The sequence below is a fragment of the Microcebus murinus genome, chromosome 5 (assembly GCF_040939455.1).
Source record: "Microcebus murinus isolate Inina chromosome 5, M.murinus_Inina_mat1.0, whole genome shotgun sequence".
Classification (NCBI taxonomy): Eukaryota; Metazoa; Chordata; class Mammalia; order Primates; family Cheirogaleidae; genus Microcebus; species Microcebus murinus.
Window position 1 is genome coordinate 22,690,921 of NC_134108.1, and position 288,358 is coordinate 22,979,278.

Sequence of the window (288,358 nt, forward strand, 5' to 3'; positions counted from 1 at the left end):
GGAGAATCTGTTCCATTCCTTGCTTCTCATTTTTGGTGGTTACTGGAAATCTTTGTTATTCCTTGTCTGCTGCATCACCTCAGTCTCTGCCTTCATCTTAACATGGTGTTCTCTCTGTGTGCTGCTGGTTTGTCTCCAAATGTCCCCTTTTTATAAGGATAGCAGTCATATTGAATTAGGGACCTACCTTAGTCCAGTATGACCTTGTTTGAACTCATTACCACTGTCATGACCCTGTTTCCCAACAAGGTCACATTCTGAGGTACTGGATTTTAATATTTAAATTTGATGGAGGAGCACCATATATAACCCGTAGCCATCAGTCTCCATTCACAGAAATCCTATCTGTACGGTAGCTACGAGTCTGTATTGTAATTACAGCGTGACCACCAGCACTTTATAGCTACTGGACCTTGAATGAGAGACTTAACCTATTTGCATCTCAGTTTCTTCATCTAAATAACAGAACAGTATTCTGACATAGTAGAGTGTTTATGATCATTAAATGAAACAAATTGTATAAATAAATTGTCACAGGACCTAATCTTGGTACATAACAGACTCCAAAATAATTAGTGTTCCTTTTGTCCCTTAAGATATTGAGCCTGCTTGCATAAAAATGGTTATTTCCCTTAAGAAATTTGTGATTCTTTCTTCCATACGGATCAATATTCCTTAGAGTTCCTCAAAATTAACTGACCTTCATTGTTCAAATGATTTAGGAAGATCTTTAAAAAATATTATTGTAAATGTTTTTCATGACTTCAACTTCAAAAGGTTATTAAGAACCTTGATGATCTTCTGGTATTATAAACCAGAACAAAAACTTAATCTAATTTTCTAATTATGCATTTATCTCTCTAAATTATGGAAGCTATTATAGCATATGTTAAAATATGGACATAAATATGTTAAATAATATTCTTTTTTTATTCTCTTAATGTAGAGTAATGGAATTAACTCAAAATTTCAGTTTTCTTTTTCTTTTTTTAAAAGAGGAATTGAACAATCTTCTTTAGTAGATTATAAATATAAAGATGACAGTGGTTATTTTAGGACTGGGCTGGAAGACATTTAGCAAGATTTATGTGAATAAAATGTGTTTTTAACAAGGAAGGTCATTGGTCTGTTTGCAAAAATAGGGCAGGATATTTTATTTTATGATTTTTTTATTCTAAAAACATTTCATGTGATTTTTCAGATAAAGAACCATAAAAATGTTCTTTTTTCTTTTTTATATTTTTATTAGTATTATTTCCTTTTTAATTAATTTGGGAAACACACTGCCATAAAGATGCCTTTAGCACCCCAGATATTATTAACTGCTTTTTAACAGCTTATTTTTCTGAGAAAGGAGGTTTTGATTGGCTGAAAATGTTCTTTTCCCTGTATTATGTAGATAAATACATTTTATAGGCATTAGAAAAATGACAAACATGGTACTTTTGATTGGCATTTTCAAAATCAGCAGCTTCATGCACGAGCTGATACACTTTGAAAGATTTTGCTGTGGAATAAAATGCCATTCAAGGACAGAGACAGCTGCTAAAGGTAACCCTAATATAGTGTAATCTACACCTATTGTTTTTCCACAGCTCATTAAAATCTTATGAAATTGGAAAACAAACACAGTAAAATATTTGTGTGGGTGTTGCTGTGGTCAGTAATCTCCTTCTGAGAGCCTTGTCTTTTTAAACTTCAGATTTTAGAAACAATTCCTTCTTTCTTTGACAGTCTAGTTTTTGATTGACTGCTACTGTTACCATTTGTCAATCTTTCCACTAGTTATGCTTGCTGAGTGTAACTGAGCTATTGGTATCAAGAATAGCAACTCAGTGATTATAGAGGTGAAACCAACTCAAACACAAGTTAATTTGCTCAATATTTTTTTTTAAACACTAAGATGGCAGCCCTTAACTGATTGTAACTGTACCACTGTATTTTTTTCTCTATTATCTCTGAAGTCTATACTTCTTCGTTTTTCAGTTGTCTTCTTACCTCTTTGAATTTGGTAACATCCATAATAGATTCTTACCATAAATGTTTTCTATGGTAAGATAAAGTTGAAGGGATACTAGGCTCAACCTGCTACTTACTTGCTTTGTGTTCATAATTAGCATATAACTCCAATTAAGCCAAATTTTCTCTGCTATTCATTGATAACAATCATACCAATGAAATAATATATAGAAAAGCATACTTCTTATGTTGGAGACTGCAAGGTATTGCAGATTAGCTTGTGTGTTCATTTTGTTGAAATCTTTACTAGTAAAATGAAATATTTTGAACAATTGAAACAGCAGTGTCTGAAGTGTTAGTAAAATTCTACAAAAAGATAATTTCACATAGATTCATAATGCCTATATTTATAGAATAATGGGACTCAAATCTCTAATAGTTAACCATTAATATTTATAAAGGGCAAAATGAGGTGGAAAAATATTAAGCTGCTTATGTTCAAATCTTAAAAGATTTTTTTCCCTCTGAAACAAAAAAACAAAACCAGTCACCCAATTGGAAACATATCTTTTGATATTTAATTCCAGAGGTCTGGCCTGTAGAAATTAAAGCTGATTTCATTTCCTATTTTATCTTTTTTCCATATGCCCTACCACTCATCACAAACCATCATCAATATGTATAATAGAATACAAGAGAACCTTTATTGTCCCCTTATTTCTTGTTTATGCAACAACATAGAATTACAAAAGACTGTAGAGGCTCTGGATAGCTTTGTTAGGTTTTTTTCCCATTACAACGCTTTCTTCCAATGTCATTGCCACAGCAGGCAATGTCCGTGCCACTGCACTTGTCCTACATAAGCAGTAGGACTCACCACTCTTTTTATTATAACAAATCATACGCTATGTTTTGTCACCCCATCTAGCTATAAATATACAATGGTTATGTAAAAGTATGTAAGCACTCAGAGCAGGAAAAGAGGTCAACCAAATTTTAAGAATAGAAATACTGATTTTATTCATAAAATATCTGTGTATGTATCCTTGCCACTAACTCATCTATCAGTATCCATCTAAAGGTGGTTATAACATTTACAAATAGTGTGCCACAAAAACACCAGGTGCCTCAAAAGGGTAAAGAAGGAAACTCCTCGTTAAAGTTGTCAAGATTTTAACAAATGCCTCATATCCACATCTCCCCGAAATTCAAATAGTATGTTACTTTTTTCCTGATACATGAACTATCTGATTTGATAAGCTTGCTTATTTTTATTTTCTTTATTCCTCTTTCTTTAATTGCTGTGCTTTGACCATTCTATTCCATTTATCTTTGTAACTTAATTACTTGCATTTATTATGGGCAATTCTCAAACTTCCCTGAATAAGTAGAGACCATTCTGGAATAAGTACAGATTTTACTTACATAGTTGACTCTGACACATCCCTAAAGAATAGACACTTACATGTATTTAGATCTTAAACAATTTCTACAACCATGATCAGGGTTCTTGAAGAGACTGATGAGACAGAATCTGGGAAAAGTCGAATGCTAATAAAATAGCCTTTTGGTCCTTGATGTAAGATTATTATATTTGTCATTGTGTTCAAACTTGGAGATAGTTGTTAAATGTAAACGCTTGAACTTTCCCATCCTTTACTATACTTTCAAACTTTTGTATAATTTAGACTGAGATTGTTGAACACAGCTTGTTCAACTTTTGTGACTATGAGAGAAATAGAAGGATAGATACAGGTATATAGGTATTCTTGGGTATACCTTGGGTGTATATGGTATTTATGTGTGTGTGTGTGTGTATGCATGTATATAAGTATATGTATGTATATATATGTGTGTGTGTGTGTGTGTGTGTGTATATATAATTAGCTACCTAACTGGTATGTGCAAGGAAATGTGTAGTTCCTTGGAAGCAATGCAGTCATCAGAAGGACACAAGGTATTAAGGTGATAAAGAGGTGAGGGAGTCTATAGAGAAAAATAAAAAACCCATCTGTTACTCATTTTATTCTGGTCTAGAATAATTTTTGTTACAAATTATTTTACATGTGAATTTACTACTGAAGATACAATTCTGGCATAATCTGGAATAAAAGTATCACATATGAACAATTTATTGAGAGAATCTTAAAAATTATAGCAAAGACATTTCATATTCTGAATTTATTTACTTTATTGAGAGTTAGTAGTACTGTCACTAATGTTGGCAAGACTAAGTTTCTGAAAGAAAATGATCATTAATTTTTATACTTCTTTTTGAGAAGACAGGCTCTAAGTTTGAATATTGATTTCCATAAAGTCCATTTCCTTCAATCAGTAACCAGAGGACACAAAGTTTCTATTCCTAAACATAGTACCCAAAATACTCCAGCACCAAAGATAAACTGTTTTTAAATATCACAAATGATTCATATTTTATACCAATATTCAACTCAGAATTTTTCATTGTTAGCACTAAGCTAGAAACTGGATATGTTAAGCTTTCTGAAGGAGGGCGGGGTTGTAGGGTTGTTTGTGGTGAATTTGTTTATTGGCCAATGTCCAAGCATCAACTTATATTCACTTTAAGTAGACAACAATCTTTATATTAGTTAGATAAGCAAATGTTAAATCTTATCTAGAAGAGAGCCCATTAGTTAGAGTATATTAGGAGAACTCATCCCCACAATGTAATGTTAGCAATATTGTAAATTAAATTTGCTAACAAAGCACTATATAAGTCAAATTTAAAAGAGGAAGGAGCAGCTGCTGTTTCCCAAGAGAAGCAATACAACAATTTATCTTGTAAAGTAGAGCTGTTATTTATTAACATCGTTTTAACTAACTCTGTCATTTTCTCTCTCACTTTTCTTCCACCCTCGACACTTCTTCTCTCAAGGAACCCTCACTTCCTCTTTTCACATCCTTCTGAGTCCACAGTTATATCCATGCATTCCTTAACTTAAAATACAGTCATGCCACTTAAAAATGGGAATGTGTCTGAGAAATGTGTCTTTAGGCTATTTCATATTGTGCAAATATCATAGAGTGTACTTATACCTATGTAGACGGTATAGACTGCTACACACCTAGGCTATATGGTATGACCTATTGCTTCTAGACTGCAAACCTGTACAGTATGTTTCTTTTCTGAGTGCTATAAGCAACTGTTACACAATGCTAAGTATTGTGTTATTTAAACATATTGATACATAGAAAACGTACAACCACTGTTGTATATGAAGTTCATCTTTGACAGAAACATCATTATGTGTAGCATAATTGTGTACCTCATCTCCACTCATCTTCTCTATATTTTATCTTCTTTTCAACTCCTCAACTCCAGTGCCTTCTAAAAGACATGACAATCTTTGCCTAACTTAATTCCTGCTTAACTATATGCATCAGTAGAATGATTTTTCCTGTTCATCCCCTCAAATACTAAATATGTTTATTTGTTTATTTCGGTTGTTGTTATTCTATTCTTTTTTACTTCTTTTTTTTTCTATTTAGTTATTTTTCTTGACATTAGTTGACAAGAAAACACTAAAGCAAAAGTTTGGGAAAAATGAAAACATGGTGGCCGGGCGCGGTGGCTCACACCTGTAATCCTAGCACTCTGGAAGGCCAAGGCGGGTGAATTGCTCGAGATCAGGAGTTCAAAACAAGCCTGAGCAAGAGTGAGACCCCGTCTCTACTATAAGTAAAAAGAAATTAATTGGCCAACTAATATATATAGAAAAAAATTAGCCAGGCATGGTGGTGCATGCCTGTAGTCCCAGCTACTCGGCAGGCTGAGGCAGAAGGATCGCTTGAGCCCAGGAGTTTGAGGTTGCTGTGAGCTAGGCTGATGCCACAGCACTCACTCTAGCCTGGGCAACAAAGCGAGACTCTGTCTCAAAAAATGAAAATATGGCAGACAACCCAGAAGTCTAGTCTGGCTTAAAGCTAAATGAAAAAAAAAAATTCTAGGAAATTACTGATATTTTTAAATGAATTTTATTCTTGCTCAAAAGAGAGACAAGTGAACCTTAGAGTAGAAATCACCCTCTCTGGTCCTATCAGGCAATTTATGTTATTTCATCCCAGGTAAAAGAATTCTACTTTTCTGCATCATCAATCCTTTGTTCCCATACTAAGCATTACTTGCCCGAATGCTTCAATGGCCTTCAACACCACCACTGTGCTAAGATCCTAAATATGTATAGTTTTAAAGACTTTTGGCTGTCAAGGTCATCATTTAACATTGCAGCAATAGGGGAAAAACAACATAAGTGCCCTAGACAATGCCAGTTACTATGATATGGTAAATCATTGAAAATTTAAATAAAAAGCCTGGGCTATGAGTGAAGCTTATGTCTCATTTAGGCATACACTGACCAACCTTCAGAGTTGGATAGGGTCTTTTTTCATAAAGGGAGAAATCATTCTCTTTTCTATCAGCAAATCAAGCCCAGAGACAAAGGATCAAACACATCCACATATTGAGGGAAATAATAAAAAAACTAATCAATGTTGGGGTTGAGGCCCCTTTAGTCTAATTACTAGATAGATACTACTGATTTCTGTTTATCTAAAGGTGTGTAGGATTGAATGTGTGGCTCAACTATCTGTGAAATCAGACAGTAGTCTATGGGGAGCTGTAATGCTGAAGGCAAAAGGTCTAAGTTAGCTGAAATATCATTTAAATGTGTGTGAGTATTTGGTGGTGATGTAATACAGATGTGTGATCTGAAAGACAGAATCTGGCTGAATTGTATTTTAATTTTCTAAAATATTCCTACCTAAAAATATCTAGATAAGTGTATAAAAATAACTATAATAAAAAGTGTATAAAAAGTATCCAGAGACATATTCTAAGATGGTCTAAGGCAAAATATAACAGTTAAATAATTACATAGAGAAGCTGTTTGATGTAGTTCCATGGCATGATTAATCTAACTAGAAAAGGTGAGGGCTGGGGAAAAGTACAGAATAAAAGGGAATAGAAAAGAATTTGGCAAGTTGGCATTATATTCATTAAAGAAAACAAATATGTAAATAAGGAATAAAAGGGGTCCTATATCTGTAATTAAGAAAAAAGAAAGCTGACAAAGACATGAAGTTTAAAGGTCTTGTTAGAATTGTATTAAAAGGAATGAGCTTTAAGGATTTCAGGCAGCTATTTAAAACAAATAATTGCATTGAAATCTCTTAAAGTATGTCCCCTCCAAATCTCTCAAGTTACTTGTAGACAGCATGTCCTGTAAGAAGGGGCCAGGAGCCTAGGAGGAAACAAAGGTGGGTCTGCTGAGAGAATGACCTATACATTTTTGAGGTTTCTCTTTTTAATCTTTTATGGAGCAACGTACTTTATAAGTGAACACCAACGTAAGCAAACTAAAAATGGACAACAAGGCAATCTATTGAATTAGGCTGCAACTTATACCATGATAGACAACAGGGCAATCCATTGACTTAGGCAACAATAGAAAGAGGAATTGTCTTAAATCAGGAAACTTGCATTCCATTAACTTCAGGTTGAGCTGTGAACTTCTAGATTTTCTTTGCTTGTGTTTATTTCAATAAATTTAGGGACACAGTGGGTTTTGGTTACATGGATGAATTGTATAGAAGTTAAATCTGGGTTTTTAGCATACCCATCACCCAAACAGTATATATGGTACCCAATAGGTAATTTTCCATACCTCACTCCCCTGCCACCCTCCCCCTTTGAGTCTCCAATGTGCATTATACCACTCTGTATGCCCCTGCATACCCACAGCTTAGCTGCCACTTATAACTGAAAACATGCAATATTTGGTTTTCCACTCCTGAGTTAGTTCACTTAGGATAATGATCTCCAATTCCATCCAAGTTGCTGCGAAAGACGTTATTTCATTCCTTTCTATGGTTGAGTAGTATTCCATGGTATATACGTACTTCATTTTCTGCATCCACTTATCAGTTGATGGGCATATCAGCTGATTCCATATCTTTGCAATTGTGAATTGTGCTGCGATAAATGTAAGAGTGCAGGTATCTTTTTGATATAATGACTTCTTTTCCTGAGGGTATATACCCAGTAGTCAGATTTTAGGATTGAATGGGAGATCAACTTCACGCTTTTGAATAAATCTCTATATTGCTTTCCATGGAGTTTGTACTAACCTGCATTCTCACCAATAGTGTGAAAGTGTTCTCTTCTCAACACATCCGTGCCATCTATTGTTTTTTGACTCTTTAATTATGACCATTCTGACAGGGGTGAGGTGGCATTTCATAGTGGTTTTAATTTGTATTTCCATGATGATAAGTGTTGTTGAGCATTTTTTTCATGTTTGTTGGCCATTGGTATATCTTCTTTTGAAAAATGTCTATACATGTCGTTTGCCCAGTGTTTAAAAATTTATTGCAAAATATTATGAGGGTACAAATTACTTTGTTACATGGGTACATTATATAATGCTTAAGTTGGATCCTTTAGTGTGCCTATCACCAGAATAGTGTTCATTCTACCTGATAGGTAGGTTTTTACCCTTCCACTCTTCCCTCTCTCCCTACTTGATTTCCTATGACCTTTACATCTCTTTGTGCCAGCATGTGCCCATTGATTAGCTCCCAATTCATGGTGAGTAATATGGTGGTATTTACACATATTTGTGTTTGTGCATGTGGTGTCTTTTTTTCCCCCCAATCCTAAGATATTTCACTTAGGATAATCGTCTCCAATTCCATCCAAGTTTCTGCAGAAGACACTATTTCATTCCTTTTTATGGCTGAGCAGTGTACCATCGGGTATATATGCCACAGTTTCCTAATTCATTCATTAATTTATGGGCACTTAGTTTGATTCCACACCTTTGCAATTGTGAACTGTGCTGGAATAAATATTTGAGTGCAGGTGTATTTTTGATAAAAATGACCTATTTTCCTTTGAGTAGATATACAGTAGTAGGATTGCTGAGTCAAATAGGAAGTCTACATATATTTCTTTGAGAAATCGTCATACTGTTTTCCATAGAGGTAGTACTGATTTTCAGTCCCACCAACACATAAGCATTTGATTCTCTCTGCATCCATGTCAGCATCTACTAATTTTTTACTTTTGAATAACAGCCATTCTGACAGGGTAAGGTGGTATCTCCTTGTGGTTTTAACTTGAATTTCCCTGATGATTAGTGATGTTGAGCATTTCTACAGATGTTTGCTGGCCATTTGTCTATCTTCTTTTGAAAAACTATTCGTGAGTTTTGTCCACTTTTTAAAAGAATTGTTTGTTTTTTTCTTGCTTATTTGTTTGAGATCTTTGTAGATTCTGGATATTATGCCTTTCCCAGATGTATAGTTTGTGAATATTTTCTCCCATTCTGAAGGATGTCATTTACTCTGTTAATTATTTTATTCTTGGTTGTGCAAAAGCTTTTAAGTATAACTAAGACCTATGCAATTATTTTTGTGATTGTTGAATTTGCTTTTGGAGCTTTAGTCACAAATTCTTTGCCTAGAACAATGTCCAGAGAGTTTTTTCAAGGTTTTCTTCCAGAATTTTTATGGTTTCATGCCTTACATTTAAGTTTTTAATCCATCTTGAGTTAATTTTTGTATGTGGTGAGAGATAGGTATCCAGTTTCCCTTTCCTGCAAATGGCCATGCAATTTTCCCAATAATTTGTTAAATAGGATGTCCTTTCCCTGGTGTAGGTTTTTGTCTGTTTTGTTTAAGATTGTTTGGTTGTAGATATTTGGCTTTATTTTGGGGTTCTCTATTCTGTTCACTTGGTCTATGTGTCTCCTTTTTGTACCAGGGCTATGCTGTTTTAGTTACAATACTCTTAAAGTCAGGTAATGTGACGCCTTCAGATTTATTCTTTTTACTTAAGATTGGTTTGGCTGTCCAGATTCTATTTTGGTTCCAAATGAAGCACAACATTTTTTCTATATCTGTGAAATATGACATTGGTATTTGGATGGGAATTTTATTGAATCTGTGAATCACTTTAGCATTATGTACATTTTAACAATGTTGATTTTACCAATCTATGAGCATGGGATGTTTTCCCATTTGTTTGTATTATCTGTTATTTCTTTCGTCAGTGTTTTGTAGTTCTCCTTGAAGAGAATTGTCACTCCTTTTGTTAAGTACATTCTCGGGTATTTTATTTTCATTCAGCTGTATTTAATGGTATTGAGTGCTTTATTTGACTCTCACCTTGACCATTAGTAATATATAGAAATACTACTGATTTTTGTATATTGATTTTATAAACTGAGACTTTGCTGAATTTATTTTTCAATTTGAAGAGTCTTTTGGTGGAATCTTTAGGGCTTTCTAGGTATAAGATTATATCGTCAGCAAGCAAAGATAGCTTGACTTTCTCTATTCTAACTTAGATGCTCTTTATTTTATTCCCTTGGTTGATTTCTCTGGCTAGGACTTCCAGTACTATGTTGAAAGAAGTGATGAAAATGGAGATCCTTGTCTTATTCCAGTTTTCAACTTTTCCTCATTCAGTATGAAGTTGACTGTGAATTTCTTATATATGGTTTTTATTATTTTGAAGCATTTTTGTTCTATGACTAATTTATTAAGGATTTTTATCATTAAGGGATGCTGGATTTTACCAAATGCTTTTTCTGCTTCTATTGAAATGATTATATGGCTTTGTTTTTAATTCTGTTTATGTGGTGAATCACATTTATTGATTTGTGAATATTGAACCATCCTAGCACCGCTGGGAAGAAATCTCTTTGACTATGGGCTGTCTTTTTGATGTGCTGCTGAATTCAGTTTGTTAGCACTTTCTTGAGGATTTTTACATCTGTTTTCATCAGCTGTATGGGCCTGTACTTTCCATTTTGTGTTGTGCCCTTTCCTAGCTTTGGTATCTTGGTGATACTGGCTTCACAGAATGAGTTAATTAGGATTCCTTACTTCTCAGTCTTTTGGAATAATTTCATTAGTATTGGTATCAGTTTTTCTTGAACTTCTGGTAGAAATCATTTGTGAGTCTACCTCTTCTTGGGCTTTTTGTTGTTGCTATTGTTGTTGATGATAATGGGAGATTGTAATTAATTTAATGTCACTACTTGTCATTGGTCTGTTCAAGATTTCTACTTCTTACAGATTTTAGTTTGGGGAGGTGGGTGTTATATGTTTCAAGGAATATGTCCATTTTCTGTAGATTTTTTAGTTTGTGTGCACAGAGGTATCCATAGTAGTCTCAAGTGATATTCTGTAGTTCTGTGGTATTAATGGTAATGTCTCCATTTTCTCTTCAGATTTAGCTTATTTGAATCATCTCACTTCTTTTCTGAGTTAATTTGGCTAGTGACCTATCAATTTTCTTTATCTTTTCAAATAATCAGCTTTTTGTTTAATCACTCCTTTGTGGGTTTTTGTTTGTTTGTTTCAATTTCATTCACTTCTGCTCTGATCTTTGTTAATTCTTTTCTTATGCTAGGCTTGATTTGGTTTGTTTCTGCTTTTATGGTTCCTTGAGGTATGACAATAATTTTTTATCTTTCTTTCTCTTTGATCTAGGCATTTATTGTTATAAAATTTCATCTTACTATTGCTTTTTCTGTACCCCAGAAATTTTGATAACTTGTATTCCTGTTATCATTCATTTTGAAAATTTTTGAAATTTCCATCTTGATATCATTGTTACCTCAAAGATCATTTAGGAGCAGGTTATTTAATTTCCATGTAATTGTACAGTTATGAATGTTCCTCTTGGAATTGATTTCTTGTTTTAGTTCACTATGATCTGAAAAGATCTTGATATGATTTTGATTTTTAAAAATTTACTGAGACTTGTTTTGTGGCATATGATATGTTCTATTTGTAGAATGTTTCATGTGCTGATGAGAAGAATATACATTCTATAGTTTTGGCATAAAATGTTCTGCAAATATGTTAGGTCCACTTGCTCTGGAGTCCTATTTAAGTTTACTGTTTCTTTGTGGACTTTCTGCCTTGATGATGTATCTAGTGATGTCAGTGGAGTGTTGAATTCCCACACTATTTTTGTGTTTCTTTGTCTCTTCTTAGTTCTAGTAGTATTTGTTTTATGAATCTGGGAGCTCTGATATTTGTTGCATATATATTTAGAATTGTTATATCTTCTTGTTGAATTGATCTCTCTATCATTACATGATGATTTTCTTTGTCCTTTTTTAATGGTTGTTGACTTGAAGTTCAGTTTATCATATATAAAAATAACTATTCTGCTCACTTTTGTTTTCATTTGTATGGAATTTTTTTTTCCATCCCTTTACCTTGAGTCTGTAAAAACATTTAGAAGTTAAGTAAATTTATTGAATGCACCAGATATTTGGATTTTGATATTTTTATTTATTCTGCCAATCTATATATTTTACATGGGGCATTTAGAACATGTACATTCAATGTCGATATGTAAGATATTGGTCCAGTCATCATGTTGTTACCTAGTGGCTTTGTATTCTCTGTTGTGTTACTACTGTTTTATAAGCCCTTTGAGTTTTATAGTTTCTAGTGTTTTTATATTGGTGAACATAGACATTTTATTTTAATATTTATAACTTCTTTGAGCATGTCTTATATAATTACCTCATTTTCTGGAACTTTGATTATTTTATTAGTTCTAGTAATTTTTGTAGGTTCTTTATAATTTTTTATGTATAATATACCACCTATGAAAAAGGCAGGTTTTTTTCAGTGTCTATATCTCTAACTTCTTTTTCTTGCCCTATAGTATAGGCTAGAATTTCCAGTACCTTCGTGAATAAAGAGAGAGTTAATATCCCTGCCTTACTCCCAATTTTTTAAGAAAACCATCCAATATATCGCTATTAAGTATGATCTTAACATTAGGTTTTGTCTTTCATGTTGTTTTATAGATGCCCTTTATTAAATTCAGAAAATATTCTTCCATTCCTAGTTTTTATGCTCCTTTTTTTTTTTACTAATTTTTTATTTCAAAATATGTGGGTACAGGTGGTCTTGTTACATGGCTAAATTGCATACTGTTGAAATCAGGGCTTTTAGTGTGCCCTTCTTCAGAATAGTGTACATTGTACTCAATAGGTAAGTTTTATCCCACACTCCCTTCTCACTCTCCACATTCTTAGTTTCCAATGTCTTTTACACCACTTTATGACCATGTTTAGCTCCCACTTATTAGTGAGAACATGTGGTATTTGCTTTTCCATACATGAGATACTTTACTTAGGATGATATCCTCCAGTTCCATCCAAGTTGCTACAAATGACATTATTTTATTCCTATTTATGGCTGAGTAGTATTCCATGGTATGTATATGTGTATATATATACAAACACACACACCACATATATATATATATAATGTATTTATATATACACACATTTATATATACACACACACATATATATATACCACATTTTTATTCACCCAGTAATTGATGGACCTTTAGATTGATTCTATATCTTTGCAATTATGAATTGTGCTACAGTAAATATACAAGATACAGGTATATTTTTGATATAATGACTTCTTTTCCTTTGGATAGATACTCATTTGTGGGATTGCTGGATCAAATGGTAGGTCTAATTTTAGTTCTTTGGGGACTTTCCATACAGATTTCCATAGAGGTTGTACTAATTTACAGTCCCAACAACAGTGTATAAATGTTTCTTTTTCACTTATCCATGTCAACATCTGGTGTTTTTTGTCTTTTTAATAATGGCCATTCTAATGGGGTAAGGCGGTATCTCACTGTGGTTTTTTTTTATTTTTTTTTTAATTATTTTTTTTATTTTGGCATATTATGGGGGTACAGATTTTAAGGTTTCAATAAATGCCCATTTCCCCCCTCCCCCCAAAAGTCTGAGTCTCCATTATGACCATCCCCCAGATGGTGCACATCTCACTCACTATGTATGTATATACCCACCCCCCTCCCCCCTCCCACCTGCCCAATACCCTATTACTGTAGCACCTATGTGTCCACTTAGGTGCTACTCAGTTAATACCAGTTTGCTGGAGAATATATCTGGTGCTTGTTTTTCCATTCTTGGGATACTTCACTTAGTAGTATGGGTTCCAGCTCTAACCAGGAAAATATAAGATGTGCTATATCACCATTGTTTCTTAGAGCTGAATAGTACTCCATGGTGTACATATACCACATTTTATTAATCCATTCTTTGATTGATGGGCACTTGGGCTGTTTCCACAGCCTTGCAATTATGAATTGTGCTGCTATAAACATTCGAGTGCAGGTGTCTTTTTTGTAGAGTGTCACTGGATCATTTGGGTAGATGCCCAGCAACGGGATTGCTGGATCAAATGGTAGATTCACTTGTATCGCTTTAAGGTATCTCCATATTGCTTTCCACAGAGGTTGAACTAGTTTGCAGTCCCACTAGCAGTGTAGGAGTGTTCCTCTCTCTCCGCAACCACGCCAGCATTTATTGTTTGGAGATTTTTTGATAAAGGCCATTATCACTGGGGTTAAATGATATCTCATTGTGGTTTTGATTTGCATTTCCCTGATGATTAGAGATGTTGAGCATTTCTTCATATGTTTGTTGGCCATTCTTCTGTCTTCTTTAGAAAAATTTCTGTTCAAGTCCTTTGCCCACTTTTTAATGGGGTTATTTGATTTTTTCTTCCTAATTTTCGTGAGTTCTAAGTATATTCTAGTTATCAGTCCCTTATCGGATGCATAGGATGCAAAAATTTTCTCCCATTCTGTAGGTTGTCTGTTTACTTTCATGACTATTTCTTTGGCTGTGCAGAAGCTTTGTAGTTTGATCATGTCCCATTTATTTATTTTTGTTGCTGCTGTGATTGCCTTTGGGGACTTCTTCATAAACTCTTTGCCCACGCTGATGTCTAGGAGAGTGTTTCCAACTTTTTCCTCTAGAGTTCTAATAGTTTCATATCTTAGGTTTAAGTCTGTTATCCAGCGTGAGTTGGTTTTTGTGAGAGGTGAAAGGTGTGGGTCCTGTTTTAGCCTTCTACAGGTGGCTATCCAGTTTTCCCAGCACCATTTATTGAAGAGGGATTCTTTTCCCCAGCGTATGTTTTTGTCTGCTTTGTCAAAGATGAGATGGCTATATGAGGATGGTTTTATATCAGGATTCTCACATCTGTTCCACTGGTCAATATTCCTGTTTTTGTGCCAATACCATATTGTTTTAATTACTACAGCTTTGTAGTATAGTTTGATATCTGGCATATTAATGCCTCCCATTTTGTTTTTGTTGCCTAGAATTGCTCTTGATATTCGGGGTCTTCTTTGGTTCCATACGAAGCGTAAAATTATTTTTTCTATATCTGTGAAGAATGCTGATGGGATTTTAATAGGTATTGCATTGAATCTGTAGATCAGTTTGGGTAGTATAGACATTTTGATGATATTGAGTCTGCCGATCCACGAGCATGGTATGGGTTTCCATCTGTTTACATCCTCTGCTATTTCTTTCCTCAGTGTTTCATAGTTCTCCCTGTAGAGGTCTTTTACCTCTTTGGTTAAATATATTCCTAGGTACTTTAATTTCTTTGTTGCTATTGTGAAGGGAATTGAGTCTTTGATTTGGTTCTCAATTAGATTGTTGTTGGCATATATGAATGCCTCTGATTTCTGTGTATTGATTTTGTATCCTGAGACTTTACTAAATTCATTGAGCAGTTCCAGGAGTTTCTTGGTTGAATCCTTGGGGTTCTCTAGATACAATATCATATCATCAGCAAACAGTGAAAGTTTGATCTCTTCTGCCCCTATTTGGATACCTTTGATTCCATTTTCCTGTCTGATTGCTGTAGCCAAGACTTCCAGCACTATGTTGAACAGAAGTGGAGATAGTGGGCAGCCTTGTCTGGTTCCAGTTCTAAGTGGGAATGATTTCAATCTTTCCCCATTTAGTATGATGTTGGCTATGGGTCTGTCATATATGGCTTGTATCATTTTTAGGTATGTCCCTTCTATGCCTATTTTCTTAAGTGTTCGTATCATGAAAGGGTGTTGAATTTTGTCAAAAGCTTTTTCTGCATCTATTGAAAGAATCATGTGGTCTTTGTTTTTGCTTCTGTTTATGTGGTGAATTGCATTTATAGATTTACGTATGTTGAACCATCCCTGCATCCCTGGGATGAAGCCCACTTGGTCGTGGTGGATTATTTTTTTGATAAGTGTCTGGATTCGGTTAGCTAAGATTTTGTTGAAAATTTTTGCATCTATATTCATTAGGGATATTGGTCTGTAGTTTTCTTTTTTTGTTGCATCCTTTCCTGGTTTTGGTATCAGAGTAATATTCGCTTCATAAAAGGTGTCGGGGAGGGTTCGTTCTTCTCGATGTTGTGGAATAGTTTCTGCAAGATAGGTACTAGTTCTTCTTTGTAAGTATGGTAAAATTCAGGTGTGAAGCCATCTGGACCGGGACTTTTCTTTTTAGGGAGATTTTTAATTGCTGTTTCTATTTCAGCTGTTGAGATTGGTCTGTTCAGGGAATCTATTTCTTCCTGGTTGAGCCTAGGGAGGCTGTGTGTTTCTAGAAATTTGTCCATTTCCTCCACATTTTCCAGTTTGTGTGCATAAAGATTTTTGTAGTATTCATAAATTGTATCTTGTATCTCTTTGGGATCAGTTGTGATATCTCCTTTTTTATTCCTGATGGAGCTTATTAGAGATTTCTCTTTTCTGCTTTTCGTTAGCTTAGCCAATGGCGTGTCAATCTTGTTTATTTTTTCAAAGAACCAACTTTTTGTTTTATTAATCTCCTGAATAGCTTTCCTGTTTTCAGTTTCGTTTAGTTCTGATTTGATCTTGTTGATTTTACTTCTTCTGCTGGGTTTGGGGTTGGTCTGTTCTTCTTTTTCCAGCTCTTTGAGTCGTTTCATTAGATTGTCTATTTGTGATCTTCTTGCCTTTTGGCTATAGGCATTTATGGAGATAAACTTTCCTCTCAGAACTGCTTTAGCTGTGTCCCAGAGGAGTTGATAACTTGTCTCTCCATTGTCGTTTTCTTCATAGAAGTTTTTTATTTCCGTCTTGATTTCTTCATTTACGAAGTAATCATTTAGTAGGAGGTTGTTTAATTTCCACGTTTTTGTGTAGAAATGTGAGTTTCTGTTAGGGTTGATTTCTAGTTTTATTCCACTGTGATCTGAGAAGGTACATGGTATGATTTCTATTTTTTTAAATTTCTTGAGATTTTCTTTGTGTCCTAGGATATGGTCAATCTTAGAGAATGTCCCGTGAGCTGATGAGAAGAACGTATATTCAGTGGATTTTGGGTAGAATGTTCTGTAGATGTCTGTCAGACCCAATTGTTCTAGAGTTTTGTTTAAGTCCATTATTTCTTTATTAATTTTCTGTTTGGAGGATCTGTCTCGTGCCGTCAGTGGGGTGTTGAAATCCCCGGCGATTATGGAGTTGCTATTAATCCATTTGCTTAGCTCCAGTAAGGTTTGCTTTATGAATCTGGGTGCACCTAAGTTGGGTGCATATATATTTAAAATTGTTATCTCTTCTTGTTGGACTGTGCCCTTCACCATTATATAATGACCCTCTTTGTCTTTTACTACTTTTGTTGGTTTAAAAACTAAATCGTCTGAAATTAGAACTGCCACACCAGCCTTCTTTTGGCTTCTATTTGCTTGGAATATTGATCTCCACCCTTTTATTTTTAGTCTATGTGCATCCTTGCAGGTTAAATGTGTTTCCTGAAGACAGCATATACTTGGCCTGTATTTTCTTATCCATTCAGCCAGCCTATGTCTCTTGAGTGGAGAGTTTAAGCCATTCACATTTATTGAGAGAACTGATAGGTAAGGTAGATTACTGATCATTCTGTTGGGTTGGATGTTGTTGCTATGATTTGTGTCTTGAGCCATTGTAATATCTGGCCTTTAATATCTTTGGGTTTTGGTTGTTTTTATATCCGTGGATTATTATTATGATGTTCTGTGCATAACGCTGTTTTAAGTACTTCTTGTAGGGCTGGTCTTGTCTTGGTGAATTCTCTGAGCCTTTGCTTGTCTGAGAATGTTTTTATTTCTCCTTCATATATGAAGCTTAGTTTTGCAGGGAATAATATTCTAGGCTGGGCATTGTTTTGTTTCAAAAGAGTGAGAATGGGGCCCCAGTCTCTCCTTGCTTGTAAAGTCTCATTAGAGAAGTCTGATGTTATTCGAATTGGCTTTCCCTTGTATGTCACTTGCTTCTTTTGTCTTACAGCTCTTAGAAGGGCCTCTTTAGTTGATACTTTGGTCAGTCTGATGACTGCATGACGTGACGTCTTCCTGTTTGCATTGAATCTCCCAGGGGTCCTCTGGGCTTCTTGAACTTGTATATCGAGATTTTGAGCAAGGCCTGGGAAATTTTCCTCTATTATATCTTCAAAAAGCTTGTCCAGCCCTTGAGTGTTGTCTTACTCCCCTTCAGCTAAACCTATGACCCTCACGTTAGGTTTTTTCACATAATCCCACAGCTCTTGTAGGCTTTGGTCTTTTCTCTTGTTTCTCTGCTGTATTTCTGTGACTGATTTATTTAATTGGAAGGTGTTATCTTCAAGCTCTGAGATTCTTTCTTCTGCTTGATCTACCCTGTTCTTGAGACTTTCCACAGTATTTTGTAGTTCTCTGAGTTGATTCTTCATCTCCAGGACTTCGGTTAAAGTTTTCTTCACTGTGTCAATCTCTTTGTTGAACCTTTGTTCCATTTCTTGGAGGTTTTTTGTGTTTTCTTTGTGTTGGTTATTGAGTTGTTGTTGCAGCTGGGTGAGTGTTCTTATGATCCACATACGAAATTCCTTTTCTGTCATATTGATTGCCTGATTTTGGTCGGTGTCCATTTCTAGGGGGCTGGTGCTCCTCCTTGGGGGTGTGTTTTCCGTTTGGTTCTTCATATTTCCTGAGTTCTTTCGCTGATTTCTTCCCATGTCGATCAGTTGTTGTTTCTTTCCTTAGGTTATTGTTTGGGTATTCACACACCTTGTTTAGTTTCTGAGGCGTTAGGTGGTGCCCTTGCCGCTGGTCTCCGGGCTGCTCCGGTGGTCTCAGCCTCCAGTTCTCCTCCGCAGCCTCCTCCCCTGGAGTCTCCCAGGGTCTCAGGTACCCCTCCTTCCGGCCCTTGTCCGCTGTATGCTCGTCTTCTTGCTTCTTTCCTCCAGTTTCTGCTAGAATCGGTCTTTTCTGCAGAGACCCTCTGTCTGGCGGTGTTATTCGTCTGCCATCTTGCTCCGCCCCCCCTCACTGTGGTTTTAATTTGCATTTCCCTGATGATCAGTGATATATAGCATTTTTTCCCTATGTTTTTTGGCTATTTGTATATCTTCTTTTGAAAAAACTCTGTTCATTTTTTTCTCACTTTTTATTGGGGTTATTGTTTTGTCTTGCTGATTTGTTTGAGTTCTTTGTAGATGCTGGATATCAATGATTTGTAGGATGTTTAGTTTGCAAATATTTTCTTCTATTCTGTTGCCAGAAAGATCACAATTAACAACCTAATGCCACATCTCAAGGAACTATTAAAATAAGAACAAAGCAAACCCAAAGCTAGCAGAAAGAAAGAAATAACAAAGCTCAGAGCATAACTAAACAAAATGGATACCAAAAAATAAATAAATAAATACAAAGGATCAATTAAATAAATAGCTGCTTTTTTGAAAAGGTAAACAAAATCAATTGATCAATAACTAGATTAACTAGAAATAGAAGAAAAAGGAGCCAAATAAGATCCATTAGAAATGAAAAAAAGGAGATATTAAAACTGACATCACAGAAATATAAAATATCATCCATGAATGCTATGAAAATCTCTACACACATAAACTAGAACATGTAGAGGACATGGACAAATTCCTGGAAACATACAACCTTCCAAGGCTGAATCAATAGAAATAAGTAATAGAAATCCTGGACAGACCAATAATGAGTAGCGAGATTGAAACAGTAATAAAAATCTCCTAACAAAATAAATCCCCATCCCAGGTGGATTCATTCACAGCCAAATTTTGCTCAAACCACTAAGAACTGGCACTCATTCATTCAACTGGAACTGTTCCATAACATTAAGAAAGAAGGAACTTTCCTTAACTCATTCTACGAAGCTGGTATCAACTTGATACTAAATCCAGAAAAGGGCACAGCAAAAAAGGAAAAATACAGACCAATATTCCTCGTGAACAAAGATGCAAAAATCCTCAACAAAATATTAGCAAACTGAATTCAGTGGCACATCAAAAAGATAATCCATCATAATCAAATGGGTTACATTCCAGGGATGCAAAGATGTTTCAACATATGTAAATCAATAAATGTGATTCACCACATAAACAGAAGTAAAAATACAGACCACGTGATCATCTCAATAGATGCAGAAAAAACATTTGATAAAATGCAACAACTATTCATAATAAAAACCCTCAGCAAACTAGGCATAGAAGGAACTTACTTCACAATAATAGAAAGCTGTGTATAACAAAACCACAGCCAACATCATAATGAACGGCATAAATATGAAAGCATTCCCCACTAAGAACTAGAACAAACACAGGTGCCCACTGTCACTATTTCTATTCAACATAATATTGGAAGTTCTAGCCAGAGCCATCAGGCAAGAGAAAGAAACAAACGGCATCCAAATTGGGAAAGATGAGGTCAAATTATCCCTATTTGGTGACAATATGATCTATTCCTGGTCTGCTAAGAATTTTCATTAGAAATTGTTGTTGAACTTTGTCAGGTAAATTTCTTCATATATTGAAAAAATTGAATATTTTTCTCCTTCATTCAATTCAAATAGCAAGTTATACTGATTGATTTTTGAAAGTTAAAATAACTTGGCATTTTTGAGATAAATACTACATAATTTTGTTGTTTTGTCTTCTTTTTATATATTGATGAACTCAATTTGATGATACTTTATTAAAAGTTGCTGCATTGTATGATAAGCAATATCATTCTGTACTTTTCTTTTGATTCCTCTGTCTGGCTTTGTGTCTGAATAATGCTTGCCTCATAAAATAAATTTCAAATTTTTCCTATCCTGTACTTTCTGGAAGTGTTTATGTCTGATTGGTATTAGTTTTTCTCTAACATTTGATAGATTCACCAGAAAAACCACCTGGGCTTAGAATTTTCTTTGCTGGAAATCATATAATGACTAAGGATAAATTCAATTTCTTTACCAGATATAGAGATACATACATTTTTAAAAAAACTTTTCTTGTGTCAATTCTGGTAGGTTGTTTTTTGGGGGGAATTCATCCAACATCACAGTTATTGATTTGTTGACATGAAGATATTAAAATTGATACCCTGTATTCATTAATACCTGTAGTGTGACTAATGGTAAACCTTTTATTTATGATATTTGTAATTTGCATTCTCTCTCTCTTTTTTCCAAATCAGTACATCAAGGCATTTATCTATTTCATTAATTTTTTCAGTGAAACAACTTTTAGCTTTGTAAACTTAAAGTAATGTTTGTCTGTTCCATTTCTTTAGTTTCAGCTCTTTCATTATTCAGCTTTTATGCTTATGTAACTTTAATTTGCTTTTTCCTCTTAGCTTTGTAAGGTGACTATTTGATAGCTGATAGTAAACATTTCTTTCTTACTAATATAAGCCTTCAAAATTATAAAACTTTCCTTAAAGCACATTTTTTTATATCTATTGCTCAGTTTTTATGTGTTGTGCTTTCATTACCATTCAGTTTTTAAATATGCTTTAGTTATGCTTATTATTTCTTATATATATATAGGGTACTTAAAATTTATTTATTATATTTTGAAGGACAAATTTTATGGTTTGGAATTAAAACTTCGTAGATCTGTTATCAAATTCAGTTGTTAAATTTCCAAATATTTTCAGCTTTTCTAATGAATTTATTTTTATCAATTACATTTAATTGCATTCTTTTCAAAAAACATATTCTGTGACATTTCACTGCTATAAGCAGCACCAAAGACAAGGAGAGAGAGGAGGTGTAGTATGTTTTCCAAAGGTCTGTCTATGCCCCCGTTTCAGTCCTGTATGAGCAGTCACTGGCCTGGATGAGGAAAGTTCTAACCCATCAGGAGCATGTAGGTCTTGATGGGCCTTCAAGTAATTTCACCTTGGCTGGCATTTATGCCTCAAAAGGATAGGTCCAATAAAATATTAAATTCAATTGTTAGCTCCATTTTGAAACTATAAATTATTTAAATTTTAGTTTAGGTTGCTTTTGTTCATTTGCTTGCTTTTGGATTTATAGAAGATGACAGGAATAGGAAGGAGTGTAGTGTGAAGGATGTGTACTTTGGAGTTCGATAAAACAAAATTACACTTGTATACTTGGCTTTTAATTTACTGTATGCTGCTTGGTGTATGAGTATAAAACAATGGGGTAGGAATTTACTGATGGATAGATGCAAACTTGCAGAGTGACTTTTTTTCTTATTTTATTTAGTGGCAGAGGATATATACAAACCTCTCTTCACAGACAGCTGCCAGAAACAGAAGACATTATAGCATACTCTCAGTCAGTCATGAATGCCTACCAAATTTCCAAAGTCCTCAAGGAGGTACACAATTATAGATAATGCCTTCACAGAATAAGTTTCAACTGGGTGTAAGAAACACCATTTGCCCATCTCTGAGAGTTGACATACTCTCTGGCCCTTTTTGATTATGCTGACCTTTTCTGAAACTGGCTACATGCCTGCCTGCTCACCAAGTGAAGTCACTGCTACAAAACAATCCCAGAACATTTATGAGAACTTATTGCTCAAGTGGGAGAATTCAAGGTCAACTTTCCATGAGTCCTGAGGTTTCCTGTTCCTTGGCAGAACCAGGTCTCAAAACTCACTGTGTTTATTCATCAATAACCTATCAAAAGTTGTCTAAAACCAGTCAAAGAAAAGACAGAGCTAGTCAAGAGCAGTGTGCCAGCATCTATTTTAGACATCAATTCAGAGTGCTACACTATCAGTTTTCTGGGAAAATCAGTCACGTTCCATTGAGCTTAATGCAAGTCAAAGCTACTTTTCCATTATGAAAACTTTGTGCTTATCTGTGCAAGCTCGAGACAGGGCATGAGCTAATGCCCAATTGCAACTTGTTCAATGACTGTGGAAGGTCTGACTTTTTGGCATCAAAGAATTCTTAACTCATAAACTCTTGAAAAATCATTTTTCCTGATTAGCTTTTTTAAAGCGCTCATTTCTTGTTTCCTTTTATTTCTACTTTTCCACAAGTCTCATCACTCTCACTCTGCATAGTCACAAGTTTAGCATTACAACTATAGATTCTGCTCCAGAACTTTCCCTGTATGTCAAGCCAAGGTACTGTGTTTGGATCTAATCCATCCCTATGACCTCATTTTTTCTTAGTTTTATAGAAAAAAAAAAATCAAACCAACCTTTACCATTAGTCTAATAGAATTGTTTCAGTTTCCTATCACTAAGGTACTATTTAACTACTGAACTTATAATACATTAAATAGAACCAGAGTGGCTCAAAAGAATTAAGACTGTTTCCTAATTTAGTTCAAGGCTCATTAAGAGTTTCCAAAAATGTGTTCCCAGTTTACTCCTAGTTTAAACTTGTCTTATATTATTTGTGGGAATTAATAGAGCTTCCCAAGTATCTTTTAGGGCATTGGTAAAATATTTAAGAACAATAGCATTTTATATAACTATATTAAATTGAGGTGGTGATTAGATCACATGTAAAAATATAGAATATAGAGGATAAAAATGAGAAAAGGACAATATAGAGCTTTAAAAGAAGAAGGAAAAGGGAGCAATAAAGTTAATTATGGATTTTTAAATATATTTCTGTTTAATGAGTTTCTATTACATATCAGGCTTCATTCTAGGTATTTGAAGATACATCACTAAATAAAACAGATAAAATCTTGGCTTTCACATAATTAACATTTAATTTGGGGTATAAATAAATAAAATATACATGATATGATATTCTAGGGGAATTTGGAGGATAGAGGAGTTCAGCAACATGTGCAGGGAGGATGTGATTACATGTGGGGAGATCAGGATAAATGACAATAAGAAGATATTTGTGCCAAGAGTTGATAAAAGTCAGAGAGTAAGCCATATACATATGAAATAAAGAAATGCTTCACTTTATTAGCAGACAAAATAGGTATCCGCTTACAGGGAATATGAGTATTGCATTTTCCATAAACAACCAACTTATTGAGTGAGTAGTAAATCTTTAGCACTCAGCTATGTACTGTCTCAAGCATTGGAGAAAAGAGGCTTAAGATTCTCTCACTGCTCAAAGGAAATATAAGCTCTCATCGGTAAATTGAAAACAATACATAAGACAATTGTGAAGCGTGACTGTATAGAACACATTCTTGATTATTTACTACAATAGAGTTGGATTTATTTAGAAAAAGCTGCATAACTTGCTTGTAAAAAGCAGGGGGGGAATCCCAATAAACAGGGAGGGGAGGGGATGAGAAGCAAAGATGAAGTTGAGGACGTAGAAACAAAAATAATGTTGGAATGCAGAGGAGAATGGCTGAAATAATTAAATTGACTTGATTATATTAATAAAAAATAGTTATTTGGTGAAAGTTAGATAGATACAGTAATGCAGGATTAGGAGGGCCCTGATTTCTGGAATAAAATTTAAATGTCTGGAATTGTTGTAATAAATGATAATTGAGATTGTTCGTAGGGCTTGCTTGCCATGACTCTCCCTCTTTTGCCAATTATGATGTCTGAATATCTACTATTAGTCATTATTTGGGTTTAGACATTGCTCCAGAAGTTTCCTATAAAACATACACATATGCAACATGTTAGCACGTGCTAGTTTACTTTATTTAAGTCAATGTCCCTCCCTCTCATATCTTTGCTCAGTGTCCTCTCAAATGGACTCGTAACTACTACTATTAGTAGCAGCAGCAGTTGTAATATTCAAACTCTTTCTTTTCCGTCTGGCAAACTTTCTTTCATAATATTCAAACTCTTTCTTTTCCATCTGGCAAACTTTCTTTCACCTAGAAAGATATTCAAGCATTGCCATTATTAACAATTTCTCTTGCTTGCTCTTTTATCCCCCTGTAACACACTCTCAATTTCTTTATTCTATGAAATCTAAGCTTTTTTTTTTCTTGAGACCGAGTCTCACTTTGTTGCCCAGGCTAGAGTGAGTGTCATGGCGTCAGCCTAGCTCACAGCAACCTCAAACTCTTGGGCTCAAGTAATCCTGCTGCCTCAGCCTCCTGAGTAGCTGGGACTACAGGCACGTGCCACTATGCCCGGCTAATTTTTTAAAATATATATGTTAGTTGGCCAATTAATTTATTTTCTTTCTATTTATAGTAGAGACAGGGTCTCACTCTTGCTCAGGCTGGTTTTGAATTCCTGACCTCGAGCAGTCCGCCTGCCTTGGCCTACCTAGGATTAAAGGTGTGAGCCACCGCATCCCGCCAAATCTAAGCTTCTTGAAATGTGAACTCTGTCTCCATTTCTCTGCTTCCTACCTCCGTATTCTGGCTTATGCTTCATCTATTGCACTAAACATTATGCTGATGGTCTCATAAATAACCTGAGAATTGTCAAATTCAGTTAACATACTTTAGTCCTTTATTTCTTGACCTCACTGGCTCATTGAGTTCTGGTTTTCTGTCATCTCTCAGAAAAGTCTCAGGAATCCAACTGTCATGATTCTCTATTTCAGAGGTCCCTGTCTCAGTCTTCACACACTGTTCTTCCTATGCCAATCTCAGCCTGGGCAATGTCTTCCATAACCAGACCTTCACTTATTACAAATATGCAGCAATAAATGCCCAGTCTTTATCTCTAATTCAGACCTTTGCTGATAGTTACTGCCTTATTGACAATTCCACAGGCTAAAGGTCATGTAAACTCAAAATTGAACTGTTGCTCCCCAGTACCTATCTACCTCCCTCCCTGTTTTCTTCACCTTTACTGGAGCAGTTGTCAACCTAGTTGCTGAATATAAAAACATGGAAACCATATTTGACTTCTCATCACCCACGTTCAATAGATCACTCAATTCTATTTAGTAGATATCACATTTGTTCTTTTCTCTTAATTGTCCTGACCACTTCTTTAATTCATGCTTTAATCAAGTATGCCTTAACAGTTCAATAGTCTATACATTGTCCTTCTGTTCTTCAATTTTATTTCCCTTTAACTAATTTTTATTAAAGTTATAGCAATATTTCTGAAATATGAACATGATCTCACCACTACTTTGCTAAAAGTCTCTCAGTGCCTCAGCAAAATATAGTAGAGATCCCTTTAAAAATACTTGGAGACCTCTCTATCTTTGGATTCTCATTTCATCTCTTCTTTTCCCTTTTCATGCCACCTTCTAGCAACACTGAAAATACCTTATTTTTCTTGACGTGTCCTCCTGTGTATTATTTCATACATCTACATTTGGTTCACGGTACCCTCATTTTCAGGGATATTTTCCTTTCTCTATTTCTGACATTGTATATGAAGGTCTTACTAACTTTTGTGCTGAAAGACATGTGTATTATTATTTCTTTGTTGCACATAGAATTCTTGTTCCAACCTCTCTAGTTACATTCATCACATTTTTTCACTTTCTTCTGGAGAACAATCCTGGAATATATTTTCCATTTTTTGTATGATAAGCACCTACCACTATTTGGAACATGGGGATGAAGGGATAATGCTCAAGAATATTTGTGACATAAATAGAAACAAATAGAATTTTTCCATAGAGAACACACAAAATATTTATATAGAAATTGTAAATGACTGTCTGCATATTTTGGAAACTTTCCAACAAACACAAAATAAGATAAAGGCTATGTAAGGATCATCTTGTTAAGTATAGAGCTAGTGATAAGATATCAGGGAAGGGATGTCATGGGAAAATTATAAATATAGAAGTAGCAGAGAAGTTTAAAAGTGGGAGTGGGAGAGTGGGAGAAATAGAACAAGTATGATAATAAAATCTCAAGCAAGACAGTTAAAAAAAGAAAAAATACTGTATCTATCTGTGGGAGTATAGAAATTAGAAATGATAAGAATAAAGACCTGTGATCATTTTAGAACCCATGAATTTAATGAAAATAGCAATTTTGGATTAGATTGAGGCTATCATAACTGTCTTATAAAGGAGATAGAAGAAAAGTAAAAGAGTTTATAATTTCAGCATCATCAATGCCATGCACCCACTTGAAACACAGGAACGGAAAAATGTAGGAGATAAGAGGAATAAAAGCTCAACATGGTCTAACCATCAAATGTCAAAGATTCCAGATAAAGGAGGGGAGAATAGAAATAGGAGATGTAAGGTTTAAGAAAGGTCTCATACAACATGAATGAGATCAGATCGATTTTATTGCAGTTTTCACCTTTTCAGTTATTTATAGCTAGACAGAGTAGTGACTAGGGCAGATTGCAAATCCAGCAATTTACAACAGGATTTTCAGATTGATATTAAGTCCCTGATAAGTTGAGGTAAACTTTTTCTATGTATGTTTTAGGTTTTGTGTTAAATTAACAGAGACAGGTCTCCTGATGCCAAGAGGAGAAGTTTGTAAAGAGGAAGCACACATGTTCCAACAGCCTCAGGGCTCTTGGAAGGTGATTTCAGAGAAGGAGCAGAGAAACAGAGCATTTCGTGAAAAAGAATTGATTGAATGCAGATGTGCAGCCATCCACATGTTTGCCTCTTGCCCTAGTCTGCAGACTCTTGGAGATCTGCTCTCAGAGATCAGATTCCAGCATATACTCTGGGCACTTTCCCCAGAATCCTTCTCACCATTCCATACCTTTCCTATTTCTTGCTTTCCTTTCAAGTGATGGAGTTACAAAAGTATTCCTTTCATCTTTGCTTAAAGTTTCCCCTATTGTAGCTAATGTTTCATTTTAATGTCTGGCATCTATTTATCTATTTTGTTGATTTCATATAAAAGCAAAACAGAAATAGCATACACACACCCACACACACCCATACACACACACACGCACACACACATGCTTCTAAATTGATACAACTATACAGAGTTTCTAAACATCCATAAACAAATTACATTCAGACTAAACACCTCCAAAACATATATAGTAAACAGCACAGTACACAGATTTCATGCTTATCTTCTAGAATTTCTCTTTCAGCTTTTATATGACATTTTCAATATATATTGTGGTTTTATGTTCATATTTTACCCTTGACAAAATTTCACCTGTCTACTTTAATCTATCTTTCTTTGAGATCCATTCCTTATATTTTAGTGTTAAAACTATAGTACAAATTTAGATTGATATATAGATGGTGTTTTAATCATAAAATTAAGAAATGCTGATTTTTAATTTATATTACACTTATGGTGGGTCTTGATTCGACCAGATGGTTTTATAGCTCTGAGTTGCTATTACTTAATTTGTCTTCGTTCTCATTATTTTTGTTCTTACTTTTCAAATTAACACAGTATGCTCCATCTTAAATAAGAATTCATTTCTCAACATGGTATATACCATTGTTTCCATTTTGTTCACATTGACAATATATATTAAGTATATTGAATACTTTGTCCTTTAATTCAGTATAGATATAAAAATTAATAAATTTTATTTTATTTAACAAGCATTTATGTAGCATTCATTATGCTGCAGCCTCTTTCTGTGGTTTATATATTCAATTAATCTTCATAATCTTCATAATATCCCCATTTAAAGCACTGTTTTAAAGACAAGGAACATGAGGCAACACCTGTGAAGTAACTTGCCCAAGACATTACAACCAATAAATGGTAAAGCTGGTATTGTATCTCTAGGGTAATTTAGCTCCAGAGTACATGCTCATTAGCTTTAAGCCATGCTGTCTATCCTTAAAGTTAGGTGTCAAGATTTAAATATTTATAGTGTATAATTTTTATCATATTTCCATTTTTATATATTTTTATTTTTAAATGATTTCAGGTTTACAGAAATATTGCAAAATATATAAAACTCCTAAATGCCTTTAACTCAGATTTCCCAATTATTAACATTTATCATATTTTATTTTATAATTTTCTCCCTGTATAAGTACATTTTATATTTTTCTAAACCATTTGAGAGTAAGCTGTAGACATGATGCCTCTGGGTATTTCCTAAAAGCAAAAACATTTACTTGCATAACTATTATACTTGTTTAATAGCTTAATTGTACAATATTACAATTGTATAATTGGTACCATTTCATCATCTAATTTATAGACCTAAATGTTAATTGCCTCAGTAATATCCTTTGCCAAAAAAAAAAAAGAAAAAATAGTTCATAATCCAATCTACAAATTACATGTTATGTTTAATTTCAGTATCTATTTAGTCTTTTCAAAATCTATAACTGTTTCCTAGTCATTCTTTATGCAGCATGACCTTGATAAGTTTAAAGACTACAGGCCAGTTATTTTGGAAGATTTCCCCTAATTTATATTTAACTGCCATTTCATTTTGATTAAGTTGAGGTGATGCAAGTGATCTTGCTTTGTTCCACTGCTAGAAATAAATGACTCTTGATTATCTGGTTAAGTGAACTCAACACATTTCTCCATAGTGAAGTTTATAGTTTTTCTTTTGTACTTAATAACTATTTGGGGGAGGCATTTTGAGAGTATATATATATATATATATACATATATATATATATATATATACACATATATATATAGCCTATCTCTTATTAAATGTTCTACTTGTAGTTAAGTAGCAATAAGTGGATAACATTTATTGTCCCTACCAACTTATTATCCCTACCAGAATCAATTATTACTATGATGTTTGTTAAATGATTTTTTAATTCCATCAGTCCCACTGCATTTACTAGTTGGCCTTATACCATACATAAGTACTTCTCCTTCTGCCCTAAGTACTTACATATTTAGTAATTGACATTACTAAAAACTGATAGATTCCATATTTATGCAATGAGTTATAATCCATTGTCTTAATCATTTCCTTCCATGGACTGGGTGGCTTATAAATATCAGATATTTATTTCTCACAGTTTTGGAGCCTGGAAGTCCAAAATCAAGGTGCTAGCAAATTAGGTGTCCAGTGGGGGACCACTTTGTGGTTCATAGCTGTCACCTGCTGGCTGTGTCCTCACATAGTGGAAGGGGCAAGGGTTCTCTCTCAGGCCTCTATTATATTCTATTATAAGGACATAAATGCCCTTCTTTAAGGTTCCACCCTCATGACCTAATCATCTTGCAAAGCTCACACCTCCTAATACCATCACTTTGGGGTTAGGATTTCAACATGAATTTAGGGGGATACAAAAACATTCAGATCTTATCATCCATTAATATTTTGATCTATTTTAATCCCCAAATTGTCTAAGATATGGCCAGTGGAACCACGTTCAGTCTGGCTCTTTGGTCTTTGTGTCATATCCCATCATTCCTTGAACATTTTTTTATATTCTAATAAAAGTATATTTTACTTAAAATGCTAATTTTTTTCTAAATTTGAAATATAGTTTGGTTGATTGGTTTACATTATATTTTAGGCCTTTTTAGCCCCAAATTAAAAAAATTTATTTATTTTTGAATATGTCAACTCTTAAAGTGATTTCAAAAGTAAAACTGTACAAAAAGATATAGTCAGAAAAATCATCATTGCCCCCTAATTCCTTGCAACCTATTCCTATTACAAATCTCTTCCCGTGTTTTTTCTTACAGAAGTAAGAAGTGGGTTGATTCTTTATATATTTTCTCTCTTTTTCTTATATAAATATAGCAGGTTATCAATATTCTTCACACTTAGCTTTTCTTCTTGAAAAATATATCCTGGAAATCATTTTATATCTAGCCAAAGAGATCTTTTTAATAACTATCTAGTACATCATGATGTACATACCATAGTTAATTTAAGTAATATCCTATGTATGTGCATTTGTTTTGTTTGCCATATTTTGCAATTACAAAATGTCGCAACGAATAACCTTATGCATAATTATTTTCATATTGTTGGAGGTAAAACTTCACAGTAAATTTCTAGTAGTAGGTTTGTTAATTCCCAGAAAAACATCAATGTAACTTTGCTAGATATTGCCAATTTCCACTCCGCAAGAGCTGTTCCCATTCACGTTACCATTTGCAAAATTTGAGAGTTCCTGCTTCTCACCATTCTTACCAACAGAATGCTTTCTCAAGCCTTTAGCTTTTTGTCAATTTGATAATATTCAGGGAAATTTAAATTTTTGCATTTCTCTTATATGAGTTGGGTTAACATTTTTTCTTGCACTTTAGCATAATTTTAATACTGTTTTCCTTTATTTGTTCATTTTTTCTATTGGGTGTTTGGATCTTTCACCCTAAAATTCTTCAAGTTTGAGATTTTATCTGTAATATTATTCCCTGATTGTCATTTGCCTTTTAAATGTGTTTATATGCTACATTATTGGCCATGCAAAAGCAATTTTAATGTATTCAAATTTACCAATCTTTATCCTTCATTGCATCTATATGTTGAGTCAAATTTAGAAAAATTTACTCTATATTCCATAATTCTAGTATTGCATAGCTTTTTATTAGCAATTAGATCTCTGATCCACTTAAAATTCATACTTGGTGGAGGTATAAATCTAAATTTATCTTTTTCCAGTGACTACTCATTTTCCCAGCAGAATTTATTAAAACATTTATTTTACCCAAGTGATTTGAAATGCCCTCTTTATCATATATTAAAATTTCATATATACTTGGGTCTATTTATTATATTTCTATTCTATACTACTAACCTGTATCACTTGTCATAACCACACAAATATAATAATACTTCATAGTATATTTTAATATATGGTAGGGCTAGTGCTCCTCTTAGCTCTTATTTTATAAGTTATTATTATTTGTTTGTTTTCCAATAGGACTTTTACTATCAACTTTTCTGTCTGAATAAACAAACAAAAAAAGAGAGAGTAGCTCTTTTGGAGTTTACTAAAGTGATCGATTATCTCAGGAAAAACTGATATTTCTATGATGTATGTTTATCATGTTTCAGTCTACATTTGAATCTTTCAGGATAACATTAAAGTTATCCTCAGATAGACATTGCAGATCTCTTGTTACAATAATTCCTAAAGGTGGTATCTTCTTCACAGTTATTGTAATTAAGGTTTTCTCTATTGTTATATACTATTGTTTGGTTGATCAAGCCTAATAATTTATCTATGCTGATGTCGTATGCTGTTACCTAACTAAAGTATTTTGTTGTTTGAGTTAGTTTTACCATTGACTGTTTTAGAGTTTTCCAGATACATTGAAGGCAGCTTTTCTTTTTTCTAGTATTTACATATAATCAGTCTCTCTCTCTCTCTCTCTCTCTCTCTTACACACACACACACACACACACACACACACACACACACACATTTTAATAATATCCACCAATTCTTTTAAAAAAATTATTGTAGTTTTAGAGAAGGGGTCTCACTATGATGTCCAGGCTGAACTTGAACTCCTGAGCTCAAACAATCCTTCTGCCTCCTCCCAAATAGTTGATAATACAGGTGTGTGCTACCATGCCCAGCTTCTATTTCTTGAATGTTTTTATTAAAATCAGTTGTAGAATTTTGTCAAAGAGTTCTCAGTCTATGCAGGAAATCATGGTATTTTTCATTAGATCTATAAATTATATGGAATATCATACTAGATTTCCTAACATTGACCCAAATTTGCCTTCTTGGAACAATTCTCATATGTTCAAGATGTACTATTAATGTGTTGTTGGCTTGTGTTTCTTAATATTTTAATCTACTATATTTGCCTTGATATAAGTATGATTAGCCTGATTTTATTTTTGCACAATTATCAAGTTTATATCAATAATATACTTATTTCATAAAAATAATTTGAAATGCTCATGTTTTAGAAATAATTTAGAACATTTGAACTACATGAAAATATAATAAAATCCTACTGGAAACAATCCAGATGTGGTACTTTTGTTTAGAGGTTATCTTCTTAATAATTTTAAGAATTTTCTATTTCTTCTAGAAAAATCAGCCTTAAGATTTTTTCACATTTACTGAAATAAATTTGAATAAACTATTTTACTAGAAAATTATCTATTTTATAGAGGTTTATAAATTTATATGCATAGAGGTTTACAAATTATTATTATATTTTTAAAAAATGCATTCTCTTTCTACAATGTATTAAACATGTATTCTCATTATATAATCATTTTTCCCTACTATCTTATTTTGTGCTTTCTTCATGTTTTCTAAATCAAGTTAGGTAGTAGCTGGTCTACTCTATATTTTTTCCAAAATAACATAGGCTTTTGAATTATCAGTCTATTTTTATGCTCTACCCCATTAATTTCTCTCATACCTTTATTATTTGTCATTTTGTGCTATTTGGAGTTTATTTTGGAATCCTTTTTATAGATTTTTGAGTTGTACATTTAATTCATTTATTTTTATTGTTTTATTTTTTACTGGTAAAAACAATTAAAGTTATGTATTTTACTGTAATATAGGTTTAATACAGCTAATACAGTCTTATTGTTTTGCTCTGTTGCCCAGGCTACAGTGTTGTAACATCAGCCTAGCTCACAGCAACCTCTAACTCCTGGACTTACACAATCCTTCTGCCTCATCTTCCCAAGCAGCTGGGACTACAGGCATGTGCCCCCATGCCAAGCTAAATTTTTCTATATATTTTCAGTTGTCCAGGTACTTTCTTTCTATTTTCAGTAGAGACGGGGTCTCGCTCTTGCTCAGGCTGATCTAGAACTCCTGACCTCGAGTGATCCTCCTGTCTTGGCCTCCCAGAGTGCTAGGATTACAGGCATGAGCCACCTCATTCAGTCAATACAATCTTAATAGGTAGTGATTTTATCATCCTTATATTGGGTTAAGTATGAAATGTCCAATTTCCTTAAGTACTAAGTTAGACAGTTGATATCTCTGACATTTCCCTTTGACACTTCTAGTTTTATTTTTATTGTGGAGGTACATCCTCAGTCTTTCAAAATCCGCTTTTGGCCTGTAATTATCATTCAAATTTTTTGAACAGAAATTTCTGTGAAACCATGGATAAGTCAAAAACTGTGTTATTTTTGAATATGAGTTCCATTGTGGAACCAATGCACAAAAGATAGCTCAAAATATCAATGAAATGTTTGGGAAGGTTGTGGCTAATGAACACACAGTACATTGATGGTTTGAGATGTTCTGTTCTGGTGATTTTAATCTTGAAAATGAGCCACATGAATGACCTGACACCAAAGTGGATAATGAGCTGAAAGCTGTAGTGGAAGTGAATCCATCTCAATCTACGCATGAATTAACAGCAAAGTTTGATGTTACTATTCCAATAATATTGGACCATTTGAAACAAATGGGCACGTTAAAGAAGCTGGATAGATGGGTTCCAAGTGAATTAAATGAGAGTAAGAAGAGAAATAATCTTGAAGCTTTCCTTTCTTTGCTGTAATGACCCAAAAGTGAACCATTTCTACACCATGTTATCATGTGTGGTGAAAAATGGACACTTTTTGATAATTGCAAGGGTTTAGCACATGGTTTGATGAAAATGAAGTGCAGGAACACAGTTCAAGACCAAATATTCATCAAAGAATGCTAATGGTGGACTTCTGGGCAAGATAGCTGACCAGAGGATCTCAGTAAGAAGGAGAAGTTTCAGATGAATAGGAAAAAACAAACAGATAGACAAACATAGATCGGATGTGGATCTGAAGGAAGGGTGCCAGAGCGTTAGGGAGACTCCACAGGCAGAGCCAAACAAGAAGGAGCAAGGTATTGCCAAAGATCAACCCCTGAGAGGCCTGGAATTCAGTGATAAGGGTAGCTGAAGCAGTTTGTTCCTCTCTCTCTTGCATCTCTGACAGTCAGTGTTTCCCGAGCTGATGGAGAGACTTTCTGTCCACACAAGCCCAGAGGCGGCTACTGATAGTGAGCTGGGAGCTTCTTGTGGACAGGGCACCAGCCTCCCAGGCCCCCTGGGTCACTTCACCCACCCTTACCCAAGCTGGGACAGCAGAGGCCATATAGCTTCTCTACCCACTGAGCCCCTTTATTCTCCCCAGGGGACTTTAACTCCTCAGTTGTGGTCCTGCTTGGTCCTGCTCATTTCCACACAAACATTTCCCAACTCCAGCCCAGACTGCAGGAGCCACATAGTCCAATGGGTCCTGTGATCTGTGACTCCAGAACCTGGACATTCCGGGCAAACTGCCTCCTGGAGAGCCTGAGGGAAGGCTCATTCAACCCAGCCCTCCCCAGACACAGTTGCCCACCCACCTTTTTGCTGTGATAAAGAATAAGGACTCACCTGGAAGTTCCAGGGCCTCATCCACCACCTGGGGCATTCAAGTGCCTCTTCTGAGGGACTAGAGCTAGTCACAGGAACCCAAAACAACATTGTAGCTTGTTCCAGCAAAGGAATCCTACTGACAGGGAGGCTAATTTGTTTGCCCTTTACAGTATTTATTGACTCTATTTTGGAGGGGGTGTGGGGGGTCCAAGGGGTGGCGATTTGGAGTAGCACCTACCCCTCCACACAGAAAAACTGTGCTACTGGATCAGGCAGAAAGAGCCCAGCCTAGGGCCTCAGCATGTAAGCATTTAGGCCCCTGCTATGTGAATAGCTCTCCTGGTTTGGAGACCTTGTCCTGACCCTCCTACCAGTGGCTCCCCTTAGTGGCTACAAAAGCAACTTCTGTGCCCTGCTGAAGCTTTGCAAAGCATTTCAGACTCCCACAACCTAGTCAGGAACACCCAGGTGTTGGTGGAGATCAAGAAATGCCCAGGGAGCTACAGGGTCTCTCCTAAAGCTTGGGGCACTCAAGTACTCAATCTGACAAACCAGAGGCTACCACGGGCAGAAAAGAACATCTCAGCAGCTGGCTCTATCACACAAAGATCAACCAATGTCAGGAAGAACAATGATATAGCCCATGATAGTACCTTCTAACTCTAGCACAAAGGATATGGCTGATTCACACTCATGAGTACCACCCACTATTACCAAGAGTAAGCAGGGGGACATAACTCACTACACACTGTTGGGAAGAGGTGAAGACAGTTGTACCCAATAGGTACAAGAAACCTGCTAGAACATCTCATAGGCAACTCAGAACGAGCACTCCTCTCCCTGGAATGCTCAGGGATTGAGCCTTGGGGACCCAGAAACAGGCCTACAAGCTAGGCCAAGCACCCCTAGGTCTCGACCAAGGGGCCAGATGAAAAGGAATCAGTGAATAAACTCTAGAAACATGAAAAATCAGAGCAAAAGGACATCCCCAAGAGAAAACTATAACTCCCTACTAATGGATACCAACCAAAATGAAAAGATTGAAATGACAGATGAGGAATTTCAAATATAGAATATAAGGAAGCTCAATGAAATACAAGAGAAAATAGAAACACAATACAAAGAAACCACAAAAACAATGCTGGATGTGAATGAAAAATTTATTAAGGAAATCAAATTATTAAAAAAAATAAAACAGAACTGGAAATGAAAAATTTATACAAGGAAATACAAAACACAGTGGGAAACCTTAAGAATAGTCTAGATCAGGTGGAAGAAAGACATTCAGAGCTTGAAGATGGCACCTTCAAGTTAAATAAGATAGTTAAAGAGAAAGAATTGAGAAACAAGAGAAATGAATGAAATCTACAAGAAATATGAGAATATGTAAAGAGGTCAAATATAATAATCATAGGCATCCCTAAGGATGAGGAAGAAAATACACAAAGATTGGGAAACCTATTTGAGGGAATAATTGAGGAAAATTTTCCTGGCTTTACTGGAAATCTACACATCTACACAGTTCAAAGGACCCCTGGATAGATTTACTGGAGAGAGGCAATCACCAGGGTGCATAGTCATCAGACTGACCAAAGTAAATAAGAAAGAGGGAATCCTACAAGCCATAAGGCAAAAGCAGAGGGTAACTTACAAAGGAAAACCTATCAGACTAACTGCAGATTTCTCAACTGAGACCTTACAAGCCAGAGGGATCGTGGCCCCATTCTCAGTCTTCTCAAACAGAAAAATGCCCAGCCTAGAATTTTATGTTCTACAAAACTAAGTTCCTTATATGTGGGAGAAATAAAGTCTTTGTCAGATAAACAAACACTGAGGAAATGTGTCAAGTCCAGACCAGCTCTACAGAAACTACTCAGAACTACATTATATAATGATCAGTACAGTAGACACTTCCCAGTCTAAAACAACCCAAAATCTAAAGGTCAGAGACCAGATACCACAATGGCTCATGAGGAAAAACAAAGCAATAAAATTCTACTCAACAGGATGAATAGAAATCCACCCCATTTATCAATTCTTTCAATAAATTTGAATGGCTTGAACTCATCACTTAAGAGACATAGACTGGCTCAATGGTAAAAAAGTTACAAGCCAAATATCTGCTGTCTCCAGGATACACATTGAACCCACAAGGGCTTGTTCAGACTCAAGGTGAAGGGATGGAAAACAATATTCCATGCAAATGGAAACCAAAAGAAAGTAGGTGTAACACTTTTAATATCAGATAACACAGTAAATAAAGACAAAGATGGGATATTACATAATGGTGAAGGGAAAAATTTAACAAGAAGACATAATAATCCTAAATATTTATGCACCTAACACAGGTGTACCCAGATTCATAAAAGCAAACCCTACTTGATTTAAACAAAATGAAATGTTAATTAGGTCTTCTCTACCTTATTTATCTTTTTCTCTTCATCAGACTTATACTGAAAGTTTTATGTAAAAGTCTTCTATTTTTCATGCATTCCTGTCTAGTCGCATTCATATTTCTGTAGTTTCTGACTTGTAAAAATGATGTCTTTGTTATTTTATGCGCAAATATCCATAACTTTTATCTTCATGGTTAAATGTAAATTTTAGTATTAAAAAGTGGTCTTTAATACCCTTAGAGTAGCTAAGTCTTTGTTAGACAAAATAAAAATCATATATACTGGGTAAGTTAAGCCTTGAATTTCTTGAAAATTCTGTTTTATGATGCTTTTCTGAAATCTGTTGCCAGTCTAATAGTTTGGTAAGTTATTTAATTGTCTTGCATCCATCCACTGAGGAATTTCTCTTTATATTTAAATGCTAGTAATTTACTGGTTATGCCTTGGAATTGATCCCTCTTGGAACAATTTTTTCAAGTGCCTAAGGGGCATGTTAACATGTAAATTAAAATCTTCTTTTACTTCTAAAAAAATTTTTGGATTTTAATATTAAAATGAATTTTCTTCCATTGTTTAGATATTTTTCTTGAAGTAATTTAATTATACATCTATTGGATCTTTTTGCTTGTTTTTCTTTTACACAAGTTTTGTCTGAGATACTTTTATCTTTTTTCTCTTTGACATACTGATTTTCTCTATCTCACTTTCATTCATGTGATGATTTTCCTACTTCTTTTCAATGTTGATGTTAAGCTTTTATTTGAATCTGTTCATGTCCTTCAGATCCATCTGTGTTGTCACAAATGACAGGATTTTCTTCCTTTAAAAACTGAGTATTATTCCATTGTGTGTCCATTCATCATTAATGGACACTGAGGTTGATTCCATATCTTTGCTATTGTGAATAATCCTGCAATGAACACAGGAATGCAGATATCACTTTGACATACTGATTTTACTTTCTGTGGATATATATACCCGGAAGTGAAATTGCTATACCATATAGTTCTATTTTTAACTTTTTGAAATACCTCCATACTGTTTTCCATAATGACTGTACTAATTTAAATTCCCTCCAACAGTGAACAGAGCTCTACATTCCCTCTGACAGTGCACAGGGTTCCTTTTTCTCCACATTCTCATGAACACTTATTATTATGTTTTGTATTTTCTATTATAGCCATTCTAACAAGTGTGAGAGCCATTCTAACATTGTTGTTTTGGTTTGGATTTCCATTAATATTAATAATGTTGAACATATTTTTCTATCAATGTATCACACACATTGTCATCCTTCTTTGTAAGCTATTGACAAACAAAGCATACTCCTGCTCCAAAGCTTTGTGTGTGATATTCCCTCTTCCTGGAAATCATTTCCACAGATATATACATGGCTTATACCTACAGGTACTGTAAGTTACTATACTTAATCACAAGTATCTCTTCATATGTAACCTTATCAATAAGGCATTTCTAGATCACATTATATAAAATATATCTCTCCCTACTCTCTACATTCATTTTACATATTAACTTATGCACTTCTTCACCTTCTTTCTCTCCTTTCTTGAATATAATTTTCCTAAGAGTAGACATGTTGTTCTGCATTCCCAGAAACTAGAATAGAAACAGCTGTCAGCATATAAAAATTATTCATAAATATTTGTTTTATGAATGAAGGACTGAATAAGGTTTTATTTATATATTTATCTCCTTTAAATAAAATAACTTGGCTTCTTACATGTAATTAATCTTGGTTGCTCATAATTCTTAGGAACATGTTGAACACATATGTAAGTGGTACACAATAAAGACTTAGTGATAAATATTTAAGAGCCATTTTATTTTACATCGTTTATTTTATCTTCATTTCAACAAGTTTTTATAGAGCTTACCTTCTACAATCATTTATAGTAATAGGTAAAAATAATATAAAATTTAATAAAACATGGTTTCTACCATGAAAAAAAATTACACCTAATTATTTCAACCTTTAATATTTAAAAAGAACAGATTCATAGAAATTTACATTTGTATTAGACATTTTATTTCAGATATTTAGGAAGCACAGAGAAAACATTATATATACAACGTATGCATAGTTCCTGATTTATGTCTGCTTCATGTCCATTATACCATACTAAAAGCCAGAAAATAATTATGTAAGATGTGCCAAAAATTTGATTCCAGGCATAAAGACCCAAATGTAAAACATTAGCTTAAACTAAATAATACTGATTTTAACTACAGGCGTTTGTATGCATCTCCTCTCTCCTTTTTCTTTTCTTTTTTTTCTTTCTTTCTTTTTTAACAGATTCTTTCCTAGGTATATATCTTTTGCCAGGATATATTTACCTACTATTATTTTATAAATGTCAGATTGCTAGACATGAACTGGACATGAGTATGTATAGGCATATCTAAAGACCTCAAAGTGCTGATATCCTACGATCAATAAGTAATATAGGCAATTCAAAATGCAAAACCTCTTAAAATATAAATAGCAGTAATTATAATAATACCTAGTATATGTTTAGTGTCACCCCTCTAAATTCTTTTCATGAAAAAAACAACACATTTTATATAAATATGCAGTTTGGATCAGCCCTCAGACTGCTCTTTCTATTATATTTCAAATAATAAAAGATAGATATATTTTATTATGTTTAGAAAAGCATAAAGGGACTCTATTCTATAATAATTCTGTTGATTAAACTATCTAAAGAGGGAAGAGACTAGAAATCAGGATTTATTACAGTGGGCTATTGAAGTGCTTTTTCTTCTTCAGCTTATTAGAGCTAATGGTCCCCATCCACTCATTAGCCAGCTAATAAAAATACTGACAAGATATCTGAGGTTCTAGTAGGATTGTAGCTAATTCATACACTTCATGAAGACAATCCTCCATGCTAGCTGCATATTGTTCACTTGTTTTGTCAGCAGGCTGCTAAAAAGGCACTAGCTCCCCATAATAATACCTCTAAGGGACAATGATAATGATCCAAAACGCTCAAATGGATTCAAGTTTTATTTTGATTTTATTTTTTAACAGAAAGTGACACATTAAAGGAAATTTTGTCAGTGATAAAGCATCAATCTCAATATAAAAATAATTTTGAGAGAACCGGACATTTCTGAGTGGAATGCCCCAATGGGAGAGGAGAGTTTCAAAAACGCAGGAAGAAATTGTCTATGAAGTCAGCCCTAGAATTTCTGTTGAAAAAATAATAGATTTATGATAGACAATTTGAATGGAAGTTATGCTTTTAATAGTTCCTAAGTATACTTTAGAATTTGGGGTAATATTTGAATAATTTTAGGTAATATTTGACTTCAATGTCCAAGGGACGCTTAAACCTATACCATATCAGGAATCACAGGTAAATGCTTCCCAATGACCTTGAAAGATGACTAAAAGATAATGTGTGTATGCCAGAAGGGAGATATATTAACATTTGGTTAACAAGGTTTGGGCCCAAGTCTTAAAGCTGAGGACTCTAGAAAACTGGATTAAACATAAAAAGAAAAACACCACACACCACCACCCACTTATCACATGCTACTTATCTCAAAATAGATTCCATTGGAATCTAGTTGCCATTGCATTCCCACCCACTTCCACTCCCATGTCTACCCCACACACATTCACAGAAAATCTACCTCACACCTTGGATCTCATCAATTTGAATCCAATAAATAAATTGGAGAAAGAAGGCAACAGGAGATTTAATTCAGATACGAGAGTTAGAGAGAGCATTACCAGCTTTCCTATCATCCTTGTCCTAGCTAGAGCCATAGCCTTAGCCTGGCTGCTATAGGAGGTGGAGACAGATGGGAGAGCACTGGAGTTAGCAAGGCTTCTCTTGTTTGGTAGTGGGCTGTGTCCACAACCAGATACATGGTGAGGAGAACTCATTAAGAAACTTGTATTGACACAAACTAACCTCTTAACTCACAGTGACTTTGCATTGTAGTAAATATATGGCTCAAGCAGGGTCTTAGACTCTCACAAATAACTTTCAAAATTGACGACCTCTCTTACTTTGGAAAATTACTTCATTTTTCTATGCCTCAGTTCCTACATGTGAGAAACCCATTCATTATAATTATTATACTCATAATGGAGATAATATTGTGCCTATCTTATGGGGAATTATGTGAATCAAAAGAGTATTTTTAAAGCATTGCATGTTGCCTTTGTCAAAAATAAGTATTATATATTTGTGAGTTTAAAGAAAGAATTCAACTTACATACTATAATGCAATATTGGATTTATTTGAATGAGGCACATATTATATTTAATAAGAAAGCTAAGAGAAATATATGTAAGTTATCTGGGTGACTGTATAAATTATTTTTTCAGGAAAAGAGTTTGACAATTTTCACGTGCCATTTTTTATTTTTCTTTTATGATTTAAAAGCTTAAAAATGCATTAAATCTTAAGAATGATTTCAAATTCTTATGTATCAGATTATGTATTGAAAACAAAACTGTCTAAATTTTGTTTCTCTTTTTCTATTTCCTTTTCTTTTCCTTTTGTGTTGCTATGGAAATTTGAGCCAATGTTTTCTAAGTACAGAATATGTTTTATCTGTATTGGTTAGTAAATTTTGAATAGTAATACTCACATAGAACAATATCTCAGGAAATGTCATAACATTATAATTTTTCTGAATCTAAAAAGAATAGATCTAGATTGAGTCAAGGAATATCTACACATATTTCTTCCTTAAAAATAATTGCTTCTTATTTTTTTAAATTTTCATTCTAAAGAGGAGAGTATAAAATTAGCATAATTTTATGCTAATGATTTAGCATAAAATATCCTAATATTTTAGCTTTGGAAAATCCTTGAGTCAAAAGACAGTGATAACATTTTCATTGAAGCTTCATGTTTTGCATGAGTCTAAGTGCTTTCAACTAAAATGAATATTTTTAAAAGAAACAGGAGTATCATATTTTTCATGTTCTTCCATGTAGCAGATATACCTATGATTTCCAGAAATGAGGGAATAATTGATCATAACCTGAAATGATGGAGAAAATGAGGAAACAGCTCAATTAAACCTGTGTTCACTGAATCACTTGATAAATGTAACACAAAGCTAAAACTGGAAGATCAGGCAAAGTGTCAGATAGGTAAGAAATAAACAATTACTTCATTTATAGGCCAATACTTTGCATGTGTGTGTACATGAATATACATAATATCTTCTATTTTATAGCATATCAATTATATTACATGAATTGTGAATAGGTCTTAGTAGTGGCAATGTCAATAATGGCCTCTAGTTTCTAAATCACATTAGATATTTATTAGCTATTATCATACTTGATTTTGACCACTCTATAGTCCTTAAAAGTAAGGTGTTTATGCCTCAGCTTTTATTTGTTTTCCTTATGCCTCTCTGTCAGTCTTTTTTCAATCTGCTTTATGAATTCTTCCTCTTCCTGTCCTTTAAGACAATTAGTTTTCATTATTTTCCTCTATTCATTCTTCTTGACTCCTTACTGTAAATACGTTTTTTTGGAATCTCTCATCTATGATCATGGATTCTGTCATCTGTATTTAGATAAATTTCAAATCTGTGTTTCTCATACTGACTTCTACATTGAGCTTTAGACACTATAAATTCAATTGCTTCCAAAACAACTCAATTTATAATCCTATCACTTTAATTCTAAAATATCATAAAATGAACCCATCATCTTTACACCACAATCCATTCCTTATATATTTCATATTTCAGTAAATGCAAACTCTTTTTACATAGGCAAACAATATGGAAAACTTTTAGTCAAGGCTTTTAATCTTTATACTCAATTGCTCCTGCAATATGATTACGCCTGTCTCACTGAAACCCACCTTGTTCTCTCCATACTCATTACCACCACCTAAAGCAATGCCAACCTCATATGTGATCCATACCAATATTTACATTATTGATATTATAGTAGATCATGCTGACTTGCTTTTATATGACAATATCCACTTTCCTTAGAAGCATACTTGCTCACGTAATGTTTTTGTTGAACTGTCTCAATGCTTGCAGTGCCTTATCTTTAGTATGTTATACAAAGCCCTCTATGATCTAGGGTTTTGCCTTCAGCTTCAGCTTCACTGATCACCACTGACCCCTTCCTAGTGTATATATTAGTATCTAATTACTTTCTATAGAGACTTGACTCCTTGCCTTTGCACATGCTGCTCTCTCTTAAAAGAATTACTTGCCCAAGCCGTGTCCCTCATCTGATGATATGTATTTCAACACTCCATCTTTCAGATTGAATTAGGTGCCTCCAATGTTGTCACGCGACTGCCAACCCTAATTGTCTACAACTTAATTGTCAGCTTTTTTGTCTTTTCCACTGAGACTTTTTAGGGCACAGATTCAAAGTATTATCTATGTCTCTCTAGATCAAGTCCACTGTCTGAAAAGAAAGTGGTGTTTAGTAATTAATAATAAAATGAATAATTATAGATTGAATTTGTAAATAAATGCCTGTGATACGAAGAATAATGATCCTCCAAGATTACTACATCCTGATTTCCAAAGCCTGTTAATATTTTACGTTATATTAATAACAAAAGGGACTGTGCAGATGTGAGAGTTAGGAGTTTTTTTTTTGTTTGTTTTTTTTGTTTTTGAGACAGAGTCTCGCTTTGTTGTCCAGGCTAGAGTGAGTGCCGTGGCGTCAGCCTAGCTCACAGCAACCTCAAACTCCTGGGCTCGAGCGATCCTTCTGCCTCAGCCTCCCAAGTAGCTGGGACTACAGGCATGCGCCACCATGCCCGGCTAATTTTTTATATACATATCAGTTGGCCAATTAATTTATTTCTATTTATAGTAGAGACGGGGTCTCGCTCTTGCTCAGGCTGGTTTTGAACTCCTGACCTTGAGCAATCCGCCCGCCTCAGCCTCCCAGAGAGCTAGGATTACAGGCGTGAGCCACCGCGCCCGGCAAGAGTTAAGAGTTTTAAAATGAGAAAACTAACCTGGATTTACCAGGTGGGATTAATGTAACCACAGGGGTCTCCATATGAGAAAGGTAGTGCCAAAGACAGATTTGGAGATGCCATACAGCCAGATTTGAAGACAAAGGGAGGAGCCACAAGTCAAGAAATGCCAATGGCCTCTAGGAACTGAAAAGGCAAGGAAACATTTTCCTCCAGAACTTCTAGAAGGAACTTGGCTCATCAGAAACCTTGATTTTAGCCCAGTGAAAGCCATTTCAAACTCCTGACCTCTAGAAATATAAGATAATAAGTATATGTTGCTTCAAGCCACTTAATTTGTGGTACAATCATCCCTTAGTATCTGTGGGAGATTGGTTCCAGGACCCTCATGGATACCCAAATCCATGGATTCCCAAGTCTCTAATATAAAATGGTATAATATGTGTGTATAATCTACACATATCCTCCCATATACTTTAAATCATCTCTGGATTACTTATAATACCTAACACAATGTAAATGCTATGCAAATAATTGTTATACTGTATTAGTTTTCATTTTTATTATTTTTTATTGTATGGTTATGTTTTATGTTTTTTTCCTCATTTTTGATCCACAGTTGATTCAATCTATGGATAGGGAAATCTTGGATACAGAAGGCCAACTGTATTTTGTTATGACAAAAATGGAAAACAAACACATGGCTTACATTATTATTAATATAGTTCTATAGCACATAACTTGGAAAATAAAAAATGTGCAGTAATTGTAATATGTTTTAACATGTACAATAAGTATAGTGTTCTGTATTTATATTTGATAAATGTCAATCCTAAATCTGGGGAACATAATGTTCAGCATGTCACTGTTATACAAGGACACAGAATTACATCCCAGGGTTCAAATACTCAAAGCTCTAGATCTGAAGTTGACTTTAACATAGGCAATCCAGGCCAGTTCCCAAATTGATTTCATATCTTGAGTGTCTAAAATAGACCCATAAGTTTGATTTACTGAGGTGTATGAGTGATGCTCATGAATAGACCTATATTTATAGAACTCTCTACCCATTGGATTTTTAGGATGAGGATGTGACCCAGGTTTGTAAGACCTCTCTCAGACTATTGTGGGGATGACTAGATTTTCTGGACAGGGTAATTATGATATCTTGGCAGGAAAAGATTTTAGAATTGGTGAAAGAAATCATCAGTGCATTATGAATAATTTCAAATGATAACAGTACTGGATGATAGCTATAGTTAAATTAAGGGATCAATTGGCTTTTAACAGATGCACTAAAGCATACACAAAACTTCCCCACCTTGAGCAGATTTTGTTTGTTTTTTTAGTCATGTCTTTTCCCCTTCCTTTTCATGTAAAAATAGAGAATGAAAGGATCTTTCTGGCATTTGTTCCTTAACAAACAAATGGCATGTTTACTAAGATCCACACTCCCTTGTAGATTAATAGTTTAGAATCCAGGGTGACAATTCCGCCTGTGCTAGATGTCTTATTCCACAGTATTCATAAGCATTTGTTGCTTCCCAATCAAAACAGAGGCAGTTAATGATGTCCATAATGCTCCATCAACATGACTTAAATTCAAAGATGTTTTTATGTGTAATATTCACACTGGAAAAAAAAGTGATAATTAAGAGTCTGAAGTACAAAAGGGTAATGCACTGTCCTCTTCCTCAGTGGGGAAGTTCATTAGCAGTGGAATCATGTCATTTGCCCATCTGTTCATAATTGCATTCACCCCAGGAACTAAGTGAAGGAAGTGACATCACATGGTCCTTATATACACAAGTTCGTAAATCACATGTATGTTCTTATCCACATGGATGACTAGAGGAAAAAAAAAACCAGCAACAACAAAACCTTAGCAGCAACAATAACAACTAATTGAGCCTTTTTCGAGCTTAGCGTAGGCAGATGACCTCATTAATTTTGTAATCTTGACAAGATATTTTATCTCTAGGAAATCTCACAGTAAAATAAGATGCTGCTGCCTGTGTGTGCTATCAAGGCCATATTGTGGGGGTAATTATCTTTCAACTGGTTGGAGACACACCTCTTGTTTGTATGTCCTAAACATCGGGTGCTTAGCAGCTGCTGTAATATCAATGGGGGAATGAAACAAGCCCTCATTAGATTAGCACTGAGCTTATTGCTGGTGCCAGTCTCATTATTATTGGTGACTAAACTGGCAGATTGTCAGGATGCCTCATGGCGAGATGAGCTTTTGCAGCTCTTTGTTTGTAGTTATTATAAACAATGAAGTGAAAGCAATCCCTTGGGCATAGTCATGTCTCAGAGGTTTTTCGTGAGCAGCGATCAGCTTGCAGAGACAGCATTGGTAAACAACCTCTTATTTTAAGGAATTATATTAATTAAAACATGAAGTGTGGTTTGGAAAGAGAACTTGTTAATTATTTAATGTCACCTGCTCTGATCAGGCCCACCAGTTGAAAGTGATATATATATATATATATATATATATATATATATATAGCCTCAAATATGCTTTGCCTGTCATGAATACCAGTGAAAATATAAGCTTCCAAGTGGTAAAAACCTGTTTTTCATTTTGAATAATCTGCAAATGTGAGACATTACATCATAGTCTTAAATGCAAAGCAGATTTTCTTACTTTCCTTGAAAAACAGTATTGAATCCAAAGACTGTACTCTGCTGCATTGTAAACTAGTTAGAATTGCTTAGGTCACCAGAATGAAATTATCAATCTATCTAGAAAATGATTCAAAAATATTTAGTACACAGTGCCATTATATATTTGAAAAATCAAGACTGAAATTGGGATTGTAATATTTACCTTAATAAATGAAAAAACAAACTAAAACTTAAAACAATATCCATAATATAAAAAAATTATATGAGCAATGCCTCACCTTACTTTACCAGGGTTAATATATGCACAAAGGTAGATGACAAATAGCTTTAAACAAATTCTTGGATATAAAAATATATTTTGCATATTTAAGTACTCCTATGCCTGATGGGTTTAAGGCTCATAAATCTTGACCCCAAATTCTAATATCTGCATAGCAAAAGAGATTTTGGGAGCCTAAACCACTCAATTGGTTTGTTGTTATCATTTTCTATGTGTAAGGTAAACTCAAGAAGGCAGAATATTTTTTCCAGCAAAATAGCTATGAATAGCTTCTGAGCCAAATCTGATCTCCTTACATTGCTTTGTGAGAGCGTGAATTACTGTCTTCTAGTAAGACACACTTTTTCCAGAAGATCATCTCTATGACAAAAGGAAGACAGCCAATTTCAACCATTTCCCCAGAGAGCAGTAATGAATGTGCCATGGATTGTAATTTACAGTTTGGCTGTGTCCTTAAATAGAAGAGGTAGTTGGCAGTTCAAACCATGCATCCACAGTGCTTTGATGATGCTGAAAATCTGCCTTCATTTTCTCTGTATTACTACCGTAGTCAGCACACACTACATAGAAAGTCATTACTATTCACCTTAGAATTATTTTCGCAAATTCCCAGAAGCTTACCTACAAGCTAATTCTTCAAGACTAGCTATTTCTTCTTAAGTATCTGAACTCCATGTCTTTTAGGAGCCATCATATTACAGGGGGATTTGTGTGAGAAATAGAGACAATTCTTTCCATTTCCACATGAAATTTACTTTGCCTGGTATATCTACATGGAAACTGAATCTTTATTTAAATTTTTCACCAAAAACATTTTAAATTTATAAAATCACCTTCACCAATTCTCTCATTTAAGAGCATGTTAATATTTTCTCTCGATAAAAGTAACCATTTTAAAGGCATACACCTTAAGCTTTACTGTAGTATCAACTGTTAGAATTACAGAGATATTTAAATATATGTTTTCTAAGAGTCATTGCTGCTTAGGAAGTTTTACAAAATACCTTTAAAAAAATCATGTGACTCAGAAACATGACAGACAGTAGATTTTGCTTTAAAGGATTGAGTGAGGTTAAGAATAATTTTAAAAATCTATAAAAATATTGCTTTAGAAAGTTATAAACACTTGAAGAACCACAATAATATGTAAAAATGTTCTTTTTTCTAGAAAATTCTTGATATCCCTTGAATATGCTACTTCTTGGTTGCATTTTCAATAGATCAATCAATAAATAAACATGTAAACACATAATATTTATGATTTTCATGAACAATCTTCCACTATTTAACAAAAATTACTATTAATAATATGTGAACACAAATGCTTTTTTCTAAATACTTCTAATAACAGAAATGTATAGATATTCAAACATTAGTATTTCTATTTCTCCCACTGAAGATGGGAAATTTGCATTTTCCAAAGGAGGAAAACATCCTTACAAAGTATTCAGAAATTTTCCCACCAAAAATAACCTTAATAAATTAGAACTAACTTTTCAAAGTTTAGGACATCCTCCATGAAAATATGAAAAGTATAGTCATGTTAATTTACAAGTGACATAAACTCAATAAAATTTATATTAATGGGCTTATATTATTCTGACTTGAACTGAAAGTGTTCAGGTATATGTGTATATATATATATATAAATATACAACTATATATATACACACACATATATATAGTTTGTCATTTCTATGTGTGTGGGTTTTTGTTTGTTTGTTTGTTTGTTTGTTTGTTTTGAGACAGTCTCGCTCTGTTGCACAGGCTATAGTGCTGTGACGTCGGCCTAGCTCACAGTAACCTCGAACTCCTGGGCTCAAGTGATCCTCCTGCCTCAGCCTCCCAAGTAGCTGGGACTACAGGCGCACACCACCACGCCTGGCTAATTTCTTTTCTAAGTTTAGTAAAAACAGGGTCTTGCTCTTGCTCAGGCTGGCCTCAAATTCCTGACCTCAAGTGATCCTCCTGCCTCTGCCTCCCAGAGTGCTAGGATTATAGGCACGAGCCACTGCATCCAGCCTGTGTGTGTGTCTCAAAGGGGAAGTTTTTTGAATAGTTTAAAATTACATAATTTGTTAAATGTATGTCATAATTAGTGTGTTTTCCTCTCTGCCTTAATCCCTCAAGATGAGAAGTAAAAAGGATTTTTAGCCTCTTGAACAAACCCCTTACAGTTCCTAAACCAGTGAAAGTTATTAATAAATCTAGAAATATGGTATGGTCTCATCTCTGATCAGGAATTATCTAGGAAAAGGCCACATAGTAAATATTTTCAGCTTTGTGGGCCATCGGCTCTCTCTCAACTACTCAACACATCTGTAGCAGGAAGGTAGCCATAGACAGTAGTTGAACAAACAAGTGTGGTTGTGTTGCAATAAAACTGAAATTTAATTTATTATTTTCATGAGTCATGAAATGATAATATCTTTCTTTAATTAAAAAAAACTATTTGAAATATTAAAAAAAAAAAAGGCTTGGCTCTTGAGCCATACAAACACAGGTGGTGAGTGAGACTGGGCCCATGGATCAGAGTGTGTTAACACCTAGAGCACCTGATGTGTCTGTATGTAGAAGGTGAGGCTGGGTGGTGTTCTTGAGATCCAGGGGCCCCTACAAGTCTATAACCTACCTCCCCAGTCTCATGTAAGAATTTCCAAAACAAGTACTTAGTCTATATGACTTCCAGGCTAGCACTTGCTACCTGCTGAGTTTCTGCTTTATTCAGACAGGTTCACCTTCTTAGAACTAAGACACTGGCCTAGAAAACAACTACTGGCCAGTAGCCACTGCTGCCTCACCTCTAGCACATACTCTACATCTTGCATGAGCCTTGGTTTACTTCTTTGTAGTCTTGACCTCATTACAGATTAAAATGAGCCACTTGTGGATTCTTGTATACTCAACAGGTTGAGGACAGACACAGACATTAATTTCTCATTATTATCATCTATATTAGTCCTACTTTAAATCTTTCAGTACACACATCCTTGGCCTATTAATGTAGAAGCATTAATTAATGGCCTATTAATGTAGAAGCATTAATTGTTAGAATTGTTAGGAAGAGTATTAAAGTAATGATTTGGGGAAATCTTCTCCCATCGGTTTCTCATATGATAACTGGTTTTTTACTCTCCTAATGATCTTATAATAAAATAGGTCTTGGAACTCAGGCACTTTGGGATCAAATATCACTTCTGCTATTTATTGGTTATGTGACTATGGATAAAATATTTAATTTCTTAAATTCAGGTCTCCTCAACAGTAAGGTGGAAATATTAATGTGTCTACCTTATAAGAGTGTTGTATTAAACGTCATAACATATGTGGCTAGCTAGATACATTTCTATCTGTTTTCTATCCTTTCATGGTAAATTACAACAAATTTAGGGGCTTAAAACAATGTACATTTATAATCTCATGTTTTTTTCTTCTAAATTAGATATCAGGCACAGCTTACCTGAGTTCTCTGTTTTAGAATGTCACCAGGCTGCAATCTTGGCCGTCAGCAGTAGCTGTGGCTTCATCAGATGTTGGCTGGGTAAAGATCCACTTCCAATCTTCATTAGTTTGCTGGCAGAATTAATTTACTTGTGGCTGCAGAATGAAGGTTCCAGTGTCTTAAATGGAGATGACTCTCAGCTCTTAGAGCCCGTTCCCAGTTTCTCACCATGTGGGCTTCTCCAGTATCACAACTTACCTCTTTGAAGCCAGCAACAGAATTTCTGACTTCAGGGAGGATCAATACAATACCTTTTTTAGGGGTTTTCACCAGATCATTTACTCCAAGCTTTTGTGTACAGAATAATTCCTCCATATCCTTTTACAGATGCAGACTTGTATCCTGCTGCCACTTATTTTAACTCAGTAAGTCTAGGATAGGAGCTAGGAATGTGTGTTTTTAACAAGCCCGTTAGGTTTTCTGATGCGAATTGTCCATACATACGTAATGAGTGAGATGTGCACCATCTGGGGGATGGTCACGCTGGAAACTCAGACCTGTGGGGGGAGGTGGGAAAGGGCATTTATTGAAACTTTAAAATTTGTACCCCCATAATATGCTGAAAAAAAAAAAAAACAATGGATCTGTTAGGTAAAATAAGACTTCTTGTCTTGCATCCAGGAGTTTGGTCACTTTTGTTATCAACAAGAATATCTGACATTAAATGAATGTCCATAAATATATATGGCATAATGAATTCAAGATGATCAGAAGATATAGAAATGTGTAAATAATGTTAATATTTCTTAAGCATAAAACAGTCTATGTCAAACTATGGAAAAGCCTATTATATGGTCTATCTAAAAAGATTTAAACAAGGGAAATGCCACCCCATAATACAAATGAGAAAATAAGTAAAAGAATATTTAAAAAAGGGGGAAACTGGGATGTTTCCAGTAGAATATAATTAAAAATGTATTTCCTGTGCTGTGTAAACTATTAATAAATTGCCTACAGTCTTACTAAAAAAGAGCTTAATATTTAATCAAAGGAAATTAGAGTGTATTTAAAACCACTAATAACAAACCAAGCAAAGAATTGAGTAGTAAGGAAACTATTAGCACTAAATTAAAGATGTATAAATGTATTAACTAAATATAGGACTACATTCTGCATCTGATTATTCAGAGACATATTCAATCTCACTATTATATGCCCTGTGATCTGAATGATGCAAATGGCCAAATGATCCAGTTAGAGTCAATTATATAATTAGGCAAGCAGCCTGATATATTTTAAAGAGGTCATACTTTAGGAAGATACAAATGCATTTTAAAATTGAACTCTACCTCTTGTTACCTATGTGATGAGATACTTAATATCTTCTTTGGATTACTGTATGTAAAATGGCAATAATATGTACTGTGGCTTGTGGGGGGAATAAAGGAGATAACTGTGTATTGAAGTACACAGCTCAGAAAACGCATACCATAAGTATGGCCTCCTTACCCATTTTTCTTTGCCTTGAGTATTTCTTATAGGGAAAAAAATCCTGCAGGACTTTCAGATGTGATTTTTATTACCCAAAGTGGAAATTTTCTAGGCTCAGTTCTCATAGATATTTCTATTTGTGTAAGCAATGTGATTTTTAGAGATGTGACATACCAGTGATTTCAAACATGAAACTTCTGAGTATAAAGTAGATTTTATGTGAGATCAGGGCCTGTGTGAACATCTCAATATAGTTGCATTGTTTCAACCTGAATCAGTAAATAATTGAACATGAGGATACCAGAGATATCTTTTTTCCTGGTTAGGATTCTGCATATAATGGACAGATTGGGTCCTTGTCTTTGCAGTATTTATGCTTCAAGGTTGTCAAAGTTAATTTTTTCTTAAGCATTCAGTGTTTAAGTGTTGACCTGCCCCCTAATGGCTTTCTTCCTTTTCAGCCAGAGAAAGTATGAGTCAGGATCACTTACTCAACAGTGTACCAGCTCACTGCTAGCCCCATTTGGATCTCAAGTCCCCAGGTCTCGTGTCCTTGCCTCATACCAAAAAGTGCTTGACACTGAGTTTTCACCATATATACCTTTTATTCACTGAAATGGCATCCACATGTCTTGTGACACTTCTGCCATTCAGGGACCTATTTTTCTGCACCCCCCCCCCGCCCCGTGCCAAAGTTTCTGACTTTAACCCAGTCTTCAAACAACCTATCATAGTCTGAAGCCCAGTTTCTAATCCCTGCTGACAGACTTCCTTAATTTTAGCCATTTTCCCACTTTAACTCCCAGGGATTGTAATCCCTCCCACTGTTGGATAGAAATTCTGGACCTTGGCTTAAAACATTTATTTATGGTACTTGATGCTAAAAAAGACTTAACCCCAGGGAAATAATTCTGTTTTGTACCTTTCTTTGGGTACTTTTAGCCATATGACATCTTTAATTGTGTCTAATTTTTAGAGATCTATAGCATGTTCTTCTTGGCTTTTCTAAATTGGTTTGACCTATTTTACTTACATGTGGTTAAAAGACAGTATTCCAAATAGACGGCTGTAACTTTATTACGTGTGCTTCCTCAGAGGAAAAAATTATCTGTCAACAGAATATAGCCAAAAAAATGTAAGAATAGAATAAACTGTAAAACAAAATAAGATAAAGACTCAATGTATATATTCACACTTTTGTTATTTTTCCAATAATTACATGATATTTCATACTCCTAAATAGGAAACTTATCTGAAATGTAACATATTGCTAAGAGAAATGGATATGAAAAACACATCTATTACGGTCACATTAAAATCTACATCCTGAAATCATTGGGAAATTTTACACACAAACATACGAAGTGTGTAGTTCCTTCTAATATTGTCTTTTGCCTTTATTCAGCTACTCTCACATGGTGACAATGTAAACTTCTCTTTTTGTCATTTTTGTTTTATTCACCCTGAATATGCCATTATTTGTTTGTCTAAATGATGGCACTTCATGATATATTTATTTGGTGCAGTTTCCTACACTTTAAAATTTAATTTAAACCATAATACTGACATATTTTGCATGCTATATTTAATAACCGGGAGCCTAGGAGCTGTGAAAAATTAATATCATTCAGAAGTCAAGTCTAACCATGGTCCAAATGATGTTCTCCTGTTTTGAGAAGTGCATGACCTGACTAAAATTCTCATATTAAAAGGTATATTTGATAATACTTTTTTACTGGCTCAGTACAGATGAATAGGAAAGGATGTTTCTTGAAGTTAGCAGACCTGAGTTTGAATCACTTTTCATTCACTTATTAATTGAATATTTTGGGTCACACATTTAAAACTCAATTCTTCATCTATAAAATACAGATAGAAAAAACAAACAAAACAGAAAAACTGATAGGGTAATTGTGTAAAGTGCATGTTTTATAAAAGCCCCAAATGGGAAACAATTTAAAAGGTCCATCTATGAATTCAAAATAAAGTAATATCAATTGTGGTATATCCTCACATTTGGAATACTGCTTAGCAATAAAATTACATAACTATTGATAATAGGCTACAATGTGGATAAATATCAAAATAATTATCCAGAGTTGAACAAGTCAGACCCCACGAAAAGAGTTACCTACTTCATGATTCTATGTATTTAATATCCTGTGAAGTAAAAACTAGCCTGTATTGACAGAAAGCAGAATCAATGGTTGCAGAAGAGAGTCAGAACAGAGATGCAGGAAAGAATTAGAAAATGACAGAGGAAACTTTTGGGGCAATGAATTTGCTCGATTCTTGATTACAGTTTCTGTTTCAGGGTATAAGGCAATGTCAAAATGTATTAAATTCTATGTTTCAAATTTGTATAATTTATTGTATGTCATTGGTACTTCAATACAGTTGTTAGAATTGATAAGGGGAAATTTATCTCTTTTTCTATTCTCTGAAGCATCTTGTCTACGATACAGATGATCTATTTCTTAAAGGTTTAGTAAAACTAACCTGAAACATCTATCTTGTTTGGAATCTTTGGAGTAGAGAGGATTAGGAAGTGGGCATTTGGATTACCAATTTATTTTCAGGGATGCTGTTTTATTATTCTATTTCAGCATTGATTCAATTTTGCATGCAATGTTTTTATAAAAAATTACTAATTTCATGTGTTAAAACTATTGCCTTAAAATTTTCAAACAGATGGTGTAATATATTTAAATGATGTATTTTTGAGAAAAGATTACTATATATAACATTATTTAGTAGGCAGATTTGATTATGAGTAAATCTTTTGTGAAGAACATGGGATACTTCTTTCTTCCTTTCTTTTGGAGTTTTGTTTCAAAAGTGAAGAAAATATACAGAATTAAGTTGAGTGCTCTGTAAATGTAAAGAAAAAAAATGTTTTCCTTGGTTTGAAGGAGAATTAAGCCTACAGTATTTCAGATCTTAGTCTTATAAGAACTGTCGTGGGAGGAAGTGCTATTATAAGAAAGCCGCAGCAGAACAGCTAAAGTTAATATATGTACTTTAAGGAAAGAAATCTCTAGGGTTATGATTTTTATGTTGTACAAGTATTCTAGACAGTTTCAAGAGCTGGATTGAGTTACAATTGATTTTACTCTGTTTACTACAATCCTTTCTCTGGGTAAAAGCTTAATGAATAAAATCCATGATATAAGAAAAAAGAGAAAAAAAAATCTTGTGATTAAAATGTCATCCCAGCTAATCAGAAGATAAAACATTCTACTTAAAAAATAGTGTCTTTCTAAATTTAGAAATAAAATAAATCTGGTATATAACATGTTATCACATATCACATAATAAAATAGTAGACATATGCACTATAAATATATAGAGTAGCATTTCTTTTCAGGGAACATTTAAGCAAATGCAAATTTTGATTAACATGTTTCAAATTCATTGTACAATGAATCACCTTGACATTCAAGGCACTCCACAGTATGATCCCAATCTACAATTCTAATCTTATTCTCTACTTCTTTTCAATCAATGCTCCAGCCACACTGTAAATATTTCACAAACCCATTGCGTTTTCCTACTTCTGAACTTTTTATTACCATATTCTTTAATTTGTTGTCTTTTCTCATCTCAACACTCTACAATTTTATACTTCTTTTCAAAATTCAGATTACAGATAACGTCTTCAGTTTATCACATTGGATTCAAAAGTTTATTATTTTTCCCATAGCACTTTTTATATTCCTCCCAACATTAGAATCATCCTGTATTAAATTTATCTCCCAGTTAGGAAGTAAGCTGGATATGGTAAGGGCTATCAATACTATTTCAGTACCCTGTTTGCTACTACAATGCCTTCACTTGATCAAAATATATGGATTAAATGAGTATAAAATTGGAATTACACTCACGAACTTGTGTAAGATAATTTATGTAAGTTGTAAAATGCCTCTTCTAATGATTTATACTGGATATAATCAGCAAAGTAATTTTATATTGTATAATTACATTAAAATTATGTATATAAAAATATATAGAGTTATCCCTTGGTATCCATGAGGGATTGGTTTCAGGAACCCCTGTGGATACCAAAATCTTCAGATGCTCAAGTCCCTGATATTAAATGGAAGAGTATTTACACATAACCTATGCGCATTTTACTGTATATTTTAAATTATCTCTAGATTACTTGTAATCTCTAATATAATGTAAATACTATGTAAATAGTTCTTATATCCTATTGTTTCTTATCCTAATGTTAAGAAAAAAGGTCTGTACATATTTAGTACAGATGTAATTTTTTTTTCCAAATAATTGTGACCTGCAGTTGGTTGAATACACAGATGCAAAACCTATGGATACAGAGGACTGAATATATATGTCTTTGTTTAAATTATCTAAGAAAATTATTAAAATACTCTTTGAGGCAGGGTTAACATTGTGGGCAGGGCTTGAAGTCCTGTAGTAATTCTGTCCATTCTGTCTAATTTTAAATCTATATAAAAATAATATATATTGCACAGCATCCTACATTGTTGGTGTGTTCTACTGATCCCAGATCAAGTCTTCTCATTTCTCAGAGATTTCTCTTTTTTTTTTTTTTTCCTATTTCTTTTGCTCTAGTTCACTATCATCTTCTTTCACAACACTCCTGCCTTAGATCCTCAATAAAGGGATATATATATATATATATTATATATATATAGTTTCAAAATACTAGTAAATGATACCCAAAAATTCAGCCCAGTATTTTCTGAAATTCCTCTTCTCCAGTGAGCACTTTCTGTACCTACCCTACCTCAAACATTCTTTCCTATAATCATACCTGAGACTGTTACTCAAAGCTGCAATATATCAATAATCTCCTAGCATACTTCTGGAATTTCTAGAATTCCAGCTCACTCTTTGTGGTACCCTGACCTCAACAATAATTTAATTCCACTACCAGGCCAACCTGAAACCTATGCATGTGCAGTAGTAATGGAAAAACTAAGGTCCATATACGATGTGTCTAAATATTTGAAGTTTTTATCCAGTAAACAAACTGCCAAATTAAAAAACTTATCTCCTACTTCCTCTCAAATATATATTTATAATTACTAAATGGCTTCATATAATTAAAATTTGGTGAAATATCAAAGATAATTACGTTTAAATATTATTTTCCATATTTTCACATGATATTCTATTGAGAGAGAGCAATGTTTGGATAAATAAGAAAAAGACAAACATTTTTTGTACATATTTATTCTAAAATTATTTTTCTTCATTTGGGCAAATTAAATTATATGCTGAGTCAATCAAGATCTTATACATAGTTTTTTCCTAACATTGGTCTAAATAACTAAAGCATAACATGTGCTTTCATTTAAAATACAAAATATTAGAAAATATTTCACAAAAATATAAATAGTAACAAGTGTAAAAATCAAAAATCACTCACCATAGCTCTCTATTTTTCTAATATGTTTTACATTCTTTTATTTAAAAAATGGAATTTCTTGATCCTTCCTTCTCCTGCATACACTGAGCAATTAATCACCTCTCTCTAAAGAAAAACTCCCAGAGTTTTTCTTATACTCACTATATCCCCTTTGTCTATTCTCTCTTAATTCTTCTTTATTGTGGTTTTTAAGTCCACCCTGCAACTGTAACTGCTCTTGACAAAGTTACCAGTGAGCTCCATATTGCTCATTGCATTGGCTGTTTTTGGTCTCCATGCTATCTGCTACGTGGGGGACTTTGGAAATGTCCACAACTTGCTCTTTGATGCACTTTTTCTCTTGGCTTCTAAGACACCACACCACATTATCCTGTTTTGCTGAGCTTTTTGCTTGTTCTTTATAGTGGAAAAACAAATTTTAAGTTAGGTCTCTACCTCTAGATGTGGAAATAGTTTATGCCTAAATAGAATTCATTACTTAATTAAATTTTAGTTCTAGCATATCAGCAACAGGTTCATCATGTTTTACACACACAAAATCTACAGAGAATTTTTTTAAAATGCATCATTAAATTTCTTAAGAATAATTTTTATACTTTCATCTTAATACATATAAAAATAAGAAACTGAATTAGTGGAAATATTTATATGATGTGTATTCATTCTGGTTTTCTGTTTTGTAGAGACAGGGTCTTACTATGTAGCCTAGGCTGTTCTCAAACGCCTGGTTTTAAGCAATCCTCCAGCCTCAGCCCTCCCAAAACATTGAGATTACTGGCATAAACCACTGTGCTGGCCTTATTGGGATTTAAAATGGCTTGAACACTAATGAGATTATTTTATTTTTTAGGGTTTTAGGAAAGGCATCGTAACTTGTTTACCATGGCATCAGGCAATATTTTCTCTATAGTTTTCTAATCAGTTGATTAGAATTCATACAGAAAACAACTTTGCTTTGCTATACAACCTTACCATTTTAATGTGAAAGTGAAGGCAAAAGATTTATAAAACCTACTATACCACACATATTGTTATGAGAATGAAAAGTGAACAATGCTTGACACTGTAGTAATCAATTGACATGAAGAAGGATATGGATGCAATACACAAGTCTGTTTCACATTTTGATATGCATGGATATAACTGAAGAATCTAAAAAATATAATAGATAATATAATTTATCCAGTGTTTTCTTTAAACCTCATCTAGAATAAAATGAGTAAGCAAATGAAAAAAAATTGTCTTTGTCTATGATCTATGAAAATCCCTATTTTTTTCTAGAAAAATAAAAGAATATGTCAATTCTAGGTTATGCTTATTTTTTTCCAAGTATGTGGAAGTTCCTTTTCTACAGAGTTCTGAAGAAAAACTAAATGCAAATGCAGTGAATTGTGTGTTTGCATGTGTGTGAGAGGGAGAGAAAGAGAAAAAGACAGAGACATAGATATATGTCTTTGAAAATTCAGGAGGTATATAAATTTTATACATTTGTATTATAAATACAATGATTTAGCCAATAAATCTCTTTTAATACATAGTTTTTCTGAAGATTCACATTTGCCATCATTTTCTAATATGTTTTAACTAAAATATTTTCTTCTGTCTTTTATCATTTGGCAATAATGTTTGTAATTACTATTTATGATATTAGTATGGAGTTATATCATTATAATACCTAAAGACATTTAACTTAATAGCTTGCTAAATAAAATTAATTTACAGTTTTGTTTCCTTTTGATTTGTCCTTGAGTTGCTTTATAAGAGATTTATTATGATAAATATTTCAGTTCTCACTTGTAGAACGAGAATCAATTCAGAATCGCTGTGGAAATACTACAAAGCCCTTGGACACCACTACCTGAGGAGCAAGGTATTTTTCTAACATTATTAAGTAATTGAACATTCCACACAGTTTAAGTATCTAATCCAAATAATTGAAATGTAGCTTTCTACAAATGAAAAAAAAAAATCTCTGAATGAGTAATGGCTTATATTTGTTTCTACTGCTGCTATAACAAATTACCACACATTTAGCAGCTTAACACAATCTAAATTTATTTTCTCAGAGTTCTGAAATAAAGAAGTTGAGTTAGACTCAGCTAGTTTCTCTGTTTGGGGTCTCACAAGGCCAAAATCAATGTGTCAGCTGATCTAGGCTATTATCTAAAGGCTCTGGGAGAGTTTGCTTCCATGCTCATTCTGAGTGTTGGCATAATTCAGTTTCTCGCAGTTGTAGTGGGAGGTACTCTCTTCTTGCTGGCTGTCAGCAAGTAGCCTGTCTCAGCAACTTAAGGCCACCTGTGTACCTGTGTTCTTCAACAGGCTGCCCCTGCATCTTCAACTCAGCAATGGCGCCTGAGTCTTTTTCATGCATGGAATCTCTCTGAATTCTTCTTCTGCCCTTTCTGCCTCCCACCAGCCAAGGAAACTTCTCTGCTTTCAGGGTCATGTGATTAGATTGTGCCCATAGGACAAAGCAGGCTAATTTCTGTAATTTAAGGTTCATAAATTTAATTACATCTGTATACCCCTTTTGCCATGTAACCTGACATACTCACAGATTCAGGGGATTGTGGTGTGGGCAGGTTTGAAAGGGCATTCTGCCTACCACATGACTTCTGTTCAATATACTTCAAAATTTAGAGAAGTCTCAGATATTCCTTATGCTTTAAATAATATGCCATAAAACACAACTGATATATATAATGGAAATATTTGTTTAAATGATAATTGACAGTGAATCAATTATCTAGTGAATTAGCCAGACCATTCTCTAGCATCAGCCTCTCTGTCAAGCTTCCTTATTTCTTTATGATTTGTAACTGAAAAAACAACCCCAGAAAACATTGAACATGAAATACATAGGAGCCTTTTAGGGCTTCCTATCATGAGTTATGTAAAAACTTAATGCAAGTCAAAAAAAGCTTTCTTTGTATAATTAGATGCTTACAACACATTGGACTAAAAAAAAATAGGACTCAAGAATCAGAAGAGTGTGTAATACATGTCTTTTAGTTCAAATTTGGAGATTCATATGTAGTTTTCCTTGGACATGTCAACGTTTTCTAAATTTTTTATGATAAAAGGGTTATGAAGATAATTTATTTTGTTGATTACAACGTAAGATGTTAAGGCATGCTACTGTAGGGTATAAAAATATTTCCTTTTATACTCTGCTTTTGTGATTCTGTATCCGTGCCTTCATTTTGTTCTTTGTCATCCTTCATATCTGTTTTTCAGGTACCATTTCCTCATTGCTGTCTGTTGTGGGAGTGTGTGCTTTTAGTAAAAAGACAGTTAGCTCCAGCTTTCTAAGTTGCTTCATCCACCACAGTAATTATAAGCCCAGTTCTGAAAAAAAAAAATTTAAAACTTTTGAGAGTAATGTTTTAAGTGTAAGTTAGTAAAATTTGTAAGCCAAGGACTTTCATAAAAATCGATGCCTTCGTGCTAGCCGTTTTAGTTCTGAGTTCACCAGTGTGTTAAAGAGCAGAGGCTTCTGTAGTATTTTTAACATGGAGAATACTTTCAGTGTTATTTTCACTTAAATTTCAGCAGAGAAAGCTTACAACTCATTTTCATTTTATAGTTTTCTGTTATTTCAACAACTGAATACCAACATTACTACATGATGAAAAATATTGTCTATTTCCCATAATTTTTAACATTATTCAAAAATACTGATATGGTCTATGTGCCAAATATTCCGTTTTCCGTTAATATTTTGGCAGTAGTACCAAGTTTGACACTAGAACATTTTAACTTGGAATCATAATTGTGTTTATGTATTCATGGGCTTAAAATTATGCAGAATACTTTAGATAAACCATATCTTAGCACAATTTCATTAAATTTTGCTCTGAAAGCATAAATTCACATGATTTTCTCTAAATTATGAGCAGGGAGCCACTTTGCCTGACTACTCTTTTTTTATTTAAACTTTTTCATGAACCTGTACTCAATTACTTTTTAAATCTTTGCTGAATGTAAATTATATAAAATGTATGAAAACATGTGTCTGTTTTCCAAAAAGCTGCAGGCAGGGTCTGAAACAGACTGGATTCACTGAATTTAGAGAAAGACATGAGAAAAAAGAGTTGAATTCAGCCTAACAATTATGTCAATGATGCCAAATTATTGTTTCTAACAAGTTTTTTTTTGTAATGTTATGTGAATATGAAGTGGACCTTATTTATTTAAATAAAATTACGACAGGACAAATGAATACATAACCTATTTAAAAAAATAGTATTTATGGAATGAAAATAGAGGACAATGATTCAGTAAAATAAACTTAATTCTAAGTACACACACATAATTCTAAGTACACATACTCAAATTCAGGTGTGCAAGAAATGATACATTATATTTCAACTATAGCATTTAACTCGAATTTAAAACTCTATTCCCCCATTAGTTTGGTAAGAATGTTGATTTTACCATTTCTTCCACGCTACCCAAGAGTTAACAAAGTTCTAAGTTTAAAGTACTGAGTAGATAGGGTTCCAAATCAAAGGAGAGCATTCAGTGAGGCTTAGTCTTCGGTCCAGATGAGCAAGCTCAGGTTATGCTAACTCCGCTGGCCCATGAAGTCAGGAAAAGCTGAGGCATCTATTCAAAGCTTATGCTTTGTAATCTTTTCCCAGACCAAAAGCCTTAGTGCCCAAGAATATGTCTTTCTATTTGGCAGCATAATCTCATTTTCCCCTGAAATCTTGACTCCAATTCCAGGATTCAGGCAGGAGGTGAGTGTGGATGATAATCCTCCTTTAATTCTAAACCCTAACTTCTTTGCTGGACTTGTGAAAATCTGTGTTGTTATCTCAAAACCCCGACACCCAAGTCACTAAGCTACCTGCATCTCTTTCCCTTAGCCAGCTCTGCTCTGGAAATCTCATGTATCTAAAACAAAAGCCAGAAGGGAGGTTGTCCGCTAGCAACTTCTACTTTCAACTAAGTTAACAGAGGTAGTAAATATTAAGAAAACAAAACACAAACTAGTTGCTTGGAATATTATCCTGACAGGTTTTTTTTTTTTTTTTTACTTTTTAAATTCAGCCTATATAAGTTTATTCTCTATGACTTATGTACTTATATTCTATAAGGAATTAAAAAGCATGCGTTCTTTCTAAACTAAAACGTAGTCTAGAAGGCTTCTGTATTTTCAAATATGCAAACTGATAAAGAAGCCCCCGGGAGAATTTAAATTTATGAGAGTAAAATTGTTCCTAAAATTTGAACCCCAACTATAATTTTTTGTTCCGTTACCTTCTTACTATACTAAAATAAGAACAATAATTGTAATAAAGTCTTTACCAAATGAAATAAAAATGTAGTACAGAGAGTATAGATATAAATGCTATAATGAGGGGGCAAAGAACATTGTGTTCTTGCCTGGTCCCTCCATTACACAGAACCAAAACAGAAGTTCACAAAACAGGTATTTTCCAGACTCTAAATATATGACTCACTTCTTAGAGATCACTCATGATAAATGAGATTTCTCATCAACAGACTTAGCTTTTCTTGGTGTCAAATTATACTTGGAAAATGAGTATTCCTGTCTCACAACTAGCAAGAACTAGTTGTCACTTTCTTTGTGACAGTAATAGATAATCGTATAAAACATATTCTATTACAAATGATAACCAGAATGATGTAAAGCTTTCTTTCCAAATACTGCTTCTATTCTATTAACAATATATAAAAATGTAAAGTGACAAAATTTATAATGGAGTCCAAGTTGTATCTTCAATTTCACTCACATAAGCGTGAGTCCCTGCTTAGTTATTTACCAACTTTTTTATGCTTTGGAAAACAAGACAACTTGCTTCATTCTTAAAAACAAAGCTTCATATTAAAATATTTAGTGCCACAGATAATGCTCATGTATGCTTTTAATAATAGTAATAATAAAACATTAAAGGACCTACCAGCAAGCTCAAGAAATATAATTTTGAAAACCTATGTGACCCTTTCTCCAGCTGCTGCCACCTGCTTTGCTGTGACGAGTAGCAATTATCCCAAGTTTTGAGTTTATCATTTCTTTGCATTATCTTTCTTTCACAAATTATAAAAAATAAAATGACATAAAAGTATACAAAGTATAAATGCAAATTTTAACAATCTTAGGAAAGGAACACCCCTGCAACCCTTATTAGAACACTGCGTGTTCCTTCCTGATCACATTCTCTTCTCCCAGCCCCCCAAAATAACTATTATAAAGATGATTTGGAGGTTCAGCACATAGGATATGAATAGGACTGACACTCCTACCAAAATTTGATTCAAAGTCTGAGACTGATGATACCACACAGTACGAAGAGGGATTTATTACTCACGTAACGAAGCTTTCTTGGAAGAATAGAGCAGCTCTCAAGCAGATCTATAAAGTAGAGACAGAAAAGACAAGTGACTGCTTTGTCTTTTATTGTAGTTAGGTGGTGGGGCCAGGATGAGTGTTCCCAAACAGCACTGAGGTTGGAGCTTGTGTGGTTGGAATCTCCCTGGCACCAAAGGAGTAAACTTTATTACTTGCCAGATACAGGCCAAGATGGTTAAGGAGGGATGGGCCTTCCAATATTCTCAGCAATCAAATATCAAAAACAGAGTCAGACTCTTTATTACAGACTTGTGATTACTTTCTTGCCTTTTTTGATAGTTTTATTTAGAATTATCCATTCTTTATGTTTGTGCTGATTGGCTTCTTTGCTAAATATTATTTAAGAATTTATGATGTCTCACTTCTGGCTATAGTTCTTTCATTTGGGTGGCTATATGCTAATGTAATATTTGAATATACTAGAATTTATTCATCTTTTCTATTGTTTCCAGTTTTGATTCCTTCAAACAATGTGACTATTTAAAAATATTGTAAATGTCTCATTTATACAAATGTATGAGTTGTTTTGCCTGTGTGCATTTGTATGCATACAACGTAACAGAGTGGACACTCCATATGTATCCACTACCTATATCTCAAATACATATATATATTTTTTGTATATTTGAGCCCTTTACTATGTATTGCAAATTTTATCTTCTATCCTATGCCTATATTTTCAATTTTTTAGTAGTTTTTTTTTTTGATAGACAGATGGCTTAAATTTAATTTGGTCAAATATATCAGTCTTTTCATTTATTGTTATTTTTTTTTTTTGCTGTGTATTGTCTAAGAAATCCCTACTGTGCGTTTATTAAGAGTTTTTCCTTTTTAAATGTCTACACCATTTATTACTTTGCATTTCACATTTAAATCTGTACTCTATCTGTAAGTGACTCTGTGTGTGATATAAGGTAGAGAACGTGGCTTATTTATTTTTCCTTGTGAATGACCATTTTTCCCCAGCAACATTTATTGAAAACACTGTCCTTCTCTCCATTAATATGCAGTCTCATCTTTTTGCTCTTATCCCTCTTTTTTACATTCTGATGATTTGTCTCTTCCTACACCTGTACAAACTATATTAATTACTGTAGATATTTAGATATTTATTTATTGACATCCAGTGGAAACAGTTTATCCACCTTGGGAGAACATTTCCAACACATCCGTACTTCTCTGCTCAGCTTGGAGCAGGGCAGCTGGCCCTTCATAACACTTTGAAGGCCTACTCCCTTCTAGACCAGGAAGTAGGATATTGCCAAGGTCTCAGCTTTGTAGCAGGCATTTTGCTTCTTCATATGAGTGAGGAAAAGGCATTTAAAATGCTCAAGTTTCTGATGTTTGACATGGGGCTGCGGAAACAGTACCGGCCCGACATGATTATTTTACAGATCCAGATGTACCAGCTCTTGAGGCTGCTCCATGATTACCACAGGGACCTCTACAATCACCTGGAGGAGCATGAGATTGGTGCCAGTCTCTATGTGGCCTCCTGGTTCCTCACTGTGTTCGCGTCCCTGTTCCCTCTGGGATTTGTGGCCAGAGTCTTTGATAATGATCTTTCTTCAGGGATCAAAGGTCATATTTAAAGTGGCTTTAAGTCTGTTGGGAAGCCACAACAAGCCCTTGATTCTGCAGCATGAAAACTGGGAAAACATAGTTGACTTTATAAAACATACTACCCAACCTGGGCTTGGTCCTAATGGAAAAGACCATCAATCAGGTGTTTGAGATGGACATTGCTAAACAGTTACAAGCTTATGAAGTTCAGTACCATGTGCTTCAAGAAGAACTTACTGAATCCTCTCCTCTCAGTGGCAACCAAAGAATGGATGAATTAGAAAAAACCAACAGCAGCTTATGCAAACAGAACCTTGACCTCCGTGAACAGTTGCAGGTGGCAAATGGTAAGATCCAAAGCCTTGAAGCCACCATTGAGCAGCTCCTGAACAGCGAAAGCAAGCTATGCAGGCCACCCTTGCCCTGGAGCTGGACCCATCAGCCCTGCTGCGGGCAGTGGAGGAACTGCAGACGCAGGACACAGAGCTGAGCCTCTTCCTTTTCTTTGATTGTGAGGCAATTCTTGGAGGTTTCCATTCCATTTCCATTTTCAAATCGGCTTAAAAATGACAAAAACACACACATGCACACACACAAAATCCTTTAACTATTAGAATTTTAATTGGGTTCATATTGAACCTATAAGCAATTTGGAAAGAAGTGATAAACACACACACACACACACACACACACTAAATTGAGTTTTCCAATAAATATGCCTCTCTGGTATGACCCAAATATTTGTGTTCCCCCAAAATTCATATGTTGAAACTCTAACCTCCAACGTAATAGTATTAGAAGGTGGGACCTTTAGGGGGTGATTATAGATCATGAGGGCAGAGCCCGTGTGCATGGGATCAGCTTCCTTATAAAAATGGACCCAGAGAGGCCCTCGCCTCTACCACCAAGTGAGAACACAGCAAGTCACCGTCTATGAAGAAGTAAGACACCAAATCTGCTAGTGCCTTGATCTTGGGTTTCCCAGCCTCCAGATGTGAGAAATAAATATATGTTGTTTATGAGCCACTTGGTTTATGATGCTTTGTTATAACAGATATCCTCCATTTGTTTGGATCTCTTTTTTATTCCCTATATTTATTTTTGTTGATTTATTAGAGTGGCTAGTATACTCATTACTTCAATCCTTTAGTGTGTAAATACAATCTCTCCTAGGGCCAGATAACCCCAAATGGCTCAACTTTTAAGAAATGGAGATGTATTAATTGTATGAGCCCAAATTCCTCCCTGAAATGTAAATATCTAGGAAGATAACTTCCAGTCTCTATACCATGCTAAGAGTTAATCTAGGCGCCTATACCTTGATGTAAACATTTGACTTTGAGGGAGATCAGTTTTTGTTTTGTTTTGTTTTCCTTTTTGAATCCGATGAATCAATTCTGTCATTAGGGAAACCAAATAGCTATAAATCTAATCCTTACAGTATGTAAAAATGTTTCTAGAAGTAAAAGTAAACAATCTCTAACTTTCATCATTTATGTTTCTGTTTCCCTGTGTCAGGAGGCTAGGACTCTTTTTAGAGACACTGAGAAACCCATGTATATTTTATTTCCAAGAAATTATGTGTATATTTAACTTTTCAGAAAGCTGTGAAACTATTTTCCAAAGTACCATTTTATAATCCCCTGAGTGATGTGTGAGAGTTCTAGTTGTGATATAGCCTTACCAATATTTGGCATTTTCAGTCTTTTAAAATTTAGTTATTTAATGGATAGATACTGGTATCTCATTCTGGTTTGTGATTATTTGCTGTTCTAATTGAATAAATTATTTTTCTGTCTTTGGCTTCCATTGTTGCTGTTGAGAAGTGAGCTATTTATTGGTTTAACCACCCTTTTCAAGGTAAGTTTTTCTTTCCCTGTAGCTACATTAAGATTTTCTGTCTGTGTTTTTATTATGCAATGTGACACATGTAATAATTTTTGTCTCACTTCAGATTGGTGGCTTTCTTGAATCTGATGTCCTATTAGTTTTTGATAATTTTCAGCTACTATCCTTCAATATAGAGTCTTTGTTGTCTCCTCTCCCTTTACTCCTACTGTGATTTGTATTAAATTGCATGCCAGTCCTTCTCACTGTATTTTAAAGATATTTTATACTTTATTCTGTATTTTCATCTATTTTCTCTGTTAATACTTCATTTTAGATAATTCTTTCTGTCCTATCTTCCAGGTACCAATTATTTTTTTCCATTTTGTTTAATCTACTGTTAAACATGTTCATTGAGTTCTTAATTGTATTGTATTTTTCAATTCTATCATGCCTTATTTTTCCCAAATATGTCATATTACTTTTCATTATAAAATTTTCATGTTTGGCTTTTGTATGTTTAAAAATAGCAAGCATGGTTGTTTTCATCCACCCCTGTAGATATGTTTCTGCAGTCTTTTTATTTTTAAAAACAGTTCTCATTTATCTCCCACTGTACCTTGTATTTGTACTTACAAAATTATTTGTTGCAAATAATGTCAGATGTAGGATGGTGTTTTCTTCTAACAGAGAGAATTTTTGTTTGTTTCTGCTTAGTTCCACGTTTATAGTAGCTTGAAATACTTCAATAGTGGCAGTACTATGACACCCATATGATGCAAAGCCAAATTGTAAATGCTTTCAGGGACAATTTTTTCTAATTTACCTTACTTGAGGCCACCCTTTAGGAGCCTTGACCCAAGGCAGAGGGTAATTTCCAGGTTCTTTATCCCTGATGGATCCTAGCCCCAAGAAGGTGTTGAAAGCACTCAGCAGCCTCCCCCGCAAAATGGCTGATTTCTTCAATAAAAAGATGACCCTAAATGATGCCCCTCTGTCCGGATTTCTTTTTTGTCCCATATTACCACCCGAAGAATTTCACTATTTTGGTACTTCTTAGATGCTTTTAAGGCAGTGATTTCTTTATAATCTATAACTTTATATGTATCTTTCTTTTTTTATAGATAAGATGTCACTCTATTGCCCAGGCTAGGATGCAGTGTAACAATCATAGCTGGACACAACCTCAAATTCCTGGGCTCAAGTGATCCTCTCACCTCAGTCTCCAGAGTAGCTAGGACTATAGGCCCATGCCACAGCCCCTAGGTTTAATTATTTTTATCAAGAAAGTTTGTACCAGGTACTGAGCATCTTATTAACACATATGGAATTTATCTCAATAGTAGTTTTTTTTAAATAAAACATATGCATATTACTTAACTATTTATATTATCCCTAAACAATATATTGCTCACCTTTTTTCTTGATATTATACATAGATTAAATCATGCTATGCATGATTTAATCTTCTACACATGCTATTTCACTCGTTATTTTGTTGGAATGTATTTATACTGATATGTGTAACTGAAGTTCATTTATTTTCATATATAATACTCCATTGTAAGAAAGTATCAACATACATGTATTATGATAATAGACATTCAGACTATTTTGTTATTACCTATTTTTTAAAAGGCATCCTGCAGATATATATATATATAAAATCTCTTATGCCATATATGAAAGGTTTTATCCATAGTACACACTTAACAATAAGATTCTTTTGTCTTAAAATACACATCTCTTCAACTTTATTATGTATTGCCAAATGGTTTTACTGAGTATTTATAATAACTTACAAATCTACCAGGGGTTTATTGTATACCCTTGAAAACATTTGTATTATCAGTTTATTTTAATTTTTGCCAATTAGTCCTTTAATATGTCTCATTATGGGTTTAATAGGTATTTTGCTGTGAGGAAATAAGATAAAATATATCTTATTTCCTCTTTATATTTGCATATTTGCCCATTTTTAAAATACTTTTTTTCTTATTTGTACATAGAAATTATTCACGTAGTTTAGATAATAATCCTTTTCTGTGCTATATGTTGCAAACATCTGCTAGTGTATGGCTTGTCTTTTACTGTATAGTTCTCTTGATGAGTATGTCTTACTCTGATTATAATTGACAAATTTATTAAACTTCTCCTTGAAGACTTATGCTCTTTTTGTGCCTTGTTTGAGAAATTATTTCCTATCTGGGGGAATAAAGATATTCTTTATTTTATTCTAAAATTCTTCTAGGTTTGATTTTAGGCATGGGTATAAAATTTCCTTATTTTTCCCCCATGTGGATAACTAATATGTACAGCACTATGTGTTGAGATGTTCAAAATATCCTAACTAATAAACACTACCACATTAGTTATCTATCAAATTTCTTTATAGGTAGGTTTGTTTCTCTCTCTCCATCCTTTTTTTTATTGCTATGTTTGTTTATCCTTGAGCCTAAACAGGTACTCTTAATTATCATGATTTCAGTGTCTTTCATATAGAAAATGCTCCCATACCCAGTCAACCCTATTATTCGTTTTCAGTATGTCTTAACTATTCTCGGATTTTCCTTCCTCCATTTTGTAATCTGCTTATCTAGGGGTAAAATATCTTGATATTTTTGACTGGAATTTGGTCGAATCTGCAGAACAGTTTGGGGAAAATGCAAATCATTATGAAAAGAGCCTTTCTATCCATAAGTATAGTATTCTTTTTTATATGGTTGGATCTTCTAAATATCTTTCAACATATTTACTTTTTTCATAAAACTTATATGCATATTTTTTACTTTTGCTCATAAGTATCCTGTAATATTTCTGTTAAATGAAATTTTCAAAAATAGATGTTTTTGCTATTGAACAGAAATTTGGTGACTATTTGCTTTGAAATAGATACATTATTTGTGAATTCTGAGAGACTTTCTTTGTTTCTAACCATTGCACTTCTTTTATTCTTTGTGTCGATATAAAAACTAAGACCTCTCATGATATGTAGAATAAATGTTATAAGTGTTATTAATGTACTGTTTCTGAAATAACATCAAATAAGTCATTTACTGAGAGTTTTTTTTAGCACTTTTATCTGGTTGAAGAAGTTTATTTTAATTCAAAGTTTGTTATGACTTTTTATCATGAATAATTTTTAAATTTTATCAATGACAGATTTTTGTTTTTTCTAATATCTAACGTAGCATTATATGTTTAAAGTTTTTTCATTCAGTGGCAGATTGGTAAGCATTTACACTTCATTAACATTTTAACCAAAATAAATTTAAATGACAATATAACATGATCATAATTTAGAAATATATATATGTCAGCAACAATGATTGCACTAAAATTTGAGTGCAGGTATAGATCTTTTTGATGAACCAAAGACAGAAAATGATAACTAAAAAGCAATCAAAATCCAATTAGCCAGAGGCATAATTTTGATATATTTTGCTCAATATTTGACTAAATTAAAATTCTATCTTCTTGAAATAAGTATTTAATGAATTATGTTTTACCTTGAAAGTCAGATTAGAATCCAAATATAGCAACACTTTAGGCTTCAATATGTTTTTTTTGTTACTATAACATTTTTTCTTGCCTTTTTTTATAATCAGCTAAAAGCATGGAAAAAGATCTCTTTCATAGCACCTGTAAACATTTTGCATAATTTGCACTACAGCAGTACTAGGGGAGATCATCATTAATATATTACTGCTTCTTTAATGTAAGGGGATTTTAAAAAGAAAAATGAAGAAATTCTAAACTGTGACTTTAATGAGTGCTGAGGAATAACAAATTCATCTCCTTCTTTTCAACTCTCTAAGATAAATTAATCATCCCTTGAGCATTCTGGCTCTGTGAGGTACTTAATAAAGAGATCCATATAATGCTCTAAAAAGGGAACCAAGAAACATTTTGCTTCTCATAATTTTCAAATTATCTTGCTTTATCTATTTCAACAATAGAACATTTTGTGAAGATGGAAAGATTCTATAATCTGCACTGTACAATGTGATTGACATTGGCCACTTAGGATACAAAGCCCTTAAAGGATGGCCAATATGCTTGCGGAACTGAAGTTTTATTTAACTTAATTTTAATTAAATTCAATCTAAATTTAAATAACCATATGTGTCCAGTGGCTACCATAAAGGATCTCACAGCCTGGCATATCATATACATATTTGTTTGTTTATGTGTTCATTTTCTGTTTCTCCTCACTAAAATTAAAATTTGATTAAAGTAGAGTCTTTGTTACTTTTTGTTCACTATTCTAACTTGAGTTGTCAGGGTAGTGGCTAGAACATTTTGTGTGACTTCTAATGCTTTAAAAATAAAAATTCAGAAAGCTTTTTTCAAAATGTAAATATACTACGTATAACACTCTTTAAAGTAAAGGTTAAAGAAATGTTAAAATTTCTAAGTTTTAAAAAATGGCCTTTAGGTCCGGTTTATATAATTAAAGTCAAAATTTTCTATACCAAATGCATTAGTGGTTGTCCATACTTAATCATCAGTTAGATTTCGAGGTTTGAGGGGTCAGTTTATATGGACAACAGTCAATCTTTGGGATATAAAGGGATATGTCAAACAAAACATAAATTTTAAGTCTAGGTTAAACTAAGAATCAGAATTAAGCAGAAATTTCAAACAAGATATCAACTGAAAGAGATCAGTCAACTAGTGAGGCAATTGGATGGACTCCAAAATTGAACAAAATTTTTTGAAGGATCGGAAGGAAACAGTTAATAAAAGGATTTTTCTCCCAGCTGCTTAAGAATGAAGGCAGACACTGCATGTGTATTGATTACCTACTGCTGTATAACATACCACACAAAATTTAGTGGCATAGAACAGCAATCATTTTCTTATTCTCACAATTGTGAGGATCAGGAATTCAGCAAAGATGGTCTATTGCTGCTCCACAAAAACAACCCAGCTGGGATGACTTGAATGTCTGGTGTCTGGAGTTAACAGGAAGATCTGGGGGCTACCCAGGCATCTCTCTCTCTCTCTCTCTCTCTCTCTCTCTCTCTCTCTCTCTCTCTCACCTCAACAGTAGCTTGGGCTTCCTCACAGCATGGCAAACTCAGGTTAAGCAGTCCTTACGTGATTGGTCAATACACCAAGAGGACCAAGAGGAAGGAAGCTGCCCAACCTCTTGAAATCTAGGGCCAAAACTGCTATGGCACCATTTTTACCATATTATATTATTCAAAACAATCAGAGCCTAATCCTAACTCAAGGGAAAACTCACAGATTGCACCTCTCATTAGAAGGAGTATCAAAATATTTCTGGCTATTTTTAATTTATCACGGGTTAAAGCAGTCTTTACTCATAGATGAGTAGGGATCTAATTGTGAAGGATACCAAATTATACTTTAGCTGAAATGTACTTGAAAATTTGACTTACTCATTTTGGAAATATCCTTGGTGATTTGCTAGAAATTGGCTATTGATTTAAAAAGTCTCATATGTTTAGAAAGATTCCTTTTTACTTTATTACCTGTTTGGCTACTACCTATTATTTACTCTGATAGTTCTGCAGGCAACCCTTGCTCTGCTTAATTTAGTCACTCCATGGAAATCCACCAAGCTTTCTCCAAGGACTGACTCTCTGAAAGTGTCTAATTTATTAGGATGTCACAGTATTAGTAAGACAGAAAAGTGATAAAGTGATAGTGAAACCCTGGAACTCTCAAGAAATCCTATTTTGGAAGTTTATTATTTTGCCACATAAAACCCCTCTTTCTGGTTAAGTCAACATTCCAATGTTAGGAGTGGGCGGTCTAGCTAATAAACAAAATGTGTTCATAAATTCACACTATATGGCTTCTCTTTTCATCCCAGTTTATCTCCCCAAATTATCATAAATTTTCATAATCCCTCTTCCTATATCTTAACAGCAGATGAATGGTAGAAATCCACTGAGAGGATGGGCTACATTTAAATGCATTCTCAGAATTAGGTTTTGCACCCCCACTCTTCACTGATTTTTTAAAACTTTTTACTTGTTCTTTGTTATTACAGTGTATGGTAAGCAGAATAATGGTACCCCATAGATGTTCACACCCTAATTCCTCAAACATGTAAATATCTTATCTTATATGGCAAAAGAGACTTTGAAGATGTGATTGAGAATCTTGAAATTGAGGGGTAGGGTAGGATTATCTGGATTATCAGGGGTTGGCCCAGTATAATCACAAAGATCCTTATAAAAGGAATGTGAAAGGGTCATAACCAGACTAAGAATGTGATGACAGAGCAGAGACCGGAGGCTGTCGTAGCTGGAAGGACGCCACAGCCAATAGAAGCTGAAAAAAGAAAGGAAATGGGTCCTCCCGCCCCACTCTCCTGATATCCCACATATATCAGGATTTGAGGCTGGTAAACCTGATTTTGAACTTCTGACCTCCAGAACTATACAATGATAAATTTGTGTTGCTTTAAGTCACTAAATTTGTGGTAATTTGTTACAGCAGCCATAAGAAATGAATCCATGATGAAATTATTTATCATATCATCTGCAACATGTTTAAGAGTGAGAGGAGAGGCTATTAAAAATAACAGTAAGACAGCAGCTATAACATTAGTGTGTCCCTGTCCAATAGGGTTGGATGTTTACCCTGTCTATAAAGCCACTTTGTATCTTTGTTGTGTATTGGGTTAACTGTTACGCATATATAGTATTAATATAGCTTGATCGGAACTATGAATAAATACAGTGTTTATGTGAATACAGAAACTTCCTGACAGTGTAAAGTTCAAAAGTACCTTGAGCATTTACAAACTCAGGACTTCCTGACCACCTTTTGCGAGGGGTTATTCTACTTGAGGCCGTCTCTCAGGAAACTTGGCCATGAGAAAGGAACTTTAATGTGATTACTACACTGAGGCCAAAGAAAGCTCTGCAATGCTACCCAAAACATATTACCTCATTCTAACCATGAGAGAAACTTTAGACAAATTCCTACCAAGAGATACTCTACTAAATATTTGAGCAGTAATCTGGAAAACAGCCAAGGTCATCAAAAGCAAGAAAAGTCTGAGAAACTGTCACAAAAAAATAAAGTAGCCTAAGGAGGTAGGACAACTAAATGTAATGTTGTGTCCTGAATGAGATCCTGGGACAGAAAAAGGAGATTAAGGAAAACTGAGGAAATCTGAAAAAGTATGAACTTTAATTAATAGTAATATGTAAATATTTGTTCAATATCCATAACAAATATACTATTTTAATGTCAATTGTTAATAACAGGAAAAAATAGGCATGGGGTATGCTGGAACTCTCTATGTTATTTTTGTAATAATTCTGTAAATCTAAAAAAAAATTATTAAAAATTTCCATAATAAAGTCTAGTTAAGAAACTTCAATTAAAAAAATATGAACATTGAAAGTTCAAAGATAGAACATCATGCTTGGGAGATATATGTCCACAGATTTTTAGAATTCTGATAGCCATCAGATTTCAAATTCATATCCTCTATGATCGGTATTATTTTTCTTCCTTATAAAATGACATTATTGATCAAGATGACTTTTATTTTCTCTTTTAGCTCCAACTTACTGTTACCTTTGAGATATTCAAAATATTTGAAGACTCAACTTTTGAAGATAAAATTCTTTCACATATAAAAAAAGTTTGGTTTCCTTATGTACACTAATAGAGCATAGGTACACCTGACATTGTATTTAGTTTCTTAAAACTATAACTTCACAGATTAGAAGATGCATTCCCTAACCTCTAGGAGGAGCTCCTTGCCAGCAATCTCCCTATAAAACACACACACAAACACTCCCTCACCCTTTTACTCATTCTCTCTCCATCCTTCACTCAAAGGTAGACAGCCACAGAATTAATATGAGTCAAAGATAAGGAAACAAGTCACCTTTTATAACGGTGTGAAGAGATTCCAGTGAGGGAGTAGAGATGGGCCTGGATCTTCTTTCGTGCTTAGGTACCTCTTCTCTTCAATGAGACGTGCCGAGTTTTGTATGTGAAACAAATGTAAAGGAGCCAGAACTATCTACTTTATTTTGGTTTTATGTCTAAGGAGAAGTCACAGACGGTTTGCAACCAAGATCCTGTTGCGATACATAGTGTGTATTTGCTTGTGATGGGCCAACTTTATATTCCTCTCAAAAAGTTTTAATGACAATAAATAGCTTATTAAATATTTAAGGTCTTAGTCATCTCTATTTCTTTCCATAATAGACAAGACCAACATTTTCTGTCCAGGAATACTTGCAATATGCAATACATCTTTAAATTAACAAACTTTTAAAAATTAATATAGACTTATGAACAGAAAAGGAAGGTATTTTTATTCTTATGTCAATTTTATAAAAATTTTTAGTCACTTTCTATGGAAATAGAAATAGGCAATACCTATGTATTGCACGTAGTCTTAATATGCATTAATGCCTTAGTATTGTTTTCATAATTATAGTTATTCTTAAAAATGTGTGTTTACATGTAATACATTTATTATTGTTGTTTTCAATTTAAATTAATATTTTAAACTTTCTTTGTTTAAATATTTAATGTGATACTCAAGAGTTACTACCCACAAAAACAAAAGTACTCTAGGTCCTGAAAAACTTAAGACTATAAAGAGATTCTGAACAAATGTTTGTGAATCACTGCTTTAGAAATACAGGTTCTATGTAACCTGAGAGCTTGGGTGACAATCTGGAGAACCCAGGAGTAGAGTTTGAATGTTGTAAACTCTGGTCATTGTTTAATCTTTGGAGAGTGGGGTACAGTACTGAGTATTGTACTGTACTGTGGGTTACTTTACATCTTGGAAAAAGATTTATATTGGTTCCATACACATGTTCAATCTTAGTATGCCCACAGTAATCTGCAGAGGTGCTATATATCTGAATTGAGCCTTTTCAATTATCATTTCAGGACTTATTATTGATTTTTTTAAAGGTAATATGCAGAAAAGTTTGAGTAAAGTTATCAATTGCTCTGTTGTCAATTGCTGTACATATGCAAGTGTGTGTGTTTGTGTGTGTGTGTGTGTGTGTGTGTGTGTGTGAAGAAATGTGTAGAAGATTATGAAAAAAAGAAAACAAGTATATACCTGAAATTGTTAGCACAGACTGCCTGGGGGAAGAGAGGGAAGGAAAAAGTTGTACCCATGAAAAAAATTAATTTAAGTAAATTATATTTGCTTATTTGTATGTGTATTTACAAAAGATTACTTTGAAAAGATGTTAAATCTTTTTTTTTTCCAATTTATGAGAAATCTGTTTTTCAGTGAAAGAGAAAGTGGCCAAGTTTTATGTATATCATGTAATTCTACTTTAATAACAAAGAAAATAGTGGATATCCTCTATGTGAATATATATGCTTATATAAATATTTATGACCAAAAAAAGAAGAGTGAAAGTATGCATATTAGGCTATTAACATTGGTTATCTCAAGGACATGATAAATGGAAGCAGAGAAAGATAATTAGTTTGGTCTTTATACATTTTGTAATGCAGACAGTCTTTAACTTACGACTTAACAGTTGTTTAACTTTATGATTTTGCAAAGGCAACACACATTTGGCAGAAACTATACTTTCAATTTTGAATTTTGATTTTCTCCTCCTGGGCTAAAAGTACAATACTTTCTGGATGCTGCAGCTCCCAGTCAGCCATGTGATCATAGTGTAAACAACCCATAAAACCATTCTGTTTTTAACTTTCAGTATAGTATTCAATAATTTATATGAGATAGCAGTTAATTGCAAGATAGACTTTGTATCAGATGAATCAGTGCAACTGTAGGCTAATGTTAAGTATTCTGAGCATGTTTAAGGTGGACTAGGCTAAGCTATGATGTTCGGTAGGTGTATTAAATGCATTTTTAATATCAAAGAATTACAAGGGTACAAATGTTTTTGGTTACATGTAATACTAGACTTAGGGTTGAGGGTGTGCCTATCACCCAGATAGTGCTCATTGTACACATTAGGCATGTTTTCACCCATCCCATCCCTCCCAATCCTCCTTGCTTGATTTTCATTGAGTTTTACTTCCCTCTATGCACATGAGTGCTCATCATTTAGTTCCAATTTAATAGTGAGTACATGCGGTGTTTGTTTTTCCATTCCTTAGATACTTCACTTAGGCTAATGGTCTCCAGTTCTATCCAAATTGTTGTGAAAAGCATTAACTCATCCTTCTTCATGGCTGAGTAGTATTCCATGTTATACACATACCACATTTCTTAATCCAATCATGAATTGATGGGCATTTGGGCTCATTCTTCATCTATGCGACTGTGAATAGTGGTGCAGTAAACATTTGAGGGCAGGTGTCTTTTTGATAAAATGACTTCTTTTCCTTTGAGTAAATACCCAGTAGTGGGATTGTTAGATCAAATGGTAGGCCTACTTTTAGTTCTTTCAGGAATTGCCACACTGTTTTCCATAGAGGTTGTAATAATTTGCAGCCTCACAATGTATAAGCATTCCCTTCTTTCTGCATCTATGCCAGCACCTACTGTTTTTGAACTTTTTAATACAAGCCATTCTGACTCAGGTAAGGTGATATCTTGTTGTCGTTTTGATATGCATTTCCCTGGTAATTAGTGACATCGAGCACTTTTTCATATGTTTATTGGCGATTTGTCTATTTGTCTATCTTCTTTTGAGAAGCAACTGTTCATGTCTTTTCCTCAGTGTTTCATAGCTCTCTTTGTAGAGATCTGTCACCTCCTAGGTATTTTATTTTCTTGTACAACTGTGAAAGTTCTTGAGTCTTTGATGTAACTCTCAGCTTGACGGTATTGGGGTATAGGAATGCTACTGACTTGTGCACATTGAATTTGTAACCTGAGACTGCTGAATTTACTTATAAATTCCAGGAGTCTCTTGGTGGAATCTTTGGGGTTTTCTAGATACAAGGTCATAACGTCTGCAAAAGCGATAGTTTGGCCCCTTCTTTCCTGATTTGGATACACTTAATTTCTCTCACTTTCCTGATTGCTCTAGCTAGGACTTCCAGCACTACATTGAATAGAAGTGAGAGACAGTGGCTTCCTTGTCTTTTTCCAGTTCTTAGTGAGAATGCTTTGAACCTTTCTCCCTTCAGTATGATGCTGACTATGAGTTTATCAAAAGTGGCTTTTATGAGTTTAAGATATATTCCTTCCATGCCTGGTTTGTTGAGGGTTTTTAATTATAAACGGTGCTGATGTTTGACATGCTTTTTCCGCATCTAGTGAGATGATCGCATGATCATTCTTTTTGCTTCTGATTATGTATTGAATCGTATTTATCGATTTACATATGTTGGACAATCCTTTCATCCCTGGGATGAAGCCCATTTGGTCATGGTGGATTATTTTTTGATGTGTGGTTGAATTTGGTTTGCTAGTATTTTATTGAGGATTTTTTCCATCTATGTTCGTAAGGGATATTGGTCTATAGTTTTCTTTTTTTGTAGTGTCCTTTCCTGGCTTGGATAGAAAGATGACACTGGCCTTGTAGAATGAGTTAGGGAGGATTTCCTTCTGGATGTTATGGAATAACTTCTGCAGAATGGGTATCAACTCTTCATTGTAGGTCTGATAAAATTTGACTATGAATGCATCTGGTCTAGTGCATTTTTTTTTTTTTTTTTGGAAGATTTGTTTTGCTGCTTCAATCTCGTTGCTTGTTATTGGTCTGTTCAGGAGTTCTGTTTCTTCCTGATTGAGTCTTGTGGCATTGTGTGTTTCCAGGAATTTGTCTATTTCCTCCACATTTTCGAGTTTATGTGCATAGAGACTTTCAGGATATTCACAGATGATATTTTTTGTTTCTGTGATATCAGTTGCAATATCTCCTTTTTAATTTCTGACTGAGCTTATTTGGGTCATTTCTCTTCTATTCCTGGCTAATTTAGGAAGAGTTCTATCAATGTTGTTTATCTTTTTTAATAATCAACCTTTTTGTTTCATTGATATTCTGTATTCTTTTCTTATTTTTGCTTTCATTTAGTTCTGCTCTGACTTTATTTCTTTTCTCTGCTGGCTTTGTGTTTGGTTTGCTCTTCTTTTTTAATTAATTGAGACATCATTACATTGATAATTTTTTATCTTTCTGCCTTTTAGTGTAGGTATTTAACACTATGAATTTTCCCCTTAGGACTGGTTTTGCTGAATCCCATAGATTTTTATAGCTTGTGTCCAATTTGTCATTCAGTTCAAAGAATTTTTTAATTTCCATCTTAATTTCATTTTTGATCCAATAAACATTCAGTAGCAAGTTGTTTAATTTCCATGACTTTGTGTAGAATTGTTTTTCTTGGAGTTGATTTCTAGTTGTATTCCACTGTGATCTGAGAAGATACAAGATATGATTTCTATTTTTTTTTCAATTTGTTGAGCTATGTTATGTGGCTTAAAGTTGATCAATCTTGGAGACTGTTCCATGTGCTCATGAGTAGAATGTATAGTCAGTAGTTTTGGGGTAAAGTGTTCTGTAAATGTCCATTAGGTCCATATTTTCTAGAGTCCCATTTAGGTCCAGTGTTTCTTTATTTATTTTCTGCTTGGATGATATGTCCAGTTCTATCAGCAAGGTGTTGAAATCCCCTGGAAATTATGATGTGATGTTTATATTTTTGCTTAGATCTAGTAAGGTTTTCTTTATGAATCTTGGTGCTCCTGTGTTAGGTGCATAAATATTTGGAATTGTTATGTCTTCTTATTAAATTGCTCCCTTTACCATTATATAACAGCCAACTTATTTTTATTTTACTATTGTTGATTTAAAATCAATTTTATCTGATATGAGAATGGTTATACCTGCTTTATTTTGGTTTCCATTGGCCTGGAATATTTTTTCCATCCCTTGGCCTTAAGTCTGGATGAGTTCTTGTGGGTTAGATGCATTTCTTGGAAACAGCAGATACTTGGCTTGTATTATTTTATCCATTCAGCCAACCTATGTCTCTTGAGTGGGGAATTCAAACCATTCACATTGATTGATAGAATTGATATGTGGGATACTGTTCTGTTTATCCTGTTGGGTATATGTTATTGCTTTGTTTTACCTCTTGCACTGTTGTTTTATATGAGATTTGAGCTTTAGCTTTTGGGTGATTTTACTCCAGTGGGTGACTATTGTTCTGATCCATGTATAAAACATTTTTGAGCATTTTCCGCAGGACAGATCTAGTCTTGACAGATTCCCTCAGTGTTTGCTTGTCTGGAAAAGTCTTTATTTCTCCTTCATATATGAAACTTAGTTTTACAAGATACAAAATTTCTATGCTGGCAGTTCTGTTTAATATAACTGAAGATGAGGCCCCAATCCCTTCTGGCTTGTAAAGTCTCAATTGAGAATCTGCAGTAAACCTGATGGGTTTTCCTTTGTAAGCTACTCACAGGAGTTCCTTCTTCATGTTGACTTTGGACAGTCTGATGACTAGATGTCTTGGTGATTGCCTCTTTACTATGAATCTTCCAGGTGTTTATTGAGCTTCTTGTAGCTGGGTGCCTAAATCTCTAGTAAGACCAGGGAAGTTTTCTTCAATTATTCCCTCATGTAGGTTTTCCAGCCCCTGTGCATTTTATTTTACACCCTCAGGGATGTCTATGATTCTTATATTTGGCTGTTTTACATAATCCCATATTTCTTGTTGTCTTTGTTCATTCCTCTTAATTCTCTGTTCTTTATTTTTGACTGAGCTAATTTGAAAGAGTTGTCTTCAAGCTCTGAGTTTCTTTCTTCTGCCTGGTCTAGTCTATTTCTTAATTGTTCATTTCCAGAAGTTTTATTTTTTTTAATATGTCAATTTCTTTAGTGAATTTTTCATTCATTTCCCTAATTGTTTTTCTGGTTTCTTTGAGCTGATTTTTCAATTTTTGTTGGATTTCATTAAACTTCCTTACAATCCATATTTAGATTTCTTTATCTGTCATTTCAATATTTTCAGTTTGTTTGGTATTCATTCTTAGAGTCAGATGCTCCCTTTTGGGTGTGTATTTTCATTCTGATTTTGTATACTTCTGGAGTTCTTTCATTGATTCCTCTCATCTGGAACAGCTGTTGCTTCTTATGTTTGGATTTTCTTTTGTTTAGATGTGGCTTTCCACTCCTCACTCATATAGGTGTGTTTATAGCATATGTTGGATAAGAACGTTTGGCTTTGCTTGTGGGTGCTTTGATGGCCATCTAGGTTCTGGATGGATGCCTTCATTATTTAATAGGTATCCTTAGTGTGGTGTTTTTTCAGTTGCTACTTGTTTGTAGGCTGTAGGTGTGGTAAGCTATGTGAGTGGAGAGATTCCCTGTCTCTCTTTCATTAGGGAAGATGGTGGACTTTGAAATCCTTTCGCTTTCTCCTGCCTTGTGGTCTTCTTAACCATTTGAATCAGTATTGGCATACCCAGTTGAATCTCTGAGAAACTAGATGGTGCTGTGGGTGAGAATCAACCACATCCTATATAACTGAGTCAGTAAATGCTGCAAAGGACAAGCAAATTGACCTCCCTATCAGTAGGTGTTGTTTGCTGGGGGGAACAAGCTGCAATGTTGTTCTGGGACCTGTGAGTGGCTCTAGACCTCCACAAGAAGTACTCAAATACCCTAGGTGTTGAGTGAGGTCCTGGAACTTCCAGGTGAGTCCTTGTTCTCTGTCACAGCACAGGCAGGATTGGGAGTGAGGCTAGGTAGAGCTGGGTTGGGTGAGCTTGCTCTCAGGCTCCACAAAACTTGCAAGGTAACTGTTTTAGCAGGGTCAAAGGTATGCTCCCAGCTTCTGGGTAAAGCCACCAAGGAGGAGCTAAAGTGGCCCTACCCCAACCAGAAAGTCTGCTTGTGGAGGTGGGACCATCTGAAATTTACAATCTGGCTGTCAGGGATGGGCTTCCCTATTCTCCCCCTGTCCTGCTCCATAGTTACCCTCCAGCAAATGCCAGCAGACAAGAGCTCAAACTAGCAGAGCTCCCCCATGGTTACACTGCAGACTAGGGAGCTTCCCCTCCCAGGATCCCAGCCTCGGTTGTCAGTGCAGCCTTTCTGTGGGGGAAGAGATGCCCCCAAGTACACTGCAGCTGTGACACACACTGCACTCTTCTCAGTTCTGCCCATGTGGTCCCTCTTGGCTGTTGAGATAAGTTCGCAAGTCTCACCTCCATGCCCCCAAGCAACACTATCAAGATGTGTAGGTATGGGATCTGGCCTTTGGGATTATCCCTGGGTCCACAAGGATCAATCCCTGACCATGCCAGGGAGATGTATGCTGGTCCTGAGCTGCCTATGGGGTGCCCAAGCAGGTTTTATGTCCCTCTGCTTTGGGGTATGCCCTGATCTGATGAAGCTTCTGTGTAAGCAGCACCAGAGCTGAGCACCCCTCAGTGCTGAAGGACCCCAAGAGGAAAGGTTTGAGTCTCACTCTCTGTGGAATCCTCAGTGTGGTGGCTCAAATGTCTCTCTCAGCAGCTGTAGATGGGGCAGGGGATAGGGAGGAAAAGAGTCTGGGTGGAGGAAAGCTAGTGCTCTAATAGTCTCTGTCCCTTTGTCCCAGAATGCAGCCCACCCAGAATGTTCAGGCTCTGGAGTCACACCAGTCTCCTAGGACCCACTGGACCCCTGTGGCTCCTGCATTGGGACTGGAGTTGGGAAATGTTTGTGTGGGAACTAGCAAGACAAAACCTGAGTAGTTGAAGCCCCCTGGGAAGGACAAAGGTATATGTTGGGTAGAGATATTGCTGTCCTGGCTCGGATCTGTGGTGACTGATAGTGGGAGCCTAATGCTTTGTTCACAAGAAGCTTTGTTCACAGTTCCCTGGAAGCTACAGCTTTTGGGTTTACTGGGGTAGAAAGTCTCTCCTGTAGCTCAGGAACCCACTGTCAGAGCTGCAAAAAAGGGAGAAACAAACTGCTACACTTACCGTTTTCACTGAACTCCAAGCTTCCCTAACCAGTTGATCTCGGCTCATATTAATAATTTGCTCTTCCCTATTCTGCTCTGCAACTTCTTCCTGTGGAGTCTCATGTAGGTTCTGGCACCCTTCCCTAAGAATTACACTCAATCTCTGTTTGTTTTTTCTCTTTTATCTAAAACTTTTCCTTACTGAGACACTCTGACACCTGGTGTTCCTGGTCAGCCATCTTGAATCTTCCTTAAATGCATTTTTGACTTATGATGTTTTCCATTTATGATGGATTTATCGAGTCTCAATTACATTATAAATCAAGGAACATCTGTATACTGTTTCACTTGTTACAAGAAGCATACATTATCATTATAATGTGGAAAAGATTAAAGTTTTTATTAATGATGCTCAATATGGAACAATGTTATGCCATAATGCAAGTTAAAAATTGTTACAAAGAATTTGCATAGTAAGTCCCATTTTGATAAAATATTTAGGGGTGTGTATATGGGTATGAGTGTGCACATGTATGCAAAACTTGTCCTATGATTCCAGAATTGTGCCTGAGAAACAAAGCTGAGTTCAAAAGTTGCTGAGTTCCACATATTCTAAATTCACATATGCAACATTGAACTGATGATAATTGGGGCCTGACACCTTTATCACCCAGTGTCAAACCCTGAGGAGCAAATAGGAAAAAAAAAAAAAAGAAACATTTCAGCACAAGAGTGATCTTTCTCTTCTGCTCTAAGGAACTGAGGTCATTGATCTGCCTATGTTGAAAGACAGAAACCAAAGCTTTAGATCAATTTTGTGTTTGAATATTAGTCCAGTAACTGAAAAGTACCTGAAAAGTATGGAATCAGACCAAAATGCCAGTGATAGAGGTGCTACCCAGCAAGAGTTGAGTACGTGAGTTATATGTAAGTAGGAGTGAGGGGGGGGGGTTGGTTTATGTATCTATTTATTGCAATTATTGGGGAAAAACATTAAATGCTATAACCTCAAAAATTTGAGATTCCAATGACATATACCTATGGAAAGGGCTGGAGGGATACATACAACTGTGATAATAGGGTTCTATTTGACTAATGGAATCATGGAAGGTTCTTACATTCCTATGTTTGTTTATGTGACTATTTTAAATTGGCTACTAGAATATATTATTTTAATTTAAAAACATTTTAAAGCATTTCTAAATGTAACATAAACGTCACTCCTAACAACATATAGTATTTCTTATCAATTTACTACCTAATATTATTTGACTCGGATCTTAATCTTTCCACAGCATTTCTGGAAGTTTAAAGCAATGTAAACACTGCCTTCACATGCTAATTATTGGCTTAGCAGAGGTGTTAACTTTTAACTCTTTCTAAAAATGTGGTGCATAGCTTTTTCATTCTTGCATTTATTTAACAAAGTCACTGAGGACCACTTTGTGCTAAGACTAATTAAAGAAGGTTTCTCCTTACAGTAAGTAACTGCCATCTATTATCTCTCACCTTCTTGGGATCATCTTGTTAGAACAGAAAAGTATTAGATGTTGGAAACATTTTCCTCATGACACCTTGTATCATCTTCCAGGAAGGGTATAATAAATAAGTCAACAGCTTTCCAGCACAAACCACACCATCCACTATGATGAGCAGTATTCTTTCAGCACAGAAAATGTTTCCAAGCTATAGTGGGCTTGCCAATCATTTCCCAAACTATATATTTCTAGGATCATTTGATATCTCCTATTATTGATAGGAATTTAAAACTTATCTTTTTCACCTCTGAAAAATTTAAGCTTCTTCTTAACCCACATATAATTTCATTGTATATAAAGTAATGTATACAGGCTATACTTACTGTGCATGTTGAAAGTCAAGCTCCTTCTAAAACCCACATAAGTGTGATGATGTATTCTTTCCAATATAATAAGAGGTGAACTAATAAACATTAACAGAGGTTAAAACTATTGATCTCTACTCTTTTTATGACATCTAAGGATAACTAAGCAATGAACATATTTAGAAAGAAAAATACTGTTCAGCATACATCATTATTTTATTTGTGTATATTTTTGCATCTAATATGTACAATATAATACATAAACATGCTTATTTTTTCTATGTCAGATAATTTAAAATATCTATTAAAGAAATTTTTGATTCATGGTGAATATTGCAGTGGTTCATGCTTTTTAGAGACTCACATACTCACAGTAAGCTACTGAATAGCCCAATTAGTTTTTTGTTTTCTTACATCATTTCCTACTCTACTGCTGATTTTAAAAAAAATACTTTTTTTCATTTTGAAATTGAATGTCAGCCAAAGTCCTTTTTATGGACTTTTAAATAAGTTTCTGTTTGAGGGGGAAAGTGTTTTGAGCCAGTATAAGTGTAATGAAAATTTTTATTATAGGGTTGCTTAGGAAAACATACAACCAAATCATCAGTTAAATGTAATCTCATAATTTCATAAAATATTTTAAGAATAATATAAATGTTTGTCTTTCTGTTGGAAAAGAAGTAGGACAGGAGGAGGGCCACACAAACTAATTATGTTTCTCTAAGTGTTTATTCCAAAGAAGACAAGTGATTACTTCCATTTTAATTATTGAAATATTTAATTGTTTATATTTTACAGTTTCGTGATCAAATGACACTAATAATTTGATTTTATTACATTTAATTGTGAATTCTCAAAAATATATGATATGGTTTCACTAAATGCAATGTGGTAAATTCATCTAAATTTTGTTTTCCTAATGGTTTTGCCTTTTCTTCAGCTCAGAAGGCATGTTTCCTGCAAGACAGGGAATGATGTCATTTTATGCAGAGAATAATCTACCACCTGCTGGAAGGAGGACGCATATTGTGGCAGCTGCATCACTGATTTAAAAAAGCAGCAGAATATAAATGTATGGATGAGTATGTCAGTGTAATGGGCGGGGAAGTGTAACATGCTTTCCTCAACAACAGCTGGAAAATTATACTAAGCCTAAAATAGTATCTTTTGGCTTCAAACCAAATGTTTCTATCACTAGTACTACACAGAGCAAAAACACTACTCACAAATGAATTCCATACTCTGTTTACAGATGTAGCATTTTCACTGCAAGGAATATAAGATATTGGGGGGAGATGCTAAGAAATGAGGAAAGTATATGCTTTATGATTTCCATTCATTTTCAAATAGGACCTGGAGTCTTCCTACAAACAAGAGAGAAACAATAACTCCTGGATCCTTACTGTTTCCCTTTAAAGATTGACCTTGCATAAAGAAGTATAGATTTTTTTGAAGAAATGTGAAATCTCCTATAGAGCTTTATAAAATGCCAGTAATAACTTCAGAAATAATCTGTCTCTAAATAACAAATGTAATCAATTATGAATGAAAAGAAAGCTCTGTGTGTTCATGAAGCATTTAATAAATAGATGAGTTTGTGCAGCAAATACAATAAAATTACATGATTCTATAAACAATTTTTTTCTTTGCTATCTTCTTTTGCATCACATGGTGTAACAGGTACTTGTCCCTGGTCATCTCCTTCAAGACAGCAGATGTTTTACAGCGTCCTCAATTATTTAACTAATAATATTCTAAATGTCACATCTAAAAAGTAACACATAGTGAATTTTAATTTAACATACAATATTTCTCCCACTCTTTTTCATTGCCTTTAGATATAAAAACTTTTCATAATTACTACTACAATTTAAGACATTTTCATAAGGAGAATTGATTTTTACACATTGTCTAATTAGTTTTCTTTTTTTTCCTAATAGCCATGTTGACTAAGAAAAAGTTAAAAGTTTTTTAAAGCTGGGTCTACATAGCAGGTAATTACATGATTAATTCTCTACCAATGTCTAAACTTGGTATTTTAGATAGCAAAACATCAGACTTTAGTATATGTATTTTTTTTTTTTTGGTGTTCTCTGAATCAAATAAAAAATTTCTCTTGATTTCATGTCTATTTAATAGTGTGGAAAAAAAACATACATTAAAAGCAAATGTAATCTTGCACTATTGGATATTTTCATGTTAATAATGGATAATTCGGTTGTTTAAAAGCTCTACATTTTCATCTCTAGGAAAAAGTCTGTGAACATTTCAACTCATTTAGAATAAATCTTTGTTGCCTAATGAGGGATTAATCATGTTGAAAGTTTTAAAACATGAATAATTACAAATCAAATAATTACAAATTTTCTACCATTAAGAGGTGAACTTTCTTTTTTTCTTCTTAAATCTGGTGAACTTATGACTGCTTTGACCAATAAATGATGGCAGAAGTGATACCATTTGACTTCTGAGGATAGGTTTTAAAGTGATGCAGCATTCTCCTGGTTCTCTGGGACACTTATTCTTGAAGCTACCACCATGTGAAAATCTTGCTATTATGGTACCACCATAATGGATAGGCCACATGTAGAAACATCAGTCAATAGGCCTAACCAAGAGCCCGTGTTAGCATCAGCTCTGAGAATGAGATTGCTTGTCTATCTAACTCAAAGAGCTCTTCAGATACTTGACCATAGTCAACATAAGACCGAAACTCCATGGCAGAATCCAAGGGAGAACTATCTAGCTAAGCTGTTTCAAAATTCCTGATCCAGAAAATTGTGAGCAAAGTAAATTTGCTTTAAATTGCTAATTTCGGGGTTGTTACTAGGCTGTAATAATTAGCACAGTCATTTTTTATATTCATTGCCTCTCCAAGAGGAAAGGTCTTATTTATTTAACAAATATTCAGTTAAAACTACTATTTGTCTCGCATAGTACTGGACTATATCTTATAGATACTCCTACGGAAAGTCCATAGTTCCTTTATCCTTAGATGCTTGAGCCACTGATTGAAATGTGAGAAAGTATTTTTGACAGACACTAGTGGAGAATCTAAGAAAAGGAACCCCGCTGCATGTATGCTGCAGATCTTTGGTCTGTACTAAATTGAGGAGTCATTTCATTGACCTCCATGAAATTTGAAAGTACATCAATATTGTAGGGCAAATTAATAATAAATGAAAACTTGTGTTAAAGTTGGTGTTCTCTTTTTCTTTTTCTTTTTTGCTAATATTTATTAAGAAGAGTGAATATGCCTCATTAAAGCACTGATTATTCTTCTTTGCACTGTGAACAAAAGTTCTCTGAAGAGGAATTTTAAGGAAAGAGACTTTGTTCCAGTGAACAATTTGAAAACCAGGGAAATACAGACTTCGGTGAAAAAGGAAGCTGTGTTCCAGAGAACAAAGGAAGGTTTGGTTTTACAGCAAAAATTCCTGCCTAGGTCAGATCCATTTGAATAAATGAAGGATTGAAACTTGATTGGTTCTGATTGGTTGACACAGCTGAGTAGTGATTGTTTGATACAGCTGAGCCCTGATTGGCTGAAGCAGATGCGCTATGATTGGTCGGTTCAAGTGAGCTCTTAAAGTCGCAAAGTTAAAAAGGTATGGGATTTCTGGGAACTCAGAGTATGAGTGTGACCTCTAGTCAGCAAATGGCTGTTTGGCTCTATTTTAAATTTGGGCCCATTTAACCACTTGAGATCCCTCTTTAAGGATTGGCTCTTTCAGGTTCAAATTTGTTCACAGTTTAAATCTATTAATACTTTTTGTGATTATTGGAGAGATACTGCGTCATTGATACAGCCTTGGCCTTTGCTTTTTCTGATTTGTCACATGTGAATCCCCTGAGGGTTTTGTACAATGAGAAATACTCTGATTCCCAGATCAATTTAGAGAGGGACACATTTTTATTCTTTGAAATCTAAGGCCTGTTGACTACTGTTCTTTAGCATGTATCCCAAGTAATTTTGCAGCTAATGAAACCCAGGATGCAGAGCCTCCTGAGAAGGCTCTGGACTACTGAGATTACCACATGGCTGTGAACTCCAGAACCCTCTTCCCCCTTTGCTGACCCAGTGTGCAGGGTTTGTTTTATGCCAAGATCCCCTGACATGACATTTGCCCACTTTCTTTATTTCCTTCACCCAGGGTAGAGATTTCACCCTAAATACCAGCCCATTTGGTTGGGACTGATAATTCTGTTGATATTTTGCTAGTTTCATTTTCTAAAGATGGAATCTGACTCTGGTAGCTCCCGTCCATGAGCTAAAGCTCCCCCACCCCATCTACCTAGTTCTCATATATTCAGTCATATGTTTTGTAGCTTTGGACAGACAGCGTTGTTACTAGTAGTTTGTGTAATAATTTCTGAGTTCATATATATGGTTGGAGAACATAGTCTTTAAGAAATTGATTCTTTGAAATTTACTTATTAATGATCATTTGAGAGCTAAGATATGGTGTGTTATGGGGACAAATATTTCATGTATGCTTAAAAAGCATGTGTACTGTTTAGTGTATAAAATCGTATGTATTGTATCAAGATTGTTAATCATTTTATTCACATCTCTTATACTTTTGTTTTCTGTAATTCGATCTATCAGTTTTTAAGAATCATATATTAAAATACATAACTTTATAATTCATCTGTTTCTTACTTCCTTTACTTTTTATATCTTTGTATTTTCCAAGTCGATATTAAATTAATATAATGTCATTGTTGTAATAAGAATTGATCTACTGCTCCATTAGCAGTAAGCAAATTCAATTTGCATTGATAGTTTTTGCTTTAAAATCTATTTTATCCAATGTTATTTTGGCTATTCTAGCACTGGCTGGTTAATATACACATGGTATAACATTTTGTATCCTTTTTAATTCAATATTTCTGCATCATTACTTTTTATGTATGCCTTATAGAAAATATATTGACGAGCTTTTGCAGGGAGATGTTGCCAATCTGCACATATCTGTCTTTTTATTGGTGAAGTTAGCCTACTTAAGATAATTGCAATTAGTTTTATATTAAGACATATCTTTCTTAACCTAAAACTATTTTTAGGTCTTCTATTTTTCCTACTCTAATTTCCAGTGGGAGAGCACATTTTTTGGTGTTGATTTAAAAGTTGTTCTATGGTTTTTCTGTACTTTTTTCTTTAATATTGTGATCTCTATTTATGCTTAATCTTTTCATTGGTGTTTAAAACTGAACAATAGCTATATATTTTTACCAAACATGTACCTTCACAAAATATCAAAAGACAGTTCATTTATCTCCATCCTCTTCCATTCCAATCTATATTTATGTAATCTGGAATTTCAATTCCAAATTGGGTGTTTGGGAATTGGAGATGATAATAGTTCGTATCTCATAGGGCTGTTGTGAGGTTTAAGTAATATAACACGCTTGAAAGTCTTCCACCTGTGCCTTGCACATAATAAATAATAAATGCTAATAAGCAATATAACTTTTCATGACCAGCCTGGGAAACATAGTGAGGCCCTACCTCTACAAAAAAATAGAAAAATTAGCCAGTGTGGTGGCATGCACCTGTAGTCCTATCTACTCCAGAAGCTGAGGTGGGAGGATTGCTTGAGCCCAGGAGTTTGAGGTTGCAGAGAGCTATGATAACATCACTGCACTCCAGCCTGGGTGACAGAGTGATGCCCTGTTTCAAAAATATTATTATTATTATTATTATTATTGGAATCTTCATGTCTTGTTTATATATTTATTTATATGAAGTATCACTGCTTTATTGTTCAATTATTTGATGGTGTCAAACATTCAGATCTTTTCACAAAATGTTCAATGTGTAGTACTACCACAAAAATGTTTTCATTTTGCATTTAAATGCTATTCTTTATGGATTAAAAAACTTATATAAAATTGATAAGTCTATGCTTTTTTACAGTTGTAATTGAAGATTCTGATTTTGCTTAAACTGATATTTCTCTTTGAAGTATTCTGCTTTAATCTCTCTAGAGATTTAGAAATTTCTGTGTGACTTTGATTTTCTTAAATTTGACTACGCCGTCTATATCTTTTAACCCTGCACTATCTTTTTTATTTAGCATATTACAGGTCCTTACAGTCTAAGATCAATAGTTTTCTTCAATTTTTAGAAATCCTCAATCCTTATTTCTTCAAGTATTTCCTACCATCCATTTCTCCTTTTACTTCTTCTTGAAATTTACATATAAATTATATATCTACTCATATTAAAATATTTAGTATTCACAGCAATTAATTAACTTAGAGAAACAAAAGATTCTCAAGGAGTAGCATTTTGTCACTGACAATATATGGAATTGTCAGTGCATAAGGTTAATATAATGCAAATCTACTTTTAGCCAGTTTTATTACAGTTTTAAAATTTTCTCCCTAAAATGCACCCTTATTTCCTTCCAACAGGCTAAAATCGTTTTCTTGGTCCTGATCCTCCCCTTTGGTTTGACATCAACCAGGAAAATTTGCTTCTGAAAACCTGGTAAAATTTGGAGTTAATTAATGAAACTTCTTCATTATACTTTATTGCAGAATAAAATTTAGTAAATAATATTCATGATATCATTTGAATTTAAAATGAAAGAGAACCTAGGATTATATAAGAATAGTGAATGTAACTTGCAAATAAGTATTACGATTTCTGGAAATTTTACACTTAAAAAGCATCCCTTTGTTAAAAAAGAGAAAGATAATATTATAAATGCATGTTATTTTTAATAACCAAAAGTTCATTGAAATGAATGAGACCTTTGCACCATTTTACCCAAAGCAATTTTGTGTAATAAGAGAAATTCCTTTGAGGTAGCCTGTTACAGAATTTAACTTCAGCTCAGTAAATTGTTTCTTTATTTCTTTTGAAATGAGAATTTAAAGAATGTGAATACGAATGTATCATAAGTAAAATATGGGAACCTGTTGTTATGATGAGTTATTTTTAAACTGTAAGGAAAACGTAGATATATATTCACATTGAGCCAATTGCAAAAATATATCAAACTCTCTGACTAAATTATTTGAAAGCTAAACCCAATGATGTATTTATTTTGAACAGTAGCAATTCTAATAATTAAAAGAGAAAACTTACGTTATTGAAGGAGGTCACGATCTATCCTTACAACTTCATCTCTCATTGCTCCCTGCCCCTAAATGTATATTCTAGCCACTCCATATTCCTTGATGTTTCTCAGAGATGCCACCCATCTCACATCTCTGTGTGTTGATTCATTCTGTTCCCTGTGATATGGTCTTCTCTCTTATTATATAGGGCTTTCAATGTCTACTCTCACTCATTTCAAGGCCTAGATGGTCTCTTTGGAAAGTGTCTCCTAGGTAGAACTCATTATTCTCTCCTCTGTGATGGAAAGGTCATTGTTACTTGAATTTATAGTACTATATTATATTGTTAGTAATAATAAATATATGGCCTAAAAATAAAGATCAGCTTGAATTTTAAATCTTCTCTGGACTCTAAGTTATGAAGTAACCATCCAGGTATTTGTGGCTTTCCAATGGATCCATAATAAAACCAAGAACTGAATGTGAAAGCATAAAAGGTCACCCATGAATAGCTCTACTTTGTGAAATGATGTAATGCTCTCCACCCCGGCCAAGACAACAGTGCTGATTTCAATGCAATTACACCACATTTTCACTTCTATGATATAGATTCAGACTTCCTTGTCTATTTTGTCAATGTCCTCAGAGATTCTGTATGTCTTTGTGTATGTGTGTGCATGCTTGCATCTGTGTGTACATGTAGATATTGTTATTGTTGCTGTCATATTAGATGAAAGTGTTGTTTGTTAGCCAACCAACAACAATGAACAGATTTATTTCCCCATCCCTTTAAGGGAATATTGGAAGGAGACAGGACTTGAAGTAGCCAAGCACATCCTAGATTATGCTGCTATTATTTTAAACAGAGGTAAACCTATCATAAAATTCTGTTGCTCCAAAGATTTCCAAGTGGAAAAGTGAGTGATGTGATATGTTCCTCCATTGAACAAAGTTAAGAGCTAATGTAAATAGAAATTGTAATGTGGATGACTCAAGAAAACATATAATAAAACTCCCCCTTTACAAGTACATTAGAGAAGGCTGACTCTTGGATTTGGAAGTATGTAAAAGCTCATGCTTAGAATAAATAAAGAAGAATGGACTTAGTAACGTATTATATATTTTCCAGCTCTTAACACAATATTTAAGTTGGTTTATATTATATATTAGATAAATGATAGAAAGAGAGAGGAAACAAGAGAGAGAAATGAAGGAGAAAGCCATCTCATCGTATTGAATTACTTGGGCACTATATTGAAGTCCAGTGCAGGGGGATTTAGTCTGCATTACATGTAGAAAGTATAATCTGACATTTTGTAATATCCTTTGAGAAGCATAGCACACAGTATTAACAAGAAAAGGGTCAAAGGGGAAAAAAAGAAACATAATTCTATTTTTTGACTCGAGGCTATATTCCCTTTGTTTTCCTCTAGGATTTATCCTACATTTCCATGGAACCCGGTAGGGATGTATACTACTTTCTATCCCACTTATATTTTCATTGAAATTATTCAAATTGTTCTGTTTCCATTTTCTTACTTCCTTTATTTTGACATATTATTTAAGCAACAGATTTAAAATATTTGTTTCTTTTTTCTTTCTCCATGCCATTTTCTATTTTCCAATCAGGTTTAGCCACTAAAATATTTAAGGCAAATAGGTTAGTCTTTTCATTTGTGTGTTTTGCATCTAAATGATATTTTGCTAGTTTAAATTTCTCAAGTATCTCTGTTCACAACTGCTACAGGTTATTGCTAATATTTCTCCTTGAAACATGGCTAACTGATTGGCTATTAGTAGTATTGTCAATCATATTAAAAATGGTTTATGTTTTCCCCTGATATTTTTAAGCAGATGTCACTATTATATACTGCAGTAAAAATAATAATAAACGTATTAAGCCTTGCTGCATTTCTTCAACTCATACTGTTTGGTTGTCAAAATGGTTGGCTATAGACCACCGAAACAAACTCAAACCTATATCACAATTACTGATAGATGAGGTAAAGGGTGAGTTGGAATCAGTCCCAGAGGACCATGACCCAAATCAGAAGGTGAGACTGCTTAGCACTCCCCATAGGCTTTCTTACCAGCATTACTTATTTCAGGAAATTATAGCATTTGAGAAACGGCCTCCATAATAGCTGCCTGTCACAAACACATACACTAAAGAGACACCCATGCATGTTTACTATTGAAAATCTGTTTAAATGAAGAATTTGTGTTCACTACTGTATTGGCAGTTTTTATAATAAAAGAACTAAGGTTTTACTTGTCTTACATTCACATGTATTGACAGTTTTTAAAAGAATTAAGGTTTTCCTTGTATTATATTTATATAATTAATGAGATAAATCTTCTCTCTCTCTCTTTTAGACTTAGCTCTCTGTATTTTCTTTTTATCCAGAGATAGATTTTTTAAAATTCTCTGTATTTTGTATTTTCTCCATCTTCCAAACTCTAGCCATGATATCTTCATCCACATATTTTACTGTCCCCAAAATTCTAGTATTATTTTAATGGAAAATGATAGTGAAATTATATCTCCTCACTACATGTAGGCTAGAAATAACAGTTAATACTTTCCCTATCAGTTAATGAATTGTATCCTACAGATGTCTGCTCACTCCCCATGAAGTAAAGATGCTGGACTGGAATTAAGGGAAGAGTAATATTTTGTCATCCTCCTTCAATTATGTTCAGTAATTTATTTATATCTCAATTCTAGTAGTTTGAAGAAACAAACCATTATTGTGGGGGCAAAATAAAATTAATATGCAGGGCCGGGCGCGGTGGCTCACGCCTGTAATCCTAGCTCTTTGGGAGGCCGAGGCGGGCGGATTGCTCGAGGTCAGGAGTTCGAAACCAGCCTGAGCAAGAGCGAGACCCCGTCTCTACTATAAAATAGAAAGAAATTAATTGGCCAACTAATATATATACAAAAAATTAGCCGGGCATGGTGGCGAATGCCTGTAGTCCCAGCTACTCGGGAGGCTGAGGCAGGAGGATTGCTTGAGCCAGGAGTTTGAGGTTGCTATGAGCTAGGCTGACGCCATGGCACTCACTCTAGCCTGGGCAACAAAGCGAGACTCTGTCTCAAAAAAAAAAATAAAAATAAAAAAAAAATAAAATTAATATGCAATATTTTTAACTGATAAATGCAATTAGGGCCCAAAGAACAAAGGTATCATCACTAACAAATTCAGAAATATTGGGATCTAGATGCAATAGAGTAGGAAAATGTAGGAAGATAGTTATATATATAAATATACTCGGAAATGTATCCTTACATCAGATAGAGATGGTATATGCAGAACTTTTAAATCCATTAACAGAAAAACAAAAACTCTGTAAAATAATTTAAAGAGGTTTATTCTTAGCCAAACGTGAATGACTGTGGACCAGGGATCAACAAATTCAAGAAGCCTTGAGTACATGGTCCCAAAGTGTTCAGGTTAGAGTTTGATTTAATACCTTTTAGGGAGACAGGAATTACAGGTAAAAATCATACATTAATATATAGAAGGTATACATTGATTTGATCCAAAAAGCCAGGGCATCTCAAAGCGGGGCTTACAGGTTATAGGGGGGTTCAGGATTCTTTGATTGGTAGTCTATTAAAAAAATAAAGCTTTGTCTAAAGACTTGATGTCAGTAGAAAGGAATGCTTGAGTTAACAAAAGGGGATCTGCTATCTGTCATGTGATGCTATACCAGAGTGAGGTTGGAGAGTAAGCCACATTATACCAGGATAATAAAAAAAACCTGTTTAATAAGATTTTATGATATGTAAATTCTGACTTAACCTTTGTTTTGCAGTCTTATATCCTGTTTGTCATTTAGTATCTTATTGCCACAGTTTGTTTTGTCTACTTTAAAATTAATGCTGGTGTGTCTAACCTCCAAAAGGGAGAGGGTATAAGGAGATGTGTCCAACTTCCCTTCCCATCATGGCCAGAAACTCAGTTTGAAGGTTCTTCTGTGGTCCCCTTGGCCAAAAAGGGTCATTTCAGTTGGCATTGTGACTGGGCTTAGTATTTTCTTTTTAATTTACAAATCCCTTTTTAAAAGCTATTGTTTTTCTCTTTTGCTTTTTTTTTTTTTTTCTTTTATAAAGCAAGAGTAAGCTTAAATTAAGTTTGATTTTCTAGGAGAAAAAATATTATGTACATAAATTTATTACTACTATAACAATAATGTATTTGGATTTCTATTTTTGATTAAAAATATCAATAGTTAAAATGCCGACTGTGTTCTAGAAGTGAAGAAGAAAGGAATTAACTTAATGTTAAATTTAATTTACTTTTATAATGTAGAAAAATGTTGTACCCGTTTACCTATTCCTTTTTATAATATCAATTTTACTTTCAACCTTCCTTAAATTCTTATTGACATATAGAGCACTCATGCAATTAACTGATCTGCTGAGATTCATATAAAGAAGCCTCAGTTTATCATGAGAATAAGTTGAGAAATAGATTACTTATTATGTTGAATATGGTCATTATAGTCAGTTTTTTACATACTCTACCTGCTAAACTTGCATATGACAATATGGTAATTTAATGTGATTTTCTCATATTTGGAAATCATGTATTATTAAAATAAAGATTGTTCAAACTGCCTTCAAGTTAATCTTCTATGTCTACATATTTTTATGAACTACTAAGCAAAATCTTCTCATTAAGGAAATAATTGAAATAACTCCATTCCCTTCCAAACAATTTCTAATAATTAAAAGTGAAAGCTTAAACTCTTAAAAACACCATCTTAATTTGATCTTTCTGCTGATTTTAGCGTTGCGAATTTTATACAAAACATTTCACCTAAAAAAGATAGCCAATTATCATCTCATTGTTGCATATATACTATGTAATTCAGATGTTAATTAAAATCAATTAAATATCACATAAAAACAATTACCAACTACAAAGTTGAATTTAAAATACTCTACCATTAAACATAATTGATTGCAATTAACATTTTTGTTTACATAAGCTCCATTTCTTGATACTATTTTTATAGTATTGTGTCAAGACAAAAATGCTATTTTTCTACTTTCTGACATATTTATATGTTTTTGTCAATTTCCAAACAATAAAAATGTGTATCAATGACTGTTATTCTGAAATTTTAAGAGCTTCTGTTGTTTTTGATAAATATTATTTTCTTGTGTCTGTATTTTAACTGTAACAATAATGAAACATCCTTTTTCAATAATGGGGTGCAAGGCAAGAACTGTGGTAAGGGCCTAGCTAAAAATAATAATAATTAGTACCTGTCCCCCTGTTTGCTTCTCTATAATTGCCACTCCAGAGCCACACAGCTGGTGGTCATGAAGATTCTTAACTTTCTGCATAGATAAATTCACCTTTTTGGAAATATGAAGGTAGTTTTTTTTTTTTTTTTTTTTTTTTTTTTTTTGAGACAGAGTCCCACTTTTGTTGCCCAGGCTAGAGTGAGTGCCGTGGCGTCAGCCTAGCTCACAGCAACCTCAAACTCCTGGGCTCAAGCGATCCTCCTGCCTCAGCCTCCCAAGTAGCTGGGACTACAGGCATGTACCACCATGCCCGGCTAATTTTTTGTATATATATTTTTAGTTGGTCAATTAATTTCTTTCTTTTTTAGTAGAGACGGGGTCTCGCTCAGGATGGTTTCGAACTCCCAACCTCGAGCAATCCGCCCGCCTCGGCCTCCCAGAGTGCTAGGATTACAGGCGTGAGCCACCGCGCCCGGCCAGAAGGTAGTTTTTAAGATATCTTCCAGGCCCCACATTCCAGTGGATTGGTTGACCCACCCAATGGACTATCGGCCCATACCAAAAACCAACTCAACTGGAATTGTGACCCCAGGGATTGAAGCAACACAAGAAGATGATTTCTACACTCCTATAATTTTGTCCCAATTAACAAGCCCAATTGCCAAATCCCTTGCCAAACTACCCTTAAAAACCCATATCCCAAATTCTCGGAAAGGCAGATTTGAGAAATTTCTCCGGTCTCCCCACATAGCGCTATATGGAATAAAACCCTTTCTCTACCTTGTAAACCCTGCTTTCTCAGCATATTGGCTTCTTCTTGGGCAGCGGGCATATAAAACTGGTTCTGTGGCAACATTAATGTCACTTTAGAATTACTTAAAAGTTATCATGACAGAAAACAATGTGAGGTCTAGAAAATTGTTGCAATTGTTAATTTTTTTACTTATTTGGGAAACAATCATTGATATATCCTGGTATATCTTTGATCAATAGTGTGACAGAAATCCAATTTATTTTATGTTCTGAGAGTTGATTTGCTGACATTTGACTTGCTGTGGTTCATATGGGACAAGAGAAAGTTCCCCTTTGCCCTCTGAAGTTTCACTGAAAATCAACTCACAAAAGGCAGACTCCTTGGACAAAAGGGATATAAAACGTATTAATGTGCACATGGGGAGGACCACAGAGTGATTACTCTATCTCCCAATGGGGTACAGAAGTTTATATACAATATTGAGGTTACAGAAAGAATGGGGGCTCAGAGCATGGCCAAAACCAGGTTAAGGTGGTGAAGCAGGTTATAGGGGTAGGACAGGTTGTGGGTGGGAGAGAAGAGGAGACTTGGCTAACAAAGGAGTTTGGGAAACCTGTCCCTCATGGTAGGGGAGAAGTCTTTCATTTTGTTCCTCTTTAGGAAAGAGGACTTTACACTATAAATTTTGTGTCTCTGGGCTTTGCGTTGGTTTTGATAATGTACTTTTCAATCTGATGGGGTGCGTACAGCTCCTTCCTGTGCTAAGGCTTAACAGTTTTTCCTCCCCGGTTTTGTCTGCACTAAGCCATCTAGTGCCCTGCTAACTCACTAGGAGTGAACTTGTACGCCTGGCAATAGGCAAGGTGGGACTTACTGCCATTTAGGACCTCAGTGTTTATGCAGCCCACGGACATGCTTGTCTATGCTGTAACTTTGCAATTACGGGCTTCGCATATTTTTCTTTCCAATCTGTTGGGAAAGAAAAGTCCCCTTCCCATGTTAAGGCTAACGATGTTTCCACCCCTGATTTTATCAGCATTTCCTGGTTCACTAGCTTGGAGTAAACTTGCACACCTGGTAATAAGCAAAGTGGGACTCAGTCAAGACCTACTTCAGTAGGCTCTTTTAGGAGCCCGTAGTTTATATAGCCCATAGATATGCCTGTATGTGAAGGGATCTGGGTTACCTTGAAGCATCTCTTCTGTGTCTGTCCCCACCATGTCTCTCCCCTGTGGGACACAGTTAAATACCTACACCCTTGGTTTCTCCTTCGTCTTACAATTGGCTTCTTTCATTTTGTCCTATGAAGCACCTTATTGTGGCTGGCTGCCTAACACTGTTCCTTTTACAAATGAACCAAGTTGTTTTACCAACAGATATCCTTGCTTTGGTGCTTAACAATGAGGCTCCTAGGTTTTACAGACCCCAATGGGTATAGCCTCTCCCCTTTCTCCCTTTTCCCCTTGGCCATGTGGTCCGGGTCATCACCTGGGGAGACCCAGCTCTGATGTACCCCAGTTGCTCCCTTCCCTCATATTTTTTTCTTCAAACTTGGACAAGTTTGATCCAGATTCAAGTTTGATCCAATGTTTGATCTTATTCTTATTCTGCACAACTTCCTGGCCACACACACACAGTACAACCTGGACAACAGAGAGCAGTGGCCACCACATGGGACTCTAAATCACCTCACCATCTTACAGTTGGACCTCTTTTGCAAGAGGGAAGAAGAATGGGCTGAAATACTGTAAGTATAAGGTTTCTTTTATTAATGAGAAAATCCTCAGTGGTGCAAGGCATGTACAGATCTAAATAAGACTATCATATTAAGCATCCCTCATGTTTCCACCTGTTCTGAGCTTCCCCCCATACTGAGGAAGGCCTAAAGGGAGCCCTACAAGGTGGGGAGTTATTGCCATCTCAACCTCTACCAAGGAGAAAAGGTGGCTCAACTCCTACCCTTGGTGGAAACAGTGGGGGAATTTGGACCAATCCAGGTCCATGACTCCTTTAATTTAGTAGAGTTGAAACAAATAAAACAGGATCTGGGGAGCTACATTGATCACCTTGATAAATATGTAGAGACATTCTAGCATTTGTGTCTAGCCTATCACTTTCCTTGGAAAGATGTCCATATTATTTTAAGCCAGACTTTAAAAGATTTTGAGAAATCCAGAGTGTTAACAGAGGCACAAAGTTTGCCACCAGATTACACCTTGCAGATCCTAGATATCCAAGGCGGAACAATAGTTCCTCAGAAGAGAGGTGGGAGAGAGAACATTTTCTAGTATCCATCCAGGCTGGCCTCAAGCCTCCGGGCAAAAGGCGGTCAACTATTCCAAAGTGTTGCCATAGCCCAGGGGCTTGAGGAAAACCCCATAGCTTTCTTGGATCAACTCCAGGAGGCAATAGAGAAAAACACCACTCTCAATCTTAAATTCTATGAGGGATAGGTGATATTAAAAGACAAATTCTTGACCCATGCAACACCAGATATTGGGGAAGACTCCAGAAGTTTGTCCAGGCCTTTACCACCTCCCTGAATGACATGTTAGATGCTACTAATTCTGTTTTCTATAACAGAACTTCTGAGCTTGAGTTGCAGGCTTGAGGGAAGGAGCAGAGGAAGGAAGCTGGGCATGCCCAGTCAATGGCAGCATTAGCACCCACATTCAGACCAACTCCCAAGCCTCCACCAAAGGAAGGGATCTCTGGTGTCACATCTGCTGACAGGAAGGACATTGGGCCGAAAATTGTCCCAACAGGGACAGGCCACCCAAGGCCCCTTGTCATCAGTGCCATCAAACAGGTCACTGGACTGTACTCTGTCCTTTGGGATCACCCCAAACCGGATCAAGGTACAGTAGAGGAGCCCGCTCCCGTCAGACCCCTGGCAGATGGCGATCAGTGGTCTAGAGCCAAGGGTAACCCTCCGGGTGGCAGGTAGGTCAGTAAATTTCCTTCTGGATATTGGGGCTGCCTACTCTGTCATCCTCACCTACTCTGGAAAACTGAGAACTCAATTTTGTATGGTCACTGGAGTCTCTGGAGTCCCTACCAAACAATTATTTTCTCTTCCTTTATTGAACATTCATTTCTGGTAAACCTGGTAGGATGTGACTTACTTTCTAAACTGTGAGCACGGGTTTCTTTCTATCCTCAAGAGAAACGTCAATAGAAACCCCTGACTTAAAAATTGAGAGCTGCTCTGAACTTAACCCTGCCAGACTTCTTCCTGAAGAAACATTAGGGGAATCCAGTAGCTACATAATTATGAAGAGATTATACTCTCCCATTACCTTCCTAGGGAAGATCTATCCTCAGTCCCCATCCCTCAAGCCCATCAGTGGTTCACTGATGGCAGCAGTGTACAGGATGGGAAATGGCATGCAGGCTGCTTATTAGTGTTTATTGACACTTTTACTCATTGGGTTGAAGTTTTTCTTGCAAGACTGAAAAGGCCCCTGAAGTTTCCCAGAAACTTCTGGAAGACATCATACCTTGTTTTGGCCTTCCCCAATCCTTGCAGAGTGAAAACGGTCCTGCTTTTGCATCACAGGAAATGGCTGGACACCCACAGACCCTTCAAGTAGCTCAGTTCTTGCAGACAGTAAGAACACATGCTACTGCCTAGAGATCCTTCTTCCCCTAGTCCTTTCTGTCAGCTGGGGACTTAGTGCTCATCAAACAGTGGAAAGATGGGTCCCCCATATCCCAACTAATCCTGGTATGGAAAGGTTCCTATTCAGTCTTACTTTCTACCCTAACTGCTATTAAGTTCTCATAGATACCCACTTGAATCCATCATTCTTGGGTGAATCTGTGGAAAGACCAAATGAAATTCATCTGGCCCCTGTGAACGAAGACGAGGCAAATACTCATGTACCCCCTTGGAGGATCTCCGGTGTCTGTTCAAGTGGACTTCTCCTGCTGTGGCTCCTTCAGATAAGTAGCACAAATTGTTTATCCATGAGCAAGGCACCTTTTGCCCTGGCAAACTAAACTGCCACTTTTGCCCTTATGGGAACAACAGCTGCTGCTGGAGTAGCCACAGGGCCTGTAGCAGTCTTTGGCTGCTAAGGCAACATCAGCCCTGCTGAAAACTAGCCATACACTCGCCCTTTTACAGGAACATTTAGGTTCACTGGCCGAGGCCACCTTGCAAAATAGGTGGGTCCTCAATCTTCTAACTACAGCAGAATGAGGCACCTGCTTGTTCTTAAAAGAACAGTGCTGCTTCTTTGTTAACATGTCAGGACAGGTATATATCTTCCTTTCAGGATATGGAAAGTATTTTGGGGAGGAATAGGTAAAGAGTGTTATAAACACTGGAAACCTATAAGCAAATAATTACTACATCCTATGGCAAAGACTTCTAATTTCTTTAAATAATTTCATATGTGTCATAACTGGAGTAGCAAAGTATCTGCAATGGTAACCAGATTGCCACATAGAAGGTTCAGGTAAAAATGTAGAAGACTACCCACTAGCCACAATGAAAAAAAGGCAAGATATCACAGAACTGGAAAAAATTCTAGAAAATATTATTTTAGGTAACTTAGAAAAATAATGATAGACTACAAATCAAGTTTCTTTAACTTTCATTTTCATGTATTTCCATTTTATTGTGAAGCTATATAAACTGGACTCTTGTCAACCACTGAAATTTATAGTACAGATTTTACATCTCACAAGAAAACCACCAGAATGTGAGCATCTTTTTAGAATGAATAGGGCTACATGTTTCAGGCCCTTGAACTCTTGTAGAGGGTACTGCTATAGTTACAATCATTATTAATACATACATTAAATCCAGGAAAACCTGACAACTAGTCGATTATTTGGGTTTAATGAATACAGCAAGACTGTTTCCTAATATAAGGCCAAGGACTATGGGATACTTCCTTTAATTGTTAAGATCTGGGAATATGTGAATCTATTATGTGAAACTCAAGAAAAGGATAATTCTACTTTATTTTGGTGGTTACTAATTTTAGTCAGAATTTCAGACAAGAAAATTTTATAATTATAGAGAAGGAAGATGTCACCAGATGAAGTCACCAAACCTCAGAAGTGCTCATAATAATGATTGTTCTTTTACTTATAATATAATCACTCTCAGCAGATATAATCTTGAAAGTAAAATATTAATGTAAGATAATTGTAAAATCTTGACTGAAATGAGTAGAATTATCCCAGTGGCAAAGTCAAAGTTTATCTGTTTCTCACGTATAATATCACTGTATTGATATAAGCAACAAAAGTAAGTGGTTATGAATTAGAATTTTGAAGGAACTGAAGGACAGAGGATCAGAACTCCCTGAAAGAAAATAGTTCTTTGTTAGTATATAAATAAGGAGTGTTTTAAATTTTATCAACACAAAAATAATAAGGTTTAATGTTTCTTTTGCTGTCTGATTCTGTTAATAAGTTCACTGAATAGCCAAAGAAATTAGGTAAAAAGTGAATTTAAAAATAAAACTCTTCAAAGTACTTTTCTATTCTATTTTAATTTATACTGAAGGATTTCGTAATGTAATTAAAATAACTGTTCCACTTTACTAATCATTTTTCTACAGGAATGTAGAGTTGTGTGTTTAAAATTAGAGTTTATAATGACTTCACTACTCTCAAACCTAAATTTTTTGGTATTTTAGTGGACAAAAATCTTTAGACATAGATGATATCTGAGAGCAATACTGGAATAGACTCTACAAAGATTTCATGAGTAAGCTTCCACAATATGTATGCAAAAAGGCCAACTAGGTTTTAACCTTGTATAGGATGCTTTTGGGTGAATGGAAAATATCTACCAAGCTTACAGTTGTAGATAGGCTCAGGACTAGAAGTAGAGGAAGGTAAAGCATAGGTCAGTGAGAAAAATAGCCATAGAGATCAGTCAAGTTGAGTCATGGAAAGTGACTCATTGTATGGGATAATCATAGGCAGGGAAGATGAAGATAAAAAACAATGCTGAATTCATGGTAGAAGTAAGAATAAACATTTTAAGTCTAGGTTCCTGATAAATCTGGAAGTCAGTTGGTCATAGAACTGTTAAAAATAACCAAATAATTATGTAATAAAAAATTTGTGTAACAAATTGATAGATATTTCTAGAAACATCTAAGACAAAACTAATCTAATCTTAAACTAAAGCAGGCTTATTAACAACTGAGATCATAACTTTTCAAACTCTATTAACATGTGGAGATAAGGGAATTATTTAATATTTTCACTTCTATTCCTCCTCTCACAACACTCCTCCCCCTAATCTCATGGGTGCTTTCTTCTTGTCATTTAGATTGACTCAAGTATCAATTCTTAAAAGAATCATTTTCATTCCCTAGTTGAAGCTGCTTCCCATTCCCTTGAGTCACTCTCTAGCATATTACCCTATGTGTTTGTCATAGTACACTGTACCAGAAATGGCTAACTGAATGATTTGACACTTTCAGTCTTCTGCCATGAGGGTACAAGTTCTGTGAAGAACAAGGCCCTTGGCCCCTGGAGGTTCTCTGAAAATCACTGATGCAAGGCAGATTGATTAATAGGAGACAAAATTTACAAATTTTCTTTAATGTGTCTACACAACAGCTTCAGAATTGTCAACAGAAAAGAAGGCAAACTCTGTAAAATAATTTAAAGAGGCTTATTCTGAGCCAAAGTTGAGGACCAAGACCCTGAGCCATACCTAAGAAGCCTTGAACAAGTGGACTAGCTGTGGTTGAGTTACAGTGTGGTTTTATACATTTCAGGGAGACAGGGATTTACAGGTAGTCATAAATCAATACACGGAAGGCATGGTTTGGCCCTAAAAGTGGGACATCTCAAAGTGGGAGCTTACAGGTTATAGGTGGGTTTAAAGACTCTTTGACTTGTAATTGACTAAAGAAATGAAACTTTGTCTAAAGGCTTACAGTGTTTTAAGAGAAGGAAGTCTGTTAATCAGAGACACACTGTCAGGTTTTAGTTTGAAACTGTTGGTTCTTGGTGCACTCATGGCAGAAGAATGACCAGTCACGCCAAAGTTAGGCAAGCATGAAAACGAAGTTTATTGAGGAGAGAAAGATAGCATTATAGGGTAAAAGCAAGATACAGGTTTACAGAGCATGGTACATACGCCATAGATGATGACCAGACTCATTGTCACAGCAGGGAAGGCAAAAGGAAGGGCAAAAAGAGAGAGCTTGGCTATGATCTGCATCTTATTTTATAGTGTCCAGATAGGGACCTCCCTTGTGGTTCAGAGGTCACCATGGAACCACTTTGATTAGGCTGTTGGGAGTCACATGACCTGAGCCTTAACTACACATGTGGGTTCTAGGTCATTTTCCAGACTTTATGGTACCCATGTGACTTGGCCCATGGGTGAGAGAGTCCTCTGCATTCTTTTGCAGCTGGCGCGCCAAGTTCTGATTGGCAGATTCATAGGGTATTTCTTTTTCCCCCAGGTATGGAGAATTAGGGTTGGGCAGGACCAAGATGGGGGCAACAGCAACCACTTTTGTCCCTAAGAGACCTGAAATCCCTCTCTATCTACCTAACAAAGCCACTGTCAAATATTTGTTTTGCAAATTAAGGACCTGCTGATTTGTCTTAGGCCTGACAATGAGTTACCTAGGATATCTACAAGAAGACAGCAGGCATGTCTGATCTCCATCCACATGGCAGATAATTTAGTTTTAGGGTATCTCCTTTGCCAAGAGGGGGTCCATTTAGTCAGCCAGTAGGGGGAATGCCTTCAGATTTTATTTTAGTTCACAAGTCTTCCCTTTTGGCCAAGATGTTCCAGAGGCAGCAAATGAGCCAAACTCTTATTTTGTCCCATTCGTTGCCAAAGTGGTGTGGCTACATGCTCTGGGTCCATCCAGTCCCTCGGTGGGACCCTTGTGGCCAAGAAGACTGAATAGCCCAAAAGGCTTATAGCCAATTAAATGTTTTAGGCCAGATGAAACTGAAGGTAGACAGGTACTCATCAACCCTTTGAAACCTTCTAGGCAACACAAAGGGTAAAAACCAAAATGTCAATGGCAAGGCTACAAATTAATTTATGTAAGCATTGAGTTACTATATTCTTGGGTTTCTTTGCAGACTTACAGCCAAGATAAGCATTGTTAACCACTTAACCACTTAAGCTAAGGAATTTAGAGACTTTTATTGTGTCACAATATTTTTGTCTCTTTAGTAATTTGTACTAAGGTGGCTGATAAAATACTTATATCTCTTTTTGCATAAACTCCATAACTGAGAACAACGATACTAAGTCTATGGAAAGTCTATGGAAAGCAGGGAAAAATTTTTATGATTGGGATGGGTGTCTGCACCACGTGGACCAGAGAGGCTGTCTGTCATTTGGACTTCTGTGTTGCCCTCCTTGATCTAGAGGGTCTAAACTAATTCCACCCATCAGAATCAGCCCATACAATCTCACATGACCCGTTTTCCATGAGAGTCTCTGGTCATAAAGGAAGGATGTTTGCAGTAATAGGGTGCTGGCAGTGAATATCAGGTTGGTCCCAGCAGGTTCACCATTTTTAATACCCCAAGATATCAGGTAAGCTTGTTATTTAGTTAAAATTTGTCGATCCTCTGAAAAACAAAGCAAGAGAATCAGTAATATTTTTAAATAAAAAGTCATAAAAAATTTAGTTTGGACCTGTGTAATTAATTTCTGTTCTGTTTGAGGTTGAGTTAGTGATACTCATGAACATATTATCAGCTTTCTAATTAAAGTCCTGGAAGTTTGTTTTGTTTTAGTCCATTGGCATATAATCTCCAAAGTTATCAGAAGCCTGCATTCAGGAGAACTTATCAGACCTTTCCATGACTTTCCTTGAAGAAGCAAACTTTGGACTTAGCCAGTTAAAAAAACAAAACAAAACAAAAAACATCTTCTCTGATGAATCAAAGTAAAATAAAAAGTCGGTTGGGGGGTAGGATGTCTTCAGATTGTATTTTAGTTCACAGAATGAAGATCCAACCCCACAATGGGGTTCAGAAAGGTACATGCCATCTTGAAGACAGGGGTTCAGACCATGGCCAAAAAAGCAGGTTAAGGGGATAAATCATGTTTTGGTGGCAAGACAAATTATGGCAGGGCCAGAAGAGAAGACTTGGTTAGCAAAGGTGGTCTTGTTATGTAGATGAAACTTCACAAGTAGCAGCCCCCAGAGAGAATAGATAAGTATTTCTTTAAAGGCATCAGATTGCATTAATCTTTTTCTAGATCTGGGTCGAAAAGGCCTCGATGCATTAATGCATATTCTGTATAGATGCAAATTTCTCCAAAACAAGAGAGTTTTATAGGGCCACTTCTGATTGCTGGCGCTCTGGTAGCAATCTCAAATATGTCAAAGAAATATATTTTGGATTAAAATATTTTGATTTCCTTCAGTACATTAAAAACAAGTTTACAGTCTGTTTTGTTTATCTCCATATCCTCAGCACCCAAAAAGTGCCTCCTATATCATTGGTAGTTAGCATATTTGGTTGACAGTGGACTGCTTTGATCCCTGTGTTTGGTCAGATAAATAATAACTTTTTTGGATTTAAAATGCATACCAATTAGGATTATTAGTATTATTCCTGTCTTTGGATTATTCATCTGTGAGCATTTTTTGTTTGTTTTTGTTCAGAGATCAGCTCAATCTTACCTTTTGTTCTGAAAAATATGACATGATAATTATAATTATTATTCATCTTTGCTTGACAAACACTGCTTTCTAACAAAAAAATTGTCATTGTGATACTAAACTATAACCAGTGGATTTTTCTCTAGTATACTGTGCTGAGATTTCAATACTTCTAAGCTATTGTTTTCATTTTTATGTGTAATAATTACTCATCAGAGAAATTAATTCAAAAGTATTTACAATTACATCTGATTTGTTTTTTTTTTTTTTTTTTTGAGACAGAGTCTCTCTCTGTTGCCCAGGCTAGAGTGCCATGGCGTCAGCCTAGCCCACAGCAACCTCAAACTCCTGGGCTTCAGCAATCCTTCTGCCTCAACCTCCCAAGTAGCTGGAACTATAGGCATGTGCCACCATGCCTGGCTAATTTTTTCTATATATTTTTAGTTTTCCAGCTAATTCTTTCTAATTTTAGTAGAGATGGGGCCTCACTCTTGTTCTGGCTGGTCTTGAACTCCTGACCTTGAGTGATCCTCCTGCTTCTGCCTCCCAGAGTGCTAGGATTGCAGACATGAGCCACTGCGCCCGGCCTATATCTGTTTGTATTCTTATTTCATTCTTACTTTAAAGGAGCTAAGGCCATTGTTGTGTTATTTATAATAAAATCGAATAAATCTCAAATATACACAGTTTTCAAATTTCTTTTCCTCCAGAGACTGCATCTTGCTCTGTAGCCCAGGCTGGAGTGTAATGGCGACATCATAGCTCACTGCAGTCTCCAACTACTAGGCTCAAGTGGTCTTCCTGCCTCAATCTCCCACATAGCTCTAAATACAGATGTATTTCAACACACCTGAGTAATTTTTTTTATTTTTTGTAGAGACAGGTTTCATTATGTTGCTCAGGTTGGTATCGACCTCCTGACCTCAAGTGGCCCTCCTGCCTTAGCCTCCCAAAGTGCTAGGATTATAGGCATGAACCACCACACTGGGCCCCACAATTTTTTGAAATAATAATATTGATAATAAACAATATTAAGTTGCATTTTTTTCAAAAATATCCCTTAAGCCAGGAGTTTTGACCAAAATATTTATTTTATTTTTCCAATATTATGGCTATCAACATATATGTTTGCATTTAAACAAACTGTTTTGTCTATATGGTATTAAAACAGATGTTTTTTTGTCTCAACTAAAAAATTTTGTGTTCCAAGCTAACTTGAAGTGACTTCACATGTGTACCATAGTGTTACTGTATTTACAATGACACTAACTAGAGGTAGATCCATCCTATATGGTAATGTAAGATAGATATGGAGGGATTCTAGGTCTCCTAGGAATGAAAGCGGGTGCTGTTGCCTTGATGCAATTGCCTCACCTGGGAAGAAGAACTAGGGTGGCCCCAGGCCCCCATCTTGGCCCCACCTCACCCTAAGCCTCTCCTGAGCAACTGCCATACCTGGGGAGGAGGTAATACCCTACTAATCTGCCAATCAGAATTTAGCATGCCAGCTGCAAAAGAATGCAGGGGGATCTCTAGCCCATGGGGCAAGCAGCACAGGTACCATAGAGTCCAGAACTGCCCTAGACCAACTGGCCTGCATGTTAAGACAGGTCATGCAACTCCCAACTTTCCAATCAAAGTGGTTCCATGGTAACCTCTGAACCCTAAGGGAAGTCCCAATCTGGGCACTATTAAACAAGTTGCAGACCATAACCAGGCCCCTTTTTGTGCCCTTCTCTTTGCTCTTCCTTTTTGGGACAATGGGTCCGATTGTCATCTATGGTATATGCACTATGTTCTGTAAACCTGTATCTTGTTCTTGGCCTATAATCCTATCTTTCTCTCCTCAATAAACCTCATTTTCATGCTTGCCTTACTTTGGTGTGTCTGGTCATTCTTCAGCCATGAGTGAACCAGGAATCTACATTTCAGACTGAACCTGACAGTGAAATCAGCGGTACCCTATAGAGACTTGCCCTCTAAGTATCCCTGCTGAGAAAGTGGTATGCAATTTCATCCATGAAATTTTATACTTTGGGGCTGTGGGGATGAATGGAAACTTGACCTCCCCTTTCCAAAGTTCTCTGAAAGATCAATGCCCAATTAAGGTAGGCTAATAAGAGAAATGTTTATTTACAAATACCATGCACATGGAGAGAAATCACAGAGTGATTATACAATATCCTAATGAAGTTCAGATATTTTTATAACTATCTCTTTGACAGGGAGGGGAAATGAGGAGTATAGGTAATTCTGCTTAAGGGTGACAAATGGTGCTAGAGAGGACAAATGGATGGAAGAAACAGATTGATTTGTAAATTAACTTGAGAGGCATTGTGTTTTAAATAATTTGGGCCCATTCTGCTTGCATTCTTGATCTTTTTTCTGCAATATATTGAGATAGCAGGGAGAGGAAAGGAAGTCCATTGTCCCCTTTGATCTTTTGATCAGGTCAGTCTGGTTTATGCAGATACAGGGAAAGCCCCTTCCAAGGGCTAGTTAATCCCTAAGAGCCTTTAATTCAAAATATGCTTTATACTAAGGCACCATATTTTGGGGTGAAATTCCTAGAGCTCCTTCAGGGCTAATGATTTTCTTTTAATTCCAGGGTTCTTATAAATTCTATTATCATTAATTATGATGATGATGATAGTTTTATCATTTGAAAGCATCCGGGAAATAAAGGAATTCAAAACAACTTAAACAAAATTTAGCTTAGACCTATTGCTCCAAAACATGACTAGAACCCTTTGCATTATGTGAATTGTGCAGAGTGTTTTTATTGGCATTGCCATACCTGCCAGTCAGCCTACACTGTTAATTGTTAGTGTGAAAACATAACATAACAATACTAAGCTATTTTTTTTAAAAAAAAGGCAGTATACAAAATATAGGACATAGGGTGTTCATGGTAGAAGTTATTAGTAATGAAGGAGAATGTAAATCTGCTCTAATTCTCTTTACATCTTTCCTTGCTCTATTTTGGATAACACATTCATTATATATAAAAATTAGATGTTTAGGGCATCTAAGTAAACATTAGTTCAATTATTTTCCCTTTTGTCTTTTTTACATCTGAAACCTTTTAGGCATTGACCTAGATTTGGATTCAGTGGCATGAATCACCAATATTTAACAGAGAAAAATTAAAATGTGAAGTATGCTAATATGTTCCTTCTTTGAATATTCTACCCCTGAGGATTATTTGTTTTTAATTTCCATTACCGTATAACAGCACTCCTAGGAAAACTTCAACAATAGTTATTAAAAAATAATGGTTTTTCATTTGAAAGAATAATAAACTTAAGATGATAATTTTCATATTCAAGAATATAGTTAAACATGTTTTCCAAAAGATGTTTTATTTTTTAATCAATGTAAGATTTTTTTAAATGATATAATAGATATAGGCTATTACTCTAGGACAGCTAAATAAAATAAAATATTGGCCAATCTAAGTACATAAAGAAGGTTTTGCTTTGTGCCTCATGGCCTAGTTGACTAAGCTATTCTAAAATGTTTTCTTACATTTAAATATTTTGTAGGACATTAATTGTAAGTAGCAAAATTATCTACTAGACAAAAATATGACATCATAAGTGAAGCATAACAAACTTATGGTGCATCTATTTTACCAGAGTATAATAGCTTAATATAATTATTTCAGATATCTTGGGATAAGTACAAAATTTCATAGCTACTTGATTAACTCACCCAAAAGTACTGACTATATCACTCAGAAACATATTTTATACATTTACATAATTTTTTACATCCTTCACAAAGAGAAATTTGCATATATCAGATTAATTTGGAATAAACTACAGATTGTTATATACAACAATAATGGAAATATATGATTACCTACATTATCTTAAATTCTAAGGTGCACTCAGTGGAAACCTAACAACAACAAACTTTAAACCCAGCTCAACTCCTGAAAGATTAACACAAATTACTACAATAAAAACTTAGCAGGAGAAAAGATATGTTTAAAACATAAAATCCTAACTTTCTAATTTCCCACACAATATATCCGACAGCCAACTAACATTTTAGAGGTAAATGGAAAAATAAGAAATAACACTTTGAAGAGTGAAAGAAATCATAACAGGATTCATATACGAAGAGATGTTGGAATCACCAGAAAGAGAATGCAATATATCCGTCATTAATATGTTAAAGGCTCTAATGGAAATGATACTCAATATGAAAGACCAGAGCAATACTTTCAGCAATGTGGTGATTATACGAAATAATGAAATGGAAATGTTAGAAGTCAAAACACAGTAAGATAAATGAAGAATGGCTTTGAATATCTTATTAGCAGGTTCAGCATGGCTAAAAGAAGAATAAGTAAAATTGAAGATAGTTTGATAGAAATTGTTTAAAATAAAACAGAGAGTGAAAGAGAGAAGGAAGAAGAAAATAGCAAAGAGCAAAAGCTGCATAACAATATCATATTTCCTATCATACACATATTGGAATCTCAGAAAGAAAAAAGATGGAAAGGGCTGAAAAAACTATACTATATGAGAATATTGTGAAATCAATGTCAAACACCAATTTGAAAATTCAAGAAGGTCAGAATACCAAGAAGAATGAAAACAAACAAACGAAACAACAACAACAACAAAACATACCAAAAACTCACTGAAATATATTATGTTGAAACTGTCGAAAATCAAAGGCAAAATGAACATCTCATTAGCAGCCAGAGAAAGACATATTAAAAGACTGTCAAATGGGGCCAGGCGCGGTGGCTCACTCCTATAATCCTAGCACTCTGGGAGGCCGAGGCAAGCGGATCACTCGAGGTCAGGAGTTGGAAACCAGCCTGAGCGAGACCCTGTCTCTACTAAAAATAGAAAGAAATTAATTGACCAGCTAAAAACTATATATACAAAAAATTAGCCAGGCATGGTGGCACATGCCTATAGTCCCAGCTACTCGGTAGGCTGAGGCAGCAGGATGGCTTGAGCCCAGGAGATTGAGGTTGCTGTGAGCTAGGCTGACGCCAAGGCACTCACTCTAGCCTGGGCAACAAAGTGAGACACTATCTCAAGAAAACAAAACAAAACAAAACAAAACAAAACAAAACAAAAAAACCTGTCAAATGGGATAAAAATGTAAGACATAAATATACGCTCTCTGTAAGGAAACATTATGTATAAATATATAAAAATATGAACAGCAAAAGTGTTAGGAAAACTACACAATGCAAGAAATAATAAAAAACAAATTAGAGTAGTATCTATATTCATACTAAAAAAGTAGACATCCCAAGAAGGAACATTATCAGGTAAAGTAGAACATTACTTTATGTCAATTTTCTAACATGACATTATAATCTTAAATATTTGAGTAGAAGTTTGAAAAATATAAGGCAAGAATAGATAGAACTGAAAAAAAGAATTGAGAAATTTAAAATTATAGGTATAAAATGCAAGATTCTGTCTCAGTAATTAATAGAGTAGACAGGAAATTAGTAAGAATATCATGACCTCAAAACCACCAACCTTACATAATTCAGGTTGATAAAAATACTTCCACCATCAAACAGCAGAAACTACATTCATCTCAAGCTCACAAGGAACATTTGCCATGACAGATAACACTCTGTTCTCCCCAAATCCTTAAAATATTTAAAATACTAAAAATTCCACAAACTGTTCTCCAACCACAATGGAATTAAACTATAAATCAATAACAGAAAAATAAGTAGAAATATTTTATGATGAAACAACACTCTCCTAAATAACACATAGGTCAAAGAAGAGGTCTGAAGAGAATTAAAAAAATATTTTGAACTAAATGAAAATGAAAATGAAACTCATAAAAGATTTGTGGGGTACAGCAAAAACAGTGCTTAAAGGGAAGTTCATATCATTAAATGTATAAAATGTATAGAAAAGAAATGTATAGAAAAGAAAAAAGACCTAAAATTAATAAATATAAGCTTTATCTTTAGGAATCTAGAGAAAGAAATATGATTCATCTCTACAGCAAATGGAAAAACATAGTACATAAACCTAAGAAATTGAACACAGAACAACAATGGAAAAATTAATGAAACCAAAAGTTAGTTATTCAAGAAGATCAATGTGACTAATAAACCTCTAGCCAATTTAATCAAGAAAAAAGAGAGGTTATAATGAGGAAAAATGAGAAAAAAGAGAGGATATACTATGAATAAAAGAAGGTTCATCTTTATTGATTACAAAAAAAAACAAAACACTAAGAGCAAAAACTTGGCAATAAATTTGACAACTTAGATGAAAAGAAAATCCTAGAAAGATATAAACTATCAAACCACAAAATTTCCTTGAAATATATAAATTATTCAAAACACACCCAAGGATAAAAAAATAATCTGAATAATCCTGTATGTATTAAATAAATCTAATTATTATTCATTGAAAACCTTCTAAAAGAGAAAACTCCAGGCCCAGGGGGTTCTACTGGTGAATTTTGCCAAACGTATAATGAGGAAACAATACCAATTCTACATGATCCCTCACAGAAAATAGAAGAGGAGGAAACATTTTCCCACTCCTTTTACCAGGCTAGCATTACCATATGACCAAAACCAGAAAAATACAGTTCAAAAACAGAAAACTAATACCAATATCTGTCACAACCATACACACAAAAATCTGCAGCAAAATTTTAGAAAACCAAGTCCAAAAATACATAAAAATGTTAGTAATGGCCAAGTAGCTTCAAAGATAATTTCATGTTGCACTCAAACACTGTGCAAAATAAAAACAAACAAAAAATAAATAAAGAAAAAGAAAAAAAGCATAAAGGGTATAGGTTATCAATTCCGAAACTACTGTACTTCACATTATTGTTGAACAAATATTTAAATATAATGTTGGTGCTGTCCAACCAGGTTGTATTGCCCGCTACACAGAGAAGAGCCAATACACTGAGGTAATCAAGATTATAATGGCGAATGGGTTTAATTTCACAGAGTACTAAGTGGGGAGATGGGAGGAATTTCTCAAATCTGCCTCCCTAAGAATTTGGAAGACACAGTTTTAAGAATAGTTTGGCAAGCAAAGAATTAGGCAATTGGGTTTGCTAATTGGCTAGGTTCAGGGTGGAATTATAGGGGTGAAGAAATCATCTTGTATTGTTTCACTTCCTGGGCTTCCATAATTCCAGTTGAGTCAGTTTCTTGGTATGGGCTGCTGGTCTGAGTTGGTCAGCCAATCCACTGGAATGAGGGGTCTGCAATATATCTCAGAAACTACCTTTAGGTTTCAAAAAGGTGTTATTATCTACAGAGAGAGTTAAGAATCTTTATGACCACCAGCCATGTGACTCCAGAGTAGCAATAATACAGAAATAAACAAGGGCACAGTGACTAAATATTATCACTATTTAGCTAGGCCTATGCCTTGACAGAGTTTTTAGGCCCTTACCCCAATTCATGCCTCTCACTCCTTTATTGATCTGTGGTTCACACTTTGAGTGGCAGAATTATAGAATACTCATGTTTATAAATGACCCAAATCACCCACCAGAACACTGACAGAAAGATATTCCAGCTTTTTGTACAGTGATAAAAGAATAGGAATGCATAAAAATAACAGATGCCTGCACTAGAGTATACACTCCACAAGGGTAGTGACTGGTTTTGTTTTTGTTTTTGTTTTTAATTTCAGGATATTATGAGGGTATAAACATTTTGGTTACATTTATGACTTTGCCTCACCCAAGCAAGTATTAGAGGCATGCTCTTCCCCTCTACAATGCTCATCGTGTCCATTAGTTGTGAGCTTACCCACTCCCAATGCCTCAATCCCTGAAGAATATTACTACCATTTGAGCACCACAGTGTTGATCAGTTAGTGCCAATTTGATGGCGAGTACATGTGGGACCTATTCTTCCAATCTTACGTTACCTCACTTCGGAGGATGGACTCAAGCTCTATCCAGGAAAATATCAGAGGTACTAGATCACTGTTATTTCTTATAGAGCAGTGTCTTTTGTCTGTATTGGTTTTACTTTAATTCTGGTGCTCATAACAGTGCCCACACGTGATAGACACTCAATAATTATAATATTTACTGGGTAAATAATTAGCTAATTGAAATATGTTATTATATGAGAGATAGAAAATAGTTTCTTTTCCATGTAATATTTGTATATATTTAAGCTTTAAAATTATGAAACTCAAATATAAAGGTCAAATATTAATGAGAGTTATTAGGAGGTTGAAAAAAGAAGACAGAATCTTTTAACAATATACAAAAGCAAATTGATTACCAAACAAACAAATCTTCTGAGTTTATAGAATTTTTAAACTTTACTTAGTAAAATTTTATTTTATTAACTTAAAAATCTTAGTAATATTTTCTTAACCACAAAAGGAAAAACAAAACTTTTCTGTTTATTTGTATTTGAGTAAGATGTGAGCATACATTTTGTCTACAGACAGTTGTATTTTTTTCTAACTTCTTATAATGTATTAGATATTTTAAGACATAGTGTTTATATCATTATATCATTATCTTATATATATTATAAGAATCAAATGGAATGATTTACTTAAAGCAATAAGTAATATATCTGGCACATCTAAGTGTTAGGTAGATAACCAGGGACCTCCAGCCAGGAAGAGGCTGGGGACAAAGCCAGGCACCCAGAACAATTGCTACAATTGGGGGAGGAGGGAACACCCTATGAATCTGCTAATCAGAACTTGGTAAAGCAACTGCAAAAGAATGCAGAGGATTCTCCAGCCAGTGGGCCAAGAAGCACAGGTACAATGGGATTCTGGAAGGTGATCTAGGACAACTTAAGGCTAACTATCATGTCATTAGTTTAAATCTACATTGCAGTTCACTCACCCAACCCCAAACAGGCTTTCAGAGAGGCTCTTTGGAGATCAGCATGCACAGTAAGTCTCAGGTCATGTAACTCCCAATTGTCCATCAAAGTGGAGATACACGGTGACATCTGAATCACAGGAAGGCCCAATCTAGAAACTATAACACAAGACCCCAGGACTATGACCAAGGCCTTTTTGTTATGGCAAATGGTCTATTGGTCATCTGTGGAGAATGTATCTTGCTCTAGCTGTGTAAGCCTATATCTCACTCTTGCTCTATAATCCTGTCTTTACCTCCTTAACAAACTTCCTTTCATGCTTACCTTGCTTTTGGTGTGTCTGGTCATACCTTCAGCCAAGAGCACACCAGGAACCAGCATTTCAGACTGCTGACCCTACATAAGGATTCAATAAATGATCATCATTATCAATAACCATAATTAAGAAAAATAATATAAAAAATTTAGTGAATAGCTAAATGGATAACTATGAGGAGCGATGAAAATGGCAAGAAATTTGGAGAAAGATTTTATTTCTGGCCTTGTCTTCTTTGCTTAATGGATTGTGTGACCTTCGGCAACCCCAGAGGTTGTTCTGGATATTAAATTAAATAAGAAAGGAAAAGGTTTTATAAACTCTCAGTGCTAAACAAATATTAGTCTGTAAAGGCCTTGAAAAATAGAGAATGTTTCTTAATCCTTTAAATTTCATGACATTCATGCCAATCTATGAAGAGTTTTGAAAACCATAATGAATCCAAATATAATATGTTAAAATCCTCGTGTTCGGGCTTAGCAGGTCCAGACTCTCACCCTAAACAGTCTGAAAGCTAGCAAAAGCGAAAAGAAAATTTGCTAATGAGTGTGAAACTGCATGGAGGGCACATGAAGAAGTGTAGGTCGTACTTATGTGTGTGGTTTTATTAAGGTATAAATCTTCTGTTATTTTGCCGGCTAAAGGACAGATGGCTGCCTTAAAATGGAATCTGGATACAGCATCCACATACTGAATGTCATTATATACAGCAACAGCTGTGTTTAGCATATCCTTCATTTGAATTCTAGTTCAGGGGAAAGACAAAAAAGCATAGCCTGTCTATTATCACCAGGCACTGCATCCAAATAATAAAAACAGGAGGATTTTCCAAGGAACTCATATTTAAAGGGAATATAGTCATAGTTAATAAGAAATCCAAGGCTGGGAAAATTGACTAATCCTGGACCTGTGTAATATCCTTTGTTCAATTTTACCCAGGAACTAATAATTCAAGGCCCGGGGGACATAAGAAAGGACATGCAAGTTGAATGGGCTAAAGAAAGTACTAGTATGAAAATGAGAAACAAGGTGAAAGCACTTGGTCTGTGTGAAACTATCCATCTTCTTCATCATATTTTGTGCAAAATTGAGTTGATACTTCAGAGAATGAGAATAAAGCTCTGTATTGTCTCAGGCTGCCATGGGGCAAAATGCCATAGGTTGGATGGTTTAAACAACAGACATTTATATTCTCACAGTTCTGGAAGCTAGAAGTCCCAGACCAAGGCCTGGCAGAATGGGTTTCCGGTGAGGGTGCTTGCAGGTAGCATTCTTCTCACTGTGTCTTCGCATGGCGGGCAGCGGGCGGGGGTATTTGTGGTAGAGAGGGAGAAAAGGAAAGAGCGCTCTATAGATACTTATCCTATAGGGTCAGGACCCCAATCTTATGATCTCAGTTACCTTAATTACCTCTTAAAGGCTCCGTTTCCAAATGCAGTCACATTGGAGCTTAGGGCTTCAATATATGAGTTTTAGGGAGACACAAATCCATGCATACCAAGCTCCTAAATTAATAATATTGTTATATGCATGGCTGTACATTCTTATAACTCTATATTTTTTCTTCTGGAGTGACTCTGTGGTATGCTATAAATGTCTGGTGGGCAAGGGCTCTGACCACTGAGAGTATTGAGCTTGGTCAGCTGCCATTACTAATATGTGTGACACTAGGTCACTTACTTTACCTCTCAAAGCCTGTTTTTATTTACAAAGTGAGGATAATAGTAATAATACCTATACTAAAAAGTTTCAGACAGGCATGCACAATAACCATGGAATAATTAACATCTAATATAAAATTTTCTCTAAAATACAGAGACTTATTTTTCTTTAGATGGTAGAAATTTTAAATAGCTAATTTCTTGAAATGTTTACCAATATTTTTGTTCTTTTTCAACTTTAAAAAATATTTCTGGAAAAATATTTAAATTATACATATTCTTGTTGGCAATGTTAATTGATAGGTATTTATATTAGTAAATGATTTACATGTAATCAAAATATTAAATGTTTTTTTGACTTGGTTTAAATTAATCATGAAGGTTGGAAAGTGATGGGTGTTATAGATGTAAAAGGAATAATAATAACTGATAATTTTATGAAATAGGATTTATTAATAAGTTCAATTTACAAATAGACAAAATAAGGCATGGAGAGGTTATTGAATGAAGCCACAGAGTTCATAAACCAGAGAGGCAGAATTAGAACCCAGGGGATATGGCTCCAGTGTCTACACATTAAATTATTATGATTGGTTATGTGGAAGGTTAAATTGGCAACTCCAGCAGGACCATGCCGTATTGTAGAGCTCTGATGAAGTTACCACGGCAGTTCCAGAAATGTGATTATCATCAGTGTATACAGAAGTGATTCATTCCTCAAGGGCCTGACATGCTCATCAAACACACCGAGGCACATTTATGCAAGGACGATATTGATTTACTCATTGCAATAAAAAAAAAATAACAGTGGAGAGAACCTAAATTCTTATGTCAGCTGATCAGCAAATGCTCCATTTCTCTCTCTTACAATCTGTTGGCTGATCTTGAGAGTATTGCCATTTAGAGCTGATACCATAATTTCTATCTGGAGTTATTCTTGTCAAATGGACACTTTTACTCATCTTGACTCTTTAGGGCTTTATCCTATATGCTCAGTATTATAAAGACATGGACCCAAGCCCTTTTTCATGATTGAAAGTAACTCACCTCCTGTTTGGTTAACATACATTTTCATCAAACATAATACTCTATATTTTTATTAAAGTCAGTATTCTTAGTTATAATTAAAATCAAATTATATCTTTTTGAGGTCAACATATATGCATCTTTACTCATTGTAAGAGCTCCCTAAGTTTCTTAGCTACACATTTATACATAAACTCTTGAATTTCTGGCCCATTATCAGTCTCATCAATTATCTAAAGATTTTATTAGTTTCTTGAGCAGAAGGAAATAAGACATTAGTGCAAGACTGTTCAATTTGTCTAGGGTGGACTAAGTGAGCACTGACCAACACATGTTGCCAAGGTTGTTAAATAGTTTCTCTTAAAGAAAATGTGTTATTATTTAAAAAAAATTAAATTGCAACTTCTGTTATGATAAGGTTTAAATCTTTCAAAATATGTTAGAGTTAAAGTTATTGGACATATTAGGGTTCTCTACTATAGTAATAAAAAGGGTATTAAATGAACTTATTGAGATATCCTTTTGAAAATAATTGTGCATTTACATTGATGTATTTTCTCTATTTAATCAACATGGATTGCATAGATAAAAGTTCCACAGGCTGTGGTAAGCCTTGATGTTATGTTAACAATAATAAAGATGTGCTTTTTGTCCTCCTAAAGACTTCATTCTAGCTGGAGCCACAGACATGGTGATACAGATTAAGTTCTGAATCTGGCTCCTAACTGTGATCGGAACAATCACCTATTGGCTAGATGGCTTTTCCTGCACTAATCTTAAACTCAGAGAAATTATGCAGTGTAAAGACACGCCAAGGCCAGGAAAATGTAGGGAGACAATTGTGACTTAAGGTCTATGTAGAATGAGATGAAGAATTCCAAGATTTCAGATTAGCCTTTATTTGTGGTATGGAAAATTTCAAACATATGCAAACAAACAAACAAAAAAACAGAACGGTAAAATGAAACCTTCTGAACCCATTACCCAGCTATAATAATGACCAGTACTTTGTTTCATACATCTATACCTCTATTCACTTTCATCGTTATTTTCTACTATTTTGAAGCAAATACCAAACATAATATCATTGAATTCATATAATTGAATATCATAAATATGATCTTAGGCATCTCTAAAAGATAAGTACATATTGAAAAAAGATATCCATGATAATTTTGTCATTCCTAAAAATTCCATAATAATACCATAAAATTATCCAAGAGATAGTATTCAAATTTTCCTATTTAATTTTTTAATGGATTGTTTATAGTATGATCCAAATATTGTTTACTAACTATGTCCTTAAATTTCTTTAAATCTACAACTTCCCCCTTCTCTCTGTTTTTTATTTCCAAATATTGTTTTGAAGAAGTTGTGCCATGGGTTCTGTAGTAGTTTTGTAATTTCTCACTTTTTATTATTTGCTGATTGTGTATTCCTGGCACTTAAAGGAAAACAAAACCAAAAGCAAAACCAACATGTTTTGTTGTTCTTATATTTCCTGAACACTAGTAGATAGATCTAGAGGTTTTATCTGATTCAAGGTAGAGGTTTTAGAAAGGATGTTTTACGTGTGGTAGTGTGTAGTTTTACTAACAACAATATGATGTATCTAGTTGTTTGTTGTGTGGGCAAGTTATACCGGCCGTTGAGGATACTTGCCAAGATTCGAGTGTTTCACTATATGTTTATAAAATGGTGGTATTCTAGCTCTATCATTTCCATTTTTACTAGATGAATTGCTTCTATAGAGAGAAACTTTCCATCCTCAATTATTTGGTTACCCTGAGGTGCAGTTCATACAGGGAAGACAGAAGAAATGCTTGAATCTTTCCTTGTATTTACCAGTTCTGAGGATAATGAATTTGTTCCATAGCCCCTTCTAAATAAGTTTTCATTTGTTTATATTCTTTAGGATTATTTTTGAATTTACAAATTGTAACATATTTAATTTGCTTTTAATCCATTACTGTTGCAATTTTATTGAAGTTCAAATTGTCCCATATTTTATCAATGGAAGCCTCTTTCGGTTGATTAAGTCTCTTTGGCAAGACTGTTGAGTTCTTGTTGACTTACTGCTTTATGATATAGTACCAGTGTCCCAGCTCATACTTTCTACTTCCTGCCCCAGAACTAGAATTAGCCATATCTCCAAAGACCATGAGTTCCTGTGGCATATAGAGACACAGTGGTTGTTCTGTGATCAAACCACAGAGGGTTCTAGCCTAGGTCCAGTTACTCATCATACAAAAATCCAATGATTAAACAACAAGGATTGCAATAGAAGAAAGAAAATTTTTAAAAGGAAAGATGTCTTGTCAGGAGAAGCTACCTCAAAGCTGCCTCAAATCCATCTCTCTGACTAGCAGAGATCATGGGTTTTTAAAGAAGGGGCATATGCCTTGGAGTAGGTCATGGTGTAACTGACAAGAAGCTAAGTGCATTGGGGGCAGGTTGTGGGGGGTGATGCCTCTTGGCCTCAGGAAGTCTGCCCAGGGCCCTTCAGAATCTCAACCCCTTTGTCTTGCAGAAAATCCACCATTTCTGAGAAACAATACAAAATGCCAAGTAGTTAGTTAAGGGAGAGGATTATAATAAAACTTATAGGTGTCATTGAGGTTTGCTCATGGAACCAGTTACAGTTATATAATCTTGATGACTACTACTTTCTTCCCTGTTTCTTGTTCCCTGTAATTGGTTCCCTTGTCAGTGTATACAGTGAGAAAATATTTCTTTCAGATAATTTACATCAAACCAGGCAGGTGATTGGAGCCTGTAATCCCAGCTACTGGGGAGGCTGAGACAAGACGATTCTCTGAGGCAAGGAGTTTGAGACCACCCTGGGCAACATAACGAGACCATCTTAAGTTCATAATGATATTTTTGGTTCATATGTAATATGTTAGCATTTTACCTAACTTCTTTCATTTTATATTTATTTTTCTTTTTACTTTGGTTAAAAATCTAAGTTCTTAATGACTTTGCATAATTATTTGGTTTATCATTTTATGCAGTCATCCCTCCATATCCATGGGGACCACTGCAGATCTCAAAACCTGAGGATGCTCATGTTCCTTGTATAAAATGATTAGTACAATTGGCCTTCTGTATCTACAGGTTTTGATTTGTGGTTGGTTGAATTTGTGAATGTGAAACTTGTGAATTTGGAAGATTAATGCACATATAATAGTTTCTAAATGGCAATATCAACATTATTATCAAAAATACATTTTCCAAACATAGCTCTAGAATTTTTTTGCAGTTCTTTTTTGCTCTTAGTTTATATATCCCTATTAGGTACTATGTTTTGGGGTTACTTGGAATAATTTCTTTCTATTTAATCCATAAACTCAATGCAAATTTAAGTTCATTTGGTTTTATATCTTTTCATGTTGATTTTAATATGCTTTGTAGTGATATAAAATGTTTATATGGTTTTAGTATAAAATTTAAGAAATAAGGTCTAGCTGCTCTCCCTCACCTCCTTCATCCTATATTTTCTTTCCTCCTCATAAGCAACGATATTATTCATTTTATGATTTAGACTTTCACTTTTTAAAAACTAAGAAAATACAAATGCATTTGTAACCACTCACTACTTTCTTAGAAACTATTACCAAACTGTGTACATTTTCTTTGTCTTGCTTTTTCACATAATTGTGAACTATGAAGATTTGAGAGTAGTCTATGTAGCTATTCTTTATTGTGTGTTATAGCTATGTAATCCTCCATTATGTGAATGAGTCATACTTTATTGAACCAGTGCCAATTGATGGACATTTGGCTTTTTCCAGTCTTGTCAATTTAGTTGAAATGCTATGAGACTGTCCACAGTGTAGGTCTTTGCCTGGAGGGAAACTTCACTTTGATTAACATGAGTTTATAGGGCCCAAATATCTCAACAACATCAGTTTTACTTGCATTTAAATGTCTTTGTTTCTTGTATTCAACTGCAAAGTAAACCTGGAGAATCCAATTTCAACTGATTCTTAGGTTTTCTGATGAAATAGTTCAATGAATACCTTTGAGTGGTTTTGGATTTCTAGCTCTCAAAGCACATGACACTGTTTTACTTTCCCTCCACTTTTTGTTGCAAAAAAGCTAATATCCCAAGGGTCTTGGTGAGACTGGTGTTTGGTTATTTTTACCCCATTTCTTCACACCTTATCATTAGTTTTACTATGGTTGCTGTCTGTGCATATTTTGTTTGTATTATTGTAGTTGCTTAATATTTTGTAGGAGAATTTATAGAAACACAAATCTATCATTATCTCTCCAGAATTCTGTATTCTATCTCATTATGTTATGTTGGTGCAAAAGTAATTGCATTTTTAGTATTGTTGAAATTTGCCACTTGATTTTGGAATATATTATTGAATACATGTGGTTTTGCTATATATCATTTTAATGCACATTACTCACTTTACTTTTTTTGTCTAGTGACTTATTACTTGTGGTTTATTTTATATTTATTTTAGACTATGGAAATGATGTTAGACATAAAGCAAATTCAAGCAATTTTCTTATTCAAGTTCAAAATGGGTCATAAAGCAGCACAGACAACTTGCAACATCAACGACACATTTGGCCCAGGAACTGCTAACGAATGTACAGTGTAGTGGTGGTTCAAGAAAGTTTGCAAATGAGATGAGAACCTTGAAGATGAGGAGCATAGTGGCCAGCCATCAGAAGTTGATAAGGACCAATTGACAGCAATCATGGAAGCTGATCCTCACACAACTACATGAGAAGTTGCCAAAGAACTCAAAGTTGACAATTATATGTTCATTTGGCATTTGAAGCAAATTGGAAAGGTGAAAAAGTTAGATAAGTGGGTGCCTCACGAGCTGACTGAAAATCAAAAAAATTGTCATTTTGAAGTGTCACCTTCTTTTTTTGTACACAGCACGACCCATTTCTCAATTGGATTGTGACATGCCACAAAAGGTGGATTTTCTACCACAACCAGGGACAACCAGCTCCGAGGTTGGACTGAGAAGAAGCTCCAAAGCACTTCCCAAATCCAAACTTGCACCCCAAACGGTCATGGTCACTGTTTGGTGATTTGCTGCCAGTCCGATCCACTACAGCTTTCTGAATCCTGGCAAAACCATTACATCTGAAAATGATGCTCAGTAAATCGATGAGATGCACCAAAAACTGCAATGTCTGCAGCTGGCATTGGTCAATTTCTCCACGACAATGGCTGACTGCATGTTACACAACCAAAGCTTCAAAAGTTGAACAAATTGGGCTACGAAGTTTTGCCTCATCCGCCATATTCATCTGACCTCTGGCCAACTGTCGACCACTTCTTCAAGCATCCCGACAACTTTTTGCAGGGAAAACTTTTCCACAACCAGCAAGATTCAGAAAATGCTTTCCAAGAGTTCGTTGAATCCCAAAGAACAGATTTTTGCACTACAGTAATAAACAAACTTATTTCTCATTGTCAAAAATATGTTACTTGTAATGGTTCCCATTTTGATTAATAAAGATGTTTGAGCATAGTTATCAATATAATGATTTAAAATTCATGGTCTAAAACTGCTATTACTTTTGCACCAACCTAATACCATCATAATAATATGATAATTACCATGGATCTGAAATTGTAATTATTTGTATATAAAAGTCTTTGCATAAAATTAAAATTTTTTTCCTTATTTTAAGGCTGAATATTATTTTTTAAATGTTTTCCATGTTAGTCTTTTGTCTAGTTTCAGAACTTGTGACTAATTTCTGCTAACTTTAATGTCTCCTTTATTCTCTATAAAATGAACCATGAAATTGACAAATATATGTTTTCAATGACAAAAATATATTTTTGAATCATTTGCTTTTAATTCAACACCTACCATAACCAAATGAAATTATGAGAATTAAAGTTACTCAGTAAATATAGGAAAAAAATGAAGAACTTCAGTATTTATAATTTTGTAATTTTTATACCATTATCAGGTTTCTATAAGCACATTATAATTTATAAAATATAAATGTAAAAATATATAATTTATAATTTTTAAAAATACATTACCTTTTTTATTTTACCTTTTAAAAACTCAAGTATTATTTAAACCAAAAACTGTACTAGAAATTCTAGAATCTTAAAGGAAATTCAATCAGAATGCATGTTTTAAGAATTATGTTCGGAGTAAGAATATTTCTTTTTATTCCCAGATGATAGCTCTCTCATCATATAAATCTTAACATAAATCTATCTCTTACAGTCTGAAATTCAATGTAATTGATTGAGTGACAAATTGATTTAGTTGTAGTTATTAAGTAGTATTTAATAAGTCCCATTGTGCAGGTGACACATAGGCTAAGCCTTCATTGTGTGTTTTCTGTGTAAGCATTTCTTACCATTTTACTTCCTTTGAAATTCTTTACAAGCATCCTTATACAAGTTCTTTTTTTTTTTTTTTTTTTTTGAGGTGAAGTTAGGTTAGAAGTGTTAGGGAAAAGGAAAAAAATGGCATAAAAGCACTATAAAAAGCTAAATTCATTACCTGAGATGAGACAAGAAAGACATTTGCATGCTATCTTAATAAAATCAAATTATCTACTATATACTAAAATATATACCCTGAAAATCATCTGGGGAAACAGCACCTAGAAATCATGGGTAAAATGCAATAAATAACCTTCAGAACACACAAATCGCTAGGAGTCAGAAATGAAGAGAGAGCAGAAAATAAAATGGATAATCAGACCCTACTTCTGCCAATCTTGGAAACAAAAGATTTGAGTATTAAGAGTTCTATAGAAGGAGAGCAACCAGGCAAGCTGGGAAACTGTAACTAAGACTCCTACATAAAACAGCAATATTCAAAGTGCAGTTCCCTTAATCTAATGGTGGAATAGGAAAAACAAACAAACAGAAAACCACATAGCGAGACACAAAGTATTATCAATTATAACCTAACTTCAAAGTGAGGTAAAAATAGTGATCTCATATTTTTAATCAAAACCAGCATATCTTCATGCAAGTCTAAGGTTTAAATTTATTCACTATATATTCCTAGTAATTTTCAAAACAATAAATAAATTTTTGAAAAGTCCCTGTTTAGATAAATCTTAGCAAAACTTTAAAACTCACAAAGATAAAAATAATATTTACATATGATTAGAAAATCACTCCCCCCACATTTTTTTTAGACTGACAGCACACATCTAAAACAACAGTAATAGCCAGAAATGCAAAATCATATACTAAAAGTAATGACATGGAAATATCTGTCAACAGAATTTTTATAATCATGTATAAAATAATTTAAGAATATAGATAAAACAAAGACATGTTCATGTCAGGCAAACAAAAAAAAAAAGAGATTTTTTTACTAAAAGACTCTTATGTAGGAACTTCCAAAGAATTTACTTTGGATGGAGGAAATTAAATCCAGAAGGAAGGAGGAAGGACTAAGATGTAACAGGATCAGTTAGTGAAAAAAAGGAAAAAAAGTAAACTTGTGGGTAAAACTAAACAAAGTTTAACTAAATAAAACAAGAATCTAAACTTTCAATTTGTAGGTAAAAATAAAGTAGAACCAAAACACTGTCTTGTAATAGTATCCAAGAGGCATGAGAGTAAACTGAGGTTAAAGATTTCTAAAGGTGTTAGTATTATTCACAAAAAGCATAGAATATATTAACTGTAAACTTTGTTAAAATAATATAAATATTAAATATTTGATTTTAACAATTAAAATACAAAGTATGATGTCTAAAACACTAGAGGGAGAAGAATGATCAACCCCAAAACAGTAGAAATAGACTAAGGTAAGGGTAAAGAGTATGAAAAATGCAGAATAAATAGCAAGAACAAGACAGTATATTAATATAAATTCAAATATATCAGTAATTACAGGAAGCACAAATAAACTTAATTCACCAATTAAAAAATGATTTAGAAAGAATTATACAAACTGTATCTATACATTTATTACTTGAAAAACACCTCATAGGCACAAAAATTTTAAGTAAAGGAATTCATTATAATCAATAAGTGAAAATTATATTAAATAAAAAAAGATTGAGTAAAATAGACTAGAAGGAAAAACTATTATAAATATGAAGACAGTAATTGCTTGCATTAAAAATATAATTCTTTGGGAAGAAACAATTTTAAATTAGTCACCACAAAAGCAGAGCATCAAATACTTATAAAACAAAAATTAAAACAATTACTAGAAGTTTTAAATTCACCAATATTATGGGAAATTTCAAGACCTCTTTACAAGTAGCAGATTGATTATGCCTCTTGTGGGTACAGGTACCTTAAATAACATTAGTAATGAGCTTGACTTACAGGGCAAATATAGGATCTCAGATCTAATTTAGAAATTCACATTCTTCTCAAGAACACATGGAATTTATATGTTATTCTATGTTATAGAACCTTGTAGTTCAAAAGGTGGCACATGTTCCTCTTTCAGCTAGCACTATAACTAGATGAATTGATCAAATAGCAATCAAGAGGATATTGAGGAACAATCATTAGAGAGGATTGATGAGTCACCATAGTACATAATCCAGGTTGATGAGTTTATGGATGTTGACAACAAGGCAACATGCTTGTTTTTGTGGGAGATATTTTTCTGGAGGATGCGCATGAGGATATGTTATGTGCACTTTTGTTTCCAACCAACATCACAGCTGCAAAACTATCCAAGCCTTTGAATGATTACATATCAGGAAAACTGAATTGGTCATTTTGTGTCAGTATGTGCACAGACAGAGCAGCTGTCATGACTGGACAGACGGCTTTCTGGTTTCCCCACTTGGGTCAAGGAAGTCGCTTCTGAATGTGAGTCTATGCACTGTGTCATCCATAGCAAAATTGCTGGCTAGCCACAAAATGTCACCTGAACTAAACAACGTTTTACAGGATGTGATGAAAATTATCAACCACATTTAAGCACATGCCCTTAACTCACATCTGTTTGTGCAGCTGTGTGAGGAGAAGGATGCAGAGCACACACATCTTCTCTTATACACAGGAGTGAGATGGCTTCCTAAAGGTAGATCATCAGCCACGGTTTTTGAGTTACGAGAGCTACTCCAGAGATTTCTTTTAGAAAAACAGTCACCACTGGCAGCACATTTCAGTGACACAGAATGGTAGCAGAACTTGCTCACTTGTGTGACACATTCAACCTGCTGAATGAACTCAATCTCTCACCTCAGGGGAGAGCGACAACTGTGTTCAACTGTGTTTGGCAGATAAAGTGGCTGCATTCGAAGCCAAACTGGAATTGTGGCAACGATAAGTGAACATTGAGATTTTTGACATGTTTCAAACATTAGCAGAGATTTTGAAAGAGACTGAGGCAGGGCCTTCTTTCTTCCAGCTGGTGCATGGACACCTGTCTCAGTTTTCAAAAGAGTTTGAGCATTACTTCCCAACCGCAAAGGACCCCCAAAATGGGAAGGAATGGATCTGTGACCCATTTTTGAATAAGACAGGTGAATCAACTTTGTCCACGCTAGAAAAGGATCAATTGCTTGAGACAGCAAATGATGGTGGCTTTAAAAGTATGTTTGAGGCAACTTCAAATCTCTACATGTTCTGGATTAAAGTCAAAGTGGGATATCCTGAGATTGCCACAAAAGCACTGAAAAGCCTGCTTCCACTTCCAACATCCTATCTTTGTAAAGCAGTGTTTTCTGCAGTGACAGCAACCAAAAGGAGAGTACAGAGTAGACTGGACATAGCAACACACTTTGGGTGTCACTGTCTCCCATCACCCCCAGATGGGACTGTCTAGTTGCAGGAAAACAAGCTCAGGACTCCCACTGATTCTTCATTATGGTGAGTTGTATCATTATTTCATTATATATCACAATGTAATAATAACAGATATAAAGTACACAATATATGTAATACACTTGAATCATCTCAACACCATTCAACCCATCCCTACCCCGGTCCATGGAAAAACTGTCTTCCATGAAACCTGTCCTTGGTGACAATAAGGTTGGGGGCTGCTGCTTTAAAAGATCATATCAGGTAAATCACACTTTAGCTTTGCCCTATAAAACAAGTGTCATTATTAGCTGTCTTACAGACAAGTAACCTAAGGCAGGTATAATTTGTACATGTAATTGACTAAGTGGCCAAGCCAAGATTTGAAACCAGCTCCTCAGCCACTCGGCCCATGTTCTTACACTCTAACTAGCACCCACCCACGTAAGCTATTTTCCACTGGCTGTGGAAAAGACACAACTCTCCATACAAAGAATATTCTATAATGACAAATGATGGGGAGTCAGTACCGCCCTAAGGTCTCCGAGCTGCAGCACTAGCTATCAATCACACAGCAGATAAATAGATTTCAGAAGTTTTTTGTACAATATGTTCTTGAATTTGGGCTTAAGCTCAGACTGACATATAGTATTTCATTGCTAATGTGATCGCTTTCTAGCAGAGGGAACATTCTTTTTTTAAATTGTGTTGCATAACTTGTTTGCTTCCCAGCAAAACAATTTTTGAATTTCCGTATAATTTCTGTTAAATCTATTTTTAAAGTTGAGGCTTAGGTCAAATGCAAATATGAATATAGATTTATCCAGCATGCATAATTTGTAGTCTGTGTGGAACTGACTCATCTGTCTTCAGTATCTGGCAGTCACATGACGAGCTCTCCTGCTAAGAGTGACCTATTCATCCTTCAAATAAACATCCACAAGAGGAAGAAAAACAATATGTACAGTTCCAGAGAAGGAACAACATATTGTGCATGAGCTGATGTACTTGAGTCAGTTTCTGCCAACAATCTTTCAAATTAAGAGTTCCTCATTCAGAAAGCACTCAGATGCTGAAAAATTCTAAATGTAATCAATCTAAAAAATTAAGATTATGTTCCTTTGTAAAATATAAATGACCAAATTAGTAAACAATTTCTTGAACATCTGCATGATTATTTTGGCACATAAATTATTCACATAAATCTTAAGTTCTAAATTATACCTGTATAAAGACATTTATTTTTTCTGAATTTACCCTAGTTTAATCTGGAAAAATATATTGACTTCTCAATTATTATCTACATTCTTCTCAACTCTATCTGTAGCTGAGAAGACAGAATATCTGTAGATATATGAACAGGGCAAAATGTTTTAGATACTCTGTTTTTTTTCTATGACAGGAGAAAAACCCACCATGTCCACACCAATAGATTTTTTTAAATGCATATGTCATTTTTCGTAAAAATGTACAAAGTAATACCAAATATAGAATGAAATTGATTTTCTGGGAAACTTTTACACATTTTCAATATAGACTGCCTAAAATCAGAAGGATGCATGAATGTTCTGAAATATCCATTTAGCTTTGAAATGAGAATTATTTGCCTTTATTAATTATATTTACAATCATTTTAGGATAGGATTTAAAGAAATGGTTTAAGAATATTAGGGAGCATAATTGTTCTATACCTATATGTGAAAACCTCTTTTGTATAATTTGACAAGATTTCTCATATTTGTGTGAATTTTCTGAGGTGATCTGAAGATTTACATATTGGTAGAAAGGTATGGATAAAATGCATTGGGTAGAAAAATCTTATATTAATACATAGGATTTTAAATAATAGGGATACAATAAAAGAATTTAGCAGCCTATACACATTTGAAAAGTTCCTTCCAAAAATTTACCATTGCAGTTAAACATATTTATTTTAAGTCAATTCATCTTACCAAATGTAAAAAAAAATGAAGACTTTTAAAATGGAATTCCATAGTGTCATAGCAAGATTCCCTCCAAATTTTAGATCTCCTTCTGATCCAGGATTGTAGAAATAATATATCACTTTTTTTCCATACATTGATTTTTGGAAGTTGCCAAAACAGTTAATAATAAATGGCATTATGAGATTATTAACAATTATTTTAGGTGTGGTAATGGCATTGTGGCTTTGAAAAGATTGTCCTCATTTTTTAGAGATGCACGCTGAGTGTTTTATGTGACATGAAATCTGAAACTTATTTTTATACTTACAGGAAAATGATGCTTATGTTTATTTATAGATAAATATAAGACAAGTGGGTAAAATCTTAACAATTGTTAAATGAAAATTGAAGGCATCTGGGTGCTAACTCTACTTTCAGCTTTTTGTATTTAAAAAAATTTCAAAACAAAAATTGAAGGAAAAAATAAATGTGATTGTAGCCTCCTCCTGCTCACTCTCATATTCCTTATTCTCTTCCTTGCTTAATTTTCCCATATGAATTGTCACCTTTTATTATACTTCATATCAGTGCTTTTTAAATTGTCTATGGCGAAGGTATAATTTTTTGTTCTTTTTTTCTAATTTTATCACAGATTGATACTTTTGCAAGATACAATAAAGTGAAATAAAAATTAAATAAAATTATATGTTAAATTCAAGCTTTTCTTTATCCCTGCTAATAGAAAACTATTAGAATAGGCCGGTTACGGTGGATCATGCCTGTAATACTAGCACTCTGGGAGGCCGAGGAGGGCCAATCGCTCAAGGTCAGGAGTTCGAAACCAGCCTGAGCAAGAGTGAGACCCCTGTCTTTACTAAAAATAGAAAGAAATTAATTGGCCAACTAAAAATATATAGAAAAAATGAGCTGGGCATGGTGGTGCATGCCTGTAGTCCCAGCTACTCAGGAGGCTGAGGCAGGAGGATTGCTTGAGCCCAGGAGTTTGAGGTTGCTGTGAGCTAGGCTGACGCCACTGCACTCTAGCTTGGGCAAGAGAGTGAGACTCTGTCTCAAAAAAAAAAAAAAAAAAAAGAAAAGAAAAAGAAAACTATTAGAATAAATCACCATAGTAGTTGTGGTGGTGTTGTGGACCAGTGTAGTGGCAGCACAAGTGGTAAGAAGAGGTGGAATTCTGAATATAATTTTAAGGTAAATCTGGTTGGATTTGCTGATGGATTGGTTGTAGAATTTAATGGAAAGAGAAGAGTAAGAATGACTTGAAGATTTTTGGTATGAACAACTATAAAGGTGCAGTTGCAATTAAGTAAGAAAGACTAAATTAGGAATATGTTTAGCAGGGAAATGTATGAGCTCTGTTGTGAACTTATGATTTCTGAGATGCTCTTCAGACACCCAAATGAAACTATTGACCATGAACCTACATATGTGATTCTAGAGTTGGGGTGAGGTCTGAGTTGGAGACACAAATTTGGGAATGGTAGATCTATAAGAGAGGTTTAAAACCATAAGACTGGATGGCAAATGAGTCAATAGTAACAGCAGAAGATATACATGGTTCATGATAGGTGAACCAGAGTCTAATCTAAGCATTTTTTGAAATGTGCATTAAATTTCTTAGTCTGCAGAATTACATAAGATTAGTACATTTACCCCATTTTATAGTAGAAAAACAAAGACACAAAAAAGTTTGGAACCTGGCCCTGGATCATACAGAAAATAATCAAGCTTGTAAATGTAAATAGAAAAGAGGAGAATTCTGAGTATGGGGTATTAGGGAATACCAAAGTTAAAAGGATAGAAGTCTAGGAGGGGAAAAAAATTTAAAACAAGCAGTGTATGTCTTAGAAGTCAAGTGAAGAAAGCTTTTCAATGAGGGACTGAAAATTTTAGGATGAGAAAAAGAGAAGGAAAATTTTGAAAATAAATACTGAGAAAGAAGAGAATTGTTTCAGTGATGTTTATGAGTAAGCAAAAGAGAAAGAATAAATTAAAAGACCTTAAATATTATAAACTATAGTTTCAAATTCAATGTATTTGATAATTTCAAGAAGTTAAAATTTTGCCATGGCATATGTGTAATTCTCATAAAGGAAATATTTCTATATATTTACTAAAATTATATATATTTAGTAAAGTATTCATAAATATCATAAAAATGTATAAAATGAAATCATATTCTTATGTCTATCAAGTTAAAGCTTCTTGTCTAAACTTAATTATGAATTTCAAATAGAAAAACAAACAAACAAATAAGCACACCAGGTTAGATAATTTAATGAGCATGGTATTTAAAAAATATGAGGCATTTAAAATATTAAAAACTTGTATTTATATAATAATTACACAACTTCTTCCTAAACATAACATGGTATAATTAATACTATGTAATGAACATGTGTGTGTCATACAATTTATCTATGTATCTATCCTATTATATGTTATCTATTTACTATATAGTCTAATATGTAACTTCCTGTGGTATGGTCATTTATTTAAAATTAAGAAAAATGCAATGGCATGGATATGATGACTGGCCATGAATTAAGATGAAATTTCTGTCTGAGAATTGGAAGCTTGGATGCTAAACACTTGCAGACATAGTCTCCTCAAGACACTGCTGACAGTATTAAACTGCTTTTAAACCTTGGCTTTGTCTGCTATATTCATGTTCATATCCCAAGACTTCCATTTACTTTTGAAATCCACATTCTGTGAGCATCTTTCAAGTTTTAACCTTGCCAATTATTTTATAATCTCTTTCATTATGCTTTATCTGAGTAGATGATATTCTCTACTCTAACCCCGCTTGCAAATACTTTCCTTCTCCTCTGGATTTTATTCAATTTATTTACAGCTTGTTTTGTTTCTAAAGTCTTTCCCTTCATTTTTCTCCTGTGTTTAACTCTTCATGAGGAAAACTTTTTTTCCAGGCTGAAAAATACAAAGCAAAAAGGAAGTAGAAATTGAAGGAAGAAATAAAAATACCGTGTGAAAGAGAAGAGATAGACAATATAAGAATTATATTATCAAAGAGTTCAACAATAGGCAAATGAGAAAATGAAGTCATATTCTCCTTTCTCTATTTTCTCTCTAACTTTTAATTGAGCATAAACTTGCTGCTTTTTCCTTTTGCATGCCCATGTGATCAGTTAAAACTCTGCCATAGACAAAAGTGGCTTTCTTGGATGACTTCTAGTGATAAGAAAAGCTTTATATTCTTCAGACTATTATAAAATTATCTATATTCTATTAGATGAAAAGGAGTAACATAATTAAGCAGGCCGAATGTTTTGCAGGTACTCCATTGTAGCTATAGTGATTTGTAATTTTGGGGACCTGCAGTGCTAGAAGCTGAAGTACTCCACGAATACCCAATGATGCAATAAATGGTCTCTATGACAATATTATAAAAAATCAACTTTCCTAGACTCATGGAGAAAATCAGAAAGTTCAACTGAGGTAGAGATATATGGCCTAAGCAGATTTTTTCTTCCCACTTCAAGATAAATCATCTAATCAACTATTTAAGACTCAGAATTGATATTTATCTAAAGTTGAATATTTGAAAAATAGGAAAAAATATTAATCAATTTATGACCAATATAAAACAAAAGAGTATAAGTAGCCATTGCATATTATTTATATACCACATATTTATTTTAATTGCCACAAAGCAAAATCTATTACCTACAACTTGCCAGTGAAGAAATTGAGATACAAACACATGAATAAACTAATCTGAGATACATGATAGAGCAAAAGTCAGAAGAGACTCTTAAATCATGCAATTTGTTCAGGTTTTTTGTTCTTAAACCAGTCTGATAAAGGCTCTTGTGAAATACATCAGCCTAATCAGATAGAACAACAGTTCAAAGAAAATCATCACAATAGACAGATCACAATGACAGCTTGAGATCCCTATTTCCCATAAGGAATATGTTTTCTCTATTCAGATTCCATAGTTTATCATTATAAATTCATTCTAGACCATGGAACAGTGATAGTGGTGACCAAATGCTTACTGTTGTAGGATACAAAAACCATTTGTCAATCACCAATTCTAAACATTTTTAGCATATTTGAAACATATAAAAAGCCCTTACAATATCTTCACTTTTGACCATTCTTGTAAGAACTTTGACACATGATAAACAGAAAACCTCTATATTATAGAAATTCTTCTGGTCTTTCTCCAACATAAAGGATTTTAATAATTCTATTATATGTATATTGAAGATCCATTTTTATAAACCTGACCACATTGATAAAATCCTGTAACATTGTGCACTTCTGGCTTTTAGTATTTGGTACAATAGTATCTCCCTAAAAGATCTGAAAAAAAGATTCATGTGTAGTGCTATATTCCTGACATTATATCATTTTTTTAAAAAAGGCAAGTAGACATTCATCAGGAGTTACACATACACATTTTTCACTGTAATACACAGAAGGTGTGTATTGGGAATGTTTTGAGAATATATTCTCTTCAATACATGTTTAGTTCATTGATTAGCAAAGAAAGGATTCCCTTGTATATTTTATAGTAGAAAGAGAAGCTAGTAAATAAATGTCATAAGCTTAAAATATTAGAAAATATATGTTTAATCATTCCGATTCTTCAGCGTTGTTTTCTATGTAACTTTCAATAGTATTTGCTTCCATTAGCTTTCATGTCCATTTTTGGTCAAATTGTTTCTGATGTATTATATATATCATCTTCATCATTAAGGAGGAGCAAGGGCTTCCTCAATGACGTATAACTTTTTGGCTATCATTGTGGGGGTGGGGGAGAGTTCTAAACACTTACTGTTATCTTTACTATCATTTTGCAAAGTACTATGTTACCACCAGATATTCTTTACAATTTTTAATTGTGATAAAATACACATAAACATTTTGGTATCTTAATTTTAAGTGTACATTTCAGTAGTGTTAATTATATTTACATTGTTGTGTACCTGTGTACCCAATCTTTGAACTCTTTTCCCTTTCAAAACTGAAACTCTATGATAACTCTCCATTCCTCTCTCACTCTCTACAGCCCCTGCCAACCACCATTTCACTTTCCGTCAGTATGAATTTCCCTTCTCTAGACACCTCATATAAGTGAATTCTTTTGTAATATAATACCTGTCTTTTTGTGAGTGGCTATTGTAGCGTGTGTCAGAATTTCCTTCTTTATTTAAGGTGAATAATATTAAGTTCTGCACATATTTTGTTTATTCATTTATTCATTGATAGATGCTTGAGTTGCTTCCATCTTTTGACTATTGTGAGTAATGCTCCTATGAACAAGAGTGCACAAATATCCCTTTGAGACCATGCTTTCAACATTTTCATTTATATACCCAGAAGTAGAATTGCTGGATCATATAGTGATTATATATGTGTGTGTGTATATATATATATATATATATATATATATATATATATATATATATTTTTTTTTTTTTTTTTGAGACAGAGTATCACTTTGTTGCCCAGGCTAGAGTGAGTGCCGTGGTCACAGCCTAGCTCACAGCAACCTCAATCTCCTGGGCTCAAGCAATCCTGCTGCCTCAGCCTCCCAAGTAGCTGGGACTACAGGCATGCGCCACCATGCCTGGGTAATTTTTTCTATATATATATATTAGTTAGCCAATTAATTTCTTTCTATTTATAGTAGAGATGGGGTCTCACTCTTGCTCAGGCTGGTTTTGAACTCCTGACCTCAAGCAATCCGCCCTCCTCGGCCTCCCAGAGTGCTAGGATTACAGGCATGAGCTACCATGCCCGGCCTATATTTTTAATTTTTTTGAGAAATTTCCCTACTGTTAACCATAGCAGCTGTGCCATTCTACATTCATACCAAGAGTACACAAGACTTTCAGTTTCTTCATTTCCTTTCCAACACTTGTTATTTTTTGTTGTTATTTTAAATTTAATTTTGATATCTTCAGCAAAATATTTAAGTCTTTTGTCAATTTTTTAAATTTGGCTTTTTTAAAAATTAGATTTTAAACATCAGTAAAAAAATATAGAGATTTGTCTTCGTGTTCCTAAAGTTTAGTTTAAAAATATTTTTCTAGTTGTGGTAATTACATACCTCAAAAGACATTGTAGGGCAATGTTTTTTCTTTGTTATTATTAGAATTGTAGACATATTATTACATGGCTTTATTGATAACTTGGAAATTTGGCTTTGATATGTAGACAGAATCTTACCACAGGGTCATCATTTTTACCTGATTATGTAGCTTACAATGAGTCATACCAGGAGAAGAGTTGTCACATATGCCATTTTCTTGTCATTTGGTTACAACTCCAGTATTGATATAATCTTCACTTTTAATCTCTTTGTAGGAATCTTTTAAAATGACTTGTTGATTTTTCCAAGCTAAGATCATATAATTTATAAATCTATTTCATTATATACCCTCTTATTTAGCTGATTTTGAAAACTCCCCTCTGTGTTCTAACCCCCTAAAGATGAGGTCTGTTTAAAAGAAGTCAATGGTGTTATGCTGTTGAGGACTAGAAATGCTAATGTGTCCAAAAAGAGATTAAAGCATTTGGAGTTCATGTGGCATATTAATTTTGGCTTTCCTTCAGTTTTGAATTCCCACTATTCAGTAACTTTGCAATTTCACTTCCCTTTTGAAATATTTCTCAGCACTACCATGAATCTAGTATAGTGAAATAGGGCTACTTTCCAAGTGACACAAGCCCCATTCTCCGGGGAAACTTAGGGATGACAGATTCTGCTCCAAGAATTAGATAAAATAGCTCTTTTTTTTGGCAGACCTTTCCTTTATTTTTATTTAACTTTCCTATATTTGACGTGGGAGCAACACAATCTCATGAGAGGTGTGACTCTAAAGGAAAGGGGCCAAAGAGGCCCATGCAGTCTCCTTTGAGCCGAAGTCCTATAGATTTAAAGTCTTCTTGTTCTGCACTTAATCTAACACAGGGGTTCTCAAAGTGTGGTTTCTGCATATCACTGTCACCTGTCAAGGACAAATTTTCAAGCCCTGGGCCAGACCTGGGAGTGGGGTGCCACAAATGGTGTTTTAAAAGCCCTCTGGATAAATCTGATGCACACCAAAATTTGAAAACCAGTGGAGAGTGCAAATTACCAGGGCTAAGTACTAAATAAGAGTTTGAGTCTATTCAAGGGAACTAATACATAGAATTATTTTGTTTCCCTGAATTGTTGCTATAGAGTAAATAATTTATTTGTAAATCTTTGGCAGTAGTAATGAGTTTGAATTCAAGGATCTAGAAGTTCAAAATCATGACTGCTTTTCTGTGTCCCTCTCATATACAATCACTCTATCCTCATTACTTGTGAATTCTCTATTTGTGAAGTTGTCTACTTGGTAAAATGTTTTCTAACCTCGAAATTAATTTTTTGGACATTAACAGACATATGCAGAGAGGCAAAAAATTTGAATTGTCCCATAAGCGCATTTCTACCTAAGGCCAAGCAAGGTGATGCTCAGCCTTCCTGTTTCAGCTCACAAACTATAAACAAGTGTCCTTTCATGATCTATTGAGTGCCATATTTTTTGCATTTTTGTGCTTTTTACTGGTAATTTCATTGCTTAAAATAGTCCCTAAGAATAGTGCTAAAGTTGCTGTCTTTTGTTCCTAAACACAAGAAGGAAAGAGGAATGTGCCTTATTGAGAAAATAGGTGTGTTAGATGAGCTTCATTCTTGTATGATTTACAGGGCTGTTGACTGTGAGTTCAATGTTGATGAATCAACAATACATATTAAATAAGGTGTCCTTAAATAAAATAAAAAAAACATATAAAGCAAGATTATGTATTTTACTGATCAGTTGATAAAATATTGTAACCAGAGGCTTGAGGTACCCTAACCCTGTATTTCGCCTAGGAGCAATGGTTCAGTATTCCCTGATTAAGAGTTTGCAGGAAATTTATTGAATGTATCTGCCACTAATAATGAGAGTCAAATGTATATGATTTCAATTTCTCAGTTTTCTACCACCTAGCAAATATAACAACTCCATTCAATGTTGTACTGAGTGTATTGTTTTACATGGACCTAATCTTACACTTCCCAACTCATTTTAAAATTGATTTAATGTCTGACTTTCAAACCCTTCCAGGACAATTCTTAACGGCTTATTGAAATCCTGTTTTCTTTTTCCTTTAGTGTACATATCAGTCTCAATGAATTCCATGTTCAGATTTGACTCCCACAACATCCAAACACGTCTCTATTATTTGATACAGAAGAACATATTATAATTCTGATCCTTGAGGTACATGGAACTGGTGTAATCTACTCTATTAAAATATTTTTTAGCTATACTGGAAATGCAGAAGCCAAAAATGTTAAGGAAACAGTTAAGGAAATGTTAAGGAAACAGAAAGTATTATAGATTACATGAACTGACTTAAGTATAAGACAAATTTTCACCTTCCTGAGTTTTACATGCAGGCCTCTATCTTCTGGCTATTTTAACATCTGTGGAAGTATGATTGTTCATCTTTAGTAGGTAATACAAAATAGTATAAAGCAGAATATATTACAGGACTATATACAAACTACATGCTTTTGAAATATTTTGTAACATTTAACATTTAATATTATTTAATAACTATTCATACACAAATGTATTAATGTATTAATACACAAATGTAACTTATACTTTGATCCTAGAGGCATCAGGGTTTTTTTTTTTTTTGGTTTAATTTTCTTGATTTGGATGTATTCCTTTTAGGCATTGGGAAGGATTTTTGAGGGACGGGTATAGAGATGTGCAGCAGAACTTAAATAGCCAATATGTTTACTCAGATGAAATTGTGAATTGTTAATTGACAGAAGCAAATTGTGAAAATAATGGAGACACTGATTCGATCATTTATTTATGTAGCTGTAGCATAGGAAAAACTCATGTGTGTCAATTGCTCAGCTTTATAATGATAATCAAGTTTTCATTTATAATGCTCAAGGATGAATCTGCTAATGCCAATTTCTTTCTTTTTTCACAAAAATCCTAATGAAACAAAGTGGCTTAGATAGCCAATCAGTTAAGTTTGCGGTAATTTCATTTCAGTTTATTTAGACATGAACTTCCTTGTGACCCATAAGGTGAAATACACTTAATAACAAAAAAGTGGCATTGAATGGTTTGGGCTATGTTTAAGTGTTCCATAGATTAAATTCTCTTATTTCCTGTATCAGAAGTAAAATCCCATCATGAAGTCCATAGGAATAATGGTGAAAAGGGCATATGTTCATGTTTTTATCCTAATATGTGTTTCATAAGTTAATATTTTTTTTCTCTTTCAAATAAGAATGCTAAAAATAAACCCCAAGCCTGAAATTCAAAGATTCCTGATTTTAATATCATACATTATATTTGATTCATCAATGTCCATGTAACCTCAGACAACAAGGATAGGAGCAACATGATAATTGAATACCTTTTTCTACTGCATTATAAGACATATAAACATATTCTAGCCAAAGACATATTATGGGAAGGGGGAGGTTTTCTCTAAAATTATTTCCTTATATCTGCATAGATAAAGATAATCCTTTGGTATCCTTTGGACCAATTGTGGTATCTTATGGAGAAACTTGAATGGCTGCAGCCAAATTGCCACCATCTTGTGAAAAAAAGCCAGTGTCAAAGTTGGACCAGGGAGAAAGGAGGATCTGCCCCGAATGGCAATGCTAAGTCATTGAATCCACCATGCTGGAGACAGCCCAAATGCTAGAGGTTGTACTATTATAAATACTAGTGTCTTATTGTTTAGACATTTAGGCAAAGGTTTGTGAGTTTTAATCAAAATCATCCTAGTACTTTTTTAAAAATAAAAGTGTTGACTTTCAATGACTAAGATCTGTTATTTATTTCAACATAATCATGTTATATAATGATGTCTTCTGAGAGCCATTGTGTATCATATTTTTTCTATAAGTTTAATCAAACGCAAACAAAACCAACAAATTTCCACAAAAAAATGTGGTAGTGTTTTCCAAGAGAAATTGTTTTCTTAAAAAATTTTCATCATCATATAATGGTTAGATATTGACTTCTCTTCTTAAAATTCCTAACACATGTCACTCAATTCTTTTGTGCAGTAGCACTCTTCTTCTCTCCAAATATGTGGTTCAAATAGAAGGTGCATTTATATATATATATGTTTTCCTCCTCACAGTTTATTGGCCCTAGATTTTATACCTCATTCAATAAATATTTGACAAGGTTATAATTTTTTCACTTGGGACCAATGGAACATGCCTGAGCCTATCTTTGATGGGAAATGTATTTTATTTATTTTTATTTTTTATTTTTTGTTTGTATTTTAGTTTAACTTAGATTTTTTAATTTCAGAATATTATGAAGGTACAAATGTTTTTGTTACATAAATTGCTTTTGTACTGTTTTAGTCAGAGTGTGCCCATCCCCCAGATAGGGTGTGATGTATCCATTAGGTATGAATTTACCCATTCCCTTCTTCCCCCTTCCACCTGCTTGATTTCCAACAAATGTTATTTCCATATGTGCACATAAGTGTTGATTGATTAGCTCTAATTTAATGGTGCATACATGTGATGTTTGTTTTTCCATTCTTATGATACTTCACTTAGAAGAATGTTCTCCATTTACAACCAGGTTAATGCTAGAGGTGTTCATCATTTTTTATGACTGGGTAGTACTTCATGGTATACGTATACCACATTTTGTTAATCCACTTATGTATTGATGTGCACTTGGGTTGTTTCCACATCTTTGCAGTTGTGAATTGTGCTACTATAAACATCTGAGTGCAGGTGTATTTTTTATAGAATGTCTTTTGTCCCTTTGGGTAGATGCCCAGTGGGATTGCTGGAATAAATGGTAGTTCTACTTTTGGTTTTTTGAGGTATTTCTGTACTACTTTCCATAGAGGATGTACTAGTTTGCAGTTCCACCAGCAGTGTATGAGTGTTCCTATCCCTCTGAATCCATGCCAACATTTGTTGCTTTGGGAATTTTTCATAAAAGACATTCTCACTGGAGTTAAGTGATGCTAAATATTTTTGCTATGAAATGTGGGATCTGCTGACTAGAAAGCTTTTACTGATAATAAAGCCAATGGTCAGAGAGAAGCTGAGAGAAACGAAGGAGAGAATTGTGGTGACTTTGATAAAAACCCCTACCAGCCAAACAGGCAAAAAATATGACATATATAAATATAATTTTTTATAAGGAAATCTCTTTCCCAACTCTCCACACCTTTCTTAATCTCTATAGCACCACATTTCCTAATAGATAGTTTAATGTTCTTGATATTCAAAGCACATTTGATATACTATCTCTTATTTATCCCCCCCCGCCCCCATTCTGTATCCTGGAGTTCTGGGCAAGCTAGTGAGATGGAATTAGGGATAGCAATAGCATTAGCACAATATGGGAGAAAGGTGAGGAAACTCCCCTGTTCTCAGAAAGTTTCTAGCTTGAAAAAGGCCTATGTTTGGGGAGGTGACAATGAAGGTTCAACTAAAAAGGCAATTTAATTAACAAAATGGGAATTTCCTCAGATGAGGGTGACTGTTAGTATCTTAGAAAAACCAGAAATTTTTATAAAGACTAGCTAAGATTTCTCTCAGAGAAAAGAGAAATGAAGTAACATAGTAGAGTTCCAGGCAATAGTGAGAAAAATAATTTTTTTATGATTACATCTTAATGAGCTTATGTTGATTTGATGCAACAGTATTATAGTTGTATATTGTGGTCATGGACATACTACAGTTATTGGCCTCAAATATTAATAGCAATGAACATACAACATAAAATAAGATATATAAATACATATATTGGCTGAATTTATAACAATAGATATAAAGTAAGTAATTCAAATAATAATAATTATAAGTTCATGTCAAAAAGCAAAATAAATTGTTTAAGTTACATGCCAGAAAAAATAACCTAAAGGACTTTAATATCAATAGTTTTAACAGGAAAATTTCTTTTAAATCATTCTTACACAAGCAACAATTTTAACTTAAATATCATATATGCACAAATACTTCTATTCTTTGGGCCATAATAAGTAATATTATTACTCATAATATTTTCATACTTTCATTTATTTATTGTACACACCCTCAGTTCCTCCTATATTTATGGCATTGTGCTGAGATCTAGGGGAAAATGCTGAACAAATATGCAATGACCTCACTCTTTAGCGGTGTATTTCCTATTTTGGGAGACAGTTAACTAACAAGGCAGACATGATGCAGTTTGGCTATATCCTCTAAGAGGTAAAGTTTATAGGAGGGCAAGTAGACAGAGGGGTTGAGGAAGAAGTAAGTAGAGCTACTCGACAAGGTTTCCTGATTAAAATTATGTCTGGCACAAACATGGAGGTTATGTGGGGGTGAATAAATTAAGGAATAAATAAAATGAAAATAAAAATAAAGCAATGGAAGCCATATTTTTAAAAATCTAGAAAGCTAAAACAGAATAAATGTGGTGAGGGGGAAAGAAAGTTAATGAAACAAAAAACAAACAAACAAAATGTAATGAGACAAGAGAGGCAAACAGGGGCCAGACCATTGAAGACTTTGTAATGTATTGTGAAGGAGTTTATACTTTAAGAGCAATGTCATCAACACAACAGTTTCAAGCATAGAAATGACACTAAAATATTTGCTTTGTAGGAAGACCATTTTGAATTTTCATTTCTAAAAGTGCAATGGAAATCCCTATGGATTGAAAGAACAGATATGTTGATAACAAAACAAACCAACTGCTATGGTCTGAATGTGTCCCTGCAAATTCATATGCTGTGACTTAATTGCCAATGTGACAGTATTAAAGGTGGGACTCTTAGGAGATGATTAAGTCATAAGGATAGAGCTCTCATGCATGGGATTAGAGACTTTATAAAAGAGGTTGGAGGGAATCCCTTTTGCCCTCTGACCCGTCTGTCATGAGAGGCATCTGTCCACTCAGGAGGAAGCAGCAACAGGCACCATTATGGAAGGAGAGAGAAGCCCTCACCACACACCAAACCTGCCAGTGTCTTGATCTTGAACTTCCCAGCCTCTAGAACTATACTAAATAAATTTCTATTGTTTATAAATTGCCCAATCTGTGGTGTTTTGTTATAGCAGCACAAACATAAGAAGATGCAAACAAATGTAAAATAAGTATTTAATGCATCACTATGATGATGATAAAGTAAGAATTAAAAAAAAGAAAACAAAAATAAGAATACTTTTTAGCCCTAAACATGTACATAGAAAGATGGAGGTTTGGAATATAGCATATGACTCACTGAGGAAGCATCAAGTGAGAGACATCTCATAAACACTAAGCCTCAAAAACAGTAAATAAATAGAAATTATACCCCTGCTCCCCAGAAGTGACAAAAAGGAAATCTGTGTTTCTCATTCTTGGCAGTGGGTAAAAGGTACAAAATGATGAAATTGTAAGCAACAGGTAGTTATCATAGGGGGTTGCATTATGAATTTGTTCCTATCTTTACAAAATACAATCTGCCATAAGTAACAAAATTAACTGGAACACCACTTACGTGTTAAGAAAAAATTTAAAAGAATAATTTAAATTCAGGTAGCCACAGGTTAATAAGAAACCCAGGCAACTAATGAAAGCAAATGAATAACATTGTAAAACTTAAATTGTAAATTGCAAATAAATTATATTGTGATTTTTTTGATGTTCTCATTTAGTTTTATGTTATGCCCTTCTATTTTGTGTTTTGTTAGCTCTCATATTTTATGACAGTGCCTGATGATCCAGTATGGTGTTCTGTTAAGATGAGGTATGAAATAGAAGAGGAGGATTTAACCCTGGATCAATGGGCAGTTCTGATAAGGTTAATGATGAAATATTACAATCTTCTGAGTCATGCACCAATGTGTAAAGGGACACATAAAATCTGTCTTTCCAACAAAATCTATGTATTAATGGGTTTTCCATGAGTTAATAGTCCAACTTGGCATGTTTCATTAATATCATCTGTGACAACTCAACATGCAATAATATTTCCAGGAAAATTAAAGACACTTATTTGCAAATCTCAGTCACTTGAAAAAAAATTATGGTACTGATTGTTCTATATGGCTATTTGAATCTAAAATAAAATTTTTATAATAAAGTACATTCTGTGAAAGGGAAATGAGTCATTTAGTAGCAGAAAATATTGTCCAGAAAAGGATAAGTCACACAATTCATAAAAACCTAATAATGCCAGCATGTAAAATTAAAGTGAGGAAATTGCTAAGACAAGATGCTGAAGAAAAAATGTAAAAGGTTCTACTTTCAAGGAGCATGATCATCAAAATATTGACGATATGTCACAAGATGTTGAAGAGGTTTTATATAAGAAACTGAAAAAACAGAGCTTCACGATCCAGGTGGATGAGTCAACAGATTTCACCAATAAATGTCATTCTGTAGCATTTGATATTTGTGAATGATGATGAAATTTATAGTGAATTTCCTTGTGCAAAGAGTGTCTGAAACAAGCAAAGGACTAGATATATGTCATGTTTCATCTTCATATCTTAAACAGAAGTTCTATCTGGGTTGAATGACATTAGCATCTGTACTAAGGTGTCCATCAGTGGTTGACTCCTTGAAGATTTCACCTCTTCTATAAAACCAAAGTCCAAATATTGTCATCAGTGAATACTTTGTTCACAGAAAGGTGCTGGTATAAAGAACTCATGGTAACAAAATGATAAGAAGTTCAGGGATATCACAAAAAGTGGTCAACTTTATTAAACCAAGACAACTTTCTTGAGAATCTTTTAAAAACTATCTAAGCAAAGCAAAACAAAACAAACAAACAACCCTGGGCAAAGAGCACACACACAGACACACCTCCTGCTATGCAAAAAATCCAGTGGTTTAGTGGAGGGAACATTCCCAGGAGGATGTGCAAGATGAACAGCAGTTACAGGAGAACTTTTAAGACAATTATATTCCAAATTTAGCTGAGTGCTTTGAAGATGAAAAATCAGTGCAGAAATCAGCCTAACTGGTAGACATTTTCATCACATGATCCAGTTTAACAAGATTTTGCAAAGACCTGGAGATTTTGGTTTGTTCATTTATTTTTACTTTAAATGATAAGATTTTTATATTTAAAAAGAGAAAAATCACATATTTAGAAATATCATTCATATGTTAAAAATCATGTTACCAAAAGAAATCTTGAAATATTTTCACTACTGTTTGGGCTTAGACTGACAAAAGATATAAAAAAGGCCCAAGCTTTATTTGAAACCATCTGGAGAACTCCAGAATAATATTAAACAGTATTTTTTCTCCCTCTGAACTCAAGTATGTAACGGGGTGATAGACACTTTCTCTATCATTTCTTTTCAGCCTGAGAATTAGCTTTAAAAGAAGAGGCAGAACTTTGTGAGCTGCAGTCTGACTGTAAAAACCAGATTAGAGTTATTATCCTGTCTTCAGACATCTTATACATTTCTGTGAAAGAAGAATATCCCTCCAGTCAGGAGACAGCACTGAACATTTTGATGCAATTTTTAACTTCTTACATGTGTACATGACCTTCTGCTTGTTTAAAAGACATTGGGAGCAATGACAAAAATTGTGTCATTTTAGTTAAAAATGAAAATCATGTGTGCTTATTGCAAGTTTCAACTAACATTAGGTAGTTGTGCTGTAAAAATACACAAGCACAGGTTTCATATTAAATGGATAAATATATTTCATCCATTCTATTTGACTCCAAAATAACTTTTAGGCATATATAGAATTACGAAAAAGTTCATGTAACCAACATATGTGCATAATAGTTTTACAATTGATATATTGAGTATGATCATATTACTTAGAAAATGTTTTTTGTTTCACTGTCTTATATTAAATTATAACTTACCCTATAATTTTAATCATATGTCTTTGGTTTACAGTTTTAGTTGTTTTACCATTGAACCATGTCAACACATTTTATGTTGTAATAACATCAAATAAAAGCAAATTAGAATCATTATTTAAATATTTGCTTTATGACTTATAAATTTTAAAAAAAGAAAGAAAGAAATTAAGTTCAGGAAAGGTAAACTAAGCTTAGTACCAACTTAGTTCAAGAAAGTTTGGCTGAAAAGTCAATTCTAGTTTTAAGAAGGGAAAAGGAAAAAAGAAAATTTCTCTTTCATATCCCCTATGGTACACATTCTTATTGGAATTCAGAATTGTAGAAATCTATGTTAAATTTTATGACAACTTGAATTGGGTTAAAAAATAAATAGGAGATTAAATTTTAAGAAAAATTGAAGTTGTTTTCCATATATACTATTAACTTATTTTAGTAGAGGGTAGACAGAAATACACACAAATAGTATGATAATCAGTTGTCCAAAATAAATAGATCCACAGAAAATAGATTTTATTTTAAAAAGAATGAACAATTATTACAGGACTAATATACACACAATTTATTAATCATGTCAATATATTATGAATTATAGATATAATAATTTTTATGCAGAGGTTCCTTGAGACATGTAAAGATTTTCAGTTTTTTACAAGGTAAAAAACAACTGAGAATGATTACTATAATTTATATAAATGAAAACATATAACATTAAAGGAAAATGAAATAACCTTTTTTCAAAAATGAAGTTCACACTGATACAAATAAATTATATAATATATAATACATATATATTTATATATTTAATATTTATATATTACATAAATACATAATAATACATAATCTATGAATATCCTATTTTTCAAGAGACAAACCTAAAATGTAAAGGAATGGACAATTAAATTTCAAAGGTGAGAAAGACATATAAAAAGCATAAACTAAATAAAAGATTCTGTTGTAGTTAAATCAATACCAGATTAAAAACCACACAAGTAAAACTATTACAACTAAAGAAAAAAAAAAGGATCACTACATGAAGTTTAAAGTTTTAATTCACAACTTAGTTGAACAGTTCTAAAATTGAATGCAGCTATTAATATAACTTTAAGATTTTTAAAGAAAAATCTACCAGATCTTTAAGGAAATGTGAACAAATCTACAAATTGAATGTTTTTATACATGTCCTAGAAATATTAAATAGATGAAAGTGACAAAATAATCAGAAATAATATAATAGATTTTAGCAGCATAATTAACAAGACTGAACTAATGTCATACACCAAGTAGGGAATATACAAAATTAAAAATCGCTCAAAGAACATTTATGAAAATTGATAATATAATAGTTCATAAAACCAGCATCATTAAATGCCAAAGAATTTTGATGACATATAGAATATATTATCTGACCAAAATATATATTTCCACTCTCATTCCATGTTCCAACAATTTCACAATTTGATTCCTAGTTCAAGAGTGGAATCCACATTCCATTCCATTTCCAAGAAAAATGAGTACATGTTTACCAAAGACATAAGCAATTATGTTCATAGAACTTTATACTCCAGAATAAAAAACTAGAAATAATCCAACATTCATCAACAATAATGTTGATCAATAAATTGTGGTACCTTCATACAAGATACTGTACAGCTGCAAGATTGTTACATGCAACATGTATGTGATATGAACGAATCTCATAATGAACTAATAAGCGAAAAATGTTAGATCCAAAGAAGTATATACTATGTAGGAAAAGGTTTAAGGCCAAGCTACACTGGGTAGAGGCATGAAGGAGACTTATGGGGCACTGCAATTGGTTTATATATTGATCTGAGTGGTAGTTAGATGGATATTTAAATTTGTAAATGTCCATCAAGCTTTAAATTTATGATTTGAACATTTTAGGAATAGTATATGATAATAAAAGTAAGATCATGAGCCAAAGAACTCATCATAAAAATTGGAAAATACTGAAAATCGAATAAAATAAAAATACTAGGTAAAACTATATAGAATTTAGAAAAGCTCAGATTAGTGAGCTAAGCAATTAAGAAAAGCTCAGATTAGTGAGCTAAGCAATTAAGAATTTAGAATAACTTAAAGTAGGATGCAATAAAGATAAGCACAAATAATATGATAAAATTAAAAACTACCATATAGTCATAATAGAACTGATTATAACATAATATATAACTATAATATAATCACCATAATGATGATTATTAACAAAGGCAAAAATTATTTTTATTCTTTTACAAGAAATAATATACTTAAAACTATTACCAAACTAATAGATTAAAGAACAAGGGCAAAAATATTTGGAGTAAAAATGTTGCATAAATTTTAAAATAACCCACATAATAAGATGTTGAAACACATTGTACCAATTAATATTAATAGCAAGAAGAGCTAGTTAAATTCCCAAGGAAAATACAATTTATCAAAACCTAGTCAAGAAGAAATACAAAATTAAATAGTTTAATAATCATTTTAAAATATAATTTATTATTTCAAATTCCTCTAGAAATGAATCATAAGGCCCTGAAACTTTTCTAGGGAACTTCTTTCAAATACTGAAGGGACCAAAAATTACAATTTTAAACAAATTCTCCCAAAAAGAGAATGAACACTTTTCAATTCATTGCATTGGATAAGAAGAATATTGTTGTTATTAATACTAGACAAAGATAGTAAAGGAAAAATATTGGCCAATTACCTTTATGAATATAGATTCAATACCATAAACAAATTAACAAACTAATTAAATCCATCAATGCATTAAAAAATAATGCATCACAATCAAGTTGAGTTCATAAAAGAAATTCCAGGATGGTTTAACATCAATGAAAAACTACTAACGTGATTTACTGATTAAAATAAAGGAGAAAATAATATCTCAAAATATGTGGAATTTACTATGTATTATGATTTTAAAAAGAAAAAAAAATGTACATAACTAAGAATAAAAGAACATCTTTAAACTGATAAAAGGTTTCTATTAAAATAATCATAGCAAACATAATTATTATAGATTTTTTCCTATTTTTCAAGAAAGCAAGAATGACATTTTAAATTCTCCCACTATGATGATGGATTTGTATAGTTCTCCTTATAGTTCTAAAAATTTTGGCTTTATATATCTGAATGTCATATAAATAGGTCCATAGAAATTTAGAATTTCATATTTAAATAGTTAAATCTTTCATTTTGAAAAATCCCTTTTGTAAAAAATGACTGAAATTGTCAGCTTTATTTTTGAGAATATTGACTTATTCTGATTTCTCTTTCTTTCTGTTTACTTTTTAAAAAATTATCTTTAAACTTCTGTATCCTGATTTTTGAAGTAATCAGTATGGAATTGAATCTGAATTTCCTTTAAACTAATATAGTATTTATCTCTTATTTGGGGTTTCAAAATGCCAATAATATATTAACTATTGTATCTGAGTTTATATTTAACATCCTCTCAATGCTTGTTTTTTGTCTTACATGTTTTCTTCTTTTTCACTACTTTATCAGCTTTTCCTGTAAAAGCCAACTATTGTTATTACTGCTATTTTTATTATTTAGTGTTTCTTATCCATTAATATTTTAATTTTACAAGGAAATACTATGGTTTATGGGTTTATTCTTAATGTGACAATATTTATCCTGACATCAACATGTAATACAATTAGTACTTTAACCTCTTCCTGGAAAACAGGAACATATAAGAATCACTTGTCTGCATTAATCTACCCTTTTTTATATTTTTGACATGCATTTTTTTCATCATGTATTATAAAATTCCCAAGACATGATGATGCAGTCAGTACATATTTGTATTTGTATTTATCCTTTCCTTTGTATCTCATTCCTTTCTCGGTTCCTGTGCTACATTATGGGATTATTTTATTTCTGCCTGAGGAAATCCTTTAGTACTTATATCAGTAAGGATGCAATTAGGAAATAGAAAGCACACTAGTAATTAAAGCTGGAAATATTTAATATAAACATTTGCTTACTACTGAAAGGGGTACAAAAGAAATCAAGTGGTTTTAAAGTAGCAAATGCAGGAAGCAACTACTACCTCTAGGGTAAGAGAGAGTGTGAATAAGGAACTCAGAGGAGATTCCCTGCTAATGCAGTGATTCAGATACTTTTGGAAAGAGCAGACACACAGACCGTCAGTGGCAAAGAAACTTGCTGGAAATCATAAATAAGTCCACATGGTAGTCGAAAATCTTTCTGCAGGGCATGACCATAGTGGTTCTGCAAGAGCGACCGGCTGGGTGATGGGGTAACATCCTAAATGTTGTCCACAGCTTGTCCATGTGGGCTGTTGAAGTGAGTGCTACCAGGCTTGCCACATGCTTCTGTATTGGCTTTCATGTTGAAAAATAGCACGCGGGATACAGTCAGGAATCTCCTTCCTACTCCTCTGGTTCTTCAGTGTCCTTCAAAGACACTCTCTTAAGCCAGCTGGCAAAGGAGGAATGCCTATTATGTCTAGTTCTAGTACCACAAAGGAAGGTGAAGAGTTGATTATGAGATAAGAGGCATTTTTCATGATAGGCATTATCATCCCTTTGGCTCTTCTGCTTCCTAACACACCCTTCATGTAGTGTGAGTTTCTGTACAGCAAAGAAACAACAACTCTATGATTCCACCTGATAAAGAGTTATTATCCTTTACATAAGTACAAAATCCTTTCACTCTCACCAAAATTGACAAGGTCGATAGTCTCAACAACTATCATTACCTATATTAATTAATAACCAAATTTGGACAGAATGCCACCCAAAATTATGTTCTCTAAAGACTAAATTATAAAATTATTCACCAGTATATCATATATAAAATACAAAGAAGAAAAAGGAATAAAGAAGAGAATATAGTTAACAAAGCCTAATAAATATGCATATAATGAATAAGAAGAAACTGTATAAAATAACTATAGTCCACATTTTACTAACTGGTGGTGAATTGTTCATATTTATGACTTCTTTCTACTACAAGCTTTTCCATATTCCTTTGGTCTCAGAAAAACAATTTAGCTGGCCAAGATTTTACTTAGTTATCCCTAAACTATCATTCTGAGAGGGTTGAATCCAAAAAGCTCTGCTTTTTTTGTTTGCTTATTTGATTATTAATTTTTACTGTTGATATAAAAGTTAAGAGATATTCTCTAGAGACTCCTTTGGGTTCCATGTATATTTCTATTTGCCCCTATTGTAAAACTGCAAATCTATTTCACCTTCATTATCATGATCATTCACTTGAACCAGAAGAATAACCACTTTTTCTATTTGTTAAGTCAGTGTCATAAGAAGCACAAAATGGTCAAGTAGCATTCTCATCTTTCTATTCAATGGAACCAGTGTTGTGTACCTTAGTAGTAGCAGTCTTTCTTTAGGGAAAGGTTTCCACACTAGTAGAACTCTAAGTTCTTGATACAAGAACCAAAAATTTCACAAATAAGCTATTAGGATACAAGAACCAAAAATTTCACAAATAAGCTATTAGGTACAAGAATGGGGAGTCTCTCCAACTTCTTCTCCTTAATTTTCTGAACCATGGATTCTGGCAATAAAGGAGACAGGAACATATAATGGTTTCTGATTGAATTTAGCATCCAACTGTCACTATGACCAAATCTTCAGGAAGCCATTTCATCTTTCTATAAAACCAATCACTTCTTAGTGATGTGCCAATACAGGTAATTTGTATGAGCATGAGCCAATCACTTTACTTCCTTTTCTGTGAAATAAATTTCTTGATAAGAAACAATGTTATGTGGCATGTAATAAATAAGTGTTCCATGAGTCTCCTGTTAGTAGTGAGTAAGGCAAATTTATATCCAGAATAAGATTATATCCCAATACAGCTGCGCCCTTATACTCCTGCTCCCTTAGTGAAGAAGAAGTCTAATATAATCAATCCATCACCAGGTGCCTGATTGGTACTCTTGAGGAATGATGTTGTAAGTAGGGCTTAGTACTGCTGTCTGCTATTGGTACATTAGGTACTTAGCATTAGTATTAACAAGGTCAGTTTTAATAAGAGGAAAAACATATTTTTCAATCCATGAATAGCCTCTACTCCTGATACTACAGATGCTGTGTTTACTACAGATGCCCCATTGAGCATGTACTATAGTGGCCTGGGAAAGAAACTTATTGATATCAACAGTGAGTATCATTGTATCCACTTGATTGTTGGGAGCCTTCTCTGCAGTGGATGTGACTATTCATATGAGACAAAACTATCTTCAAATTCTATGCTCATTCTGAAAGATCTATCCTCATACCTCTTCCCCAGACTTTGAATTTTCCAACCTACTCCTTCCAGGTCTCTGATCTTTCAGCCAAAGTACTAACTGTCTGTGAATCAGAGCACATTTTCATGTCTGGCCAAATGAAGGGGCTAATGAAAGCAGAAAACAAATTGTACTGTTCAAAATTCTGCCCATTGGGAAGATTTCCCTTTATCACTCTGCTTCAGAATGATCCCTGAGTAGGATTGTAATGACTCAGCCATCCACTTCTGGATGGCATCAGCATATCATACAGATCCATCTTTTAACCATGCTCATTTTAATTCCTTAGTCAACTAATTGTAAAGAACATGAAGGCACAGGCAGTGGTTGAGGGAGAGGAGGCAACATGGCAGGAACAAGTGGCAAGGAAATATGAATCACCTGCTCAGACAATGTACTTGTACCTTTCAGACATGCCAGAGCTTAGTCTCTTATATATATCTTTTTCACTTGATAATATATTCCTCTGTGCATGCACAACTTTTTTGCTTTGGGTTAGATAACACCCAGTTAATGATACATATATCAGGCTGAATGGTCACTTGATAACACCATGGGTAGGCAGTCAGTCTCTTCCAAGACCTAGTAGCAAACATTATGATATTTCTTTCCATCTTACATCTCTATAACTTTCATTTGTTTTTTCATACATTATAGTAGCTGAAATGTACCAATTAGTTCTCTCTATTTTTAAACATTTTAATCATGATCACACTATTGTTCAGCTTTGGAAATTGAGTCTTTAAAGACTATGGAATATCAAAGTACAAATATTTCAAGGCTATTGGATATATATCTTTAGTTTTGTAAATAGAAATGAATAGAAGCTATAGATTATTGAGTTATCTACATAGACAAGGTAATTGAGGCCCCTGGGAAGAATGAAATCTCCTACAAAAGGTAAGTGGCATAAGAAGAAAAGAGAGCATATCCAATATAATTTTGAGAAACATCAACATTTGTTCAGGGAGAAAAGCTTAAAGTGAATAACCAAAAGGAGAAATAAAAGTAATCAGAAAAGAGTAAAATTTCACCCAAAGTTAGGTATTTCCTAAAGATTCTATTTGAATACTTTTTGAAAGAATATATATTCAATCAACAATGTTAGACTGGGAAAGAATTCACACAATTCTTTCATAATCTTTGGTGACAGTCCTTATATACCAGCAGTTAAAAGTGTGTGTTTTGAAGCCTACTGATTGGATTCAAATCCTGACTTTACCACTAATATTAATAACTGCATTATCTCATTAAGCTCTATGTGTTTCAGTGTCAGCTCTTTCTCATAGAGTTTCCATGAATATTAAATTAAAACACACTACTAATTAGAGCAATTCCTGGTACATGGGAAGCACTAAGTCATATGTTGTTGTTATTGTCATAATCATCATCATCATTTTGTTACTATTCATTATTATTAATATGTTATCTTTCCAAAAGGGATCGATTATAGGGATAATGGGAAGGACACTGGCAGCTGATTAAAAAATGAATGAAAGATAAATTAGTGGAAATAGAAAGTGTTCATCATATTTTTCCTGCTCTATTAGGTTGGTGCAAAAATAATTGTGGTTTCAGACTGTGAATTTTAAATCATTATCATTAGGCTCAAATATATCTTTATTAAACAAAATAAGAACCATTACAATCAACACATTTTTGCCAAAGAGAAATAAGTTTGTTTATTCCTGTAGTGTAAAAATCTGTGCTTCCAGATTCCACAGACTTTCAGGAAGCATTTTTTGCATCCTGCTGGTTGTGGACTAATTTTTCCTGCAAAAAGTTGTCAAGATGCTTGCAGAAGTGTTAGTCATTTGGCCAGAGGTCAGGGGAATATGACAGATGACGCAAAACTTTGTAGCCCAATTCCTTCAACTTTGGAAGCATTGGTTGTGCCACGTATGATCAGGCGTTGTCGTGGAGAAGAATTGGGCCCTTTCTGTTGACGAATGCTGGCTGAAGGCGTTGCAGTTTTTGGTGCATCCAGTCGATTTGCTGAGCATACTTCTCAGATGTAATGGTTTTGCTCAGATTCAGAAAGCTGTAGTGGATCAGATGGGCAGCAGACCACCAAATAGTAACCACGACCATCTTTTGGTGCAAGTTTGGCTTTGGGAAGTGCTTTGGAGCTTCTTCTCCATCCAACCACTGAGCTGGTTGTCAACAGTTGTTGGTTGTCATAGAAAAGCCACTTTTCATCACACATCACAATCCAATCGAGAAACGGTTCGTTCTTATTGTGTACAAGAAGAGAAGATGACACTTCAAAACAATGATTTTTTTTTTTTAATTTTCTGTCAGTTCATGAGGCACCCACTTATTGAGCTTTTTCACCTTTCCAATTTATTTCAAATGCTGAACTATAGAATGGTCGACATTGAGTTCTTTGACAACTTCTCATGTAGTCATAAGAAGATCAGCTTACATGACTGCTCTCAATTGGTCCTTGTCAACTTCTGATGACTAGCCACTGCACTTCTCATCTTCAAGGCTTTCATCTCCTTTGCAAAACTTTTTGAGCCACCACTGCACTGTATGTCCGTTAGCAGTTCCTGGGTCAAATGTGTTGTTGATGTTGTGAGTTGTCTCAGCTGTTTTATATCCCATTTTGATCTTGAATAAGAAAATTGTTTGAATTTCCTTTTTGTCTAACATTATTTCCGTAGTCTAAAATAAATATAAAATAAACCACAAGTAATAAGTCACTAGAAAAAATATATATAAAGCAAGAAATGCTCATTAAAATGATGTCTAACATAACATAACAGTTATTTAAGAATGTATTCCAATAGTAAATGGCAAATTTTAACAATGCTAAAACTGTAATTGCTTTTGCACCAACCTAAATACTACACGTCGGACTGGGAATGGAGAGAGATGAAGTGGTAAGGGAGTTAAGAGAATGTGTTTCCTTGTGTGTGTCAGTTTGGGGCAAAGTGGAGTATACTTACTTGTTGAAGGAAAATAATCAATGGAGGAAAGGTGGAAAATGGAGAAGGGAAGAGTAGTTTATAGCAAATAAGTTCCTGAGAACAGAGACAGCAAAACTAAACTACAGGTGAAGGGATTTGCTTCAATAAGAGGAAGGAAGCCTCTTTACTGAGGCTAAAAATGTATAAGCACAAATATTAGTAGGTTTGATTGTACAAAAATAGATTATTAGTAGCAAATTGGGATTATTGAACATTCTCCTACACCATTCATTCTACTAATCAATATGTATATTGATATATTGTTAGATATTTTGTTTTTTCTTTAACTTATATTTTTAGTCAATTATTTATTAGTTCTTTAATTCATTCATTTATTTAGCAAATATTTCCTAAGTACTTTTTGTCTGACATGATATTAGCAAATTAGGATATAAAAATCATGAGAACTATGGTTTCTGAGTTTATGAAGTGGCCAAACTAGCTTGAAATAAGCATGTAAAGAGTAAAAGCTGAAATATGATGAGAGCAGTTAGAGATAAATGCAGAGTGGTGTAGAAGCCTAGAATGGATTGGGTGGGTCGGTGAATAGGTTGAGGAAAGCAAGCTTCCTTTTCTTGGTTTATCAGCCAAGAAAATGTATAAAGCTTTTAAGTTTGGCAACTGACTCTGATTTTCTGGCAGCGTTTTGTGGAACCTTGGGTTAATTCTGAATCTTCACAAGACACTACAGAGAAAAGTAGAAAATTATAGAGCAGAACACAACCCTGTGATCCATTCAGAGCAACTCTACTTTGATCTTTTTCATAAATGTGGTCATGGGTAAGATTTTGATGTAATAGATATTTCTGCTATTTAAATAAAAACACATTGAATACTTCTGTCTTAATTTTTTTAAAAAGGAAAATCTGATATAGAAGCATTGGTTAATATACATCACAGATAAATTTTAAAAGAAATTATATGTTTTATTCCTGGTTTAAAATTACACATATTATTATTTTTAATGCCACAGGTAATCAAAGTTTGTCTTTCTTTATACAGAATGTATAAATTTTAGCAAAACTGAGAGTGTTCTTTTATATGCCTACTTATTTTGAGGATGTTGGTAATTTAAAATAAATTATACATGCATATGAAAAAAGAGAAGAAATATAATTCTCAAAATATTTTTAAGATAAGAAATGTTTGTGAGTTGTAGCATTCTTTCTAAAAACATTTTTTGAGCAAAGAATGCAAAATACAGCTGGAAAATTATTATATTATACTAAAATGTTGTTTGCATGTTTTTAAGAGGGACAAAAATAAAATAAATGTGCTAACCAGGAAATAGTGCTAGCAACAATCTCAAGAAGAAAAAAATGTGATATGCAGAAAAACTTGATAATTAGGATTGTGAGTCATTATAATGTTAAAATTGAAAATTGAATCATATTAAAGTTATTAAAGTCAAAAGTTATGGTTCCTTAGTAACATAATCCAAGTCATATTACCCATATGTACTATTTTCTCTTCCTGTTTGGTTTATTTTGCCTCTGGTCTTCAGTCATTAAAGCAAAATGAATTAAAATTATATTGTTCTGTTTTTCAAAGATTGCTTTTTTGCTTCTTCATTAAAAAAATGAGATTATAAAAATCTCTGCCAGACAGCTCATCTTTCAGTTTCTCAAATGCATGTGTTCTAGACATATTATGTATAAGAACTACACCTTAAAGGAAAGTTTTCTCAATAAGTACCTCAGTTTTTTACTTATGTTTATAATGTACAAAATTCTAGGAATGGCAGGCAAGAGAGGCAAGTGGCTAAAAGAAGATGGGTTTGATCATCCTTTCTACATTACGAAAGACACTAAAATTGCTTATATGGGCATTTTAACAGAAAGCAAACAAGGAAACAAACAAACAACTTTTGAAAATTGCTTTCCCTGGGCTCCTTCCTATTTTAGCACAATACTTTTTTTTTCTTCTTTAATGATTTTTGAGGAGGAGAATAATTATAATCTTAATAGCTCAACAAATACTTGTTTACTTTCTCAGTTGCCAGACTTTTATGAGGATAAAAAGTCATTTTGACAATTCTTAGGAAATGAAATAATCCAATTTCTACTTGTGCTGCTTTATGAGCAGGCAAATGGTCGACCTTCCACATGGCCACAGCTGCCTTCGGCCACGAGTTTACCAGGATTCCCCCTTGCTGTGTGTCCGATGCAGGCTCACTGGTAGGAGGTCATAATAACACATCTGATTTTCCCATTTTCTATAAATAAGGTACTAAAGAGTCTAATCTCTCAATGTTTTGAAGCAACAGGAGGACAGAGAGAAAAAAAAAAAAGGAGACTATAAATGAAAAATAGGAAAAAAAGGTGGAGGAATTAACAAAGAGAAAAAAGGAAAGGGACTAGTAACCATTTTATTAAGGCATCTAGTTCCTCTAATTTCCCTTTTTGTTTCTCAGTGGTCTGACATCAAAGACACAGGCTTTGTGTAGGGCTGGCCAAATTGATCTGATGATGTGATCAGTTCCAGCAACCATTAGATTCTGTGGGAGAAACAATAAATAAGAAAAGATTTAAATCAATAAGATACTTGCTGAAATTGACCAGTCAATTCATTAAAAATGGTCCAGTGAGTAGCCCAGTGACATGACATCCACACAACTAGTGGAAAAATGAAAGAAAAAGAACAATTGGCTGGTTATTTCATATATATGATGACAACTATTCAACCTAAAGTTCTATTTGCTTCTCCTTTCCCTGCACAATTTGTAAGACCTGGCTGGTTATTTTCTTAACAGATAGACATAGATGTAGTCTCTGCCAAATCTGCTTCAGGATCAAGTTTCAGATATGAGTTAGTCAAGCAAGTACTATGAGTACTGAGTACTCATGAGTGCTATGACAAAAGCTACAGATTTTAGAAAACAGGATTATTCAATAAATTAGACATGGCCATACTCCTCAGTCATCATTCCAATGGAGGATATAGGACAATTGCATGCAAATAATTATCAAGAACAATGCAAGGAAGAAGGCATACTAGAAGAGAAATTTAGTTGAAATGTTAGTGGCCTTGTAATCAATTTACAGTTAAATTCAGGAATTTGTCATAAAATAGTCTGGATGATTATCAAGTATGTGCTTATTTGTAAGTCATAAATTTGTAAGCGTATTTGTAAATCAACACATTAAGAAAAAGAATGAAGGTGAGAATAAAAACATTATAGATATCATTTATAAAACCCTTGATTTTGTGACAAACATCCACAATACAAAATATACAAAAATTTTCATTTTCCAAATAAAATGACATCTGAGTAACATCAGAAAAATATAAATTGATATAGAAATATTTTTGTGGCTTAATAACCTACAAATTTGCTAAATTGAGAAAATTCTACTATACCAATTGGTTCTTGGAAACTTGGCCATTCAATTAAGTAATCAATGGAAGAATCACAAATTACTATTAGGTGATTCATTTTTGATGCACTTACATGTTTGCCAGGATAGCACAGCATTCTAGGGGTGTTCAGTCTTTCTTAAGCTGAAAACTTCCTCTCTGTGACTTCTACTCCAAAGTTTCAGTTCTATTTTTCAAGATAGGATGGTAGGGACTACATCTGTTCACTCATACAGCATGTAGTATCCAATCAATATTATAGGATATAAGCAATGATTTTATGAAGCCTGGAACCTTATTAAGCGGTGTTTTATAAATGTACGTGGATTCTTTTTTTTGGTTATAAATGTTTTGGGGGCTACTACCACACACATTTCATTGAAGGGTGCCTGGGATACCAGATGTCAAGAAATGCATAGGACCGCCATATAAAATGAAGAAAATACGTCCAGCATTTGCAAAACCTTTTGAATTCTTGTCAGTTTTTATGCAAAATGGAGTCAGGAGACTAGTTATATTATTTGGATTGAGAACCAAATTATATTTTACATATAGATATAAATAATTTTTGCACTGCCTTAATTTATATTGAATTTACTAGAAAAACAACCATAAGGTAAATTTAAAGAAGATTGCACTGGGTTGTTTGGAATTTTATTGAAAGAAAATCACATCATTACTATATGTGAATGTAAGTGTTGATCAGTTAACACCAATGACATTCATTGGGTGTTGGGCAGATGGGAGTGGGAAGGAGAGGATAGGTATATACATCTAATGGGTGCAGTGTGCACTGTCTGGGGGATGGACACCCTTGAAGTTCTTATTCAGGTGTGATAAAGCCAATATATGTAACCTAAACATTTGTACCCCCCTAATGTGCTGAAATTTCAAAAAGAAAGAAAGAGAAAGAAAGGAAGAAAGCAAGAAAAGCAAGCAAGCAAGCAAGCAAGAAAGAAAGAAAGAGAAGAGAATCACATCACAAACAGCAATGACACTCTCATACTTGAGGCAATAATGTCAAACTGTATTGGTCTGTATTTGTAGTTACCAGATTCATACGTATCAGTGTAATATTCTGACTATTCCATTATACCTCATATATGTCTATGCTTTTTCAAAATTTATAAATGTATTGAGAAATTTTAAAAATTAAAAATGGAGATAGAAACCTGCCTTTTATTTCTATTTTATCACATAAAAAATGTTTTCTGATAACAGTTCCTAAAAATAACTACCATGTTTCAATTATTTATAAGATAATTATCACTCTACATAACCCTCTGTGTATATTGACTTAATAATGCCGATAACGCTTAGATTTCAAGCAACGTGAAGACAGACTCAGATGAAGGAAGTATGGGCACAGTGGTTCCAGTTTGTCTTTAGTAGAACAACATTCATTTAAAAATTAGCTTAATTAACTTTAAGAATTTATAAGAATTAGATATTAGTTATGAAAGGTGAATTAGGCATTGTAGTTTTTAATTTGGAACTTTACCATCAACTCATTACGATCATTGATCCCCTTGGACTCATGTAAAAAGAGCTTTACTTGTCTTAAATTAGTTTTCTCTTTTTCTTGAAAAATAACAAAAATAAGACTGTAGTGTTCAAATAAAATTGAGCCCTTGAAAATCTCATAAGGTTTGTCAGGAAACATTTTTAGCCACTTTCAACAGTATTCAACTGCCCCTCTTACAGGTCCTTTTATATAATAATCAATACATGCATAGAGAATTGGTACCAATTCTCTTATTTCAAGCCAGCAGGAAAAACAGATCGATAAATCATGAACTTTCTTTGCTGCTTCTTTCAACTTTAACAAAACAATTATTCCAACAACTAAGCCAGTAGCCAATATTGTGATAAAGCTGTTTCTAAGTTCAGAATGTTCTGAAATTGAGACAGACCTCAGAGTTCATTTCTTTCTAAGTTTTAAGTGAGAAAAATATTATAACTGATTCTTACACTCCCTCCTAATAATAAGAAATGATGGATTTTTCTATCAACAAACATTACAGTAATTAGCATGTGAAAATAAGGTATTGGCATCATTCATTTCTTCTTTCAAAGAGACTGTGGTAGTAATAGACAACTTATTACCTGTATTGTTAATCATCTAGATAAGTTAATAGAGTTTAATAACCATAATTAATTACCATAGCTCATGAATCTGGTATATGAATATGGGAAAATTTTCCCTGATATAGAGGATATTATAAATAACTGTGACATACCTGCTTTTAACAAAAGCTTAACCATATCAAGAAAGCCATTTTATTTCTTGGAGACACATGGTCCCTAAACTTAAAAGGTGATGTTTGATTAAATGGACTCTAAATTTATTTTCCCTTTAATAGACCATTAAAGTCTCTGTGCAGACTGAAATTCAACTAGGATTAAATGAATTGATATTTTTCCTGTCTTTCTTTTGGAAGAAGACATATAAAGAATGAATTTCAAATAGGTGAGAGAAACAAAACTTTGACAGATGACCAACATAATGCATATGAAAAACAAGATTCTATGTGACCTCTCCATCAAAACCATAATTGAAAAGTACCATATGCATAATCAATGATGAATTTTTAAGTATGGTAAAGGAAGACCTAGATAACAGAAACTGACTTATCAAAGGCCTAGAGATTTTGGTGCCTAGAGGCACCAAGTTCAATATCCATTAACAGTGCAAAATGTTAAAAAGAGCAAACAAAGACTTTGGGTGCACTTGTGAATATATGATATTAGGGCTACTGTAAACAATGGAGAAATTCTCTCTGCTAAGGAGATAATTTCTAAAAATATGTTTATTTTAGGGTATCAGAGTCACAGAGAGACTTAAAAAAACTGTAGTACTGTGTGGTCAATGTTATGAGAAATATAGACATGTTGATGAATTTTTAGCTCAATTTCATGCCAAACTTTTTACTTGTTTACATGTTCCTATAATGAAATATATCACTGTGTGAAGTAGTTAATAACCATGTTAAATATGAGATACTCTAACAGCGTATTAGCAATCCTGAGAAAAAAAAATAAGTTCTCATGCAAGTGAGAAGGTAGATTAGAGGATCAATGAAATTCTTCCAACTCTGAATCTATGGAAGCAGACACTGAAGATGAATGCTTATAGAATGTGAGATAATGAGAATAAAATCACCCTCTGTATGAATATCATGTACTGAAAAACATCCTTTTCTTATCCAATATCCCAGATACTTGGGAACAGGGCCTAAGTTATTAATAGAAAACAACACTTTCATTGAACTCATACTATGAGTGGCATGACTTATCACATCCCCACTATCTGTACCATAGAACATATTTATCTGAAATGAGAGTGCACTTCTCTTATTCATTTGTCAAGAATATCATTGTCTTAGTGTTCTGGTGCAGGAAACTAATATAATTATAGAAGAAAAGAAAAAGTAATGTTATCCTATAAATGTATTATAGGTATCCTCCTAGGATTTTCCCCAACTCAAAGTAATATAATAATCCCAATCACCTACTGGGTAATATTGAGAAGATTTTACTTAAAACTCATAGAAATGTTTTGGAGTTTTGGGGTTTTTTTTCCATTTTGAGATTGGAATTCTAGAAGATATTTATTTCCTTCTGTTTCTGCTTGACTATTTTCCTTGTATTAAAATATCAAAATTATTTATTCAAGTTCCCAACTGTGAGAAAAGGGTTATGTAAATGAATGTGTCCTACATATAGTAGTCCCTTGTGAGTTAGTCCTCTTATAATCACTGATATAACAAAACAAATCCTTGTAGGAAATTAGAGGCTGACCCACCTTTCAAAATAATCTATCAAAAAACAACCTTGAATTTCTCTGTGTAGCAATCATATGTTGATAAATATCTACTTTTGTCAAAAGATGCAAGCCAGCTTTTGTGTGCATGTATATATATATATGTTTTTTTTTCATTGATATTTACAAGGAAATGGCCTAGGTTTTTTTTTCTCTGATTTTAGTTTTCTTGCTAACTTTGCATTAAACAAATAAATGAGTTAAGTGTAAAGTAATATTACTAGAAGAACTGTTTCAAGAATGTCTGTGAAATTGCATTTCAATACCCATTAGACATGGTTCTTTTTCTCTATAAACCTCTCTCTGTGATTGAAAATGCAATTCTGCAACATTAAGCAAAAGACATATTCGAAATAAAGCTTGATTTTCAATCACTGAGCTAAATCTACCTCAGACAAACACCAGGACCCAATTAGAGAGAAGGACACTATTCAGCTTGACCCACTGATCATTTCAATGTTTTTCCTTTGTATTTTGAAAGTTTCAATAGGGAACAGAAGACTTGAATTGAATCTGGTTTGGGGAATCTATGACAGTTGGAGTGACTGACCAGAAAATGTCAGGGGGATAAGGATTGGTCTCTGGGAGGCAGAAGGAATGGAGAGATAAGTTAGTAGAAAAACCCTTTCCCTGATGTCTACATGTGAAGAACGTAAGTGAAAATAAAAAAGGTTGCCTTGCTGTGAAAGTTAGCCTGGTATATATAGAGTCATCACCCCAGCAGTCTAGGAAAGAGGTGCCTTCCCTCAGGGACCCTGGCATGGACCCAGCTGCAGAGAGACACTGTCAACTAACAACACTCTGATGCTGACCAATGTGTAGCAGATTCACTGTGCACTGATTATCAACTTGTCTGAGTCTGGTGAGACAGAACACTCACATACACGAGTTAAGTGAAGTAGATTTATTGCTTAAAGATAGGCAGCAAGGGACAACAGAAGCCTAGGACTCATCATGAGCTAGTCCCTCTGGCCTCAGGAAATCTGCGCATGGTGGATGGGCAGTCTCTACTGTGTGTGCTCCAATTACTCTACAGTTGACGGGCCCGAAAAGGCAGCCCACTCCAGGTTATATAGCTCAGGTTTGCAGGAGACACTGGCTAAAGTATTGAAGGACATCCTATTAGGGGTGGGGGCTGAAACAGAGTCCATCCCATTCCAGCCATTTCCTCCTTATCTCAGGATGTTACATTCTTAGTATATTCTAGTTATTCTCGAGAACTGCAAGCTGTAAAGAGGGAAGAACTGAGTTGATCCAAGGCCACCCAAAGAACTGTCCTTCAACAAGGAAGCACCATTTTTCAGAGAGCAGAATAGGCCCGGGGTGGCTTCTGGAAGACCCATGGGTCCTTTTGTTGGAATATACTCAGAGGCAGGTGGCACAGCCCCATCACAACCCAGAAGGCAAAATATCTATGAATGTATGCACAGTAATCACCAGGAAATAATGAATTTATCATTATTTACTCCCATGGTTTTCTATGCACTCCATATTTCATATAGAGGGAACTGAGAAGATCTTCAGTATTTAGTAACTGTAAACATTCGTGCCTCCTGGGATGGTATTGCCAAGGTTCAGTTCTTTCTGCTGCAAAAGAGACCCTCACTATGATGGCCACATTGCCAGCTGAAATGAGAGAAGTCAGACAGAATGTGTCAAAAAATATATTCCTTGCGGCGCAGAGGCTCTGTAGAGAAGATATATTCTATTGAATGTATAGCACAAAGGGATTGAGACTCACCCGGTTTAGTATGAAATGCCTACAACTGGATAAGTTGTAATTTCTTGGAATTTTTCTTTTTTTTTTGGCAAATAATGCAGAGGAAATCAGCATCTATATATAGAAACTAGTATTAAAAAAAAAAATCCTTGGCATGGTGGCAGTCTTTCTCAAACGTGAAGAAACACCTATGATAGACTTGATTGGGTCCTTAAAATGATTTATCCATGTGTCCATCTCTGCATAAAGCACCCAAAAGAAAGTAAATTCTCTGGGAGAGACAATTGTATAATCTTCTAAAGCTTATGCTAGATATGATATAGTACCAAATCTACAGATTTTGTCAGAAGTTTAGATTCTCATCTAAGAAGGATTTTAAAATGGGATTGAACAAAATTATAGGATTGTTTTAAGGGTGGCCATCTCTGTGAGAAGGGTTAAGGGGAACATTGGAAACACTGCTCTATAAGGTTATCTAGGGAATGTATCAATGTTCTGGTGAGTGGCCTCACGCTTACAAGCATTTGCTAACAGGGATGTGTACATGAAATCACTGAACACCCACCAACTATCAAGAGAAACATCCAGGAATGTGTGTTGCTTCTGGCCATGCTGAAACAGCAAGCATGAGAGGTGGGGAGCTATCACTAAGACCAGTACATCAAACTCAATCAGAGAAAATGCCAACAGGAACTGCCTCTTACTTGAAGCAGTGGAGAAACTGTGGACTTCTGGTGACAGGAGGCACCTTCCAGTGACAATGGCGTGAGCAGAAGAGAGGAGCTCTATCCTTAGGCCATCTTCCTGCAAAGGATAGTTACACAAGGGGTGATAGTGGTAAAAAAAAATGCAGAGGAAAATATTATCTTACTTCAGGAAGTGAAAGTAAGTCAAAGAAGGATTTTTAGTAAGGAGTAGTAAGGAGAAAATAGTTCAAAGAAAATTAATACCTAGAATTTCTGCTCTTATGTGTAGCTTGGCTTTACGATCTGGCTAGTTGTGATTCTCAGATAAGTTCATTGTCAGAACTTAAAGAGCTAAGGTCAGAGGGATAACTTTTAACTTGAAAATTCTTTGATTCTAACCTCAAAATTTAATGTTATAAAGGCATTCAACGATTATATCAAGGTAATCGTTGTTCAATGTAATAGTACACTTATTACAAGACACGAATAATTCAGGGACAAATGCCTTGTGTATATACTAACATTCCTTTCTGATTTCTAGTTGCTCTGAGGTTACTCCAGCTGTCCCTGATTTATCTAGATGCACAGAATTTAAGCACTATGGTCCCATTTTCTCGTGATAATAAAAAAGCTTCTAATTCTACATTACCGGATGTCAATTTTACTACAAAACAGGGATTTCTGACAAGTACACTTCCACCTTCAACACATACATACATTGCCTCAGGTGAGAAAGGTTCTACCAGAGCCCAGGGAAACACCGCCCACCAGGCAAAATAGTTGGATTTCAGAGATTGAAGGTGTAAACAAGGGACTCCCTGTCACCCAGTGGAGCAGTGAACAAGTTGAAGGTACGTGCCACTTATGAATAAAGAATGTAGCCTTGGGCATTAGTTAGCTCCATGCTACTTGATCACAGACAGACCTCAAAAGTATCAGTGGTTTAAAACAAATGCGATTCATTCCTTGTTCTTATGACGTCCAAGATTAAAAGTTATATGATAGAGCTGGTTAACACCAGATTACAAAAATTGACTAGTAAAGTTTCAGGAATTGTGCTAGCCTGTTTAGAAATTGTGGGACTGTTAATTATAGTCATTATTAAAAAACAAATTATAAACTTGTAATTAAATAAATTATATTAAGAGCAAAGCTAGTTAATAATCAAAATATCACATCCTAATAATGTTACTATTATCTCTGTTCTAGAGGTTATTAAATTCTATTGTCTCCATGTGATAGAAATTATATCAAATGATATATACATACATTTCTTCCCATCTCTGCATTCAGTGCTGAAACCTCAGCATGCACGTGGTCCACTTTAAAAGTTAACAAAGCCTATACATATACCAAGTATTTTGTCACATAATGTGGGTCTTCATCCTTCCATCCTCTAACACCAATTTCCTTGTAATCTGCACCCCAGAAATTAAACCAATATTTTATCAGTTTTCGGTTTGAGTTGGCAATATCACATTCTAACTAATTTCCATATTGGTTAAGATAACAACAGCTACAGCAATCCCAAGACATCTGTGACTTAATACATTTGAATTTTATTTCTGGTTCGCGTAAGACAACAAGTGGATGTTGCTGTTTTCCTTCAAAGGATTCCTTTCATCCTAAGGCTCAATCATCTTTGACACCCAGCATCCAATGGGGGTCACGTGGGAAAAATCTGCAGGCCAGACCTGAGGGTGGCACACAACACTTCTGCTATCTTGCTATTGACTAGAACTCAGTCTCACACCACATGATCCTGGGAGATAGAGATTATGTGTGTGCATAGTGAGAAAACAGTTCTGGCGAAGAGCTACCAAATCTCTGCACACCCTCAGATGGGTAAACTAAGAGGTCACCTGTATAGAGTCTGTTACCTTCAGTCTTTCAACCAATATCTCATCTGATACTACCCAAGCCAACTGAAATAGTCATGGCTTAAGTAAATGCCATCCTCATTTTATATTAAGGAAATTGAGTCCAGAAAAGTGAAGTGATTCACAACAATTGAAGGTGAACTGATAGAATCCATGCAGAAGTGTCTTGGCTGTGATCCTAAACATATTTGGTTGAAGTGTTATCCTCTCTGCCTCAGTTTACCCCCTCCCTTTTCACCCAGGGATGCTGGAGATAATTTTAGCATATCCCTGGACTTAAACAGCTATGGTGGAATAATGGCCATTTCTGTATTATCTCAGGTTAAAATTCTCCAACCTGGCTCAGGACTTCTCAAAACCTCTCTTCCAGTAGGACAAGCTCTAAGTTCTTAAGGCAGTGTGGGGAGAAATCAGTAAGGATCCAAGAGATTATTTAGCTTGATCTTTCATGTTTATAGCATCCTGCATCATTAAGGCTTTACATGAATCTGTTTTGGATGGTCTCACTACTGGTAAAAATAATATCTTTACATTGAGCTAAATTTGCCTCTATTTATTTCCTATGCATTATTTCCTAACTGACTGTACTCTAGGGAAGAATAATATAAGTGTAATTCTTCTTTCAAGCTACAAATTTTCAAATATTTGAAAATGGTCATCCCATCCTAATCTTCTGTTTTACACTAACCAATTACAGGTTCTTTACCTGTAATTCTGGATCCCCTTTATCTTTCCCAATACCTTCTGAAAAGTGGTACCTAGAAGGTAATTTAATTTTCCAAGTGTGCTCTGAGCAGATTAGGAATCATCTCCATCATGAATTATACAATCTCCTTTATTTCTTCTTCATCCATTGTGTTCCTCCTGGAAAGCTATTGCTTTTTTTTGAGACAGGGGTTTATTCTGTTGCCTAGGCTGGAGTTGCCTAGGCTAGCATCATCACAGCTCACTGCAACCTCAAACTCCTGGGCTCAAGTAGTCCTCCTGCCTTGACCTCCCAAAGTGCTGGATTATAGGTGTGGCCACAACACCTGGCTGCTCTTTGTTTTCAGAGGATTATTATTACTATTTTAACAATAAACTTCCATTACCATTATATGTTTGCCACTAATACTGCTTCTTCCTTACTGCTATCTCTACACCATCATTCACAGTAATGACTTCTATTTTTACTCACTTAAATCAGCTCCTGTTATCTCTAGGCTTGCATCTCAATCATTAATTCTTTATCCTAAATACTCCAAGTTAGTAATTCCAGTTGCCCACAGTAATCAATATGCATTCAATATTTTATTGCCTTTTACCACTATCAGTTAAACATAATTTTAACTAACTAGTACTTCCCAATTACAAAGTTCACAGAAAAAATTTTTTTTTAATATTTGGTAACACCAACATCAGCATATTTGATTATGAATAACAATATATTTAAAGATAGAGATGCCTTCCTGATTTAATGCTTGATTCAATTTCCTCTCTAGACCCAGGAGGGAGTTATTTAAGAGATCCCAATTAGGAATGATTTGAATTAATTGAAGCAACATAATGTACACACTGCAGTGCATTCCCAATTGACTTAGAAAGAGAAGATATTCTGCTGACAGCATGTCTTTATTGGGCTAATAGTCATTATTTACGTATCATCAATTCTGTGTCTAACGTCAAGTATTTGGTTTCTTCAGAACACAAATATGCGTTATTAAGAAACAAAAATACCGATGAATAATAGATTGGTTTAGTAAGTAGAAATAAGATTGAAAAGTACAGCATAAATTGGTGCATCCTCAAGTACCAAGTCTTTACTTCTGCGTGTATGTATGAATTACATGTCAACACTATGCATGATTTAGTGGCCCCCTGGAGTACATTCTGACCTCAGACAAGAGCTACATTTATTGGGCCTTAATTGATCTCTCTTTGATACTGAAGTTAAAATGTATCACGGAGTATGTAGAGTTTCTTATGGTGTTTAGAACATTTATAAAATTAAATTACTCTCAAGAGGAAAAAAGCTTTAATATTGACGTGTTAGAATGGCAAATATTGTTTTAGTAATATAATCATCACTGTTTCTTAATATTAAAATATTAGCTTCAAACTATTACAATATTTTTAAAAGATTTTTAAAGTTGTTTTTACATCAAGTTTTGCTGTTTAATTCTTTTTTCTTTTATATTTTTATGTAATATGAACAAAGAAACATATGATCTGAATTTACATCATTGTTTTGAATACCAAATTTGCTAATTATTCCTCTGCTACAGTATATAGGCACATTTAGCTTGCGTGATTCTCATTTTACTCATGGGCAAAGTTAAAACAACACCTTTGTCATCAAATGTCAGTTGCTGGGTAAATGCATGTGCATAAGTGTGTGTGTGTGTGTGTGTGTGAGTTTGAGTGTGCATGTATGTGTATATGTGTTCACATGTGTGCTCATGTGCACAGAGGTGAGAGAAGAGAGACAGAGATTGTCATTTTCATTTGGATCAAAATAAGTTCTCCCATGGGCTATTCTTTGCACAAAGGCAAATCTCCATATGCAAGTAGTAGAACACTTTAATAAGATACCATGTTTTTTATAGGATAATTTTAATCAAATAATTTAATTTGGTAATATGTACCTCCTGCTCGTATCTAGAATTAGAGTAATCCCACTTCCACATGAACCCTCTGAGTGAAGTCAATTCCAAATTCGAGCTGACATCTACAAAATGTTCACTCAATGAATTGAAAAACTCATTTTAAAAAACATCAATTAATTTTTTTTAAAAATATATCTAGAGAGCCAAATTATCAGTTTGTCTGATTCCCCCATCAATTCATCAGTTTACTAGTTGTGGTTGTCTGTTATGTAGACTTAGATTTAATTGAAGCTAAATACAAAGTCTTATTTCTGAAAGCAGAGGAAGCTTTCCTGTATCCCAGAAGCCATTATACGTTATAGTTTCATTACAAGTAGTTTCATGAGGCAAGGACTCAGTCTAATGAAGTCTCATTTCCTGCAGATTAAAAAAGAGAAGTGATGAGATATCCTTGATGTTAGGCCAAAAAGAAAAAAAAATTCTGAATATAGCAATTTATTCTGTTAAATTACTCATGAACACATGAGCACATGGTGGCAGGCCAGGGCACCAACTGGCATTTTCCTCCTTTGGGAGCTGTCAGGGTGTGGGGAATTCAAGAGCCCATTCTGTAATCTTAGAAACTTTCAAGTAAAAACTCTGTGGGTGATCTCATTTCAAGATAAATTTAAACTAATATCACAGGTCAATATTTGCCAGCCAAGAAACCCAAAGAAAATATACAATTATTTCTAATAGAAATCACACAATATTTTAACCTAAAAAACCACTAAAAGAGAATGCTATTTGTATCTTGCCTTAGCATTGAATCCATTTTGAACAAACGAATGATATATGGGTATGATATAAGTGCCTATATTCTAAAAAGACAAAAAATTCACACTTACAAATTTATAGTATCGAGAAATATCAGTAGAAAATCAATTGTCACTTTACTAGAAATATCAGTTGTTTCAGAGACTGTCCTATGTTATAATCAGTCTTAAAAAGCACATTATTGCTATCATAAACCATTAAAGGAGGTTTATAACCAGGGTAGAAATCCTTTAAAAATCCCTCATTGCTACAATTCACAAGCCATTGCTACAATTCACAACTCGTTTGTTAGAATCTTAACCGCCCTCAGCTTTGCCTTGGGCCATTAACTAACAAACCAATCATTAACTGCTAGTAATGACCATTTTCCCAGGGATTATTGCTTAATTGAACTCTTGTGCAGGATCCATTATTTTCTGAGATGTCAAAATAACTATGCATTACTTCATTTTTCTGTAATAAAGGCACCTCCCGAAATAAACAATATGAATGTCAGAGAATTAAATTGTTCACTGTACACACTATTTAAAATACATTACTTTAATGAACAATTTTGATGTTTCAGGGGAATGTTCTCATTTTTTCATTCTCCTGAGCATATCCATCATGTAACTTAGATGCAGAATTAATGTGTATTTTTCTTCAGTAATATACACAATGTCGAGACATTTATATTAGTAAACTGTGTTATAAATTCATCTGGGTAAGGCACATTTGATTATTAGCATTCTGCTCCTGAGAAACGAGGCATGGTTGCTTGTCTGTTGCCATGGAAATAAATTAGGAAGGATAACCTGCCTACTTATCAATTTTTATTAATGCAATCAGCCTACCTGCTTAACCCATAAGTAACAATAGCACATTTAAACTAAGCCCATAAAGCACTGTAACTCTAGGGGTGCCAGTTAAAATAAATAGGATAGAAAATTGCTGAAATAAAAAGTCTGAGTTATGTGTCATAGTTCTGATGTGCCCCATTAATATTACGGGGTAAAGAATGTTGCCATTTGAGAGGGCTTTAATGGTGGAATTAGCATCAACTAGCATTTATTGAGAACAGGAGAGACAATTGAGGCAAGAAGTCAAAGAAGGATATAATAAAACACAATTGCCCCCCTATTGTGTTGAAACAGTTTATCGGGGTATGTGTTAACATTTGAAACTAAAGGAATCCCAATCCAGTGCTAGACAAATAAAGGTGAACAATATAGAATATGTTTGATTGTGGCGATTCTACGTGTGCTGGAATGATGTTCTTCCTATGCTCTAAGAGAAATAAAGTTTACTAAGGCAATCAGTATCAAGCTACAAGGTCAAAAAAAATAGTTAACCTCGAAAATATAATATACTCATTTTTAAATACTCTAGATCTATGTTTACTCATTACAGCAGATCCAACTAGGCTTAGAAATAATCGATGTTTTCTCCCTCTAATTTCGAGTGAGTTGATGCTCAATCAATGCCTATACATTATTGAGACTTTACAAAATGCATTGCTCTCAGAGATAAATAAACATACATTTATTTCACAAAAGATCAAATACATTTGAGTATCATTATCCAGTATCTTTAAAGGCTAAGGAAAATATTTTTCTCATAACAACAGAGGCAAAAATCTAATATCCATAAAAATGATGTTTAAGCTTTAGGTGAGTTGTATATGATTAGAAAAAATGATCATTGAGTCTTAAATTTTTATTTTTTTATCTACAACTGTACTTACTTGCTCAGTTTGATATTCAAAATAGATAAATTTCATGATGAATTCTTATGACTTTCATAGTAGCAACAGATTAATAATAAAAAGCTAGAATTAAACCAAATTATTCTAATTTTATAAGAATAAAAAAAGTTTCTGTTGTAATACATATTTAATTGGATTATAACATCCTGTGGATGATCAACTGAGAATAAAAAGAAGAAAAGGTCATCTTCTATTTATACTAGAAAAAAGGTCATAGGAGGTTATTAAACACAGAATCACCCCTTTTATGGATCTCTATCTATCCAATCAGATCTCTGCATAAGGATGGCTACAATATCCTCAACATTTAAAGGATAATGTGGGTGGACAGTTAATGTCTATTATGCACCAGGCCTGAGGCGAGCCCTTAAACATACCCTGTCAAATTCCTTGCCAAATAAAACAATGCATAAGATACATATTTGGTATCTATTTTACAGATATGTAATTGAGTCTTAGGATAAATGACATTCCAAAGTTAACAAATGGTAAATGGCAAAGAACTCAAGTTGGTATTACTCTGTGGGGTATTAAAAAACGTAAGTCCCTTATCCTAACTACCTTCCTAACAAATACACAGTAATATTAGTGCTGTGTATTTGTTGAAGAAGCAATTTATGCAGAGTTTGTGCTTAACAGAGTAGAATAAATAAACCTGGTTTCTGTTGTGGAGAGATAGGAACACTCCTACATTGCTGGTGGGACTACAAACTAGTTCAACCTTTGTGGAAAGCAATATGGAGATCCCTTAAAGCGATACAAGTCGATCTACCATTTGGTCCAGCAATCCCATTACTGGGCATCTATCCAAAAGAACAAAAGTCACTCTATGAAAAAGACACCTGCACGCGAATGTTTATAGCAGCACAATTCACCATTGCAAAGCTGTGGAAACAACCGAAGTGCCCATCGATTCGTGAGTGAATTAATAAAGTGTGGTATATGTATAACGTGGAGTACTATTCAGCTGTAAGAAACAACAGTGATATAGCACCTCTTGTATTTTCCTGGATAGAGCTGGAACCCATTCTACTAAGTGAGGTATCTCAAGAATGGAAAAATAAGCACCACATGTACTCACCAGCAAATTGGTTTCACTGATCAACACCTAAGTGGACATAAAGGAATAACATTTATCAGGTGTCGGGCAGGTGGGAGGAGGGAGGAGGGGATGGATATATACATACATAATGAGTGCCATGCACACCATCTGGGGAATGGACACGCTTGAAGCTCTGGGGGCTTCAAGGGGGGAGAAGGGAGGAAGGAAGGCCAATATCATTTGCACCCCCATAATATGCTGAAATAAAAAAAGATAACATTAAAGATACAACGTAGATGAATATGTATAATTATGGTTATAGAACTAGAAATCTATCAAAACAGTTGATTTTTTAGTTCTTTTTACATATGGTTACATTGAGATGTAATTTGCATGCCATGAAATTCACCCATTTAATGTGTACAGTTCAATGCTTTTTTTAGTATTTCACAGATATGTGCAACTATCATAACAGTTATTGAATATTTTCACCACCTCAAAAGGAAATCCCACACTCTTCAGTTAGCATCGCCCTAATCCCCCAAACCTAAGCAAACATTAATATGCATTCTGTCTCTACAAATTAAGATATCACCTAACTCCAGTGAGAATGGCTTTTATCAAAAAGTCCCAAAACACCATTATAACTTTGACTCAAGCAGTACAAAAGCAATCCATGTAACTAAAACATTTGTACCCCCATAATATTCTGAAAAAAACAGAAAAAATATCTATGAAACAATAATAATAAAGTTTTAAAAAGTTTGCATACTCTGGAAATATCACATAATGGAATCACATATGTATTATTCTGTGACTGGCTTCTTTCGGTAGGTATAATGTTTTCAAGATTCATCCGTGTTATAGTATGAATCATTATTCCATTATTATATGGATATATCACATTTTGTATATCCATTCATTAATTGATAGATGTTTAGGTGTTTCCATCTTTTGGCTATTATGAATAATCCTGCTATAAATAGTCAAGTAGAAGTTTTTATGTGGACATGTTTTCATTTCTTTGTATATACCATCCCAGTGGGTAGGAAATGCATTTCCCTAATGACTAATGATATTTAGATCCTTTCAAATTTTTATTGACCTTTTGTATATCTTCTCTGGGGAAATAACTATTCTGATCCTTCCCATTTTTCATAGAATTATTCGACTTTATATTATTGTTATAAGAGTTTTTCATATATTACAGATAAAACTCCCTTATCATATATATGATACAAAATATTTTCTCCCAGTGTGTGTGTTGTCTTCCCCCTTTCTGGATAATGTCTTCTGAAGTACAAGGTTTTCTAAAAAATGTTTTTTATGAAGTCTAATTTATCTATTTTTTTCATTGGTTACTCAGGCTTTTGCTTCATTTCTAAGAATTCATTGCCAAAAATTAAGCCATGAAGATTTTCTCTCTGTTTCCTTCTAAGAGTTTTATTGTTTTAGCTCTTACATTTATGTCATAGGTGCATTTTCAGTTAATTTTTGTATATAATGGGAGGTAAGGATCTACTTTTATTATTTTACATATGGCTATCCAGTTTTCTTAGTCCCTTAATCTTAGTTTTTTTAGAAAATTGACAAGTGGGACTAAGAAAACATTTCCCCACTGAGTGGTCTTAGCACTCTTTTATAAAATCAATTGACCATAGATATATGGGTTTATTTCTAGATTCTCAATTCTATTCCTTTGATTTGTGTGTCTACATGATCTATATATCTATCCTCATGACATTACCACACAGTCTAGATTACTATTGCTATGTAGTAAGTATGAAATCAGGAAGTATAAATCATCCAATTGTGTTATTTAAAAATTTATTATTATTATTTACTTATTTGGGTCCCTTGCAATTTCATATACATTTTTGGAGTGGTTTGTCAATTTCTATAGAAAAGTAATTGGGATTCTGATAGAGACTGGGTTAAATCTGAAGATAGAGTTGGAAACTATTGCCTTCTTAACAGTATTAAGTTTTCTGATCCAAGAACATTATCTGTTTTCACATTTATTTTGGTCTTTAATCTTTTGAATGATGTTTTATAGTTTTCAGAGTATATGTTTAGTTTTTTTGTTGAATTTAATCCTAAATATTTCATTCATTTTAATGCTACTGTGAATGAATTTTTAAATTTAATTTTGGACTGTTCATTGCAAGTATATAGAAATACAATTGAATTTTGTGTGTTGATCTTTTGTCCCACAATCTTGCTGAATGCTTCTATTAGTTCCAAAAGATTCTTGGCGGACTTTTAAAGATTTTTTATATAAGAGAGCATGTTATCTGTGAGTAGAAATGGTTTCACACCAATCTGGATGCTTTTTATTTATTTTTTCTTGCTTAACCCTGGATAGAATCTCCAATGCAAAGTTAAATGGAAATGGTCAGAGCAGATATCCTGCCTTTTTCATGATATTAGGAGAAAATCATCTAGTCTTTCACCATTAAGTATATTGTGACTCACAGATTTTTCATAGATAATCTTTATCAAGTTGAGGAAGACCTCTTCAGTTCCTAATTTGCTAGGTACTTTTATCAGGAAAGTATGTTAAATTTGGTCAACTATTTTTTTTTATGTCTATTGGATAATCTTGTTGTCTTTTCAAAAATTTGATTGATATTATATATTATATTATTTGATGTTTGATGTTAAACCAACCTTGCATTGCTGAGATAAATCTCACTTGGTCACAGAGCATAATTCTTTTTATATGTAGCTTGATTCAGTTTGTTAGTATTATGTTGAGTATTTGCTTGTCCATATTTTTAAGAGCTAAGAGACATTGGTCAGTAGATTATTTTTTTTTTGAGACAAAGTCTCATTCTCTTGCCCTGAGTAGAGTGCCATGGCATCAGCCTAGCTCACAGCAACCTCAAACTCCTGGGTTCAAGCCATCCTCCTACCTCAGCCTCCAAGTAGCTGGGACTACAGACATGTGCTGCCATGCCCAGCTAATTTTTTCTATTTTTAGTTGTTTGGATAATTTCTTTCTATTTATAGTAGAGATGGGGTCCCCCTCTTTTTCAGGCTTTTCTCAAACTTCTGAGCTTAAGCAATTCTCCCGCCTTGGCCTCCCAGAGTGCTAGGATTACAGGCGTGAGCCACTGCGCCTGGCCAGATTTTTGAAATATATCCTTAATACATAAAGATTATATATTCAAGATATACAATGCAATGATTTAATTTGATATATGTATGCATTGCAATATTATCAAAATCAAATTAATTAACATATCCATTACTACCTATACTATATGTTAGAACCCTATAACTTATTCATCTCATAACTGAAAGTTCATATGATTTGATCAACATCTTCCCATTTCCCTCACTCTCGAGTCACTGGCAACCATTGTTCTACACTCTACTTCTATGAGTTTGAGTTTTTTAGATTTCACATATAAGTGAGATCATACAGCATTTGTCTTTCTCTGTTTGGGTTATGTCCTTTAGTCCAATGTCCTCTAGGTTCATCCATATTAAAAATGGCAGAATTTCCTTCTATTTTATGGCTGAATAATATTGCATTGTGTATACATATGCATTATTCATATATATTATGAATTTATCATATTATGCATTATCATATATTTTATTTACCTACTCATTTGTCAATGGATATTTAAGTTGTTTTCATATCTGGGCTATTGTGAATAATGCATGGAGTCTTTGTGATACTGATTTCATCTCCTTTGGATATATATACCTAGAAGTGAGAGTGATGGATTATATGGGAGTTCTATTTTTAACTTATGAAGGAATTTTTATGTTGTTTTCAATAATGCCTGTACAAATTTACATTATCACCAACAGTGTGCAAGTCTTTCTTCTTCTCCACATCTTTGTAGACACTTGTCATCTCTTCTGTTTTTGATAGAAGTCATCCTAACTTGCATGAGGTGATATCACATTGTGATTTTGATTTGGATTTTTCTGATGACTAATGATGTGGAGCACCTTTTAATATACCATTTGGCCATTTTGAAAAATGTCTATTCCAGGAGAAAGAAAAACAAAGCTGAGGCATCACAATTTCTGATGTCAAACTATTTTACAAAACTATAGCTATCAAAACAGTATGACACCAGCATAAAAGTAAACATACATAACCTTAACATTTGTACCCCCATAATATGCTGAAATAAAAAATAAATAAATAAACATACAGACCAATGAAACAGAATACAGAGCCCAGAAATAAACTGATGCATATATTGTCAACTAATCTTTGATAAGTGCACCAAGAACAAACAATGGGAAAAGGAAGGTCTCTTCAATAAATGTGTTGGGAAAACTGGATATCCACATGGAAAAGAATGAAATTGGACACTTGTCTTACACTATACATACAAAGTCTTAATGTAAGATCTGAAGCCATAAACTCCTAAAAGGAAACAAAAGGAAAAAAGCTCCTTGATATTGGTCTTAGCAATGACTTTTTGGATATGATAGCAAAAGCATAGGCAATAAAAGCAAAAATAAACAAAAAACATGGGACTACATCAATCCATAAAGCTTCTGTAGAGCAAAGAAAACAATCAACAAAATTAAAAGACAATCTTTTAACTTCTCCCATAATGAGAGAAAATATTTGAAAACATATATCTTACAAAATATCCACAATATATAAGGAACTCACACATCTCCATAGGAAAAAAAAACTTGATTTAAAAATGAATCTGTGATTTTATTTTATTCTGATGTCTTTGTCTGATTTGGATATTAATATAATACTGGGCTCATAGAATGAGTTGGGAAGTGTTCCCCCTGCTTCTACTTTTTAGAAGAGTGTGTCATAATTTGGTATGAATTCTCTTTTAAATGTTTAGTGGAATTCGGCAGTATAGTCAACTGGGCCTGAGCTTTCTTTGTGGACAGTGTTTTGATTATTGATTAAATGCTTTCATTTAATATAGATTAATTCAGATTGTCTATTTGTTCTTGAATAAATATAGTTTTATACAATTCATTTTTAAGTCAATTTGGCAAAGAAAGGAGATGAAATAATTCATTCATAATGTCTTTTGTAATTGCATAGTTATCTTTATTGTTGTTCTTTTGTTTTCCTTGTGTGTGTGTGTGTGTGTGTGTGTGTGTGTGTGTGTGTGTATAAATTACTGTCTGTCCTAATTTGCTTTCAGCCTGAAGTACTTCTTTTAGTGTTTTTTGTGAGGCATTTCTCTAAACACCCATTTTCTCAGATTATGATTATAGTAGTATTTTTATTTCATCTTCATTTTTGAAAGGTAGTTTTGATGTATATGGGATTTTTGATTGAAAGTTTCTATGAGAATTTTGAATACTATGTTATTGTACTGCCTCAGGCTTCCATTGCTTCCCATGATAAGTCAGTTGATAATCTCACCAGAATTCCTTTGCAAGTGATGAGCATTTTTTCTCTTGCTACTTTAAGATTTTTCTTCAGCCTTTTTACTGTGAAATGTCTGTGGATCTCTGCATTTATCCTACTTCAAGTTCATTGAGCTTCAAGAATGTGTATATATGATTGCTTTTCAATACATTTGGAAAGTTTTTAGTCACTAAATCTTTGACTTTTTTATAAATTTATTTTCCTTCTGTTCAGATTGTTTAATGTCTATCAATCTATCTTCAAATTTGCTAATTATTTCTTCCGCCAGCTAAAATCTACTGTTGAGTCCTTCTAGTACATTTGTTCATTTTAATTATTATACTTTTCCACTCCAAAATTTTCACTTCTTTTTAAAACAATTTTCATCTCTCTATTGATCATTGCTATTTGATTAAACACTATCAGCTGCCTTAACTTTAATTGTGGCTTTCTTTCCTTCTTTGAATATATTTATAATGGTGCTTTGAAGTCTTTTACTGTTAAATCTGACATCTGTTCACTCTTCCAGGCCTACTATTTTCTGCGTGTCTTCTATATGTTTTTTTGTTGATGTAAAGTGGAAATTTTACACAATATATTATAGCAGCTCTAGGTAACCTTCCCTGGAACTTATTTGTATTTGCATGTTTCTTATTTATTTAGTGATTTGCTGAGTTATTATGGTGTAGCCTATTCCTTCCCCCACACATTATTAAACCTCTTATGTTATGCCTCGTGGGATTTGCTATGGATTTAATTCCATCCACCCCAAATTCATGCTGATGTGCTAATCTTCAGTTCCAAGAGTGTGACTTAATTTAGAAATAGAGTCATTGCAGATGTGATTAGTTAAGTTAGGATGAGGTAATACTAGAGTAGGATGGGCCTGTAATCCAATGTCAGTGGTGTCCCCATAAAAATAGGAAATTTGGAGACCACCCTACATGCAGGGAAGTACCATGTGAAGTTGAAGACAGTGATTGGAATGATGCTTCTACAAGACAAGAAAGGTAACAGATGGCCAGCAAATCATCAGAAAATAGGTGATAAATGTGGAGCAGTATCCCTCTCTTAACAGCCTTCAAAGGAAACAACACTGCTAACACCTTTATCTTGAACTTCTATCCCAGAGAACTATAAGACAATACATTTCTGCTGTTTCAGCCACCTGATGTATGCTACTTTATTATGGTACTTTAGCAAACTAATATAGGGCATAGCCTTGGGTTTGCATACAGTCACTCTAGTATGACAGTGGTTTTGACAGGGGTTTCTTTGGCTTTTTTCCTTGGCCTCATCCAACTTTTATGTTTGAGTAATTTCCAGATCATTGCTCTATAGTTTTCAACAATGTGCTGGGGTATAGCACGTTTTGCCTTTAGAGAAAATCAAACAAATTCAGGCTCCTTAGAAGAGATAGTTCCTACAAAGTCTCAGTGTTGAGATTTTTTTCTGACCCAAAGTGGGCTTCTCCCAGTTATCTCTTTCTCTGGTTGTTTCAAACAAGCTGGCATATATAGTCTATATGCCCAGTGAATCTAGTAATCTCCCAATTCCCCATTTTATTATAACTTCTACTGTTTAGACCGTCTTAGACTTGAACTTCTTCACTACTGCAAGTGAAAATAATTCCTTTGGGATAAGATTAAGAGCTACCTGTTTTATGACTTGCTTCTCCCCAACTTTCAAGAAAAATATCTTAGCCATATCCTTTGATCTGGGAATGGAGACAATGATGTTCTTCTCTGAATGACACCCTTCCCTGAGCCAACTGAGCTCCTCGTGGTTGGGGGGAAGTAGCCTTAGTTCTTCTTGCCTGACTCTTCTAATATGGAATCACTACCTTAGGAACTAGCGCAAATATGTTCAGAGCCCCAGTATTCTCAGTGGTACCATGCCCAAGGTAGAGGACCCATCTCATGATCTGGGATAAATAGAGGAAGGAATCCCCCATCACTTGGCAAACTCATTTGTAACTTAGTCTCAGCAACATGCAACTGGGTTCAGGATAAAAAATATTCATGTACTCTTCCTCCTAGAAGAATAACTCTCTGATAGGGAGCTAAAGGAAGAGGTAGCTCTGCAGTCTTGATTGCCCTCACTTGGAGTAAATTTCTATTTTGCTAAATATGGAGGGATGAGTAGGAAGCAAGTCTTAGTTCAAATACCTCAAATTCTCTTTGGTTTTAGAGAATCTTAGTGTGCTTTTTGAGTAAATGCTATTATTGTCTATATTCCCCCAAAACAATTTCCTGAGACTTTACATGGTTATTTTTAAGTAATTTTCAACTTTTTTGCTGAAGAATAAGTTTATGGAGCTATTTATTCTGTGGTGCTGTAAGTTCCTTTTAACATCATGTTTGAATGTGGGGGAAAAACTAATAATAGAGATTTCTATGAGACACTATGAGATTGTGCTTTACCTTCTAAAAATTTACAGTCAATAGTGCTCAAGAAAGACATTACCCTGGGAAGAAAATATAGCCTTAAAATATGGCAACTACGCTGTGACTTATGCCTCTGAGATTTTCTTTTAAGGTAAATCCAGGATTTCTTAATTTACAATGACCTATACCTACAGGTTCAAATCTTTACGATTGATCTTATGGCTTCCCATTTCCAAAATGTAATATAATTTAACTAGTAAATCAAATAATTAAGTTTTGAATAATTAGGTGATTCATTTAAGATATTTAAAGTGTTCATTATCTTCTTATTTTATTTGTTTGTTAGTGAGTTTTGTTTATTTGGAGAAAGTGAAAGAAAAGATAATACATTATTTCCTTGTGAACAAAATTTAATTGGGAAAAAGCTAATAAAATGCCAAAATTTGAGGTTAGAGAATGTGTTGTATTTAATATCTTATGCAGTAAATTAGAAGAATGGAAGCTGCATTATTTCTTTTTTAAGTCTTGTGCTCCACTGGTTTTAAGAAATGAGTCATTGGCTGGAGGGGACGCTGAGGCGCGGGAGCGGGCTTCTGCAGCCCTTCGGGTGCTCGTCCCTCATGTCCCTGTGGTGAATGGGTGGCGGGATGGAACGCGAGAGGAGTAGCGACAGCGGGGGGATCGTCCGGGGTCCTGCAGCAAATCCTCAGCCAGAAGCTCGTGCCGCGTGTGAGCAACGGGACCCTGTGCCCCAACTCCACTTCTCTCTGCTCCTGCCCAGAAACTAAAAAGTGAATTGTCATCAACCCCACTACCCAGAAATAATTGAATATACACCACAAGGTGGCCTATTGGATGAGGGCTGGCTGTTTGGGCTCAGGTATACAAGGTCTGTCCTGAAAGTATACAGCCATTGTTAATATAATAAGAATGGTTTGTGTGACATCGATGGAACCTGGTGGCCAAGGAGAGTGGACCAGTATGCACATGCATGAACAATGATGACTTCACTGTACTAGTTGGTGAGATGCTAGACACCATTGAGTGAGCATGTGTACTGTGTGCAGTCACATTCAATATGACTGAGCTGAGTAGAGCAACGAATCCTCATCAAATTTTGCATTAAACTTGAACATTCCTTCAAGGAGACTATTGGGATGAATTCAGAAGGCTTTTGGGGATGACGCAATTAGTGCAATGCAAATAAAAGTATGGCACAAATGCTTCAAAGATGGTCCAGAATCTGTTGAAAGTGATGCACATTCTGAAGGCCTGCAACAAGCAGAACACCTGAGAATGTTGAATGAGTATGGGCTGCAGTCAACAAAGATCAGGGACCGACAGTGCAAGAAGCTGATCTGGGGATTCCAAAAACTACTGTATTCAAGATTTTGCCCCAGGATCTTGGCATGAAACATGTGACAAAAAGCGTTCCATGGCTTCTGATTCCAAAACAGAAGGAACATTGCGCTGCATTTGCCAATGACTTGCTTCAAACCGCTACCAATGAATCAGATTTCCTCCAGAAGGTCACAACCAAAGGTGAATCATGGGTCTCCAGCTATGATCTGGAAACAAAGGCCCAGTAAATAAAAGGTATGAAAAACAAAACAGAAACCAAACAAAATTCAAACAAGCCATCAGATGCTGTGGAATCCCTAATGGGAAAAATGTTCCAAGTCAGGACACTGGAGACAATGGCACATCGTAAATTCACAGCAACTGGGATAGTCGGGTGTGCTGGTTATGAGGTGTTGTCCCAGCTACAGACCCTCCCCTGTGCTCTGCTTCCTGATGCTGGTGCTGAGATGCTGGAAACCACATGCTCCTCTGCCTGCTGGCTCCTCGTTTGGTTCTGCCAGTAGGAGGCATGATGAGCCTGGTTCTAGGAGTGGGCAGAAACTGCAGCCAGTTGCCAGGGTGAAGAACCACAGGCAAGGTGACACACACAGGGACAAGAAGCAAACAGGAAGTAAGACTGTCTCTCTTTCCTCCAGCCCCACAGGTTCCATCTAGGGGGTCCTTCCTTCCAGCTCTGGAGGTCCTGGCACCAGCTAGGCAGTGCTTCTTCTTGAGGTCTGAGTCCCACCTCCTTGAGGCCTCTGTTTCCTTCAAGCCTCTAGGTTCTAACACTCGCAACCCCTTCCCTCTCTCCTCCAGCTCTGGGTGTGGGAGCTGCTCCCTGCATTTACTCCCTCTGTGTTCTGCAGCATTCCCTTTGTGCCTCGTCTCTCTTCTAATACCATTGGGATTGATTACTCCCTATATTAAATTATCCCTATTAGAATAACTGTTTTCATTTCTCTTTTTCTGACCAACCCTTAATTATACAGGTGGACTGCAGTGCATTTGTCTATGTACTTCATTAGTGTTGATTATTTGTAAAAGGTTATCCTCCTTTAACCACCAAAAATCTTGGAAATTAGGGTTCTCATGAGGAGCTCTAAATGAAGAGCCAGCAAACCTGGGTTCTAGTCTCAGTTCTGTCATTGGTTTCCATACACTCAGCCTCAATTTGTCTGTTTATATACAGGGCAGGATACTACCTGTCTTTCTCCTGTGATATTCGGAGGGATCAGATCAGATAATCAGTGGATATAAAAATTGTTCCAAATTGTACATAGACCTCATAGAAATAAGGTAGTGGTGTGATTTGTTAATTCTCTTAGCCAGGCACCCTTTAGATTTTAGATATTGACTTAGAATTTGTGTTAAAGAAGTAGTAGCTTTTTGGATGCCTTCCTTTATAGCTGTTATGCATGTGTTAAAGCTTATTTTGAACTAAACGGAATTAAATGATTGATTTTATCAGTGAACCAAGTGGTAACATATCAACCTTGACTGCCCATGGAGTGGGAGTCTAGCTTGGTGACAGGTCCTTTGTGGGAGATGCACCATTTGCACTGTCAGTTTTCTGTATGGCTCTCTTGGCCCTTCCTTCCTTGTCCCTCACTCTGCCTAGCAGCACCAGCCCTGCAGGCACCTAATGCATGCGGTTGGCCTGGCTCACTCTTTCCCCGGCACTCCAGTGCCTCATCACCTCACTTCGTTCAGGTTTCCAACAAGTCAGGCTCAGCCCAGGAAAAATGATTTTTGTTCTCTGAAGGGTGAACAATTATGGCATCCATTTCTCAAATCTGGTAACATGGCAAAAAATGCCATTCTTATTGAAGCCAGCAGAGAACTAAATGGTCCTAGAATCTTAGTCCTAGAAAAGATGTGGTAACCTGCCTGATAAGCAGCTCTTGCCAAAAACTTTCGATGAGTCCAGTGTCAATTTTGCCCTGTATGTGGTAATTGGTATGCCCCAGAGACCTGCGGCATCACGTACGGTCATGGTAGGACACACGCACATCCCCAACGCTCACTTTGTTTCTTAGAACTAGCCTTCTGACTCTGCACCTTGGTTTGCCAGGAAAGGAGAGAAGAATGACAAGGGCCTGCAGCACTTCTCCATGAAGGTCTGTGAGAAGGTAAGGAGGAAAAGAACCACTTCCTGTAACAAAGTGGCAGATGAGCAGGTTGCAGAGTTCAGTGTTGCCACTAACCATATTTTATCAAACGAATCAGCTTGTGCGCAAAAAAACATAAGATGGCGAATCTATGTTGCCTTAAATGTGTTGATGGCCACGAACATCATCTCCAAGCAGAAGGAAATCAAATGGATTGGTCTGCCCACCAGCTTGGTTGAGGAATGCCAGAATTTAGAGACAGAAACTGAGAAGACTTGAAAGAATAAAAAAGAAACAGTCTCAACTTCAAGGACCTATTCTCCAGCAAATTGCCTTCAAGAGTGTGGTACAGAGAAACCACCAAGTGGAACAGCATGTCAGCCAGCTACCCCTGCCCAAGCTACCCCTGATCATCCACCTGCCCTTTGTCATTGTCAACACCAGCAAGAACATTGTCACCAACTGCAGCATTTCCAACAACTTTGAGTATTTGTTTTATTTTGACAACACATTTGCAATTCACAATGACATAGAAGTGCTAAAGCAAATGGGTGTGGCTTTTGGGCTCAAGTCACGGGACTGCTCCCCTGAGACCTTACAATGGCAAGATCCTTGGTACTAAAATGTCTGGAACTGTATGTGACAGAATGGATCAGGGATTGATTGGCAGTGTGTTCATGGTTACAATGACAGGTTCCACATCCAACACCATGAGGCCTTCTGCAAGCAACCTGACCAATGGTGCAGATGGGATTCTGGCTATAAGCTCCAAAGTATCTCAGTACAGCAGCTCCATGGTGGGCACCCCTGTGCCCTAGGTGAGGGAGGACAGCGACAACGATTTCAATGAAAATGACAAGGAAGATAGATGTCCTTGGCTTGTAGATTCCCTTTCCCCTTTAAATTCAGCTTCAGGAAAACATTGTTTAGAGAAGAGAACCTTTTTTATTTAATGTGGTGTTTTCTCTTTCTTTTTGGCCTACTCCCAAGAAGATATTAATAAGCTATTATATTTAGATATGCATCTCTGATAAGCAAGGATTGTTTCCTGTAGGATTTTAAGACTTGCTGTAAATGTGTGTTTTGATACCACTGTGCTGACCCAGAACCTCTATTTACTTTTTAGATTTCGTGTTTTCATTTTCTTTTTTGCTTTTTTAATTAAGTGTACATTTTTGCCCCTTTAACAATTCTTGCTGAGTTTGCTAAATAAATTGTACTTCATCCACATCAATAAAAATAAAATGCTATCTTGTTATGGACAATGAAAAAGAAAAAGTCCAGTTGTACCAAATATCATCTTCTGTAAAAATTTCTATTAAACTCTACCATCATCTTTCTCTGAAAAAAAAAAAAAAAAGAAATGAGTCATTGGACTTGTTTTCATGAAAGTTAAACTTAAAAATTTTTAAATGTCAATTGTTGTTTCTGAGACCTAGAAAACCAGGGTAAATTTATTTGCACGCAAAGAATAAAATATCTATAACATTGTGTGGATTTTAGACTCAACTGTTTTTACCATGTTAATTGCTCCTAAAAAATAGTATTTGTTATTTTTGAAGTATACAGTTATGGGCTGGGGAGATAAAGCGTAAAATAACATACAGAACAGCATCATAGATAATACATAGAATTAATTGGCCTTCAGAAAGTGCTAGGCAAGAGGCCACAAGCAAATCAGCAGCAGAAAACAAATTAATGTTAATGACTTTTGTCAATATAGTTGATTTTTGACTCCTATCACATCTGTGAGTGTGATTCATTTTACAATAATTTAATACAACAGCATTCCAATTATTTTTGAAATCTTTGAGATTGGCTAAAGGAAGATTTTTAGAGAAAAAGATTTTAGACTACCTTTTGTGATACTAAGGGAACAAAAGGACTTTTGAAAATATGAGGGCTATACAATGACAGAAAATAATTTATGATAATTATTAGTGATATTATGATTTATATTAATTATTCTAATTAATGTGTATTGATATACACTATGCTAAGCAATTTGTATGATTTATATCGGTTGTCAATTATTTTATGATGTAGATATATTTCAAATTTCAGGAATAAGAAAATTAAGCTCTACCTAGATTAAGTAAGTGGTCCAAAAGAGGAAAGTGTTCCAGTCTTTGGGCATGTGTACAGTTATAATTTATATGATAATCCATCCACCTTGAAGATACAGTTATAATTTATATCACAAAAAATACACAAACATCCCATGTGGCATTCCTCAGCCAATATAGGGGAAACAGGAATGTGTGTGTGTGTGTGTGACTAAAATGATATTACATAATTACTATTCTAATTTATAAGACATCACATTGTTGTGCTGCCTTACTTTTTAAGCACATTTAAAAAACTATGTTATAATACATTTGACCTTCTCTCTTCATGAATTTGAGGAAATGTTTAAGGACTAATGATAATATGGATTGATTAAGAAATATGATTCAATTTTATAGAATAATTAACTTTTCAGTTTTTTAGACAAGATATATTCTGAAATATATCCATATCTCCAGGTTTAAAAATTAGATAACAAGAATTGTTATTCATATGTTTCTATATTAATATATAACATATATTTTATCATATGCGATAGTCCTCGTGTAAATTTATTAGATATAATGTTCTGAATGTTCTGAAAACACAAAAGCAAGAGATTGTTTAGTAATTTAAAAACAAGTTGGAACCCAATAAAACTAGATAGCAGAAGTCCTCTAATCATAACAGTTTTATTTTTACTAATTGCAAAAATGTGACCTATAAGACACTAATGAATAAATTCATAAAATAAAAGCAAACACAATATTAGTTCCCCTTTACTACCTGTAGATGTCATAGAGTTAAGATAAATAATAATTAATTCATAATTAATTGATATAGCTCAATAAGAAACCTGTCAACAACAAAAATCCAAAGAGGCAAATTGTAGAATTTCAAAATTCTAGACATTTCAGCCAGATGATTGCTAAATTCTACAGAACTTAGGAAAATCAACCAGAAAAAAATCAAACAACCCCATTAAAAAGTGGGCAAAAAATATGAACAGAAATTTTTTCAAAGACGACATACTAATGGCCAACAACCATAAAAAAAAAAAAAATCACTCAACATCTCAAATCATCAGGGACATGCAAATGAAAACAACAATGAGAGATTGCTTAACTCCAATGAGATTGGCTTTTATCAAAAAGTCCCAAAACAACAAATGTTGGCATAGATGCAGAGAGATAGGAACACTCATGCACTGCAGGTGGGACTGCAAACTAGTACAACCTCTGTGGAAAGTAATATGGAGATACCTCAGAGAACTAAAAGTAGAACGACCATTTGATTCAGCAATCCCACTACTGCATATTTACCCAAAGGGGGGAAAAAAGACATTCTATAAAAACAGCAGCTGCACTAGAATGTTTATAGCAGCACAGTTCACAATTGCAAAGACATGGAAACAACCCAAGTGCCCATCAATACATGAGTAGACTAATAAAATGTGGTATATATGTATATATATACCATGGAGTACCACTCAGTCATAAAAAAATGGTGAACAAATACCTCTTGTATTAACCTGGATGGAAATGGAGACCATTCTTCTAAGTGAAATATCACAAGAATGGAAAAACAAGCACCACATGTACTTACCATCAAGTTGGTAGTAACTGATCAGCACTTATGTGCACACATGGAAGTAACATTCATTGGGTGTCAGGCAGATGGGAAGGGGGTGAAAGGTATGAATAAATTCACCCCTAATGGTTGTAGAGCCCACTGTGTGGGGGATGGGAACACTTGTAGCTCTGATTTCGGCAGTGCAAAGGCAATGTATGTAACCAAATTGTTTGTATCTCCATAATATTTTACAATTTAAAAATAAATTTAAAAAAAGAACAGAATACCTATATATGTACAAGCTATAAAAAAAGGTGGCCTAGTAAAATATTTACCTTTTGCTTGATAAAACTCTTCTCCCTCCAATGATTCTTAGTAATCTACTTTTCCCAGAGAGCAAGGAAACAGACAAAAATTGGGTGAGATTGGATCTTATTGTCATGTACTATAGCCATTTTCAAATAAAATGAAGTCTGTATGAAAGCAAAGAAGTTACATGCTTCATAGCAGACACATACACACACAAGTATTACAATGTGTAATAGATATTATAATAACTGTATATCTCTATATCTATGTATCTGTTTGTCTATCATCTATCTTTAATAAATGTTCTATTTAAGGACTGGCAACAAAATACATGCCAGTACTCATTAGCTAATAATGTGTCATGAAACATGTCCTGATAGAAAAAACATTATTCTTATTTGATAAAATGATACCTTGAATACAGAAACAAACTAGCATATACAAGGCAGAGGGTCTAAACAAATATTCATATGCTTTTACTCTAGTATTCCATTTTTCAAGATGGATATATATTTTACAGAGACACCAAGTCAAATATGTTGAAAATAAATGTTTGTATTTTCCACCTTTCACAGAAAGCCTAAGGATATTTTCAGAGGAAATACATTTTATTTATTCTAATGGCATTAGCAATTTCTTCTTATTGAGTTCAGAATATCTTATGGAGTATTCTTGTTTAAGTACACAAGAATTCAATATTTTTCTACAGACATTGATTTTGTTTACAAAGATCTCCAGGAAGGAACACGGTGTATTTGAATTCCTCTTGCCATCCTTGCTTTATCACTTGCCAGACTGTCAGCAGACATGGATAACAAGCTACAAGTAAAACACCTTAAAACAAATTTAGCTGTATAAATGACTATATGTATAAGTCTCTATTATTGTTTTTATTTGTTTGCTCAAAACAGATGCAAAGAGTGAAGTATTATAGGAAATGAAAATGAATGTTTGTGATGTCTGATTGTCTTTGCCATACACAAACTTATACTCTATGCCTAGATGTTTTGTTGTCGTTGTTCAAAGAAATGTTATTTTTCCTCTTAAAGTTCATTAACAAGACCTATGAATTAGGGTATGGTAGTATGTTTTGTGACCAAAAATGGTGCTGCAAGTCAAGGATATTTTCAGACTTCTGAAACTCATTCTATGCCCCCTGTCAATAATCACCAAGAAGAAATTGAACAAGGAACAGCCTTTTCATTTCTTTTAGTGAGCACAAAACTAAGTATTGATGAATGAAATGATTGCTCGGAAAACGGAAAGCATTCATCTTAGGCTGAATGCAGTTTAATTAATCCATAGATAATCAATGTCTTAAGGTAGAAATTGGATCACTATTGATTTATTGTTGCTAATATAATCCATATCAAGTATACTAATATTATAATTATTATTCAAGGAGATTTGTTAACTCCTTGACATATAAAATATTTTGAAAACTATACACGACTGTTATAAGATTTTTGTAAAATTTTCATGTCAGAAGTGGTACTAAGTCGCTATCACTTGACACTATGTCCTGATTCTAATAAGATATTTTGTGCACTAATTTTAAGAATTCTAGATAATGATTACTTTCAGAGATATCTATAAGTGTAAACTATTATTTCTTATCTCATTATCTTAGAGGTTTAAATATATATTTCCTATAGTTTGTTTTTTCACAAATACTTTATGAATATAACAGCTGCAGCATGGTACTCAATTTCATTCCATTCACTTATTAATGAACTATACTTGTGCTCAAAAGGTATTTTTAGAAATCTGTTCACTGAAAATGATCTCTCATCTATAATTTCTACCATAAGGCAGCTAAAATTTCCTCTTGAGTAAGACAGATGTGCAAATTTAGTATTTTAATGAGAAAGTTTAAATTTATTTTCAAGACTACTCACTAAGTTGAAGTTTTTTTGTACATGTATAAATATAAGCACTCAATGTTTTAAGTGGGAAACCACTAGTTGCTTATAGTGCTAGGATGTAGGTAGTCAGGTTGTATCCAATATGACCTTCCCTGAAGATCCTTTGATTTATTTATCCCAGAACAAGTTACCTCTATTGACCTTTGAATGAACTTTACTCACCTCTGTCTGACCTCTGTTCAGCTTATGTACAATATCTTTCTGTGCCTGGAGTTGGGAGGGTAAACAACAAGGAGGAAGAGTATACTTTCCCCAAAGCCTTTCCCTGAAGATCTAACTTTCTGCAGAGATGCGTATTCCTTGGGGGTGATGATATAATACTTTACTTAAGCATTGTACATGTAGTGGAATAACTAAAGCCTAGAGTCTTAATGGTTGTTTCATCACTTACCAGCAGAACCCAAATAAAATAGCAGTGGGGAAAGATATTTTTTCTCCCATTTATATTAATGTTTGAATATATGTTCTATTTACAACAATTAAGTATTTATAAGTAGTGTGTAAGATGAGGATTAAAATGCATATAAATATATAAACTAGTAAAAACATATTTTATTAGAGAAAGTACTATAATCATGATTTTTCTTATTTCTAATGCATTGTCACAAACACAAACAAGATATATAGAAGTTGACAGATTATACTTAGGCTGCAAAGACAAACTATCCCTATCTTGGAGTAAAAATGATGGTTCCTGTATGCCAGCTGTCTACATGGATCAAAATAACATTGAATGTAGCAACTAATAAAAGAATAAGAGAAAAAGATGCAGCTGGGAAAATATAAGACAAATTTTTCATGTAAAATGTAATGCTGGGTTATAAAAATATGTTTTATTTAAAGTATATACATGCACATACATACAGATTTATATAAATATAGATTTATATTTATAATGTATAAATATGAAATTATTTTCTTTCTAAGAAAAGTTCATGTTTTGAATTTAAGATATTGATTCCCCATAGACATTGAATCCTAGATGAGGAAAACACAGGAGACATTTATTATAAAAATTACTTTCTAGGAACAGAGGAACTCTCCTTCTAATTAGCTCTAGGTCAAAAACTATATTTTTGCATGTTGAATTCCTTGTTTATTTGCATTCACTTTCTATCTCTATTAAAAAGAAAAAATGTATACAAGTAAGACCAACCTATTTTGTGATATCAATAAATCTTTACAATTATGAATGTATATATAACATTTGAACAATAAAAGTTAACCTTTTGTATGAGGACAATGTATATTTCAGAGACTTCCTCATCATTTTTTATTATGAAAAATTTAAAATGTATTCAAAAGTGGAAAGAATAATGTGGTAAAACACCTCTATTTGCTGATAACCTTGCTTTAACAATTTTGGAGTGAAACCTCTATATAATATTATTTAATCCATAAATATTTCAGCATATATGGCAAAGATTTTAAAGCAACCACCATAATATTGCTTCAACAACAATTCTGAAATCCCTTGAAACAAATGAAAAAGTAGAAAATCTCAAAAGGAAATAAAATGTGTAAGAAAAGAATCAAATACAATTTATAGAACTGAAAAATTCAATAGCAGAAAGGAAGAGGGGAAAACCTTCCTGGATAAGCTCTGTAATAGAGTGGAGATTACAGAATACAGAATCACTGAACTTGAGAAGATCAATAAAATCCACTCAATTCGAACAACAGGAAGAAAATAGACTTTAAAGAAAAAATGAACAAAATCTTAAGGATGTCTGGAATAATAATAAAAGATCTAACATTCATATCCTCAAAGTATCCCAAAAGAAGACCAAGAATATATGGCTGAAAAAGTATTAAAATAAATAATAGCTGAAAATTTCCTATATTTGGCAAAAGATAGGTACCTACAAATTTAAGAAGCTGAGCAAGCTCCAAATATGGTACACCTAAAGAAATCCAAGCCAACACATCCTAATTAAACTTCTATAAACCAAAGACAAAGACAAAAATCTACTAAGTAAACACAGAACACATAACCTATTGGGGAGCACTGATTTGCATGTCAGTGAATTTCTTATCTGAAACGATGAGGCCAGAAGGAACTGGTATTTTTTTTTTTTTTAACTGCTAAAGGAAAAGATCTCTCATTCATGAAATCTATAGCTAACAAAACTATCTGGAAATGAAGGAATAAAGTCATTCTCAGACAAGGGAGAAATAAGACCTACTCTTAAAACATGGCTAAAGACAGCTCTCAAAATAGAAAGTAATAAAAGAAAAAAGTTGGAACTTCAAAAGTAAAGAACAACAGAATAGGTAAAAGTAGGGGTATGTATACTAGACTCTTTTGTTTCTCATAAACTTCTTATGTTTTATGATTCAAGTGAAAAATATAACACCATCAAATACAATTTATAGAACTGAAAAATTCAATAGCAGAAAGGAAGAGGGGAAAACCTTCCTGGATAATCTCTGTAATAGAGTGGAGATTAATAGATATATGTGTAATAGATGTGGTGCTTAATATATGAAATATTTCAGACAATTACATTTTAAAAGTGAGAAGAAAAGGAAATCTAAATGGAAGTAAAATTTCAGTACTTCACTAAAATTTTTACTTTTAGTAAAATTTCATTACTACTTAAAGTAGTAATGCATCAATATTAGTAGGTTATAATATGTTATACATGTATAGTATAAGATCTAGAGCAACTGCTAAGAAACTATAAAATAAGATAGTTTAAAATAGTATAAATAAAGCAAGATAGAATCCAATAGGAAAGCAAGGAAAGAGAAAAGAAAAATAAAAGAGAATCAAGAAAACAATCAGAAGACTTTCAGTTCCAAAATGATGGTTAAAGGCAAGTTGGCTTCACTACCTAACCCCCCATGGAAAACCAAAATCAAATATTCAGCACTGGGTTTATCACCATCAATACCCCAGAACTCAAATATGTGTATGAGACAGTTCTGGGAGCCACAGAGAAGTGGGAAAAACTCTGAGCATATTGTAAGATAAACAGACTTCCATATTCATGATGCAGACAGGCAGGCGCAGGCAGGATCCCGTACACCAAGACTTGAGCAGGTTGCTAGGAGGCATAAATGGGAGAGATGGACTCAGGAGGCAAGGGAGCCCACATAGGTAGAACTGATGGCAGAGTACAGTGTGGGTCCCAGCCCTGGCAATCTGGTGGAGTGCCCCTCCCCCACATAGGAATGCTGCACTTTCAAAATGGAGTGGCTACTCCAGCGAGAAAGTTCCCAGCCTATGGCACCATTACTATTGAGAGTGATCAGTTTGGGAGACTGTTTGCCACCAGACACTGGAGGGAGACTTTTGGGTCAGCGGTAGACCAAGAGAGGTGAAGCCACTCCTGCTAGCCAGTCAGTGGATTACAGGTGGTCCTTTCCCCATGATAATACCTTCCAGTTTGGTGAGGCTGCTTCAGCCCCCCTCCCAGAGGCTTTTACCAGTGGCCTGGGAGATAAACTTTGATCCCTTCAGGGATTGGGGCTTGCTTGATTCAACCGCACCCATCCTTGCTCCTTTACCCACCTTTGCTATGGTAGAAGACAAGCAATCCTCCCACTGCCTGTGCATTCAAATGATTCTCCTGAGGTGCTAGAGCCTATTACAGGCACAAAAGAAAATCTCTACAGTTGGCTCTTTCCTGAAAGCATCAACCACTAACAGGGAGAACAACTGTATGGCTCATTACAGCATCGACTGACTCAGTCAAACAGAGCATGGCCGAATCTCACTCACAAGCACCAGCCACCATTTCAGAGGTTAAGCTGGGGGCTTCAATATAATTCACAATGCCGAGAAGAGAGGAAGACAGCAGAATAGAAGCAGCCCAAGTGAGGCATCACTTTTTAGGAGAGGAATAAAAGTTGCAGGAAGCTTGAGCTGTAGAAGGTTTCCCTCCTCCCCTGCAGACCTCTGGGCTGATCAGGGAGCTTCTCAGAGTCTGTGCAGAGACATTGCACTGAAAAGTATGCGTAGAAGAGATCTGGTAGTTACCAATCCCAGGTTTGTGTAACCAATGCCATCTTCATTGCTATAGGAAATGGAGTCAGGGCTACTTGAGACTCAGCCTTCTAGCAGTAGTCTTTACATCATCCCTGCTGGGTTGAGGAGAGAGCATACAGAGCAGACATTGGCCAGTGTTGTACTCTGTGACTGGGGCCTGAGAATTCCTCCCCCACTGCATAGCATCTGAGCAGAGAAGGAGACTCAGATACCACAGTCAATACCTGGGAAGCCTTGGGTGACCACCTCAGTGAGTCCTAGGTGGAGGGGGAGAAACTTCAACAACCAGCAGCTCTTCCCAGCCTATGTGGTCCTTGGGCCACTAAGACAAATCCCTGCCTGCAACTAGGTAACAACAGTCTCCACACTGGCAGCACTGGCAGACTATCCTGCCTCATGTGCAGATCTGCTCCTGTAATCCTCAGAGCCAGCTCTGAACCTCTTGCTGTGTCCTAGCCCAAGGCTCTGACCATGTAGCTCCAGAGCCCCTGCCAGGCCTGCCACAATACCCCTGAGATTCCAGAGTTGCTCCTATACCTCAAAATTCCAACACTAAGTCTCCACAACTGCTGCTGGGCTGGTGAAACCTGGGTCTACCTGGGCTGGTCTACCACTTGGGACCCCAAGTCCTAAGCAGCCATTACATTACTCCTAGACCTAAGTTGTGCAAATGCCCATAGCCCAGTCATCCACAACTGTTGCCTAAATTGACTCACCCAGCTGCCCTGTCACCTCTACTGAGTGACACTGGCCACAGCAATCTTCCACAACAGACAGCTTCCAACTTGAACTTCTAATAACCAGCTAGGGAATATCCTTCCACCCAACATAAAGATTATCCAACACTGTCTAGAACTGTGATAATCACAGGGGAATGAGTTAAAAGATAAGAGCTGTTCTATAGGCTCTTAGTGCATCTCCTCCCTCCTCTGATGGGTCAACATTCTAGAGTACGACAAAAAGCTCCATCTAGGGTCTTCCCCTTCCCCTAACTAAACAAGAGAGATACCAGCAAAGGAGAACAGGTGCCCTACAATCCTATTAACCTAAAGCCATGAGAAGAGGAGCCAGATGATAAGAAATCAGCAAAAGAACCCTGGAAACACAGAAAAATAAAATAGTACAACACCCTCAAGGGATGACAATGGAACTACAGTAGTGGATGCCACCCACAAGGAAATTGCTGAAATAACAGAAATGGAATTCAGAATATGGATGGCAAATGAGGTGAATGGAACTGAAGAGAAAGTTGAAAACCAACAAAAATAAACCAATAAAATTTCAGGAAATCAATGAAAAAGTCGCTAAAGAGCTAGACAACATAAGAAAGGATATAATAGGGCTTAGATAAATGAAAGAGTCATTTAGGCAATTTTAAAACACAGCATAAACTTTCAACAACAGACTAAACCAAAAAGAAGAAATAATCTCAAAGCTTGAAGATAAGTCTTTCAAAATAATCCAAGCATTTAAAAAGGCAGAGAAGAGTATAAAAAGGTTTGAGCAATCACAGAGAGAGATATGGGACTATGTGAAGTGAACTAACATTCGAATTATAGGTATCCCTGAGAGAGAAGAAGAAAGAGCTAAAAGCATGGAAAATCTATTATTGAGGAAAACTTCTCTGGTATCTTCAGAGATTCAGACATACAGACACAAGATGGTCATCAAATACAGGGAACATTCACAGCAAATAAGACATCTCTAAGACACATAGTAATCAATCTGGCCAATGTAAAAATGAAGGAGAAAATTCTGAAAGCAGCAAGACCAAAGTAACAATCTGCAAAGAAAAATCCATCAGGCTAGCTGCAGACTTCTCAGTGAAAAACCTTACAAGCCAGAGGGGATTGGGGCCCCATCATCAATCTTCATAAATAGAACAACTGCCAGCCTAGAATTTTGTACCCTGAAAAACTAAGTTTCACAATTGATGGTGAAATTAAATCTTTTCCAGATAAACAAAAACTGAGGGAATTTGTCAATTCAAGTTCTTACTATTTGCAAAAGTGAGAGAGAGAGAGAGAGAGAGAAAGTTAATGACTAAAAGTCCCACCTCCCAAATATGGAATAGAAGAAAGAAAATAATTTAAATATTCTCCTGGGCTCACAAAATATATTTTTTCATTCTATTTTATATTATTTTTGTTTTCTGTTCACATCATTTATTTTACATTGTCATCATTTAGTTAGTTTCCTAGCTTAGTACCACTAGTATCACTTACATTTTCTAACTTATTTTGTTATCTTGAATACATATTCTATTCTTTTGAATTCAAAAAGACCCTTTCTATGTCTGTCTTTAATTTATGTAATTTCTCCTGAGATAACATCAGGTGCACAGGCAAAGAGCCAGATGTGCAATTTCTGCAGAGCTCTGCAAATCATGTAAGAAGAAAGAGTTAGATTTGTTAGACTTGCTCTAAAATCATGAGAATGCACTGACCTTCTGCAAAAGAAACTCAGTTTTAAATAGCAATCCTTTGAGGAAATTTTATTCAAACACTATTTTAAGACATTGAAAAACAAAACTTTAAAAGGAGATATATTGTAGAAGGGAGAGATGATTGATTTTAAATTGACAATTGTAATGTAAATTTTGCATTTTAACTCATGATATACTCTTCTTAATATTTATGTAGAAGGGAAACATTCTGAGATTGAATAAAACTCAAGTTTTCCATTATGTTACAACTCTCTAAATACATGTGCTTCTGTCATAATCAGTGTGTGTTCTTTGACCTTTACTTCTTCCTATCCCATGTCTTTTTCTTTGCAACAGTTTTGCATGTACCATGAAGTGCTTGCCTCATGAACACTCCAGCATGTTCAGTATATCTGAACATACTACTGTGTCTGGGGCACTGGGAAAGCCATTATTGTTTCAAAATAATGCCTCATCCATCACGTCACTCATGCCACTATTAAAGCTTTATTCAATGATTAAGTAGAACTTCATAAAACACAAATCTCCCAGAGAAGGATAACACAAAATGCTTAAATGAGTCTTTTGGAATGTAGTATAAATTCCATTTGGATTTTTTTTTATGAGAGCAGAGGTTAACAAGTAAAGCAAAGAAATAAAGAGTTATAAAATCACTATGTACTAAAGGAATAAGAAGGCATCACTAGGGAAGGAAAGGAAAACACGGTAAAGAGGCCAGGGATGTCAAAGACTACTTTCCCCTACTTTCAATTTGGAACAAGACCACAGAATGTGAAAGGATGCAGTCATAATTTTCTTAGGGCCTGATAACCATTAGTCATAGTTTATAAAAAAAAAAAAAAGAAAAGAATTCAATATTTTTAACAATGCCTTTTGAAAGACAAATATTGGCTTGAGTAAGTGCCTGAATAGTTACTATAATCTGAATATCTGGGTTAGTATATAAAATCTGTATGCAAAATTAAACTCACTATACATCATACAATTCAGTGGTACTCCATGGTATACATATACCACATTTTATTAATCCACTCATATATTGATGGGCATTTGGGTTGTTTCCACATCTTTGAAATTCTAAATTGTGCTGCTATAAACATTTGAGTGCAGAACTCTTTTATATAGAATGTCTTTTTTTCCCCTGTGGATAGATACCCAGTAGTGTGGTTGCTAGATCAAATGGTATTTCTATTTTTAGCTCTTTGAGGTATCTCCAAATTACTTTCCACAGTAGTTGTAATAATTTGCAGTCCTGCTAGCAGTGTAAGTGTTTCAATCTCTCCACATCCATGCTAGCATTTGTTATTTTGGGACTTTGTGACAGAGACCATTCTCACTGGAGTTAGGTGATATCTCATTGTAGTTTTGATTTGCATTTCCCTAATGATTAGAGATGTTGAGTACTTTTTTATATGTTTGCTTTCCATTAGTCTGTATTCTTTTGAAATGTTTCTGTTCATGTTCTTTTCCCATGTATTGATGGAGTTTTTTGATTTTTTCTTGTTGATTTTATTAAGTTCTATATAGATTGTTGTTATCAGCCCTTTATCGGAAGTGTAGAAAGCAAACATTTTCTCCCATTCTGTAGGTTGTCTATTTTCCCTAATGACAGTTTCCTTGGCTGTGCAGAACCTTTTAAATTTGATCAGATCATTTGCTTATTTTTGTTGCTGCTGTGATTGCTTTGGGAGCAATCTTTATAAATTCTTTACTGAGGCCAATATCTAAAAGATCTTCCCCACATTTTTCTCCAGAATTCTTAAGGTTTCATGCCTTAGGTTTAAGTCTGTTATCCAACATGAGTTGGTTTTTCTGAGGTGGGGATATAGTTTAAATCTTCTGCATATGGATATCTAGTTTTCTGAGCACCTCTTATTGAACAGAGATTATTTCCCCAATTTATACTTTTGTCTGCTTTGTCAAAGATTAGATGACAATATGAGGATAGTTTTATATGTGGGATCTCCGTCCTATTCCAAACATACTTATCTCTGTTCTTGTGTCAGTCAAATGCTGTTTGATTACTATAGCCTTATAATAAAGATTGAAGTCTGACAGACTGATGCCTCCAAATTTTGTCTTCTTTCTCAAGATTGCTTTGGCTGTACAAAGGCTTCTCTGGTTCCAGATGAAGCATAATTTTTTTTTTCTAAATCTGTAAAGAATCATGGTGGAATTTTGATAGGGACTGCATTAATTCTGTACATCACTTTAGGTACAATGGACATTTTAGCAATATTAATTCTACCAACCATGAGCAGGGATTACTATCTGTGCACATCATGTGCAATTTATTTTCTCAATGTTTTATAGTTTACCCTATAAATATCTCTCACCCCCTTTGTTAAATATATTCCTGAATATTTAAATTTTTTGATGCTATTGTGAAAGGTGTTGTATCTTTTATTTGATTTTCTGTTTGACTGTTACTGGCATATATGAATGCTACTGATTTGTGTGCATTAATTTATATCCTGAGACTTTACTGAAGTAAAGTCTTATCAATTCCAGGAATTTCTTGGCTGAATTTTTATAATTTTCTAGGTATAATATCATATCATCATCAAAGAGTGAGAGTTTGACCTCCTCTGCCCCCATTCAGACAGGCTTAATTCCCTTCTCTTGTCTGATTGCTCTGGGAAGGACTTCCAGCACTATGTTGAATAGAAGTGGAGATAGTGGGCAACCTTGTCTGGATTCAGTTCTAAGCAGAAATGCTTTTAATTTTTCCCCATTCAATATGATATTGGCTGCTAGTTTGTCATATATAGTTTTAATAATTTTAAGGATTGTCCCATCTATGACTATTTTTTTGAGGGTTTTTATCATAGAAGTGTGCTTTTATAAATGCTTTTTCTGCATCTATTGGGAGAATCATATGTTGTTTGTTCTTGCTTTTATTTATGTGGTGTATTACATTTACAGATTTGCGTATGTTGAACCAGCGTTGCATCCCTGGGATAAGGCCAACCTGGTCATGGTGAATTATTTTTTTGATGTGCTGTTGGAATAAGTTTGCTAAAATTTTGTTGAGAATTTTTGCATCTATATTTATGAGGGATACTAGTCTGTAGTTTTCTTTTTTTGCTACATCCTTTCCTAGCTTTGGTATCAAGAAGATACTGGCTTTGTAGAGTGAGTTGGGGAAGATATCATGCTTCTCAATGTTTGGGAATAATTTCTGTAGTATAGGTATGAGTTCTTCTTTGTATGTTTGGTAAAATTCAGGTGTGAACCCTGGTCCAGGACCGTTTTTTTTTTTAAGATATTTTATTGCTGCTCCAATTTCTACACTTGATATTAGTCTGTTCAGGAGTTCTATTGAGCTCCTGATTGAGCTTATGGAGATTGTGTGCTTCCAAGAATTTGTCAATTTCCTCCACATTTTGTAGCTTTTGGGCATAGATTTTTATAGTATTCAAAGATAATGTTTTTTGTTTCTGTGATGTCTGTAGTGACCTAACCTTTTTCATTTTTGATTGAGTTTATTAAAGTTCTTTCCTGTCTAGTTCTTGTCAATCTAGCAAGAGGGCTACCCATTTTGTTTATCCTTTTGAAAAACCAGCTTTTGGTTTTAGTGATCTTTTTTTATAGTGCTTTTGTTCTCAATTTCATTTAGTTCTGCTCTAATCTTAGTTATTTCTTTCCTTCTTCTAGGTTTGGAATTAATTTGCTCTTCCTTTTCCAGTTACTTGAGATGGTTTATTAGTTTATTGGTTTGTGAGCTTTCTGTCTTTTGGATGTGAGCATTTAATGCTATTAGTTTTCTTCTCAGAAATGCTTTTCCTGTATCCCACAGGTTTTTATAGCTTGTGTCCCTGTTATCACTTAATTCAAAGATTTTTTTTGATCTCCTTCTGAATCTATTCCTTCACCCAGCAGTCATTCAGCAGTAGATTATTTAATTTCCATGACTTTGTGAAATGGTGAGTGTTTCTGTTGGAATTGATCTCTAGTTTCATCCAACTGTGTTCTGAGAGGATACATGGTACACTTCTACTTTTTAAAATGTGTTGAGTTCTGATTTGTGGTCTAGGATATGGTCAATTCTGGAGAAATTTCCATGAGCTGATGAGAAGAATGGATATTCAGCTTTATTTGGGTGGAATATTCTGTAGATGTCTGTTAGACCCATTTGTTCTAGAGCTCCTTAAATCCTTAAATCCATTATTACTTTGCTTATTTTTTGTTTGGAGGATTTGTCCATTTCAGACAGTGGGGTGTTAAAATCCTCTGCTACTATGACATTAATGTTTGTCATGCTTTATATATATGGTTGCTACTGTATTGGGTGCATAGATATTAAGAATTGTTAAGTCTTCTTATGGGATTTTTCCTTTAACCATTATATAGTGATCATCTTTGTCTTTCTTTACTTTTACTGTTTTAAAATATATGCTGTCTGAAATCAGAATTGCTACCCCCACTCTTTTGGCTTCCATTTCCCCAATAGTTTTTTTTTTTCCAACCCTTGACCTTAAGTCTGAAAGCCTCTTAGTGGGTTAGATGCATGTCTTGGAGACAGCAGATACTTGGCTTACAATGTTTTATCCACATAGCCAGTCTACATCTCTTCAAAGGACAATTGAAGCCAATTACTTTTATTGAGAGGGTTGATATTTGGGGTATATTACTGTTTTTATTGTTGATTATTTTCTTATTGTTTTGTTTTACCTCTCCAGCCATTGTGGGATCTGCATTCTGGGCTTTAACTCTTAAGTATTTTTAATTTGGTGGATATCTATTGTGCTGTTCAGTGTGTAATCCTAGTCTGAGTACTTCCCACAGAGCAGGTCTGGTCTTTGCAAATTCCATCAGTGATTGCTTGTCTGAGGCAGTCTTTATTTTTCCCTCATAGATGAAGGTCAGTTTTGCTGAGTAAACAATTCTAGGCTGGCCGTTTCCATTTAAGGTGATTAAGGATGGGTCCCCAGTCCCTTCTGGCTTGTATGGTTTCATTTGAGAAGTCTGCAGGTAGTCTGATAGGTTTACCTTTGTAGATTAACCAGTTGTTTTCATCTTACTCTATGAAGGATTTCCTCCTTCATGCTTATTTTGGCCAGTCTGATAATTATGTGAGGTGGTATTTGCCTCCTCACATTGAGTTTCTCAGTATTTCTGTGTGCTTTTTGTATCTGGGAGTTTAGGTTTTTGGCCAGGCCAGACATATTTTCCTCCAGTATTCCAAGAAATGGATTTTTTAGCCCTTGTGTATTTTCTTCTTCTCTATCCACGATGCCTATAATTCTTATATTTAGTTTCTTTACATAATCCCACATTTCTTGTATGTTCTGCTCTTGTCTCTTGCTTCTGTTCTTTTTCTTCATCTTATTTGTTTAGCACATAGGCATTATCTTCAAGTTCTGAGATTCTCTCATCCGTGTGATCCATTCTATTTTTAAGGCTTTCTACTATGTTTTGAGGTTCCTTGACTGCCTCCTTCATTTCCAAGATTTCTGTTTGTTTTTTTGCAATATTTCAATTTCTTTAGAGAATTTTTCATTCATTTCCTGAATTGTTCTCTTGGTTACTTTGTGTTGGGCTTTCTATTTTCTCTTCAATTCCATTGAGGTTCCTTACAATTCATATTTGGAATTCTTCCTCTATCAATTTGATTATTTCATTTAAATTAGTATCCAATTTTTAGAGTCTCATGATTTCTTTTGGGAGTGACTTTTCTTTGCTCTTTCATAATTTCTATGTTCTTTCTCTGGTTCTTTCTCGTCAGGATAATTGATTAAGAACTCAGAGTGCTAGGACTGGTTTGTGCCCTTTACTTCAAGCCCCTAAGGAACAGTCCTTAACAATGGTGGGAGGAGGCTTGTTGGTCTTACATTGCTTTAGAGGTATTTTGGCAAGTTGGGCTACCTCTGACCTGTTGTCTTCACCTCTTGCCCGTGGAGATTAATGAGTTTGGTCCCCCAGTTTTAGATCCTATGTGGGTAATCGCACCTGTATGTATAACTCAACTGCCCTCTAATAGCTTGAGATGGAGGGTACTGTGTTGAGCTATGCAGTTACCCTCTCTGTCAGAGGTTGTGAATACTATGGAGGAGGCAGTTATTAAGATAATTTGATGCCTCTGTGTTGGTTTCTGGTCCCCAGGTGAGGAATACTAATGCCATGATATTTAGGAAGGATCTTGCCACTACCAAGGGTTACTTGGACCTTATTCTCCCTTAAAGTGGTGGTAGAAGAAAGACCGATCTCACTTGCTGCCTAAAAGCTTGGAAGTGCATGTTTCTATAGTTGCTTAATTTGCCACTAGGTGAGCCACTAATATTTTATTCAGGGTTCTTCCACCACACTTGTGAGGCTGTTCCTGATGGGAGGAGTTACGTGGTGCACTGCTGTGGCCTCTGGATAGAATTTTTCTTCCCTGGCCAGGAACCCCACTGTTAGCAGCTGCTCCAGTGTGGAGATCAAGCCCCAGACTTATGATTCTACTGGATCACCTAAGGCGGTTTGACAGGTGAAGTCACTGGGCTATCAACAATTAATCTGCTCCAAGGTCCCGCAGATCCATGCCAGTCACACAAGGCAAGGGGCTTTTCTTGCCCTCTCCCTACCTCCAGGGGTGGAGCCTACCACTTTAAGCAGGAAAGTCGGTGCTGTAGTGGGAGGGGTGGTACCCGTGTCTACCCAGTGCCCCAGTGCCTTCACAACTGGGGAAGCCCTCAAAATTCAACCATCGAAAGTAACTGGCTAGTTGACAATAGGTCTTGGAAGGGTGGAGCCTGTTGCAACAGTACCCAGACTGGAGGAAGGGTGCTGCCAGAAACCATAGTGCACCACAGCACCTGGGTTGTGGATCCCCAAAATAACAGCCATCCACCTGCAGAGCACTAGTGCTAGGGGTGACAGTTCAGGTGTAGGCAGATGCTGGATTGGGGAGCTGAGTCAGTAAGATGCCCCGTTGTCTCTTGTGTGTCGCTCTCATGCAACCTCATGCCTGTACTGGAGAAGGTTTTACACTTTCTGACCCGCCCTGAGCCGGTCTAATTGCTTGCAGAGGTTAAGAGGGTTGCGTCCCCTTTTCAGCGTTCACTTCCATTGTTATGGTCCGGCTGACCACCAGAGGCAAGGTGCCTATCTCCTAACTCCCTCTAGTGACAGGGGAGTTCAAGATGCTTCCCTCTATTATCTCCTCTCCACAGAGCCCAACATCTCCTGCCAGAATTTTGCACCGACTTTAGGCAGGTCTCTGTCTGAGTGGGTGTGGAGATCAGTGGGGAAGCAGGGCATTCTCCTGTGGGTCAGATCCCACTGCAGTCGCTGGCTGGGTGGGCACAGCCGTCCCATGCTCTATTCTCTATTGTTTATCTCACACTCTCCAGAGTTCATGATCCTTTCTCCCATTCACTTTCCCCCCCTATGTTGTGTGCCCCCTGCTGTTTCTCTGCAGTTTCACAATGCTGTTCTTGTGAGGGAGTGATCCACTCCCATGTAGCAAATAGAGTTCTTCGCCTCTTTCTCTGGGAGCTGGGAGCCAGGAATTCACCTTTACTTTGCCATTTTCCCTCTCTTGTCTGTCCTTTAAATGATTGGCTCATGATATGATTTTTGTCTTTCATTCTATTGCTGTGATGGTCTGTGTTTATGGATTTGCATATCTTGAGACATCCTTGTATCCCTGGAATAAATCCTTCTTGATCAAGATGTATTAAATTTTTGATGTCTTGTTGGTTTGTTTGTTAGGATTGTGTTGAGGATTTTTGTACCTATGTTTATCGAGAATATTGGGCTGTAGTTTTCTTTATTTATTGTGTCCTTCTCTGGTTTTGGTATAAGTGAAATGTGGCCGCAAAGAATACATTATGGAGAATTCCCTTCTCCTCAATTTTTTGAAAAGGTTTAGAGAGAATTGGTGTTTGTTCTTTGAAGTTTGGTAGAATTCAGCAACTAAGTCATCTGGTCCTGATAATTTCTTTGTTAATAGATTCTTAAATATTGATTCAATCTCATTACTTGTTATAATCTGTTCAGGTTTTCTATTTCTTCCTAATTCAAACTTGTTAAGTTGTATGAGTCCAGAAATTTATACATTTTCTCTTGGTTTTCCAGTTTGTTATTGTTTAACTTTTTATAATATTCACTAATAATCTTTTGTATTTCCATGTTTTTAGTTGTAATGTCCTTTTTCATTTCTGATTTTATTTGAGTCTTTTTTTCTCCTTTAGTCTAGTTCGTGCTTTATTGATTTTGTTTATCTTTTCATAGAACCAACTTTTTGTTCCATTGATCTTTTGTATAGATTTTTGGTTTGTGTTTTATTTATTTCTGCACTGATCTTTATTATTCTTTCAGTCTGCTCATTTTGGGTTTGGTTTATTTTTCCTTTTCTGCTTTCTTATGGTTTATTATTAGATTGTTTATTTTAAATATTTCTACTTTTGGATGTGTTTATTCCTATTTTCTTATATTATTTTAAATATTTGTTTTTCCCCTATACATTTATATCAACAATCCATTTAGAATAGCTTTTATTTATAAGATAAAAGAAAAGTAATTCTTTTCTATATGATTAACCAATTGACACAATATCATTCATTAAAAGTCTTTTCATTTGCTTTTATTCTTGTACCACTTTCATATATTGCCATATTTTTGGTAAATAAACTTATCAGTTATCTGAAGTATATTTGCGATCAATCTTGTTTCACTGGTACTTCAATACACTCTTGAGTCAATGCCATACTATACTATTTAACATCATTTTATAATAAGCTTTTATATCTAGGAGAGCAAGATCTTCCACCTGATCTTCTTTAAGAGTGAGTTGACTATTCTAGATTATTTACAGTTTCTTAATCACCTTATGAAGTTCCAAGACATGATGACAAATTTGAAATTTTTAATAGGATTGTATTAAACTCACATTTGGATTTTGGAAGATTTGAGATCTTTACAATTTTGAATCTTTCAATTCGTGAACACCCTGTATGTCTTAATGTTTTAGAGTACTTGATAGCTGCAAGATCTACAGTAACATCCTCTTTTTTAATTTCTGATGCTGACTTTTTGTGTCCTCTTTCATTTCTTGATAACTTTTAGCAGATCAAATTTTCAAAAGACTAAATTTTAACTCTGTTGACTTTGTCTATTCATTTTCTGTTCATTAATTTATATCTTTATTTTTATTTTTCCTTTCTCATATTTTTTGAGGTTTAATTTTCTCATATTTTTTTCTAACTTCTTAAGAAATTACCTCATTGAGTTAGCTTTTTTTCTTTCTTGAAATACACATTAAAGCCATAAATTTTCCTCTAAGTATAGCTTCTCTGTATCTCATAAGTTCTGATGTGCAGTAATTCATTATGATTAATCTAAACTATTATTCCCATTTGTATTTCATTTTGATCTATGGCTTATTTAGAAGTACAGTTTTTAATTTCTAAATTATGATTTTTTAGTTATCTTTTTGGTTTTGATTTATAGCTTAAGTTATTTACCTATAAAACATACTCTATAATTTTATTCCTTTATAATTAATTAACACCTGCTTTGTGGTGAAATACAATTTTTTGAGTCACATGTGCAATTCAAAGTATTGGGTATTTTGATGTTGTGTGTATACAATGTTTTGCATATATAAAGTAGTCAAATTTGCTAATCACCTGTTGAAATTTTATATGTTCTTTTTGTTTTTTTGTCTAATTATCTGATTTGTCACTGAGAGAAGTATGTTAAAACCTCTCACTATAATTGTGAATTTGCCTTAGAGTTATGTAAAAATGTGTTTTATATCTATTTGAGAGTATATTAGAAGGTTCATATACTTTAGCATGTTTATATGTTTTTGGTGAAACTAACATTTTATCGTTATGGTGTGTTTATATATATATATATGTGCATTAGTATATTTGTGTTTGTGTGTGTGTTTGTGTACACATTTTAATAGCCATTGTTTTTTAATGGAAACAATAGCTGAGATAAGATTTATGTAGTTATTCATATGCTTGAGTTTAAATCTCCCATCTTATTATGTATTTTTTTATTTGTCCCACCTGCTTTCTGTTCCCTTTTCTCTTTCTTCCATTCTTTAGGGTGGTCATGAGTATTTTTGAGTGTGTGTATGTGTGTGTTTAATTATGTTTCTCCCTCTATTATCTTTGGATTTTTTATTATTTCAGTGCTTAGCCAAGAGATTACAACAAACCTTCTAAAATGACCTATATATAATACTCATGTATATTTTTAGCTTATTCCTGGACAATATAAACAACTGGGAAGAATTTAAATCAAGTCACTTTCTCACAACTTATATTCCCTGCATATTCACTATATATTTTAAATGAAACAAGATATCATTATTGTTTATATTGTCAGTATTTATTTAGATATACTCTCTTTATTTCTCTAAGTTTCTAACAGAGTTCATTTTCTTTATCCTTGAATAATATTTTTTTCCTTTAGTGTAGATCTATTGGGAATGAGTACTAATAATTTTTATTTGTTTAAAACATCTTTACTAACCTTTGGATTTCCTCATCAAATTGCTGAGGAATAATTTCTGTACAATAATTTGCATCCATTTAAAGTGTATGTCCTTTAGAATTTTGATAGGTGTAGCAAATCATGAAAATACTATCAAAATCAAAGTAACAGAACTTTTACGTCACCCCCCCCCCCCAAAAGATTCCACATGCCTCTTTGTCCCTGAGCCTAAGCTACCAGTGATTGGAATATTTTTTGTCACATTAGGTTGGTTTACATATTATATAAGTTATAGAGTGTGCTTTTTATTGATCTGCCTTCTAGTCCTTCTTCTGACTCTTATGTAAGGGATCTACTCAGCAAACATGCACTTTTTAATATGAAATTTATTTTTCTTTAAGGGAAAGTTCATTTTAGAGTTTTTATTAATCTATAATATCATGTTTAAACATTTCCTCCATCTTATCAGTTATTTGATCACCTTGTTTAAAGTTCATATCTACTCTGAAATCCCACAACTTGTTTGTTTTGTGTCCTGCTTGATATACATTAAGGTTATTTTGTTTCAGTGTTTGTTTTTTGTTTTATTTATTTGTTTATTTTATATTTGATTGTCTCTTTAATATTCTTACAAAGTAATTGGTTGTTTTCACATAGTAAATAATAAGTTTATAACTATTTTATATTATGTCCCACAATTATTTATATAGACTTACAGTATTTACAAAGTTGATGTAGAATCTACTAATCCTTTAAGGTATCAAAGGGTCTAAAAGGAAATCTGTATTTTAAAAATAGAACAAGTTTATATTATGTTTACTTTAAGATCTGTATATGACAAATGAGTTTTCATGCAAGAAAACTATCCTTAATATCTAGACCAAAACACTAGAGCTTTATAAATCTATAAGAATATATGTCCCAACATTCTAAATAGATTCAGCATCTCTAAAAATATCTTATTTAAAATTTCGTTTTTGTAATAAAAAGGCAAAAGACAGATAGCATATGAATTTATATACCAACATGTAATATATAATAATTGTTATTTCAGAACCGTAGTGAAAATTCTCCTTCAGCACATATTTTGAATCACTTTCCATGTCTCAGAAGCTGTTTTATGTGCTGTGTATAGGTGAGTGAACAAAGCAGATAAGAGTCCTTGCCTTCATGAAGCTCTTATTCTTATGAGGGGAGAGAAATGATAAACATAATTACATATAAATTACATTATATTTACAGAGGAAATAAGTGCCACAAAACGTAAAGCAAGATAAGAGAAATAAAGAGAACTGACAAAAGAATTGCAATTTAAATAAAATGGCTAGTCCTTATTTAAAGAGTAACATTTTCTGAGGGAGGGATTTATTTGCACTACAAAATTATAATAGCCCAGAAATCAGATTGGGGGAACATGTGTTAGGGTTATTCTATTTTGATAGAAACTGGACCTGTGGCTATAATATCAGTGGTTCAGGTTTTCTTTGAAACTTTCATGTTAGGAAATAAATGCTTAGTAACAGCAACAGGAGACACAATATAAAATATTTAAAATGTGGTTATTTACTATTTGCAAATAATCAATTACTTTATGGGAATATTAAAGAAACAAATATAAGATAAACAGAGAAAACAAAAAGGAAACACAAACAAAAGAAATATCTTCAATATGGATTCAAGAGGACACAAAAACAAACAAACAAAAATGACCAGACTCAGACTTGCACACACACATAAGTAGAATAAGGTTACAACTGATTTTATGACTTTAGCATACAGTTAATAAAAACTCTGATTTTAATTATAGGCTAAGAGCAAACCGGTGGGAATTGTTTGTCATTAACTTGTATCATGATAAACATATACAAACTTGTTCAATTTTCTAACTATTTGTGAAGTTTGATTATATATGAGACCAGTGAATTACAAAATAAAATTTTGTTATTTTGGCAAGATACAGATCAGAAAAAATATTTTTAGAATGATTACAGTAAATATTAATATTTTATATAAAGTCATTCATGAATATTTAATTTTCAAAATCAAGAAGTGTTTTTATTTTATTAAGTTCTCAGGAAAAATAATATATTTTATTTTAAAATAAGAGAAAATTAGTCTCATTTTACATTAATTCAAGCTCTGAACCCTTTTATGGCAAGTACCCTATATATAACCACTCTAGCTGACACCTTCTCCATAAGAAATATTCATTGAGTTCTGTTTGAATACCATATATCAAGTGAACAAGTAAATGTCCTCATTATTCATGAATCAGACAGCACCCCAAGTGTACCCAGCATTAAATTGCTTTTGAACCATCTGTAATCTCTAGAAATGTCTCCTTCCAAATGCATTTTGCAGGGAAACTCAATTTGAATTCTGCATTTACTGTACCAGCACACAAAAGTCTATAGATAGGCTTGAAGGTCACTTTGACATTGTTCCTTTAAGTAAAACTTTGCTATATTTATGGAACCAAACCCAAGAATGTTCTGCATGTCACAGAATAAGATTATAAGATGCCTGCTTCGTCCTTTTCTGAATAATAATGAAGTAAACCCACCCTTCTTTTAAAAATAGATGCTTGTTCTTTCTAAAACAGAAACAACATACAGCTTTGAAAGAGACAAGCAGAAAGCCATGAAATGAGTCATCATCCGTGTTCGGTTACAGTGGGTTTATCTGTGGCCGTGTGTGAAAAACTGCTCTTAAGAAGTCAGCAAAAGTGCAGCCAATTGCTGAGAGCTAATCATCTCAGGTTATTCTTGGAGGAACATGGTGTTTGCAGGTAGCACTGACAGTTACCAATTATTGCCTCTCCTTGGCAAAATGCATGGGTCTAAACAGTTATCTTAAAGGTATTCTCAGCAAGAACTATATTTACACTGCTGACACCAGTAATTGTGTACAGCTCACCCAATCCTGAGTTTGATCGTAAGTGTTTTACAGTATGCAGTCAAACACGCTTAACTTGGGCTTTCATTGTCCACAGAGTGTGTCTCATAAGCAGCTTGCATCAAAATGTTTTACAATGTTCCCTTAACTATCTATTATTAATATAATGTCTGTTGAGTATTATTGTAATGAAAGGAATCCTTTCACTGTGGTTGCTTTTTGAAATGTTTAGGTATGAGTTCCTATCATCAAATCATTTCTAATCCTCATATAAAGGCATCCTGGGGCATAATAACATCTATATTCGGTTTTCAATTGATAATTTATAGCTTTTGAGATGTAATAATAAACTTGCCTTGGGAAATATAACCAGTGAAAGGAATGTGTTTGTTTTATTTCTGTTGATTACCTTGAAGGCACACGATATAAATGGAAACGTATTATTGGTGTCATTGCCTTTATAGAAAAAAACTCCCCTTCCTTGTTTGAGGCTGTTATGGTGATTATTGCTATAAATAGTGTGTCAGAGAAGCTTGTTACTTTTGGCTGGGACTTTCTATGTCCAATTTTACCAAGATACAAGTAAAATTTAAAGAGAAAAAATTAATAGATTACAGGCACGATATGTCTGCAAAAGGAAACATTTACGTTCACTATGAAAAGAAAATGAATTAGGTCACAAATTCAGCTGAGTGGAGAGCAAACAACCACTGGCTGTACCTCAGTGGTTCTGACTCACTTAAATCAATGTGTACACTGTGTGATCAGTGACATCATCGACTGTTTTCTTCCTTTTTCTCTCCTTATTGTCTATTTTAGATTTACAATATTTTACAAAGAGTCAGAATCTCTATTATCATTTGACAGGAGAAAAAAATTCATAGGCATATACAGTTTATTTAGGAATAAATTGGTTGTACAGCTTAAAATGATTCTCTTGAAGGATGAATAAAGTAGCCTACTGCTGCAATAATATATTCCCAGGGATTGTCTATTTTCACTGTGAAGATAACACAAGATGTTGTTATCTTGGTTCTAAAGAACACATGAGTTCTTTAAATACAAGCTATTTTAAAGTAACTCTTATTTGGCTGCTGGGATTGCATCACATTTCCAATCTTGCTAATGCTTCCTCAAACCAGTTAGAGTCCTCCTGTCTCTATATTGTTAAAGAATGACCAGGCATCTCTGAAGACCCTGAGAATTTTGGTTTATTTAGGACGCATTTCATGCAATAAAGTCTGTTGTCTATTTTAAACAGAAATAAGAATGTGGTCTGGAGTTAAGTCATATTCCAGTGAGAATGGCTTATATCAAAAAGTCCCAAAACAACAAATGTTGGCATGGATGTGCAGAGATAGGAACACTCATATACTGCTGGTGGGACTGCAAAGTAGTACAACCTCTGTGGAAAGCAATATGGAGACACCTCAAAGAACTAAAGTAGAATGACCATTTGGTCCAGCAATACCACTGTTGAATATTTACCCTAAAGAAAAAAAGACATTCTATAATAAAGACATCTGCACTCGAATGTTTCTAGCAGCGCAATTCACAATTGCAAAGATGTGGAAACAACCCAAGTGCCCATGAATACATAAGTGGATTAATAAAATGTGGTATATATAAATATCATGGCATACTATTCAGCCATAAAAAAGCAATGGTGGACTAGCATCTCTTGTATTATCTTGGATAGAGGTAGAGCCCATTCTACTAAGTGAAATACCACAAGAATGGATAAAAAAGCATCACATGTACTCACTGTCAAATTGGTACTAACTGATCAACATTTATGTGCATCTATAGAAGTAACATTTACTGGGTGTTGGACAGGTGGGAGGAGGGAAGAGAAGATGGGTACATTCATACCTAATGGGTCTGTTGCACACTTTCTGGGGGATAGGCACGCGTGTAGCTCTGACTCAGGTGATGCAAAGGCAATATATGAGCCAAAGTGTTTGTACCCCTGTAATATTCTGAAATAAAAAAGGAATGTGGTCTTATTAATATAAAAAGCAACGTATAAAGTTCTAAGCAGTGGAATCTTGTGCCAATTTAGCCACTCAATCATTTCAGGAAACAAAATTTCGCACAGGAATAAATTATATACTGTTTCCTTTCTCAGTAGTAGCATTCACCTAAGCAATTTTTCTCAGGTATATTTTATGACCAAGTCTCCTCTGTCTAAGAAATCAGAGAAAAAATAATTTAATATTTTACATTACTTAAAATACCACCTATCTGCAACTGAATCTCTCAAACATTTTCTGCCAAAAACATAAAATGGTACAGTCCCACTGGAAAACAGTCTGGCAGTTTCATAAAAATGTTAAAAATACTCATAAGGCAATCCAGTAATCACACTCCTGAGTATTTATCCTAGAAAAATAGAATCTTATGGATATGAAATCTTTATACAACGTTCTTAGCAGCTTTCTTTGCAAATTCTAAACTAGAAATCACTCAAATGTCCTTCAATGAGTGGATGTGGATGGATTATAAAAGCCATAGTACATTTATACAATGGAAAACTATTTAGAAATAAAAGGAACAAATAAATTATTGATTCAACAACTTGGATCAACTCAAAAACATCATTATGCTTAGTGAAAAAAAATCCAAAAAAATTTCATACTCTATGTATGACTACGTTTATATGACATTTTTAAAATGAAAAAACTATAGTGATGGAGAATGATCAAACAGAAGTTTCCAAGGGTTAGAACTGGAGTAAGGATATGATTTAAAAGGGGTATCAAGTGGGAGTTTCTTTATGATGGAACAGTCTATATCCTGACTGGTGGTGGTTATGTGAATTTACCCATGCGATAATATTTCATAGTGTGTGTAAGGGAACATTCTTTTTCCCTTACACAAACAGACTGGCAAATTCTGAAAAAAAATCTTTAGTTAATCATTTTGTACCCATGCCAATGTCCTGGTTTTGAAATGACCTATAGTTAGGTACAATGTTATCATTGTTAAAATGTGGTTATAGGGCCCAGGGACTCTCTCTACTATTTTGTCCCTTTTTTGATTCTTAAAATTTTCAAAACAAAAATTTTACCAAGTATGCCATGGATTTAATCTTTATATAGCCAAGATGATATGAAAGTTTGCATTTATCTATTAAGTTGGAGACATCCTATTAGGCATATTACATCTCTATAAGAAGTATAATTCTATTTCATTTTATAATTGAAGATCCTAAAACTCTCCAGTAGTTTTTTTCCCCCAAAGACACGCACGTAAACTGGGCCTACTAACTAAGCCTGGAATTAAAAAAAAAAAAAATTCATAAGGTTCTTGGTCTTTCCATTCTATTCTATTGTCTCTTATTGCCACTAAATATTTCCAAGGGTGACAAAACTCAGTTTGCCACTTCATACCTCTTCAGTTTTCTGATGCTTTCCATTCTTGTCTTCAGGAGAATTCAAATATAACATGTTTAAAGTTCTTTCTCAAATATGGGAGGAGACTAAAGCACACTGGACTTATTTTCCTGTCAGTTATTGTCCAGATTTGTAAAATCAGAGAGCCCAGTCTGAACTCAAGCAAAATATGCTGCCAGTACTAGATCTGAAATGGGCCTTGGTCTCCTGAGAATAATTCAAGACACTGCAGCAATATCATTGTGAATGTTCTTGAAAGCAGATTTGATTGGGCAGTCATAATCTCATCAGCATTTTCCATGTATAATTCTATGACTTTTATAAAAATGAAAATTCCCATTCCTCAAAATCCTTAAAAAGGTAACTTATTCATATGTGGTTTAAAACAGTTGATAAATCATAATTTCTATAGTGGTATTCTAAATATAGGCATTTCAAAAATATTAACCTATGTATAGTATAAAGGGGTCAGACAAATCATGTTTGTCCCATAAAAGAATTTGGAGTATATAAGAACTATGACACCATGGCACATTTAGTATAATATTTTGTGTAGCATATTTAAACTGAATTGCTAATATTAAAAAGAAAAAACTGAGTTATTCCAAATAAACATTTTGAGCCTTAAGACTAATATGTCTAAAATTTATTTGGAGTTTTCATGTAGAAATCTTGGCATTAATAGAGTTTTGTTATTTATTTCTTGATAGAATTGTTATAAAGAAATGTTTGCAAAATAGTCAGCGAGGGCCAAGTTAAAAACCAAAACATATAGATGTATAAGATCAGAATCTATTAAACCCAAATTTTACTTAGTGATGCAATACTAAAAATAAACCTATTTTGTACTTAACTTTACAAATAGTTTAGTTACTGATGGATGCAAGAGTTTTAAGCATACTCATTATTTAGTTTTTAATCAATCCAAGTGTTTGTCCAAACTCATTAGTAAAGATTATTAAATGTTTTTTCACTACTTGTAATTAATCATTGATTATCTTTGAGAAATGTTTGATTTGGGAAACAGGATGGTTCTTTCATTAGAATTTTGTTACCAGTGGGCTAATCTACATTCATTTGTGATATTATTTTTCTAAGGGTAACCCAGCACCAATAGGTATTTTCAGAGCCCTACCTGATGCCCCCATGCTAAAAAAAATAACTTAAAAAAGACAGGGAAATAGAAGATTTAGCAAATTAAGAAATCAGCATACCCTATTTGGCCTGAATTTGTAATATGGAGCCCTTGCAACACTAAAGAACGCCTGGAAATTAAATGAAGCTCAATTTTATTTAAGGAAAAGGAATAGAAACATTTAAAAGAAAGACTATGTAATGGATAAATATCCAAACATGCTATGGTAGAAAGTTGGCGTGATATACAAAAGCTATACTTATAAAGAATTAGGTGAAGAAAGAAACCAAATTAGTCATCAGAGTCTCTATTCTCAATGGATTCATGGATAATCTTCCTCCTCCTACTTTCTCTTTCCTTCTTATCTTTCTTTAATCAGTCATCTGTATATATGTATATGTGAGTGTGTATTTGTTGTGTTTCATCTTTATTTTATTTGACAAAAGTAGTATTTTCTTAAGTATTTGTTGAAAGGTTTTGATTGTATGTACAAATATTGGCATTGTCAGAGCAGTCAGATGAAAATATACTTTGTCTCCTCGTATTGTTAAGAATCTGGTTTCACCATCAAAATGACCTAGTTTAGATCATATCTCTGCTTAGCTATAGCTGTGCTACTTGGGGACCAGTTCTGTAAATACCTCTCAGACTCAGTTGCTTCATCTGAAAAAAAAGAAGACAACAATACAAACGATATTACTTTGCTAAGGCTACCATAACAAAATATCATCAACCAAGTAACTTAAATTCAGTAGAAATTTTACTCACAATTTTGGAAGCTAGAAGTCCAAGATCAAGGTGTCGGCAGGTTTGGTTTCTCCTGAGGTGTCTCTTCTTGGCTTGCAGACAGCTGCCTTCTTGCTAAATCCTCACATGGCCTTTCCTTTGTGTATGAGGACCCCGATGTCTCTTTTCATATAAGGACACTGCTAATATTGGATTGCAGTCCCACCTTTATGATCTCATTTAACTTTAATTGCCTCCTTAAAGCCCTATCTCTGATTACAGTCACAGTTAGGACTGTAAGGTAGTTAGGGCTATAAGACTTAAATTTTTTTCAGGGGGTGGGACCACATTTCAGTCTATCACACAAACATTGAAAGTTCTTATTCCAAATGTATGCAATTTTTTAAAATAAGACACCTGGTATATAAAAGTGCGCAACAAATGGAAGCTAATATGATTTATATTTTTTCTTGGGGAATTATGATTCAATGGTAAGTATTTTGTAGAACAGAAAGATTAGTAGGTTCATCAGCTAGCTCTTGGTGCATAAGAAAACAATCCAAAACATAATGGCCTGAAACAACTATTTATTCAGCTCATGACTTTATGTGTTGGCCATTTGAGCTGGGTTCAGCTGAGTGATTCATCAAGCCCTGGCCAGGCTTGGTTCATCTCCACTAGGCTTGTACATGCCTCTGCATTGAGCTGTGTGTTCGGAAGGTTTATCATAGCCGTGTCTAGAATGGCTTCCATCAGTGGGGTCTCTTTCCATGTGGTCTGTCATCCTTCAGCACATGAGTCCAGGCTTGTCCACATGGCTAATGAAAGGTTTCAAGAATAGCAAAGAGAATAAGCCCCATGTGCAAGGTTTTCCAAGTCTATGTACCTTTCACATTTGTTAATGTTCTATTGGTCAAAGCAATAGAACAAGTCTTATGAAAAGCATAGATTCAAGAGCTGGAGCAATAGATTCCATTTGATGGAAAGATATGCAATGTCCTAGTATAAATATGTGAAAACTGGAAGGGGAAGAATCTGTGACATTTTTAATAATCGATTACAGAGTCCCTTATCAATAGTCATTCACAGAATGTTGTGATTATCAATCAGGATGCCTGATCAAATTGTGCTGTGCTGTGCTGAGATCATAGAGTTTACATCAATACAATTACGTTCTTCAGTTATTTGTGATAGATAGGTTGAAAAATACACAGAGAAATGTGTTGTTGCCTAGGAGTGTCTTCTGAAGGTTTCTCAAAGAAAGATTCTACTTTTCTACCCACACTCTGGCCTCCTGGTTTGCATTACCAGCATAATAGGTACACACAATAGACTGGTAATATAATGGTTTTGAGATCATCTATGACTATGTAATACTATTAGTGTTAAGAACCTAACCCTAGGAAACCAACAGCTATATTCAAAGCTCTACTAATTTAAGAATATGATTTTTAAGTCTTAACATATGTGGTTTAGATTACCACATTTTTCTTTTTATTCCCTATTCCTTTCATAATCAGCAAGTGTTACATATTGCCTCAGCAGAGATTCAAATTTTGGAATGAAAAAAAAAAAAGAGTTTCATCTTGATGTTTTATTTAAAAATTTTTTCTTGTGGTTAGCATTCAGGGAATATAGAAATATGTGATCAGTCAGAACAGATTTCTGTCTTCTCCTTGGATTAGAAATGGACTTCCAAGTTCTGGACCATTTCAGTAGAATTCTCATTTGTACTTAGAATCTGAAAACATAGAGCATCTGTGTTAAAATACCCACTGGTGAAGTCTGGCACCTAAGCAATGAACCAGAGCATCTCTATGCCCTGTATGTGGGTAGCAGGATAAATTTTCCGGTTCAGTGTGTGGGCAAATGGGCCGAGGGCACCTCCTCAGAGTTTCAGTATGCTTCTGATAAGGATTGCCTCAGCTGAGGCATATGCATAGTGGAAGTAGATAAAAAGATTTATAGAGGCTCTGTCATTGTTACTGAGCCAGTCACTAAAGCTCAAGGCCCAAGAGGAAACACTAGATTGATTCCAGCAGGTGCAGCTTGCAGAAGTGAAGACTAGGCAGCAGAATCCCCTACCAGAGCTGTGAACCTAAGAGCGTAACTATCCTAGTCCTCCATGAGACGTTATACAACTTGTACCACAGAACTTTAAAAAAAAAAATAGTAATTTGCCAAGCAGAAATTCACATATCATAAAATTAAATATTTTAACATGAACAGTTTTAACATGAACACCATGAACGTGGCATTTAGCGTGTTCCCAATGTTGTCAATCACCTACTTACATCTAGCTCGAAAACATCTTCCTGACTGCAAAGTTAATCCTCACGCCCATTAATCAGTTTCTCCTCATTCCTTCCTACACTTAGCCTGTGGAAACTACGGATTTGTTTATTCTGGATATTTTCACAAACATGAAATCGTAAAATATGTCATAAAATATGTGTCTTGTTGGAGGTTCATTCGTGTTGTACTTTGTATCATATGTATCAATACTTCATTGCATTTTATGGCTGAATCATAATCCCATTGTATGGCTATATTACAATTTGTTTATCCATTTATCCATTGGGGGATATATATGGGCTGTTTCCACCTTTTGACTATTGTGGGTAGTGTTGCTGTGAACATGGGTATACATCTACTTGTTTGAGTACTTGTTTTCAACTCTTTTGTGAATACGCCTTGGAGAGAAACCGAGGAATCATATGGTGACTCTATGTTTAACTTTTTGAAGAAACTGAATCATTTTTCATTCCCACCTGATCATTTGTTAAATATATTTTAAATATCATTTTAAATAACTTGAAAGTGTTAAAAATGTTTTTATTTAATTTTTATTTATAATTGACACATAATAACTATACATATTTATGGGGTAAAGTGTGATGTTTCAATGCATGCATGCACACTATAATGATCAAATTAAGGTCATTACCGTATCCATCACTTTAAATATTTATCATTTCTTTGTGGTGACAACATTCAAAATATACACTACATTGTATTTTCTATAGTCATCCTACTGTATCATGGAAAACCAAAACTTATTCTTCCTGTCTAACTATCACTTGTACCCATTGACCAACCTCCCCTGTCTTCCCCTCCTCACTAGACACCCTCCTCCCCAACCCCTGGTAGCCACTATTCTACTTTCTACTTCTATGATATCAACTTTCTTAGATTCTCCATTACCTTTCTGTGCCTGGCTTTTTTCACTTAATGTCCTCCAGGTTCATCCATGTTGACCATAAACATACACAATGGAATACTATCCAGTCATAAACTACAATGAGATCCCGTAATTTGAGAATGTTATTGAAAGGCTTTGTGTGAACAAAATATGTAGACTATTAAATCCTAATAATAAATTAAGTTTATGATCATTAATTATCTTAAATATGACTCATAGAATATATGCTTAATTTGCATAATTTAAATACTCACACTGGTATCTATCAACCTATATCAATCTATCATCTACCAATTTGTCAACAATGTACCTATCATCTATTATCCACTTATCTATCTAGCTACATACTCTATTTTTGAAAGCTAAATAAGAAATTTGCTTTAACATACAAAACAAAGTCCTATGTCATAACACATAATGATACTGAGAAAATCCCTAGAATGTGACAAAAATTATATTAAATGGCTGACACATTTTTTTGTCAAATCCTTTCAGCCAAATTGGTAGAAAATGCTCCTTTAATCTTGAACACTTTTGATTTCAGAGAAACACATCATATAATAATTCTAAGAATTCTAAGAAATTTGAATTTACACTGCATCTGTATAAATGTAATTGTTTACTTTAAATAGCATATTTTCCTTTAAAAAATTATGCCAGTAATTCAATATCCTTTAAAAATAATTTTAGTAAACTACATATATAAGTGAAACTTTTAAAAGCAGCAGTGACAAATATATGTTTTCTAAAGTATGCACAAATTGATAACAAAATTTCATTCTTTCTTACTCATATCTGATGTCCTACTCCTTTTTTTTCTTTTAACTTAATCAGCATTATAAAATGTTTTTCAAATATAAGACTGTTTACTGAGCTAATAAAGTAATTAGTTTGATTAAACTGATGGCCAACTCAGGCAAACAAATTCTGTCAACACAATCTGTGTATTAACTTAGGGAATATTTATAATTTAATGCAAATTGTGTTCAAATGCAATAATTTATGTAGATAGATCCCTGGCTAACCATGGAAAACTAAACAACTTTTTGGAACATGCTTAGAAACCAATTAAAAGATAAATTTGACAAAGATGAAAGAAAATCAATCATGGATAGGAATCAGATTCATGTACATTAATTTCTCTTACAAAAGGTGTGCAACTTGATCTGAATCTGAAAACATGAGTAAGAAAGAAAACAGATGTGAGAGGCAGAATAATTCCCCACCAAAATTGTCCAGTCCTAACCCCCCTACTTGGAATCTGTCCATATATTACCTTATAAGGCAAAAGGGACCTTGCAGATATAATTAGCCTTAGGACCTTTACTAACCTAATATCTGGCTGGACCAAATCTAATCCTTGTTCGTAAAAGTGGTAGATGGAGGCAGAAGAGGAGAGTCAGAATGATGCCATGTGAAAAGAACTTGACCCACTGTTGCTGGCTTTGAGGATGGAGAATGGGTACTTTGGTCAAGGAATGTGGGGAGCCTCTAGAAGCTGGTAAAGGCCAGGAAACAGAGACTCCTCTAGAACCTCCGGAAGGGGATAGAACAATACTGACATCATAACTTCCGCCCAGTGAAAACCATGTCAAACTCTCAACATATAGAATTGTAAGATAATAAATTCATATTGTTTAAGCCACTAACTTTGTAGTCATTTGTTACAGTGGCTATAGAAAACTAAGACTGCAGAAATGGACAGTGACTCACAAGTACAGATTCTAAGTTATGACTTCTTTTAGGCATTGTATTCATTACTCAACTACTTTATTTCCAGTATGATGCCACCATAAAAGTAAGGACATTCATGTATGCAAGATTAGCCACTGTAAAAAATTAGTAAAATAGATAAATCAGAGAAACATGTTAATGTAACTAAATAAAATAAAAATAATTAAGAATACAATAAATTGTGCAAATTGCTTCTGTGATTACTTTGTGCTAAAGTTGGAAACATCAATGAAATGGATGCTTTTCTAAATAAATATGCAATTTTACATATTACACAAAGAAGACAATGATTCAATAACTGAAAGTAATATCAAGAATATTATAAAAATGTTTATGAATTATCACTGATGAATTATTTAGTTTTCTCACAGAACATACTAATTGGCATTTTATAAAGTGTTTAGATCATAAGAAGTAAGAAGCTACATAAATCATAATATGAAAAAATAGATATCCAATCCAGAAATAATTAGCACAGAAATAGAAGCATGATTTAACAGTTATCAGTAATTTTCAAAAAGAAATATAAAGACATTCGACATAAGGAAATTACTAAAATAATTTGCTACATAAGTAAGTTAAATAAATACATTTTATTCTCAAGTAGTTTGACCAACTTTATTGGATGGACTGTAACACAAGTTGATGTTCAAAATATCAAAAGGAAAATTAACATAGACATTTCTTTTAAAGTAAATTTACCTTCACCAAAAGAAATGATAATAAATGCTGAAACATCATTATCTATTACAATTAGCAACACTAGAAGGATATCTTTTATCATTATTTCTAAAATTATTTTGAAAGTTATGTTTCATCCATTTAGAATGAAGCAAATAAGATATCTACAGAATAGGAATATTAAAAAGCCATTATTTTATACAATGTGTACACACAAAAATCCCAAGGAAATACATTGAAAAACTCTACACATTCATACACACACGTACACAAACACACACACACAGTATAGTATAGGACACCTGCACAAAAATCAATAGGTTTGCTGAGGTAGAAAATAAGTTGTTAATATTATCAAGCAAAATAAAAAAAAAACCCAAAAAACCTAAAATCAAAATCATTTGTTATCTATAGGAAAGGGGATATATCTTTCATATAAATACAAAAGAAAAAAAATATATGGAAAACTATGTCGTGATCCCATTTTCCTCACAAATAGGACTTTGTATTTGTCATAGTTAAAAGTTTGAATTTTAAACAGATTCTTGGACTAGTGGTTCACATTCATCAGTGGATTCAATGTTAGTTCCTGCCTCATCCCCAGTAGCTTTTCCAGAACTGCTATCTTCATGAAGCTCAATGAATTTTCTCAATTCAAATGTGGACTTCTTCAACCTTCTTACCTTTTTAATAAAGACATCATAGAGAGCATAATTAGGTTGGCAAGCTTTTCTATGTTTTTTCCAAAGCTGTCAAAAATCAATTTATTTACCATTTTCTCAAGTCATTTGTCTGCACCTCTCAGTTCATAATTTCTGTCTTCTTCTGAATTGTTGGTGCTGAGCCTTAAGAGGTCTTCCATGCTGGATTGTTTCATTTTTCATTAAAACTAATACAGAACAGATGAAGCAAATAACTATCAGGAGTCTTGACATCAATGTGAGCTTCAATCATGATCTGCTGTTTTTTGACCATGAACACGTTTTCTCATGGGTAAGATCCATGACATGGAAGTTAGGCAGTTTTTGCCCTGAACATCCTCAGTAATTGGAGTGTATTTTCTAAATGCAACTTCATCATTCTGCAGACAGACCCAGGCAACCATAAGATACAATTTTGATTCCTGGAGTCCCAGTGACTAGAATTTTTCTAATTTTTCTTATAGTGAACATAGCAGATAGCAGTGCTTTCACACCATAACAATCTTCTGAGAAAATGGATCAACTACTGTCTTCTTGACTCTCTTGTTCTGCGTTTTGTAAGGTCCTTGTTCTTGTCAACGGCCACAATGCTGCTCCCTGTATCATGATTCTCACTAAAGTGTTGAAATATTGTAAGATTCAATTAATCTCTTGAATTCAAATGTTAACTCAATCCTGATAATTAGCCTATGGAGACTTTCTTGTTACTTAATAATATGATTCTTAATATTTAGACAATATTCTTAACAGAAGTAACAGAGGTATCAAAGAATAATGAGGTGGTTTTTATAAAATATTATAAAACAAACTGCATTTGTCACACTCTTACTACAATGAAGGGTACAATTCAAGGTATTCTCTGATATAATAACTCCCTGTTTGGTGTTAGAAAGCTCAAATAGTAAGCCTTCTAATTATTAATAAAAACGGGATATTTGGCAAGTTGCATGTTATGGACTGAATGTTGACATGTCCCCAAAATTCATATGTTGAAGTCCTAACCCCCAATGAGATGGTATTTGGAGGTGAGGCCTTTGGAAGGTAGTAATAATTAGGTTTAGATGAAGTCATGAGGGTAATGCCCTTACAATAATCAGTGTCCTTATAAGATGAAGAAACATGAGCTCTCGCACTTTCTCCATGCGTATGCACTGAAGAAAGGCCTTGTGAAGACACAGTGAGAAGGCAGCTATCAATAAGTCAGGAAACCGACTCTCACCAGACATGAAATCTACCAGCACTATGGTCTTGGATTTTCCAGCCTCTAGAATTGTAAAAAAGAAATTTCTGTTATTTAAGCCACTATCCGTGGTAGTTTGTTATAGCAGCTCCAGCATACTGAGATAGCATAGCTTGTACAAATCTCTTATCAAAACTTCATTTAGAAGATATGTTCTTAGTCTCTTCTCAGCTCAGAGTCATCTTTGCTGGTCAGCTCTTTTAGTTAATAATCTCTTACAACTGTGTCAAAATTTGTTTAAACGATAGAATGTAGCAAGAATCATGACTTCTAAACACACTTACTGTTGACATCAGGACTCTTTCTACCTTTAGCCCAGGTTATATCATGTTTTATTTCTGACACTGGTTTCTACCACTGTAGCATCTCCTATGACTATTGTGATAGGTCATTGGAGTTTTAGTTTTCCAAAGCTTTTTCACAAAGAGATGAGGAAAATTCTTCTGCCACCTCAAAAAGTATCAGCAGTTTTCTGACAGGAAGAGACCCAGAGATTATGAGTTAGTAAGAACTGGGTGAATATATAGTTTCTCCTTTTCATCTTTCAGACTACCAGGAAATATCATGGACCATGATTCAGACTCCAATTTCTACTGAAAAAAATACTTACATTTTAGTCAGAACTTTCCAGTGGGAGCATGCAAAAAATTCACAAGCTATAACTAGTTAAATGTTTTTGTTTTTAATAATTTATAAATAAGTTTTATTGGAATACAACCTCACAAATTCACGAATGTGTTGTCTATGGGATCTTTCATGCTACAATAGCACAGTTAACTAGTTGCTGCAGAGTTCACATGACTGACAAAGCAGAAAATATTTACAATTTGACCCTTTGCAGAAGAAAAAAGTGCGCTGACCCCTGATCTGAACAATATCTGGTATTGAATTCAATGATTTTACAAAAGGTAATGGATATGCTTTCATATATTCCTTTAAAATGAAATATAATAAAACAGATGAATACTCCATATGGTTGTCAAATGATATTTTATAAAACAATCTTAAGTTTTTGGTAAAATGAAAAGTTGTCATTAAACATGCAGCACCAAGAAACTACATCAACAGCCTGTTGCCATTTTGGTAATGTATTTCAGATATACATTAGGTGACAAAATAACTTTGCATAATTATCTCTTGTTATCTCATAATCTTTAAATTGACTAGAGAGGAAAAAACCTTTAATGTTCAAATAATTTTCCAAGTATGAATAAAAATGTTGATATTTAAAAACCCTACATTTTTATAATTTTATTACATTATAAATAAGATGCATGATACAAATGTTGGCTTAAAAAGAGCACTGTTGTGTGAACTAATGAAACCAAGTTTCAATGAAACCTTTATAGAATAGTTGAATAGTCATAGAAGATTTTGGTTTAAAGGCCCACAATAGTGAGAGTTATCTTTTTGCATTTATTATTCTTTTGGTTTATTGCTTAGAATATCTGCATAAAAATAAGTGTTTTATTTTCTAATTAATTTGCTTCTACTAAAGTCATACCCCTATGACTATGATATCCCAATTGGTTGCTATGGAAATTATAATGATATTAGAAAATGATTATGACTTCTGAATGAGACAAGCTGCAGGACCAGGCTAAATATATAAGCAATGAAAAGAATGTGTTTTCATGCAAAGTCTTGAGTATTATTAAAGAACAAAGGGAAAGGGAAACAAGGAAATGGGAAGATACAAATAAAAATAATGAGCAATTCTATTCTGCCTACCAAAATTCCCCTGCAGTTTCAATCAATGTCTCTGCTTCTGCTTTCTGTTCTAAATAATTGTGCTAGTTCTGGTAAATACATCCAGCATGATCCAAAACAGCTGTGACTATTTTCCTATGATTGATTAATTAATTCTTACCCTTTTCTAGCTTTTACCATTTCACTGTATTTTTTGAACACCCCACATTAGCTTTTACTTCTCAATCTAGCAATGCATGATTTCAAAAGAGAAATCTGACACTGGACTCTAGACTCTAAAGTGAGTAAGGAGTCTCCTTTTGGAACAAACACCCCAACAGAGGAGGAGGTAAGCATGATGGGACACTTATATGCCTTAGGCAGGTCTCTAAACCTTAGTTCTACTCTCTGTAAAATGAGCATTAAAATATCACCTGCCCCATGGAGTTGTTGGTGGATTAAATGAGACAACATATGTATAAAGTGGTTAGGACAGTGTGTAGCATGTGGTCAGTGCTTAGCAAGTATTAACTACTATAGCGATAAATTTGCAAACATATGCTTATTCAAACAATGCAGCAGCCACTAAAATATTTTAATAACTCTTATTCTAGATCACTTAAAAAATAGAAAAAGCCATCTTGTTATAATTACACATTGTTGTTTAAATGCACCAGAGAGTATTTTATGTTCCTTTAATAGCCACTTTTCTCCGCAGAGTTGATGCTGAGTTGCTCTTGGCTATTGTGTGAGATCAAATCCACATTGGAAGACAGCTGCTTGGCATAGACACCAGAATCCTCATTTTGGAGCCCCTGCCATGGCAGTGATGTGGCAAGACCTAAAAAGAAAGGAGATGCAATGCAGAATTGGTGCTGTGAAGAGAATTGGTCATCAGTTGAAGTCATGTACCAGGTGACTCCCAGTTATAAATGGGTGAGACTCTGTGAGAAGACCTTGTGTTATGTAGGTCTCCACTGAAAAGAGCCATTGGAATTAGGTCTACTAAAACTGGTTCCTCCAATGTGCATGCCAAAGTTTATTAGTCCTAGCAAAAAAAGATATATTGATAAAATATTCCTTACTAAAACTGATCTGTGTTAAATTTGCACCACCTATGACAGGACTACAGGAATGATTCCTTAATTAGTATGCCTGCCTCAGGGCTGCTACTCTCAGATGTATGGCCCAGACAAGTACAAGGTATTACATAAAAACAAAATCTAGCTACCACCTCTATACTCAAAATCTGTTGTTGTTTTCACATACAAGGTAAAGCCCAAGCTTTGTAGCATCCATGCAGGGTTCTTTGGTCATCTTGACCTTGCCTTTCTTCCCAGCCTCATTTCTCAGGGCTCCCACCCCCAGCTCTCATTCCTTCCTCTTGCTTGGAGCCTCTTCCTCTGAAAATCATATAGCGTGGCACACTGAGCTGAATTTATCTGGTCTGTCTAAGATTACATCAGACTTACTTCTCTTTCAAAGCAGACAAGTCTGCTTACTATATTATATGTAGTAAACATTCATTCAATAAATGCATTTCAGTTTTCTTATTATTCTCATCGTCATGAGAGATTTCCTAATAATTTACCTAAGAGTTTCTTCTAAAAGTTCAAATGCTTTTCCTGCCCCTTAAAGAAATGTAGAATTAAATCAAGAGACATTGCATACATTTTCTCATATACTGAAAGATGTTGAAGAGCAAGAAATTATTTTATTGTCTCTTTTTTAAACCATTCATAGCATCTATCATAGAAATTTGCATATTAATAGATGTTCAACAAAGTTTTGAATAGTGAGTGTGGGTGAAGCATCCCTTTAGGCTATTTTGCTAAACAGATGTAAACAAGACTTAGACCAAGATTCTTATCTATTAAAATGAATAGTAATTGTTACTTTGTAAGAAAATGTGAAAACTAGAAAATAATTGAAAAACTATTTGCATGTACCCCAATGTGTCAAAACATGCCTACTATAAGCAAGTGCCAAGTGTGGACAGCTTGATAAGTATTTTGATTTATTCTCCTAAGTGTTTGGGCATCCTTGAGCTGTTATTTCTCTAGAGAGCAACAGTAAAGAGGGCAGCTGCTACTCATATTGGATCCATATAACAGCTTTCCCACAACTATGATACAAGTTCCTACATAATTGGATTTTTGGATGAGGTGACAATTACTTCCAAGTTTTCTGTCAGTTATTCTCTGGGGTGTTATTCAAAATACTGTATATAACAACTGGTACAATAAGTGCCAACCAATCAGAGCATACACCCATCCATTCAGAACAGACAACAGCCATAAACAACCAGCACAGCAACTTGGCTTGAACTAGCTCTGGCTGTGCTGGAATTCTCATTAAAAGTAGAAGCCATTTACCTTTCATGCACCATAGCAGGGCTTCAAAATATACCTTTCTAAACGTAAAGGGAAGAAAATTCATCTTAGACTTTCTTCCCTTATTTTCTTTAAGTACAATATTCTATAAAGAGCCATTCTTGTGACAAAAATTAAACTGGGACCAGAAAAATTGTTAGGCATGCTACATTTAGGCACATAAAAATTTAACACTGCATGTAAAAATAATGCATGTAAAATTTTAATAGTATTGGTCTTCTATAGGATATAATCATTTGACTAGTAAACTTCAGTGAGAGTAAAACAGTGTCCTCTTTGGGAAACTTTAGTTTCATGTTATTAGTTGTGTAATTTCTCTCTTATATCTTCACCTGTTCCTGTAGGTTAAGATAATTAATATGAAGACTTCCAAACAGTTTCAAAAAATACATAGTAAGTACTCTAAAAATTCCACTACTGCTATTATTATTGTCGTTTGTGTATTTGTTATTGACATCAAATTTTATGAACAGCGCAAATTCAAAATAAAATCAAATGGTATCTCATGGCATTAATCACACTCCTTTCCCTGTCCTGTGCGCTTTGGCACATTTTCCTCCATCACAGCTCACTTTTGGGCAGTACTTCACACCCCTGATGTCTCACTTTCTTCTCTTTTCTATGTACCAATGACATGTATCCATTATTCTTGCAAGGCTCTGCTCACAAATGAGAAGAAAATCATTCAAAATTCTTCTAACAGACAATAATGTATTTGTGTTTCCCCTGTCCCCAACATGCTAATATTTTAACAGAGACCTTGTGGAGGCATAGTGGGAAACTTATTTCAAAAACACGTTGTGGGTATTGAGAATTTCAGATAGGGTGGCAAGGTGTGAGAGAAAGAAATATTCATGTTCGAACATCCATTTACCCCCAAAGTATGGAAGGCCACATATGCTTTCTTTCTTTCTTTTTTATTGGTAAAGGAGAAAGAGCTCTGGTTTATTATACATTCATATGCATATGACATTCATTCAATTGAAACTCCTATTAATGGTGGGACAAAACCTCACGTCAGGAACAGGCCAGCTTATTTTGAATTTTTCCATTGCATTTTTATAGGCAAGTTCTAAGAAAAACAGAAGGAATATAATTTATGGAAACAGCTTTACTCAGTTCAATTTAACATATCTGGTTTTATTCATAAAATTTTTCTTCTTTTTTGGGGTGGGGGGTGTTTGGAATAAGACCTGTGGTGTTGGACCCATTAAGTTTATCACTTTTAATGCAAAGATTATTACTGTAATTTACATATCTCAGTAAGAGCCAAAAGCTTCCTGCTGTGGCTTTTTCCACCAATGTGCTACAAATTAACAACTCAGCTACATTAAAGTAAATGAAAAAAAGTCAATTCTTTTCAATATAAGGAAAATTATCTGCCTATGGGACTATATAATTCCCTCAATAAGATTCTGAGAAACAAGAAAATAGAGTTTTCGTGTAAACTACATTAATGCTTTAGTTTCACATAAGATAGTAACATAAATCTTAAGAAAAAGTAGTAAAATCAATATTGGTCACCAACAATAAAAGCATTAACTTTGAGGCTGTGAACCACGCCAAAGTCACAAGAAAAAAATGTACATCAATAATTTTTCAAGAATCACTAAGGCCTTAATAATATAGGAATTACCATAGTAAGTATAAATTTTCTTCCTTATTTCCCACTGGTATCAAAGTATCAACTTTCAGTAAATAACTAGTCCAATACTTCAACAAGGAGTTTCCACAAGGAAACATCACATACAGAAGTTTGGCTAAGATATTACTACTCAAAATATACCAGTGGAATAATGAACACTTTTTATGCCTTATATCTTGATAGGAATTTCTATGTCTCCCAATTGACTTCTCTGCCAATATCACTCATTGGTTTCACCATAATATTAGAAAAAAAACTTCAAAAGTCTATAACAGTGAATCAGTCTTGCAATGACCTGCAGTTACTTCAGATATCATCTGCACGCAGATTGTTCCTATATCTTCACTGATTTGTCTGAGCTCAGTTCACACCATCCCTCAAATTTTACTTTGATCTGCTTCCTTATGAAGCCAAAGCCACTCAGTTAACTTCAGGATATAGGATATAGGGTAGTCAGTAGAGTGATAAGTTGAGAATATAAATGAGATAACAGAGGAGTTGAAAGACTATACCATAATATTCCAAAAAATTTTGCTTTCAGACGGTTCCCAAGAGCTATTTGTTAGGTCAACAATAGCACAAGAGAGTAAATAAAGCAATAAGATACCACCCAGCATAATGAACAGAACATCATCCTTCCTATCAATACTAACACTCAATGTGAATGGTCTCAATGCCCCACTTAAACGACATAGACTAGCTGAATAGTTGTGTTAAATACACAACCCAGGTATCTACAGTTTCCAAGAAATACATCTAAACCACAAGGACATAGATGCAAGGTGAAAGAATGGAAAAAAATATTCCATGAAAACAGAAACCAAAAGAGAACAGGCGTAGGTATTCTTATATCAGATAAAATAAACTTTAAATCAATAATGGTAAAGAAAGACAAAGATGGCCATTATATAATGATAAAGGGATCAATTGAATAAGAAGACACAGCAATACTAAATATGTATGCACCTAACAAAGGAGATCCAGAATTTATAAAGTAAATCCTACTAGATGTGAGCAAAGAGATAAACATTAGCATCTTAATTATCAGGTGCTTCCACACCAGACTGACAGAGCTGGATAGATCATCAGAGCAGAAAATGAATAAAGAAACATTGGACTTAAGTGGAACTCTAGAACAGATGGACCTAAGAGACATTTACAGAAAATTCTACCAGAAAACTACTGAATAATGTTCTTCTTATCAGCACATGGGACATTCTTCAAGATTGATCATATCTTAGGCCACAAAATATGTCAGAAAATTTTAAGAAATTATAATCATACCATGCATCTCCTCAGACTACAGTGAAATAAAACTAGAAATAAATTCCAAGAGAAACACTTAAATATACATAAAGCCATGAAAATTGAACAACCTGCTACTGAGTGATGTTTGGGTCAATGATGAAATTAAGTTGTAAATCGATTGATTCCTTGAATTGAATGACAAAGCAGACACAAGTCATCAACATCTGTAGGATACAGAGAAAGCAATCCTAAAGAGGACAATTCATAGCCTTAAATGCCAAATTCCTGGAAACATACAACCTCCCAAGACTCAATCAGGAAGAAACAAAAACCTGAACAAACCAACAACAAGCAGCAAGATGGAAGCAATAATACAAAAATCTCCCAACAAAGAAAATATCCAGACCAAGATGGATTTGCAGCCAAATTCTACTAGACTTACAAAGAAGAATTGGTGCCATACAGAAATTATTCCATAACATCAAAAAGGAGGGAATCCTCCTTAACTCATCCTATGAAGCCAGTATTACCTTGATACCAAAGCCAGGAAATTACACAATGAAGAAAGAAAACTGCAGACCAAATCTTTTATGAATGTAGATGCAAAAGTCCTCAACACCAAATTCAATAGCCCATCAAAAAAATAATTCACCATGATCAAGTGGACTTTGTCCCAGGAATATAAGAGAAGTTCAACATACATGAATCAATAAATATGATTCTCTGTATAAACAGAAGCAAAGAACAAAGCCAATATGATCATCTTAATATATGCAGGAAAAAAAGTCCACAAAATTCAGCAGCCTTCTGTGAAAAAATAACCCTCCACAAACTAGATATCAACCTAGGGAAAGAATTAATAATTAATACCCCAAAGACAATTACAGCAACAACAAAATATAAATAAATAGGACTGAATTAAATTAAAATGTTTCTGCACAGCAAAGGAAATAATCAACAGAGTAAACAGACACTATACAGAATGTGAAAAATATTCACAAACTATATATGCCAGAAAGGGATACTATTAAGAATTAACAAAGAACTCAAACAAATCAGAAAAGAAAAACCAAACTCCATTAAAAAGCGGGCAAAAGGCCAGGCACAGTGGCTCACGCCTGTAAAGCTAGCACTATGGGAGGCCGAGGGGGGTGTATCATTTGAGCTCAGGAATTCGATACCAGCCTGAGCAAGAGCAAGGCCCCATCTCTACTAAAAATAGAAAGAAATTAGCTGAACAACTAAAATATATAAAAAAAATTATCCAGGCATGGTGGTGCATGCCTGTAGTCCCAGCTACTTGGGAAGCTGAGGCAGGAGGATCACTTGAGCCCAGGAGTTTGAGGTTGCAGTTAGCTAGGCTGAAGCCAGAGCACTCTAGTTGGGGCAACAGAGTAAAACTGTAAAAAAAAAAAAAAGTGGGCAAAAAATATAAATAGAAGTATTTGAAAAGAAGATAGACAAACAGACAGTAAACATATGAGAAAATGCTTAGTATCACTAATCATCAGGGAAATGCAAATTAATAACACAATGAGATATTATCTTACCCGTGTCAGAATGGCCATTATTACAGCTGCAAATTAGTACAATCTCTGTGTAAAACAGCATGGATTTTCCTTAAAGAAATAAATATAGACTTACTTTGAACCCAGCAAGCCCACTACTGGGATAATAATCCCACTACTCAAAGGATAATAAGCCTTTTTATCAAAAGGACACCTGCACTTGAATGTTTATTGCAGCATAATTCACAGCAGCAAAGATGTGGAATCAACCTAAGTGCCCATCCGTTCATGAACAGATTAACAAAATGTGGTATATATACACCATGGAGTACTATTCAGACATAAAAAGGAACAAAATAATGTCTTTTGCAGCAACTTGGATGGAACTGGAAACCATTATCCTAAGTGAAGTATCTCGGGAATGAGCAAATACCACATGTACTCTCTAATAATTCTGAATTAATTGGTGGGCACACATGGCCACAGAGAGATGTAAAGGTCATTGGAAATCAAGAATAGGGAGGGAGAAGAATAGGGAGGAAAGAAGGTTAAAAGCCTACCTATCAAATACAATGACCAATATTTACATGATGGGCACACTAATAGCCCTGACTTAAGCATTATAAAAACTATCCATGTAACAAAAACATATGTACAAAAATCTCAGTATACAGCTAACGTAAGTATTTATATCCAAACTACATAAATTATTCTTTAAAGATTTGTCATAGAACCTTGAAGAAAAGGGAGATTTCACTAGTTGTAATTGAATTTCATCATTTTGAAAGGACCTAGGCATTTCTTGAATCCAGAAAATAGATATCACAGATTCTTTTCATGCATCAAAATAATTTAGATGATGTTCTCTGAAAAAATCAACCCTACAAAGAGGCTATTGGTGTTACAACAGTTATGAAAATTTACACTAAGATTTCAAAGGCTGTGATTGTAGGGAGAACAGCTCTGGGTATTAACTGCCAGGTCCTCTTTCAAAATTTGCCTCAAGCCACATCTCATCTGCTTGCTCAAGTTTTCAGTTACTAAACCTACCTTTAATTGTAGATGCTTTTATGATGAATACTACTATTTAGTATTTACCTTCTGCACCATATGTGGAATTTCATTATTATGTTCCTTCCTACCTCTATAGCTGCAATTACATTATCATTTGCTGGGTTTGTTTTGTGCTTAAAAGATTGGCCATACACATGAGGTAAAATAAAACACCATTCTACTAGTTATGGTAAGGTATGTAAAAGTAATAGAAGTAGAAGAAGTATTATATACTATTATGTTTTTGTGTCCCCAAAATTCATATGTTGGAGCCCTAACCCCATTGTGATGTTATTTGGAGGTGTGGCCTTTGGGAAGTAATTAAGTTTAAGGGAGATCTTGAGGACAGGGTCCCATAGTGGAATTAATGTCCTCATAAAAAGAAGAGCTCTTTCTTCCTCCACCATATGAGAATATAGCAAGAAGGAGGCAAAGTGTGCAAGCCAGGAAGAGGGTCTTCACCAGGAACCTAACCTGCTGGCCTCTTGATCTTGGACTTCTCAGCCTCTAGAACTCTGAGAAATAAATGTCTGTTGTTTAAGCCACCCAGTCTGTGGTATGTTGTTAAGGCAGCTAAGACATTTACTAAGGACTTACAATATGCCAGACAGACATAAGCTAATAATTTACTTTTTATTATCTCTTTAATATTTAAAACAACCTGATATGGTGGGTGCTGTTATTATTGCCAGTTTATAAATGAAGAAAATGAAACACAGTTTAAGTAATTTGTCCAAGTTTACGCAGATAGTGGCAGAAAATTTGTTTGACCTCAGGGTCTATTATCTTAATCACAACAACATGCTGCTATTCAATAAATTTCTGTTAAGTTGCTTTTCAATTAAAATCAGAAGATATTAAAAATAAAAGACCTCTAAAATTCAGAATTAAATATCTCAATTTAATATCATATATTCAAGAATAGATATGATAGATTTTAATACTAAATAAATAGCCTTATTTTAGAAGGAAACTCAGGGGTGTTAGGAATTTTTTCTTATATAATCCAAAAGGAGTAGAGGCCTTAGTACAACAATTATACACATGTAACAATTTTCTATATATACATAAGATTTCTTAATGCTTAGGTATACAATTTTAAAATAGTAATGGAAATAATGTTGTACCATTCCTTATTTAAACAATAACAATATTACTATAACCATTTTAATAATAGAGTAACAGATACACTATTATTATCAAAATTTGAAATATACTAATGATGCTTCTATTAACTGTGTACTAATTCTAATTGTAATGATAATCAAGACCAAAAATTTTAACTCTTAGAGGTTTATAATCATAAGAAATTAATATTTTATAAGATTATAATTAAATTTCTACATGCTTAAGTAACTGATAATGTATTTTAAATGACATTATGTATTACCTTTGAATAAAATCATGTAAGGGAATTTAAATGGAAAAATAAGTAGAAAAAGTACAATGTAAATATCCTGTCTGGTAGAGAAGAGCTTATTAATGTAGGTATATACATGAATGATAGTTAACAAAACACTTTGGTATTTAGATGTAATTGTTTGCATTTTTAAAAGTGATATAAGAATTTTGTTTGGAAACGGCAATGTTTTCAGTATGCTGGAAATTGCGTTTTTGCATCTGTTTAACTTACAAGGAAATTTTAGATTTTTTTCCTTATAAATGCTTAAAGGAGTACATAGTTTTAAAAATTATAATAGCACAAAATATTTTAAATGTCACTTATATGAAGAATTAGGAGTAATCTATGAGACAGTATCAGATGAAAACATGGCCATAAAGACATGATGAGAGGGAATACATCAAGTTGGGAATATAAGGCAAATAAGAACAAGTGTTTTGAGTAGCATACTTTAAATGTCACAACATGCTAGCAATTTTCTCTCTCAAACCTAATACTCAATATGGCAAAGTGTCAGTGTAAATTTTTGATGCAACTGTTTGAACTACTGAGTTGTAATTTTATATCACACTGTCATATATTAAGTTTGGTCAACCAAATATATTTTCCTAAGCTTTTCTCACTATAACATACATTGATAAATGTCAGTAAGGTCTACATCCCAACATACATGTTCTATATGTAGAACATGAATGATAAAGTTGTCTTTTGAATGTACATTGTGTATCATTCAGAATAATACACCACAGGAATTCTTCTGTGTCACTGTAGGTTAGAGTTGATGCATGAACTATGTTAGACAGCAAGACAGAATTGTTTTCAATGTAATCCTCAGGGAGTCCTTCAGAAAAGGGAAAACAATGATTTTGAAGGTTCATTTCAGTGCCAGCTGGCTGAGATCTTAAAGGTTATTCTATTTTACCCATACTACATAGTTATTTAAATGTCTCCACATGGAACATGTGAGAGGAGTGTGTATTTAGCAACACTGGAATTTTAGAAATGTGTTTATGGTGGCAAAAGAAGAAAAAAGCAAGACACTATGTAAAATACTTTACTTGGCTGTTTTGCATTAGTATTTTTGTTTTACAAAATTTTATTCTATTTATATTAACAGATGGAACATCAGGCCTGATATATTTACCTTTATTTTAAATGGAGGCCAAAGACCCACCTGGGCATCTTTCATTATTTCTATATTCTGACAAATTAAATATTTATTATAAGGAAGCAGTAGTTGACAAGTCTAGATTTATTTGGTTAAAACAAGTTTGGAGGTGAGAAAAAAAGTGTTGAAAGATAGGGAATTAATTTAAAAATAAGTAATTGATTGGAGAAATTCATTGTCATAAGTGACTTTCTTCAAGAAATTGCCCTTTTGGCCGGGCGCGGTGGCTCACGCCTGTAATCCTAGCTCTCTGGGAAGCCGAGGCGGGCGGATTGCTCGAGGTCAGGAGTTCGAAACCAGCCTGAGCAAGAGCGAGACCCCGTCTCTACTATAAATAGAAAGAAATTAATTGGCCAACTAATATATACAAAAAATTAGCCGGGCATGGTGGCGAATGCCTGTAGTCCCAGATACTTGGGAGGCTGAGGCAGGAGGATCCCTTGAGCCCAGGAGTTTGAGGTTGCTGCGAGCTAGGCTGACGCCATGGCACTCACTCTAGCCTGGGCAACAAAGCGAGACTCTGTCTCAAAAAAAAAAAAAAAAAAAGAAATTGCCCTTTTAAATTAATGAAATTTAAGGATAGCATTATATAACTTAAGATTTACTTTTGTTTAAAATTTATAGAACTCAGGAAAATCAGCAAGAAAAATCAACCCCATTACAAAGTGGACAAAGAACATGAACAGAATATTTTCAAAAGAAAACAGACTAATGGCCAACAAACGTATGAAAAAATGCTCAACATCTCTAATCAGCAGGGAAATGCAAATAAAAACCACAATGAGATATCACTTAACTCCAGTGAGAATGGCCTTTATCAAAAAGTCTCCAAACAATAAAGGTTGGTGTGGATGGAGAGATTTAACACTCCTACACTGCTTGTGGGACTGCAAACTAGTATTATGGAAAGTAATATGGAGGTACCTCAAAGAGCTACAAGTAGAGCTACATTTGATCAAGCAATCCCATTATTGGGCAACTACCCAAAGGAAGAAAAGACATTGTATTAAAAAAACATCTGCACTTGAATGTTTATAGCAACACAATTCACAATTGCAAAGATGTGGAAACAACCCAAGTGCCCATCAATACGTGAGTGTATTAATAAAATGTGGTATATGTATACCATGGAGCTCTACTCAGCCACAAAAAACAATAGTGATCTAGCACTTCTTGTAGCATCCTGATTAGAGTTGGAGATCATTCTACTAAGTGAAGTATCACAAGAATGGAAAAACAAGTACTACATGTACTCACCATCAAATTGGTATTAACTGATCAACACTTAAGTGTACATATGGTAGTAACATTCATCAGGTGTCAGGCATATGGGAGGGTGGATGGGGGAATGGGTATATTCACACCTAATGTGTGGAGTGAGCACCATGTGGGGGATGGACACACTTAAAGCTCTGACTCAGGTGGGGCAAAGGTAATATATGTAACCTAAACATTTGTGTCCCCGTAATATGCTGAAATAAAATACAATTTATGGATTTTTAAAAAGTATAAATAGTAAGTATAAAAGTAGCTCATTCTAAAGAAGCCTTGATTTTTTCTTTTCTTTTTCCAAGGAACATTTTGACTATTTACTAGTAAAAGGCACATGGATATTCTACTAGAAAAAACAGCTTTATGGGCACAACCTGTATAATCTTACAGTGTCCCATGCTTTTTTAAATGGTCCTATGCCAACTTTGAAATGCATAATTTGTGAAAAGTTGTTCCACATGTACACTTTACACTAGGCCTTGCAAATTAAGTGCCTGGTCCTAGCTGATGATTTGGATGAAGATAGATAAATAATTAAACAAAAAAACCAACAAAAACTCTTATTTATATAAAACAGATCTTGATGATTAGTATGCTAATAAAAGTACAGTACTCCTCTTAGAAAAATACTAAAAAGAAGAAAATAATTTAATAGAAATAATTTAAGAGACATTTCAATAATAATATGCAAACAAATTTTATTGAGAACATTTTAATGAAATAGGATTAGTACAAGGAATTAAGGATTGGATGTGTGGGGAGTTTGGGGAGATGCCTGAATGTAGCACAACTAGTCTTCTATGAAGTTTCATTAAAGAAGACTATTATTAAATCAATTATAAATGCTTGTGGAGGAAAAAATGGCTTATGTATAGAATATTTATTATCTAGCTTGCCACTTCACCCAGCAGTTCTCACATTTTCCTACATCCAACAGTATACTCAGTAATTGTTTTAAATGTAGGTACTCTGACTTAGCAAGCACAGTGTAAGGCCACAGCAATCATTTTTAACAAACACCTCTAGGTGGTCCTGACTGAGGTTCATACATGCATCAAACCTAACAAACACTGATGTAACTATCATAGTATCTGCCTTAGTCCATTTGGACAGCTATAACAAAATACCATAAATTGGGTAACTTATAAACAATAATAAAAAATTATTCCTCCCTCTTCTGGAGGTTAGGAAGTCCAAGATTAAGGCAGATTTTGTGTTTAGTGATATCTAGCTTTCTCTTTCATAGATGGCACCTTTTAGCTATCCCTAGACATTCAGGGTCTCCCTTGGGCCTCTTTTATGAGAGCATTAATCCATTTTACAGTTCATGAGTAAAAGAGTTAGATATATAACATAACAAGAAAGCTATAGTTAAATCTAACACAAATATTTAGAGAACGTCTATTGTCCTGTTTAACGTAATTAGCTCGTGAGTTTACAACTGGCAACTTTTAGGACAAGCAGTATGTGAACTAAAATAAGAAAATAGATAGATTTGTAGTGGAAAGAAAACTAATTCATACCATAAGAATTTTTTGTTGAATAAAAGTAAAGCTGCCTTAATTTAATATGTAACAACATTATTGAAAAATTGTGTTTAATATTTTGCATTTGTGAAGAAAAGTAGCATTACTCAGAACACCATGAATGTCAAGACTCATTTGGTTTTTTATATATTAAGTGATTAACAGTTATATTTTACAATCAAATGAAACTGCTATAGAGGCAGAAAATATTCTCTTATGTGTGTCTTTTTTCTTCTTTAACATTTAATTTTAACCAACTGAATTATTTTAAGCATCATCTTATTCAACATTTAAAATGAAAAATTTGCTTTTTAATGGAGAATCTGCATTCGTCATAAAGATAGAACAAAAAGTTCTTGGCAGAGGTTTTCTCCACAGAAGTGAGCTATTTTTGTACTGTACATTTAGCAAATTATAAAAATACAAATTCCAGAAATTACATCTCAAGAATTTAAAAACAAAAAGAGCATGCATGTAAGAACCTGTGTTTAGGTCTTCTTATTACTGTTAAGTAACAGAAATCCTAGCAATGACATTATTATAACTCCTTTTAAAGTCAACAATGTGTAAATATTTACTTTAAAGGGAAATTGAGAGGACATTAAACTACAAATATAATTGATGAAATGGAACCAATATTCTTCACTATTTGCTTATTTAGAGAAAATGAATTACATGATTAAAGAAGATTTTGACCTGTCTGATGTATATATTTAGATAATGCAGTAAAGGGAAGAGAAAATTTGATATGTACTTTTAAAGTTAATATTAATAAGATACCATGATGATGTAATGGAACTGGGCGTTTATATTGAATTACACTAGTCATAACTTGGGAATTGCTTTGTTTGTTCAGTAATAGTAATAAATTTTATATTGCAAGTCAGAAAATGTATTATCTATAATAAAACGATAAACTTTAGAAAAGAGATATTTTAATTAAAAAATTATGAGCAGATTCAACTGACAAGCAAATTGAATATGAATAAAAATTGGGCCGGGTGCAGTGGCTCATGCCTGTAATTCTAGAACCTCTGGGAGGCCATGGCAGGCAGATTGCTCAAGGTCAGGAGTTCGAAACCAGCCTCAGCAAAAGCAAGACCTCCGTCTCTACTATAAATAGAAAGAAATTAATTGGCCAACTAATATATATAGAAAAAATTAGCCGGGCATGATGGCGCATGCCTGTAGTCCCAGCTACTCAGGAGGCTGAGGCAGCAGGATTGCTTGAGCTCAGGAGTTTGAGGTTGCTGTGAGCTAGGCTGACGCCATGGCACTCACTCTAGCCTGGGCAACAAAGTGAGACTCTGTCTCAAAAAAATAAATAAATAAATAAATAAAATAAAAAATTGATAGTTTATTTTGATTAAAAATAGAATCAAACCAATAGATTTATGATTATATGTTTTGATCTGAGTTGTAGATATGACAACATAGAAACATTACTTCCATTCCTAGTAAAATTAGTAACTTGTGTTGTAAAATTACAAGTCAGAAATGTATATACAGTGTTGCTGTCATAAAATATAAAATAAATACTTACAAAGTGACTACTTTTTTCTTCAGTGGCCTATCAAAAGTTTTTACCATGCTCTATGAAATAAACATTTTAGTGATTCTTCAGAGCTGAAGTAATTTCAATTCTTCCTTCACTGAATGTCACATCTACAAGAAAAGAGAACAATATGAGAACTCAAGTGAAATTCTGAGTTGCTAGAATGTGTTAAAACCAAATAGTTCAATGACTCTTTATTGGTTCCACTTGAGCTCTCAGTCTCTGTAGCAGGCAGGTGACTACCTACTAGAGGGAGACAGCAATATGGTTATTTTCTTTATTATTATTATATAATTATTAACTAAATTCAAGACATTATTTGGATTTCACCAGTTTTGCTATTAACGTCCTTTCTGTTCTAGGATACAGTCCAAGTAAACACTGGGGTGTTTTTAAAATTGTATAAATTATTAAAATTATTTCATTTCTTTTATCCTTTTCTCTCATTTTGCTTATGCATTTGTTATTTCTACAAACAACTATATTAAGCATATTTTAAAATGGCATCCTCCCAATAAATTGTCACACTTTTGATAATGCTCAGCAAATTGTCCAAAATCTGTGTCTTCACAGATTCTATTTCCACTTTCAAAACTGTATTTTCTGTATGTTACAATGTTCTTCTGTGTAAATACCATAGCTCTCTTTAAAAAAATGTTTTCATCTTAAATTTATTATTTATTTAAAACTCTGTATTAGCTAACTCTTTAAATTCTAGCTATGTCTTCAACTTTTTCCCTAGAAATTTCATCTTACATATTCTATCAATATTTAAACTCAAACAACTTAATTAATTTTCCTCCTCCTAATACTAAATCTCTGATTTTCATCAATGGATTAAATTCTTCAGTCACTCAAACTTAATAAATTAAAAGCATTTTTGATTTTAGCCTTTTATCTGCCTCTGATATCCACGAATGTCAAATTTCCATCAAGTTTGCCTTAAAAAAAGTTTCTTGTAATTGTTTACATTTCTATTGATCTTATGAACTCATAACTTTTCAGTTCACTCCTGCATATTTTTAAAAGCCTTCCAATTTGCCTTCCTTTACCAAAATATTATTTAACAATTTATCTACAATTACCAGAATACATTTTCACAAATCTTATATTTCAGGTATCCCTCACTTTAAAATATTGAGGGATTTTCCCTTACTTTTGGGACAGAATCTGAACTTTTAATATTGGCATTTAATCTCCCCTTCCTCAGTATCTGACTTCAATTTACTGTATCACTACTCCCCAGCTACATTCATTATTCTACTCCAGCTGGGACAGTCATGCATTGAGAAGATCTCTTTGTGCCAGAGGTTACCTTCTGAAATGGGGAAATAAGGACCTCAGGAAACCGGCTCTCTCATTAAAGCAATAAAAATACTGCCAAAACAACAACAAGAAATCTCAACCATTTCAGAACTCTTAAAATTAATTCAATTCACCAATGAACAGAAAGTGCCTATTCGAGAAATGCTACCAAACCTCAGTCAGACAGCATGGTCTGTGGCATTTTAATTTGGGGCTATTCTCAACCTCCCTTGCTCCCCACCTGAGAAGCATGGTAGGCATAAAAGCTAGCCAGCTCGCTTACAGGCCACAGAGACAATTGATCTCTTTGGGTGCTCTGTTGAAAACCCCATCTCATGAACACAGCTTATAGTATGACAAAACTAAAAGTTTTCTTTAAAAAAATCTCTACAAAAAAACACCTGCACTCGAATGTTTATAGCAGCACAATTCATAATTGCAAGGCTGTGGAAGCAGCCCAAGTGCCCATCAATCCAAGAATGGATTAATAAAATGTGGTATATGTATACCATGGAGTACTATTCAGCTCTAAGAAACAACGGTGATATAGCACATCTTATATTTTCCTGGTTAGAGCTGGAACCCATACTACTAAGTGAAGTATCCCAAGAATGGAAAAACAAGAACCACATATACTCACCAGCAAACTGGTATTAAATGAGCAGCACCTAAGTGGACACATAGGTACTATAGTAATAGAATATTGGGCAGGGGGTGGGGGGTGGGTATATACATACATAAAGAGTGAGATGTGCACCATCTGGGGATGGTCATGCTGGAGACTCAGACTTGTGGGGGGAGGGGGGAAAGGGCTTTTATTGAAACCTTAAAATATGTACCCCCATCATATGCCGAAAAAAAAAATTTCCATTCCCAAGGCTCTGTAGCTATTTGACTTAACTTGGGGTTCATCTCTGCAAAGTAGACAAATTAAAAAAAAAATGATCAAACAAAAACCTTGTCCCTAGGATGTTACTGAAAACAATAGCAATTTGCTGATAACACCACAACAGCCTAAGACTGTGAGTGTAATTGGGGCAGACAAAAGCCTAGCCAAATCTTTAAAAGAAACCACTGAATTGTATATCTTCTCTACACTTCTGTCTTTTCCGGAATACCATATGAATGAAATCATGAATCTCTGTAGCCTTTCCCAGACTGACTTCTTTGATTCAGCAATATACATTTAAGATGTATCTATACTTTGCATGTCCTAATGACTCATTCCTTTATATTGCTGGATAATACTCTATCCTATGGGTGGCCACAGTTTGTTTTAATTCAACAATTGAAGGATGTGCCGGTGTTTCTAGGTTTTGCGATTGTGAATAAAGCTGATATATACACCCATATGAAGGTTTTTGTGTGTATGTACATTTTCAAATCAGTTGGGTAACTATTTAGGAGTGTAACTGCTGTGATAAGATTATGTTTAGTTTTGTAAGAAACTGCCAAGTGTGTTCAAAAGAGCTGTGCCATTTTGTACTCCATGAGTAATGAATGCTACACCATTCTCGCATCCTGTGGTTCAACTTATCATCAGTTGGTATTGTCATTATTTTTTTTATTTCAGCCATTATAATAGGTGTGTAGTAATATCTCATCATCATTTTTATTTGCACCTCCCTAATGACAAATGATATTGAACATCTTTTCATATGTTTGTATATCTGTTTCTGTATATCTGCTTTTAGTAAGGTACTTATTCAGATCTTTTGCCCATTTTTAATCAGGTTATTTAAACAGAGTAAAGGTCCTCCAAATATGTGGAAATGTGAATCCTTAAAACAAGTGACTATATTATGTTAAATAACTTTACAAATGTGATTAAGGATATTCAGGAAGATTAAGCTGGATTATATAGGTGGGCCCAATGTACTCACAAAGAATCTTAAAAGAGGGAGGCAGGAAAATCCAGGTCAGAGGAGGAAACATGATGATTGAAGCAAAGATTGGAGTAATGCTGGACCAGAAGTACCCCCTGTAATTTGGAAAAAGCAATGACATAGATTTTCCCCAGAACCTCCAGAAGGAATGTATACCTGCTGATCATATTTGAACTTGTGCTCTCCAGAATGGTAAGATAAAAAAAAAATTGTATTGTTTTAAGTCACTGTCTTAATCCATTTATATTGCTATAAAGAAATACCTAGGGATTGGTAATTTATAAAGAAAAGAGATTCATTTGGCTCACAGTTCTGCAGGCTGTACATGAAATAATGTGCCAGCTTTTGCTTTTGGTGAGAGTCTCAGGCTGTTTCCACTCATGGCAGAAGGTGGAAGGGACCCACATGTGCAGAGATCACATGGTGAGAGAGGAAGCAAGAGAGAGGTGGAGGAGCTGCCTGGCTCTCTTTAACAACCAGCTGTCATGGGAAAAAAATAGAATGAGAATTCACTCATTACTGCCAGTAAGGCACCAAACCATTCATGAAGGATCTGCCCCCATGATCCAAACACCTCCCATCAGGCCCCACCTACAATATTGAAGACCAAATTTCAACACAAAGTTTGGAGGACTAATGTCCAAACTATAGCAGTCACTAAGTTTGTGATGGATTCTTACAACATAAATAGGAAACCAGCACATGTTGTTTATTTTCTTATTGTTGTGTTTGATAATTTCCTTGTATCTTTATTAGGTATGAATTTTGGAAATGTTTTCTGTGAGTGATTTTCTTTTTACTCTCTTCAGAGTGGCTTTTTAATTTTAGTAAGGTACAGCTTGATTTTTTTCCAATGACCTTGATATTGTGTCTAAATACTCATTATCCAACCAAATCACATAGATTTCTTATTTTGTTTCTTCTAGGACTTTTATATTTTCACATTTCATTTAGTTCTATAATACACTTCGACATAGACTTCTGTGACATGCAAGGAATAAGCCTAGGTTAATATTTTTGCACATAGAAATCTAATAGTTCTAGCAACATTTAGTAAAACACTTTCTTTTCTCCTTTGAATTGCCTTTGTGCTTTCATCAGAAAATCAGTTGACTATATTTCCATGGATCTATTTCTTGGTTATTTTATTCCATTGATATATGTGTCTATTTTTTCATCAATATGATGTCATCTTGATCACTATAGCTTTGCCATAAATCTTGAAATAGGGAAGTGGGAGTTCTTCAACTTTGTTCTCCTTCAGTATTATTTTGGTTATACTTGATCATGTGCCTTTGTATATAACTTTTAAAATTAATGTGTTAATATTGACAAACTTGTTTGTAGGGATTTTAATAAGGATTATGTTAAATGTATATATTCATTGGGGAAAAATTGACATCTTATTGGTACTGATTATGAACACAAAGCATCACTCCATTTATTTACATCTTTGATTTATAAGTTTTGTAGTTTTGTTCATGGGGAACTTGGGTAATATTTTGTTAAATTTATACCTAAATATTTCCTTTTTTGAATGCTATTATACATAGATTTTAATTAAAAATTTTAATAGTTTATTGCTGATATGTAGGAATGGCATTGATTTTTAAATATTGACCTTGTATCCTACAAATTTGCTTATTATTCCTAGGAGGTTTAATGCAGAGTATTTGGTGTTATCTACATAGACAATCATGTCATCTATGTATAAAGAAGTTTGAGTTTTTCCTTTCCAACTTTCTTAGTATCTTAGGGCTGCTATAACAAGATACAATAGACTGAGTGACTTATAAATAAAGGGAATTTATTTCTCATAGTTCTAGAAGCTAGAAAGTCCAAGATCAAGGCACCATCAGATTCAATGTCTGGTAATGGTTTAGGTCCTCACAGGCAGCGCTCTTCTCACTGTAACCTCATGTGATAGAAGGAAGGAGGAGTCACTAGTGGGCCTCTCTTACAATGGTATTAATTCGATCCATGAGGGCTCCCTCTCCATGACCTAATCACCTCCCAAAGGATCTACCTCCTGAAAGAAATACCATCACCCTAGGAGTGATACTTCCCATATAAATTGGGAGGTAGGGACAAATATTCAGACCATATCACCAAACTACAAACATTAAAATTCATTTTATTATTGCACTAGCAAGAACTTCTAGCATGGTGTTAAATTGGAGTGATAAGAGAGGACATCCTTGTCTTGTTCCCGATCTTAGAACAAAAGTGTCTATTCTCTCACAATTAAATAAAACGTTAGCTGTAGTTTTTTGTAAATGTTTATTATTAAGTCAAAAAATTTCCATTCTATTACTAATTTGCTGAAATTTTTTATTCTGCATGGATACTGGATTTTTTCAAATGGTTTTTATGAGTCAATTGAAGTGATCATGTGATATTCCTTCTTTAGCCTATAAATATAGTAAATTATATTTGTTGATTTTGTTAATGTTCAGCTAGCTTTACATACATGAAATAAATCTCCTTTGGGCATGTAATAAATCATTGAATAAATTCGACCTGCATGAGATCAATTAGGATGACTTCTCTTTTATTTCTGACACTGATACTTTGTTTCTTCTCTTTTGGGGTTCTTGGTTAGCCTGGCTAGATGTTTGCCAATTTTGTTGATCATTCCAGATAACCAGAATTTGATTTTGCAGATTTTCTCTTCTTTTGTATTGGTTGATTTCATCTTCAATATACATAATTTCCTTTTGTTTTCTTGTCATAGACTTAATGTACTCTTCTTTCTCTATATTCCTAAGATGGAAGTTTAGGTTATTGATTTTAAATCATTCTTCTTTTCTAATATAGCCACTTAATGTTATAAATTTCCCTCTAAAAATTGCTTTTACTGAATTCCACAATTCTTGATAACATGTACTTCTTTAGTTCAAATTACTTTCATTTCTCTTGAGACTTCATTTTGACCTATGTGTTATTTAGAAGTATATTTTTTGGTTTCCATATATTTAAGAATTATCCAGATCTCTTTATGTTATTGATTTCTATTTTAATTCTACTGTGCTCTGAAAACATATTTTGCAGAGTTTCAATGTTTTAAGTTTATCAAGGTGTATTTTATGGCCTAGAGTGTGGTCTATACTGATGAATGTTCCAAGTAAGCTTGAGAAGAATGTGTCTTCTGCTGTTGTTAGATGGAGTATTTTATAAATGTCAATTAGATAAAGTTGATTGATTTGTATTGTTCAGTTCATCCATATACTTATTGATTTTCTGCTTGCTGGATCTATCAATTACTGAAGGAAATGTGTTGAAGTATCCAATTATTATAGTAGATTTGCTTATTCCTCTGCAGTTTTGTCAGTTTTTGTCTCATATATTTTAATGTTCTGTTGTTATGTGCATATACATTAAGGATGGTTATGTCTTCTGAAGGAATAGACTCTTTTATCAGTATGTAAAGTATATAATTCCTCTCTTTGTCCAGGACCATTTTCCTCATTCTAAAGTCTGATTTACATGAAATTGCTATAGTTATCCCGCCTTCTTTTGATTTTCCTCAGTATGAGGTAGAATAGGTGGGAGGAGAGGCAGGAGAGACTGACACATTGGTGTAACTATTATTGAAAAAAATCCACCTACAAGTGGACTTGTGGATTTCAAACCTGCATTGTACAACGGTCACCTGAACTCAAAATTTGAAAGAAAAATATTGTCAACCAAAAATTCTGTATCCTGTAAAACTTTACTTCATGAATAATAAAGAAATTAAGACATTCCCAGATAAGTAGAGAATGAGAGAAGTGAATATATATATATATGTGTGTGTGTGTGTGAATATATATAATTATGTATAATGGAATATTATTCATTAAAAAAGGAATAAACTATGGATGTATGCTTTGCCATGAATGAACCTCAGAAATGTTTCAGTGAAAAACTCCAAATGTGTTAAGTAAAAATATCCAAACACAACATACCACATAATGCATGTTTCACTTTTTATATCTATAAAGACAGCAAGTAGATTAGTGTTTGCTCAGAGTGGGGGCAGAGAAGAAAGATAAGCAGTAAATGAGGGATCATACTTGAGTGATAAAGTATTCTATAAATGGGTTTATTGTGATGGTTTCACAACTTGATACATTTACTAAAAATGATTGAATTGTACACTTAAAAAGAGTGAACTATATAATGTTCAAAATATGACTTGATAAAGTTATTTATATAACATAAGGGAGAGAAGCAATAAACTGTGCTGGAAGCTGGGCATACAAAGACAAATCCAAGATAACCCCTGCCTTTATTAGCTCACAATTTAGTGAATCCAGTGTATGAGACAGATTAGAAGAAACCACTCACCAGCACCACCAAACCATAGAAAAGAAAAAAGAATCTACCAACAGATTCCAGTGGGATCTTCTGTTTAAAACAAAGTTGAGTATTGGGGTTTCAGATTGTTATGTTTGAAGAAGTGAAAGGACCTTCGTCTTGTTGAAAACTAGTATGATATAGGGGGATATAAAAGTCAATTGACAATCTTGAGACAGAAAACTATCTTTTCTGCACTGTGCAGAATCTGTTATAAAAAAATTAGGACTGAAAACTTACAGAATGTGCAAGATGACAATGAAACAAATGAAGATAATGGAGGGGAGGATCCTAAACAGCAGTAGAAATTCATCAATATTTAAAAGATACGCTTCCTAAAATTTAGCATAAAATGACTTCATAATCACTTAAGAGTAAATTCAAGGAATTTTAGCATGTTCAAATGTCTAAGGCAAGATTATTCTGGATAAAATTATGTTTGCAATAGTGTTTATTTTTACATCAAGATTTAAGAAAAAAGTTTATATACAAATATGCTGTTATACTTTACTTTGCAGTAGAATCCATCATAGAACCTAAATTATAATGAGAGTTGATGTTGCTTAGAATGGAGAGGTGGGTATGAATAGTGAATCCTCCACAGAAAAACCTCTATCAATCAACAGTTAAATATAAGCTACATAAAGTTAGAGATTTTTCTCTGTGTTGTTCACTTCTATATCCCCATCACCAAGAACACTGTCTGTATATAGTCGGCACAAAATGTATATTTGTTAAATAAATGAATATACACAAGAAGTCAGAGGAAAGCCTCTTAAAAAATTGTTTGTCATCAAAGGTAACAGTGTCGAAGGAATGGTTTCAACTAAAATATCACAATATCAAAAATACATTTCCCAGGAATTTGTCATAGAGCTAATCAGCGGGGTCTATTATATTTCACCTTGGACCCAAACATAATAAAGTAGACATAAATATCTAGAAATTTATACCCTTCTCTAAGCACAAACTAAGATGAATTTAAGTATCTAATCAGGTAAAATACTATCATATTATTTACAGAAATGCAGTGACTCCTGTAATTGTAATAGTAGTGAAGTCAAATAATTTAGTAAGACTTTGTGAACTAATGCATAATACCCTGTGAATAAAGTACTTGGACAGCAACCTTCTGTTGCCTGAAGGCAATAAACTCATTTCAAATCCAGGGAGAGGGTGTGTGAAGATTTCCTGAAGCTAACCTGCCCATGCTTATCATCATGTTTTATTGCTACAATTCTCATGATGATTTATTGAGACTTGCTATGGGCCAGGAACTATCTTAATTGCTCTCCACTATTATCTAACATAATCACAGCAACAATCTGTGAGGCTTTGTACAGAAGAGAAAATTGAGGATTTAGATACATTAAGCAGAATAATATAAACTCAAGGATGGCTGGGATTTTGACTATTTAGTTCAGTGCTGAATTCCCACTGCTACATCATAGGTGCCTGTTATGGGCAGAGTTGTCTTCCCCCAGAATTTATATATTGAAGCCCTATCCTGCAGTTGTTCCTTAGAATGTCACTGTACAGGCTGAACATCCCTAATGTGAAAAACTGAAATCCAAAATCTGAAAAACACTGGCATAATGCCACAAGTGGAAAATTTCACACCTGACCTCATGTGATCGGTTGCAGTCAAAATCCATTATAACTTTGTTTAATGCACAAAATTATTTTTAAAGTTGTATAAAATAACCTTCTGCCTATGAGTAAAAAGTGTATATAAAATACAAATAAATTTTATGTTAGACTTGGATATCCCCTTGATATCTTGTTATGTATAGAAAAAGATTCCAAAATGTAAAAAGTCCAAAGTTCAAAACACTTCTGGTCCCAAGCATTTTGGAAAAGGAATACTCACCTTTGGAGCATTTGGAGATAAGGTCTTCAAAGGGGAGATTAGATTATAATGGGGACATTAGGGTGTACCTTAATCCAATGTGATTAGTGTCCCTTTAAGAAGAGGCAATTTGGGCACACTGAGAGAGGCGGGGTTGTAGGTGCACAGAGGGAGACAGCAGACGTGCACACACAGAAGAAAAACCATGCAAGGACACATACAGAAGGCAACCATCTGCAAGCCAAGGAGAGAGACCCTCAGAAGAAACTAATTCTGTAGACACCTTAACCTTGGACTTCCAGCCTCCAGAATTGTGGGAAATAAATGTCTGCTTATTAAGCCACCAAATCTGTGGTCCTTGGTTGTGGCAACATTTGTAAACTAATATAGTGCCCATAGATATCTGTTGTAAAAAGTAAATATTTCGTGCAAACCCACAACATTTGAAATCCAGCATGTCTGTAATGAGTCTTCTGTTAGACTCTAAGCTGGTGTCCTTATGACAGCAAACTTCTGGTTTCTAGCAGCTAATCTTTTACATTACTGTGGCAGCCAGATTATTTAAGTAAATTCTAAATTGGCACCTTCAACTTCAAAATGTTTTTGCCATAGGAATTTTTCAACAATTTATAAGTGACTCAGTTTTTATAATCTAGGTATTTAAAACAACTTTTTCATTATGTTGAGAATTGATCACACAGCCAATTCTAAGATATATGTTGAAGCAAATGTAGTATTCATTCTTCAGATTGCCCGTGAAGTAAAGAATATTCCCTCTAGCCAAAGAAACCATCAGGCAAAATACAGATAAAATTGAACTAAATAAAACATAAATAGATACATAGACAATTAAAGAGAAATTATATGTATAGATACGCAACATCAGTGCAACTGAAAATTGAAACACTTTCTGGATCACAAAAACATACGTGTTTTAAAACACAGGCAGTCCCAGGTTATACAAGTCAATGCTGACTTACAGCATTCCATACTTACAAAAGGGCTCTCAAGGTTACTCATAAGAATAATTTGTAATTAAATAATTAAATCATTTAATTTCATGTAGTTTATTTAATTTAAAATAGTTTCTTTTGTGCATGTAAACAAACCCTCCTGGCATAATCAGTTCATTGGCATAGCACCTTTACGCCAGCGGCTAGTCTCATTGTGTATACAGTTGCTCATGCACAGCATCACTTTTGTCTTAACCTTTTTATTTGATTTTATGAGTCTGTGTTTACCCTTATGACCATGCCTCCAAAGCGAAACTCCACTGCAAATCCAGGTGAGCTTGCAGCAAAGAGAAAGGTGGTTACAATGGAAAGGAAACTAGAAATAATTAAGTGTTCAGAGAAAGGCCAGTTGCCATCATTCACTGGGAAAGCATTAGGCTTCAGTTGCTTGACTATCGGAACAATTATAAAGGACAAAGTGAGAATAATGGAACATGTGAAAGGCAGTGCTCCAATGAAAACATCAATTATTACTAAGCAGCGTAGTGCATTAATTATTGAAATGGAAAGGTTATTATTGATTTGGTTAGAAGATCAAAATAAGTATAACATTCTTATTAGCCTAGTGTTGATGCAACATTAGGTGAGCATTAACCTTTAACATCCTTTTTTGAAGTTTCTTCTATTTCCTATCTAAACTTTTTTATGAGTTTGTCTTTATGTTATGTTTGCTTGAATTAAAAGAAAGAGCACAATAGTCTCTGTTACTTATTATTACAGTACAGGGGAATTATTATGATTACAGTATTACACTGTATTATTATTACCATATATTAACCATTATAGTATTGTTTTGTTGTTATTATGGTTGTTGTTATTGTTACTATATATGCACTGTTCATCAGGGATTCAAGTTACATACAAATCTAACCTTAAGACATTCTCGGGAATGTATTTCATCCATAACCAAGGGACGTCTTGTATTTAAGGAAATAAAGATTTATGTCATTTTTTTAGAGGCAAAGTCTTGTTCTATTGCCCAGGCTATAGTGCAGAGGCATGATCATAGCTCACAGAAGCCTCCAACTCATGAGCTCAGCTTCCAGAGTAGCTGAGACTACAGGTGCATGTCACCGCATCTGGCTACTTAAAAAAAATATTTTTTAGAGATGGGGTCTCACTTGGTTTCCCAGGCTGTTCTGGAACCCATGACTTCAAGTAGACCTCCCACCTCAAGGCCCGCCTCCCAGATTGTGGGGACTACTGGCGTGAGGCACCGCACCTGGAGCTAATATTATTTTTATTTCTTACACTGAATTAAAATTTCAAAGACAAGAAGATTTGGTGAACCAGATCTCCAAGCTGACACTGCAGATATTACAGGTATCTTTTTTGGTTTAATAGCAGATCTTCTTTATGTGGGCCACAAGATTACCTTTAATCCCTGGGAATACAGAGTGTGGTAGAATAACTCAACTAAAGAACACTGGGAAGAAAATAACTAAATTTATTGGATGCAGAGGCAGGTAGTGTTGAAGAAGCTATGCAGGTAGGTCCAGATGGCAGAAACATTCAAAATCAATGAAATAAAATATTACAAGAAAGTTCACATGGCATTGTTTGAATGTAATCATAAAGTACAGATGGTCTCCAACTTAGGATTGTTTTACTTATGATTTTTCAACTTTACAGCGGGTTTTGGGGGACATTATACCATTATACATTACATTATACCATAGTAAGTCAAGGAGCTCTTTATAATTTAAGATGGGATTATAGTTTCTATTGAATGCCTATAGCTTTTGGACCATCTTAAAGCCACAAAATTCTAAATTTAATCATCCTAACTCAGGGATGGTCTGCTGGGTTGCCAACCTTAAGCGCATTTTCAATTTACACTATTTTTAACTCATAATGAATATAAAAGGAGGTAGCCCCATTATAAGTCGAGCAGCATCTGTATTAGATTTGCCTTTTTTTCCACATGAAGAAGGAGAAGGCTGCAGGCCATATTCAATATTTATTACCAGTTGTAAATTGCAATCACACTTTTGATAATGCATTCATTTCCCCTCAGGGATTTCCAAAAGGGAAACTAATAATAATCGTGTAGGTTCCTGCAAATCAAAATAATTTCTAAATGTGACCACTGAATAGTACTTAAGTTAGGTAACCAGGGTTTCTTCCTAAAAATTGTTTTCTTTTGCTTTAGGAGATTATTATGCAATGTATTGAAGAAGTTTATGAGCAATAAAATGTCACTGATGAAAGAATCTCTCTGTGTGTGCATGTGTCTGTGTGTGTGTGCGTGTGTGTGCCCTTCATAACCTCTGTTATCAATATACCTGTTCTGATTAGCTGGAGCAGTTTTGTGACTCCTATAAATAGATAGCTTGCCAAAACTCCAGATTCTATTATTAGCAATTAGATAGATAACAACTAATCAGCATTCACTGTTCTAATTGCACTGCATTTGGGTTCTTGAAAGCCCCCTGCAATTTTTGTCTTTTGAGAGTGAAAAATAGAAAACACAAAATCTATCACTCTTATTTTGTATATTTTTGCCAAAGTTATGATTTAATAGTAATAGAATTTTCAATAGCTAGGCAATTTCTCTGTTTTTATCCCAAAGTCACATCAAGTGAACCTGAGTCCATGATGAATGTCTACATTAAAGCTATCATTGCTAATAGTATTCCATATCATTTGTCTTTGGTCCGTGGGACCAAATTACAATCACCACATGACTGTAGCTTATCTTGTGATTAATGATGGTTTTACTAAGTCACTGACAGTGAAGCTTCTGGGAGGAAAATGGTAATATGGTTTGAAATTTTAAATTGCACATTTAAAAAATCATTACCTGGTTCTCAAAGAGATGGTTAATTTGTGCATGACAGGGGGTAAAAATTTAGTTCTTTTAGTCACTGAAGAGAAGAGTTTCTCAAGATAATTATTCTAACTTTTAAAGGTTGTAAGATGCCATAAATAGCAAAACATTTCCAAAAGAGACTCAAACATCTAATAGAAAGGATACTGGGTTTTTCAGATGAATAAAATTTTAATACACAAAAAAATGCAAAGACTCAGGAAAAAAAAACAATAGAAGATAATGTTGGGTGATACATTGAAGAGTCTTCTGTATGATATATCATATATTAAGGAAACTGCTCTGCACTATTTTGCTGAGAGTCACTGGTGCACATCTAAGTCATTAGTGAAAGAATATTATTAGCATCCATTGGACTTTTGATGTTTCCTTCTAAATTACCTCAGCTTTGGAACTCATATGAACTTACATTATTACTACTGGGACTAATTGGCATTGTGTCAGTTTAAGCAAAGAGAGATTTTAAAATTAATTTTGCTTTAGGTAATAGGTGGTTAATATTAGGAATTTATTTTGATTGCAACTTTATTTCTTTTTCTACATGAAATTTATAACCTTTTTTTTGCAAAAGAAGTGTAGGTTAAGTTTCACAATAAAAGACTATTTGCAACTTGAGCCCATAAAATAATCTCAAAACTCTGAAGATAAGTTCATAAGTGGTTTTGTTATCCTATATTTGGGTAAAAATAGAGTAGTGAATCTGAAACTCCATTTCTATCCCTTCTACAAATCAATTGACCATATCTTCTATGATTGAAATGGTCAAAATATGTCTATCTTTCAGAAGCCCATAATCATCCGAGTGACTGCAGTACCAACAATGCCAGCTCATATTGTTATTCTATTTCTGTGCTTTTCATGCTAGGTTAGGTACAGAAAAATATACATTTTTTTGTTTGTAGCATGTTGATTCTCTATGTGTACTTGGACTGAAATATCTCATCTAATGCTCAATATGTCTGAAATAATGAGTATCCAAAAATTGATATTCTCTTGACATTATTATTCTCTACACACAGGGTGTATGATGGCGGCTTCTGTTTTTACTGAAAGCCATCAAAATGATGGGGGCTGCATTGTTAAATCTGGGCAAGTGATCAATCCTACTTGTGCTCACTCTGCTGTTTAGAAGACTAATTATTGTAGCAGTATTAGACAATTTTAATGTGCTAAGAGAGCTTAATGAAGACCGTTAAACATTTATTAGAACCATATTTGCCTCTACAAATCTCTAAAACAAAGATATTGCTGTGTTTTAACTATTTCTTAGTGATGATGCTGACATTAATTTTTTGGTGCTTATATAGCTATTTGATTTTCTTAATTAACATAACCATTTAATGTATTATTACAAATAAATAAGATGGAGTTAATGATGTAGTCTATATGAGTGACAACAAACAACTCAGGCCATATTTTTTTAACACAGACAAGTTAAAGAGATATTTGTTCTTTAAAAGAATAAAAGAGAAGAAAATTCATCTATTGAAGAATAGTCATTGATATGGTAGCATATTGAGCTCTTTGGGGACACAACTGTTGAATGTCTGTAGAAATGGTACTAAGGGCATATAGAGAATGAAGAAATATTTATTCAAGAAAATCTACTAATGTTCACTAATATTAATAGTAGTGTGAGTTTATGGTATTTGAACCCAGATTGCTTCCTATGTACCTTCTTCCAGCTCAGACAGCTGGAAACTCCACTACAGACTGGTGTAGCTAAGAACACAGGGTCCCCTATACTCTCACCTCCCAGTTAGAGGACTTACCTACCCAGGAGTGTCAGGATGTCAGCATATCTTATCCTGCTTTACATATATCTGAGTCTTAGTTCTATGTAAGAGATGGTGGTGGCTCCATTTTTCTGTCTAGCTCCCATTGGTGGGTGCAGGCCCTATCTTTAGTGTGGTATGGCTGAGAATATGGGACCCTAATAACCATTTCCCAGGCTCATATGGCAGTGGTTCCATTCTGGAGAGGCAAGCCGAGAAGACATGATGCTACTGCCCCCCATGCCCTTCACCTAGCACTCAGTTCCTATGTGGGTGGGTTTTCAGAGAGCTATCCTGGTTCTTTGGCTCCCTGCTTGAAAGAATCACAAGCAGGGCTGGTCCCAGGAAGTGATAACAGACACGGAGCACTTCCACTTAAGCAGCCTTTATTGCAAAGAGATGGGTACAAAGCAAAAGTACATTCCAGAGAGAGAGAAGAACGAGTCTGTCTTTGTAAATGGAGAAGACCCTGAGTTTAAAGATAGAACATAGAAAATATTGTACACTCTCAAAGTCAGTAGAGAGCAGACTGTTCCAATAAGAAACAACGTCCCTCCAGGGTTAGGATATGTGCTTTATGTTCATCCTTAATAATATGTTAAGCTGGAGGTAGAATATTCATGTATTTTGGGGCAGTGGGTGGAGATTTTCCAAAATCATGTACCTCCCATATTCTGTCTTTGTATGGCTGGCTTGAGGACTGTCATGGTGCCAGGGGCTGTGATTTTTTTCTATGCTAATGGGGACCGATTACCCATGGACAGGTTCTCTACCCCTCTGAGCATGCCCCGGCAGAGGGAAAGTCCCTAAACCACCATTTCCTGCTGCTGTGTTCTTTACTCTTTATCATCATTGGCCCATACCATTACCCTACCTAACAGTTCCTGGAGGAGGGATGTCACTCAGAGAAAAATGCACCATGGTTCCTACCCCTGTTGTATAGACTACATAGCTTTCAATGTTTCTTCCTAAATTATCAGAGTTGTAATTAGAAGTCGAATTAGATCTCATATATGGAATATCTTATATAGCTTTTAGGTGCTTGATATGTTTGATGATGAAGAAGATAACATCCCACTTCCTCATTTTGAAAACAATGAAGTAAAGCAGAGAATGAAAAGTAACCACAATTGAGTTGAAATTCATCTCTACCAAGATTTTCCTAGAGAAAATGGGTTACACCAACTTTATGTTAAAATGTCAGTATTTAACTGTGGGTCAACCATGAAATTCCATTGTTCCTGACTTTCTTCTGCCTTCATCCGAGAGCCATCAGCAAGAGATGCAATTCATGGGACTATAAGGAAGCCTGCGTCACAGGAAAGAATCAATAGCAGGTCATCACTTAGGGAAAAATAGTCCATATCTCTTCTCTCTGTATTTGTTTTAAACTTGCTCTTAAGCTTTAGTCCAATATATCTTTCTATCACTGACATTTTTTTCTTAATGCTTAACTGAATAAGTTGTACAAGAGGGGAGTGTTTGTGTCATATATATAATAACAAATAAACACTCAATCCAGCTGTCTCCCTTATGCTAGTCTTTGTTTATAACATTTTTCTAATGGGACATTACCTGTCTACCACCAGCATCTTAAAAGAAGACTTTTCATATGGCTGGGTGCAGTGGCTCATGCCTGTAATCTTGGCACTTGGGGAGGCCGAGATAAGAGGATCACTTGAGGCCAGGAGTTTGAGACCAGCCTGAGCAAGAGCAAGATCCTGTCTCTAAAAAAAAAAAAAAAAAAATTCACCAAGCATGGTGGTGTGTGCCTATAGTCCTAGCTACTTGGGAGGCTAGGTAGGAGAATCATTCAAGCCTAGGAATTTGAAGTTGTTGTGAGCTATGATGATGCCACTGCACTTTAGCCTGAGGAACAAAGCAAGACTCTGTCTTAACAAAAAAAAAAAAAAAAAAAGACTTTCATATAACAGAGTTGACTACCATCTATACCAAATTATTTATTCATTAAAAAATTAAGATTTTGGCCAGGTGAGGTGGCTCATGCCTATAATCTTAGCACTCTGGGAGGCCAAAGTAGGAGGATCACTTGAGCTCAGGAGTTTAAGAACAGTTTGAACAAGACCTAGATTATGTCTCTACTAAAAATAGAAAAATTAGTCAGGTGTCATGGCACACACCTCTAGTCCCAGCTACTCAGGAAGCTGAGGCAGGAGGATCACTGGAGCCCAGGACTTTGAACTGGTAGTAAGCTAGCCTGGGCAACAAAATCAGACTCTGTCTGAAAAAAAAAAATTAAGATTTCATCAATTTTTTATAGTTTTCAATATTCAGATTTTTCACCTCCTTGGTTAAATTTATTTCCACGTATATTTAGAGATATTGTAAATGGAATTGTTTTCTTGGTTTCTTTTCTGAATAGTTCAATGTTAGTTTGTAGAAACAATACTAATCTTTGTGTGTTGATTTTGTATCTTGTCACTTGACTGTATTTGTTTATTAGCTCTAATGGTTTTATGGTGGAGCCTTTGGAATTTTCTAAATATATAATCATGGTATCAGAAACCATGACATTTCACTTTTTCCTTTCATAGTTGGATTTTTAAAAATTTATTTCTCTTGCCTAATAGCTCTGGCAAGGACTTACAGTACTACATTGAATAGAAGTCACTGGAGTGGAAGAAAAGCTTTCAAGTTTCACCATTAGTTTAATGTTGTTGGTGAACGTATCATATATGGCCTTTATTGTGTTGAAGTACATTCCTTCTATACCCTATGTGTTGAGAGTTTTTATTATGAAATTATATTGAATTTTGTTGAATGTCTTCTCCACACCTAATGAGATGATTATATGGTTTTTGTCCTTCATTCTTTTCATGTGTTATATCATATTTATTAATTTGCATATATTGAACCATCCTTGCATCCCCAAAGTAAATTCCACTACATTGTGGTGGTGAATTATCCTTTTAATGGGATATTGAATTAAGTTTGCTATTAATAGTATCTTGAGAATTTTTGCAACTATGTTTATCAGCAGTATTGGCTTGCAATTTTCTTTATTTGTGTATTTGTCTGGGTTTGGTATCTGGGTAATTCTGGCCATGTAAACAGAATTTGGAAGTATTTCTTCCTCATCGATATTTGGGAAAACCTTTAGAAAGATTGATATTAATTGTTTAAATGTTTGGGGATTATGGATATTCATAGCTCTTATCTAAAGCTTCATTTTTAGATATAATCAGAAAAAGGCATTGTGAAAAAAATCATATAAATTTTAGTTAGCATGTTATGTTGTGGAAGCTATTAGTACCAAATGTCATAGGAGTAACTAATCAAAGTTGTTACCTAAAAGAATAAAATAGAGAAAATAACTTTTTAGTGATATTGGCATTATCTTCAACTTGTAATCAATTTGATGAGGAGTTTATGTTAGTCTATTCATCAAGATCCTTAGATTACATAATAAAATTAGTGATATGAAGATATAAACAGCATGGAGAAATTGCAGCCCTATTTTGTGTCCTTTGACAGACAGAGTCTTTGATGGGGTTACAATGATTAAGGAAAAGCTTTAGGGAGTCATTTGTGCTTGTAAGTTTGGAGAAACCAACTGGAAAGTATACATAAGCAATTAAAGAGGACTGTAATAGCAATCATATGAGGAACACCTGCTTTGTGTCTGGCATATTGAGAGAGCGAAACAAAGGGAGGAGAGAAGTAAAGAAAGATGGAAATAGTATGAATTTGCACATACACACTTGGGTGAGCAAAAGGAGTCCCATTAGTTAGTTTTATTTATTAGACAAAACCAAGCATTAGTGAGGTTGAATAAGCAGGGGAGTCAGGCAGTGAGCCTGAGGCTTGCTGAATCAAAAACATATGCTCTTGACTGTGCCCTGAACTTGTTCTCTGACAGCCCATTCCCGAAAGAGAGTTTAATAAACAAGCTTATGAAATGTTAGGAATGAGAAGAACAATATATTTATAGGTGAGAAAAAAAAACTCTTTAAAAAAATGAAGGCACCTTTCTTGTTAATTTATAAAATAAGGAAGTCATAAAGAAATGGATGATTGTCTAGAAAACATAAATTTACAAAATATTTACAAAGGAGGAAAAGATATCTGTTAGAGAATATTGAATAATACAGAAATGAACTAGCCCCAACAGTGTAGTTTAAGCCCATATGTTTTTGCCAGTGATTTTTTTTTTTTTTTTTTTTTTTTTAGACACAGAGTCTCGATTTGTTGCCAGGGCTACTGGGCTAGAGTGCCATGGCATCAGCCTAGTTCACAGCAACCTCACTCCTGGGCTCAAGCAATCCTCCTGCCAGTGATTCTTTAAGGTTTTCAAGAAACACGCCATTTCTTTATTATATACATTTTTTACTTAGCATAGGAGAACAGAGACATTTTTTCTAATTTGTTTGAGTATCTTATTGAAGTATAAGTTACCTATAATAAAATGCTCTCATCTGACATGTACGGTTCAATGAGTATTAACAAATGTTTGAACTCAATGTATCTCCACCATTAACACATATAACATTCACATCATGCAAAATGTTGCCTCATTGTCCCCTTATACTTAATTCCCTTACTCCATACCTGGTCCCCAAAATGACTAGCAAGCTTTCTGTTAGTATAGGTTAGTTTTTTCCTTTGTTCAATTTCATATAAATGAAATTCTATAGTATGTACAACTCATGCCTGGCATCTTTAACTCAATGTTTAGTTTGTGATATCCATTCATGTTTTGTGTATCAGTAATTTGTTTCTTTTTAATGCTGATGGAGATTCTATTTATTAAATATATCATAATCTGTTTACCCATCATTTATTAATCAATATTTAGATTGTTTCCAGTTTGGGCTCTTATGAACAAAATTGCTATGAACATTTGTATATGATTCTTTTTATAAGGCTATTTCCAATATTCTCACATTAATTCTTATAAGGGGACTTGTTGAATCACAATAGTATATACATATTTAATCTTACGAGAAATGGCCAAAATGTTTTTCAGAGTGATCACACCATTTCACATTTTTGCCAGTAACTTTTTAGTGTTGGTCTTTTGCATTTTATTTAGTCTAATAGGTGTGTAGTGTGTCTCATTTTGTTTTTAATTTACATGTCCACATTATATTTGCACATTGGTCATTCGTTTATCTTATTTTGTAAACTAGTTTTGCTTATTTTTAAATGTTTTCTTAGCTTTGAGTTTAAGTGTTAAATATATATATATACATATATATATAGCCACACACAAACACATGCTACAAAGCATTTGTATTTAATTATTTTTAATATTTAAATTTGTGTATTTTAATATTTAATCCCAGTCTCTAACTTGTTTTTTCATTTAATTAATGTTATCTTTCAAAGAATATAAATGTCTTATTTTAGTGAAATCTCATTTATTACTTTTTCCTTTTATGGTTTTTGCTTTTAGTGTCCTGTGAAGAAAGATACCCCAAAGTCATGAGGATTTTCTTCTATGTTTTGTCTAGAAGTTTTAGTGAGTATGTGTGTGTGTGTGTGTGTGTGTGTGTGTGTGTGTGTGTGTGTGTGTCTGTGTGTTATATCCACTTTGAGTTAATTTGGGAGTACATTAGCCTTTAAGTGTCAAGGGTCATTATTTCATTGTATAGATATTTATTTCTCCTATTATCATTTGCTGAGAAGATTGTCTTCTCCTTTGAGTTATTTCAGCATCTGCTTTTGAAAATCAGTTGACCATTCTGGTCTTTATTTGCATTTTCCTGATGCAAATAAATGGTGATGTTAAGATTAAACATTTTTTCATATAACTCTTTGCCATTTGTATGTCTTGTCTGGAGAAATATTTATTCAAGTCCTTACCCCATTTTTTATTTGGGTTATCAGGTTTTTTTCAACTTAATTGCAGAATTTCTTTATATATTTTGGAGATTAATCCCTCATTAGATATATGGTTTGAAAACATCTTTTTTCATTCTATAGGTTGCCTTTTGACTCTATAGATAACATTTCACATCTATCAGGATGGCTATAATAAAAAAAAAGACAAGTGTTAGCATTGATGTAGAAATATTAGAACCCTTGGACATGATTAGTTGGAATGCAAAACAGTATAGATGTTTCTTAAAAGGTTAATAATAAAACTACCATATGATCTGGCAATCCTACTTCTGGGTATTTATCCAACAGTATTGAAGTCAGGATCCCAAAGAGATATTAGAATTCCAATCTTCATTGTAACCCTATTTACAGTAGCTATAACGTAGAAACAGCCTAAATGTCCATTGACAGATGAATGGACAAAGAAAATGTGGTATACACATCAAATGGAATACCAGACAGACTTTAAAAAGAAGGAAATTATGCAAAATACACCCATGTTCTTACATGGATGAAACTTGAAGACATTATTCTAAGTGAAATAAGTCAGTCATGGAAAGACAAATACTGCATGATTCCACTTATATAAAGTATCTAAAATAGTCACATTCAAAGAAACTAAAAATGAAATGGTAGTTTCCAGGGACTGGGAGAAGTGGAAAATGGGGAGTTATTAATCAATGGTACAAAGTTTCAGTGAAGCAAGATGAAAAGCTCTAGAGATTTGCTGTACAACATTGTATATATAGTCAACAATGAAGTATTGTAGACTTGAAAATTTATGGAGAGGGCAAATCTCATGTTAAGTGTTATTAGCACAATGAAATAAAAGTTTAAAAAATCAATCAACCATTATATGTGGGCACATTACTGAACTCTTTATTCTGTTGCATTGATCTATTTTTCTGTCCTCATGTCAATACTATCATATTGACCACTGTACATTTATAGTAAATCTTAAAATCATGGTTTGGAATTTCTCCAGATATGTACATTTTTTGCAAAAATATCATTTTAAAGTTCTTTTCTGCTAATCCCATTGTCTTCTGCATTATCTGAGATTTATTTTTTCTTATTTTTTAGTCACATTTTCCTGCTTCATTGCATGTCTAGTTATTTTTTATTTGAATACAGAACCTACAAATTTTTACATTGTTCAGTGTTGGGATTTTGTTCTCTAATTTAATGAGTGCTAAAGTTTATTTAGTCAGGGAGTTAAGTTACTTTAATAAGCTTGGTCCTTTTGAGGCTTGGTTTTAAATTTTGTTATGATGAGTCTAGAATAGCCATTACTGCGGGACTAGTTTAGTCCTGGAAAGTTTTTTCCTTCTAGGTCATTTACTGGTTGCTCTTGGTGTTCAACAAAATCTCTCCACTTTGTCTGGTGGCATCTTAAATATCTCTCAGCTGTGTATCATCTCCAAGACCTCTTTAGCTTACAGATCTCTAGTAGTTACTCTCTGGCCAACCTGGTATAGTCTTACTGTGCAGGAGCTTAGGTATTTGGCAAGAGATTTAAGAAGACTCAAATGTAGATTTAAAGAGCTTGTTCTCTATATAGTTTCCTATTCTTTGGAGACACTGGCCTACACATTCCAGCTGTCATAGCATTCCTAAATGCTGATATTTTTTTTCTTACTCAACTCTGAAATCACTGTGCTTTGAGTTTCCTCTTCTTGTGCAAAGGTCCACATGGTTTCTGTAGACAGAATGTCAGGCTTTTCCCTACCTCTTAGGAATTAACAATCCTTCCCTGCCTACAATCCAATGTGAGAAAATGTTTGCTTATATGTTGTTTTGTTTTGTTTGTTTTCTGCAGGGGGAAGACAAATAGAGCACCAGTTAGTTACCTCATTATGGTCAGAAGTGGAAAGCTCTCCAATTTATTTTACAAGGCTAGCATAACACAGTTGAAGCCAAGAAATAGAGCATAAGAATAAATCAGAATTCAATTTTATTTATGTGTAGGAGGTCAATGATCTTAAATAAATTAGTGTCAAATTGATTCCAGCAATATATTAAAGGATAATGCCCTAGAACCAGATAAAATTTGTTTCAGGGTTCCTATAATGATTCAACATTATGGAAGCTTATCATCATATACATAGGTCAAAAAAGAAAGCCCTTTCAGTCACCAGAGTAGGTCCTTATAAATCCTTAGTGTACAACTTGTAAAAATAAAGCTGTAACACAATAAAGCATATCCTGTTCGAAGAAAAAGTTATATTATAAAATAATTGAATTATAAAATTTTACAATAAATATAGAAGGAACATAAGAATGCCTGACATCCTCACTAGTTTTTAATATTTTTCTAGCACTCAAAATTCGGTGTAGTTCTAAAAATTAAGCTGTTTTGAATTTTCCATCAGTTGGTATTTCATTAATATCATAAATATAATTTCCTATGTATTTGACAATCTATTGGTCTGGTTTTTTGCTTTTAACTATTAACTATCTGCCATTCCTATTAGTCTGTTTTTTTGCTTGTAACTATTAACTATCTGCCATTCCTCCTTAAAGTTCACAAGGGGAAAAATATTATTTTTATTGTCACAAGTATAAGCAAGATAGGATTTCAGAAAACTCAAAGATTGGTTGCACTTAATTGTGGAAATTACTTATCACTTCTTAAGAGAGAGAGGTACATAGTTTTCCTATAGTGATGGCTAGAAATCAGGTGGGTGAACTTTCTCTTATTTTTTAATAATGAGAAAGAAAGACCCCATGATCAACATATATAGTACAAAGCTTCAAGCAATTTAATAAGGCACAAAAAGAAACACATTTTGTGATTATACATAATAATCATTGCTCTTAGGAGTATCCAAAGAAACTTGGATCCGAAGGAAAGAAATGAAGAAAAACGAAAGAAAGCAATGAAAGAAGGAAGAAAGGAAAGAAAGGAAAAGAAAAGAAAGGAAAGGAAAATAAAAGAGGGAAGGGAAGGGAAGGAGAAAAAAAGAAATGAAGAAGTGTGTGTGAGATAATTTGTTTAAAAAGAAAGTGTAAAAGTCTCAAATACTGTCAAAATCATGCAAAGGTATGAACCTAGAAAGAAACAGGTATTACACACATAATGGAGAATATAATATTTCACTAAAAGAGCTGAAAGTAAATGTAAATGGTGTGAAGTACAGTACAGACCTATCTTGTCTTTATTGTGCTTCACAGATACTGTGATTTTACAAATTAAAGATTTGTGGCAACCCTGCTTCAGGCAAGTCCATGAGCACCATTTTCCCAACAACATGTGCTCACTTCTTGTCTCTGTTTCACATTTTGATAATTCTTGCAACATTTAAACTTCGTTGTTACTATTATATCCAGTACGATAATCTATAATCAGTGACCCTTGATGTTACTATTGTAATTGTGTTGGGGCACCTTGAACTGTACCCATGTAAGATGGCAAACTTAATCAGTGTCTGGTGTTTTCTGACTGTCTCCCTTTTCCCAGGCCTCCCTACTCCCTGAGGCACAACAATATTGAAATTAGGTCAATTAGTAGCCCTACAATGGCCTCTAAATGTTCAAGCGAAAGGAAGAGTTGCACATCGTCTCTCATTCGAAATCAAAAGCTAGAAATAACTAAGCTCAGGGTGGAAGACACGTAGAAAGACAGACTGCGCTTCTTTTGCGCCTCAAGCTCAACCTCTTGTGCCAGTTACCCAAGCTGTGAATGCAAAGGAAAAGTTCTTGCAGGAAATTAAAAGTGCTACTCTAGTGAACACATAAATGATAAGAAAGCAAAGTAGCCCTATTGTTGATATGGGGAAAGTTTGGGTGGCCTGGGTAGACCAAACTAGCCACAACAGTCCTTTAAGCCAAAGCCTAATTCAGAGCAATGCCCTAACCCTCTTCAATCTATGAAGGCTGAGAGAGGTGAAGAAGCTACAGAAAAAAATGTGAAGCTAGCGGAAGTTGGTTCATGAGATTTAGGGAAAGAAACCATCTCCATAACATCAAAGTGCAAGATGAAGCAGCAAGTGCTGATGTAAAAGTTGCAGCAAGTTATCCAGAAGATCTAGCTAAGACAATGGGTACAGGTGGCTAGTGTAGATGAAGCATTCTTGTATTGGAAGAAGATGCCACTTACGACTCTCATAGCTAGAGGTGAAAAGTCAATGTTACTCATTTAGAACACACATCGACAGAGAAAGGGTACATCTTTAAGTTTTAAAGATCAGATTCCAAAACGTTATAAAAACTGTTTGATATAGCAAATAGATGCCACGACTGGTTGTTGAATTTAGGGTCATTATTTTCTCCTTTTTAATCATTTTATAATCTATGATGAGTATATTATTATATACATAAATATAGTAACATTTGTATAAAGTAATAAAACAAAGAGATAGTCAATGACAAATATCAGGAAATTAATTTTATTCTTTTATAATAATTTAGAAAAATTACTCAATATCGCCATCAGAGATTAACAAAGATTTGTAATCAGTTTTTCTGCTGATTAATAATGAACAAAAACAAATAAGGTAACTTACTTTGTCTTGATAAAAAACAGCAATACATATTAGAATGGATATATATTTTAATGCTACAAATGTTCTAATACTATGTATTTTATTTGTTTATGTATTCTGAGACAAATATCTTAATCTTTCTGAGCCTCAGGCTACTCAGTTGTGGATTGTGTGGTTAGAATAACTGATTCACAGAGTAGGAGGATTAGAGATGATGTAGATAAAGGTCTGATTTATACGAGGCATAGAAGAGAGGCTAACTTTAACTTTATACATCATTTATCCATCTACCTTTAGGAATAGAAACTTTAAAAATATTCAAATTCCAATATTTAATTGTAAAAGGAGCATACTTCAAAAAATATTTGGCTTTTAATTTGTTGCTAAATTTCATACGTAAATTCAACATGTCATGAATTACATTTTGGAAAAGGAAATATTCTGTTAATATTTTTAAAGTGAAGGTATAGAGACCCTTAGGAGTACCTACATTACTGTTGGTATTGCTGATTTTCATGAATTTTTCTTTTCTGTTCAACTTTCTTTATCATGGAAAGCTGCCTGTATTACTGAAAGATTGCTTTTTGGGTTTCTTATAGATTTGTTCTTGTTAATATTTTATTAGCTGCTATTTTTAGATTTAATAAAAGACTATGCCTAAGTCTTTTCTCTCCAGTCTTTGTAAGTAGATTGTGCTAAAAATTGAAGTGCTTGGGAAATCTATTGGTTGTGCACATTTAAAAAACTCTTTGTAAAATAAAGTGTTGGGTTCGAGCTTCCAAGTGGCCACCAGCCTGGAGCAAAGCTTATTGGCAGGAGCCTACATACCTGTTTGGCTCACTTTGCTGTTTCTCTTTCTCTCTTCCCTTGTTGGCCAACCCAGCTGAATGGTGACATGTACCTTTTTACTTTTATTAAATGGCAATTAATCTTTCTTCAAAAAAAAAAAAAAACTCCTTTTATGATTTTAACACATGAATTAAGTAGAAATTCCACTTGCACAGTAGTTCCCAACATCTTTTACCAAGATAAAATTCATTTTAAAATCTATATGATAAATGATATTTGCAACAGCTCAATTTTTAAACCGTGAAATAGTCTGGCAACTATATATTCCATTAGTAATAATATACAACAATTCCCTTAGCATTGACTAGGTGCCAGCCATTCTGCTAACATTTTTCTCTTTGTGTTTCATTCCAATAACATCTTTGTGAACTACGAAGTATTTTGAACCCACACTTTATATTTTCAAAAATTAAGATATTTTAAAGTAAAAATGATCAAATTAATGAAACAGTCAATTTTTTTACCTCACATTTCAGAAGGGACATCTTCTCATTTTCTTTAGTTGTTCAACTTCCGATGATAGACATTTATGTTATTGATGATTTTCACACAACTGTTTCCAGAAGAGATGCCTTTTATGGAAATTAATTTCAATGATAGGAGGAAAAAGTCTATCATTCTAAAAAAGACAGAGGACATATTTTAAAATAAGACTGCTTAAGATTTTTTTTTTTTTTTTGGACAGAGTAGTGGTTTGCTCCTTCAACCGCTCAAACCCTTTCTGTCCCTCTTACGCCAGAAATTGCCCAAGACCTGGAAAGAGACAGCAGCAGCTAGAGCTTATCTGTATCCCGGACTCATAAAGATACCTGGAATGGGTGAGTGCAAGAACCACCAGAATAATTTGGATTATGCTTATATTATTTTATTGTTTTAAAAAAAAATGCCAAGCCTCATTCTTAGGTTAATCCACATTGGTAAGGAGTTAACCAAACAAAATAAAAGGCAATGTAGTTATGCTTCTAAGCAAAGGATTTTCTATCTTTCAAACTAGAACATAATTACTTACTACCAAATTTAGTGGGCTTTGCGTACATTGATAAAATTACATTTAAAAAATTATTTGATATCTTGAAAGCAATGATCTTTATAATAATAAGGTGATTTGGGTATTATATATGCAAAATTCACCATTGTTAAAAAGAATATACTTTATTAAATATTCTGGCTAACAGTGAAGTGAACTTGTTTTGGATAAAAAATAACATGATCAGCTATATTTGCAGTTTTAATAGCTTAAATCAGTTTTCTTAATTATTAATAGTATGACTGGCTACTGAGAACAGAACTTGTTGCTTTTGAACTAGTGGTAGGCAAATGAAAATTCTTATAATGCATATAAGTTTATCAGTAATATATTGATACTCTGAATACTGAGTGTCTACACAACAAAAAACATAATTTTAAAGTTCGTTGTATTTATTTACTTCATTTTGGCTATGGTTTTTGCAATATGAAAAAGACTAGTGTTTGTGATTATCTGTTGAATTTTACCAAGGCATATAGACAAATAAGATAATTCAATCTAAGGTAAAGCAGATATTGGCATGAGTTATAAAGTTTGCTTTTACTGCTTGATCAAATTAATTTGGAAATTGCTAAATCCTTTCTTTCTATAACAACCATTATGTGTTTATCTCTGTATTTTACCTTCTCAGAGGCTCAAGTAACGTCAGTTTATAGGAGATGGCAATACTGTTGACTATGATGAACAGTGCAAATTTCACAAATGTTTTAACATCAAGTTCTTTACTTAAAGTAAAGTTGCAATGGGCAAAGAGTAAATCCATTTTCATAACAATTGAATTTACTTAGTGACAGTTTTGAAAATTTTATATAACCAGTAATATAATCAGTCTTTATACCTATGATTTGCATGTACTCAGCAAAGTTTACTGGCCATATTTAATTCTGAGAACTATGTCAATGAAGTTAAGAAAGACAAATGCCTGAGGAAAGAAGTTTTAAGATAATGACCTAAACTCTAAAAGGTTAAATAGAGAACAGCAAGGTGTAAAGCAGTGGTAATGAAGAAAGCATCAAGAATTAAACTCCCCTGGAGATTGAAAAGAGTAATGCAACAGATTGATTTATTATTACTCAGATCTATCCTTTCTCTCACTTCTCTTGCCAAAGATATACTTTCAAAATAGTTTTAAAACAATAGCTTGCTTTCAAGAAGCCATTTGCTAAAGAATTTAATCTATACCTTAAGGTCAGCAACCAAGTTTAAAATTACCAATTACGTGGTTTTTTTTTCCACATCATTTTATTAAGACAAAGCAAACAAAACAAAACACTCAACATACAACTAAACTAAAGTAGGCTACATTAGTGACGTAAATTATCTGGACTCCAAGATTAAATTTGTTCTTGTCATCTAAAAGTTGATTATATTTCAGAACTGAATAAATATCTTGCTTTCATGTTTTCATTAAATATTAACAAATCCTACTAAAATTTTACTTTTAGTGTATTTTTTTGTAAGTGTGGAGCTAAACTGACCATACAGTGAATATTATTATTTTTTTCAGATTATTAAATCTGAAGCTTATTTCCTTGAAACAAAAGACCTCAAAGAGCCTGAATTAAACATATTTGGGAGAGGATGATATAAAGTGTGCCATTCTTTTTCAATGTTAGTTAAAAGAGGTCTTGTTTGCAGGAATTACCTGATAGGAATAATACTAATAAAAGTTTCCTTTTCCTTTAACCTTTTCCAAATTTCTGTTCTATTACTTTACCCTGAATTCCCAGCTTGCTCCTGTATGCCTTATTTCACACACCTCCCCAATTGCAGCTTTAGAACTTGAGACTTTCTATCATGTTTGATAATGCATTACCTCTTATTTTTGCCTGAGAAATGTGAAGAATGCAATACCAAACTTCACTTTTTGGCAACAATAAGAGTCATAGCCTGAGATATTATCATATAGTTTGAGCAGAAATAAATTATTTTGAAAACACAAGTAGTAGATGATAAACAGATCTCTTATTAATTAAATTTTGATATAACAGGAAATGGTTATATACCTTATAGTATATGACAAAATGTAAGTAAAATTTCCTCAGAAGAAATTATAGTGCTTTTATTTTACCCAAGTAATCTTTTCTTTAATCTATAGGACTACTATCATGGACCACTCTGATATCATTTTAGCCAATAAGTAAACTAAGTTTTAATGGGATTTATTTATTACAAGTAAAATAAAAAACATGCATTTTTTTTGAAAAGAGTAATGCAACAGATTTATTATTATTCAGATCTGCATTAATTTTGATTAGGAAGTCCAAGTACTATTTTTAATACACCTTTATTAATAAGACACAGAGTATTCATAGAGTGAATGTTACTTTATCATTTATTCTAGAATTCATGGAGGTTTACGGTTTCAGACTTATGGTTGAGATTGTATACATGTATATATAAATACATATACAAATATAAAATTCAATGACTTTACCATTTATTAGAAAGAGAGGGAAACAAAGGCAATATAACGTGATAGAATTACAGAATATAGAGCTTAAAAATAGTTTCACTATAACCTAACCTCATCTGGTCATTTTTTATAGTAACACTTCCAGAGAACTGACTGAAATGAGAGTAGATATAACTACAGAGTGGTAAAACTGTCTCAGTGCATGCCATATGATAAACATTCTAGCCAACTGTAATAGATGAGTGAACTATTTGTCAATTAATTAACAAATAAAATCCAGGTATTCTGTAAGTATTATGCTTCATTTTTCTTCCTCAGTTCAATCTTTCTTTTAAATATTTAAGATATATTGAATTTACTTTGGATTGTGTAACTGTCGGGAAATGACCTAAGTAGTTATTTCCTGTGTAAAACAGTAAAACTCTCATTTCCACTTGGATCTACCTTGGGCCATAAATAACATTTGAATCTGGAGAAATCTTAAATGACTTAGCATTTTATACTTTCTTGTTTTTATCTTAATAGGACTAGAAAATGAGGAAGTGCCAAGGAATGGATATAAAATAAGGAATTGCAACTCTTATTATTCCTGGAATTTGACTTGTTAGTTTTAAGAGTATTATTGAATTTTCTACATTTATTTTGTTAATCTTAAAAGATGTATATAGGCATATTGCAGATTGTGCTCATGACCAATTTATTACCATGTTCTGCTGCTTTATTGCAGTCTTGGAGTTTGCATTTGCACGGGCCCGAAGTAAAGGACAAATTACCTCATGGCAAGCTGTACAAATAAACCTTTTACAGTCATTTACATAAGGCAGAGTAGTGGGGAAATTAAGTCATCAAATAGCACATGGTCTTTGAACTCTACAGAACTCAACGGAACCTGTAGTGTAGCAGTCAATATCATAATCGTTTCACTAGCAGATGTGTTGTATGGATTTAATTTCTGTACAAGTAATTATGATACTAAATATATAATATAGGAATTCACACTCCAAGTTATTTTTATAGCATTTTATGATTACAATTGAATTGATTGAATCTCCATAATAATTCCCAATGACTAAAATTATTAGATTCTCTTAAAGGTAAAAAAAGGGCAATGGTAACAATTATAATTCAAATAAAGGTCAAAAAAAGAATGATAAAAGTGAGAAAGTACTGCTTTACACTTTAAAATTCATTGGTAATTATGTGTTTTAAAACATTTCTGAAATCTATGACACAGTAAATTAATGTGGTTAATTAATATAGTGGGAAGTTGTAGTATTTTATTTGAAAGTGAAATTTAATAGAGTTTCAGAGCTACAAGTAAAATAAGTTTATACCTATTTTATTTGTACATATTTAGGTAATATTATAAAATTAATAACACTTAAAATTAAACAGTATTTGGTTTTAATTTTTTTTTTGTTCTGAAAAATGTCCATAGATTAAGTAAGTTAAAAAAACCCTGGGAAAGAGAGTCCTAATTATGTTTGCTTTAAATGTAGACCAATGTTTGCTATTTTTTGTTACCTGCTGTCTCTCTTCATTTTCATAATTAGTAGCAGTAAAACCCCATAGATATTTTAACACATGTGTATTTTCATTTCAGGGAAAAGTAGAGTCAATAATACTTTCTTATTTTTTTGCAAGAGGTTTAAGGGGACCCATTCAATAGCACAGGTGGTTTGAATAGAAGTGAAAGAAGTAAGTCATATGTGCTATGGAAAGTAAAAGCATCAATAAACCATAAAACAAAATAATATGCCCACTGTGGTGGAAATATGCTTGTGGGAATTAAATCAGTGAAAAACTCTCATGTATTCCTTCTAGCCATGCTATTTGAAGTGCCATAATAAACTGGTTTGGCTAGACCAGAGCAGGGCTCCTTGACACAACCATGACAAGTTCACCTGTAGCTTTCTTTGTAGATAGTATTGCCAACCATGGTAGCACATAAATATCTCCCCAGCATGAGAAGCAAGGCAAGTTCTATGGCTTTCATTCCTTCAGCTACTCTTTCACCCCATCTCCTCCCCATACCTACATGGCAAAACTTCAAAGAAGTAAAATTACATCCTTCTCTAGAAATGATAAACTGGAGAATTTCTTCCAGGTTCTGTGCATCAAATTCAATATTTTTTTCCCAGATAATGACTTTACCTCTTTAATTAGCAAAGATAAATGAGCTATTAAAGCAGCTTTCTTTTGGGGTTGTGCTATAAATGCAATAGTAGACACTAGAATAAAAATAAGGTATATGAAGAGGTATATGTGTGTGTATACATATATATATATATATAGAGAGAGAGAGAGAGAGCAAGAGAGAAATAAATAGAAATATGGAAATATTATTGGTAGAAATAGTTAAAGAAATTTAATCCTAGACTTAAAGGGACTATCATGATCTCACCAATACTACTATTTATTATCAATTCAAAATAAGAAAAGAGTTTATGTATAAGTAATGATGATTAAGATTCTGCTTTATGCTGAGTTAGTAATCTAATACCAATGACATACATGTGTGTGAGACTCGTGTTTATCATTTCGATTTCTTTGTCTCATTTTATGTCTGGTATACAGAGAAGTTGAGAATAGATAAGTGGCTAATAAAAATATTAAAAAAATTTAAAGAGATAGAGAATTTATGGCTTATTGAGCAAAAAAAAATCCTTTATAAAAAGATTTGAGGTATGAATGTGACTTTGACAGATAAATACAGAGTGAGAGAATTCCACTCAGAAAGAACATGAACAAAATCAGAGGAGGCCACAAATGGACTATTCTCTATTTCACTAAATTGAACAGTTGGATTATAGACTAGAAAACCTGACAAGAGGAAATTTAGAGTAGGCCATGTTGAATGGCCTTGAGTGTAAAGGGAAATGTAGGGTATTTAATTTGAGAGCTATAAACTTTTATCAAAGAATTTTCAGCAGGAGCAAAATGTAGTTGAGTTTGCTTTTTCAACAAAGTATCTTAGGGAGATGTGAAGGAGATTGGATGGGAAGAGAGAGTTGTAGGAAAATGGGACACTACACATAAATCAAAAAAAGTCATGAGAGCATAAACTCATGCAATGTCAATGAAAATCCTAAGGACAGGATGAATGAAAAAGGTTTTATAGAGGTAAACGGTGCAATTTGGCAACCAGCCCTAAGTGTTAAGTGAAAAGAAGTCACTGCAGATGTCTCTGTAGGTTTTAAGGATGAGCAGCTGAGAAAATTAATGACATTGGCATTAATTTTTTAAAGAAGGGTGGAGTCAAATAGAGGACAGGTAAGGAATTTCTTTGTGAACATGTTGCGTGTTCTATTGGTAAAGCACGTGGCAACATCCAGAAGGAAGTTTGAAATGAAGGTCCAGAAATCAGGCACATGTTTAGGATTTGATCACTATATTAGGAAATCTATTACTTAGATATGATTCTTGAAGATGGAGTGGTGCTTAACCTTCCCCAAGGGAAAGACTAAACCAATAGAATATTATTCAGCCTATTGTGCTTTTTGCATTGTTTATTTCAGGGGTCCTCAAACTTTTTAAACAGGGGGCCAGTTCACTGTCCCTCATACTGTTGGAGGGCCGGATTATAGTTTCAAAAAAACTATGAACAAATTCCTATGCCCACTGCACATATCTTCTTTTGGAGTAAAAAAAAAAACGGGCAAAAATACCCATATGTGGCCCGTGGGCCGTAGATTGAGGACGCCTGGTTTATTTCCTAAGAGCTCCCTCTAAGGTGAACCCCACTCTCATTCCATACTCCTAGCTACTTCCATATCTTCATTCACTGCACAAACATGCACGTGCCCACATACACGCATGTGCACACACACCCCCATACACATACGCATGAACACTCTCACCACCTAATGTCAGTACAATACGCATTACGTTGTGTGCCAGAACTTATGACACATTACCAAAGCCCGCATAATCAAATGAGGTTAGAATGTCAATCTAAATTAAACTCACAGATGAGATGATGGACACCAGCCCATCTGTCTCAGGCAGTATTTTGCTTCACCAGAGAGAATCTGACAGCTGTTGTATAAAAGAAGCCTCACTTCCACTCATTTCCTTATTATGACATTTCAATTTCCTTCCTGAGACTTTCTTCCAAGTTCTTGATCCCAACCCTAGAAATTTGCATGTAAAGTTCCTCAGGCAGCTATGGTATTGAAACAGCTGCATGATTACTCCAGCAATCATTCTTCTACCTTTCAACTCTTACAGCACCTGCATTTTTGTTCCTCAGGCAGCGCTCCTCTCATACTGCTTTGCAAAAGAGCTGTCTTTGGACTAGCCTTATCGCTGCTACTAAAATTGTAAACAGTGAGAGGGCAATAACCTTCCTCATGCTTAGCATACAGAAGGGACTTAAAAATAGTACATACTTGACAGTTGAATAAATTGATAAATGAAGGAAGAAATTTATCTGTAAGATTTTTTTAATTGTTTGACATTATTAAAATAAACACAATGCCTTGGATGTGCTCTGAGCTCCATCAAGGGTATGCAAAAGTCAAATGGGATTCACACATCCAAGAAACCTGAACAGAAAAGAAACTGTGATAGGATCTTGAAAGGCATATTATTTTCTTTTAATGCTTAAAATAGATTTTGGAGAATAAATATTTTTAAACTGTATTACCTAGTAGATTCAAAGTAATATTTATAAACTATGTGTTGTGAGGTATAAAGGTTAATGATAGAATGAACACCTGTGTACAATGGTAGTGAGGTAAACGTTAAAGAACAAAAAAATATGGTGGCCTCACCACTGTAGTTTCTCATGTGCCCTTCCCACTCTCATCTATTCCCCTAACCCATTAACCCAAATGTTATGTTCTCCACCTTCTTTTGTATGCTTTTTATCATAACAATTTGTGCTTCTAAGCAAAATGGCACTTTGCTTTGAATTGTAAAGGCAGGTATTGTGCAGCCCGCATTCTGCTTCAATTTGCTTTGTTTTCTAAATCATTATGTTTCTAATGTTCATTGATGTGATTGCATGTATATATATGTATTTTTGAATTTATGATTGTACCATAATATATTATTTATTCTGACATTGATGAGCATTTTGATTGTTTTAGAATTTTTGCCGTTATATGTGATGCTGAGAATACTACTCTTCTACTTTTCTCCTGGTAGACAGGCACAGAAATGGAATTCTTGGATCATAGAGCATGAACATTTTCAAATTTTCTATATACAGTTATACATTGCTTAACTGTGGGCATTCATTCAGAAAAATGCATTGTTAGGTGATTTTCATCATTGTGTGAACATCGTAGAGTGTACTTACACAAACCTAAGTGGTATAACCTACTACACATCTAGGCTATATGGTGTAGCCTATTGCTCCTAGGCTGCAAACCTGTACAGCATGTGCTGTACTGAATCCTGTAGGCAACTGTAACACAACAGTAAGTATTTATGTATCTAACCATATCTAAACATAGAAAAGGGAGAGTCAAAATATGGTATAAAAGATAAAAAATGGTAACCTGTACAGGGCCCTTACTATCAATGAGGCTTGCAGAACTAGATGTTTCTCTGAGTGAGTCAGTGAGTCAGTGACTCACCCTTTGTGAATGTTAAGGCCTGAGGAATGACTGTACCTTACTGTAGATTTTATAAATACTGTATACTTAGGCTACACTAAATTTATAAAACATTTTTTTAATTTTTCAATAATAAATTAACATTGGCTTACTGTAATTTTTTTATTTCATAAACTTTTCAAAATTTTTAACTCTTTGTAATAACACAGCTTAAAACACAAACACATTATACGACTGTACGAGAATATTTTCTTTATAATCTCTTTCAATAAGCTTTTCTATTTTTAATTCACTTTTTTTTTTTTTTTTTTTTTTTTTTTTTTTTTTTTTGAGACAGAGTCTCGCTTTGTTGCCCAGGCTAGAGTGAGTGCCGTGGCGTCAGCCTCGCTCACAGCAACCTCAAACTCCTGGGCTCGAGTGATCCTTCTGCCTCAGCCTCCCGAGTAGCTGGGACTACAGGCATGCGCCACCATGCCCGGCTAATTTTTTTATATATATATCAGTTGGCCAATTAATTTATTTCTATTTTATAGTAGAGACGGGGTCTCGCTCTTGCTCAGGCTGGTTTTGAACTCCTGACCTTGAGCAATCCGCCCGCCTCGGCCTCCCAAGAGCTAGGATTACAGGCGTGAGCCACAGCGCCCGGCCTTAATTCACTTTTTAAATTGTTGAGTCAAAAACTAAGACACACACACACACTAGCCTAGGCCTACACAGGGTCAGGATCACAACTATCACTGTCTTCCACCTCCATCTTGTCCCATTGGAAGGTCTTCAGGGGTGCGATAACACGCATGGAGCTGCCCATCTTTTATGATAACAATGCCTTCTTCTGGAATACCTCCTGAAGGACCTGAATGAGACTGCTTTACAGTTAACTTTTTATTTTTAACAAGTGGAAGGAGTGCACTCTAAAATAATGATAACAAGTATAGTATAGTAAATACACAAACCAGTAACATAGTCATTTGTTATCATTATCAAGATTACATACTGTACACAATTGCATGTGCTAGACATTTCTACAATTGGCAATGCAGTAGTTTCATTTACACCAGCATCACACAAACACATGAGTAATGCATCGCACTGTGTTACCACAGTTACAATGTCACTGGGTGATTGGGATTTTTCAGCTCCATTATAATTTTACAGAACCACTGTTGTATATTCAGTCCATGTTTGAACAAACATCATGATGTGGCACATGAGTATAATGTCAAATTTTTCCAAAGTGGTTCACTGATCTCCTCTTCCAACAGTCGTGCATCTGCGCTGTCATCATTACGTATCCTCACCAACATTCATGTTGGCAGATTCTTCATGTCTACCTGTCTATTGTTCACAAAATGATATGTCACATTATGAATTTGCATGCGTCTGATTACAAAACAGATTGGACATCTTCTCACACACTTATTGGTTATTTGGGTTTCCTATCATGTGAAATGCTTATGTATACACTTTCTCATTCTATAAGGTTGTGTTTTTTAACCTGATTCATAGGAGTTACACACTTGCTCTATATACTCGCACTGGTCGCTTCTGTGTGTTGCATATGTTTTCCCCCAGTGTAGCTTTTCCTTTTGCTCTACAGTGGTTTACCCTTATTATAGTAGAAAAGTCAGTGATATTGGGCTTAATAAATTCTTCTCTACTTAAACTCGCAAAAGCACTATCTTATATTGTCACCTAATATTGCTATTCTTACCTTTCAGACATAAATATGTCTATAATGTGACTGAGGAAACCATTTGCATATATTTTTCACATAGATAATCAATTGTGCCAGCAGAATTTGTTAAAAGTCTATTCTTTTCCACTGCTCTTGAGTGAAACTCTGTCAATATGTATGTGGGTCTGTTCCTTCATCCAATTTTTTTATCTGTGTCAATCTTATGTTTTGTTATTAATTATAGCTTTATAATCATTCTTGATAACTGGTAGGCCAAATCTCTGTGATTTTCTCCTTCCTTCCTTCCTTCCTTCCTTCCTTCCTTCCTTCCTTCCTTCCTTCCTTCCTTCCTTCCTTCCTTCCTTCCTTCCTTCCTTCCTTCCTTCTTCCTTCCTTCCTTCTTTCTTTCTTTTTGCTTTCTTTCTCTCTCTCTCTCTCTTCTTTCTTTCTTTCTTTCTTTCTTTCTTTCTTTCTTTCTTTCTTTCTTTCTTTCTTTCTTTCTTTTCTTTCTTTCTTTTTTTTTTTTTTTTTGTTTTTAAGAGACAAGGTCTTGTACTGTTGCCCAGGCTGGAGTGTGGCGGCATCCTCACAGCTCATTGTAACCTTGAACTCCGGGTCTCAAGTGATCCTCCTGCCTCAACCTCCGAAAGTGCTGGGAATACAGGCATGAGCCACTGTACCTGGCTTCCATGTTATTCTTTAGGAGGGCTTGGGTTGCTCTTCCATATCAATGTAACTCATTCCCACAAGTTTCACTCCCAGAAAAGAAGAGAGAAAGAGAGAGAAAGAAATATAATTCTGTGAGGACTTTAATTGGAATTCATTTGGCTCTATAAATAACTTGGATAGAAATGGGAGCTACACTGGTTATCCTATTATATTAATATTATAAGTTTCACTATTGTGTTTTCCACTGGATGAGACAGGAGTATATAAATACAATTGATTTTTATACTATGATTTTATATCCACAGTTTTGAAAATTTTGCTAAATTTTCTGATTACTTTTTATAATTTATCAGTAATTTCTTTAGTTCTTTTACATAGATAATCCTATCTTAACATAATCATCATATTCACTTTTAGTTTCATTTGTTTTTCTTGCCTTTAGTAAGCTGGCTAACACATATAGTATAACACTGAAGGGAATGATGAGAGCCTACAACATTGTCTAGCTCCTGAATGTTTTCAATGCTTTTGCGTTACAAATATGTGTGCTACATTCATTTTTGTAAATAACTTTGCAACTTTAAGAAATTGTTTTCTATTCCTAGATTGATAATTGATTCTTTATGAAAGAATGTTGAATTTTGATAAGTACTTCCTGAAATTATTAAGATAGCTAACTGAGAATACATTAATTTATTTTTTAAAATGTCAAACCTAAATGTTAAGCCATGAACATAATATATTCTCTTTTATATAATGTTTTCATTTGGTTTATTAATATTTTATTAAGAATTTTTCAATATATATTCATGATAACAGCAGAGAGTTCATCTTTCCTGCACCCAATGTTTTAAGATAGGATGGCTCAGCCTTTATTTGTACATGCATTTTCTTATAGCTAGCCTATAATTTTAAAGTTTGTTCTTGATCTCTCTAACTTACAGTTTAGCAGTTTACTATATTTTATGCCTGTTATGGTCTATGGCACACCTGACTGGTATACCAAGTAGATAGCTGACATGACATTGCTGAACACCTCGTTGTACCACAAGCACATCATGTTTTATCCTTGAGGGGAAGATGTTATCTTTCACTGAAAACAAAAACAAACAAAACAGAGATGGATCATTGGTGTTTCTCCATATGTAAAATTAAAGTTCTATTCATGTCTTTCAAACTCCTGGATGAAGCCACTTCAGCTTACTTTGACACAATTATTGATACTACTACTTCATTGAAAAATGAATAAATGCTAAGCTTGGACTACCCTGGATAAACTGGAATATATGATCACCTTCCTTTGATCTGGCTACGTATGTGCCAAGCACTGTTCTAAGCACTTTTCATTTAATTTCTAAGGATTTTTTAAATGTTTCTAAGAACTTTTCACGTAATGTTCATAACAACTCTGTGAGGTAGGCGCTATTATTTTCTATTGTGCAGATGAGGAAATTAAGACATGGAAGGTGTCTAAATGTGGTTGTGTTGCTATAATAAAATACTTGAGACTGAATAATTTATAATAAATTTATTTTCTCACAATTCAGGAGGCTGGGAAGTCCAAGACCAAGGGTCTGGCAGGACTGGTGTCTGGTGAGGGCTGATCTCTGTTTCCAAGATGGTGGCCATCATTACATCCTCCTGAGGGGAGGAAGTCAGTGTCCTCATGTGGCAGAAGGCACAGAAGGAGCAAAAAGAGACAAACTCTTTCTGTCTAGACCTTTTATAAGGGCACATAATCCCATTCATGAGAGTGGTGACCTCAGAGCTCAATTACCTCCTGAAGGTCACACCTCTTAATATTGTTGTATTGGGGATTAAGTTTCAACATAAATTTTGAAGGGGATAGAAATATTCCGACCATAGCAGAGGGGTTAAGTACTTTGCCTGAGGTCTTAGAGATTATAGATAATGGAGCTGGGAATAATTAAGACCAGGCAGTCAGGTTTTGGAACTTATTCTTAATGTCTACTATCATCTATATTTTCTTCCTTCTACTTCCTCTGGGTATATTTGATCTTATTTTAGTAATTTCTTAAAATGGAAACTTAGATTATTGTTTGGAGACCTTTTATTGTGTCTATTATAAAATTTACGGCTGTAAATTTTCTCACACTTGAGTAATATACTGCTCTAACAATAAAAAAAGTATTGTAAAGTTTAGGTAGTGATTAATATTAATTTATTAAAACATTGTTGATGCCGGGCGCTGTGGCTCACGCCTGTAATCCTAGCTCTTGGGAGGCTGAGGCGGGCGGATTGCTCAAGGTCAGGAGTTCAAAACCAGCCTGAGCAAGAGCGAGACCCCGTCTCTACTATAAATAGAAAGAAATTAATTGGCCAACTGATATATATATAAAAAATTAGCCGGGCATGGTGGCACATGCCTGTAGTCCCAGCTACCCGGGAGGCTGAGGCAGAAGGATCACTCGAGCCCAGGAGTTTGAGGTTGCTGTGAGCTAGGCTGACGCCACGGCACTCACTCTAGCCTGGGCAACAAAGCGAGACTCTGTCTCAAAAAAAAAAAAAAAAAAAAAAAAAAAATTGTTGAATGGTACAAACATAAATAAATATGTGGTGTTTTTATTTTTATAGTTTTTATACAACTTTAAGTCAGCAAAATTAAAGCAATTCAAAATAAATATGTTAATTTAATGTAACAAATGAGGATATGTTTCTTAAATGAAATAGCTATTCATAAAAAGCATATGAAGCTAAATAATCTGATTAACTGCAGTGTGATTTTGTTGATCTCACTGTGTCTGTATTACACAGAACGTGTGCCATGTGATGACTCAACCCTCCAAAGACATTTCTCTATGTGAAAGTTCCATTGTTCAGCTAGCCATGATATAATTTAACCTTGTTTTGGGAGGAACATCATTTATGCTTTAAGTCTCATTTAATTTTGTTAATTAAAAGTGTACCACAAAACCAAAAAAGATAAACACAAGAAGCATTGGAATTCAATATATGAGTGTATAACTGTAGAGCTCAATTATCAATAAATCTTCAAAAGATCCACACTGCACTGATATGGATATTTTGATCTAATATGAAGGTGAAGACATTTAAAAAATACATATATAAAGTTTTGATTACTGATTTTTCACTTTGAGAAAAACTCAAGTAGTGTTTATCTATCTTTTCAGATTCATCAAACTGCATCTCGACCTCATCTTTTCTAGAAATCTAGAATTTCCCATGTGCCTTTACCAGCCAAAGTATGTGTGGTAGACTGAATAATGGCCCTCAAATATGCCCTTGCCCTAAACCCTGGAACCTATGAAAGTCACCTTATATGGCAAAAGGAACTTTGCAGTTGTAATTTAGTCAAGTATCTTGAGATGCTAAGATTATCCTGGATTAATGTGTGGTCCCAACGTAATCACAATGGTCTAGCAAGAGTCAGATAAAGAGAGAAAAATATAGTGTAATGACATGATGATAGAAACAGAAATTAGAGTGATACATTTTGAAGAGAGATGAAGCAGCCACCAGTCAAGGAATACAGATGGCCTTTAAAAGCTGAAAAGGCCAAGGAATTGGATCTTTCCCTCAAAGCCTCCAGAAGGAACCAGCCCTACCAACACCTTAACTTTAGCCCAGAGAAACTAATTTTGGATTTCCGATATCCAGAACATTAAAGAAATACATTTGTATTGTTTCAAGCCACCAAGTTTGTGGTAATAGATTACAGCAGCAATAGGAAATTAATGCGCTATGCCTTAGCTAATATTTTATCTGGAAATGATCCCCAGTCTTTGCCTAATTAACTACTGAGTCTGCCAGTTGACTCAGTCTCCCAGTGTCCTTTCTTTAAGGAAGCCTTTAGTAAAAGGCCTAAGGAGCACTTGACCCATCAATTCATGAGTGGATTAATAAAATGTGGTATATGTGCATACCACGGAGTACTATTCAGTTCTAAGAAACAACGGTGATATAGCACATCTTGTATTTTCCTGGATAGAGCTGGAACCCATACTACTAAGTGAAGTATCCCAAGAATGGAAAAACAAGCACCACATATACTCACCACCAAACTGGTATTAACTGATCAGCACCTAAGTAGACACATAGGAACTACATTAATTGTGTATTGGGCAGGTGGGAGGGGGGAGGAGGGAGCAGGTATATACATACATAATGAGTGAGATGTGCACCATCTGGGGGATGGTCACACTTGAGGCTCAGACTTCTGGGGGGAGGGGGAGCAAGGGCATTATTTGAAACCTTAAAATTTGTACCCCCATAATATGCTGAAATAATAATTTAAAAAATGCCTAAGAAGCAATGTGCCTTCCCATTTATCTGAGTCCTTAGCTCCAAGGTTGTGCCTGGACCAGAACACCAACCTCATTATATTCAAAGATGGCCTTAAGTTTCTGCCCACCTGCAGTATGAGGTCTCTGATCGGAAAGCCACAATCATATGAATACTTTTATTTTTCAGCAGCTGGAATAGAGTCTGAACCAGAGTTAACAGTAAGTCTTTGTTTAATTTATTTTTGCATACAGGAAAAGATGTGCAAAATATTTTTAGAGAATATACTATCTTAGAAAAATATAATCTGCTTCAAGTAAAACATTGCAATTTATACATACATATCACAAAAAAATTCTGATTTTCAACAGGTATAAATGTTTTTAATATAGTGATGATAGATGAACTCTATATCAGAAAACAAGTGAAAAAAAGTCCAGAATATGTATCCTTGATTTAGCTGACCTATAGTTATCCTGAGAGTTAAGAAAAGTATTAGAATTGTCAAGGCCAGATAACACTAATCACTAGACTACATATAAATAGGATATTCCTGCATAAAAAATAACATTCTGAGCCTTATATCATATCTATTATTTTGTTTATGCTCTTATTTGTTTTCATCATGATGAGAATAGATCACAAGACTATGTTACTAAATAATTTCCCTGAAAGTGAGTGATGTTGCAATCTTTTCCTTTGAAAAAATATTTGCTTAGGAGTCAGGAAAGCAACAATATGTGGAAAATGTAATTTATAGAAGATATTTATAGTTTCAAATTGACTTTGTGGTTATTAGTGCCAAAAATTATATCAACTACTCCTTTGTTTACTTTTGCTGTTGTTTTAGTTAGAATTCTTTCTGTTATGCACCTGGAAACGGTGTTTCAGAGCCAAGTGTAATCTCTAAGAATAGTGAATGATTGGAATATTCAAAGGTGAGTGAACCAAGGCATATCTTGGGCAGATTTCAATGCACATGGTCTTCCTTTTACTTCTGGGATTAATTTTCATGCCGATTTTGACAGTCATAGCATCATATTAAAGGTGAGAATACACAGAAGAGGAATCAAATCTTGTCCTGTGACCATGGCTTTGTGGAAGCACTTTGCCCAAGGATTGCTATATTCCAAATCAACAAAATATTATTATGATCTATGGTTTATGTACTTATATTAATTAACAGATAGCTTTGTAATACAAGTTGTATTCAATAAAGGCTGATAGCCAGAAGTCTTTATGTGCCATCTGGCTGCATGGATATTTTTAAAATGTTGACATTGCTGATGGTTAAATTAAGGAAACAAACACTGACTCAATGCAAGATTTTTTGTATAATCATTATTTCCAGGTTTGCAAGCACTGAAATGTTTAAAACATGTCTTAATGAAGGCACATTTATGTAATAAAAGCATTCTGGTTATTTGGATGATATCTGAAGGGGGATTTGTAAAGACATAGGAAGAGGTACTAAGCACACTGTGTCCTATTTGCCTATCTGTGCATTATTAAATTAAAGTTCTTCAGAGCTAAAATTGTTGTTGAAGTTCCTAGGTTTCACATATGCAAACATGCTATACATATGTATCCTACCCTAGAAGCATAACAGGAGACATATATATAATTAAATTTTTCTAGAGCTCTTGTTTTCAATACCATTTTAAATACACAACATGTAAATTTTCTTCCATGTTTGACCCATAAGAAGCCAGTCTGCTTTTTAAAAAGTCAGGTTATTAAATACTATTAAATCAAAAATTAGAATAGTGAAAAGGAAAATCTTCATCAAAAGGTGTAAAAGATTCCGTTCTGGCACTCCCAAGCTTGATTTAATTAAATTCTACAAATTTAGATATATTACATTTTCACTTCCATTCAGCCTAATGTATTTTCTAATTTCCCTTAAGAAACTAGAAATTGACCTTGAGCTCACATATTGTACTAGTTTGGTAGGGCTGTGATAACAAAATACCACAGACTGGGTGTTTTAAACAACAGACATTTATTTTCTCACAGTTTCTTAGGCTGGAAGTTCAAGATCAAGATGCCGGCAGGGTTACTCTCCTCTGAGCCACGTCTCCTTTCCTTGCAGGTGGCTGCCCTCTTGCTGCCTCTTAACACGGTCATTTCTCTGTGCACAAACAGCACTGGTGTCTCCCTTAGCATCCCAATCTCCTCTTCTTATAAAGACATATTGGCTTGGGCACACCCTAAAGCCATCATTTTAATTTATTACATTTCTAAAATCCCCACCACCAAATACAGTCACACTTTGAGGTACTAAGATTTCAGACATCAAAATATGAATTAGGAAGAAACAATTCAGTCTGTAACACAGTTTAATTAGAGTTGTTCAGTTTTAAACTAAATGGAGATTTTTTCTATTTCTTTCTGCTGTTGATTTCTAGTTAATTCACTTCATACCTTTACAGTCATATAATAAACATAAGATTTCATTATTTTAAATCTGCTATCTTATAAACCGGTATACGATCTATACTGGTGAGTGTGCCATGTAAAGTTGAGAAGAATGTGTATTTTGCTGTTTCTGGAGAACTGTCTTTTCCACAGCTTGTTGAGAATTGAATAGTTTTCCTTGTAAGAAATGGTCCAAAGCCTGGAGGAAGTGGTAGTCAGTTGGTACAAAGTCTGAGGAATATGTGGATGACACAGAGTTTCCAAGTCCAACTTCTGTAGTTTGAACAGCGTTGTTTGTATGTGGCCGAGCATTGTTTTGCAAGAGGATTGGCATGTCTCTATGGACCAGTCTCAGCTGCTTAATCACAAGCATCCTTATTATTCTGTCCAGTTGGTTGCAGTAGACATCTGCTGTAATCGGCTGACCAGGTTTCATGAAGCTGTGGTGGATAATACCAGCACTGGACCACCAAATAGACACCACTAGCTTTTTCTGATGAATATTCAATTTTGGACTGTGTTTCAGCACTTCATCCTTATCCAACCATTGCGCCAAATACTTGCAATTGTCAAAAAGAATCCATTTGTCATCACACGTAACAATATGATGTAGAAATTGTTCACCTTAATGTGACAGCAAAGAAAAGCAAGATTCCAGATGATTTCTCTTCTAAAGCTTGTTTAATTCATAGGTTACCCATTTATCCAGCTTCTTTATCTTGTCCATTTATTTTGAATGGTCCAACATTGCTGGAATCCTAACGTCAAACTTTGCTACTAATTCACGTGTTGATTGAGATGGATTTGCTTCCACTGCAGCTTTCAGCTCATCGTCATCCACCTTGGTCTCAGGTTGCCTACAAGGACATGGGTCATTTTCAAGATTAAAATCAGCAGTATGGAACTATTCAAACCATCGATGTACTGTGCATTCATTAGCCACTTTCTTCACAAACACTTTTTTGATATTTTGAGCAGTCTGCACTGCATTGGTTCCATGAGAAAACTCATACTCAAAAATAACACAAATTTTTGACTTATGCATGGTTTCACAACAATTGGTCTAAAAAAGTTTGTAAGATAACTAACCACAAGCCAAAATGTGCATTTGCAAGGCTGAGGATGTACCTTCACAATAAACATTAACAAGAAGTGCCAAAATGAAATGTCAGAGATATCAACCGTCAAACTTACTGTGTTTCCCGGAAAATAAGACCTACCCATAAAATAAGCCCTAGCAGGATTTCTAAGCATTTGCACAATATAAGCCCTACCCTGAAAATAAGACCTAGTGATGGGTGTGGCCATGCAGCGTATCTGCACGACCCATGCATTTTTGTCGCAGAGCGGTAAAGAAGACAAGCAGCCCTTCTCATCTGCCCCATCGTGACAGCTACTATCCCAGAGGTGACCAGAAAGGAGCGGGAAGGCCCACCAACAAGGTCGCTCCCCCTGTCAGGTCCCGGACATCTTGTGTGTGCTGCAAGCTGAGACTTTGAGGGGACAGTCTCCTCAATGAAGTGAGGAGTGGGATGTTCCCCTTTAGGTATTGTGTGTCCCCAGGGGGAAGAAGGAAAGCTGTGGCTGCCATTTTACTCAGCACTGTGGGCCTCTCTCACCTCCCACAATCACCAGGGAATAGAGGAAAAGCTTCAGCAGACAGTCTCCTACTGAGCCCAGAGAGATCATTTCTGCTCCACTGTGTAGATTGGACCCAATGTTCACTGGATCTCTGATAAATAAGCCAGTCCTTACACATCAGCTTTGCTGGCCTATCTCTGCTTTTCCTGAGTATCTGTACCCCCAGACAAGATGAGTGCAAAAACAAAAAGTTATTCTGTTGAGTACAAGAAAGAAATTGTGGAGGACTCCAAGGGCAAGAATCTTATAGCTTTCTGCAAAGAGAAGAAGTTGGATATCCGAATGGTCTGAAAGTGGCTGGCAGAATACGATAACCTCAGTCTAATGTGGATAGAGGAAAAGCTAAGAAGCACTTGTGGTTCAGGTCGGCAAACTTTACTTCCCGAGCTGGAAGACATGATCAGCGAATGGATTGCTTGCAGGAGAACAAAGGCTTTTGTTGTACGCAGGGCTAATATTCAAAAATTCGCCCTTGCAATGGCATCACAATTGGAAATATCCCCAGAAGATTTCAAAGCATCACAACGCTGGCTGGATGGCTTCCTTCAGTGATATGAACTGTCTCTAAGAAAATCAACAACACTGTTTAAGTTGGAAGATGCTGAAGTTATTAAGTGAGCACTTGCATTCAAGTCCTTTGTTGATGGCATTGAATTTTCTAAATACCAACTTTGCAACATGATTGCTATGGATGAAACTGCAGTGTTTATGGGTCAAGGAGCCCAAACGACAACTGAACAGAGGAGTGCTTCCTCAATCTACGTTCCCTCCACTGGTCACAAAAGTTCACACATTACCTGTATTTTGGCAATTTGTCTAGATGGAAAGAAAGTCACCTCTTATCAAAACTAAGGGCAAAAAAGATAAGATTGAACGTGTTTCTAACATTTATGTTCTTGAAACCGATAAAGCCTGTTGCACACAAGCAGTTATAAGGAAGTGGCTTGATTTAATGCTGCCACTTGTTTTGCCAGGTGGCCAAAGAGGTCTGCTAGTCTGGGATTCAGCCAGCACTCACCGTGCTAAAGACATGAAGAACTTCCTTGCAGAGAGAAGAATAGATCAAATAATGATTCCTGCAGGAATGACTGCCTATCTGCAGACCCTTGATATTGCAATAAACAAGCCATTCAAAGACCATTTGCGCCTGGAAATTAATGCCTACATTGAAAATAGAATGACAAGAAATCAGCATGGAATCTCTGTGAAGCCTAGCCTGCAAGAGGTCATGATTTGGGTGAAGAATTCATGGGATAAAATCACTGTCAGTGTTGTTACCAATGCACTCCGAGCAGGTTACATGGATAAGAGCTGCTCATTTAATGAGAGCTCTATTGCTCGACATGAGAGATTGGGGCCAATAGTTCTAAAGGAAATACAGTCACAAGAAATTCAGGATGGAATTTGGAATTTGGGGAGTTATAATGATGTTCCAGAAGAAGACGACTTAACTATATTTGAATAAATGTACATTGTTGTACCATACTCAAAAAAAAATAACACATCCCCTGAAAATAAGCCCTAGGATGTCTTCTTGAGGAAAAATAAATATAAGACCCTGTCTTATTTTAAGGAAATCACGGTAGTACTTAGGGAACTTGGACACTTCATATTCAATAACCTAAGTAAATGTAATTTTTAATACAACTATAGGATAAAAGGAGAAAGATACGATAATTTAGATTTAAATAGAATTGGAAAAGGTAGGCATGAACTTTGTAGTCCCTGTAACAACCAGAAAAATGTGCGTTGTTTATTTCCAAACACATGGGGAGGTTTTTATATCCTCATCTTATTGGCATCTTGCTTACTTTCTTCATTTGTGGTTTGTATGGTTTCATAGAATATGGTTTCTAAGGCCACAGAGGTCTAAAAAATTTATGTAGTAATTGCTGCTTATTGGGTTTTATATTTTTCTATTGAATGACTAACTCAACATGTTTTTCAAGTCTTACATATCTTTGATCACTTTTATCTTAGATAATCAAAAATAAGATAGCTGGTTGAAATCTCACGATATGAAAGTGGACTTTTATTTTCTCCCTGTAGTTC

General features: G+C 34.3%; 2 pseudogenes; both read left to right on the forward strand.

Annotated features, from left to right (window-relative positions):
* The first annotated feature begins 65,415 nt into the window (after positions 1-65,415).
* LOC105859461 (TBC1 domain family member 1 pseudogene) lies at positions 65,416-100,994 on the forward strand (annotated as a pseudogene).
* A 39-nt stretch (positions 100,995-101,033) lies between these two features.
* LOC105859462 (transcription factor Dp-1 pseudogene) lies at positions 101,034-186,516 on the forward strand (annotated as a pseudogene).
* The last annotated feature ends 101,842 nt before the right edge of the window (positions 186,517-288,358 follow it).